The sequence below is a fragment of the Aplidium turbinatum genome, chromosome 15 (assembly GCF_918807975.1).
Source record: "Aplidium turbinatum chromosome 15, kaAplTurb1.1, whole genome shotgun sequence".
NCBI lineage: Eukaryota > Metazoa > Chordata > Ascidiacea > Aplousobranchia > Polyclinidae > Aplidium > Aplidium turbinatum.
In genome coordinates, this window is record NC_137486.1 from 3165903 (window position 1) to 3439250 (window position 273348).

The following is a 273348-nucleotide window of genomic DNA, read 5'->3' on the forward strand; positions in this document are numbered from 1 at the left end:
CAGTATTGAGCTGACTTACGTTTTATCAGAATAAGTTGGGTCTGAAGATGATTGTTATCAGGGCCGTTGACAGGATTTCTCGGGCCCGGTGCCCTCTTCATCGACAATGTTATGAATATAAAAGTTGTGTACAGACTTTTATTGATGTCGTTTAAGCATGGTCGTTTAACTAATCTTGCTCAGTTTTAAAATTTCCCGAACCGCAAAACTTACTTTTTCTATCTAGTGGTTGTTTTTTGAACTTTTATTTGTCACATGGCGCTAGAGTATTACTTCCCGATTCCATTGATGTTTCACTGGTCATTAGGCTCACCAGAAGAGAATTTACAGCAAAGTTAGTGCAGACAGTCAGAAAGTTTTCAATTTGATTTAGGAAAGGTTTTTGGGCCTAGGTCAAACATTTGATGATTGCCGCAATCTGAAAAGCGGTTTTGGTCTTTAGTGCAGAAATAGGGATAGCAATCTTCTTGCCTGTGCCATTTCAGTTTTGAGTTGATGCAAACATTACCCTGTTTATTTTGAAATTCATGTTTCGGGTTATTTCACTAACTATTCGTGATTAGGGAAATCACTATAGGCTACTATAAATTCTTATTTACTGTTTGGTGGCTGAAGTGGCTATTTTCCACCAGAGAGCTGAAGTGGGCCCGTTACCCAGAAGGGGGCCTGGTGCTTTACCATTGGATGGCTGAAGTGGCTGTTTTAACCTCTGATGGATTCCTTTAGATCTTGATAACGTTTGAAGTCGAGGGGAATCTTTTAAATCCGGGCCCCTTAAATATTCTGGACCCGGGTCCAAAAGTACCACCTAGACCCCCTTGATTGTTATTTATTTATGTACTTTGTAAATGTCCTTGCGATCACATTTTGCTATTTGATATTTAAATAAAGAATGAATTAATAAAGTAGATAGCCTACGAACAGTGAGACGCACTTGAAAATTTCAAAACTAACAAAGGCGTCGTGACGCACAGTTTGAGAATCTCTTACCTGAGTTGTTCAACAGAAGCGCCAAAACGTGCAGCTTTGAGCTGCTTGCACCATTCTACTCGCAATTTTCAAGTTTTTTTTATCACCAATCAACTCTTCACATATCACAAGCAGTTTATTTTGTTCACGTTTCTTGAATGTGTACACAGTAAGAAAATGCAGTGCAATGGAAACAAGCAAGCATGGAGTGTTAATTGCAAATCGATGCCATTAAAAGTGTTTACTTGATTGGCGAAACATGGAGATCAAACGACTTTCAATAAAACAATGTAATGTAGATCAGGCCTACGTCAGCAATTTTGTACTAAAGTAGCGTATGCATTTTGAGAAACAGATTGAAAGTTGAATCCTTGTTGATTGAATTGGAAGAGTTGTAGTTTTGTAGAATCCTTGTTAGGAATCTGAAAAAGAATGAATGAAGAATGAAACAAATGTATATGCCACACAGTCACAGCCTACACACAGCACCTTGGGCCTGTGCAGAATTGCATCGTAATCTACATCAACACAAGTTAACTCATATGTGATAACTAAGAAAACTTTTTTATATGATTAAGTAGGTATCGGCATTTTGCGATGCAACTTTTTGTAACATTTTTTGTTCATAGATGCAAATTTTAGCGGCGTCTTTTTTAAGTGTTATGTCAAAAGAAAAGGTGATAAAGAAACATCAAATATAACCCAATCATTGTGGGAATTGTGTTTGGATTACTGACCTAAACTGAATAGTTTACGCCGGCCAGTCATTAGTTCAGCACTACATAGGCTACCATGTTTTTACATTGCCAACCAACTTAGTGGAATGTTGAGAGAAACCTTCAGCGTGTTAGGCAAACCCTCAACTAAAGATTGTCATTTCTCTACAAATATTAGGAAATACCGCATCAGGCGTTGTATGTGAACAAACCACACGGCGAAGTGCTGCAGTTGGAAATGCGCATGCTTAAATGCAATTTTTTGTTGCTTTAACTTTCGTGTGCAGTTTTCTCACTAACACTTGACCTCGTTTTACAACAGTAGTTCAGAATGGGCTACTGATATGTTTTGTTCGAGCTTTCCGCTTTTTTTATTTTTTGCATCACTGTCAATTTCATAGTTTACAAAAATAGTGTATTCGCAACTCAATTCGTCGTTTATACTTACAAGAATTCTAAAACAAAGCAACTAGATAAATATATGTTTTTAATATTGAAGGAAACCTATTAACATTTTAAAACGAGTGTATGAGTCACCCTTATTCTGTAAAATCAACTCCATTGCGCACGTAGATTGTAAACCTTCCTATGGAAGCCTCGTGATATTGTGAGCTTTAATGCATTCTTATTTAGTCTACAATGTTATCAGAAGACTATTACTGCATCACAAGATTAGTTTCAAGACTGGTTAATAAATCAACTCACTGTCAGAGTCGCGGCATATCACTGGGCAGGAAGTAGTGGGAGTGCGAGAGCATGGTACTTCCTCCAGTCTTCCAAAGCAAGCTGTTAATCAACAACCATTGAATAAGAAAAGTGCAAATAGAATTTCGCATGAACATAATCGTTAATAGACTAGCTTACTGGTACTGCAGGAGTACAGTGTCAAATAGAAAATACGGTTCAACTTTGTAGCTGAAAGATTTTTTGCTCTTTAAATCTATAAAAGTATGAACCTAAATGATTCCTTACCACAAGACAATTGAACTCCGGGTGCCGTTGCTATTATGAGGCCATATGTGCAAATCTCAACCTGAGACACATCAATTGAACTGTCTGTGTTTCTGGGTAAAACCTCGGGCGTGGGGGCTGGCGTGGTTGTGGTAGTGGTTGTAGTTGTAGTTGTAGTGGTAGTGATTGGTACATCAGTGACTCGATTCACTGGGATAGTTGATTGGAAGTTTCTTCCACCAGTGTTTTGGAAACGATTGATCGGACATCGGTTTGCCGATCTGACCAACAAACAATGTGTTAAGTTTTTTAAGTGAAATGAATTTAGTTCTTGCAGTTACCATACCTGCAAGCTTGATCACATTATATTTAACTTTACTGCAAATTTAAGTTCATCAACAATTATTTCAGCTTAGAGTTATCGTTCTGAATTTTTTTAAATTTACCTTACGTATGCCAAACCCAAGTTTAAGATACTCCACGTCTAATCTATTTTAAAGGTTCTCAAAATTAGCCCCTTGGAACATTGATGACCTCTAGTGGCTCAACTTGGCGACATCAAACAAGCCACGTAGCGTTATCAAGTGACCACAAGTAGAATATTATTACAAAAACTGTACTAGTATTTAATAGCAGGTTAATGGTCTTGACAAAGCTATTCGTACAGAATGCATTTTAGAAACCTATAGCCTAATGCCCAACTGAAGCCCACCTGGGCTAAACAAATGTTGTTAACTACTGTAGACTTACTGATAACATGACCCGTCTCCTCCAAGAAGAGGAGCAGAAGTTGGGCAACCACATCCGGCCTCGCAAACTCCATTGCAACCAGTAGAAGGAGGAGGACGGAATAAAAATGTGAAACTAAATGTGAAGCTTTGGAAGAAGTTGTTCCTTCTCCTGGTGACTGGCTCACAAACCCGTTGACATGGACGGCAGGTATGGTAGATTTGGTTTCCAGGGCAAGCTGTGTGATAAATTGCAGTACTGATTATGTGCACTAACTGCTTATTCATACAACTATAGCCTTGATTATAATGAATTCGTCACTTAATCACTTACAACGAATACGAGTTACAGCCACATTGAGGTCCAAAATATATTTTATAAAATCAGAGTTTATAAAAGGCATATGTCTGCTACACTATCTTTTGAAAAGATAGTGTAGCAGACATATGCCTTTTATAAACTCTGAAATGATTCTTTTCATATGATGAATACGGCTGGTAGGCAACGTCACACCCATTATTTTTTGTATGTGACACACTGACCATTACCTGATAATTTGCTATGACATTTTCAAAGTTATAGTTTTTATATTAATACGATATTAAATTTTTAAAAACATTCTAATATACGCATAGGCACCATGGTCAACATGGATAGTCTGAAACTAATTATTACTTTATCATTCTACTCTACTGTACATCAATGACTTCTCAATTACATCTTCAAATAAATACGCATATGTAGATGACTTGGCATTCTTTATTCACGGCGCAAGTGGGAAACAGTAAAAAATATTATGACTGACATGGACATTCAATCTTTCTACATGCATCAATGACGCTTCAAGTTTAGTGAAGCTAAAACAATGATTGCCTCATTTCATCTATATAGTAGAGACTCAAATTAAAAGATTAACATTCAAAGCAGGACACTTCCTTGTGAAGTAACACTCTTATATCTTAGTGTTCGACTTGATTGGTCTTTAACACATCGCAAACACCTAGAACACTTGTGAGGGAAGGTGTCAGCTTGCACTGCACTCTGAAACGTCTTTCTGGTACAAGGTGGGGTGCTATTTATTTAGTAGGCCTACTGAAAACAAATTCTTTTGCTTTTGTTTACACCTCTGCTGAGAAGCTTACTGTGCTGTTATTTGACGCAAATGCACCGACATGACGTTGTCGATATGCCAATCAACAGCACTATATAGGCACAACCAACAACAGCCAGCAAACTGTCACTGGAGGCCTTCGATCAACTCCAACCGACTGCTTGTCTGTCCTCGCTGGCATTGAGCCAGCTAGGGGCGCTAGCATGAAGTTGTCTAGCTAAGTGTTAAACCCAAAACAACGGTCATCTATTACATGCAACCACATCGAGAAAACCACTAAAGCATCGATTGGAATAAAAAAGTTGCTTTTACGCGCTGTACTCGACTTTCTGATGGATGCTTTAGCAAGCAGTGGTGCCATGGGGTGTTGTGTGAAACAATTATCAGGCAGCACATCTCCACTGTGTCATTTGATTGGATCTGCATCATGGGTCATGGCATCGCCACACTTGCCTCATCAAGGCAGAATCCTGCTCTGGTGTAAAACGCCTTATGGTGTAGACATGCTACATTGGGGACTGGGCAGAAGGTGCTGCTGCCTGTGACTGTGGCGAGCCCAGATGGTAGCCCATTGCAAGCTGCACAGACACTCCCATGGTGTAGAAGGCCTAGTTTACATCGACGAAGATACCAGGCAGTGGCTAACCGACAGGTGTCCTAATATTTAGCAATGCGCGAGAAAAAAAAGCCTTTTATCAAAAACACTTTTCCCAAATATTTTTTTAATGGAAGCAACTTACGTGGGCAAGCCTGGTTGTTGCAAACACGGCGCTCCTCCCTTGACTCTCTACAGGACCGACGGAAAGATTGCATAAAGCTTCGTTGGGAAGGAGAAGTTCCAGAAAATCCGAAAATATTCAAACTGAAATTTCAATAAAATATAAAATGATGCAAAGTCTGACGTCAGAAAAAAAATTTACTCGGCATTAAGAACACTAGGTGCCAAGGAATTTGATTTGGATTGCCATTTGTTGTTAATCGTAGGTTAATACGCATAGGGTCTATTTGAAGCAGATACGGAATTACAAAAATGAAAACTTAGGAGGGCGACTAATTATAGTCGTCGGACCACTCGGCATGCGACAGCTCAGCAAGTGCTTCAACTCAGCAAGTTCATTTCAGCCACTGTCCAGTAGGGTGGGCCGTTTTTGACTTTTTTTCGAAATTCAAAAACGGCTAGTCATAAAAAGTGGCACATGCATGAAAAAATTACGTGTGCAAAATTTTGTCAGTTTGGAGGTGCATCTTCTGCCCCCGCAGGGGGGTCAAACTTTCAATTTTTTGAAAAAAAAAAGGGGAAATTTTACTTTCCGTTTTAACATAATTTTTTTTATAATTTTTCTACTGGCTAGTTATAAATTGTAAGTGGGATGTACCCACAACTTTCCTATGTAAAGGCATGCTCGAAGCTTAAGGTTTACTGCCCCCGCATCGACGACCAAAATGCTGAATTTTCACCAATTTGAAGTGCTATTTTTGTCATTGCTCAATAAACAAACTTGTCGCAAAAGGGCGAGATGGTGTTAACGCTGTACGCTCATTTATGTCCTGTCCACTAACTTTGCAGGATGATACGAACTGACAAACTATAAGACGCAGTCTTGCTTAAACTAAAAGCAATAGTAGCCTACGTTTGATGAGTTGCAGCTATAAAACGCAACCTATAATTTAGGCTACTTCAGAATAAAAGCAATATGATCTGCAGATTCCGTAAATGGAATGTACTGTACAGTTCCACTTGAATTGTTATCATGATTTTGTTTACACAAATTTGTTATTTACAAATGTTTTCAGGATGGGCATAAAACGCATTGCTCTATATTACTTTGTTGAGGATATTGGGGGTTTATTCGATAGCTTCTGAGCAGAGTGTAGAATTTTAAAGAAATGTTTTTGGCCATTAGTGAAATTGCTTTCTTTTATCATGGCAAACCATACTGGAATATAAACATTCATAATATAGTCCACACGTTCCACCAATACAGCTGACGCGTTAGATGCAACACATAAACGTAGAATTCTATTTTGGCTGTGTTCAACCATCTTGAGTGGTTCATTATACTTGGACTCCTACCTATATGCGAAATGAATTGATATATCTCCAACTTTCACTGCTCTGTGCATGTGTAGAAGATATTTTTGGTCAGTGCTGAGGTCATTTTCATCAATTTCAATCTCTGGTGCAGGAACTGCTTTATATTTTACAACATCTAGTTGTGTGACAGTGGCTAGCTGCTTTATAATGGGCCCAGTGAAGCTATCAGGTCTGCTAATATTGCCATATCTTTTATAAGATGCCTAAGAGGCAATTCATTACTATGGAGTAGGCATATTAACCATTGAAGTGGCTTTTGGAAATGATCTTCCAGTAGCTTTATCACACCGCCTTTTTGACCTGTGTTTATTGCGGTTCCATCGCATCCAATTGCCATTACATTATCGTAGCTAATTTTATTGGATCCAAGATATTCAAGAATACCGGTAGCTATTGACACATTAGATCAGTTGGCTGCAGTAAAATGACCAATGAAATGATAACTTGGCTCCTCAAGTAAAGTAATGTGTTCTTCAACTTCAAAATGTTTTCGAAGTCGCCAAGCAATTTCATTTTGTTTGATGGTTTAATCTTTTCGGCCATCAAAATATATGCTTTGCAAATTTATGCACATGATAGGCCTACTTTCCATTTGAGTTGTAAACCTTATGTTTTTTCTCGCTCTTCTCACTTTGCTTTTATCTATGACTGATTGAGATTCGCTATCCGTTACAACTCCCGCATCTTGTAGAAATGATGAAGCAATAAGTGCTGCAGACCTATCTGAAATACCAATACGATCGCATGATTCAGCAAATACTACTAAACTGGAAGCAACCTTGCTTTTTCTGGGGTTTTTCGAGGCAAAACTGGGTTGATAATCAAAATCTTCGCAGCGTTCTTCATTGGATGACAAAGTTTCTGAGCTTGAGTAAATTAAAGGTGTTTTAACTAAAGCACTACTTGTGCCTGCTCTTGGGTTCTCACGTAAAGAACGGAATTGTTCTGATCTTTCGACTCTCCTTGAAAAACGTTTAAATTAGATTTTGTGGCCGATTTATCATGTTTATCAATCACCATTATGCGAGTTGTTCTTTGATCAAGAAGGAACTGTTGTTCTGTAACAGGGACACGATTTTTCTGCGGGCAAGTAGCCTACATTGCGGAAAATTGAAGTTAATGGACAGAACATAAATGAGCGTACAGCGTTAACACCATCTCGCCCTTTTGCGACAAGTTTGTTTATTGAGCAATGACAAAATAGCATCTCAAATTGGTGAAAATTCAGCATTTTGGTCGTCGATGCGGGGGCAGTAAACCTTAAGCTTCAAACATGCCTTTACATTGGAAAGTTCTGGGTACGGCCGACTTACAATTTATAACTAGCCAGTAGAAAAATTATAAAAAAAATTATGTTAAAACGGAAAGTGAAATTCCCCTTTTTTTTCTCAAAAAATTGAAAGTTTGACCCCCCTGCGGGGGCAGAAGATGCACCCCCAAACTGACAAAATTTTGCACACGTAATTTTTTCATGCATGTGCCACTTTTTATGACTAGCCGTTTTTGAATTTCGAAAAAAAGTCAAAAACGGCCCACCCTACTGTCCAGGTCAGCAAGTGAGATTGTAGCGATCCATTATTGCGTCAGATAAGTTTTACTTCCTAACAAGTGAACCATTTTAACCCACACGTCATCTTCCAAAGATTTTGTATTTTTCCATCTAAGCTAACTTGCTGTAAAAAGAAGCAATAATGGATCGCTACAAGATTTTCACCTATCATCGGACTTGCTTGGTTATCGCTTGGTAAACTGAATATGCTGACTTGCGACATGTCAAGTTTTGGCTTGCTCAGTTGTTACTTTCTCAGTTTCATCATTTACTAACTTCAGGCACTTACTAAAATATTGTAGCTCACTTGTCACTTGCTCAGTTGTCGCTTACTTAGTTGCAGCTTGCTCAGTTCACAACTGCTGACTTGCAGGATACTTATTAATTATAGGGTATTTCTCTCCAGAAAATTTGGACAATTTTTCGTTGTCTTGATTGGTTTCAAATAGGTCAGTTGTTCAATAACTTAATGCTTTTTGTTGGATTTATTTTTTTAATTTTAAATTGTTATAGCCGCAGTTTTTTCTGCTTTCAATTTTTCACAATGATTTTACGGCAAAATGTGCACAAAAGTTTGTATGTGATTTAGGTAATTTTCACATAGCCTAGACATTTTGAACATCGGGGTAGCCTAAGGTGAATAAACCATTGTACCATATAGCCTTTTCCCTTATATTCACAAAATATAGGCCAACTCTATTTTATAGCCTACCTCTACGGAGTTTCTGAAGAGCACATGACAATTTTAAGTTAGTCTTTGACTCTTTTGACTAAGTAACTCTTTGAGTTTTTACGCTAACTTAAATTTTGAAAAGAAGAAACAAAAGTCGTTGATTTTTGTTGAGATATAAGTTACTTTGCAAGTCCCTCGAACTTTCACGATACTCACTTGAAGCCTTGGAAAGAACTCATCTGTTGGAGAAATGTTGCTACAATGCCATATTCTGGATCGTTGGGGTCTAAAATTACTTCGCATTGTCTAGTCCGGATCATTATTCCCCCATTACAAACTTGGTTACATTCACCGAAATCGCTCCACAAACCCATCCTGACTATAAATACATAAGGGTTATTGGCTAAGTAAGACTACACTGAGCAAACGAAACCAAGCAACAAGACGCATTTAACCTGATAAAAAAAAATAGAGAACTTTTTCGAAGGGTAGCCTACATCTATTTGGTGTCAATGCTTTGAAAAAACTGATTTGCATAACTCAAATGCTTGATCCGTTTGCAACATAATTTCCAAAAGTTCAAACGAAAAAGATAAGTTAAAAAAACTTAATTTGCCAGAAAACTTGATTTGGCAAAAAACTTAATACGCTTTTCAGTTATCTGTCATTTTTTGGCAATCAGTGCTGATTATTTTTGCACGTAGGTACATTAACATGGATGTTTAAACAAAAATATTAACTTTTAATTTTCTTTCTGTATTCCTAGTAGTCAAAGTTGAAACTAGTAAAAGTCGAATCTGCATAGTTTTACAAACAACTTGCCAGTAAATCTGATCTGTTTTTAAAAAATGAACTTCTTACAGCATTCCCGATCTCCGCAGTTCCTTGTCCTAGAACTTTCGAAATTACATTCACTTTGAACGACCGAGTCCAAGCATTGTCTTGATGAAGATTGCAAGCCTCCTCCACAGGGAACCGAACACACGCCCCAAGGCTCCCATTCCGTTACAGCTGAATGAAGAGAAATGGACGTGAATCGTATTTTTAATACATCACTATGATGAGTTCCATGGCCACCAGGAGATGCGGCCTGATTTGTCATATTTTGCAGATTTTGATTACAGCTACTGCTAGTGTTTGACTGACATTTTCTGACATTTCATCTGGGAAAAACAGCAAAGAAAGCATAAAAATATAGCTTTCGGAAAAAATTATTTACATTCGCCCAAATTTAGCAAAATCTAAAAATTTTTGCAAAATGTGGCAAATGAGGCCGAATCCTTAGGTAGCCATGTGAGTTCTAAAAAAAGATTGAGTTGCAAGTTTTGTTGCTGAGTTCTAAATTCAAACAAACCACATTTCAATTCGTCAAAGACATGTTTACATGTTTGTGTATTGACTGTTAATTTTATTATAGGGTAGTCTAGATAAATTTTATGCCTATTTTTGACAGTTAAGTTATTTGGAAAGTTATTCAAAGATATGATGGGTAATTTTAGTTCTTGTTTCAATTAAATCTTCATTGATCATTGCAAAAAATGCTGCGTTTATTTGTTTATGAACAAAAATAACGGAATAGTGGGGCTATAAATATGCGCATTCATCTAGATTGTTTGTTTGTTTTTCGTATCTTTATCCTGCATTGCGGGAAAGCGGACTTGAGCGCTATGCATCGGTGTACGCCTTCCGACGTACACCTGACCCACGCTGCAGCCGACGGCAATGTCTGTTTCCGGTTGTCTACTCTATTTATGATTGAAATTTAGTACTACCCATTACTCGAAATCGAATAAAACATTGTTTGAGGATCTTTGAACTATCCTTTGTATGTTTCCGATCTTCTTCGTCACTCCAGGGGCCGAAGAGCTGTGCCTTTTACCACTTGGGCAGTGGCGGCGACTCGCAGTAGATGTTTGGACAGGTGTCGAGCAGTCACTGGATTGATTCCTCATCCCGTTCACGCAGACCACGCACACCATTTGAAATATGGTAGATGGCGCAGTTGCAGAAGGTGTGGTCTGCGATTTGTTCCTCCTTGCCACACTCACAGATGGCAAATGGAGCCATCCTCCACTGGCGCATGTTGGAGCGGAATAATCCAACGTCGGTGTGAGGGCGGATGAGCCACATCCAGGCTTTCCTTGGAGAAAGCATTCCGGTTGGATGGGGCCGGTGTCGGAGATGAAACTTTGGAGTCTTGAGAAGTACTTCCACTCTGAGCTCTGTTGGTAGTCCTCCCAAATAGCCGCACTGCTGGATTGGTCTTCAGCAGTTTTCACCAAGAGTTGTGCTTCCTGTACAAATTGGTATCTTTATTTTAGTCGCCGGGGTTGCTCGCAGACACACTTGTAGAAACTTGAGTGGAGCAAGTGATTGGGGTTCGTAGCGCGGCGAGAAAGAAACAGAATGGCTTCGTCGCGATGAAGCTCAGCTGGTTGGATGCCTGCAAGGACATGGAGATTGTCCGATGGTGTAGGTCGCAGGCATCCTGTCACGGTGCATAAAGCGTCATTTATGGCAGTGTCAATTTGATAGCAGTAGGCACTGCGACTGCAGACAGGTGCACAGTATTGTGCTGGAGCGTGAACTAGCACAATGGTGGCAATGTGCATTGTGCAGTAAGGCGATGTGAAAATCAAAAAATTTTGAAAAATCAAAAATCGAATTATCACACAGGGTGACTATTGCTATGTAGAGTATTTCTGTAAAATTTCACGCAAAAATATTCAGTAACCTTAAACATGTAGTCGATTTTGTCCTTGGCATTTGTTGCCAGCACAGAGTTGCCAGGTACAAATTTTTTGAAGAAAAAACTCTGTTTATTTTTTTTAAATTGTAAAAATTTCCAACTTTAACAACCACAACAACAATTACATATGATGCGACTGCTAGCTGCCCTTTTAGGTAAAGGCTGGCGGTGTACGGTAAGATATTAAACAATCACCTGGCAACCCTATTTTTGCTTGGTCAGCAAAAACTGATGATATTAAAGCCTTTTTCACTTCTATGGCAAGAGTAGGAATGCACTGTGCATAAGATGACACTTTGGTTTTGTTGTAGTAATATGAATTACATAATCACACAACGCACTGCATTAATATTCGATTGTTTTCGCCGATTTACATTTGTTTTTTGACAGATATAGTAACTGCAACTCTCCAATGGTAGCTTACACATCAACCAACCAACTTTATATGTGCTTGTAAAACGTGCACAAACGAATGAAGAATACAGCCAATGAACAAGAAACAATGGTGAATGTCAAAACATTATACTGCAGCCAATGAAAGAAAGTCAGATTTCGTGTCTGCTTTCGGCAAGACCCTACGCGAAGCAATTCTCGCCCGAATGAAACCATCCTGTCGTTGATGGCCAGCAACACTTCCACAGTCGTTAGTGACTTCCCAAATGAGACGCTGCACAGCCTGAGTATGGGCAGGAAAATGAGGGCATTCAAATTTTGTGTTTATCAAACCCTTTAGTTCATCTATGGTCAAGTGTGAAGCAAGGCTAGACTCAGTAAGCGTGGCATGGTCCCAATCAAAGAGCACAGTGAGTTGGCATCCAAATTTAATTTTGGTTGGGTAAAAATGCGGACAGAACCATCACAAGAGTTACTGCCTTTGCGAATATTTTCTAACATGTTCACAGCAAAAGATCGCAGAGCAGGATCATCACTGGATACCGGGGCATTGTCACATTCAGATGTACCAGGTGCAGCTGGTTCGAAAGGAGAGTCAATTTCTTCATCAATTGCTGCAGAAAACTGCTGTTTTTCTCCAGTTCTCTTCCTCTATCACTTGTGACTTCTTTGCTGCAGCGAAATCATCTCCTCGCTGTTGTTTGAGGCTCTTGAAAAACAATTTTTTTGTGTGAATGATAAATGTAAAGAACACAAAATAATCCATGTAAATCAGTTCAGTTTGTTTTTATTTCTGACTGTCACAACGAAAAACAATATATGCCAAACATAACAAATAATACTCTTTCCGACAAATGGCAGTAAAAAACAGTGATACGGTAGTCAAGAAAAATCTTCTCGCCATAGCACGACTAGCTTTAGTGAAAGCACAAGCCTGCCTTTACAGACATAGAAATCAGAACATCTGAATCACTTTCCCACGAGGAAATGCTTTAGGAAAATGAAAAATCCTTAAACCACCTACTATCTAGAGTTGGTTGCACTACATCTGCAATGGTGAAGTGGGGTTGTAGAATTGGCAGTAACCCATTCTCCTTTTCATATGGCTCCATTCAACAAATGTTGTTAGAAGAGCCATGTCAATGACAACAACTGACTAACCCCAGTACACAACATGGGACATGTCTATGCATGACCCTGTTATCAAAGAATATACCGTACTTATAAAGCCTTAGCCTACATTTCATAGAAAATTACTAGCCAAAAAAGTTTGTAAAGATACCGTATGTAAGAACTTACCTTTTTGTTAACTCTCTTTTGAAGCGTTTTCGTTGTCCTTTTGTCAAGAAGCCCAATTTGGTATAACGGTGCTTCTACTCCACGATAACGTTGGGAGAGGAGAAACCTCAATTGTTTTAGGAATGCGATCTTCATTTGAAAAGAGAATAGTTAGCTTTTTTTCCAGCTTCCTGAAAAATTAATTCCTTGTGAGTGCTCTGTCTCTGTAAACGTGCAATTAATTATTTCAACACATTAAAGTTTTGAAAAGTGTCTGCTAGTTGGTTATTGTAGCCTACGTGTACTGTTCATTCATGCAAGCTACGGTATATGTTAGTATTTTTAACAACTACCCTTCATCCATACAAAGATATACGAGTTGGTCTATGTTTTATGTCACTGCCAAGCTTAGTTAAAACCTGTCAGAGAAAAAGTTGCAGTAATAAAGTACTTGAGTATCACCTTTAACAAAGTAGGCTGCAGAATGCAAGAACATATCGTAGTGTTGGTAAATCAGCAGTGGGAAGCTCCTTGGAGGGTCCAATGACAGAAGAGCTTTCCAAGCTTCTTACTCTCTTTTTAGAACTTTTAGGCATGATTTAACAGTTAACAATGCTACTCACAACAAGGTTAGCTTTATGAACTAAAGATAATATGTGAAGAGATTATTGTATTTTTTGAAAAAAAACATAGCCCACTTACAGTACACAGAACTAGGAATTTAAGTGCTGAAAACTTAGTTGTCTGAGCCTTCCGTAATACTATGAACTTTATTAGTGTCATTCTCAAAGCTACATATAAAAAATGCAGAACCACAAACAGCAACTTCACCTGAATAAGCAGGTCTTATTCCGGAAGACCTGATAATTACAGACACTGCCTCTTAGGCCTACTTTACACAATTTGGAAAACCTAGCCTAAACTAACTTTGAACCGAGGCCTGAATGATTTAACAACCAAGCATAAAATCATAGCAACCATTTCGGCTGAACACAACTTCTTATCTGAATTTTGCAGCCTTATCTTTAATAATATATAATCAGCAATTCAGCATCTCAAGTTATAAATCTCTCAGCAGCAGACAGCAATCGCTCGCGCGCGCGTGTGTGCGGCACACAACGCGTTTTCCCTAACTAGCCATTCAGAGCGCGCTATCTGGATCACGTGGATTGATGCGTTGTGATAGTATTTTTTGTGGAATCACCTTGCAAGAATTAGAAAATACTAACCTTAAAACGCTTACATGTTTACGGATACTGGATTTTATTGCATAAAACTTTACAAAAATACTCTACACAACAGTAGTCACCCTGTGTGATAATTCGATTTTGTCCATTCAAATTTCACATCGCCTTATTGTGCAGGGTGTCAAGTTCGGCTCCTCAGCCTTAGCCGACCAGACGCCTTAGCAAAGCTGTGCGTGTTGAAATCTTTTTGCGTAGTGACTCCAAATGTTGACGGTAAGTGAGCGACCTGTCTAGGACTTTCCTAGATATTTAGTGTTCGGATATTTGTCATAACTTTTTTGTATTGTGTTTTTTTAAACCTTTATTTTCACTTTTCAGCTTCGTATTTTGTTTTGTTGTGTGTTTTTGTGTGTAGGCTGTTTTTGTGTGTAGGCTGTTTTTGTGTGTAGGCTGGCCTGGTTGTTTACTTTATAAAAGTTGAAGATGTAAAGTATGCTTCGTTTCAAAAGTTGATTGCTTGATTTGATCTTTATCCTCGCACCGAGAAAGCTTCTTTTAGAGATTAAACCTGACAGTTTTGCGTAGCTACTTGTAGGCCTAGATGCTTTAAACAACTGAGCTAGGCCTAGTCAATGAGTTTGACGAAGTAAAATTTCTGATTGTTGAAGTGTTGTTGTTCTTAAATTATTCCAACCAAACATAACGTGTTTCATAGCTAAACAATACATAGGACCTATAAAACAAACTGTGGTAACACTTTCAAGTGCAGTTATTAGGTTACAAATCATCGGCATTACTGAGAGTCACATTTATGAACTTGTTTCATTGGTCCCACATTTATGAACTTGTTTCATTGATCCCACATTTATGAACTTGTTTCATTGGTCCCACATGTCTTTCAGACTTAGGTGCCACTTTTGTGCAATAGACTGTACACTGTACAGTACACCAACATGGCTGAAAGCATCCAAAACATTATGTATCACTGTCCCTTGCATTTAAAGCGCTATGCCTCAACATGGACCGGCCCACCAACTTCAACTATCCAATAATGTACTTCCAATAAGTGTATATCATCTGCACTGAATGAATAAGCACTGGCATAGCATACAGTATACCACATTTACTTTTACTCACCACAGGGTTGGGTATTGCAGCTCGTACTTTCAACTTGTGTGGTAAAATCTTCTCCAGAAAAAGCGTTTCTTAAATTTTGGAAGATATCGAAGTTGTTGCGTTGCTGCATGCACCGAGATCGTGTTGCAGGTCGTCCTAGACTGGACAGGCACTGCCTGGACCGGGTGGCTGTCCCTCCACCACAAATCCGATCACACCTTGTATATTCTGTCCACAGGTTGAAGGAATATGTGATGGGAACTGCATAAAAAAGTAATTATTGAGTAAATAGCAGGAAACACAAATTTGGAAACCTGTTTTAAACAACGACTGACTATATGCAATTAAACTTCAGTTACAGAGAAAAGGCGGTGGAATAACGCAGCGGATAATGCGTTCGCTTCCCAATCGTGCAATCCTGGTTCGACTCCCGCTTAAGATGGTTGTTGAAAAACACCACTTACCTTTGCCACCTTACTCTCATAAGCGCCGAAGGCTTGGTATAATGAGAACCTTGTCTTCTCATCCTCCCATGCTTAGATTAAGTATGGCACTCGCCTTGATGTTAAAGCGAAAATGTTTATTCTGACAGTCCCCTAATGGCTATCCTTTTGTGTTTCTATATCAACTCTTTATATTTCAAAGCTTTCTGAAAATTTTGTTTTATTCGAACAGTTGCTTTAATCAAACTTTAAAGAATCGTGTTATCAACTTAAGAACCACAGTTTATATTCAGAATTTACTCAAAGGTGTTACGTATCAAAATTGAATAACTATTTTCGTTTATTTTTTTCAACACTATTTTGTGCTTAGTTTTTGATCAGTTGAGACTGCAGATGTGAGTTATTAATGGGGAATATTTCTGATACATACCAGTAACGATGATAGTTACACAAAACATAGCCTATAGGCCTATCTCTTGAAATGTAGGCTACGTGTATGAATTAGAAGGGAATTATGTTGACTGTTGAGTAGAAGTAGGGATTTCTGAGTAGACGAAGCCTAACCTAGATCAACATAAAAACTCATCTGTTTATCACCATCGGCATTATCGATGACTTCGATATTTAGACCAAGTCATAATGGTTACTGCAAGGCTGAACTGGGTCTAAAGCAATAGCGATATAGGCCAGAAAACATTACCATTCCACATTTCAAAATTTTCTAGTTTTAGAAAATAATTATTAAGTTGTAGCTTTCCTCACCTGTTGTAGTGTTGGTGGACGGAGGCGGGGGAGCTGGACGCAAGCTAAATATTTGAGCGGAAATAGAAGAAAATAACAGAAAACAAACAACCGCTTTAAAAAATTTTATCATGATGGTCGTTGCTGCTAGATCCTGCACGAACAATAAAAAACAGTTGAAACATCTTAAACATAAATCTAGCTCGTTCGTGCTTGGAGTTACAAAATCAAATGGTGGGAAATTGGTGTTTGGTTTAGCAATACATTTTTCTAAACAAAGAGTCACATTTGTATATTCTCAATCTCTTGTGTTATGCCTTCACTCCTGTCATCAACAACAATCCTTGAGGCGGACAGCTTGTGTAATCGCTGCTCGCAGCAGCGCAACGTTTTTCTTTCAAAGTTTCTCTACTTTCAACATCGACATATCATTCAGTGTGTTGATGTGTTGACAGCCAGTCTTCCCAGATCTCATTCTTCAATTTAGCTTCCAGTGTCGGCACATATTCGTCCAGAATACTACAAGTCCGCCCCGTTAGCTCGGTGGTTAAGCGCCCGGCTCAAGATCACGTGGCACTGGTTCCACTCTCGGGGTGTGCGTTTGAGCAACGCATTTCAGGACTGCTCTTACTCCATGCAGCAGTATCTAGTGAATGGAATAATTCCCTGGCAATAACACTTCAACAATCGGAAAACTTTACTCTGTCAATCTCGGTAACCGGCCTTGCGTCAAAAGCCTCCACAAGTATGCGAAACTACCAGAAATAACCAATCAGGGCTTTATCAGTCCGAAGATAAAGATTCAAAACCAACCAACCAATCAAATACGTGAAAACTCAATCAACCTACAAACCACGAGTTATCTCGTTCTTTGTAGAGCGCAAGTTCAATTATGGAATAATATGCAACAAGATGTAAAATTTCGTAAAATACTTTAAATGTTAAGTGAATCAGTCTTACCAGTGGACATCTGCCTGGCCGATTTAAGTAAACAACTTTTATGAAATAAATATTGTGGTAGGCCTAATAGATAATGTGGTATAGGTTACAAATTTAGGATAATTTCAGATCACGTGTTTGAAAAATGTAACATCAAAACTGAATGAATTCCGCCTGAAACTGACAGTTATAATAAATTGTGCTGCTTCTCAAAAGTATACCACGTACTGTATTTACAGCAAATCAAGCAACTTTGTTGTTGATGAAATATGCTGAGACTTGATTTCTTGAGAGACATTGACCAACTAAATTTCAGTGGTCAAAAATATTTTAACAACAATTGCGGCTCGCACTGCACACGATAGCTCATCAAAATACTGCACGGCAGCGCACGCGGCCGCGCACTCTGCGCGGTTGGCAGTACCAAGCTGCTCAGGTCAAGAAATTTACTTGAATTGAACCTTTTTCTTCTCGTCACTTTCGGCGAAGTACCATATGTTTAGTTCATATTATGCTTTATGTCACACAGCATATAAATTTGTGGATATGTCAAAGCTGAACTTGATGAACGAAGTTTAATAGAAAATGTTTTCGACTTTTGCATCATCGTGGATACCCTACAATGTCAACGCATCATCTAATGCATTTAGTTAATAGGCTAAAAGCTACATCAAGAGCATTTACAAAATATTACCTCAAGTTGTCTTTATGTAAGCTTAAGTCTTTCCTACCAATTGCAGTTTGTTATCTTTGGGCCGTTAACGCCTCCAATAAATCACTTTTGTTTACGCTTTCAAGCAGTTAATCAAAAGCTGTACCTCAACTTAAAGCGTTCCAATATATAACGTAGGCCTACTAACTCTCAGCTGAAGAAAAAAACAACTAAAAACAATGGAAATCGCGTTTTAACACAACAGTCTTCACCCTTCTTCGTACATAATGTTTGAGCTGTCATGTTGTGGAGGTATATATGTGACCGGCATTTCCTTCCCGGAGGCAATCAACAGTACCACCCTCTGTCAACTTGTCCGTTTCGCCTTCAGCTACGACGGGAATCGCCAATGATTGGTCCAATACTATTGATGAACAAGTGTCAACAATTGTCCCGTTACCTTTGAAAGCAAGGTGCGGTTATATTTTTATAAAGTCAAAAAAATAAATGTTAGGGTTAGTTTCATTGCAACAGCATTTTGCTGCGAATATGATTTTTTCAGAATGCTTCCATCACTGAAAGGCTTTCTAAAAGTTTTCAGAGTTAAAGTTCAAAACACAATAGGCTAACTGAAAATCGTTTCACGGAGGGTAGCCAAGGCTTTGTACCAAGGAAAATTATTACAATACTGTAGTGTATATTGCAACTGGTAATCTGTGATTAGAAGGTATAGTAGAGGTGTACGGAGTCAGGTTTTGTGGCCTTTTGCTCCCCTCCGACTATATTTTTCTCCACTCCGAATAGGGTCGGATTTAGCTGATGGGGGCCCGGGGCACTTTTAGATTGGAGGGTGCCAGTGCAAAAAAACTTTTCGCGCCTACGGCGCGAAAACCTACCCCTACGTCTACAGTAGCATTACACAGCATTTTGCAGAAACTTCAAAGGCTGAAAGAAAAAAAATAACACAAAATAACATTTTCTACTTTGAGGCCCTTCAAAAGGGGGGCCCAGAGCACCTGCACCCTCTTCCCCCCCCCCTAAATCCGGGCCTGCCTCCGAAGTATGTGATTGATTGTGCATAAAGCCAATTCTGATTGCAATTTTCTGCTGACCAGTGGTCATATTCTTAAAAATCTCGCAGCATATCTTCGCTATTGCTAAGTTGGGTAATTGTTGGTTTTGATTTTATTCGATTGTGACGGAACGACGAGAAATAAATTCAAAATAAGCATTTTTATAACTTTCGTTTCGACTGTTAACATTTTTTGTAACCTAAACTTCTAAACTCGATTTAAATAAAGTTTAAACTGTACAGAGTATCCTAAGGCTTACCTATAGCTTATAAATGGCAATTTCTTAAGAGTGGTATGCAAAGGGTGTTATGCAATGATTTTAAAAACAAGGTCGGCGTATCATTATTTGTGTACACTGTATACAGTTTATATAACCCGAAAAAAGAAAACCGGTCTGACTCAAAAAAAAAAATCTTATCTGCTGATTGGTGGTTTAGAAATGTTACAGTTAAAAGCTTGGGAGGCTCGGTTTGTTAACTTGACTCTTTGCTGAGACATCTCTTCTTTACAAAAAATGCAGAAATTTGAATAAAAAGTTTGCTTTGTAATCTCACAAAGTTTGTTAAGTTGTTTTTTATGTTTGTTACGGTCAAACAAAAATTATATAAGCTAACTCGATGTAGCTAGTAAAATTGGTATCTTTTTTACCTTGATTGAACGTCTGCAGACGTTGAATAAATGTAAAAATTACCAATTTTGCTAGCTGTGTACCGGCAAGTAACAACATGAAGTATAACATTATTCTAACTTAAAACAAACAAAGTATTTAAAATTGTCTACTTTATTCGAATTTTGCTCCCTACATTCATTAGCACACTAACGCAATTGCCTGAGCACGGCTTGTTTTATACCATGACCATTACTTTCGAGTTGACGATATACCGACTCCGATGTTTATTGTAACAATTTAATCTAGTTTGAAAAATGAAACCAACAAGCAGGGCAGTTAAGTAGATATATTGACCCCGGTACCAATGATATCCTTGGCGGTCCAAATTAAGACACTTTTAAAGAAACGCACCATATCCAAAGAATACGCGGTGATTTCCTAAAATTTCCGAGTCGTTTGGGAGGATTCCGGATCCCAAAAATCATCTCCTGCCCGTGTGTCCAAAATTAAGCCACCCTGTTGAGGCCCTATCAACTCTACTGCCAACCAGAACACATTTGTTCGTTTGTGTGATAACAAGATTGAATAAACAAACAAATACGTCGATGGTTTCCAAGAAACTAGAAAGCTCACTGTCCTCAAAAAGCTCATATGATGACGTGGAAAGACAAAACGTTTGGTCACGATTAGAAGAGCTTTGAGAGTAATCGCTGCAGAAAAAAATAGGATTGTGTTTCTATCATGGCAACCAGCGTAGTTCTTCTCCTTTCATGAATTGTACTGTTTATTGCTGAAAGTACGCTACATATTTCTAATTGCAATATCAAATAAATTTAAACAAGTAGGCCTGATTACTAAATCAAATAGGCGGACTGAGAAACAATATCGGCTGTTCCAGTGGTTCGCAACCTTTTTGTTTATCTTGGGGAGCCTTTTTTGATGATATTCAAATCTAAATTTCTCCCCTATAAATTTAGTTTGCTAAACTAGTTTACAGTAATATTTTAATCGAAGTCTTAAATGAAAAACTAAATTCTCACAAGAAATAAGCTCTTAGCAATTCCCACGTTAACAACGCTTGGCCATAGATACCGATAGATACTCTACAATCTTTTAAGGTTTTACCAATGTCTTAAAATGAAAAGAAGTTTTTATTTCAGTATTCTTCGATTATTTACTTCACAATGTTTGTGAAGTAAGCAACGATCATGCTGCTAAAAGCGAAACTCAATCAATTGTATATTCTTCGATTATAAAGTGGATGCACAAATTGCTGATAAAAGGCAAGTTGAAACTCTAATTAATTTGTTCTTTAAGAACTTTCTACTGGAAAGGCCAAACTCTAAGATAAACCATTTCTAAATTACTTTGATAATGACGAGTTTATTTTACTTGAGTTTAGGCTACTCTACTTGGAATTACGCTCTGCATTACACACTTCTGCATTATGGATAGCTACCGTACCATTTATTATTTGGTTGACTTTGAATCTTTATCCGTGGACTGAAAAAGCCTCTGAAAGATTAATTTTGTCATTGTAGCAGCTTTAAACCATTGACGCAAGCCCGGTTACCCAGGTTGACAGAATGAAGTCTCCGATTGTCGAAGTGCTGTTCTCTGTGAATTATTTCATCTTAGTATCACCATGGTATCACTGAATCGAGACCAGTCCTTCAAATACGTTACTCAAGCGCTAACCCCAAGAGTCGAACCACCGCCATGTACAATATTTCATCGTTGCATTACTGCAGGTCTGTTACCCAAAAAATATCTCTAGAGAGAGGCTTTGGACCACGGACGCAGGTTTGGTTACAGAGATTGACCAATTAACAGTTGGCATTCACTTGCAAGGTAGAACTGTTATCTTTTTTTCTTAATGCTTAACACCGATAATGATATATTTTAAAGGAATGCCCAAGTCAATCCAGTTGTAATTAGCTTAACCACTACAATTTATTGCTATTAAACTGCTACAATGTCATGCAATTAAAATTGGACTTGATTTTGCTTTTCTATCAGAGAGAAAAATGTCTTCTGTGGCGATAAATGTTTGCATAAAAAGCAATTGCAAGCAGGTGATTGTAAATTGCAGGTTTTGAGTGTTCGCAACTTTTTATTTAGTTAAAGTTAAGCCGGCTTAAAATTGACTGAATAATGTCCCTTCTTTTTAAGAACGGATTTGGTTTTGTTGTTTTTATAAAAGCCACTCCTCGGTAAATATATTTCGCCGCTAGCTTTCGCCTGGAGGCAAAGCAAGACCACAAGCACGCCTTCATTTTAAATCGCAACATCTCAACCACAAACTACAGGAGCTCGAACTTGATCAGTTCCCTCAGGGCCCTGTGCCTGTCACCGACCATAACTTTCATCAAACCCGGCAGAATTTTTTTAAACATAATTTAACTACAAACTCGTCGATATCATGCTCACGTCTAAGTTTACAATTTAAACATTTACCAAACTATCCCGGCCATGAAACATCAACGGGCAAGTTCAAAGCATTTGAATATTAAAGCAAAGAAGCTGCATCCAAATTGCATCGTTTTGCATTTTATTTTGATAAAAAGCATAAACTTAACACCAGCGAGTATAGGCTATAGTTGAAACTAGCTGAACTAACCCTGAGATCAATCGCCATGTTGATGGATAGTATATCCTCACGTTTTATTTCTTCTATGATGATATGTGATCAAACGGTTACAGGTTCGTTGACAACCCATGCAATTATGCTTGACCTCAATGATGGTAAGCGGCATTTGATATATGAAGACTAGGGCCAGTAAAAGTTATTAAAGTTATATTTTGTTTGGTGGTACAGAAAGTTGTGAAACTGATGGCAGTGAAACAAGCTACGTTGTTACACAGTAGGCCTATGTAGGGTATGGGATGGAATGGAAGAACTTTTTTCCTCCTCCATCCTGATATTTTCTTCCATTCCATTTCCATTCCATCACTAAAATTTCTTCCATCTTTTTCCATTACATCTTCCATCTGATAATTTGTGGCTAAATTTTAGATAGAAATTTAACAATAATATTTTTCTAAGGATTAAGTACCGTCTGGTGTTAGAACTACTGTAGCAAACATGTAACTGGGGTCTTGCTTTGGTGCAACTTCAAAACTTGGTCTGCAACAGAGTTGGATCAATTATGTAGTTTCAGTTCAATTAGATTAGCCTACAATCAGCCTACATCGTTCTGAAATTTTTAAATCACAATTTTCTAAATGTTATTAATTACATGTTTCAATAACAAAAAATAAATCTTTCAATATTTATGTTCAACAATGATTTATTACAGTTTGATTTTATCAAAGATTGTACGGTAGATTTATTTTTGGATAAAACCTACCTAGTAAGTGATATGTGCAACAGCAGCTTACTTACCGTGCGTGCAACTTACCAGATATAATTAATTTTGGACTAAAATGTCTGAAATTACAGTATAATATTACACGTCAACAAAAAATTATCAATTACAATAGCAATTGCATAAAAATGTGTAATCAATTAGATTTAACTACAATTGTAGTATTTGATACAATTCTGGTGTGCAGAGAGCGCAGCGAAGTGGAATGCGTTGGGGTGGCTATTTTCCGAATTCTGTCAATTCATGTGAAACATTAAATTCAATTTCGCTTAGATACCGTAACTGCTTGGTTTTTTCGATGTCTCAGGTCTATCGTCCACAAGTTTCGGCGGGTTGGTGAAGTGTAGGAGCGGCTGTTTTGTTTGTTTTCGTGGTGGTTACTGCCTGGTGAGTGTTTGGAGTTTGTAGCGGGGTAAGCCGTTATGATCGAGATTATATCCTGTAATCTCGGTGGTAGTAGGCAAGTGGCCGAGTGGTTAGCGCGTTGGGCTCGCAGTCGAGAGCCTGCATGTTCGACTCCAGCCACCCGCACTTGCTGTTGTTTCTCTGGGCAAGAAACTTTACGATAATTGCCTCTACCCAGTGATCGATTTCGAGTAACGGGTAGTACCAAATTTAAGTCATAAGTAGAGTAGACAACCGGAAACAGACATTGCCGTCGGCTGCAGAGTGGGTAAGGCGTACGCTTAAGTCCGCTTTTCCGCAATGCAGGATAAAGATATGAAAAACAAACAAACTTCTATCGCCTAAATTTTATTTAAAATTGTGGAGGTACCTTGAGTCAGATAACTGCATGATTTTTTCGGGTCCTCCACATCGACAAAAGCTGTATTTTTGAGCCTATATGAATATCAAAAACACATGAAGATAGCCTACAATGTAGCCCAATGCACTTATATGAAGCTATAAGCTATTGAAAAGGCCTTGATTGATTGGTTATATCACAACACTTCGCAGTTGGATTTTTAAAGCGTCAATTTTAAATATAATGCATGCTGTCAAATAATGTTTTTGTTTCCCGAATTCTTTGATTTATTGTGTAAGTGTTTGCACAAATAGAGTCATTCAAGAGCAATGTAGTGAAACTATGCTACTCATAAAGTGTGAACGTTGTCGACTTCTCGTGTTTCGAACAACCACCAGAACAACAGTCGTGCTGGGTCAATACGTACAAAAAATCGAATTATTTATTTGAAGAAACGTTGATCAAACGAAACTTTCACTCAATTTATTTTATCACTTTTGTATATCGTGATACGGTGTTAAACAGTTTGTCATGGAATTGGAATAGAATGATGGAAGACTGTCTACAGTCTGATCATCCATTTTTTTCCATCCTTGACATTTTCCATCCCAAAATCAGCCTTCTATTCCAATTTCCGTTTCATTCCATCTCATCCCCTAGTTATAAGTTCTATTTCAAAAATTATAAAGTCATAAAAAATCATATTTTCTGTTGGACGGAACTCGTCTAAAAATTAAAAGCTTTGACAATGGCTGCCAAGAAGGGACCCACATCCAAATTATTGTAATACACAAGAAAGTCTTTCATGGTCTGCATGTTTTCTACTTGCCAGATTTTTTTGACACAAAGCGTAATTTTCCTTGGAAATGCTGCACCCTTTCAAAGTGTTGTAAAATGCACCATAGGTGGGAAGAGAGGTTTGATTCAACTATGAAAAATCATCTAACCATTCAATCATTCATAAACAAAAAAAAACTTTTTTTGTTCTACCCCATATGCTTTAATAAATTGGTCACATGAAAATCTGGCAGCCAAAAAATTAGAAAAATCAAGAAACATTAAAGTAGATGTTTTGACACACATAAAATCATTATTTCGCGTCACTACAAACATAATGTCAGGTTGAAGAAAATAATTCTGTCTGGGCAAGATGATGTCGTACTTTCCGTAGAACCCTAAAACAAGCAATTCTTTTAAAAAATTACGAAAACGTTTCATTTTTAATCGAACATAGGCTACTTGTGATTAGACTCATCCGGACTACATTGGCGCTTCCTCAAATTGGCGCTTCTTCAAATCATCATCATGTGCCTCTCCGATCCGAAGGTGGGCTGTCATTTGCTTCCACATGTCACGTTCTTACGCTACTCTTTTTTTCTTTTCCGATGCTTGACAAGTCAGCCTACGTAGCCTACTGTTTTACCTCATCTCCCAAAATTCGTCTCCTTCTACCCCTGCACCTCCTTCCTTCCACCATAGACCTACCTTCAAAGACCAATTGATGTAGCTGTCCTGCCGAACCTCTCAAAATATATCCCACGAATTTCATCTTTTGTTTTGCTAAGTCGTTTGCCTATCTGTCGCAATCCAATTCTTTTCCTAATTGCTTCGTTTGCAATGTGCTTTTTTATAATTTATGATACTTTTAGTTTTCTTCTGTAGCACCAGAGTTGAAAAGTATGAATTTTTTTGTGAATTTCTTTGCTGTGGGTCCAACTTTCACTTCCATATGACATGATTGGTTTGATGTAACAAGATAGAAGTCTCAGTTTTAATTGTAAAACCTATATCTCTTCTTAAAAATTCCTTGCATCTCCAAAATGGCGCTTTTGCTTGACCGGTTGTGTTATAGGACTATGTCTATAAGATACTTTCAGTGAAGTCATCCGAAATTTCACTACTGTTGTACATCTTGTTTATTAGCTTCATCATGTTCTGCAATCCCCTTTCTTTTACTTGTTTCAGAAGTTACGCAGAAATTTCACTTACCTCACTTGATTTTCCTTATGGGAGGATTGCTGTGACATCTCTAGTTTTATGATTCGAGTATTGACGTTTGGTACGGTAGCCTACTTCTATTCATATTTAAAGCCTTTACCCCGTTTATTGAGAATAAACTCTGGAAGCTCGACCCCACACCCAATGAAAAATTTAGGTAACTTATATACAAAAAGTCACATTTGTCACTTTCTCAACCACCCACGAACTATCTGGTCGTTGTTGCCTTGCAAATTCTAAAAAATTTGGTGCAATAAATCATTTAAAAAATCCTCTTTGTTTGAGATTAATTCTGCCAACTTTAAAATGGTGTCTGAGCCATGTGAAGCATGGCAAACTTTCAAAGGGTTGTTTGGGCAATGGCGTAAAGTAAATCCAAAACTATAATTAATTTTAAAACGATGTTTTTGCTGTTCGAAAATAATGCGAATCAATTGGTTGCGAAGCTCTTCTATATTTCGATGAGATAATGAAAAGTTCAAAACGTCTTGAATTGGTTTTCCAACTTTTCTTGAGTCGACTTTGCTGGTGTGATGTTAGTTCATGAACTTTCTGAAAAAAATATAGGGTTAGGGACATTGGTGGAGAGTTTAGTAGAAACTTCAATGGGTTAAACATTCTCGGTGTAAGTACCTTACTGATTAATTATTAGATGTTGCTGAGAGGTACTGTCGCGTTGTTTATCTACTCCAAAATTGTTCTTTGAACAAAACCACTCTTTATAAATGTTGTTCATTCATAAACTTGTTTCCAGACGCATCCTCAGCCTTCTTCATTTTCGACGCTGAAAAGACAAAAATAATTGTAATTTTGGTAGAATATTATCACTTTTTATTTTTTCATAACTGAAACAAAGATGAACAAAACGTTATACTGATCGAACCGAACGTTTGAAACAATGATACTATTAGATTTAATTATTTAGACAAAAACAGAAAACTTACTTCTTTTTTAATTGTTGGCAGGCATAACTTCCCTGCTGTACATATGGACTGTATGGATTAATTGTCGAAGCATAATTTCTGCAGATGAGTTCTGAAAAAAAAAAAGACAAAAAGCTTAATAATCATGCTGCAACCTATAGTCTTTGCAAAACAGATAGTACCAACACAACGCATATTATTCCTTTTGCTAGCAGAAACATACCTCACTATTATAAATATCAATAACATCTTATTTGAATAAGCTGAAGATGTTATTACTATAGCGAAATCGATTCTTATTAAATTACACTAAGAGGTTAGATTGTTGTGCAAATGCCAACATTTGATGAATGCAAAATAGAAGTGCTCCTGAACATAACGATGGTTTTGTTTGTCGTATCCAGGTAGTACACCTGGCGGTTGAAGATTTAGATTAAGTGGACGGGAAGGCAAGGAAGCCAATCTTCATGTCCACCTTCAGGCATGCCTTTAAGTGTCCTGCCACAGACACAGCCACATGCTCTTGAGCGGTGTCGAACCGACGCCCTTTCGATTGCCGTTCCAGGGTTCTCACCACTCGGCTATGTAGCCGACATCATAACCATGGTGATAAAATAATAAACTTTTAAAACAATAAAATATGAAAACAAAATTTGAAAAACTCACATTTGAGGGGTGATCCATCACCCTGTGGTGAATCCGCTCCTCCAATATTGCTTCGAGTAAGTCAATGTTCATTTTTAATTCTTCTTCTGTCTTGAAATTATTTCTCGCCCCCCAAAGTTTTTTGAAAAGTCGGCGTTTATTCAAAGATCAACAAAACGTCACACAGATTGAACCAAATGTTTGATACTGTTAGATTTAATTATTTAGACAAAACAGAAAACTTACTTCTTTTTTAATTTCTGACAGGCATAATTTCGGCAGATGGGTTCTGAAAAACAAAAAGAAGCTTAATAATCATACTGCATCTACTGTATCTCCTGCATTTGCAAAACAGATAGTAGGCTACAAACACAACCGAACACATTATTATTCCATTTGCTAGTAGAAAGATACATGACATGAAATAATATGATACTTCCAGTTTGTTATTTTTGACCATACCTAACGATTCAGACTCATTCAAAAATAAAGTTTCACATCAGTAATACGAAAACAAAAGTAGAAAAACTCATGTTTGAGGTGTGGTTCATCTCCCTGTGATGAACCAACTCATCCAAAATAGATTTCATCTCCCTGTGATGAACCAACTCGTCCAAAATAGATTTCATCTCCCTGTGATGAACCAACTCATCCAAAATAGATTTCATCACCCTGTGATGAACCAACTCGTCCAAAATAGATTTCATCTCCCTGTGATGAACCAACTCGTCCAAAATAGATTTCATCTCCCTGTGATGAACCAACTCATCCAAAATAGATTTCATCACCCTGTGATGAACCAACTCGTCCAAAATAGATTTCATCTCCTTGTGATGAACCAACTCATCCAAAATAGATTTCATCACCCTGTGATGAACCAACTCATCCAAAATAGATTTCATCACCCTGTGATTAACCAACTCGTCCAAAATAGATTTCATCTCCCTGTGATGAACCAACTCATCCAAAATAGATTTCATCTCCCTGTGATGAACCAACTCGTCCAAAATAGATTTCATCTCCTTGTGATGAACCAACTCATCCAAAATAGATTTCATCACCCTGTGATGAACCAACTCGTCCAAAATAGATTTCATCTCCCTGTGATGAACCAACTCGTCCAAAATAGATTTCATCTCCCTGTGATGAACCAACTCATCCAAAATAGATTTCATCACCCTGTGATGAACCAACTCGTCCAAAATAGATTTCATCTCCTTGTGATGAACCAACTCATCCAAAATAGATTTCATCACCCTGTGATGAACCAACTCATCCAAAATAGATTTCATCACCCTGTGATTAACCAACTCGTCCAAAATAGATTTCATCTCCCTGTGATGAACCAACTCATCCAAAATAGATTTCATCTCCCTGTGATGAACCAACTCATCCAAAATAGATTTCATCTCCCTGTGATGAACCAACTCGTCCAAAATAGATTTCATCTCCTTGTGATGAACCAACTCATCCAAAATAGATTTCATCACCCTGTGATGAACCAACTCGTCCAAAATAGATTTCATCACCCTGTGATGAACCAACTCGTCCAAAATAGATTTCATCTCCTTGTGATGAACCAACTCATCCAAAATAGATTTCATCACCCTGTGATGAACCAACTCGTCCAAAATAGATTTCATCACCCTGTGATGAACCAACTCGTCCAAAATAGATTTCATCACCCTGTGATGAACCAACTCGTCCAAAATAGATTTCATCACCCTGTGATGAACCAACTCATCCAAAATAGATTTCATCACCCTGTGATGAACCAACTCGTCCAATAGGCTATAGCTTTTATTAAACCCACATTCATTTCTTATTCTTCTGCCATGTTTAAATTTAAAAAATGAGCCGTAGGCCTATGTTGAGTGCTTCCATGATACAGTATAAGTCGACTTTCCCTCCAAATCTACCCAGCGCGCGTTTCAAATGGTAATGTCATGCTCGCTTGAATTCTATCGAAAATATTGCATTCAATGCAAGTCGCAATCCATGAAAGTGAATGGTTAGAAAGACATATCAGTCATTTGACTTATACCCCATGCACATACAAGCTGCAAAACTCTGATACAACAAAAACCTCATTCGTTTTTTATCACAATCGAGTCCACATGAGTTTCTGCAAGATGCAATCATTTCAAAGGCGCGAAATTTAAAATCTATCATGTGGAAACAAACTTTTCAAGCTTGGAAGTATTTCAATGATTAGATTACATTTGATACCTTGGGGACGGTACAGTGATGTACGCGCACACAAAAAATATTGACGCCGTCAGCGTAAACGCAAACGTTCGAAAAACCATACGCCGTATGCGTCAACGTAACTTGTAAAAAAAAGTTGGTGGAGTCAGCGTCAGCGCATACACTAGCGTAAACTAATTTTGTTTGCTAGGTGCCAAACATTCACACGGTATAAACCACTCGAAACAAACAAGTTTTATTTTGAATTTCCACAAAGAAACACAAGCATCTGAAAGTGTTCATCTGACATTTTGCTGCGTTTTGATTCCAATATATCGCTCGTCGAGGCTGCGTCAAGCGCATTTCCGGCTTAATTTACCAAGAAAACCGAGGCGTGTTGAAGGTCTTCCTTGAGAACGTGATTCGCGACGCCGTCACCTACACCGAGCACGCAAAACGAAAGACCGTCACCGCCCTCGATGTCGTTTACGCGCTGAAGCGCCAAGGACGAACCCTGTACGGTTTCGGCGGTTAGAAGGCTCATCAATGACTGCAATGTGGGCCGAACCCGGAGGTACTGCAATACCGGGACAACCCGTGGGTGCGACAAAGCGAGCTTTGAATCGACACCCGTCTTCAAACATACATTTAATACAAGAGCCCAGCGATGCTGGGCGTCCCAGGTATTAAACTGAGAAGAACAGATACTACACTTGAACTTAGCTCAAGAGCCGAGAAGCGATGACTGGCCTTTTCTAGTGTGCATTTCACCGTTATTGGGTTTCACGAGTGTCACGATTTCTTTCTATCTCTTACCAGGAAAAAGACTTGGAAAGATTCAATGACGTAGTTTTAATGGGTCAACCGAAAAGCAGTCAATTAAATGTCGAATAATTCTACTAGTGAAATGATAATCTGACTTCTTGAAGAACTTTAACGAACGGCTTCTCAAATAACTCTAATTTCTGCATCAACTATACCAATTCACAACTCATAGCACAACTCTCATAATCAACTCGTAACAATCACCATAATAATAATCTCAGAATCTCAGAATAAACATTACACAAACTACACCACTATTTATAGTTGGCTGTTCAGTCCAATAACTTCGAGAAGATTACATCATAAAGAACCATCGTTCGGTCACGTAGCATTTAAATGTCAACAAGCAGAAGCTTATAGAAGGTCACGTTCGCAAGAAGATTCTTACATAATAACGATTTCGTAATCAGAGGTCCATTCGTAAACAACCTTGTGACATCATGACAAACGATATTGGCAATTGTGAAAACAACAGAACGTTCCAGATACAGAATAATCTAGAATTACGTTGCAGAACAACGACTTCACAATTAGAGGTTACTACTGGTCATTGACCGATAATAACATACCGCTCAAGAATTCCATAATGAAAACAACACGCTTGTTGAAGATACAAAGCAAGCCATCGCGAGGCATTTGCACCTTGATTGTGACATACGCCCCCCCTTAGAATATTGTTGCAAACAATATAACAACACAATCAATACAAAACACACCATAAAACAATTAATTACTCAATAATCAGTTCTCATAAGTCTATCGTTGCATGATCTACCAACGATAGCTTTTCTCAAAACAATAGTCACGTTTTCTGCGAAAGTCTCCAACGTCCTCAACATCTTCAGTGCATCGGCGAGCGAGATGACCCATCTTCCTACATCGGAAACATCTCCTCTCCGGACAGTCCTTGGCGAGATGACCTTCTTTATGACAATTATAGCAAGCCTTTTCATCAAAAGGGCAGCTCCTGGCTATGTGTCCAATCTCCCCACATCGGTAGCAGTGGTTGTCACGGCAACGTCTATTTTCCGAATGTCCGCCGTCAGCAACGCACTCCCTGGCGAAGTGTCCGCGTCTACCGCATCTATAGCAAACTCCAAATGGTCGTCGCCTGCCTCTTCTCCTCGGTTCTTCGCGCTCGTAATATCCGTCATCGTGAGATCGTTGCTGATTATCTGCAGAACAATCTCGAGCAAAGTGACCATTCTTGCCACAAGAATAACAAGTAACTTCAGAATCTCTCTCAAAAACATTTCCGATTATCAGATCAACTAAAGAGTTTTGTAAACATAACGCTTTCACAGTCCCACTACAATACGGAGTTTCGATAGATATCATCGCTAACGGTCCTTGGATTGAAGTGGTATCTATTTTTGTCACATGGCCAGTTTTTCCCGTTAATTGACTGTCTTTAACCAAATCTCTCCTCACTATTATACCAGTAGAACCAGAATCACGTAAAACTTTTACCTTTTTGTCTCCAACTTTTCCATCCACTACTGGCAGGTGATCTTCAGGTATTATTTTTCCGCAAACATCTTCATCCGGATTCTCCTCGTCAAGCGTTGGTTTAGGAATCATTAACGCACAACCGCATCGATAAACGTCCGTGTCTTCATCTTTTCTAGACTGATTGGATCGGGACAACGACTTGTCCTTGCATTCCTTCGCTTCGTGTCCTTGCCTATTGCAACGATTGCACCACTTCCTCGATTCCTGATGATTTCTGTTAGTCTTCTTCCGGCAGTTAACAGACTTGTGACCTAAGCCATTACAATTAAAACAACGTACTTCTCTTGGAACAGCACCTCCTTTAGAATTATTTGTTTGCTCCTCGTCATTATCGCATGACAGTGTTTCTTCAGTCGACAACTTCTCATCATGAGCAACTAAGTACTGTTCTGCCACACTGGCTATTTCTTCTAGATTCTTTGGACTTCTCTCCATTAAATAAACAGACAGATCTTTTGAACATGAATCTGTGAATTGTTCCTTAACTATAAGGTTTGCCAATCCGTCCAATGATTGATCGGCCCCCGAAAGTTCAAACCATTTTAACAAAAGGTTTCTCAAACGTTCAATAAATTGACCTGGACTTTCGTGTCGTTCAGGCTTTGCCTCACGGAATCTTTGACGGTATCCATGCTCGGTAAAATTGTATCGCTTTAACAGAGCTAACTTCAATCTGTCGTAATTCATGGCTTCTTCTTGTGAAAGTCTTGAATATACATCAAGAGCTTGTCCCGATAATAACATGCTTAGCTGGGTAGCCCACGTCGACTTCTCCAATTTGGCTATTGTAGCATATCTTTCAAATCTTAACAAATAACTATCCAACTCATCTTTTTCTTCAACAAATGATAGCAAATCTGGACGTCTAACTTGCGCCACAATAACATCTCGAGCATTATCATTAGTAGAATTAGATCGCTCACCAATGTCCAGCTTTTGTCTTTCTAATTCAAGTTTTAACTTTTCCAATTCATATTGCGCTCTTCTTTCTTCAGCTTCTGCTTCGCGCTGCGCTTGTTTCTCTTCAGCTTCTCGTTGAGCTTGTTTCTCTTCAGCTTCTCGTTGAGCTTGTTTTTCTTCAGCTTCAGCTTCGCGCTGCGCTTGTTTCTCTTCAGCTTCTCGTTGAGCTTGTTTTTCTTCAGCTTCAAGTTGTGCTCGCTTTTCCTCAGCTTCAAGTTCTGCTTTCCTTATTTCACGAGCAGCTCTTCTATCTTCTCTTTCGTCAGCTTCTCGCTGAGCTTTTTGGTCCATTATCTTGTGATACTCTTCCATCACAAACTGAGACTTCTCATTACCAGTCAGCCCCATTCGTTCAGCCATGCTCCCTAAGTCTTCAATCATCTCATGTTTGACAGTATCCGCCATCTTGACATTAATTTATTATTCTTTCAATAAATCTTCGGTATTCTTCGGTTTTTCGGTTATATTCTTTTTCGGTTTATTCCCGGACGAGCCCCCAGAATGTCACGATTTCTTTCTATCTCTTACCAGGAAAAAGACTTGGAAAGATTCAATGACGTAGTTTTAATGGGTCAACCGAAAAGCAGTCAATTAAATGTCGAATAATTCTACTAGTGAAATGATAATCTGACTTCTTGAAGAACTTTAACGAACGGCTTCTCAAATAACTCTAATTTCTGCATCAACTATACCAATTCACAACTCATAGCACAACTCTCATAATCAACTCGTAACAATCACCATAATAATAATCTCAGAATCTCAGAATCTCAGAATAAACATTACACAAACTACACCACTATTTATAGTTGGCTGTTCAGTCCAATAACTTCGAGAAGATTACATCATAAAGAACCATCGTTCGGTCACGTAGCATTTAAATGTCAACAAGCAGAAGCTTATAGAAGGTCACGTTCGCAAGAAGATTCTTACATAATAACGATTTCGTAATCAGAGGTCCATTCGTAAACAACCTTGTGACATCATGACAAACGATATTGGCAATTGTGAAAACAACAGAACGTTCCAGATACAGAATAATCTAGAATTACGTTGCAGAACAACGACTTCACAATTAGAGGTTACTACTGGTCATTGACCGATAATAACATACCGCTCAAGAATTCCATAATGAAAACAACACGCTTGTTGAAGATACAAAGCAAGCCATCGCGAGGCATTTGCACCTTGATTGTGACAACGAGCAGTGTTTCTTTCAAACATTTCCTTGTTTACTGAAACTGTTAATGGCAAGATATCTTTTGTGAAGCGAAGTGACAACACCACTCTTGCTTGGCGATAAATATTTTGATGAAACTGATCGCCCGCTATAAGTGCGCAAAACAAGTGACCTCGTTTATTAGGCAAGAAGTCAAAAGTATTGTTAAAGGACCTTGGCCTGGCAGTAGAGCGTTGTTCGACTAATTTTGTTGCTGCAGTATTCTAAGATAAATATTAACAACATGTGAAGCTGGATACTGGGTACGAAATGCGTTCTTTTCTAGCATAAGAGTCAACCTACCTAAAATTTTATTAGTGCGGCCCACCACAGCTCTCCATAATGCCAAAGTGGCCCGCATGCAAAATAGGTTGGTGACCCCTGATCTAACGTATACTTTCTTCACCATCGATTATCTCATCAACTTAAATCAATCATGTTAATTGATTGTTTGATGAATTCATAGGGATAAAGTTAATTCTTCTGTGGTTTGCTATTTTTTTACGGTAAGCTTAAGCTACGTTACGCTATGCAAAAAATCAATGATAAAAAATGCAATTGCCTAAATTTTAGGGCACATGGGTTGAAAAGGCTATTCAACGCAAGAGTCACATCACACGCGGACATCTAGAATGTCAAAAGAGCCACAAAATTTGTTACGTCATTCTTTATTGCCATAATGGCAAAAAGCTTGATTTAATATAGGCCCTACATATAGATTGCATGATAGAATTAAGCTAACAATATCACGGAAAACGGCGATTGCTACCAATTTATGTTCGTGTTTTTTTTGCAGTTTTGTTGTAAGAAAGCTGTGTTACTTGTTCAGTCGAGAAGTTGTTGTTCAGCCAGAAGAGCTGAAAAATGAAAGCTTAAACGAGTCCCCCTGAGCCTCCTTTACACAGTGGCGTAGCTACCTATTGGATTTTGTGGATAAATCCAGGGGCGGCACGTTGCTGGAGGGCGGAAAAATGTGATAATGTTTTAAACGAACAAAGACAATCACATTAATTTATTCTCAAGGAGACTCAGACTTGAATGATCTAAGTTAACACTGATCTAAGTAAAGCCAAAAAATTACACAAGTTATGCCTCCAAACTAATTTGCAACTTTTCTAGATTGTGATTCACTAGGCTATGTGGTTAAGAAGAAGTTCTTTTATTTTGCATCATCAGCACATGCGAGAAAAAAAAACAATACAAGATTACAATGTGAGCTAGGTTGTTTGCTGATGACGATGGGAGTGACAGAAGGACCGAACTGGTCATCGAGTCTGCCACACCCGTGTGGTGTCATGGCTTATTTAAAATGGAACGGTGTCGAAGTTGAACGCAAATATTGATTGATTGATATATTGATTGATTTGATTGATGGATATATATTATATACAACATAAAAAACAATACACATACGAAATTTAACAATGCAATATAAAAAAAAAACAAAAAAAACAGAACTACTAGAAATGATGCAAAAATACAAAATGGCATATACAATATACATAACTTACAACACAGCATACTGGTAAGACAAAAGCGAATATACAGTAATTAGCGAGATACGGTGAGAATTAGTAGAAGCAGTTTGATGGTACTGTAGGCTATTTGTTACTTATACTCAGACATTAAGTGCAGTTTTAATTTTTTAGAAAACATACTAATTGTTTGAAGTTTTCTTAGCTGTTCCGGTAATTTGTTCCAAGTGTTTGTTCCAAGAAATTTAATTGAGCGTTGGCCAAGCTTTGTACGCATTCTTGGTTTGAAAAGTATACCTTTCTTAGCACCTCTGGTATTATAGTTATGAGTTTCCTTACTAGGACGAAAGTACTCAAAAAAAATTGCTGGTAGATGTCCTTTATTGCTTTTATAAACATACTTGCATACTTCTATTAAAAACATGTCTTCGACTTGTAGCAAGTTGCTTTTATTGAAAAGAGATTTGGTGGGAATTCTGTTCTTAATCTTGGTGAAGTTTAAACAGCGAATGATGCGATTGTGTACCAGATTTAAAGGATACAGTTCCGTTTTAGACGCACGACCCCAACAGATAATACCATACATTAGATGGGAGTGAACTAGAGCATAGTAAACTGCTCTTAATGTCTGGGAATTTACGTACTTTCTTAATCGATATAGAGCACCACAGCTTTGAGAAAGTTTTGTTGAGATTATATTGATGTGCTGTTTCCATGATAACGACTCATCAAATGTTATTCCTAAGTATTTGTAGGTGTTTGTACCGGTACTATGATACCCATGCTGTTGAAGTCATAATAGCATGTCAGTTGTAATTTGTAAGTTATACTGTAGCATTGTTCATTCAATTTAGTTTTGGTAGTTAAGTTTAGACTTTTTTTTTCACTTTCGTCGTTTCGTGAGGAGACAGAGGTAGGGTCTATAGGGACCGTGAGGTCATCGAGCCAACTGCCACCTTTTCCATCTGTCTGTGGTAGATAGACGGGATTCCTCCATCTTTATGTGTGACTTCACTGTTGCAGTTTTAATTGCAAGCTGTGAAAGAAGTTTTTTAAAACTTAAGTTGATGAAATCTTGCTTGAGATCGACTATGAGAGAAAGCAGGCAGTCTGTGCTATTGAAAGTGATTTAGTCGAGACATTATCTTTCGACGATATAATTTCTGAATTTGCTTCAATAAAAGCTAGACGTATTGAATAATGAACTTTTATAAATTAAACAAACACTGCTTTAATTCTTCTGTTATGTGGAATTTTAATCAGCTTTTACGACAGTAATAAAGGGGGGCGGTATTTCGTGCAAAAATCCAAGGGCGTTATATTGCGTTGCTACGCCACTGCCCTCACTTCAAGCCTTTTCATATTTCGGGGGTGTGAGCCCCCAGGAATGCAACCCTGTAGGCGAGTCGGTGTGCACTTGAGCAAAGCATTTTAAGGACTGCTGGCCATTCAGCGACGCCTAGTAGATGGAACAGTCAAAAGAAAACAGCTATGGAAAGTTCACTTTGCTCATCCAGTAACCGGTCTGCGTCTGTAGTTTAAAACCTTCACGTGTTTACTGTAGGCTACAAGTAGCCTATATTCGAAACTGCCAGGATTAACCTATCAGAGACTTTGTTAGTTGGAGAGTAAAGATTCAAAATCAAACCAACATTAATTAATTTTGTGTTAGGCTATTATTGATTTAAATATTTGAGTGGCAGCTGACTTTGGTGATCTTTTATCTTTTCCTGCCATTCCTGTCGTGCAAACTGTGAGTTGTTTGTGTTTGTTGTTATTGTATAGTTGTTTTCTCGCCAACAAAAACAAATAAACTGAATTGGAACCGGTTATAGGCGAATTCTTCGTAAACAATTCTTCGTAAAGCAATTGTTCGTAAACAGTTGTTGGTGAAATGAAATCCGTAAAAGAATTTTTCGTAAAGCATTTCTTCGTATACACCAAATCTCCATTGCATGCACGAATAAATGCTTTGGGAAGAATTGTTTTACAAAGAATTAACTTTACGAAGAATTGTTTTACGAAAAATTGCTTACGAAGAATTGCTTTACGAAGAGCTGTTTACGAAGAAAACGTCGGACACCATTGGAACCTAGCAAGCAAACGAAAGAGCGCCACCGCCCTCGAGGTGGTTGAAATACTGAAGAGCTAGAAACAAACCATCTACGATTTCGGGGGTTAGAAGCCGAAGTAACGTCAGTAGAGAATACTTTGCAATCTCTGGTTTTCAATGTAAACAATTAAGCTACTGGTCCATTTTTTACCTTAATAATTTTCCACAATTGTGTTTCGCATAGGTGTATTTGTCACATAGCATGTTAGTCTGCTACTTCTGAACTCCTCCCTCCCACCTTGCAGTTCGTAGGCCTATTGCTTCTGGGTCGCTTCAATGCAGTTGGACAACGTTTTTGAATCCACAACTTAAAGTCGCAAAAAGTTTGCAACTTGTTCATTCTATCTTCAACTCACAAACTTTGTGTTTTTGTATGAAACTTTGTAATTCTCAAATCTTACGCCTATACTGTAGGTATGGGAGACCAAGCGTTTTCTAAACATTATGTCGACATATTTTGCAGAGACATATGTTGTTTTGATAAACGTACAGCTATGGAATGTTGTATAAAGCAGCTTGACAGGTTATTGACACATTAAAGAGAAAATATTGATTGCTCTTTTCATCAATTTTGTATTTAAAGACATTGAACCAACACACAAATGAAGTTTGACCTTTTTCTTCTTTAAGAATCTTTAACATTTTTTATTTGTCAGCTCTTCTCCGTCTCCAAAAAGAGAAAGCCCACCGTGAATAATGTCAACAGAGTTTGGGAAAAACTGTGTACAGTGCTGATTCATCCCTTGTTAACTATTAACCTGCCAAAAAAAGAAAACCTAAGGGAAAGCTGTTATCGACGAAACAAATTAGAGTAACAGATGAGCGCAAGAACGGCGTCAGAAGCAGATCGATTTATCCCAATTTTGTCAAAATTAGTTTGTCAAGGTTTTATTAATGACGTTTTAATTAGTATTTAGATCCAGATTATGTTCGTTTCAAATCTTGAAATTTTTCTCGTTCTGTTGAAATAGATCTTTCTTAGTTGCCTTATTTTGCCTAGGTAGTTTCTGTTGGATACAGCTTAAAGCGAAAGTATCACCAATCAGGTAAGTTTCACCAAGACTGATTCAACCTACCTGGCATAATTCGTTTTGTTTTAATTCTTTCACATGTTTCATCTTCAGACGTTTCATCAATATGAAAAAAATGAAATGTAGCAGATAGAAAGTTAGAAGTCACATATTCCACGTTAACCCAATGTTTGTAGCTCATATTCCAGTGACAACTTCTCTTTCAAATGTTAAAAAGTATGGAAAATACCCGAAAAAGATACCCTATGCTTAGTCACAAGCTAATTACAGCAAGGTAGGCCTATATCAGCGCTTTGTCCAGCAGGCTTACGGGGTGTTTGAAAATTTAGAATAAGTGGACGATAAGGCAAAGGAACCAATTTTCGTGTCCATCTTAAATCAGTAGGCTACTGGGTCAATTCTATTCAACCTACACAGCACCCACTGTTTCAAAAAGACTCACTGGTTTAGTTATCTTACCTGCTTCTGTCTGTGATGGTGGTCGACATGTAGATTACGTGACGCTCGAAAGGACGTGGGTTCGACACCGCTCCACAGCACTTGATTGTCTCTCGGCAAGACACTTAATGACATGTCAAATATATTAAAGGGGGAAGCTCACTCGATAATTATGTGTCTCTTCGCTGTTTCCAGTTGTCTGTTGTGTTTCATATGTTGTATTGTAGTCGTCGTCGGCTCCAGCTCGTGTCCGAGCATTGGTTTCGTCTTCAAATTGAATTTGGTTTTGGATGGTGATGTCGTGTGGCTTTGGAGACCCAGTCTATGATGGAAAAGACGTGGGCAAAAGTCACATTGTATGGAGGGTGGGAGACGTGGTAGTTTTAGCTTTTCCTTTCTAGTGTTTCGTTTTTCTTGGGCTTTTTGTATCCTGTTTTTTTGAAAAATTTCCGTGCCTTTCCTAATTCTTTTTCTCCAAAGTGGTCTGTCACTAGCAAGTAGTTCCCATGAATCCAGATCAATGTTTGCATGGTTGAGGGAAACTTTCAGCTAATCTTTGTACCTCATTTTTGGTCTTCCGGGGGGTCTCTTTCCTGTCTCTAGTTCACCATAAAGCATTATTCGTGGAAGCCTCGTTGGGTCCATTCGTATGACATGCCCTGTCCAGCAAAGGCGGTGTTGCAATATGGTGGCTTCTAAACTGGACAGCCTAGCGCGATCAAGGATTGCGTCGTTGGTAAGGCAATCTTCCCAACGAGTACATATAGCATTTGCCTCAGCTTCCTCTGCTGGAAATTTTCAAGACGTTTGATGTCACGGCGGAAAAATGTCCAGGTTTCACAAGCATAGAGAAGGGTAGATAGAACGACTGCCCGAAAGACCATAATTTTTGTGCGGATAGATATAGCATGGTACCGTAGTGGAAAACACGATGGTTAAGTCTTCCATAGGCACAGTGAGCTGCTTTTATACGCTGCTCAATATCTTTTGCACATGTTGGTGCTGTTGAAAGTATGCTACCAAGGTAAGAAAAGTAGTCTACTTCACCTAAAAGTCTTTCGTTGATATTGATCTCTGGAGAGGTGTGGTGAGGTGGCGTTTGGTTGAATATCCTAGTTTTATCAGTGTTAACTTCCATTCCAAAATGCTCATAAGAGTTAATTGTTGTAGATGGTGGCTATCGTTTGGAGGTCATCAAGGAGTCGAAACAGGTGTGGCATTGTCATCGGCAAACTGTAACTCATGAATTGTATGAGCAGAGGTTTTCGACTTAGCACGGAAGCGAGCAAGATTGAAGAGCCCTTCGTCCATGCGACAGCGCATGTTGATACCAGGAGAGGTTTGTGGGACCTCGTTTAGCATTGCAGCCACATACAGTGAAAAACATGTAAGTGCAAGAACGCATCCTTGTTTAAGATCACCTGTAACAGGGAATGGATCAGAGAGGGGCTAAGCATGCCATCATGGAGAGCACGGATCAGGGTAATAAAGTCGTCAGGGCATCCAAATCGAGCAAGAACAGACCGCATAGCAAGTCGAGGAACTTTATCAAATGCATTCTTCAGGTCCCAAAAGATAAATGAAAGAGGTTGTTGTTGTTCTTGACACTTTTCTTGGAGTTGTCGAGCACAAAAGATCATATCTACAGTGCCACGAGAAGGGTAAAGCCACATTGGGACTCTGCAAGTACGTTCTAAGCCAGAGTGATAAGACGATCAAGGAGAATGTGGGCAAAGATCTTGCTGGTGATGCTGAGCAGTGAGATACCACGGTAGTTGTTACAATCTTCTCTATCTCCTTTCTTAAACACTGTAACTATATTCGCATCTCTAAAGTCGCTTGGGAGTGTTTTTGTTTCCCATATCATAAGAATCAGCTGCATTAGGCGGTCCTTTACCTGGGGTCCTCCATAAAGAAGAAACTCTAGCGGTATGTTGTCTGGTCCTGGAGCTTTGTTTTTCTTCATGTGTTTGATAGCCTTATTGAGTTCATTCAGTGTAGGTGGTGTGGACATCCAATCGCGAGTGGGATATTGTGGAGTATTGCGGAGAAGGTCGCTGTGAGGAGATGAGTGGTTATTTAACATTGTTTCAAAATGCGACTTCCAACGATCAATGATTCCTTCGGTGTCAGTGATAATGTTTGAGCCAGCTGCGTCTTTTAGACTACCCACTGATGACTTATTAGATCCAAAGATTTCTTTCGTCGTAGCGTAACAGCTGCGCATATTTCGTTGGTCGGCATAGTTTTGCAGATCTTCAGCTTTCTGTTGCCACCACTTGTTTTGGGCGTTACGAATTCCTTTTTGGCATGCTGTGGCAGCTTGTCGATGTTTTAGTTTGTTGCTTGGAGAAGGATTATTTTCAAAAGTGAATCGTGTACATCGTTTACTTTCAATAAGGTTCGTGATTTCTTGGTCGTTTTCATCAAACCAGTCCTGCTTTTTCTTGTGTTTGTAACCAATTGTTGCTTTAGCTGCAGCGGACATTGCGTCTCGGAGTGTAGTTCATTGGTCTTCAACTGTGGCGTTATCTGGAAGGTTTAGATCATGCAGATTTTTATCAATAGCTAGTTGGAAGGATTGCAAGGTGTTGGGATCATGAAGCTTACTACAGTCAAAACGACGATGGGGAATGTTTGCCGAGATGCGTCTAGCTGGTTTACGGATCTCAATGTTCAGGCGGCATATCAGAAGGCGATGATCTGTTCAGCAGTCATCTGCTCCTGGCATAGAGCGTGTGATTTTCACATATTCTCGGTCTTTTTTTCTAATGAGGACATAGTCAAAGATGTACCATTTCTTGGAGCGAGGGTGTCTCCATGTAGTCTTACGACGGTGAGGTAATTGGAAAAGAGTGCTTGTTACGATTAGATTTTGTTCAGCACAAAGACCCAGCTGAAGTTCTCCGTTTGCATTGCATTTCCCAATACCATGATGACCTATGACACCCTTCCACATGTGATGGTCCCTGCCAACTCTGGCATTGAAGTCACCTAGCACAACGAGCTTGTCTAGATAAGGAACTTTTTTGGATAGTATGTGTGAGCTGGTCATAAAAGGAGATCTTGTCTTCACCTTCAGATGCGAGTGTTGGAGCATAGACTGAGATCAGGGTGAGGTAGCGTTTCTTGGTGAGTGGAATTCTTGTCGTCATCATTCGTTCATTGATTATTATGGTTGGGGCAAGATTGTGTTGGTTTACAAGCTGAGGAGAACGGATAGCAAAACCTACACTATGAATGCGCGGCTCGTCAGTGCTCTTTCCTTTCCAAAAGATGGTATAACCAGATCCATTTTCTCTTATCCTTCCCTCTCCAGCAAATCTGGTCTCGCTGAGAGCTGCCACATCGATGTTGAAGCGTGCAAGTTCTTTACATACCAAATCTGTGCGACGTTCTGGTCGGTCATTGTTGCTTTTGTCTTGTAGTGTACGGACGTTCCAAGCACCCAATGTGAAGGGTAGCTTAGTATTCATAGGTATATGTGTAGGTCGACCTCTACTTGGGTAATCCGCCAGCCGCGGCAAGCTGGCCAGATGAGATTTGCGGTGTCCGATGTTTCCCCACCTTTTCTAGCGGCTTCCCCATGTGGGGTGGGCTGCGGGAAATCCTAGATAGGCCAGCCCAGACACGGGTCTTGCTACCGGAACCCAATGTCACCGCAGTTCATTGGGAGACGATCATCATAGATCCGCCGCCAATGTGTAAAACCGGGCTGGAGGCTTCCAGCTTTACCAAGCCTGCCCCCGTTACCCGTAATATCATCGCCATTGGGCTTTGTTCGGTCCTGTTCCAAATTGAGACAAAGGCCATTCGCTTGTGTGGTTGTTTAAGGTGGTCGTGACTACGCGAGGGCTACGCACACACTCTTGGCCAGCTTAATTCATGTCTACTGCGGTCCAATAAGATTGGAACGTGCAGATTCAGGGGAACCGGTTGCAACGGGCTGCCGGGTGCTCTGTTCATTGAGGCCCGCCTTACAGGATGCCTGCCGTCAAACATTGCCTTCTTCCACCAAAAAGAGATTGCCGTTGGGGACTTTTACGTGTGTCTATTAGCCCCAGGAGTTGCTAGGAATGAGGCTAGTTTTCAGCCTGGGTTCACCTCTACACCACGTTGAGGCATCTCCATAAGATGGAGGCTGCACAAAGTCAGCTCCCTAGACACTCCGATTTTGTATAGAGGTAGGCTGCCTCAATGTGTATTGTATTGTATGCTGTCTCAATGAGCACAAAATAAAACATGCTTAATATCATTGCATTGTGAAACCGATGATATGGTGAGTGAAGAAGTTTAGAGGCCTGCCCTCTAGAAAATTTACAGATGTAACTTTGTTTTGATCGGCTTTTGTGCATTTTCTGGCTCAAGAATAATGTTTTTTTTTTTTTTATCAAAGCGCACACCTTGTAGCTTTTTTTAACGAAATCCTTAAGGTTAGGATCTCCAAAGGTTTCCAATGTTGTGGTAATGACACTTTTGAACCTTTGATCGCAAACGTGATCAATTTTTTTTATAGCGACAGTTGTAGCAAGTTTAGCTTCCGAAGTTGGCACTTGCGGGGAAGACCACGTGGAAGTACTTGCTGAGAAGCATTACGTTTTAGCCTACTCGCCATTTCGAATCTTAAGCTTAATTATTGATGCTGCGGCAAGGAACAGATTTTCACTCTCAGCAACGCCACCAATTACAATAGGGTTTGTAGTTTGCCCAACTGGAGAGTCAGATAAATTTTTGAAAGCGATTATGCAAACTGAATTCAAATCAAGTAGCCTGCGTTTGCTCGAAAGTTTATTTTTACTCCAAACAATTTAATATGGCACTGAACACAATTAAACCTAAGCTATTTAATTGTTAATTTAATCAACAACCATTGATTGATTGCTGATGGCTTGTGTTGTCTGTAGACTGTACCCAAGTACGAGTGGCATGAAAATTATCCAGTATGTGAACAATATGTTCAATCACACGACATAGTTTTTAATTGTGACAAGTCCCAAGCAATGTACTTTCCCACGAAAGGGCTCAAACTTAATTCCAAACTTAATTTTGTTGACCGTGTTAAGTGCTTAGGTTTGCATCTAAGAATTGACTTGTATGATGACTGCGATATCACTGGACAAGTTCTTTCCTTTTATTGCTCTGCAAATTAATTAAGAGCTAGATTTTGTAGATGTTCTCAACTGGTTAAAAATACCTTATTTCGATCGATTTGTATGCATATGTATGGAAGACAACTATGGAGTAAATTTTTGTGTTCTAAGTTACAATTCGTTTTGTATTTTTATATGGACTGCTTCGTCACATCAACATGAGTGAGCTTCAAATCTCTTGTCGTATAACCACATTTGAGACCTTAATGAGAAAGGCTCTTTTTGCGTTTATTCATCCCTGCGAAATCTCACCTAACAATTTCGTCGCTCATAAAATCGGACTTTTCTTCTTGTCACCGTTTCATGAACATTACAACAACAATGCATCTCGTATAACCTTATTCTGAACGTATTTACTTGTTTACACTAGCATAGCCGTTGTCTTATAGTGCATGCTGCATGCAAGTAAATTTGTTGAATTGTTCGTTTCGCTTCATATGGATTCAAGGTCTGAGATAAACGTATCCCTGGCTAATAATAATGTTTTTATCGACTACATAGCTTTCCCTTTGTTTTTAAAACTTTTAAAAGTTTTGCCATGAAACATACTCTAACATTCGGATTGCAAATGTGTGAGTTTCAATCAATCAATCAATCATTTTATTTTTCGTCATTAACGCGTCCGGGACGAAAAAGATACTAACTACAAAAATCGATATAAACCTACCAGCACATTAACGAGCCGGAAAAGATGGCAAAACCTTGAAAGGTTTAAAACGTGCCTGAATGTTTCAACATTGTTAATCCCTGTACAGTATTTACTAGTTTCTGTTTTATTTTTGCACGGCAATATGTCCACTAGGCTATCCATGCTACATGCCAAGGCTGTGGAGTCGGACGAAAAATATACGACTCCGGACATGCCAATTCCTCTGACTTCTCAAACCCTGTTTAATACTTTAAACGTGGACGTCGCTATAATAGCATCTCGCATGGAAGCCAAACGCTAGGTCTCATCTTGCACAGCCAACAGGATTGCCATATTGGCGGTTTTAACGCCAAATTTCAGAAATGTGAAAGTTTTTTTAATACGTTTGGCAGGCTATGTTCACTTGATTGGAGCGTGCAAATAGTAATTAGTCTGATGCAAAAAATTAGTTGTGAACTGCGGTACCTTTCAAAACTGTTATGCAGGATAAATATCAATAGTGCAACCATCGTTGTTTACATTAAGAACGATTATGCTGCAATTCACATGATGCATTATAGACCAGAGCGGTCATCGCACTCCATTTACAACTGCGCCCGGTCTACCAGACAGAATACCAGAGATGTACTCATACGCCGCAAATTCTACGCTGCAGACTTGCGGCGTATACTTTTTGTTTACGTTAACGCTTGCGGCCACATTTTTTTGGATAGTTTGCGCTTGAGGCTACGCCGTAAAGTTTTCGCGGTTTTTTAGCGCATAGCGTCAACGCATACTTTTTAATGTCTTTTTCTCGCTACAACACGCCAATACCTTCCAGCGTTGCAGTTGAAAGAATGTTTTCAATGGGCAAAGACATATTGGAACCAAAACACAGCAAAATGTCAGATGAACACTTTCAGATGCTTGTGTTTCTTCGTGGAAATTAAAAATAAACCTTGTTTGTTTCGAGTGGTTTATACCGTGTGAATGTTTGGCACCTAGCAAACAAAATGAGTTTACGCTAGTGTATGCACTGACGCTGACGCCGCCAACTTTTTTTACAAGTTACGTTGACGCATACGGCGTATGGTTTTTCGAACGTTTGCGTTTACGCTGACGGCGTCAATATTTTTTGTATGCGCGTACATCACTGCAGAATACATTGTAAAAGTACCAGAAAACCTGCAAGATCTGTCGGCCTGTTGTGCAACTCATGTTTCTGAATTGAAATGCAAAAGTAAAAAAGATGTCATTCCGTTGAGGAAGCAGCTTGATGGTGAATGAAGAAAAAATAACCCTTTTTAATGTAAACTTCACATTATTCGAAATGCGGCTGTGACGTGTGAATGATAGCGCTTGGCACTTTTTCTTGATTCTCGTGATGCAATAAAAGCCCTGTGAAAGATCGCTTTGATTGATCGTCCTTGGATGATTGTCCACAAAGGTAGCTCTAGAATGCGCATTAAACATACATCATTGTTTGTTTCAGGCTTGCATGCTTTACTTTACACAATCGTGGTGGAATCGTATCATGACGACGTCAAAGTAGGACACTGCATGTTCGAGCCCTTCACAAAGGAAATTGTGAGTGGCGAAGTTCTACTTTTTTTCGTGTTAATTGCCACCTTGCATACAGACAAGCTGAGGTGCAAGTGAGTTGTCGAAGTCAAAAAAGGTCGCTGCTTGCAAATATCTGTTAAAGGCAAAGTGGCTGTCAATCAAATGAAAAACCAGCATAGCACGATCACGAAGAAAAAGATTTCGAAACAATTGCATAAAATAAAACATTCGGTCAAAAATTAGTAAATGAGTTTATCAAATTAGTTTGCGTTATTGACTGATAATAATTTGTATCTTGGTCTAATGCTTGCCTTGTCATCATGATAAGTATTGTCAATTTGTAGCCCTGCTTGAGATTCTTGAGTTTTACCGACCAGGATTGACACGGCGAGACTTGAGCCATAGCTCAATCAAAAACAATCGTTTGCTATCACGGTTTATCAAAAGTAAAGTGTTGCCAGTCAAGGTATGCTATTGACCAAAATAACACGAATGCCCATAAGATTTGCACAGCAGGATAGCCAGAGGGGGTTGTAAACTATAAAATTTTCCTTTTGAATCGGGTGGGACGTCTAACGGAGTGAAAGGTTGGCGTGTCTTGGATGATGAAATCAAAGATTGGCTGCTATCTAACAGCCTTCCAGTGTAGTCAGGGAACACCATGAATTTGGAATAGTAAAATGATAGACCCTCGGCCCCAGAGGCTCACACGACGACGAAGAAGAAGAAGAATTGGATTCTAATAACAACATTACTTATTATTAGGGCAACCAAAAGTCAATAAAGTCAAAATTTTTTTGCCTTGTTCAAAGTTTATAAAACGTCCACAAACTAAATTTCAGGCTGACACGAAGAGAGGTTTCAAAGTTATTAAGTAAAAAAAAAGTCAAAAATCATGGTTAGGTCAAAATTTTTTTTTAACGTAGTTTTTCTTCTCTCTATTGATATTTTATTAAATCTACACAGATACTGATTTTTTGTTGCAATTTCTGTTGCTATTCTGACGTAATAATCGATTTGTTGCAATTTCTGAGGTAATAATCTTGTTTCGCCCACTACTGACGATTGAATATTAGCCAGCTACCCGGCTGTTGATGAGTTGGTTGCCAGGGTTAAAGCAGTGACTATTAATAACAGGTCAAGAAGAGCTAGTTTAACTTCCATTGGCCTACCTCCACAGCCAAATGTAACTAGATGGGCCTTTGGTTGAAAGCTGCTTTCTATTATTCAAGAAGACTTCCATGATGGTGGATTGGTGGTGTCTTGCTGCGGCGTGCTCAAGATGCTGTAAAAGCTCCCAATTTAGCTACTCACTTTGTAGAAATAGAGGAGCAGTAGCCTACAGTGCACTGTTTGATATAATTCAGAAGATGGAAAACAGCCGTTACACCATTCAAGAAGCTTACCAGAAAATGAGGTCTCTTAACTTTGGTGTTGATGGCTGCCAAATTGGAAAATATATTCAAGCAAGAATCTTAAGGAGTGGCATCAAGTGCATTGTGAAAATGGGACGAGATGATATTTCACCACATTTTTATAGCCGGCTGAGGAATTCCCAAGCAACTTCTGTATCAGTAGAGAGAAGCTTCCCTATTTTAGGAAAAATTTTGGCGAGAGACAGAAACTTCAAAGGCGATAATGTGAAACATTACTTGATGTTGAAGTATAATACTGCAGAACCCTCTCAGTAATTTCGGGATATTTAGACACTCCATATTTATCTTTTGCAGTTTTTTAAGTGACTTTCATTACCTGTTCGTTAGCTGTGGTGTCGTTGAGTCCTCCACATTTTTCTCATATTTCAATAGAAAAGAAGCTATCCTTACCTAACGGTTTGATTTCTAAATTTCACGTTTGAGTTGCAAACGAAGAAAGTTATTGGTCAAAATTAAGTCAAAATTTGTAAATTATAAAGTCAAAATTTCAAGTTTTTAGGTCAAAAAATTGGTTGCCCTACTTATTATTGTTATTGATTCAATCATTATGACGTCAAACAATTATCAAAGGGGGCACTCCCTCTTCTACACTGCTATCTGGAGATATCACAAACTCTTGGAAAAGCTCTTCGGTTGGAATTTGAAAAGTGTTGAAACCACTGTTCAGGCAGAAAAACTATTTGACCTACCATTGATGCTGGCAGACAATGTTCTCACCGTAACGCGTGAACTTGTTTGAATAACTTGCAAATTTCGATAAATATTTATGAAAGTGGAAAGTTGGTTCAAATCTCCTAGGTCTCTTTTACATCTTCGGCAGTTCAGGCAGCTTTTGTTGGAAGATAGATGCTGATGCACTGAGAAATAAGAAAATTGGTCATCACAAATCGTCAGCCTCGTCATCACTTTCATTTTCTGCCACGTTTTTAAGGGTTGGATTATGTACTTCTTGAGAAGTAGCCTATAGACTACATGGTTGAATAGACCCAGCGGCGAGTCCAATGAGGAGGACGATTGGGGCGATGGCCTCCAATAAAACACAGAAAAGTAACTTTATTTAAGGTGTATTTGCAAACCATTTAATTGTATTACCATTTATTGTAAATCTAAACATCGTTGTGTTTTTTTGAAATCGCTCCCCCCCCCCCGGCTATTTCTTGGATCCACCCCCGGATCGTACAGTGGCAATTAAGGAAATCGGCAGACTATGCAATTTATTCAACGAGATATTTTTTCCACATGCACCACTTGTAATCCCCTGATTAATGGCCAATTACTGACCCCGAAAATAAGTTTCATGCAAACTTATCCTCAGTTAACTGATTAGACTGTTAGCTTAACCTGCAGCTTGAGTGGTCCGCTGTTGGTGCATTTTAAAAAACAATTCAACTGCATCCGGCAACTCCTAAAATCAAAACACTCTTTTCTTGGAAGCTAGTTAAACCATAGACGGTTGAACATGTCATATGGCTAGAAGTCCCTTATCTAACCTTAGGCCTATTATGTCTTACCAAGTTTCAATTATTGTACTTCGATGGGCGCCCACAACTGGAATTAGATTGGTCTCTAATTGGCTGGTTGTTGAATTTCACCCGAAACCAGGGATTCTTAATTCTCCTCAGAAATATATGAATTAATTGGCAGTTTGTTTTTGTTATTGCTTCCTATTTTGTTCCCAACACACTTGCTCGCTATATTTAAAATCAATTTAATTATTGACTGTTTGCTGTCCATGTTTGAATTGTATGCTTTTGGTTTTATCGTATGTAGGAAAACGTGAGTTAAACATTAAACTGCTAAATTGATTTAAAACCATCTTTGGTTTTACTGCTTGTACTGCTATTGTTCACTGTCATTATTTTCGCACTCGAAATACTTTTCTGGAAATAACTTTTTTCGTACCCTATACCTCCATAAATGATAAAGGGTTGCAAGGCATTCTGTCAAAATATAGTAGGCCTATCTTGTTCTGCAAATAACTATTACTATAGTATGTTGTTCTGCAAATAACTTATTACTTGTTCTGCAAATAACTATTACTTTATGATAAGTTAAAAACTCAACCAACCACCGTGTTTTTTTTCGAAAGAATAGAAAGACAAAGGTTGGTTGGTTGGTTTGAGCAGAGAAATAGTTAAAAACTATTGTATTTAACTGTATCTGTGGCCTGTAGCGCACCCAGCATGGAGCTAAGGGGGCTCAAGCCCCCCCCCCCAAACCAGCCACCAAAAATGAAGTTTTTGTATGTTTCCCATTTATACCTTATGCTTCCAGGTTAGTTATGAATAAGACACAACAATACAACAGGGCTGAGCATTATAACAATATATTTTACCTATTTACAAATAGTTTTAACAGTCGAAGCCTTCATCAGGAACCTGAAAATATTTATAAAAATGCAATAAGTTCCAACTTCTTGAAGGTAAAATTACATTAGGAAAAGGCAACTACATAAATAACTACAACAAAATTTGCACCACAGGGAACGTGATACATCAAGTAAATATTGAGAAAAATGGACGCGCCTCCAGCAAATGATTGTTTGTTTAAAGGCATATTAAATGAAATTTTCAAACGGGAATTAAGCATTAAAATGCGTAAACTGAACATTCAAGAATAGCCTACATTTCAAAAAAAAATTACCGAAAAAAATTTGTTTTTAATGGCGCTGGCAAGGCCCAAAGTCCAATGTTTCATTTATTTTCATTTTTTTCAAAATGACCAAAAAGTGCAAACACAGCGCGAGAATACGTCACAAAAGACAGCAATAACAAAAGCCACGTTACAACATCTGATGTTTTAACATCAGATCTGAGGTTTTAGCAAACTGTCTGATGTTTTGACGTTGAAATCTGATGTTTTGATGTACATACATACATAGCCTACAGTTAGATCGCCGGCAGTAACAACTGTTGCGTGATCAGCTGATTGCTCGTCTTTTGTTACGTAGACTGTACAGTCGCACGCTTCGCTGCTCAGGCCCATTCTGGTTTTGAAAGCACTGATGACAAAAGCACGCGCGCAATGATGGTCAGACCGCAATGGGGCAAAATTTTATTGAAAATCGTTTTATGGTAGCAAGTTAAACACAAAGAAAGTGGAAAATCGCCAAGTCAGGTTTTTCCTTTAGTATCCCTTTAAACTTGGGTTGTAGCGTTTGATTAACTGCTTCCTGAATTTTGGTATCAAATTGGGATTTGCCTAAAGGGAAACTAATAGGGAAACTCCCTAAAGTTCAGATGCTCCGTACTCTCGTGGTCAAATGTCTGATGGACATACCAATGTAGCCTAGCTTACCGTACGTCAATGTCGAATCACACGGACATGTAAAACTGGTATACGACTTCTAATCTGATTGAGAGAACAAATCCTGATGTATCGGCAACCGGCGGGTTGTGGGCCGTTGTGGGCCGTAAATATTAATCAAAGGGATGGGCATTGGCCTATTGTCACTGTTGTCGCAAATCACTCGGCCAACATTTCTGAATTAGCCCCCTCCCCTCTAACTTTTTTCTGGGTGCGCTACTGTCTGTGGCTATCGCATCAATGTGGTTTATATATTCTAACTGCGCATCTGCGTTATCTTTGGTAGTTGTCTATCGGCTAAACCCTAGTTTAGTGTACATGTTGCAATGTGAATATATTCTTCTGTTCAGAGTTGTGATGGCCAACGCAATCATGGCGAGTAACGTGCTTTTGGAAATGTTGTTCTTGATGCTTATAAACAAAACTTTATCCCCATGCGCCGCCACATATTCATTGCCTGGTGGTAGCCCCTATGGTAAGTGGTTTTGACGAGTCCGTCTTCATTGTCTGCATTGGTGATAAACGTTCACAAAAGTAAAATATAGTGATCGTTAATTAGCCTACTGCGTATAATCTTTTTAGAATATTGTTCTAAAATAACTTGCGACAAATCATTGTGGTCCACTAGGAACTAGGTGTTTCATCACCAGCATCATCATGATTATGGACTTTCCAGTGATTTAGCATTGGTATCGGCATGCTCCTGTCCCTGCTCACATACAAAATCAGCCGTTTTTTATAGATTATAGCCGTAGATTATATTGATTCAACGTCTGCAGATCCGGCTGCGAGACTAACTCTTTTCTTTGTTCAAATACCAACGGAGTGGAGAAATGTTGGCTTGTGGAGCCGGCGACCAAACATGGCCTACCGGCGCAGCAGTTTCGGAGGTCATTTAACGATTTTTCGTAGACTCCGCATGATATAGACAGACAATCGATAACAACTTAATAACATTGAATTGCATAATTCAAAATTAATACAGAAATGAAATAGATACATAATTTCGAACGTTTTCGGCAAAACTTTCTGCCCTCTTCAGGAAAATATCTTAATTCATCTAAACAAAACAATTATTCGTGAAATGTTAATAATAAATGACTGAAATTCAATAAAACTGCACTGACCTGCGTACAAGCAACAACTGACGAACAAACACAAAAGGTGGTAGCAATCTGTCATAATTATGCGGGAGTGTGGTCATGAGACGAGATAGTGAGCGGACAACATAACATAAAATAAACGTAAGCTAATACAAATTCAACAAAAAAGATGCCCCTCCAGCGAATAATTATTCAGAAATTTTGAAAATGCTGGAAGAAAGGTCACAAAGTTACGTCTAGATGTTCGTTTTTTCGAATCTTGCATCGAACTTGGAATCTGTCCAGAGTTCCTTAAATTCAAACCTCCAAATTTAAGCGTCTATAAACACTCGGATGACATTTATCGTTTTGTTCTCAACAAGAAATTGAAAGAGGTATGTACAGCGCTTCGCATAGCAGAGCGGAAATATGAAGAGATCAAAAAACAAACACTGGCACAACTTTCCTTTTTAGAAAAGAACTGTTTGATACTGTTGCTCGGAAAATTATTTAAACAGATAGCTAAAGAAACTTATACAGTACATTATAAAAAATTGACTAATCTTTGGATCAGACAAAGAAAACGTAGTCCTAAGTGTATAATTAACCTTAGCAAAAAGAAATTAAGCCTATTGGAGGAAGATGCTCTACGACAAGGTTTGGACCACCACATTCTCCCAAAAAAAGTACGTTATGACAATGTTAAGGCCAATATTGAACAGCTCGTTTCTTCAATCAAACGAACCAACGACATTTGTTTGGATGATGACACAAAAGATGACATCAAGTTTATCGTTAGGCAATTCATGTCGGATGCTAAACGTGTATGTTCGTCTAGGAGAAATCAAGCTATACATAAAACCCTATTAAGTCTCTCCAAAGATCCTAACATTAAAGTTTGTCGATTTGACAAAGGAAAGGGAACTGCGATTCTGAATACAGAGGATTACCATTCAAAACTTGACTCTATTGTTGATGATCACTCTAAGTTCATTAAGATTGACGATACCGTTAGGACGCATCCTATCATCAAAAAAGAAAAGTCGATCGCGTATTATATCCGCACGTATTTGAAACAATTTGATAAAGACTTGTGTAAAAAACTTATCCCATCCGGTAGCAACCCAGGAAAACTGTATGGTCTTATAAAAGTCCATAAAGATGGAAACCCAGTTAGGCCAGTAGTGTCAATGATTGGTACACCTGAATACCGATTAGCAAAATTTTTGGACTCGATGATTAAACCTTATATTCCTAATAAATATATGCTCGACTCTACCAACAAATTCTTAGAAAATGTAAATAACTTTCCGTGCCACAAAAATCAATTGATGGTGAGTTTTGATGTGTCTTCTTTGTTTACAAATGTACCGTTGGTTGAAACCATAAATATCATTGCTGATTACATTTTTTCGGATTCCCAACCTAATCACCCACCTATCAAGAAAGAAATTTTCATTAAACTCCTCACGTTAGCCACACAAGGCATGTTTTTGTACAAAAATAATTTATACAAACAAATCGATGGCGTAGCAATGGGGTCTCCATTAGGCCCTACCATTGCTAATTTTTTCCTCGCACATATTGAAACAAAAGTTCTTGAAGAGTCTAAAGATTTCCATCCGAAACTTTATCTTAGGTATGTAGATGATATTTTTGCTGTTTTTGATGATGAAGATTCGTGCTCAACTTTTCTAAATGTGCTAAATTCCCAACATAAAAACATAAAATTCACAGTGGAAAAAGCTAGAGAAACTATACCATTCTTGGATGTTGAACTAAAGATTAACGAAAGTACTTTTGACACATGGGTTTGGCGAAAACCTAGTAACACTGGATTATTATTAAATTTCAACGCAGTGTGTCCTATGAAATGGAAATTTGGGTTGGTGTTAGGTTTGCTTAATCGTGCTCGTTCTATCTGCTCAGACAAATACCACTACATGAATGAAATCGCCAAAATTAAATCTATGTTATGTGCGAATGGATATCCCGGGCAGTTTTTTGATAAGGTTCTACAACGTTTCAATTCAGTATCTTCACCGAATACTGACGTCATAAATTTCCAAAACTCTATATCCATACCTTTCCTAGGAAAGGAATCTCTCGTATATGCTAAAAAACTATCTAAACTCTTTAAGCGTAAATTTGATATCGACATTGTTCCTCTGTACAAAACCTTTAAAATCAGTAGATATTTTTCGCTGAAATCTCCCGTTCCGCAGTCTCTTCGTTCCAACATTGTCTACAAATTCACTTGTTCGTGCGACACGAACATGACATACATAGGTATGTCCACAAGACACTTGGTAACAAGAGCAACGGAACACCTAAATTTAACAGACATCAATAAGCACAGTGCAATCAAAGACCACATTTATGACTGCAGTATTTGTTCCAACATCAAATTTACATTAGATTCATTCAAAAATAATTCGCAACTGTCAATCGGGGTTTGAAACTAAAATTCATGAGGCACTCCAAATAAAGCAGCACAACCCCAGGCTCAACAAACAATTATTCGCTGGAGGGGCATCTTTTTTGTTGAATTTGTATTAGCTTACGTTTATTTTATGTTATGTTGTCCGCTCACTATCTCGTCTCATGACCACACTCCCGCATAATTATGACAGATTGCTACCACCTTTTGTGTTTGTTCGTCAGTTGTTGCTTGTACGCAGGTCAGTGCAGTTTTATTGAATTTCAGTCATTTATTATTAACATTTCACGAATAATTGTTTTGTTTAGATGAATTAAGATATTTTCCTGAAGAGGGCAGAAAGTTTTGCCGAAAACGTTCGAAATTATGTATCTATTTCTTTCAATGTTATTAAGTTGTTATCGATTGTCTGTCTATGGTTTTTAAAAAGTACCTCTCTACCAAAGCTATACTATTCCGCATGATATGGCAGCCTAACGTATCATGACCATGCCCATTGCCCAATTACCGGGTTAGAAAAACTGTTATTATTTAAGATTACTAATATAACTTAAAATAATGTTAAAAGCAATCTATTTTGAAAAGTCTGCAGCTTCTATTAAAAATCCCTATCAACGCAACGCCTCTCAATTGTTATCCCATTCAAATAAATTTCCAAATGTTTTATAATAATTTAATCTTTCAGCTCCATCAGTTGTCAGTGACTGCCACCCAGTGTTGAATATAACTTGCTTTTCTTCTTGCTCATTCACGTCGCAATGTTGGGGAATGAAAGAGGAAGCAAGTCGTTATATAACCTGCTCCTGGGAGGCTTTAGAAACGCATCTCCCGCTGAAATACCATGCCATCATCCAAGACACAGGAGTGAATTTCTGGTTGGTTGCCTTTGTAGACAATGATAATGCGGTAGTCAATCAATCGTTTGTAACACTAGTTGCAACGTTCATCTGATGAAATTGAAAGTAAAAGCAACAATAAACAGGATGCAACTGGTGCTACAAACTATAACTGTCCTGATGAACACCCAAACTTTTCAGTATTCAGTCAAACAATTGATGCTTTTTTTCATAACTACTACATAGATGTAGCAGTTTGACATGTAGAGTAGGCCTATTCACAGCCAGTCTTTTTGTAATCATACAAACATGCATGATACTGTCAGAATACTAAATGAAATATTCAAACGGAAATTAAGCATTAAAATGCGTAAACTGAACATTCAAGAATACATTTCAAAAAGAATTACCGAAAAAAAATTTGTTTTCAATAACACTGGCAAGGTCCAAAGTCCAATGTTTCATTTATTTTTTATTTTTTTTAAAAATGACCAAAAAGTGCAAATACTGCTCGAGAATACGTCACTATCGACAGCAATAACAAAAGCCACGTTACCACTTCTGATGTTTCAACATCAGATCTGATGTTTTGGCAAACTGTCCGATGTTTTGATGTTGAAATCTGATGTTTTGATGTACATACATGTTACTGCCAATTTTCTTAAGTTAAGCCCTCTGCGTTCATTTGTGACTCGTTTGTTAATATTTGGATTTTTTCTCTTTTGCCGACCACTGTACTAAAAAAGCCACCTGTTTTTGTTTCTCTTTTATATTGTTTGGCCTCTTTCGCATCTGCGTTTGGCACCTGTGGTCTGTTTTCGTTAAATCAGTAACTTATTAGTCGACGATACAACGTCAGTTTTCATTGAATTATACAACCTTTATGACGTGTTTGTGTTTCAACATTTGTCAATCTTTAGAGAAAGGAAATTTCGTAAATTGTGGATTGAGTTGTGTCATTCTTAAATTTGCTATTCTCAAGGCGGTCAGAAAGTAAAACTAATTCTCAAAGTTACCTGTTTATGAGATTGTCTAAAAAAGCACATTAAAAGAACACGTGAAAACCAATTCAAATTCATGTGTCGTGTTGTTGGAAGCAATCTAGACAGAAGAAACTGACCAGGCAGTTCAATAGAGCGAAGGTCAACGACAAACAAAATACGTCACTGTAACGTAGCAATCAAATAGACAAAGCGGACGTTACATTCAGTTTTTAGACATTTCAATCAAGAAAGTCGTCGTTGTTGACAGTGAGCGAAGTTGAATGCCAAGAAAATGGCAACAAATTCTGTAAAGGCGACAGACGTGGCAGATAAATCAAATGCCGAAGAATCAACAAATCCAGAACCCCAAACATCAAAGGTGACAACAAGATCACAATCAAAAATGCTCTACCAAGCAGAAAATGGCAGTCTGCACCCAAGCGACAGCACCAGCAAAGTTTCCAGCAAAAGCCGCTCCTCTACAATGAGCGCTAAAATTAAGAAGGCGGTAATATTAGCTCGATTGGAATCACAAAAAAGGATCTGCGAGTTGGAACAAGAGCAAGCGAAAGCAAGGGCAGAATTTGAAACAATGGTCCTAAAACAAAGTCAGCTACGTGAAGAACAAGAAAGAAAATTCCTGCAACAAGTCCAGGAAGCTAAACTAAAGGCAGAGCTCCAAGAGACAATTGCCCAACTTTCGGAAGAATCGGAAGAAGATGCTGGTGAGCGCTATAAAATGTCTAAAGACAATGTTGATATAAACGGACAATTTCAATCGAATTTAGCAACTAATGTAAACAATAATTCTGTGTATCCTATGTTATCCCAATTAACGTTGAGTGGCGTAGAAGCCAGGTCTAACATTCACGAATCTATTGTCGTTTCAAACAAAATTAATCCTTCACAAACAGTAACAAATAAATCGTTTGTGAGACATGAGCCGAGTACGTCGTATGCCCAGACCCCTGTACTAAATCAAATAAACAATAATCAATCAGTAAACTCGAAACAAATTCCAAATATTACTATCAACCCGTCCCCACTGTTGTCTGTAGAACCCCCAATCTTTGATGGAAATTCTGCTGAATACTGTGGTTTTATAGACGCATTTGATACGTTAATTGATTGTAATTTCACAGAGCCTAAACGTAAACTTTTTTATCTGTTGCAATACACCAAAGGCTCTGCGCACACTTTGGTAAAAGGGTGTCAATACATGCTTCCCCACGAAGGTTACACAAAAGCAAGAGCTTTGCTACAACAAACCTTCGGTCAAAAATTTCAAATAGCTCGCGCATGTGTTGATTCCGTCATAAACGGCCCATCTCTTCAAAATTCTAACAAGGATTCTCTAATCAAGTTCTCTTCGGAACTAACTTCCTGCATATGTACTTTGTCTGGCATGAATTACTTACAGAAAATGGACAACATGGATACCATAACAAAAATAATAAGACGCTTGCCAAGTGGCTGGTATTCTGGCTGGTTACGCGAAGTTGACGTAATTTTGCATGAAAGAAATCAAGAAATAAGCCTTTCAGATCTCTCACGGTACGTCTCGCGCAAAACGAGAGAAACGACCAATTTGGCATGCGATATTCTAAAATCTACTAAAAAACAATTCGATGATTCCAACTCCAAACGTAGGAGCAGCGTAACCTTTGCAACGCAAATAAAATCGTCGAACCATGAAAGGACATGCCATCTGTGCAGAGATAAACATTTTCTCAATCAATGCAAACAATTTCGAATGATGAATATTGACCAAAGGCTTAAATTTGTAATCGACAACAAACTCTGCAAGTGCTGTTTAAATGCTGGTCACTGGGCATATTAATGTAAAAGGAAGGACCCTTGCATAAAACTAGGATGCACTGAACGCCACACTACTCTCTTGCATCCCCCAGATGCAACACAAATCACCACAAATATCACACCTAAAGACACAACTCAAAAAATTAATATCAATCAACCTACACAAGCAATACGCAATGGGTTTGTCAACACACGAACAAATTCTCGCAGTCTGCTTCCCATAATCCCAGTAAAGGTTCGCCTGCAAGGAAGTAATCAAACTATCACTACACAAGCGTTTTTGGACAGTGGAAGTACAACATCTTTCATAACAAATGATTTGATAGAAAAGTTGCAAATTGCCGACTGTCAAGAAACTAATATTTGTACCACCACGCTAAACAACACTGGCAAACGTAACAAGGTAAAGGTGGTCACAAATGTCGAAATGTCAGATTTTGACGAAAACAAATACATTTCTCTAAGCTCTCTTTACTCCACTTTTCAAATTCCTGTTTCAAATACAGATATTCCTACCCTAGAAGACACTAAACACTTTCCAGAATTTGCAAACATCTCGATTCCCGATGTTGACGCAGAGGTAGGACTCCTTATTGGCAATGACAATCCGTACGTTCTCCAACCACAAGAAGTAATCCAAGCAAAAGGTGGCTATTATGCCATCAAAACGGCCATTGGCTGGCTAGTGAATTGTCCTAACAGCAAACAGGATCAAAGTAAAACTAAAAATTTCTTTACCAAAACTTCTACCCATCCAATGTGCGACATGTGCTTTGACGCTGTTGACTCGATTGTTAACTGTAAACCCGAATTATCTGTCCAACAAGCTCAATTCATGAAATCTGTTAACTCTAGTATCAAACTTTTGGAAGACTCGCACTACCAAATCGACTTGCCCGTTCGAAATCCGGACCTAAAATTACCCTTTAACAAATCTCAAGCTCTCCAAAGAATTAATTGCTTGAAACGAAAGTTTAAAAGGGACGCTAATTTTTACATGGACTATAAAAGATCTGTTGATGACATGATCATGAATCAATACGCCGAAAACGTTACTGATGTCCCTGGAATACATGGAAAAACGGCCCTGAATTTCTATGGAAACCACAATCCTCAATGGCCTAAGCAACCAGAATTTCTCGAAGTCGTGGACAATGACCCAGAAATTAAACAACCAAAGCAAACGTGTTTTGCAACCCAAAGCGAATCCCACTTTCTGGAAGATCTTTTGGGTAAGTATTCTTCTTGGTACAAGCTGAAAAGAATCGTTGCTTGGCTTTTCCGTTGTAAGCATAAATTTCTGACTTTAAGACTGACTAACCTTGCAAATAAACAAAATGCCCCAGCACACAATCTTTGCTTGTCTCCAGATGAGCTCACAAAGGCACAAGACTTTATTTTTACCTTTGTTCAGTCAAAACACTTTGCCAACGAAATCAGCCAACTGAAAGCACAAAAGCCATTAAACAACTGCAGTAGCTTAATAAAATTCGACCCTTTCTTAGAAAACAATTTACTAAGAATTGGTGGCCGCATCAAAGCTGCACCTCTCAAACACGATGCAAAACATCAAATTATCCTTCCAAATCGCTCCCAAATAGTTCCTCTCATCATTCAAGAAATGCACGACACATTTGGTCACAGTGGCAGGGAACACGTCCTGTCTGCCCTGCGCGAAAATCTATGGATTATAAAAGCCAATTCAGCAGTCCGCAAGGTTTTATCCAAATGTGTTGATTGCCGCAAAAGAAGCGGAAAACTCAGCACACAAAAAATGGCTGATCTTCCTAAAAACAGATTGACACCAGACAAACCTCCATTCACCTATGTTGGTGTAGACTATTTTGGCCCATTTATTATTAAAAAGGGTAGAACAGAACATAAAAGATACGGTGTCATTTTTACTTGCCTTGTAATAAGAGCCGTACACATTGAAATCGCAAACTCTCTTGACACTTCATCTTTTATACTCGCTCTACGACGATTCATCGCAAGAAGAGGGCAAGTAGAAGAAATTAGATCTGACAATGGTTCAAACTTTGTTGGTGGTGAACGAGAAATGAGAGAAGCCATCAAATCATGGAACAACAGTCAAATCGAAGATGCTTTAACACAGAAAAGCATCAAGTGGATCTTTAACTCTCCAAGTGCATCCCATCATGGAGGTGTGTGGGAAAGACAAATCAGATCCATTAGGAAAATCTTATCAGCTATCTGTAAAGGCCAAACTTTAACAGATGAAACGCTGACTACCTTCATGTGTGAAGTAGAAAACATTATTAACAGTCGTCCACTTACAAAATCGTCAGACGATCCTAATGACATGGAGGCTCTCACACCGAACCATTTGCTTCTTCTAAAACAGCAAATAAACCTTCCTCCAGGCTCATTCACAAACAAAAAAGAGCTTTACTCTCGAAAACGCTGGAGACAAGTCCAATACATGGCCGACGTCTTTTGGACACGGTGGGTAAAAGAGTACTTACCTTTGCTCCAGCAAAAACAAAGGTGGACCAAAAAATCTCCTAATCTGACTGTGGGGGACATAGTTTTAATCGCAGATAACACACCCCGAAACAATTGGCTCATGGGTCGCGTAATTCAAACGTTTCCCGACAAAAATGGCATTGTCCGTAGCGTTAGCGTTCAAACTAAACAGTCCTTGATTGTCAGACCAATTCAAAAGTTATGCTTGATCGTTCCTGCAAAACCAATGTAAATTTGTGCTGATTTTGTTTTCTCATGTTGTTTATACCTGTGTATTTGAACAAATGTACGAGGCCTTAAAGGGGAGGGAATGTTACTGCCAATTTTCTTAAGTTAAGCCCTCTGCGTTCATTTGTGACTCGTTTGTTAATATTTGGATTTTTTCTCTTTTGCCGACCACTGTACTAAAAAAGCCACCTGTTTTTGTTTCTCTTTTATATTGTTTGGCCTCTTTCGCATCTGCGTTTGGCACCTGTGGTCTGTTTTCGTTAAATCAGTAACTTATTAGTCGACGATACAACGTCAGTTTTCATTGAATTATACAACCTTTATGACGTGTTTGTGTTTCAACATTTGTCAATCTTTAGAGAAAGGAAATTTCGTAAATTGTGGATTGAGTTGTGTCATTCTTAAATTTGCTATTCTCAAGGCGGTCAGAAAGTAAAACTAATTCTCAAAGTTACCTGTTTATGAGATTGTCTAAAAAAGCACATTAAAAGAACACGTGAAAACCAATTCAAATTCATGTGTCGTGTTGTTGGAAGCAATCTAGACAGAAGAAACTGACCAGGCAGTTCAATAGAGCGAAGGTCAACGACAAACAAAATACGTCACTGTAACGTAGCAATCAAATAGACAAAGCGGACGTTACAATACATACATAGCCTACAGTAACAACTATTGCGCGATCATCTGATTGCTCGCCTATAGTGACGTAGACTGTACAGTCGCACGCTTCGCTGGTCAGGCCCATTCTCGTTTTGAAAGCTCTGACAAAAGCGGGCGCGGAATGCTGATCAGACCGCAATGGGGCAAAATTTGATTGAAAATCGTTTTATGGTAGCATGTTAAACACAAAGAACGTGTACAATCGCCAAGTCAGGTTTTTCCTTTAATATCCCTTTAAAGAACATTCGACTCCCGCTTAAAGGTGAAGAACGCTTGGCCCATGGCACTTTGTCGTGGACCTTCTGTTATTTACTGCGCTTATTTCAAACCATTATTATTCTCTTTTCAGCTTGCCGACAGTTTCATGTGAGGAGTCGTCTGTGGACGGGACGACCTTAGTTCTTTGCAGCACCGTAGTTTTCGCCAACGACACTAAGTGTAGCTTCATAACAAACGGGGATAACACCATCTTCTCTGTCGAAGTGTTCAGTGGTGAAGAGAAATTATGTATGTCACTGGCCAGGTTCAATCCTTGCGACATTGGTGGGTTGCAGGGAATTCGGCTTTCAATTAATATTTGCGCTACAGTATTTGTTGTTCTGCATAACTTGTGCCTTGTGAGTTTACATAAAATCTTTTTGTAGCAGTTCAAACTTGAAATTTCCAAACAAAACTGGAAATTTCCAGCTTTTATTCATTGTTATTTCATATCTGATGGAAGCGTTTAGGTGATTCGCTGTTGATGAGTTGTGTTTGCTGAAATGTTGTAACATTTGTTTCTGTGCTTCCAAAGTTATTAATTTTTTCGACTGCTATCACCTCACGTCCGTTGACTGTTGATGGTGGTGGGGATGGCATCATTTGCACTGACAGAACCAATATTGTACTTTCCATTGTTTGCAGTGAAGTTAAATCCTCCATATATAGAAGAGATCAGCTCTGAAGACGGCTTGGAAATTAATGTCCGACCGCCACAGTGTGCAGAAAAGTCATGGACCAATTACAAGTTTGCGCTGCGATACTCAACTTTTAACGGGGTGAGTGAGCAGACGTGTTTTTCTTAATAATATGAGTAAATAGGAAAACCATTAAAGATATTTTTTCAATCAAGGGTGTTAACAGCCCCTGGGTGTGCTCGAATCAACTTAATGGGTCTGCTGAAGAGTGCTAAACCCACGGCAGTATCTCCAAACACCCAGCCTGAATCAACTTCATTTAAACAACCTACATGCAATTAGTAGTATTGACAGGGGAGTTCAGATGGTACTGTGGACCAGAGCCCAAGATATGTTTAAGGGCCCATGACCTTTCTAAAAGACCTGGAAACTTGCAGAAACCACTTTTCTTTGGATGCAGTGTAGTTTTCGTAAAAAAGTTTTGATTTGAGGCCCGAAGATCTCAATAGTACTGGGCCCAAATGCCCAAATTATTCTTCGGCCATTGCATATAATACTGCAGTGTAGTTGTCGAATGGTGGCGATAGTTAATTGGTTTTTAGACTGCCCGGCTTGATTTTAGAAGTAAACAAGTTTAAGAAATGTTAAAACAATTTGTTTACCGGTTACTAGGTTTGGTAACACAGAGCCTATGAGTGATGTAGGATGAACCGTGTTTCACAAAAGATATTTTCTTCGCTTGGAGTAATATTTATTCAGCCTAAGAAAACCTTTTGTGAAGTGAACTTTTAGTAGTTTTGCATATTTAAAGATTGATTTGGAAGGGAATGCCCATTGTGATACAATGGATGTCCTGGGTGACGAACAGTATCTTACAATCCGCTTCATCTGACCTACCTTGTAGTGGTTGAACAACACAGTTAATTGACGTCAAAACCTGACGTCACAAAGTATCTACCTTACCTCAAACAAAATATTGCTGACGTACTTCACGATTGTTGACTACATCCGCCAGATGAACCCAACGTTAAAAAGAGCATAAAAAATTAACTTGGTGATTAACTAAAAACAAACCTAAGTGATTCAACAACACCCTGCTTAAATAGTGATCACAAATGTAAATAGAAAAACCGAAAATTTTTAAAAACTCATTACCGTCACAATTATTTACGTTTCAAAATGAATGAAACTGCCCCTTGAAAGAATCATGTTGCATCAATGTCAATAAGATGTTAAAACAACATGAATAAGGTAACTGACTAACTGCTAAGAATTGTATATGATAAATTTTGTGAAACTTTAATGCTTTTGGCTTTAATTCCGAGCAAAGGACGTGTAGCTAAGACATAATAGACCTGTGTTTGCTATCACTTGGTCTAGCCTGCATTTGTGTTGTTTTTCAAAACTGGTCAGAAAGTCTATTAAAGCAAACCACCTTTCCATATCGATGAAGTAAAAACACACACTAAATTATGATAGATTTTCTAGCATGAAGGGAGTCCAAAATTATTTTGGCCACGGGAGCCCACAAAGGGCTTAACACAGCACTGGTTGCGGGCATGTGGAGCAAAGTTACACAAGCTGCACAGCAATACATACTGTATCTCTTGACATTTTGGAGCACTTTTTTTACTTTGAAAAATTTACCTAATGTATTTTTGAAAGAAAGCTACACAACAAACTTCTTCTGCAAAGCTAAATGCACCACCCTACGATATTTCTGCTCAAGGATATCGTTGATTGCAACTTGAAAAACGTTTTTCCTGATATTTTTGTTGCTTTGATGATTTTTGATGCGGTACCTACTGTAGCTACTAACTAACCAACCTCCATCAATTGCGAGTGGAAAACGTAGTTTCAACACACTGAAATTTGAGAAAAACTGTTTGCGCTCCACCATAACTCAAAACCGATTGAACGACATCGACATTTGCCATCAATTCAGCGGTTGCAATAATTTGAGGATAATTTGAATCTTTATCATTTGATGCTGTGATTTGCAATTTTGCATAGCAAAAGGTCCAGAAAGGATTGAATTGAATGCTTTGTTGAGCTATTTTCGTTGTCTGTGTTGTGTGTTTATAATTTCTTGAAGAATCTAGATAGAAGGTAGTAATGGTATTTTTATTGAAAGTAGGTCGAGTGATTTTTAAAGATTTTCGTATCGAAAGAGGGCTCTGTAATATCGTTACGATGTTAAAAGCAAAAGTTTAAAGAAATTCAATTCACACGAAAAGTAAGCTAAGTTGATTTTAAGACGAACTTGCAGCGCATGATATCAATTGTTTGCTTTTGTTTTTGCTGAACATTTTTTTGGGGGCTAATTTTTTATGTTATTTCCCAACCAATCCTGATTTCTCTTGGAGGCCCCGCCTATACGTTGTGAAGACGTAAAGTCAGTCATTTTTTGTAGATTGGATGTTTTGCTAGTGCTAGCTTGCATTGGCGCTAGTCCAGCTAATGTATGGATAAGCCTACTACTGTACAAATCGAGCAAAGGTCACCCAACGTTCTATCTGCATTGTTTGCTCGTGCAATGCGCTGCAGATAGGGTCACATCATCCCTAACGATTGTTGCCATACAATCCACCACTTTTACGATGGCTGACTGAACCTGAGTAAAGAGTTTTGATGTGTTTTTTTAATCAATCTTTGCAACATTTTACTGAGTTTTTTACAGTGTTTGGTCAATGCTCAATATTTAAACAGATCTCAAGCGCACCGGACAAGTATCTTCTACAGCCTCCTTTCAAACTTCCACTGTTTGACGCTATGGAATACAGGCTCTCTGCTTACGTCGCAATCGAGCAAGTGGCCGAGGTGCTTCGAGTTTGGAGTGACCCGCAAGATGACCTCATTGTCACAGGTACGCGCATTTGTAAGAAAGTAAATGTCTCCCAAACAGCAAATCAGCCGTTTTTTACACTGAATCAACGTTTAATCAATGCAGCCTAAGGAACGACTGATTTTCTGTCTGGGCTACAACTTTCACCAAGCAGCAAATCTATGCAGACGTTGAATCTATGTAAAAAATGACTTATTTGCTTGCTTGGGTTCTGTCGTTTTTCTTGTTGTTTACGAGGTTTGCGACATTTCGTATCAACGTCTAAAGTTGATATTGTTGTAAATATTCAAGACCTTTTTTTTGCTCATCAAGCATAGCTTAACTACAGCATTTACACGCCTAATTCGGGGTGAGCAAACAACATAAATGGTTTTCTGGGATCATAAAAGCATGCTTATGTATAGCTCAACCGGCTACATGATATTCAAGTACCCGTAAATTCAGTTGTAACAGGTTACGATCTACTTAGCCTACAGTATATAGAGCAGTGGCTATCACAACACTTAAAAAATAAACACACAAGCGCACACGTTTAAAACGATGATGAAGGCTTAGACTTACGTGTACAAAAGATATCTTTTAGCGACTATCACTGTGATACCGGTCCACTCCTCGTACTCCAAGCAAGATGATGGAACATGTAACATACGCAGAAGGCCTACTGAACTTCTTAAACTGACAAATACGATCAAAGATTTCGACAGATAATTGACAGCCCATCATCATCAAGTGAAAGGTGATGCTGCGCTGAGAGTAAAGGCCACCAGAATGTCGAATGATCGCTGTTTGAATATCTTGTAGTGTTCTTGCATCAATTGCACTGTCAACATGATTTTGCCTTTGCTCAACACACCTGCGTAGCCTACTGCAGACGCAGCTCACTGAATGAATGTGCAGCGCTACTTATGATGGTAACTTGCTCGTTTTAAAAATCGAACCATGCTTACAACAACAATTACCAAGTTTGTGGTCTTTGGAAGGCTTGTGCGTGTAGTTGTGCAGGGGGAGGTTAAATGTCATCACTTGATCGTGTTGTAAACTTTGACCGAACAGAACTAACAAACAGCTAAGTGAGGTTTTATCAACTGTTTCGTCCTCTTCAGCTCCCATCGTAGCCACCGACAATGACTTCATATTCCAGCAATGTTTACAATATGGAAGCAAATCCACCGTCATTGCAACATGGCAGGTGAGAATGGTCGCTCACCTTTTTGCAAGTTATTAAACTGCTGTAAATATTTTTCTCAAATGCTAGTTGAAGGAAGCAGTTAGTTCAGTTTTTTGTTGTTTGTTTTTTATTTCATAGACTTACTGACTTTGGTTATAATTCTGTGCTCAGCAAACCCAGATCAAGTGAGAAAGCACAATATTTGATTGTTTCATAACGTAGACTACGTTATTTTTCCATCTTAAAATTGCTTTCGTATCCCTTAGAAAACAGGAGTGGTTTCTGGATTTCAATGCCGATTGGTGGACATGGGAGATGAGACCTTACTCGCTGAAGAATATGTTGCCAGAGAGTTTCAACTTCAAACAGTTTTTCAAATTCAGTTTGACAATTTGAACGAAGATAGGCTGTACCGTCTGTCCGTTGTCGCTGATAATTCCAAAGGCGTATCTCAGCCAACCAATGCAACAATTGCCAAACGTTTTTGTGATAACTCAGGTTTGTGAGCGTTCAACTGCAGTGTTGGACCAAAAGCAAATATTTACCAGTGTTTTTATGACCTTTGTCGATACAGCCAAAAGCAAAAAGAACAGATGGCCTGTTTAATCATTTGCATCATCAATAAACGTTATAGCATTAAGATCGCTGAATTACGATTTTGCTTTTTATTAACAAATGGAATTTCATAAACAATGAAATAATTGAAGCTGTTTTCTTTTAATTGTAGCTTGAAGGGGTTATGTTTGGCAAAAACATTTTATTATTATCATTATTTATTTGCGTCAGACAAAGCTGTCCATATCCAAAACAAAACAACGAAATAATACACAAACTGCAAATGCACAAAGGTCACAGTGAGCCACTTTGGATGTCGTCAGTTTAAGAGCTCACTAAATATCTACTGTTACAAAGTTACATACAATGAGCGTTGGAAGAGTTGAAAGTATTCAGAACGATAAAAACAATCAGATGACATCAGGTCTGATATAAATCGATTTGAGGAGTGAATGCAACGGTTAATAAACGAAAACATGTTTTTCCTCAATAAAACATCAAATGTTGTTATATTATTCATTACCGGTACTTGATATTCACGGGCATTGAATGAAATCTTTTTCTAGCACTAGTTGCAACGTTCATCAGATGAACGTTGCAAATGGTGCTAGAAACGATAATTGCATATCTTGTTGGTGCCCAAATTGACATAATGATTTGAACAGTTTCATAAAAGGATCAAGGAGGTAATTTATAGCTTTTCATGTACCGTATCATATTCATAGTATGTCCAAATATTAGCACGAATATGCGGGGCTTTTTGACAACAGGACGAGCGGTTGCCTTCCTGCCTCTACGACTCTATGACAGCGAAACCGCTGCATTAGGCTAAAACAAGTAAGCAACGATCATGCTGCTGAAAGCGAAACTCAATCTATTGAATTTGTAAACCGCTGAGGAGCAACGCATTCGGCGATGGATACAGCGCTATACTGTATAAAAACAAGTATTATTATTGTTATATCGAAGGAAGTTGTATGTGAACATTTCACTCGCAGGAAAGAATCCTCGAAGTTGTCAAAGATTTTCGAATGATCTTCACTGGATGGTGATTGGTTGGCTGCCCCCGACAACAACTTTAGCATACAACAAGTTGAAGATCTTCACGTTTTCAAATGTGGTGAACTTAACTTCGGATTTCGTTCCCAGCCAAACAACTAAATACAACTTGACAAATCTAGAGGTAACGATTTTGATGGCTCTTCCCAAACAGCAAATCAACAGTTTTTTACTTTGATTCAACGTCTGCAACGTTGAATCAACATATAATAAGAACGGTTGGGATTTGGTGTTTGGGTTACTATCTGAGCTTGACAGCGGTAATAGTCTCACACCAGCCTATCAGTTTTTTACATTGATTCAACGTCCCATAGACGTAGCTCTTGAATGAAATTATCCATATTGATGGTTTATTTCAGTCTTGCGTGCTTTACACAATCGTGGTTGAATCATATTATGACGCCATTAAAGTAGGACACTGCACGTTCCAGGCCTTCACGAAGGAAGTCGGTGAGTGGCGATGTTTTATTTCTGTTGATGTTAACTGCCATTAATATTTGACGACGGTGCTCCGATGTCAAACGAGAATTTATGATGTCATAAACTGCGTGTTTTGATTGTGTCAGTTAACGAATCACTCAGCTCCCATTTTCGGGATAAAACTTTAAGCTGCAAGAGACGCGCACTTGAGTTGAACAGAAAGAGAGAATGGAGTATGTTTATCTTACATTCGGCAAGAGGTGAACGGAAGCACAAAGCTCAAGACTCAAGAGCTCCGGGACCAGACCAATGCTGTGATGCTAAGGGTGAAAGTAATTGACTGACTCAAGCATTTGTATTTATTTGCAGCCCCAAAAGGTGCTCCTAGGTTTGATCTCATCAATACGAGTGAATCCACAATCACTATTCACATCGGTGATATGCCGCCTTCCCTCAGCTGTAGTTCATTGATATCTTACGAGATAAAATACACGATCAATAATGGTGGGTTTTATTGTGAATTTCCATGTTAATATCACACTACTTCAACTAAATAATAACCAAAATTTTACTGTTGTTGTAAGAAAGTAAATGAAACACTACACATTGTGTTGTTGATTGAGAAGCACGTTTGTAACACATCTACAAGCGATTCGTTGTATAAAGATATTTGATGTTGGAAATTTTGTGCGAAACATCAGTGAAGCAATTTATAAGTCCGTGGTTTCACTTTCTGTTTCATCTTTCTGTTTCATTGCCAATCTAAGCTACTACAAGTCAAACGAGAGAAGAAGAAGATCGAATGAAAACTGCTACTAGATGTAGAAAAGTAAATTCGCAAACCTGATGAATAACCAAACTACTTGGCAATAATTTATTTTCTTGCGTGTCATTAGATGATTGATTGATTGATTGAATTTTTATCCTCGGACTGGGAAAGCTTCTTGCAGAGCTTAATGCTGGCAGTGTCTCATACTTGTAGATGTAGAGGCTTTGAGTCACTGATGCAGGCCCGGTCACCGAGATTGACAGAGTGAAGTTTTCGATTGTTGAAGTCTTGTTGTCAGGGAATTATTCCATCCATTAGATGCCGCTGAATGGAGAGCAATCCTTAACGTGCGTTGCTCAAGCGCACACCCCGAGAGTCGAACCAGCGCCGCTTGATCTTGAAGCTTCTTGACGCGCTAACCAATTGAGCTATCGGGGTGGCTGCTACGTTCACTGGCTTACTTGGAAACCTAGCTCTTTGTGGGCCTACTATCCTCTCTGTAATGTTAATTGATGTTACTGTATGTAAACCTACAGTAGAACTGAAAGATATTTACAATTTAGACTCCTCGATTGTTTCCTCCCCCACTAATGAAGTTGTCGTTGCCGACCTCCAGCCTTTCTCTGACTACACCGTACAGGTAGCGGCCATCAATCAAGCAGGAAGAGGCCCACTCTCCCTCGCTGTACTTATGACCACCGGTCAAGCAGGTTTGTTTCATATTCCGATTATTTCTTGGTGACGCACGTCTTCCGATGATTTCAAATGTTTTTACTTCAATATTTGCTTTTTAGTTTGTTGCTTTATATTGTTCTGGTTCATGTCAACTCCCACTCTGCTGTTATTTGCAAAATTTATTCTCAGGCACACATGTAGCCTACAATGCTTGAAATGATTTGGTTAAAATTCTTTGACTGCTGACTGCGTTACCTTGTGCTTAGACCTGCCGTAAAATACTTTTTCGTGATTCAGTGTTGAATAATGGCAGCTTACCAATGTGTACCACACCAATGGTTGTTGAAATAGCTTTAACATATAAAATGCAAATCGAGTCATTCAAACATCGCCTACTTTTTGTTGAATTTTAATTATTTCTGTGACAGCTCCATCTTCTCCTCCTGTTGTCCGCCTGGATTACCTGGATGACAACTTATGCGTCATTGCATGGAAGCAACCAGATCATCCCAATGGCTTGATCTCTCATTACGTCATGTATGTCGTCCCCACTAGCGACAGGTAGGCGTCACTGTCTGCTTTTGAGCACATTATAGCTTCAATTGTTCAATTTCTAACTTCAGTCGAACCGGTGGGCACCCTGTCTGGGAAGTGGGTTCGACGCTTATCACCTAGTCCCATCAAACTACCGCAGACTACTTTTAACATGATTGGATTGTGCACCAGCAAAATGGAAATATCTTCACAATCGAAAACAAGCTTGACCAATATGCAACATATTGTTTCAAACATGTTTTGATTTAAAAAAAATGGAATTTCTTAACGAATTTATGCTTCGTCACACCTCATCTGAGTCAGCACAAGCAGGTGGAGTGATGACGTCAATAATCTTCAATGTTCGTTTCCAGTACATTGGAGTCGGCGACCGACCAATGCGCCATGGAGGAAGAGACGATGAAATGCCTATTCCAGTCTAACCAGTACAACATAACCATGAGGCTGTCTTCTGGAAGCACCGTTCAAATGCAAGCTTGCACAGGTAGTTGATGACAATCTTGATGACTTTGTCCATCCCGTTAGCTCAGTGGTAACGCGCCTTGCTCAAGATCACGCGGCGCTGGTTCGACTTTTGTGGTGTGCGCTTTGAGCAACACATTTCAGGACTGCTCTCCATTCAGCGGCACCTAGTGAATGGAATAATTCCCGGCAACAAGACTTCAACAATCGGAAAACTTCACTCTGCCAATCTCGGTAAACGGCCCGGCGTCAACAGCCTCTACAAGTATGCGAAACTACCAGGAATAACCAATCAAGGTTTTGTCAGTCCGAGGATAAAGATTCAAAACCAACTCAGCGGTTCTTCAACGGGGGTGCATATTTGTATCATCAGATTGCTAGATTGATTGTTAAGAGGTTGTTAGTGGCACATGAGATCAAAGTATTTTTTAGGTTTATAATCGTTAGTGGAACAGAGTAATTCATTATAAATAAATATGATTTGAAATCCTGTCACCGTCTTTTGTTTTAATAACACATTAATTTTTGTTGCTCAGATGAAGGAAAAAAGTGCTCCACAATATCTCCATCAGTAAAAGTTAATCCTCCCGGTAAGTGGAATTCGTTGTTTAGTTTCAGTATAAAATGATGCACCCCACTGGGCAATCTTTCCATGGTCAAGCAAGTGAAAGTGCATGGTGCTTGTCTATTGCTCATATTGAAGAGGTCTCAGAGATATCGGTTTCTCGCTTAATTTTATGAATGATGATTAGCTTGAGATACAATGTTTCATTACCACGTTGCGATGTGAATCAGTTGGTTTGAATCATAGCTTTTCACTCAGCGGCTATAAGTGACTAGAACAGTTTAAAAACAACAACACGTCGACGATCGAAAACTTCACTCTGTCAATCTTGGTGACTGGGCCTTCGTCAGTGGTTTAAAGCCTCTACAAGTATACGACACTGTCAGGACTCAGGATTAAGCTTTCAAAGAATCTTTCTCAGTCCGGCGATAAAGATTCAATCAACCAACATCTGATCTCTTTTGCCACCCGCCTATCGCCTCTCATACTGCCAACTGCTTCACGATCATCGTACTATCTATCTTTAACTTCCCACGTCATTCTATGCAACGAGATCCGCAAATAACCTACTGGCTGTCTACCTACAATGACGACTTTTTATTTGTAGACCCCTTTCCCATGGTTCTGACGATCATTCTATCCTGCATACTGCTGGTGTTGGTTGCACTTGCTTTCTGTTACTTCCACCTGATAAGGTTGGTCTTGTTTTAACTCGCCTTTTGCTTGGGGAAGAAGAACGATTTGTCTGAATGAGTCATAGCATTGTTATGTCAACCAAACGAAAGAAATGAACCTAAAACTTTCAATTATTAGGCAAATATCGCATGACATCCCCTTTCTCTAGAAAGGGGTATTTTAACAATTTGAGTTTGTTATATCGCACTATTTCCTTAACCTGGAGAGAGATTGACGTCTTCTTTTCAATAACCACTAAAACGTTGCTGGCCTTTGCAGTCAGCTCCTTCTCCAAGCCAACCCTACTGTAGCCTGCGTTCGTTGATTATAAGAAAGATGCCAGACAATAGGTAATCCAAAATATACCACAACTACAGAATAGGCAGATGAAGTCACCCAGCTCAACTTTAAATGTCTGTCAAGGCGGAAAAAGACTTCAGCATGTGCCCAGCTCCACTTTTCTTCTTTCACTTTGTAAATAGACATCAATAATGACGTCTTTAGTTCATGTGTGCCTGATCAATGTCGTCAAGTTTCTTCAGCCAAACTAACGCACCATCATCTTCATGAGGCATTTTGTTGCAAAGACCAGTGACCACCAATACTAGACCAAAGACCAACATCTTTAAACTTTTATAAATTGGTAGCCTAATAAAGAGAAATGAAGTTTATCGTTGCTTTCATAAGATTTTTTGGTATGGCTCGGTGAGTTAACGGACACCCATCTGACTCTGAAGGCGGGTGCACGGCTTGCTGAGCCAAATGGAGCCATCGTTAAAAGTTTGGAAATTACGTATTTCTTTTGCAGATCGAGAGGCTTCCAAGTGAAAGGTCCGCACATAAATTCCAAAATTCTCCTCGAGATTTCACAAACGACCACCAGTAAAAAAGATGACATCATTTCGTCTACGCTGGTCAACGACAATGGTTTGGCGCCGTGTAGCGACGAACTCTGTGACTCTGTACAGGTTTGGCGCAGCCAGAGTGCAAATGGTTCTATTGACCAGAAAGCTAAAATTTCAAGGGACAAAGCTGATCATTGGGACATTCCCGTTTCTGATACCAGCGATTACCTTACCGAACGTCAGAGCAGCGTATCTGATGATGAAATTGAAAATGTGACGCGCAAAAACAGTGACAGATGCCAAAGTATAGACGAGGACTATGTCAGCTTTGGCACCGGCCGGACCCTTCCAGGAGAACCATGCTCCAACTCCATACCGTTCCATCCACTCACTGACAACGTAGTGATTTCCTCAACGTTTGGAAATATGAGGCCGAGACAACTTTCTGACATTTATCCGCATGAAGTTTATTTTAGCGAAAAAAGCACAGATAGCGGAGTTTCGTCATTGTTACGTCATGACAGCGATGACCCAGCGTCACCGACACACAAACACTTTTTTCCCACTGACATTGACGTCACCGCCCACGCGAGGGGCAGCCCGACGGGGCAGAAGTTGCTGCGGTCCGATTCAGTCAGAGATAAGTTCATCTTCGGCAACGAATCTGTGATTTGATGCAATCTGGCGATGAACGCCGCATACTGCAGCCAAAAGATGTTTTTGACTTCCTGTTGTTCTAAGCTTCACTTCCATCGTCCTTACCAAGCTGCTTTCCTCCCCCCCCCCCCCTTGATTTCTTCGTACGCAAGTGTATTTATAACCTTTACAATAGATTTTTTTATTCATGCATCAAGTGTAGGTTTTCATACACTATTAAATTATTGCCAGTTGCTTACTTCAAACCTAGGACAAATCTTTGGTATTCAAGAGAATGAAACAATTTTTAAATCTGTTATATTTTGTTTGTCTATTATTTTTGTAGGCTATTGCTTTTGATTCGAAAATACAACTCAAGGAAAGATATATCGACCCTTCAGATTTCTCCACTTAACAATAGCCTAAGCAACAAACCACTTCTTCAAATGGATACGTTTTTCTGTGGTGATTTTTATAGTTTTTTTGTGGTATTAGAGTGTAAATTCCACTGTTTGTATGAATTGATTTTTTTTGTTTTCATTTTGTGTGTTATTGATTTATTTATTTTTTTTTTTCAAAGACTGACTCGTAGTCCGCACTTGGCATGCCAGACTACTTTCAATGTAGGCCTACCGTAACTTAAAACTGCAACATTTTATCTCTCGGTGGATTCTTTTGACGATTTATGGGCAATGACTGTTGACCATGTTTGTAGTTCTTCACGCTCTCTTCTTACGGACGTCAAATAGGCTAATATACAGACACTTCTTGAACATGCTTTTTGTTTACAGCCAATTTGTCATTTGATTGGTGGTATTAAATCTTTATCCTCGAACTGACAAAGCCTTGATAGGTTACTCCTGGTAGCTTCGCATACTTGGAGAGGCTTTTGATGCAGGGCCGGCTACCGAGATTGACAGAGTGAAGTTTCCGATTGTTGAAATGTTGTTGCTAGGGAATTATTCTATGCATTAGGTGCCGCTCAATGTAGAGCAGTCCTTAAAATGCGTTGCTCAAACGCACACCCCGAGAATCGAACCAGTGCCGCTTGATATTGCAGTGATTCGTGGACAGAGTCGGGTGCTCAGCCAACTGAAACATTGGGCGGACAGTAAATATAGAACCCAATGTTAATTGAAAGACGACCATCATAAAGTTAATACAAGTCCGTCACCTATGTGCACCCAGGCAAGAGGTTTTCAACAGCGAGGCTACCTGAAAGCTTGCTCCCTCTGCTTTAATTCCGTCGCCACTGGACTGTAAAAGGTGGTCCAGGTCAGCCGGTTATGAAATTGTTCATGGATGGTCTTGGCGGCCTGAACACTGCGCATGGGCACTTCCATTTTTGCGCATATATACCGTCTTTCATCATGATGGATGCGTTAGGCTATATCAAAATAAACTTGTGCTTTCTCAAGGCATTAAAATAAGATCATGAATATTCAATGTTTTATGCATTCATTACTTGTCTTCGACAAGTAGGCTATTTGGCGATTTTAACTTTAAGAATTTTTGTAGGCTAATCATTGATGACGTTGTCTATTTGAAATGAATTAAAACTAGCTCAAATTTAAACTTTTAAGTTAAGATAAAATTACAGCTCGGAAAGGCATCATATCATCATCATAATCCATCGTCGGTTTGTTCCCCACTAGTGGGGGTGGCCGATGTGATGATGATATAGGCCTTCAAATTTGATGTGTCCTTATTTACATGCCAAAGTTAGCCTATCACATTTGATTAGAAAATTGGAAGCTATTGGTCACAGCGGAAAACTATAATATCTCCGTGGGAAAGTTGTGACATAAAATTCTCGAATCCTTTCGTCTGTAGGCTATGCGATGACATCGAAAAAATACTCTTCTGAAAACGTCTTTTCACGAATTGTGTTTCAGCAAAGAATAACCACAGGTTGTCGAAAAGGGGGTGAAACACGGTACGCACTAAAACTTGTCAACACAATACAGATTTCTGGGATAAAAAACGGAAATTTCGTCTAGTTGGTAAACACAAGCAAAACAGTTTTAATCATTCGACCAACCTTTCCAGCGACAATTCTAAAATGACGAAACTGACTTGGAATATTTCAAACCTCATAACTTGCATCTGTGACGTAACAGTAGATATGCATTGTTAGGCAATCCCACAGGTGTTAAAAGGATGATGAAATCTCTGCTCATTAAATAATTCACAGGTGTTACAAGGAATGATGAAATCTCTGCTCAATTTTTAGCAATATTCCATGACGTAAGACGCCAGGTTAAATAGACTTTAACGGTTTTATGTGACGTTTGATTTGGGGAACGATTGTCCGTAACAGCTATAACTTAGAGTACCGGTAGGCTACCTGACGTTCATACAGAAGTAGACTATAGTGTATGGAAAGACTAAACGTAGCCTACACACGCTACTAATTTTTTTTCTAGTCAAATAATAATCATACTTTATTTTACGTCTGTCACAACAACATAATAGGCCAGTAAGCTAAACTGGGTACAGTGGAATATTTGTTTTTTTTGTTTGTTTATCTTTATCCTGCATTGCGGGAAAGCGGACTTGAGCGCTATGCATCGGTGTACGCCTTCCGACATAGGGGAGATAGCCCAACAGTGCCCAGTTTTTCTGAATATTTGAAATTTTTCCTCAAAAGCTTGTCAATAATATTGATTTTTCTACGCTATGTCTTAGTACTATCTTTTTGCTATTTATTGATAGTTTAGTGTAAATTCTACGATAAGCAGTAGGCTATTTGCATAATGGCAATATAAAAATGCTTAAAAAAAAAGTGGGCACTGTAGGACACGAATGCCTAACACTGCCCATGTAGGGTTCCCACAGTGCCCACTTCCTGTAAACACATGGAAGAACACTGTTAGCAATTCCAATATTGTCGAAACCGATCCTTTCTTTTGTGAGCAGTCTACTAACTAGCATGAAAAGCCGGAACCATTTCTTTCCAGAAGTTTTACTTTCGTTCCAACATTTCGGTATTTTTTTATTGTATTTTACAGCAAGTTCGAATGCCAGTATTCTAGCTGTCTTGGTCCTGTAGCAAAAGTGATGCTTTTCTGCATCTTGAAGATATTCACAAAGCTCCCTCTCTTCTTCGTTGGAGAATATTCTGTTAACAGTATAGGCCTAGTTAGGTTGAAAGTTTTTCGGTGCTAAAGTTTCTAACTCATTGTTGGTGCACTTTTCTAAATAACGGCTCAGTGTCTACGAGGAATGCCGAATTCTTTGGAAACAGAATTGATAGACTTTCTATTGGTACGGAGCTCTTTTCATGATTTCCGGAGAATGTTTGACCATTTTCTTAGCCAATTTTGTAATTAACATCACTCTGCAACAATAGGCAATTAAGTTACACGTATGCACTTGTGTAGTCAAGGGAGAAAACTGAAAATGGAGAACCGTAAAAACGTTTGATGATGTAGTTTTGATCAAGCTAATACGGACCATCTATCATACCGAGTTGTCAGTTGACAAATTTATTCTGCAAGGTTCCAACAGTACCCACCCTGAGCACTGTTGGAACTATCGTTGGTGGGCACTGTTGGCACCGACACCATTTTGAACAAAACAAGCTGTAACTTCCTAATTGCTGCAGTTATGTCTAGCCAAAACGTAACATATAAGACTATAGGCTACCTATTCACAATGGCATTGCTAAATATCTGATATAGGTAATGAAGAGTTGATGAGCACGGTTTTCTTTTTTACGTAAAATAATAATAATTTCCTTCAAATTTGACATTCTTTTGCAGCTAGCTGCCTGTCTTTAGCTAAGCCTTCAAGTTGTGACTGGGGTATCGTTGGTCACGTGGCAATACCTCAAACTCGTTACAGCGTTAAATGAAAATGCATTGCCGCCAAAACCGGAGGTTGAGCACTGTAGGACACTGGGCACTGTTGGAGGATCTCCCCTACACCTGACCCACGCTGCAGCCGACGGCAACGTCTGTTTCCGGTTGTCTACTCTACTTATGACTTAAATTTAGTACTACCCATTACTCGAAATCGATCACTAGGTAGAGGCAATTATCGTTAAGTTTCTTGCCCAGAGAAACAACAGCAAGTGCAGGTGGCTGGAGTCGAACATGCAGGCTCTCGACTGCGAGCCCAACGCGCTAACCACTCGGCCACGGCTGCCGACGAAATTGGAAGCTATTGGTCACAGCGGAAAACTATAATATCTTCGTGGGAAAGTTGTGACATAAAATTCTCGAATCCTTTCGTCTGTAGGCTATGCGATGACATCGAAAAAATACTCTTCTGAAAACGTCTTTTCACGAATTGTGTTTCAGCAAAGAATAACCACAGGTTGTCGAAAAGGGGGTGAAACACGGTACGCACTAAAACTTGTCAACACAATACAGATTTCTGGGATAAAAGACAGAAATTTTGTCTAGTTGGTAAGCACAAGCAAAACAGTTTTAATCATTCGACCAACCTTTCCATCTACTTGTACAGGTAGGCTACAATGTTTAGGTCAGGGTTTTTTAACCAGGAGTGCACTCACCATCTAAGGGGTGCGAGACCTGCGACTAGGCGGTGCGGAGATGCTGAATTATCAAGGTTTGTTATAATACGACGTAAGAAGCAAAGTTGTTTTACCAGGTTTCAACAAAAATTCGAACTGTAGGCGACTATTCTCTACTTTTCAGCCAATCTTAGGAGAGGGTGGGAGAACTATAGGCTTAGTAGGTATATAATTTCAAGGTGGTGCCGACATGGCAAAAGGTTAAGATTAAAAGAACCGCTGCTTTAGGCTATAGCCTGTTGTGAATCACAGATGCAACACAACAGACAACAATCAGCTGCTCTCAATTAGTTTGGCATGACCTTAAGTGTCTTGCAGAGACTCTGCTCTAGAGCGGTGTCGATGTGTGAACCGGCGTCCTTTCAGTCGTCTCGCAGACATTTTTAACAACCAGCTGACTTGTGGTAGCCTACAAGATGTGATCAGTTGTCATTGCTGGGTAGGAAAGATGCTGTGTGTGCCACAGCAACGCAAAGGCACCAAACAAACAGATTTTGGACTAAAATAAATCGGACAGCCAGTAGGCTATCAGTCTACTCTGGAATTGTCAAGCAGCAGCTTTTATATTTTGGCCACATAATGAGAAGAAAATCTCTGGGAAAAGACATAACTTCACACCAGGATAGAGCTATTTATTTTCTCGTTACTTGCCCGGCTATTGACTTATGCCCACAAGTTTGCAGGATTATCGAAGCATTTGAATACCGTACTTGAGTTTCAAATGGCCTGATTTTTTCAAAATTTTAATACAAAAAATGACAAAAAAACTATCTGGCAACTCTGTACAAGTTCCAAATTTTTTTGTTTGTACATAAGTTTTTGGGTGTTGACTGTTGACAGTTGACTTGACAGTGTTGTCAGATTGGGCGATTTATCTGCAATTGGGCTACTTTTAGTTGGGCTTGGCGCCAAAAAATGTTGGTTTGCGACTTGTGCTTTTTTGGGCTACTTTCAGTCTCTTATTTGGCGCGATACGGCGCTTAAATTTGGCAGAATTTTAAGTTGTTTGGCAGTAAATTTTGAGTAGGCAGAATTGAATAATTGGTAGAATCCGACGAGCCTTTGAAAATGTTGGTAAAGTTTCGGTTTATTACGGAAAAAATGACGTTATTTTTATGATTCGGCATGAGGATTGATTTTACCGCTGACCATGAGCAGCTTTGACTGTTGTTACATTAATGCTGTATTCATTTTCATCCGGGAAAACGGAAGGACTGACTGGCAAGTGGCGAAAGCGAAATTGCACTTGTATTGAATATCGGAAATTATAGTTATGATCTTGGTTTAGTGCCATAATGTTTGAAGCTTTTATTGGTGTCTAAGCTATAAATTAAAGTTGGAAAAATTGAATGTCAGTGGAGAAATTTACTGTATGTAAACTCGTCCGGAATGGCCCGTTTCGGTGAGTCCGATTTGGTGAGTCCGATCCCTTAACGGGGGATTTTTTCAATTTTTTTTTAAAATTATGGGGTACCGTAGCCTAATTATCATTGCCGTTTTAGGGTTAGGGGGTTAGGGTTAGAGGTTAGGAACTCACCGAATCAGACTCACCGAATCGGACTCACCAAACAGTAGCAAACTCAAACTCGTCTTCCTTGTATGATGAAAAAACAATGATAAATTGTTGTAGGCTACTTTTTGTACTAAGGTGTACGAGTTTAGAAATGCTGCAGTGCAAGGGAGTATAAATTTAGAGAAGTTACTCAATTGGCACTGACAATGTATACCAATCAGCAATGCATTGGTTGAGCGAGCCTTTTCGAGAGTTTCTGCAATCAAAACCAAACTGCGAAATCGTATGGGACTTCAACTTTTGTCAGCGATTTTGAGGATCAGAACTCCGCTGCAACAATTGGAAAAATGCTGTTTGATCCCCGGTCATCAGTGCTGAAGTATGACAGCTCTATTTATGAAAATGAAGCTTCAGCAGTTGATGATAGAATGTTGTCGGGTCTTGATTCTTAGTAGTTCATCTGAGTTGAAGGGCTTATGCAATGCGTTAGCATCTACTATGGAACCATTTGTATCTTGAATTTGAAAATAGGAATTTGTAGGAAGTCTGTATAGCATTGTCCCGTCTAAGTTTTTTTCTATTGAACAATGCTTGATTCAATATTGAACATTATAGGTTGCACCCGATTTGAAGAGAGCAATGAAATTCCAACCATCCAATCACATGATGGTGGTGCATTTAATTACTGTATGTCAGCTGGGAACTTATTAGAATGAAATGCTGTATAAATGATGATCTTCTTGGTCAAGATCACACCAAAAAAGTGATCTTAGATCAATATCACCAACATATAAGTGATAGCCTTTAAGATCACGTTCGTTTCTGCTCATAGTCATAGGTGCCTATAAGTTTCAACATCTTATCTGAAAAATAGAATGCAAACTAACTCGTTTCAATTTCTTTAATCTGGTCAGGAATATCTAGAACAAATTTTTCGTAAAATGTGAGTTTTGACCAAGTACCAAAGTAGGGGTGTTCAATTTCGATTATTTGAATATTCGAAATTCAATTTATTTTCGATTTCCGAATTTCGATTTCGAATATCACAACTATTCACCAAACTGCAAAATGTGATTTTATTGAAAGAAACGACATGAAAATTCGCTAGAAAACACGAAAAAAAAGCCATGAAAATTTGCGAAAAAAGAACACAAAATAATGTCTACAGCTCCAGGCCCATGATGGTGTTTATGAACACAAGCTGATCGACATGGTCACCCGTCAGTCGGGATCTCAGCTTTGTGACGGTCAGGCCAGCTTCTGAAAACGATCGCTCCGCTGGAGCCGAGGTCGCTGGGATCCCAAACACTTCAAGTTCATTTTCACAGCGAGCGATTCACTGCCGCGACATTTCACTGCAGAGTGCAGAGGTTTCGACTCGAAAGCGACATCGAGTATGTTTGCAAGCGCACAAAGCTAAACGCACGCTCCGTCTACGTAAGCAAATTATGTTGTTTTTGGGTGCATTCAACATCTGATGACATTGAATCGACACAAAATGGTAGAGTTTTGCTATGTCCCAGGAAGCAAAATCAGTCATTTTTACATTGATTCAACGTCTGCAGACATTAAATTAATGTAAAAATGACAGATTTTGTTGGATTGTAGCATGGCAACTCGTTCTAGTGATTATTTATCGCGAAGCTGTTGCGTAGGCTGGGCCAAAAAAAAAAAGTTGTTCAGAATTTAATGTAAGTTTCCTAAAAGTTGTGAGTGAGTGTCAGAAACATAAAAATGTAAATTTGATGAAAAAAAATAATGTCTTACGGTAAGACAGTATGTTTCCGTGGAAACCATTACCGACAACTACATAAAATGCCTGAAATAATGATTTATCATGCTTTGAATGATCCTCAGAGATGCTGCTGGTACCAAACTATGCAGAATTGAAAGCCAAAGATGATATGACAACTAGACAGTGGGTGTGATACAATTTAATAAAAAATATTTGCAAAAAAGTCATTTTTGCTTCGGATTTTGTATATAAAATTTAAACTTTCTGTAATAATAGGCATATTTGTTTTCTAATTGCTGGGCCTCATTTCTAAAGGCATGAATACCGAAACCAAGACCTTGTTGTGGCTCTTTGACAAGTGTCCCCTCATCTTCAGTGTACCAGGAAGTAGAGCTTGACGGATATCACCTTTTCAGGCCGATATCGATATGATATTCTTTTACGAAAAATTTGTTACTAAAGTTATTAAGCAACAAACCAGTCCGAGAAAGTTTATGCATTGGTTGCTTTAATAGAAAAACCATTCTTAACATTAATCATAAAAAACGCCAAACAAAGCAGAAACAACCAAATGCAATACTGTTTTGTGTTCAAATCAATAATCAAAGTTCAACAGTTTCAAATTGTAGTTCAAAAAACATAGTTTCTCAGCATTAATGCCAAGAAGAGAACATCTTTTGTAATCGTAAATCAGTCCAACACGACAGGAGTTTCTGCTAAGATTCGCACAAAGACCGGTGTCACCGCCACTAGCCCGATAAACAGAAGCACAAATACAGCAATTGGAGCGGGAACTCTAACCAGGCAGCACCGACTAAATAGGCAGCTAGAAGAGTGTCCTTTCACGTGCACAAAACAAGATATTCGAAAGCATACCCACGTGCTGCGTGCACAAATGGATTGTGTGCAGCCGCGTGCATATAATTAAAACAAGAGAGTTTATTAAATCGGCGAAAAATAGCCGATACAGTATATCGGTCGAGCTCTACCAGGAAACCATGGATTCACTGGCCCTTATCCACTAAACTGGGAAACAGGTTCTTCTTCGGTACCATGGGTATAATAAACAACTGTAGCAAGCCAGCCATCTTCAGTCTAGTGCATTGGATACCGCCAGACTTGTAACAAAGGACTTGCAGGACTGGTGAGCAAATACTGGTATCACCCTAAAATCGTGGCAAGCGATAGAGCAGATAATGATGATCCTTACAGTTATTGAAGAATACAAAGTAAGTAAAAGGAATAGGTCAACAGATACAGAGACCAAAAAAAGGGAGGAGTTTTTGGCAAACATGAGGCAGACATTTTGGACTGGAGACAGAGTTTGGTAGAAGTCTTCTGCAACTGACATGTAGACACCACATCCATGAGTTGATTGGGGGGCATCTTGCTCAATTGTGTATGGCCCAACCATAGGCGCCGACTTTTATTTTTGCACGGGGTGGCGGATAGCACAATATGGCAACCTAAAAACTTTCAAACTGCATGTTTTTGTTTGATTTTTACTAAGCGTGTTTCGTAGATTCCATTGTCTTTTCACACCTGATTTGTAGCTCGATAATTTACAAAGCAACTTTAAAACAAAGCTCAGGAGGTATGTCGTGAATTTTATTGTTACGTTGCTGCACTGACACCTAACATTTGGCAAAAGAATTTTTGCGTACAGCAGCTCTGTCAATCCAACTGTTAATCAACTGGTCAAGTTGTAACCGTGAAGCTTCAGCTTGATAAACATTTAAAATTAGGACGTGGTTCAATCGCTGTTGCGTCATGGTAGATCGCAAGTAGGTTTTTATGCGCCTGAAAGCACTAAACGATCGCTCCGCCTCGCAGGTGGTGGAAGGCAACGATAAGCATATTTTCACAATGCAAACCACGTTTGAAGCATTAATGAAATTGTTTCATTGCTTGCAAATAGATCAAGCAGTTGCGACATAGTTGCAAATCGGACAGAATGCTCTATCTTTGCATCTATCGTATTCTAGCCACGGGAATTTGCTCTCCCACGATTTTTGATAGCTTCTCCCTTCAACAGCGATTATCCTGCTCGTGCTTGGTTCTTCCACCTCCCTGATCGTGCTAACGCTTTTTGGCAGTGGCACACTTTCGTTTCGTTCAGGCGTTTGGTCACTTTCATGCTGGCTGAAATCCTGAGTAGACACAACAAAAAGTGACTCAATGGAGGGCTGCAATTTTGAACGCTTTTTCGGTGGCATCTATAAGCTGAATAAAACTGGAATGTCGGCGAAAACTTTTACTGGACGACTTTTCGTAATTTTTTCTATGATGTAACAAGCAACTCCTATGTCAGACGAATAAATTCCCGCCTCACAGTTTGTCACGCATTGACACGCAATATTACTGCATGAAGTAGATAACAAAGTAGAAATTAAAGCATGAAGTAGATGATTGACAGTACACTCCAATTGAAATGTTGAGTAATTGAAAAATTCCAAAACAAAGCTTCGTTCCTAAACTTTTCATCAAATTGAAAAATGTTGCTTTTATTATTGGGAATTGGCAGGGGGTGTAGCTTTCCTCGAACAGAATCATGTAAACGTGTAAATTTGCAGAACGTTAAAACTGCTAATTTTTAAATAAAACTCAAAAAGTTAAGAAAATTGCATTTTTTTAATGAAATTTGAAAATAGATATTCATTTAGGGGGTGGAGCTATCAATCGTCGAGATAATTTTATTTCCAAGTATTGTATAGCTGGCATAGGCTAATTTATAGCGATATTACGAGCAGTTTAAAAATTTTTAAAAAAGAATTTTGAGGGAGGCAATGAAAAGATCGTATTTTATTGATTAATAAATCCCATTGTAAACCTAACAAATGTAACAATGACTTATGACAAGTAACAAATAAAACGATCGCAACAACAACAAGGAAAAAACTCGTAGCCACGTGTTGCGTAATCTTCACGTAGCTTGCTTGATGTTACGCGAGTATCATGCTTGTGACAAAAACAATCATTTTCTTCGCAATACTGTATTGGTTCACCTCTTGCTCTACGTTGACTTGAAGCGAAAACCAATGATCAAAAAAAGATTTAAACGTCCGTTCAAATTACATTTTATTTGCAGTAAGTAATGTAACCTAAACGGGGTGGCTGCCACCCTGCCACAGCGGTTACGGGGTGGCGTGGCCACCCCGTAACCCCGTAAGTCGGCGCCAGTGGGCCCAACCACAGGACCCAAAGAACAGCTGTTCAAGCAACTGGTCAACAATTGGAGCAAATTGAACCACGACAACTACACATTGGTCGAGGTGACTGCTCCACAAAGAGAGTTGACAGGCTATATACATTACATAACACCATCACCTTCCTTCAGACATGGATCGAGAACAGCACCAAGGAGACACTTTGACATGACTACCTGGAGCTGGCAGAACTGACACTGCTATTTTTTGGAGGGACCGTCCCTGTCAGTCGGAGGTCCATCACCATCAAAGCGCTTGAGGTATTCCACCACTCCGTTGGATTAGCAAGACTTTGTACACGTTCAAGGTGGCACTCTTCCGATACCAGCTTGGGGATGTATATGCACCCGAAGAATTGGAAGACATCACCATCGAATGACCTGGCATTAATGAACCTCCTCAAGGCAGAGGCCAGTATCAGCAAGGACCTAATGAAGTGGCCTGCTAAATTTCTCTTCTTTGTTGTTCTGGCCAGACAGAAGCTACAAAACCATATGTGGTATCTCTCAGAGAGATTGGTCTCTTTGGCACTCTTCTCGGAACGAACATGATCTGACAAACAGACGATGAGAAAGGCTATGCTGATTGCTGAGGTACCATGACGTGACAGACAGTACACAGACAAGAAAACAGGAAATGCCAGCCTCACATCAATTGGGCACAAAAGCCCTATGAGACTTCCCTAGACATGACTCTTGGAGCATGTTTGAGCTCTTGAATATTGACTCCAGCTTTGTCAAGCTTCCCATTGCACAATGGACCACCTCAGACAACTATCGTGATTGCAAGAAAGTTGTGGTCAACCTCCGTGTTGTCAATGACGCAGCAGTGCGGGCATTAGGACTTGCCACAGATTTGAACACAAACAAGGCCCCCAAATCTGAAGAGCAGCTCCGCTCCAGGCACTATACAGAGTTGTGAAGGGTGTCCGAGAGAAGGTGCACAGACAGGCAACGTCAACTGAGGTTGTGACAAAAAAGTCCCTGGCCTCCGTTGTGTACGGGACTAATAATATGAATGTTTATTGTATGAGTGTGTATTGTGTACTGATGTTACTTAGAAGTAATTGACTTCCATTGGTAGATTTTGGGATAACTAATTTTCATTTTGTTCAATAATTGACCATAAATGTGAAGAAAATATGTTTTTTTTATTTATAAGTGGAATTAATTCTTTCATAGACATCGTGTATAACTGTATATGTTCCATGCTCTTTGGCTTTCTTTTCTGCATATTTTGGTACCAAAATGAGCCCTGACAGTCATTCACAGCCTGAAAAATCACCAATTTAGTCAATTTGTTGTCTTGCCGGAAACAGTTGTTATGGTAACGGACTGTCTGACCGTAAGATGTCATTAGAAAATAAAAATTTTATCATGGGTTTGCTCCTGATACCCATTCACAACTTTTAGGTGACTTACAACCTCGTAGAATAAATTCTTAAAAATAACCCCTTTTTTGGCCCAGCCTAGTGTTGCAGTTTGCATTCAAAAAGTGTTTTCCTGCTGCCGATCGCTAGTTCGTCTATTGTTTCATGTATCAATACAGCATAAAAAGTTGTGCCCACACAGAAATATGCGCAGGCCCGTAGCCAACTGGGGGCCAGGGGGGCTTCGCTCCCCTGAAAAAAATTTCGACCCCCCCTTGGCAAAATCTCAACATTCTCTGGCAACAGCTACAATTATAATGATTTTGCCCATTTAAATTTTTTCAGCCCCCCTAAAAAAAAGTTGCCCCCCCCCCTGCTCTGCGGTCTGGCTACCCCTTGCTCTGCGGTCTGGCTACGGCCCTGCCCCCACGGCTTAGGCGCCTATGGATTCGGTAAAAAATGGACAAAACTGCGACAAAGCTCAGCCTACTCTTTCTGCTATTGCACAACCTAGCTATCTTCATTCTTGAGAGAAATTTGTGAAATTTGGCATTAAAAATGCCAACCTGGCATCCCTGGTGCAGGACTGGCCGTTGGACCCGCGAGAGCGTGTGATAGTCACGTGATCGACGATGCGCAATCGTCGAAGTATTTTTTCGCTTGCAAAATGCGACAAGACAGATTTCGCGCCTCTCGCGTTACTTTCAACTGCGTTCAGCCGAAAGGGCGGCTATAATTTAGAATATGTCCGATACGAAAAACGAATTTCAAATATCACCTTAATCGAAAATCGAAATTGAACACCCCTATACTTAAGTTTAATCCCAAATATCTCTTTCATTTATTTGCCAATCGCTTTCAAATTTTTAACACTATCAGACAGGGTAAACATGCAAAGCCTGTGGTCAAAGAATTTTGGAAATTTTGTCCATGATGCTGTCGGCACCCATTTGTTCATGTCCGAGGATCAAAAATTTTTAAAAAATGCAACAATTCGAATAACTTTTTATTTTCTCAAAATATCTTTATTTCCTTCCATAGAGCTTCAGTCTTGATACTTATAAACATTCTGTTAAAATTTGATTCAAATCCAATAAGTGGTATTAAAAATATTTGTGTTTAAAATTTGTGTATTTTTCACCACTTGGTGCAGTAACCCTCTTATTGTCCACTTCAAAACAGAGTCAGCAATCCCGTTGTTCTAGATATCCCTGAATCTGGTGTTTGTGTTGATTGAGAAATGTGTCTTCTGCTTGGAGTAAAATTAGTTTTGCTTTAAAGAATGTTATGCTGATCATTGCAGGTTAGATCAACCATCTGATAGAATAAAAATTCCTCTTGTAGTGAAGCTTAGGACATTTATGTCTTGTATTTAAAATGTTTGCTGGAAAGAAGAAAAGGAAGCCAGATATTTCTGGCCCAAGTAATTTTGAACACCGAGTGCACACAGGATTTGATAGTGGGGAAGGAAAATTTACTGGACTTCCATTGCAATGGCAAAGTATAATCCCTGAATCAAAAAAACGACCACAACCTTTAATCGATGCAACAATTATCACACCTGTTCCATCAGAAAAAGTAAGTAAGCCTTAGATATCAACACAAGTTTATCTAATTCAAGATTCTGTCTTGGTGTCACTATCAAGCAAAGCAAGTAGTTGGAAAATTTGCAGCTGGTATACAAGTCCCCCTCACTTTTGGTAACTCATGACAAAGACAGGACTCGGCCAAACATATAGGGTGAAACTACTTTACCTTTGCTTTACTGTTCACACACTTCAATCCACATGTTTTGGTCAATTCCTCTATGTCATGAGTTACCAAGGGGGGGGGGGGGGGGACTTGTATTGTATACCACCTCCCAAAATCGTATCTCCACTTATTTTTGTAGTAGCCTACACTGAATGAGTTTTTAAAGGAACAAAAGCAACTAACTTGAGGTTTGTAGTGATTCTCTAAAATGTTGTGTTGATAGCCTACTGACTGCTCAGTACATGCGGTTGCAGCAATAAAACTGCTTACATAGGCTGCTCAGCATGAGATAGGAGCAGAGATGTTTTTCAACATCCACCTCCTTATGGTTGTTAACTCCACAAGTGAAGGAAGTGGATCATGGGCACCTTTGACAGGCATTAATCAACTGGTTTTCTTTGTAACATCTAACAATCAAAAAGAAGAAATATAAAACTCTTTGTTTTAAAACAGAGCTGCTTTGCTATAAATATAATATTATTAGTATATACTGTTCGGCAAGTCCTAGCCTTAAGAAAGTTCGTAGGCATTTCTCTCTAAAGCAGTGTACAGTGCTCATGATCATCAGAGAAATCAGAGGCTATAGTCGAAGGGGCGCCACTTTCCAATCGAGACATGCTTTTAAGTGTCTTGCCAAAGATTAACACAGCCCCATTATTTTAAGCGGTGTCATACTGCTCTATATTGAACGTCAAACCAGGGCTGTCACCACTTGCCTGACGTCTATACATCTGGTTGCAAGTACCACTGGTCTAAATAAAGTTAAATGTTACCTTAGGTGTTTTAAATATCGTCATGTCACTTGACATTAGTATTCAAAGTTTTGCTTACGTTCACTATCGCAATATTTGCACACACTATCCCAACTGCTGAACAGGAAGAATGGAGATTGGGGAATGTGTGGTTGGCCATAAATAAGCCAGGGTTGTAGCAGTTGAAAGTGAAAGAGCAATGCATTTCAATTTATCACATTGACTCTTAGTGTTTACCTCCATACTTACAAGTGAAAATGCTTCAGATTTTAGAACTTAGTTTATTTATAAGCTACCCTACTAAGGCTAAGTAGTATACATTAGGGTGTAACGCTCCGACCAACTTACTTGTTGGCTAGTTATTGTGGTTTGCGAAATGACCTAACTTGATCAATGGAAAAAAAATTTGGAAAAAAAATATTGTTTAAGCAGGCCACGCTCCCCGTTTTTGTTGCGAAATCCCCATTACCCCACAATTTGCTATATCTCGTATTCTGGTGGAGATAGAGAGCTGCTTTTGCCACCAAAAGATGCAGAATACCAAAGTTTCTATCCGACTTATGAACATGCTACAGCCCTAAAACCTTTACTTCTTTCTATAATTGAGAAAAACTGTTTTGAGAGTAAAATCTGTCATTTTTGAAGCAAAATGCTTGTATTTCAGATCTTGGCTTGCACGATTGTCATTCAGTCATTAAAAACATAACCTTTATAAATCAAACTTGTAAGCTGTATAAGAACAGTGATGTTTTATTCAATAATGAGGCAGGAAACAATCAACACAAAACTATACAATACATGCTAGACCAGTGGTTCTCAACCGGGGGTCCGCGAAAGTTTTCGAGTTTTCAGCATGATTGATAAATTACGAAATTTAAAAATTGTTTGTGCTTTGTTTATGTATCATATTAGCTTACAGTGATTCTCAAACTGTAAGTTGCAACCCACTGGTGCGTCGTTTAAAATTGCAAAGAACATTGCACAAAGGTTTGATTTTTTAACTAAAAAATATCATATAAATGACTTAAACCTTTTAATAAAGCAATGTTGGCTATGTTCAACTTAATTCTTTTGAGACAGCAGATTGTTGATCAATGATTAACTTGGAAATGCAACTCACATATTTTGCAATGACTGTGATTATAACGAATTAATATTGATTACAAATGAAAAAAGAGAGAAATTCTTTGTAACGGTCACAAGTATTCTATTAACTTTTAATAAAATTTATAGAAAAACATCCTCAGCATATAGATTACTGATGTTTGATCCTGTGTGCCAACAAATTATAGCTCATAAGTCATAACATAATTTCATCAATCGTCAAGTGCGTTGCGAATTCAGCAAATTCTTCTCAGTGTGTTCCTTCGAAACTTATATAACATATGATTCCATAAGGAGACGCGATATACCAAAATTTCAAATAGAAATTGTTAGGGGTCTGCGACTGCTTCGAAGGCACCAAAAGGGGTCCCACCAAGACAAAAAGGTTGAGAACCACTGTGCTGGACAAAGTACATTGTCCTGTTAATTTCTCATTGCGAATAGTATGCATTGTTAATGTAACTCTTTGTCTTTATGTCAACATCACTTGTGTCACGAATTTTTTGCTATTAATTGTTTCCTTCATGTGGCCTATCAATCGATCACAAGAAGTATTGTTGTTTCGAAACACTTCCTAATCATCCTTACTCCCTGGTGTCAGATATAGTGAAAATGCAGAAGTTGCATCCATAAATGCCGCCAGCGGACGGTTTGACCACAACAGAGCTTTGGTGTCTGCTTTATTTGCTGTTGAAATCCTAGATACATCAATGTTGGCATGCAGTGCACCCAACACAGCTGTCTTTGGGTTCAGCCATTTCTCACTGTGGTCAATGAAGCATTTCTTCGCTGGCTCAGAAGCATTACATGCTTTCATGAAGCTTCTCATTTTTAAGACAACTGATGAACCTTGTACGGCACTGGGATGCAAGTCTTTTGTCTGTTAATTTACAAACATTAGAACTCACAAGGTGTGATGATGTTGAAGCAATTTCCTCTTCACTGCCACTCATACACTCAAATTCACTGGATGATGACTTTGGCATTTCCTCTTCAAAAGATGTCTCTAATTCATCACTGTTACCAGTAAGATCAAAATCATCACTAGCGTGTTTATGGCAAGTTCTGAGAGTTCTGTTTTGTATTTGCTTCAAATGTATTTGCTTCAGACAGCCACATCAACACCACCAATCACCATGTTACGTTCTGAGCGCTGATCTAAAAGAAGTCTTAGCTCTTTTGGATGAACTCTTGAAGACATTGGACAAGAGCAAATAACCTTTGTTCTCCAATGGTCTGTGCACTGTGCAGGGGCGAAATGGCCTGTTTCGGCTAGTCCGATTCGGCTAGTCTAGTATATACATTTAAGTAATGCTGAAAGAGTTTCTATCACAGACATATTGCTGAGTATATTTTGATGTGATATTTAACACCAGCAGTTTTAAAACCTGAGGTAATTACTTAACCAGCTTAAAAAGCATTATTTTGGTGACCTGGGGAAAATTCATTATTCGACTTCTTACATCTTTGTAATCAATTTTGAGATAAACATCATAAAATTTTGTATACCAGTGCACAGTGCTGTATATTGGTGAAGGAAACTTGTAAAATTATACTGATTCAATTCTGTGAAAAAGTTTGAGAACAACAATACTGTCTTCTGTTCAATGACTGTACTAGTTACACAGTTGTGAGTTTGAATAAAGGCTATCTGTAATGGCTGAATGACATTCATCTAAGCCATGACCTGAAATACAAGCATTTGGTTACGAAAGATGCAAATTTTACTGTCAAAAACAGTTTTTCTCAATTATAGAAAAAACTAAAGGGTTTAGGGCTATGGTACATTCATAAGTTGGATATAAACTTTTGTATTCTGCATCTTTTGGTGGCAAAATTAGCTCTCTACCTCCATCGTGGGATGAAATATAGCAAATAGTGGGGTTGTTGGGGTTTCGCCACAAAAATGGGGAGCGTGGCCTGCTTAAATGATTTTTTTTTTTTTAAATTTTTTCCCCCTTGATCAAGTTAGGTAATTTTGCAAACCACAATAACTAGCCAGTAGCAATTTGTAAAAAAAGTGTGTAAAGTGTTATACATACGACAACCTTATTGTCATTTTTGAACATCTTGTATTGTTTTTTTTGCTTAAAAATCCTCTAAAGTTGAGATTGTAAATTTTTGGGAAGACTTCACTAACAGTCTTAGAGAGTGGCCTATCTTTGGTACCATCATCCAAGACATGCATTTTATTCATTTGATGGCCAACAAATGGGCATTGATGATGAGGTCTGCATCTCAGTGCCACGATTTATACAGGAATAGGATTTTCAATATGTGGTTATCGTATATCAGTTTGCTGGAAGATTGTTTACCATGCTTTCAGTTGATCTTTCACGAAAAGTCAAGAACCTAATCACATTCTTTCTAGATAGTGACTTTACATTATTATAACAAACTTTAAATCTTTAAAATGTTATTACATCTTTTTGTGCTAACTCTTTGAAAATTGTGACATTGACCCAAAATTTCTTGGTAAACAATGGGATAATAGCGAAAGAAACATAAAAGTAGTTATTATGTGGTGGTCTCGGCCTAAAAATGGGTCCACGTCTTTTAGGCGCTGACAGTTAGGCGCTGGTCTAATAGGCGCGCACACTGTGGCGTCTGGATATTTAGGTGCGGAGCACTGTGGCGCCCGTTCATTTAGGTGCTATTCCTAGTAAAGTCTGTAGATTGTATCAGCTTGGCAGGTAGGGGCGTAGGGCAATGCTTTTCACACAAAATATTATATTGAACAGGAAAATATATTGTTTTGTTAATGCGTGTGCGTTGTTGGTCATGGCTTCAGTGAGTGAAGTTGCTTAAACTAGCAATGCTTTTTCACACAAAATGTTATATTACACAGAAAAATATGTTATGACTTCCGTGAGTGAAGCTGCTTAAACCGGCAATGATTTTCATATAAAATGTTATATTGAACAGAAAAATATGTTGCTTTTTTAATGCGCGTGTTCAGCATTTATTTGTTGTTAGTCCAGGTTTGCGCCGGCGAAAGCTTTATCAATAAATTATTCAAGTTTCCGAACATGTATGAGTTCACTTTTAGTTAGGTCAAATAATAACTAAACATCAGTAAAAAATGTACCGTAGGCTGTACTCAAGCGGGCGGTAGGCTTGAGTGAAGAGTAACTTAGTTTTCCGTCAAAACCCGGACTAGGTTTAATAACGAGCGAAGTCTCACCATTATGCTTGCAACTTGTAGCCAAAGTGTAGCCTATATGCCCTGTAGAAATGTATTCATGTGAACAGTAGTAGAGCGTCTTATGCGTTCTCGTCACATGGCCAATCCATCCCGAACAGAAGTAATTTATATTTAATCTAAATTACCAGACATTTTTCACACAAAACTGTTGTATTTACGCGGTAAAAACATGTCATGTGATCGACGTAGACGCACAATCTTGACATCAAATGAAAGCATACATCTTCAGCTATCCGAAGATGCAAAGCTTTGCAATAAAATTTAAAACATTCTATGTACAACTAGCAACTCCAAACGGTATTTTTTTCTAATTTCTAAAAAAATTAAAAATTGGCAGAAAAGTGTACTTCATTATAATTTTTACTACCCAAGCATGATACAATAATATGAAAACATATGTAGTTTAATCGAATGCCAAAACAATGCTGCACATGGGAAAAAATTTACTTCGTTTCTGCGTGCAATGCTTTAGGAGGTACAGCAGAATGATTATGGAGAAATTTGGAAAATTTTACGCAAAAAGTTTACGTAATTTAGCCTACAGTCTTTTTGATCGAGAAATTCCAAAGTAAGGGGTTGCCTAGCCAGTTTTGACTGCCAATTCCAATGAGTGAAAGAAAAAAAATCCACTGTGTCCCCATCTTTAAGAAGTCCTCATCTGATAACTGCACCGCCAAAATATTTTTTTTAATTAGCCAAAAAAGGACAGGCAAAGACTATGGATCTGCCATCATTTACATTATTTTTTTGCTTGAAATAGGCTACCTTTTAACCTTGGACGTAGGGAAACTTCCTTGGTCATCATGGCAAAAATCCCAAGACGTGTGTATACGTCCGTGGTCGCGAAAGATTTAACTAAAAATGAACTCAATAATGTTCAGAAGCTTCAATAATTTATTGATAAAGCTTTCACCAACGCAAACCTGGACTAACAACAAATAAAACAATAATAAATCAATAAAACAACAATATATTTTTCTGTTCAATGTAACATTTTGTGTGAAAAGCATTGCCGGTTTTAGCAGCTTCACTCACTGAAGCCATGATATAATTTTCTGCAAGCTGCCAAGCTGATACGATCTACAGACTTTACTAGGAATAGCACCTAAATGACCGGGCGCCACAGTGCTCCGCACCTAAATATCCAGACGCCACAGTGTGCGCGCCTATTAGACCAGCGCCTAACTGTCAGCGCCTAAAAGACTTGCTCCCCTAAAAATGGCGTCATATCATATGTTTGGCACTTACAGTTACACCTAACACTGCTCGAGTGCTCGTGCAAATTGGGGCACTTAATGAGCTGAGTCAAATCCATCATATGATTACAAGCTATGGTTTGAAGCAAAGTGATTTTTTAAGAGCATTTATACTTTTTATATTTGTTACTTGCAATCAACTGTGTCACAGTCATCTTTCCTATATAAATTCATCATTGTAACAGTTTGATATCTTTCAGGAAACTATACGGTACTGATACTTAAACAATTTCCTTTTTATGCCAATAGGAAATCATTAAAGGCAGGAACAAGCATACAGCAAATGGTGCTTTGCTACGTCTTTCCAACATATCTGTAACGCGGTCGAATTCATTGAGGAAGGAAGAACAACCAGACATTCGAAGACTCCACCTCAACGATAGTGTCAGGTCAGTAGCTAGGTTGTTGTTTGGTATTGGCCGCCATGCATGATGTTGTTGGTCATGAGCTGGTAAGGGCAACATTTACGAACTCAGTGAAGCAATGCTGAAGGGAGAAAGTTTACATTGGCATCTAATCTTAGACTTTCTTGCACAACCATCTTCATTTTCCGATGTTGGTCAGCCAATGCGATTTATTCCATACAAGAACAACTTTGATAATTATGTTCACAGGCATTTGCATTAGCTGCTTGTATTTTTATAGATACCTTTCTTTGGAATTTTATCTGATGTGTTTATCGCAGTGGAAATTTATTTATAGAAGATTTGTTTATGTACTTGAGAGTTTGTATAAAAACGTCTGTGTATATGTCTTCCATATTCGCACTCAGTGCTCTCCTTCCAGTGTTCCACAAATATACGCGATCGCATTGTACCTGATCATTAAGAAGCTATTGTCGATCGTGCAAATTCATTTGACTCAATTGAAGCAAGCACCGTCTGCAACCTGCAATTTTTTAGAGCTAAGCTGCAATTTAAGCAGCATGAGTAGGTTTGGTGTTAGAAGGCACACATGAATGCAACAATTGTAACATGCTGTTTTTATCAAATTTTGAGATATTTTCTGTCGTGTTGTGATGACATGTCAAATAAACACACAGTATTTACTGGTTCTGTATTCGCAAATTTTGACCACTGAACATTTCAATTTTGCTTGGTTAAGTGTACTCATCACCTGTATCAAATCGTTCTTGTTTCCTGTATATACGTTTTATGATTCTTAGTTTTTCTTGGCGCGTTTTTTGCCTATGTTTTATTCACTTCATGTGATGTGATTGATTTCTGACATTTGTCATTCCTGTTGTCCAATGTCGAGCTGTGTTGTTCAGTTTCAAAAGTATAAGATTTTAATTGGAATTTTTAGTTCAGCTGATCATATCATATTTACGATCATATTATTACGATCATTTACGATCATATTTTAAAGCAAATTAGTAAGTGAGAATATTTTTCAGGATTCCTGATGATGTATTGGAAGACCCAAGTAATCCTGCATCTAGCAGAGAAAGAAGATCCCACCGCCCCTCCTCATCGACGCATCAGGGAAGAAGAGAAAAATACTTAACAAAGCCTCATAGAAGAGAACACCATGAAGGTGAAGATGGAAGAGAGTACATGAAGTCAAATGACGACTACAGAAGCAATGGTGATAAATCATATTCTCGGAAGCGAGAAGAAAAGTCTTTGTTTCATCGGCAAGAAAGTCGTGGTAGCGGCGACCGAAACCGTGATAATGACGAATCTCGTCACGGCAGCCGGCACTATAGCAGCCGAAGCTCCAGTGATTCACGACGATCATCTGAGCGAAGCGGAGGGCGTTCTTCATCAACAAGAGATTCTCATCATCGACCCCGACAAGACAGACCTTTATCAAATCATCGAAGAAAAGATTACGATCATTATAAAGATGACGACAAAAGAAAGCGATCAGATCATCGAAGTCATGAGAAGTCGAGTGGATATGAAAAGCAGGTCATGCCTCCTGTATCTCGATCTTCGGAGCATGCATACGAAAACGTACTTCATCACACATACCAAAACCTCCCAAGTAAAGAGAGGTACACCTCAGCTGGCGGTTCTTCAAAGTCGCATACAATGCCTGCTTCTTCAACAGGTATATATTTCTTTTCTTGGATTTTAGGTTTTTTGCCGAATGATTTGTAAAGTAGAAATGTGTATTCTTCCAATCAAAAAATGATGTCTTATTTGCATTGATTTAGTGTAACTTGCAAACGTTGAATCAATGTAAAAAAGTGATAACTCGCTGGCCATATATTTTTATACGTAATTGTAGGCTGTCTTGTATGTGATGTAAACAAGCATTCTTCTCGTTTCTTATGAATACTTCCATCCACCAACCCGGAAATGATCGTGTTCGGTTGTTTGATTTGTTTGAAACTTTCTCCTCAAGCACCACCGGGTCTCAGATTTCAATGTTTTTGCTTACGGCTTTTTGCGAGTGGTATCCGAGCCTCGTACAACAAGGTCTCAGCCATTAAATCAGTCTGGTTTTGATATTGATTCGGCGTCCGCAGAGGTTGGTTTTGTCATTATAAATGGATTTGAATAATTTTACTTTTTCCGTGTATGAAAACTTCTTGCTCACATTGTCATCTTCTCTTGTATCATTGGTGGAAACACAAGTAGCCTACATTCTAATACGCAGCTTGGTGAGGTGGCTTTAAAGTTAAATATGTGCTGGATGTGGACTTATACTATCTCCTGTGTTTCGTTTTGTTTCTCCATCCTGATCTGAGAATATTGTTTTGCTTTATAACGTCATCATACGACTTGACAACAACGTGGTTTTGACTTGAAGTCATAAATAACGGGATCGGTCGAGATTACGTCTTGTATTCATAAAGCCATAAACTGTCACCTTCTGCTTGTTTGTTCATTGTGGATGACTGCCGCGGCTATCATCTGTTCCTTTCGAAATGTCACAACAACCAGCTCCTTTTGTTCAACTTCATGGCTAGAACAAGTTCTAGATGTCACTCAAGCGTGACCACAATTGAAATGCAATTCTCGAGATGGGCTTTCGTGAAAATGTTGATAACAGATGGACTTTAGATTATAATGACATTGCCACCAAAGAATTACAAGCAATTTCAAACTTTTAAATTCGAACTTTGGTAGCCTTCATTTTTTTAGAAAAACTAAAAATTTAAAGGCCGCAATTTTTTTACTGCTGGGGCTGAATTTCGCGTGGTATGATTTTCTTCGCATGAACTGTATGTACATAATGTTCCATCATACTTTTTTTATCAAATCAATAGAATTTTTTTTTTTAAATGCGGGTGATCTATTTTAGGATGATTAAGGGCTGTAATAACTCTTTTTGGTCGTCAATGCGTCATGCTTGGAAAATTGAAATATCAATAGGTTGAATACGTCAACAAACATTTTTCTCAAAATAAGTTATTTTATTTAGAAATCAGGATATTAAATCAACTTTAATAATTTTAGTTACATGCTAGTTTTTCTCGACGTTAATTGCCTTGTCTGCAGCATCAAGTCACAAGTCAGCTTCAAAACTACGCCGTCCAAATATTCCTATCAATAGCGGTGGCCTTGTGTCCAAGCACAGCCCTGTGCACTCCAGTGTAGATGGACGTCTTGACTCTTCGCATGAAGTTTATGAAAAGGCTAAACCTCAAGCCCCTCATCGACACGAGGTATGCTAATGCAATGTAAATGTTTTCTATTTGTTTCAACCTTTGCTTGTATAGATTAATGTATCTGACTCCCCTAATTGCTGTTGCTGTGCATTGTCTTGAAGCGTTGTGCCTTCGGGGTCCATATCTCCAGTTTCTTCAGATTCGTTTTGTGCTGACTTCACCAACCAGTTAAACTTCTTGCATCCACGCACAGTAATTGTGCTTGTGAATCGCTCAACTGCAAATTTTCTAATAAAAATCTTAAAGCGATTGCGTTGAAACATATTGATGAATGAAAACATGGTGAAGTAGATCATTTTGTTTTAATATACATGGTGTTTAAAAAGACGAAAGATTAACGCATCAAATACCAGCAACAAACCGGGCTAATCACATCGTGAATGTCAAGACAAGCTTTTTGGAGATTGGAATATAAGTTGAAAGTATAAATAGAAATTTTGAAGAGAACCAAAACTTCATTTCACGTTTCTTTGCTTTGCTTGACCGCTCGAACAAATTCTAGTTGTTGTGTTGGGCCTGTTGGCCAGCAGTTTTGCTCCCCTTGCCTGATAAGGTTTACTTAATACGTTGCAGAGTGCAGACCCTTTTGTTTCCATTCTCCTCAAACTTCCAAATTAACTTCTTATGTCGTGAACTGGCGACTCTGTAGTTTCAGTACAATCTTTTTATCGTGACAGTTTCAAGTTCGCAGTGGATTTTGAAATACAGTTGTCCTGCCGCCACCAGGGCAATTTGTACATTGATATGTTGGATGTTTCTTGCAGCATCGTACGTGGTGATCTAAATCACTTCTTTGTGCGCTCTTTTTATGTTTTTTTGTTGTAAATTTTGATTTGAGTTTTTGCACACACACAAACTTTTGGGACGTGTTTGTACATTTTTTATCGATTTGCTGCTTTACAAAACTTTCTCTAACACCAAGTTAACGAGTTGCCGCTGTTTCTTTTTGCTAGCATTTCTATATTCAAGAAAACCTGGAAGTAAAACTTAACTGTGTTGTCTGATACAAGCTTGAAATAATTGCAAATAAAAATATAACAAACACAATGAGAAACTATTAAAACAGATGACACAAAAAGCGTTTACCAGCATCAATCTAACTCTTGACGTTGATGCACAGTCCTCTGCTGTAACCACATTCGCTTTTCTTCCAGACGAGATCTCATTCCTCAGACTTACCCACCAAACCTAGTCACAATGCAAGGGATCACGGGAGCAGACACACGACTACTTCCTCCTCATCATCATCCACAACGAGGTCCCACAATTCCAGGTTCGCTCTTAAGTTTGAATTAACAACTTTTTGTTTTTATTTGTTGTTGCTCAGTTGTGAAGCATGTTGTAATACGATGGTTAATTCCATTTACTCAGCATTCATGTTGACACAGACAAAGAAACCCCTTTTTAGTTGTCAGCTACTAGAATACCCAGCAAACAGTTTATTTTTGTGATGCTTGGTGGAAATCTTTGCCCAACGATCATGACCTATCCTGGTTTGCAAACCAAAGGATTGTATATTGCATTTCTATGTATGTTTTCCTCCAGGCCTCCGCATCCTCCTGCATCCGTTCCTCCTCCAGCAGCCCAGCAAGCTCTTGGACATGATCAAGATTCGTTGACCGTCACGGACGAACAATTTCGCGCCGCCTTGCAGGTTTATTTTATGATGGATAGGGCAACCAATTTTTTGACCTAAAAACTTGAAATTTTGACTTTATAAGTTACAAATTTTGACCTAATTTTGACCAATAGCTTTCTGCGTTTGCAACCCAAATGCGAAATACAAAGCATATTAGAAATCAAACCGTTAGGTAAGGATATCTTCTTTTCTAATGAAATATGAGAAAAATGTGGAAGACTCAAGGACACCACATCTAACAAACAGCAAACAGGTATAATGAAAGTCACTCGAAAAACTGCAAAAGATAAATATGGAGTGTCTTTAAATATCCCGAAATTATTGAGAGGGCCCTGCACTATTATACTTCAACATCAAGTAATGTTTCACATTATCGCCTTTGAAGTTCCTGTCGCTCACCAAATTTTTTCCTAAAATAGAGAAATACAGAAGTTGCTTGGGAGTTCCTCAGCAGGCTATAAAAATGTGGTGAAATATCATCTCGTCCCATTTTCACAATGCACTTGATGTCATTCCTTGAGATTCTTGCTTGAATATATTTTCCAATTCGGCAGCCATCAACACCAAAGTTAAGGGACCTCATTTTCTGGTAAGCTTCTTGAATGGTGTATCGGCTGTCTTCCATCTTCTGAATTGAATCGAACAGTGCGCTGTACTGGAGTGTACTGCTCCTCTTTTTCTACAAGGTGGGTAGCTAAATTGGGAGCTTTTACAGCATCTTGAGCACGCTGCAGCAAGACACCACCAACATGGAAGTCTTCCACAATATTTCTTACTTCTGGTAGACTTCTTGAATAATAGAAAGCAGCTTTCAACCAAGAGCCCATTTAGTTACATTTGGCTGTGGAGGTTGGCCAATGGAAGTAAAACTAGCTCTTCTTGACCTGTTTTTAATGGTCACTGCTTTAACCCTGGCAACCAACTCATCAACAGCAGGGTAGTTGGCTAATATTCAATCGTCAGTAGTGGGCGAAACAAGATTATTACCACAGAAATTGCAACAAATCGATTATTACGTCAGAATAGCAACAGAAATTGCAACAAAAAATCAGTATCTGTGTAGCTTTTAATAAAATATTAATAGAGAGAAGAAAAACTACAGTAAAAGAAAATTTTGACCTAACCATGAATTTTGACTTTTTTTTTACTTAATAACTTTGAAACCTCTCTTCGTGTCAGCCTGAAGTTTAGTTTATGGACGTTTTATAAACTTTGAACAAGGCAGAAAAATTTTGACTTTATTGACTTTTGGTTGCCCTAATGATGGACTAAAAAAATTATATTATTTTACTTAGTCTGTAGTTATTATTTTTTTTCTAGTAGCACACTATTCATATATTATTAGTTAATTTTTATTAATAGTAAATACTTAATAATCTAATATCAATAAACGGTGAGGCTATCAAAACACACCAATTTGTCCAAATTGCGAAAAAAATAGGCGAACTGTTGATCATTTGATTTTAAATTGTCCGACTACCTGGTGGTTTTAATCACGTTGTTTTGAAACGCTTTGCCAATGCGGAAATATATTTTAAAGCATGCTTAAAGACAAGCTTCAAGGGTGAAAACGTCAAACGGAACTATGACTAGAGCTCGACCGATATCACTTTTTCAGGCCGATACCGATATTTATGAAATTTTTAGGCCGATACCGATATATATCGGCTACAAAAAGTTTGTTACCAACAAAGTTATTAAGCAACAAACCAGTCCAAGAAAGTTTATGTATTAGTTGCTGTAATGGAAAAATCATTCTTAACACTAATCACAAAAAAAACACCAAACAAAAAAGAAACAACCCAGGCCTCGGAATTCGTTTTTGCTGACGGCGGACAAACGTGTCCGGTCGAAATTCTTCGCCATTTAAGAGCTATGGCTACGGTTTGGAAGGCTTTTTTAAATTTCAGCGAAGGCTTTCATCAGACCAACGAGGTGCGTTTGGAGAGTCAAAGCGCCGTGTAGCTGCAATACGCCGCATAACTGATTAACTTCCACCGAACGAGGTCGTGTGGCTTCTTGCGTCACAATGCTCTGGGCACGGGTCGGAAAACTTCTACAATGACGCTACTATTTTCTTCTGTGCAAAGTTTCACTAGGATTTTTTCTTTGGGTTTATTTTTGCATGTCATGTGAGCGAAAGTTAATTTTCCCTGGGCCTTTTCTTTCTTACTGTAATACCAAAACTTGACAAATTTTGCTGCATCTTGCTGTGATAGCCTACTCGTATGATCTAATTTTGTAAAAATCTTGCCTTATCAATATCACTCGGAGATCAAAGCCAGACATTGTGACGTAAGACTTGAAATAAGTTGCGCGTGGTTAGTGTGGAAGTGCACCCATCGATTCTTAGCGAAGAGTTCACCTTTGTTACGCTGATGCAATGTCATCAATGTTTCTTCTAAAAGCATGTATGGCTGGTTTTGAGTTTGCTTTTGCTCGCCGATGTTTATAGTCGAAAAATAGCCGATACAATATATCGGCTACACCTGATATCGGCCGACATGTATCGGCTGACCGATATATCGGTCGAGCTCTAACTATGACTATCTAATTATAAAACTAAAATAATACACATAATAAAATAATAGAGCAGGTTGGATAGTTGTATTTTAGCCCCAAGTCGTTACCTTGACGACACTCTAACATTCATGGTTTCCAGTCGATAAGGAGCGATCTTGTAGTCAGGTAACGCCAGAAAAGATTGCTCCACCTCGATTGTGCAATGTGCATAATCCTTGGCAACAGTTCGAAACACGGTGTCTCGCTGTTAATTCTTGCTACAATCGGCTGCCGAAAAACATATAGTTGGTTTAGTTGTTTTATTTCTACAAAGGTAAGGATTCAATTGACTGACAATAGCAGCGGTTGAGAACTATGTGGCATGAATTAGTGGTGCGATTCTGATGAGCCCGGCCTCTTGGGCGAAACACGTGTCTATCGCTGAATTTTTGGCACACTCGACTGCCGAGAAACACATTCATGGTTTCTCACAGACTTGTTCAGTACATTGTAACTTACCACAAAACTTGTGTTCTCACGTAACAGCAAGATATCTGTGCAGCTTGTGGTATGCCCCGGAGATCCGCGTGAAAGCTTGGAGAACTTTATCAAAATCGGTGAAGGTTCTACAGGGGTGGTCTACATCGCCAATGAGAGGGGTACAGGCCGCCAGGTAGCGGTCAAGAAGATGGACGTGCAGAAGCAGCAAAGAAGAGAGCTACTTTTCAACGAGGTAACTCTTCATTTGTTTACAAACTCATTGTTGTTACGTAAAGTTGCAGTATATACCAAGAGAGCTGACAATTGTCGTTCGTCTTTGATACTTGTTCTATCGAAACCGTTTTCGTTACTGTTTGTTGGTAGATGATGAATTTGTACGTGTTGCATTGTCATCCGCGTTAGATGGGACTTAGGCATCTTTTCTGCAAGCGTCTGTCCGCCCTGCTGTTGTAGGCTATCGGAAGTGCAATGGTGTGAATTATTCGCTTCTTCGTGGTACCGTAGTTCTGGCTAGTCAAGCAGGTTCAAAGTATAACCTAACCCAGCCAACTAAATCCGTCCCTTTGGACTAACTTTACAAGCAGAGTACACAATCTCCAACCATGTTGAATCAATGTAAAAACAACATCAAGAAGATTGTCGCGCCAACAAAAGTGTTATCGATCTTCGTTTCGATTCATGTGTAGCTCGCAAGTTACGCATCAGTGCACACTCAAAACATGGCAATGTTGTGTCATAGACCGCTTGGCTTGTGTGATCACTTGTCTAATGAATCACTTACTTGTTGGCACCGATTTGTTTCTCAACCTCAAGTCTTTCCACGAGCACCAGTCCTGCTTCATTGACGTCACGTTGAAATGAGACTTGTAGGTTCCCATACAGCAAAATCCGTCATTTTACATTGATTCAGCGTCTCGCCTGCAGACGTTGAATCAATGCAAAAATGACGGATTATTGCGTGTGATATTCCAATGCTTCATGAAGTTTCGGGATAGTTTCCCACAACAACTAATTACCAAATTTAAATTTCCCACCGTTGCTTTTAGTGACAATGTTTGTGGCACGTTGTGATCAGTTGTGGTTGTTGTTCAGCCAGCTAATGAGTTCATGTATCCAACGTCTACAAACGTTGGATAATGTAAAAATGGACTGTAGTTGGATAACTTTGTGGTGTATGAGCTTCACAAGATAAACAGTTAAACACAACAAACAATTCCACTTCAACGTTAATCACTGCATAATGTAAAGTCATCAATCATCATTTCAATGTAATTTTGCGATTGCTTAACGTCCTCCAAGCGACGAGGTCCATGCTAACAAGTGATGTACGTGAATATCCTCCAATTCTTGTTCGTTGTAAATTTGGTCTTGATAACAGCCAATGCAAAAACGGCTTCTCATGAGCAATAATATTAGAGTTTCATAATTTGATGCCTGGTGAACACTGAACAGTTTCATTCTGTAATTTTATATAGAAGTTATTGAAAAAGTCATCGATAGCTATAAATTTTAGAGTCTAAAACTTCCCCCCAATAGAGTTCAATATATTACAACGAGGCCACTGTCGTAATTGGCTTGTGTTAGTGTACATTTCAGCACAACTCAATGCCAAAGTTATAAAAGTAACTAAAGCCTCGATATTCGAGTCGAAATACTTGTTGTCAATTAGTTGTTTGTTCTTGCCAATATGGTCGTCTGCTTGTGTAGGTCGTCATAATGCGGGACTATCACCATGGCAACATTGTGGACATGTACAGCAGCTTCTTAGTGGACGATGAGTTGTGGGTGGTCATGGAGTACCTGGAAGGTGGTGCCCTCACTGACATCGTCACTCGGGCACGGTTGAACGAGCAACAGATAGCAACTGTATGTGTGACTGTCCTGCAAGCGCTGGCCTACCTCCACTCGCAAGGCGTGGTCCACCGTGACATCAAAAGCGACTCCATCTTGCTCACCAGGGATTTGCAAGTGAGTGGGTTATTTTGGAACGTGGTCAATGCTGTAGGCGAGATGTTTGCTTGCACAAGCTGATTAAGCTTTCAGCTCCGATTCGATCCCACGCCTTGATTCGAATTCTCAAACAAAGCTTTAAAGCTCGAGCTTATTCGCCAAAGCTTCACATGAGCCAGTTACTTTGTTGGCTTAATGCGCGAGCTCGCGGCGCATGACCGGTTTCATCTTCTGGTGAAATCATGTTTGCTGTGTTATCAAAACCTAACTCCATGATGTAAAAGCATTGAAAGCGCTTGCCATGTTCTGGTCTTGTTGTCCCTCATGTACGCCAGGTACAAGATGGCATTCTACATTTCATCATCATGCAGAAATCGCATGCCGGATTGCAGCAGTACGTCACTCAAATGTTCACGTTCATGTGTGTAGTAGATTCACCCGTTGCAATGATGCAGTGTTTTTGATTCATGTGGAGTGTAACATGTCGTAGTATTGTTTTCTATGCTCGCAATTTACTGCTATGAAACCCTTCTACGGGACAGGATAAGGTTCAAATAATCTGCTTTTCAACTTGTGGCAATGACGCGAATCAACAATTTCTTTCAGGTCAAATTGTCCGACTTCGGTTTCTGCGCTCAAATTTCCATGGACGTCCCCAAGCGGAAGTCACTAGTGGGGACGCCATATTGGATGGCCCCTGAGGTGATATGCCGGGTGCCGTACGGGACTGAGGTCGATGTTTGGTCGCTGGGCATAATGGTGATGGAGATGGTCGACAGGGAGCCTCCTTATTTTGATGAAGCCCCCCTCCAGGCGATGCGGCAAATAAGAGACATGCCACCGCCCAAGTTAAAGAACCCACATAAGGTACTGTAAGTAGTGGCGCCATTCTGGATAGGCGCCGCTATGACTTACTGGGCACATCTGCACAGCTGAGTACACAAAACTATAAGAAGTCACGACTACATTATAACGCTTTAGCGCTTGTGCTTAGTGTATTTATTTCATCGTTTGCTTGGCTTGGTTTTGTAGCTGTGGAAAGCATAAATAAGCACGATATCTTGAACGTTTGCCTTGTAGCTGATTGGGTTCTCATTGCATCACCTTCATCCTACAGGCATCTCCCCTCTTGAAAGGTTTCCTTGAGAGAATGCTAGTGCGTGATCCGATGAAGAGAGCCACCGCTGCTGAGCTGTTGGACCACCCCTTTCTCAGGAAGGCCTCCAGGGAGGGAACGATTGGACCGCTGCCCCTGCCCGGCTGAGCGTGGTGTGACGTTAGATCCTGTACATGACCCAGTTGCCAAAGTTGTAATTTTTTTCCTTTTCAATTTAACCGAGCACATGGCAATGTGCCACTGATTCTGGACTAATGACCTATGACCTACTGTGGTGATGGCAACTTAGCCAGCTGGATTGTATCTCTTCAAACAGGAAGAGATTGTATGTAAACTTTTGATTTTAAAGTAAACTCATCAAAAGCTCGTACAACTGAACTTGACCAAGTCCTACAAAGCTACTCAAGTGAATGTTTTTCTTGTTTTTATATTCAACATTATTGTGACGTTACTTATCGTAATTTTGTTTGCTTGAAATTTTTCAAATGTGTGCGGCTATGGCAACTTATTATATTATTTCTTAATATTTTTCACGTGTAGAAAGCGTAACCTCCTGACTGAGGAAAGAGTGAAACCTGGGAAAAGTTGTCCCACTTTAAGGTTTTCATTTCAGGATTACACATTCTGTAGACCCAGTTTTAATTTCGGGATTGAACCCGCTTCTGCTCGCGCATGCGCAGTGCTCACACGTACCGGTTGATGGGCAGGATATAAATGATGGGGGCATAAGCGAGTGACGTGGTCTGGCAAATAACACTACGTAACAATATTTTTGTTTAAGTCATTTTTTAATGCTCCTCATTGTTTTCGGGGTGCTGAATTCGAAAATCATGTTATTTTTTGTATCATCGATGCTTTTTGATATAATCACATTTTTTGCCATCTTCAATAATCTGCATTGTTTGTTATGTTTATAGCCTACCTCCCCTGCTGCTCAGGTAATAGATTTTAACTCTTAGTGATCTTCTGTCAGGTCTATTGGAACACGACAATCACAATTAAACGGCAAGTGGTTTATCACAAGTTTCAAAACGAACAAAACACGTTCTTTTCAAAGACTTAAGAACTTCAAAATGTGGCTACTGTTAAACAAGCTGTTGTTTTATGACCTAAAGTATTTTCCCTTATCAAAACCACATGTAATCGCCCATGAATGCACTACCCCAGATACCGTTTTTGCATTGGCTGAATATCGTGGTGAAATCTCTCACAATATAGTAAACAAAGAAGTCGATGAGTCTATTCCTGTATTGTTATTTTGCAAATGACAAAGCTCTTTCATAACCATTCACTAACCTTTAAGATTAGAATTAGATCTACAGCTGCCACTAAGTACATGGGTAGCTCAGCAGGCTTGTCCTGGTCCCCAAACGGCACCTTAAAATACAATTTATATGCTGTCTAGTAGACCTACTTGCCTTCTTTCGATATTTTTTGTGAAATCATCATATTCATAAACATAACGAAAACAATCATGTTAAGTTTTGCATTGTCTGCTAATGAGGAAAAAATACATTAACAAGTTAGCAAAAAAGCAGTAGCGCTGCTATAGTAGCCTATAGGCAATAGCCTATCAGAGGTTTTAAAAGGTTTGTTTCCGACTCCTTTCAATTGATGGAATTTGTTTGAGACCTTTTTCGAACTATGTTAAGGAAACTTCGATTTACACAACAATAATGTTGAGAGAGTATCCAATGTGATTGTGCTTTTATTGTGAAGTACGTTTTTAAACGGGTTGGCTGAGCGCATAGCCCGTTTATACAAGTTGGCCTTCAGACAGTTAACGATCGATGATAGAAAAAACTAATTGCATTTTTGGATTCAGCTCCTCGAAATCATCCAGAAACAGTAAAACTATAAAGGTGAACAAAAACTTTTTGAAAAGTTGTTACGTAAATAGTGTAATTTTTGGAAGATCAACGTTTTGAATGGTCAGGATTATTTTTTTGGAAATAAAATTGGAAATCAGTTCCACATCAACAAGCTTGTAACAGGGTGTATTCTATCCACAGTCCTCGTGAATCATTTCTTTGTTGAAACTAATCAACTCGTTGCTTATAATGGTTTTGAACACATCTTTGCGCTTTTGATGCAGATTTAGTTTTGCCCCTGACTTACACTCAGGCATGGTACGGGGTGGCCACTCCATGCCTACCAACAATCCCAGTGGGTTAGAGCGGCCAATCTATTGAAGCTTTAACCTATTCTCACTCATATTGATGCTCGTCAAGTGGAAGTCTATCAGATTCAAATAGTATTCGTTTGAATCGTCTTACTGATAGCATTTGATGGAAAAGGCCGATGAGGTCACGGGTAAGATGGTTGATTATACCAAATATTCTGCTGCATTGCGACCATTCACGTCGGCTCCAGTGCAGCAACGTTTTTTTTTCAAACTGCGCATGCGCAAATAATTTTGCTGCTTGGTTATGAATTGAAACTTGCGCTTTCTAAGTGAAGCTGATATCGCCATGGCGCGAATATATTATCAGCGCACAATTCGTTTCGTCATTGTAACGCACTTAGTACTTGCCAATACGATATTCATCGCTTGTGGCCCGGTGTGTTTTGTGTTTCTGTCCATGACGTTGTCATCTTAGGCTATGTTGTCGCAAACATAGCGAGTCTAGCTCAACTCTTAACCAGTGCAAGTAACGCATCACCTTAAACTTATGTGTTTAACCAGCTTCAGTAATCGGGAAGATGGCCTTGCAGTTTCGATTTCTCTAAATGTTACATGCTCGGTCCATATTAGGGTGGTCAGAGACAATGAAAGAGCACTTTTGATATTTTACTTCTATAAGCGCGGCGTTAGTGACAAAACAGGCAGTTTCTTGCTGTAGTTCTCATAGCTGCCGATGTTCATAAAAGCTTCGGGTGATTTACTTGATGTGGATTGTAACGATGTGCCCCGCAATGCGATGTTAATGCAGAGAACATCGTGACTTTGAGTTGCAAACTTCAAAGCTGCTGTTTCCCAACTTTTCTACTCGAAAATAAGTTCTTTGTTCCATCATGTATTTTGTTGAGTGTGGTCACCAAAATAGACGAAATAAAATGATCTCCTACACAGCAACTGTGAAAAAGGTCACTCCGCACATCAGATGATTTACAAATAAAGACGCTTCAGAAAGGTAATTTCACTGAGTTCAATTGCAAATCAAAGGAATTGACGAAAATAATACAATTTAACCTGCAACTGTTGGCAAAAATAGATGTAGTGTCATTTGAAGATGAAACTCCATCTTTGGAACTTCCACAAGCGCTTATCACAAACATGCTTCAAAAACACAAATAAAATAAAAATCTATAAAATGCTAGATCGATAAAAACAGTACGTTTGCGTAAACTTGTTCGGCAACCAAGAAGTGCAGCGTATGAACATCCAGTCAAGTTTACTGCTTGAAAATATTAGTGCTCAAGTCTCCGCCACAGAAACAACCATAAACTTTTTGTATGCAGCTATCCAAAAATGTCATTGCTATGTCTCCATGATTTATGTGTTGAGCATGTTCAACACCATATTCAGATTCATTGTGTAGGCCTATAACCACAGCGATATTGATAAGCCTTACGGTGTTGCACTGATACATCAAACTTTAAGTTCTACAAGAATGAATGAAAGTCGTCGTGTGAGATGATGACAAATTAAAGTAACTTCATGAAAGAAATATTTAGGTAACCGTACGTTGCTGCAACTTCAGCTATAGGCTATATTTTATCTACACCTTGGGCTACTTCTGTTAAGTCCAACATCAATGCTCGCAAGTAAAAAAAGTGTCTCTGTGTGGGAAAGTAGATTATTATAGCTACACAGGCCCAACAATATTATCAGGTAGATTGCACAGCGAGAAAAATAAACGGTTGCAAAAAATCGCTTTAAATTAAAGCTTCCAAACACAAAAATCGAACTTCAAAGTCAGCGCATCGAACGCCATCTGGTTGGTCGCGATTGTCACATCTTAGTCCAGTGTCCGCGCTCATTATCACGTGATTGCCGGAAACTGTGGCGGGTCTGAAAAGTTCAGTTTGTTTTTATTTCGGACAATAACAGCAAAACTAATGCATGCTGACATGGATGTCCAGAAAAAAAAACGACAAAACGCGATTATTATGATGTGCTTGAAAACGAAAAAGTAGGCTATGGTAATTTAAACAATCGAAGAGAAAAGACCAGTCTGCTAAAACGACGACTACCCAATCTACTTACCATTTCTAACGCTCATAATGCTGACACACAATTCCTTAGATTGTTAAGAAAAAATGACACAATAAACCGTAGATTTCTTTCCCGCTTACCTTCCATCGACCAATCTCGCTTCAATGGCCACTGGATGGCGACATATACGCCTTGGAAATTCAAGTTGTAGTAAATTTAAACTTTCGTCATCTCCAATGCCACCTGGGTTGTCTCTGTCCAACCATTCTGTCCATTTGTTGCCGCAGACTACACAGAAAAACAATATTATTATCAAACAAACCAATATTTTTATCAAACAATCTAATATTATTATCAAAACACAAACATAGGTTACCAAACTAATCCAAGAACAAGACAAAACTTAAATCAGTAGAAGCGAATGTACTATGAATTACTCACTGGTTGATTTTTGATTTGGATTTTCAAATGAAGAGCTGAAAGTGTCGATGTACTTTCGTAATTTCGAGCGCCACTCAACAAATGTTGCTTCGCGCCATCTAGCGAGCGTTTCTAATTCCGTTTCCCCATCACCACAGACCTCAGAAAGATCTTCTGAAAGAATGAGGAATTTTTTCATCAAAATGTATTTCTAGAAGTAGGCTGTGTTTTGCAATTATGTACGCTGTACACTGTACAGTTTACGCTTTGCCATCCATTGAGTCATATCACGATTAGTCTGTCGTCGTCCAACCAACAGAATCATGTTATTTATGTTATTATCCTACTTGAAGTTAGCAATACAGTAGGCCAGACGGTGATTTTATATTACAGTAGTAACAACTGCTAAATTTCATGTTTGAATAAAAAGAAGAAAAATTACCCATAATTCATTTATTCAACATAACTCATCGTAGAAAAGGCACAAATCAAGCAGTTGAATGCTTTGCCAAATAAAGCTTTGGTAGAGAGTTTGCTTTGTTGAGCAAAAGACAAACAAAACAAAGTAACTTTAGCGGGTTTAACATGTTTCATTACAAAAATATATAACATAATTAAAAAATTGTCATCCTATTTAAAATCATCTCTCAGGGCAGATCTGAATTTCAGACTAAGATAGGTGGAAGCCCTACGAATTAAACATCATAATCCATCTCTCAACCGGCAGTTATTCGTCTGTGGATCATCGTTCCTTTTGTGTGTCGTTACAGTTATAGTAGGCCTACATAGTCAGATTTATCTTATAATTTTCATTTTATGTATATTGCAGATTTAAGTAATTTCTGATGAGGACACACGCACGTGTCGAACACGTAAAGTTGATTTTTTAACTATGTTATATATTTTTGTAATGAAACCCGCTAAATTTATTTTGTTTTGTTTGTCTTTGCCAAATAAATTAAACAGACGGTTTGTCTTGTGCAGTGGGCTAGCCTACTGCACGTTTACTAAACCGCAACAACAAGGCGAATAATTCGCTGATGTTATTGATTACGCGGAAGCAATTTGCTGCTGGTCATGATCATGGCTCACCTTCTGTTTTATTGCATTCTTTCTTGTTTGGATCCAATACGTATCCTTCAGGACAACTACACGCTGCTATACCATTTACACTTTCACACGTGTGGCTGCATCCTCCATTGTTGTACTCACATTCATCTGCAAAGGATACGCTTCAGTAAACACGACAAAATAGAATTGACTTTTTCATTATTTTTGTAATATTTTGAATTTTCCCTGTTTCAACCAACATATCACTTGTTGTGAACGGTATTGATGGGTTCCACCAAACCAGTCGTGATGTTGTTCCGTGTAACTTATGCTTGCTGTGGTACTTTCTGAATGCGAAAGCTTTTCCGTAGGCTATTGTTTTATTAGCGCCCTGTGTTGTGGGTGATGTGCAGTGAATATCCTTCCATTTTTTTTTTTTGTATGAGACGTACGCGTACCACTAATAGATGCAATCAAAACATTTGAAAATTCGATCATTTTTTTTAGAAAGTTGATTCCTCAGCGTCTTTTCGTCCGTAGCTGATTACCGGGAAGTTGTAAATCAAACAGAATCCGTGTATGATCAGCTTCATGATGATTAATTGAAATTATGTTGATCATTACTTCTGGTGTAGCCAACGTAGATAGATACATTCATTTTTATGCAAACTACTTATTAATAAATGGCATTGAATGATGTACAGCAAAGCGAGTTTTCCTTGCTGCATATATCTGTGTATCTTTTAGGATAACGTTTTCCATGAGTGTCTCTCTCACCTATCCAGTGGCATCCATCTTCATTCTCTCTTATTCCGCAGTACTGATCATCATAGCAGGATGCGGGGGCACAAGAGAGCTCTCCATCGATGCATTGGCACGCACTTGTGCAATTATCCACCATTCGGGCTTCGTTTGCCTGTGCAAGAACGACACATTGTTTACGACAATAGAAGTAGCTGCTTGTTTATTAGGCTACATAGGCTTCTTATTATTTCGAGCAAAAATTACAATCAAATAAATGAAGTCATGACAATTGGAAGATAGGATAAAATTTTGTGCTTTGCAATAAACAAAATTATAAAATGCGATAGAAGAAGTGAGGAGCATGAAGTGAGATGGAAGTATCGCAGGAAGAAAACGTACAGACCAACTATGAGCTGGCGTGCAACAAATGACATTCCTTAACAACCACACTTGTTGATAAGTTGCACATTTACAATTACCGTGTAACATCTCACTCACCTTAACGTACGCCCCGCTAGGTGTCATGCAACCGCACTGGGTCGGCAAGACACAATCGTTGTTATCTTTGAGGTATCCACTTTGACACTGGCATGCTGTTGATGTGATGGCAAGTAGTTAATGATCAATGTATAAATACCGAATATAATTCGAGTCTAGAACGGTCAGTGTAAGTCCCAAAGAAAGGGATGTGACGACTAAAGCGAGCGCTTTGCAGATTAGTGTGAGGTTTGTTAAAAGTTGGTTATTATGCCTATTTCAAAAATTATTTCAAGATATATTTCCAGATTTCAACATACAGGTTACCGTAGGCTACCAAATTTTAAAATGTTTGCAAAATTAACAAAGTGTCTTGTGTTGTTTCTCATTGACTTTAAATGAATATATTGAAGCACTAAGCTAAGTTTTTGTTTGCGTAAATCAGACGAAAAGTGCATGACGATTTTAAGTCGTTTAAAAAACTGTTTTGCATGAAGTTCAAATGATGTCAAGTTGCTCACCATCTTCACAGGTATCCCCCAATAGTGAGTTTGCACGACATCTACCGGCAGAGCGATCATGACATGTAGGTTGGCATTGTGGCGCACATGAGTTGTAATGACTATTCAGTGGACAAATCATGGCTAAACAACAAAACAGCTCCATCAGTCATTGAAGACGGTGAGAGAAACACGCCATGTACTTTTAGAGGATAGAATTAAATGATTAATTGAACTACCATTCAACGTTTTATAGGCAGAGAAAACTTTTTCTCGAACCGTTGAAAATTAATGATCAGATCACCGTTTCAATGCGTGATGGAAATCTACAGGTAAATCTGCATCAGGCATTGCAGAACGATTTATCTGTAGATTAGATGCAGATTTATCTGTAGATTTCCACCACGCATTGAAGCGGTGATCTGATAATGAAATTTTCTACGGTTCGAGAAAAAGTTTTCTCTGCCTATTAAACGTTGAATGGTAGTTTAATTAATTATTTCTGAAAGTTCCTTGGTTTCATATTATCAGAATTAAATGAATCCGTAGATAATGTTGTCAACATACAATACATTACAAAAACAATCTGTCAAATGTTTTATCCTCATAACCATTCAAGCTTACAAGCTAGGTCTTTTTGGAATCATGCACCCTAGCCGTGGCTATACCTAATCGGATACCGGTCTATGATTTCTAAAATTTGTTATACTTTTGTCTACATTCCAAGTTTATAACATTCAAGATTTGTGCTCTTTTGTTGGTCAGCTCGATTAAAAATAAAAGCACTTGCATTCTAAACGCTTACTTGTGTTTGAGTTATCTCGCCATGTTGTTGGTATTCCTCCTGCGTTTCTGCAGACACGAGCGTAATCTGAAATGACAAGTTGTTCTGCTTCTGTGGTCGCGGTGGTGCATGCGTCCAAAACGCAATTATCGTAGTAACTCTGTGGTGGCACCAGATTGTGACAAGAACTGAATGGACCATCTTTTTGCGTCAAAACAACGCAAGATTGCGATCGTTCATCGTTGCAAGGCAGTGGAGGTTCCGCTGAGATCTCATCCATACAACTGAAATAATTATATACAAATTAAAAAAAAAGTAGAAAAAAACAAACATGTTTTGCAAAATTTTCCAATTGAGCAAGGTATTTCAACCGGATAAACTCAGACAGCGACTCATAATCTGATATTTACAGCGACTGCTTATAATTTTACAATAAAATTTAATCAAAGTGTTTTTTACCGCGTCAAAAAACACTTTACCTGTTGTCATCTGAAGACGACTGCCATTGGTTAGTAAAGTCTAAAACGTCACTGGATACGTCATTTGTGATATCGTCATCGAAATTGCCACAAAGTCCTTCAACCCTTCCATGCAATTGTCTCCAAGCATCGATTTGCAAACTGCAAGTTGTAAAGATGAATCAATTTCTTGAAATCAAACACTAATTTGTGACGCTGCTTCACTGAGTAACTGGATGTAGTAATGCATATACATAGCAGGGTCATATCAAAGATCACAGAAACGACAGCAAGTTGTTTTCTATTCCTATTCACCACCTATAAGAGTAAACTTTCTAAAGTACTGAAGTAGAGTGCACGTTTGATCAATAACTCAGTCAAATAAAACTTTCCTAAATAAGCGATGCTGGAAGAAATCGTGGAAAAATAGAACATGACCTTCTTTTCCGGCTCAGCCATTTTTCTCTTTATCATTAGACACTTTTCGCTTCTTTTTCTTTTTAAAAAGTGATTAAGAAACTGCTTTCTTATTCATAAATTTACAGCCCGTTGCATCTTACAAGAGAAGGTGAAAAAAGTCCTCACCTTCCATTGAAGTTCCATCGGACCACCAACCCCATCGGTAACGTGGCAACAGTGTACCTCCCTATACTTTCCACATTAACCCCGTCTCTTGGTTCCCCAGGCAGGTGGGTAAGGCCGTCGGTCTGGAAAAAAGTAATTGGTAATAATCAAAATCGAATTAAGAAAGGTATTTGATTCCGGTTAATAATTCTTAACGTAGAAAATAGTCGTCCAGAAATTAAAGTATAAACTTTGTTTAATTTTCTTAGTGAGAGCAATCACTGCAGAATAGAGCAGCTTACTAGATGTAGGCTACAACTGGATAAATTAAATAAACCTATATTGCCAAATTAATATTACTCAATTAATCTTGTTGCAACAACATGACAGAAAGTATCGTATAGCTACCTCAATACTTCCATCAGCTCTTATAATCACTGTGCGCTGGTGGCCATCAAACGTGATGAGGATCTCATTGATTCTAGGGAAGAAACTCTCGTCGGGTTGAAAAGTTGCTGTAACCCTGAAGCTACTTTGATCCAAAAGGTCAAATGATCTGAAGACGACATCAAGTAAGTAAGAAGTCCGACACTTTATTTAGGCTTCATTTACTTTTCATTGCATGGACATGTGAAACATTGGTGAAAAAAGTTTCATAAAGCGTTAGAGACGCCATGCATTGTGATAAACAATCACAAAAAGGATTGTATCATTTGACGCTAACTACAGTACATTCTGGCTGCATAACTTCGGCACACATCTTTGATGCAGCAGCCTACAAGTGTAAAGTAACCTATCTACAGCGTTTTTCAAACATACACTGGTTCCATCAATTCTTGGTCGTTTTCAGCTTTTCGAATTTTAAGCAAATATGTTTTTGAATAAAACAAACAGTCACTGAACACCAAATTTCACAAATGAACCAATTTAAGGAGAAAGAGTCATTGTTGGACAACTGACCAACATTACCCAGAAACCATCAAAAATTCTTTGGCGATCAAAAAAAGTTTTTATTTTGGCTAGTGTAATAGACCCACTATATACTTTTCAATCTGTATAAATTTTCCATGAAACAACATAATTCAAATGTAAACTACAATTTTAAAAGCAAAATCAAGCAAGTAGACTTACCGGACTAAAACGTAAGAACACTTAGCCGGCAGATCGAATGCATCGCCATCGAAAGTGTGGAAGTGGGCACCAGACAATATGCTGCACATAGCTCGACCCTGAAGAAGATGAAACACATCTATTTGCCGCGTATGTTAAAGCTGCTCAGAAATATTAACTGAAATCAACCTTGTTGGTTGCAACACACGATGACTGGGAGTGAAGATGAGCACTCACGTTTATTCTGGTTTATATTCTCACGCATACTGTATAATATTAATATAAACAGAAGGTGGGAAAGCACCCCCAAGTTAATGGTTGAGCTAACGTCTCGTAACAGCCTATTCTGTGTGTTCATTTTTAGATTACTTTTGACGGAGAGTTTTTTTAATTTTGGAAAGGCTTGCTTAATCACAAATTTAATTTTAGTGCTTTGAGCTCATTTGTGTTGTATAGCCCATAGATAACTTTATATAAATAACAAAACGCTCTATGTGTAGTTTTACATATTTTTCATAAAGGTCAGCTTTTTATAGTCAGGTACAGCCATCCTACTGTACTGTACTTTCACAACTCAACCCTAAACCCTGAGATAAAACGCCATAAGAGGCATACAAACGTACTGCTCCGTGTGAAGTGAAGGACATATTGTATGTAGAAAATAAGTGGAATTTCAAACTTTAGATTTTATTATCAGATTTTCTGCGGAACTTAATTAATAATAAGGTTATTATATCAACTACGTACCGATGGTCTTCTGATACAAGCAAAGACACCGTCTTCATCACGCCGGCATACTTCATTATCTTTACACCCCTCAATGTTACGGCATTCTGCTCTGTCTTCCCCGAAACAGGTGCACTCCTCAATACAGTTTTGTTTGGTAAAGTTTCCACCTGCATCATACGGTATTCATTCAATCACGCGACGTGGGCTGAGTTATAGACGCTATCTTCCACTATGAAGTACCGAGCATCAAAATCTTTCTAAAACTTTATTAAAGTAAATTTTCCGGATTTTTAATTTTCATTTGATGATCCCTTTTTCAAACGAAATAACAAACCACACATACCGTATGTAGAAACCACTCCACCAATGGAGCAAGCGCAATCTGCAAGAGGGACACACACACTTTCTTTCAAGATGTATCCAGTGTCGCATACGCATGTTTCCATCATTGGACAACTGTAAAGAAATGTGTGATGAAATTGGTAAAATAACACGCTAACAAGAGCACCGTTGTACATGGCTTAATAGTCCTTAAAGTTTCATCAAGTTGTTTAGCTTTCAACGAATTCACACACAAGGATTCCTCTGGTCATAACATTTCCAAGCCACACAATCCGTTAACTTTTCGTGCCGTGTACTAAAGAATAACATTTTTATCAGTATTGAATATAATTCTACAACTTCCCAGCAAATTGCCTTTCAGGCGAAAGAGAAGTGGAATTTACCGACGACAATACGGTTACTAGTCTACCTACTGTACAGGCTAACGCTTACTAATGTCATTGTAATTGTTATTATTGCTTTTAATGTTAACTTTAAACACTACGGTGGCTAGCAAGCAAAGGCATGAGAAGTCGTTGAGATGTAATGGAAGGAAGGACAAACCAAACTTACTCGTTGTTAGTCGGAGGTTGTCCACAAGTGGCTTGACAGGACGCGCAACCATCATAATGCATGTTGGGAGGGCACTCTCTGGGAAAGCCCGACTTTTCCCTCCAGTCGCAAACTCTCGCGCCAGAGCTCAAGCATTCATGCGTGTAAGATTGAACGGCCTGAAATTGGATCATTCAACATTAAACACATGCTGTTTATTTTTAAATTATATTTTCACAAAACAGAAGGAAAATGGTGGCACGCTTCACTTCTATCAATTTCTTTTCCTTGCATGATTGTGTGGAATGAAAACAACGACTGTCTGCGTTATCGTTGGTGTTTTGTGCTGGAATGTGGATTCATGTGGAAAGCACAGAAGGATCGTGAAATTGCACCAATGCTTTTGTTTTTCGAACAAAGACAAGTAAACGAAATGTTTAACAATTCACTTTCTCGTTATGTCGTCACAATTCAAGAAGTAAGCGACATAAATCGTAAAAACAAAATGTTTCTGTTTTTCCATTTTGAATCATGTTCTTTTACCAGCTCTAGCACAGTCCTGTTTCCCCCGCTTGAGCAGTAGTCGTCCACGCATTGCTGGAAGAACCTCCTTGTTGTTGAAGATCTAACAACTCGGTTGCATGCCCGCAGCGGTCCAGTTACGTTGCTGATCAAGCCACAATGATCAGATGTATGACTGCAAGTAAAAAGAAAACCATTGACTTGTTTTAACAGAAAAACCAAGTTAAATCAACAGACTATGTCCTAAATACCGCATGGTCTCCTCCTTTATTGTTCTTGTTATAAAGGTATCCAACACTGATTAATTCTTCTCCTTGCCTGTCACTTTGCTTCAATATTTCCAAAAAATTAAAAGTTTTGCTAATTAAAAGTTTGAAAATTGTCAATCAGCTAAAGACATATCCCTATTAATATTTATGAGTTTAGTACTTAGACTGTGAAATACTTTTGTTTTTATTATCTGCGTCAACACATATTGTCACACATCCTTATTCTTTTAGTGCTGCTCACCCAGTAACATAATGCTCTTCCGTGCATCCACTTATCATAGGCTGCTCCATGCATTCCTCCAACTGATGACCGGATGCAAAAGCTGCGATGCTGTTATCATCCCTGCCAAGGTTGGGGATGTCGTCGTCCGCTCGTCCGTTGAAGTTCCCACATAACCCAGCCACCTGCAGAAACCACAAGCGACTGATTTAATAGGATAGATAGATGTAATTCGTCAATACGTTAAAAGATGTTATTTGTTGTTCTAGTACTAGCGACTCCATATAACGAAGACTTCTATCGTTGGTTTATTTCTTATGCAGCTATCAGTGAATTATGGCAAATTAGTGATTTTGTTGTACTTTTTAAATGTACGTCTGGTAACTCGGGCTTACACCAAAGTAAAGGTGTCAAGGTGATATGCCTTGACTTAGGGATATTCTTGCAGTAATGATCTACTGTATAACTTCTTATTGTTCGATTAAAAAGCAATATGGGATAAGTCGCTCTAGTGAACTGTTGTTGAATTTCCGATGACTTAGATTGGTCGTTTCTCCGACCTCCAAGACTATCAGAAGCAATCGGGTCTTTATTTATGTAAAGTGGTTGAAGCTTTTAAACGTTTGGTAAAATGTGGTTACTCCTGTACCTTTTCAAACACTCTTCCTTCACTTCACTGTTTTTTGATAATTTTATGGCTAGTAAAAGTTCTTCTTTTCCATTTTGTGCTTCATAGTTTTTACAATTAATCCAAGCCACAATCAGTTGCAATCTGACCTGGTTCGTCATGTAGACAGGAAGATGCAAAATAAGTTGGTTTCCATCAAACTCCATTCTCGTCCCCATTGATGTGGAGAAAGTAGCAAATCTTCCTCTTCTTTGAATCCTGAACTCCGTATCTTCATGACGTGTGGACCAAACATCTGTCACTTCTATGTCATTGACCTGAGAGAAAGAACGAAATGACCAGACTTGTTTTTATGACCTAAGATATTTTTCCAATGACACTTTCAATCGATTTTATCTCTTATTAACCTGTACGTAACCACCTACAAGAATAGCGTTAAACCAAACGCAGCTCGTAGAGTTTAACTTGCAATTTTATTTAATTACTTTGCTGGTGACTGCTTATATGCGTTAGCCTGCAAGAAAACTCCTTTTCTTCTAAATCTATATGAATCTTACTTCCTACCTCAATTCTGACTTCACCATCGACCACATGGAAATCAACGGTCAGGTTGCTTGATCCGTCACTGAAGGTGGCCGATCTAACTCTGGCCGTCCTTTGGTCTGAGGTTTCAGTTTTAATTTCTGCTCGCCAAGTTTGTGTCTTATCCGTGGGCATGGCCAACACGTGAGAACATGTTCCCTTGAAAGTGTAGGACAGCTTGTCAAATGTCAAGTAATGTCCATTCCCGATCCTTTCACAGGCAACAGTTCCTGGAAAGCAGTAAATGTTGCAAATACGGTTGTGGCTTAACTCGTAAAGTTTGTAAACTTTAAAAGGTTTCATACTTATACATTTTCGAAGTGATTAAAAGTAGGCCTAAATCACGGAAATAAAATAGTTCTGATGATTTTTCGGTTAAAAATAGAAATTGTAGGCTATGTAGCTTAGTTGGTGACATTTCTCGCTTTGATGTAAAACTATTTCAATCAAACCTAGGATATCTTAATCGTTTTAGTCGTTTTCCCTTGCACAAACAAACAAATGAACTTATTACAACCAGTCAATGCTAAAGAATGCTTACGGAAAGGTAGACAGGCAAGATTTCCCTCTTTATTTGCTCTGCACTCTTCGTTTTTTTGGCATCCTGCTGGGTTGCAGGAAACAATCCTCTCATTGCATTCGCATATGGAGTCGCATGTTTCTGTCATGAACCTCTGTCCGTCCTTCACATTGGAGAGCAAAAGTTAAGTCAGGCCATCACACCGTTTATAGGGCATCACTGGACAAGCTGATGCTGTATTGTTGGGTTTAACAATCCGTTGCCATTCATCCGTTATGGGTTTCCTATACCGATTCCATAGGCTAAATTTTAGCGTTTTTTTTCACACCGTAGTTAAATCAATCATCCAGGTTTATTTAAATTCAAATAACTTTAGGGAAAACCGGGGTAAAATGAGGCAAGATAAAAATGGGACACCTCTGGGTAAAATGGGACTCCTAATAAAAAGTACTCAATTGTTGTTCATGATGTGCACTTTTGTTTTCATGCAGAATTCCATCTTAACTTCAGGATTTATCTCTTTTACAGCGCAATTACTAAGTGAACATTAAAATCACATTTCGAACCATTCTTCCAGTTTTGAAGAAGCAAAACTATCAATATGTGTTCCAAGTGCATTAAATAATTCAGTGTGTTGCGTTTTTATGCTTGTATTTTGACAGATTTTGTTTATTGATATGAAAAAGTAGCAGTGCTCCCACCTTTTTCTAAAAAACAAAATAGTGGTAATAAATCATACAATGGCACTGTATCAAGTAATGACAATGTCCATTCCAGCAATAAATGATTCTGTATCTTTTCAAACTTAAAATGTAAACCCATTAACTTTACTAGTGCATCCCCCACTGCTTTTTGTTTTGATTAATATATATTCACATACATACCACGGTAGTGTTCATTTGTGGATACTTCATTTTGTTTGTTGCGGTAATTTAGCCAAAACACTTGTTCTCTCAATAAACTGTAATTGTTAAACCTGTTCTCACTATAGCCTACCCAGTGAATAGAAAAACAGGACAAACGGGTTTCTTTAAGTGTCCCATTTTTCCCACATCCGAGAAAAATGGGATACTTTCTCAGTTTTAAAAAAGTTGGCATTCCCGAAGTGGTAGCTTTGAAATTGTTATAGATTGTATGCGCCACGCTTTGATTGTTTGCAAAATCTGCAAAACAATATTTATGCCAGTCGTAACGTTATTTAGTCCGGCAACAGAAATAGTCATTTGTGTTTCATTTTACCCCGGTTCACCCTATTGAAATAAGAAATAGTGTTATTTCAACAAGAAAAATGCTTATTCCAATCATAATTGTTGCAAGTGGTTGTTGAAGATTTTTGACAGTATGCAGGCAATCTCTACATGACAGGTTTTGATAATTTTCGCTTTACCATGTAGTACTTTCCTTCCACAGTGCAACCGCAGTGGCTTGGTGGAACAAAAGCTCCGCCGGAAAGCAGGTATCCTTCATCAGCCTGGCAACCTAAATGGAAAAAATAAAAAATTGAGGCACTCCTTTCAAAATATTAAGAATTGCAGTAGGTCCAAGCTGCTCAGTATAATGGCAACAAAACAGTTCTTCTGTAGCTGTGTATCCGGTAGCAGGTTAAACATCTTGTATTTCTAATAAGGTTACCAATGGCAGAAACAAATCGTAAAAAGTTAAATTTTTGTCCCGGTAAACTAGACATATAACACTTGGTAACGTCGGGTTTAATGTAAGTTACTTATTTTATTGTTTTGCTCACGCAAACAATATTATACAGCCATAGCATAAACAAACAACCAATAGACTAGCGTTTTTAATACATCGTTGTGTCTTCATGAGAAATAGCATAATAATAATTGCGTCTGCAATATGTAAAGGTTCTTTTTTTTTTATTTAAGAAAGACAAAAGTTTTTGAAAATATATCATCCACCAACATTAAATGTTGGCTGCTGGACGACGATTAACTTTCATAGCAGCATCCCCTGTACCTTGCACACACTCATGACCGACTCTTGGGTTTCTTTTGCATATCGACGCGTCAGGGTCATCGCATGAACGTTGACACTGCTCCATGCAAAGAGTGTAATGGCTGTTGTCAGGACAATCTGGATCAGCTGGAAATTGTAAGATGAAACTTATTTATCATAAATCTTATTGTGGTTCGGTTTCTGATAATACATCAGTTCTAACATCAACTACATGAACCAATTGACAACACTGGGCAGGGGAAAAAATGTTAAGTTATGTTAGATTGGGTAAACCAGGAACCACGCTCCTAGTCGCAATAACTTTGCTTTTATTTACAATTTATGGTGATGTGCAATCACATACTTAGGTATTCAAGCGTTGATGGAAAAGCACATGATATTATGTTAGAAGAAAACACATCTAATGATACAACGTTTTTGGTCGATATTGGGCATGTGGGATTGTTAATGAAGTTTAGCACGTATGCTGATGTTTATTGGTCCCATTATTAAGAAACAATCAAACAGAGAAGCATGAAACTAAATTTGTTCGTCATACTCAGATTTGCCATCGGTCTCCAAACAGCTGGCTTCATTCTTTCTGTGTCGTTATCTTCACGCGATTCGTCATCTTCATCCAAGCAAGTATCCAGGTAGGAGGATATCAGCCTGTCCTTCATGGCTGGATCGCCGTTGTACGCGCACTGGTCGAACAGGCAGGACTGGTATGCGGCCTGCACGTCCACCACCGATTGACAATCAGCTATTGGTCCTTCTGGGTCGATTAATACGTAACAAGCGTTGCTGTGACGAGTCAGGACGTCTTCATCCACACAATCTCCAGGGAGAGAAACAGTTGCATCGGCGGCTGGGTTGTCAGGGCAACTGTGAATAGAAAGAGCGAAACTCGTGAACAACATCAAGAAAAACAAGTCGAAACACTTTAAGTTTAACGAAAAAAAGAATTTGCTATTTATTTAAGGCTTCCTCAGTTGTCAATGAGATGGGAATTCCTAAGTAGACCGACCGCAAATTGTTCGAAATTTTCATTTTTACGTCAAAAAATAACAAAGGCTTGCCACTGTAGCATGTTGCCTACAAGTGTAGTGATTTTGGCACATACACAAACATAGGATAAGTCTGACAGAGACATTTTGTCTGGCGTACCCTTCAGCACCATATCCTTCAATGATCCAACTGTTGACAAACGCATCTATGCCGGATATGATGTCACCACTTGGAGAGGTGAAATCATTGTCAGGATTGTCGTCAAAATCTCCACAAACTCCTTCGACTTGTCGTCTAAGAGGAGCCCAAGCTACGATGCGGACTCTGCCAATTCAAACAGATGGTTAAATGGTTAAAGCAAATTCTACACTTTAAGTGGGTGGCATATATATACGAAACCTTGCCACTAACTGGTCATGGTTAGAAAGCCATTTGATGCCAATTAGGGTTTAATTTTATAACCATTGATGAAAAAAACTTCTTACCTGTCTTCGCCGTCCCACTTCACAACCAGCCCCCATTCCCAGTCCACCACCGTAAACTGGCCAGACGAGCGGACTTCTACCCCCTCGCGGTTGTATCCAGGGTTGACTGTGACTCCATTGAGCTAATTTTAAGAAACCTTTGTTAGCTCATAATCGTAGTCATAATCATAGGCCTACGTAAAGAATTTGCTATAAACGCAGAGTAAACTAAAAATGAGGTGGTGATATATTAATACAGGAATAACTAAGCTATGAAAGTAGAGTAGTGGCGTTATTCCAACATTGTGCATTTTGAAAATCGTGTAAACGCTTAATTAAATTAAAATATATAACAATTAATTGTTTTTGTCTTCAAAGCGACAACTTTGAAGTTTCTTATGAGAAAACGTTTTCTTGGTGTAGCCTAATACCTAACTGGAGAATTAAATCCGCAAATGGTAATGGCATCTATTGACGTTTCTTTCAGTATTCAAAATTATTTAACGCTACGTTAGATCAACGTCAACCGACCTTAACTGGCTTTCCGGGCCCGAATTGCATAGTTTGGTTCTCTCCGAAATGCACATAAACCTCCTTGACGTGCGACACTATGCGGTGGGGCTCAGGCTGCTGATTGACAGCCACCACCATGAACTCGGGGACTGTGGCATTTAACTTGCTCCTGAAGAAAATCATCAGCTTACAACATTGAAGTAGACAGGGATGTTGTCCTATGACTCCACCTCGTTCACTATTTTTGTGGCAGGCTATAGCTACACGTTTACCTCCAATGGTTGAAGGTTTAGATTAAACAATATGATGCCAAACATAGCAGAGGTCTAGAAAAATGTAAAAGCGACAAAACGCTAACGTTGAAACGCGCACGATAACAAAAATTAATTTACATTCATTTAAAAAAAATCATTAAAATTAATGTGTAAAATTGCAAAGCATCATGACATTGCAAAGAGAAACATCCTTGTAAGCAAAATGAGCTCCGTTTGATAAAGGCAAACTCTTCTTTTTATTACAGAATCTTACAATATACTTTGAGCATGAAAGCCTAAGACTTCATGATATGTAAATTTAATTTAACAATTTCATCATGCATGTGGAGCAGTATATTCTATTATTATATGGTCTTTTTCGACAGGAACATTATTAATTCTTTCTATACTTTCTTGCAGGATGAATGTATTACCTGACCATGATGTACGAACACATTCCCATGGAGTCAAACCGAGTTCCATCAAACGTCATGTAATGAGGATCAGTGACAGCTTTACAAGTGGCTCGTCTCTGCAGTGAAAATTGTGGTTCGCATTCGCACATTTATCGTAAGCGTAGCTATAACAACGTTGAATAGGCCACGTGAACATATCAGCTTCCTATGAACTCAAGACAGTTGACTAAATCCATCATCAAGCAGTAGAGAAAATAAAGTAGGGAGATTATTTAGATTTTGTCGTTCTACAACTTTAAACAACTTCAATAAATGAATGTGTTTTAATATTGCTTCATACATACGACATGAACACAATTTTCCCCCAATTTATCCTCGTTACAGCAGCACTGCACCACTGGTCTTCAACATCAAAGTAAAAGTGATCCAAATACATAACAGATCCATATAGCGCATACGCAAATGAAGACAAAAATAGTAAAGTCTTTGGTCAGGTTTACAAAACCATATATTGACTGGGGCGGATAGCTTGTGATTGCAACAATGCACGATACATACTCGAGGTCTCTTCACACAACGCTGGAATCCGTCAGTATCGACTTGGCACTTTGACCTCCTCGGGCACGGAGGGGCATCATAGCACGTCATGTTATTGTTCTCCAGGCACTCACATTCTTGACTGCAATCTTTGTTCCGTTGAACAAAACCTGAAAAGAATATGCATCGCAAACATCAGCTAGGATTGTTTCAGTCCACAGAAGCCTTGTTGTCAAGTAGGACATTTTAGTAACAATTTATGAGTTTATCATCAAAGCATTTAAATTAAATAGTCTATTGCACAGCAGCTGATGGCCCACGATAGCACTGCAAATGGACAAAGGTGCGATTGCATATTCTTTGAAAGGATGATCATGCAGACATAATCTGGGACGATTCCCATACATTGAATAGAACACAAAGCAAAGTATTTGCAGTTGTTGTAAATTTTAGGTTTAGAAGTTTTACAACTTCTTGTCTAGAAAAAAAAATGTTTATGCCTGAAAACACATCTCCACATCACGTATTGCTTCAGCAAACATTTACAAAGATATTTGTATCAAAATGGATCAATCAAATTCCTACCGATTGGATAATACATTCCATCGATCATGCATCCGCATTTTTCCTTTGGAACGCACTTCATTCCAGACAAAATAAACCCGTCACTGCACTCACATCCTGTGGAAAAACGTTAATAAAGCATCAAATTTTGATAAGCATGGCACTTGTTAGATCACTTAATGTTAAAACAACAATTTAAAATTCAAGGTATCGTATGTTTCCAAAGTTTCAGCACTGTCGATCCAGAATTAGCCTTTCATAGCGTTGCTTCTCGATGCGAATCGAGTGTTTTAAGTCAAATCAAGCTTCAACTGAATGTTTGGTCTCACCTTCCACTCTCTCGACAACTTCAGTGTCTATGTTCTCGCTCGCCAAACAAGCTGTTGCATCCGGGTCGCTACACGTCGGTTGGCATGGCAACGCGGAGGTGTTGTAGTGCATGTTCTCGGAACAATTGAAAGCTGCAAGAAAGAGACTTATAAATAAAAGATATCCTATAGCAAGTAACAACCCTACAATGTGAAACCTTTCGCCACGTTTTTGATGGTAACCTCTTTTCAACTTGCAGGAACAGTTTTGCGGTGGACTTGAAAAGAAAATTATTGTTTCACTCCAATTTTGGAGAATTCACGTAACAACTGTTGTCATGACAATTTTGTTTAATAAGTAGAACGGAAGGAAAAACCACAATTAACACTTCAACCCTTGTGGCGGATGTGAAAAAAGACTAAAGGAAAATTCCGTTATGTGCACGAAATGCAGGAAGTGGGTACAGGGAATATGTGCAAAGATGAAGAGAGTGACATGCAGATCCGGAGATGGTTTTGAATGTGAAAGATGCAAGAAGATTGAAGAAAGAATGGTTGGTCCTGTTGAAAAGCTGAATGACGAAGTTGAATCAGTAAATGCCTTTTGCTATCTAGGAGATAGATTGAATGCAAGTGGTGGTTGTGAAGCGGCAGTGACTGCAAGAGTAACGTTTGGTAATTCAGAGAGCGTCGAGAGTTGTTATGTGGTAGAAGATTTCCGATGAAAATGAGAGGAAGAATTTATACTAGTTGTGTGAGATCTGCAGTGCTGTACGGAAGTGAGACATGGTGCTTACGGGGAAACGAATTGATGATTTTAAGAAGAACTGAGAGAGCGATGGTGAGAGCAATGTGTGGTGTGAAGCTGATAGACAAAAGAAATATAAAAGAACTTGTGAACTTGCTTGGGTTGAATGAGAATGTTGATAAGTTGGCGAAAGCGAATGCAGTGAGGTGGTATGGGCATGTTTTAAGAAAGGGCGAAGAGGATGTTTTGAGAAGAGCGCTGGAGTTGCAAGTGAAGGAACGAAGGAAACAAAGAAGACCCAAGAATACGTGGAAAGGGCAAAGAGGAGGAAAGCAGCAAGGTGGGCTTGACAAGAGAGGACGCCTTAGACAGATCGATGTGGGGGCAGGGTGTGAAGGCGATTACTTCGATTGCGGTTCTAGGAGGTGAATCCGGCCATCCTCGGTAACGGGGATATCACAGGATTAAAACTGGACTACCACTATTACTACTAAACTTTTATTTTCCTAACGCGTGAATTACCAAAAATAAGTATTTTAACAGAAGCTTTTGAATAAGGTAAAACATCCCTGCCGTTGATTCAAATAAAAACTGGACATTGCTTACGTAAATCAACAACCTCTCTCCACCCTTCGTTTGGTTGTTGCCCTGCAGATTCACAATCGGTGATGTAGGACGTAAATATTCTGTCCTTTTGCGTCGAACTTCCGTTGTAAACGCACAAGTCATATACGCAGTCTCTGTATGAGGGCCATGGGTCGGCTTCTTCGTGGCAGCTGGCAAATGGGCCCTCTGGGTCGGTCAGAACAGAACACTCCTCACCGAAACGCACCAGGTTGTCTTTAGTGCGGCAAGTTTCAGAAATGTTTCTTGGCGGCGGTAAAACACATCTGCAAATATTGAACAGTTTCATAAAATATTAAGCTATTCAAATCAAAATTATGTGTCTTCTTCTTCAATTGCAGTACTTGAACCAGGCATCGACGGCCTCGGATTAATACTTAGACAGAGTGTTTTTTTTATAAGTTGTATGAATGATTTTCTGTCTTGTCATTAAATTGTTTCAGATGAGTTTGTCTTTGTTTTCTAGGTGCCCCTTTTCCAAAATTTTTACCAGTTATGGAGAGATGCTCCAGATTTGCTTTCTTATTACATGGCCGAAAAATTTATATTGTCTTGTTTCAGTATTTTTTGACAGAGATCTGGTTTGCTTCACTAGTTGTAAACTTTCTTTGCAAAAATACTGCTACGTTCTTGAAACCAAGTGTTTGGGCTAACAAGCAAACCTCCAAGCAGGAAATAAACTACTTTGCATTGCATCAACTTACCCCTCTGTATCATAGCCTTGAACTTCCCAGCTCCTCACAAAAGTGTCCAAATCAGTGGTAACTTGCCCCCAGCTAGTTTGCCAGTCATTTGTCGAGTCATCATCGAAATCGCCACATAAGCCTTCCACCATGTTCCTCAAGGGTTGCCATGCTGTTATGCGTAATCTGGAATATTTTAAGAAAAGATAATGAATTTAATATGCACAAAACGACTTTAGGAGAAAGTTAACAGAGACAAATAAATATCCGGAAGTGTTCAATGTGAAATTTGTACCTTAAAGGAAAGACTAACCCCTTCTTGAAAATAAAATAATATGCCTTCTCATAGAAGAATTGTGATAAACTGTAGGATATCATATAACGTATGCAACAATCTAATAGATCATTGACTTCAATGAGATAAATTCGGAACCAAAAATATTTTATTGGGTTAAATTGCTCCCAATTTAGAGTGTACAAGTTCCAAGCTAGAATGAATTCTTAAAAGATTTGCTATGTTATACAAACAGACAGTATATTCTATTCGCCATAGCAGATGAATAGGGAACTGAGTTCCGAAAGCTAGTGCAATTTACTATTATCACAGCGAACTCGCAGCATCTGGCTAAAACAGGTCGTTAATATCTACATTGTGAAGTAAGCAATGATCATGCTGCTAAAAGCGAAACTCAATCTGTTGCATATTCTATTGTGTTGTCCTCAAAAACTCTCACCTGTCGTCTCCATCCCATCTGATAACAAGTCTGAAATCGAACTCAACAACAATGAACCTCCCGGCCATTCTAGTAACGAAGCCATCCATCTCTGTGCCTGGCATGATTTCAACCCCGTCCAACTGAATCAACAATTTTTAGGATTATCAAACCCGCTAAGACGAGAAAGTTCAAAGTAAAATGTTTGTCATAGAAACACTTTTAGTTTCAAAAATTAAATGACGAAGAAGTGTAGATGAGAGCTCGTTCAAACATCATACAATGTTCTTGTGTAGGTGTCGGAATCATTACGTTATCTTAAAATGGTCACATAGTCCAGTGTAAGTTTTAAACCATGAACATTACACTATATTTAACGTTGTAGGCTGTAGACGATAGCGAAAAAGCAAGAAAATCATATCATCATATTTTGCAACACTTGTATTTGCATAAACATTTATCAAAGCAATGTTGACAAAATTTCATTTACATTTTTAATAAATTTTACATTACAAGTTACTGGAGACGTCAGCTGATAGCACTACTAAAACTGTTTAAACTTCTGATACATTAAAATCGATAAATAATAACGTGATAGAAATGAATCTCAATCAGGTAAATAAAAAGCTTTCAACCCAATACCCAGACAGGAAAATTCGTCATTTTTACAGTGATACGTTGAATCAATGTAAAAATGACGAATTTTGCTGTCTGGAAAGCAGTCCATAGGGCAATAATGAGGTTGTGTATACCGTGATGCGTGGTCCTTGGTAGAAAGACATTGTCTTGTTATCTCCAAACTTGACATGGACATCCCTCACATGGGAGACTATCTGATGAGGAAGTGGATTCTCGTTCACAGCGATCACCTGGAAATTGGGGGCAGAAGTTCCTTGACGATTCCTATGAATAATTGCAAGGTCAGAAACAGTGTGGGAGGTTAGATGACATCGATGGCTCATATTTGATGTTGCCACGAACCAGACAACTCAATTCTTAAGCAACAACATAAAGTAGTCGTAGGTTGTTTACTCTTTTATGCGCAAGAATATGACTGAATCGCCTGCTTACAACAATCGGAGAAACTTGTAGCGATATCTCTATATCCTTATCCATCAAACAGTTGTTTAATTTGTTTAGTGTGGCTGGGTCGGAACAAAGTTGCTGCTCTGGATATTATTGCAATCAACATAAAGTTATTTGGAAATTTACAATGTATTGATTTTGATATGAAATTCAACACACGTTGCAAAGACGCAAATAAGTCTAAAACTTCAATCAAAGCATGATTGAGAGTAAACCTACTGGACCATGACGTAAGCACAAGTTCCCATGGAGTCGTAGGTCGTTCCATCAAACGTCATGTAATGTGGATCGGTGACCGCCTTGCAAGTGGCTCGTCTCTGTAACGACATTTTGTTACGTTTATGTGATAATTATGCTTCATACGTCATATTTTAGGATTACGCAACTATGATCGCTAAACTATTTAATCTTTTGTAACATAAGTGTATGACCGGAAATTTATTTCCTACTCAAATCACAGATCTTCAAATTACGATTAGAAGTTATAGGCAGTTGCTTCAATGTACAAAAATTGTTAACCAAGAAGGTTCTATCGTCCTACAATCATCTGCTTTGATGACATGATAAACACAACACGGTGGACAATTGTTTGATGCTTCACTAACGTTTCGCAAATCATGACGACAAACGACTTCAGTCTTTTGTCAAAGTGCTTCACTTTCTGACATGGTAAACAAAACATGTTTTTCACAAACTTTTAAAATTATAAAAAACAAAACTTTTATGTTTCTCGACAGGTAAAACAGTGTTTAACTCCATATCCTTCAGCAACTTACTCGTAACCTCCCGGTGCACCTCTGGTAGCCTAGATCGTCGTCAGCACAGGTGAGCTTGATGGCGCAAGGCTTGACATTTCTGCAGGACACTTCACCATCTCCAACGCATTCGCATTCCTGAGTGCAATTGTTCCTTCGGTAGGTAAAACCTGGGAATATTCATGAGCGTAATGATAACGAGAACGACGTTGTTATGATCATGGAATTGGAATGCCAAATTTTTTGAATAACTCCGAAGTGTGTTCTAGTTTCTATACTTAATGTATTAGATGTAGAGAAATAGAAGTTCTTGTAGGCCTACAATGTTTACCTCATAGTACATGGTATATTTTTACCTCATAGTATCTTACAATGTGGGCCTTTATTACATAACTACGTCAGCGATTGTTGAGGAAGCTTTCAACATACCTTTCTGTTGATATAATCCGTTTAAAATGCAGCCACAGTCGTCTTTGAGAACACAACCGCCCGCGTTAGAGCGAACAAATCCCTCATCACACTTGCAACCTAAAAATAAAAAAAAACGTTTTTGTTTGTATCCTTACAAGTTGCATGTAGGATTTGGGTTTTTCATTTTTCTTTTCACTTTAAAAGAACGAATGGTTTACAATCAATTTTAATTTGTTCATTTCACTGCTCAACAAAAAGAGCAACATTATCATAAAAACAGTCACAGTGCAAAATGTTTGCATATACAGTAACTTAGCAAGTAACACCAATTGTAATAAATTTGAGATAGTACTGTAATTACAAAAGCTAATTTGGTTAATTTATTACAAAGTAACTTTTATTCAGCAACGGTTGTGGAGAAGAAGGCATTTGTGGTAATGTTGTTGCCAATTCTAAACGCTTGATTTACAGATTCGAATTAATACTTGTAGCTATCATTCTTTTTCAGAAAGCAAATAATTTCTAATAGTAACTTCAATTAACCTTGCAATCTAGAAGGAGATTAGCATACTGTTTTGTATCAATTTTTATAAAGACTCTCGATCCAATCTTATGCCGCCAAAAGAATTCGTTTATGACTTAAAACTTCTTCGTTAATTTTGTATTATTCTGATTAGCCAAAATTACATTTAGTTTTTCTTCTACTACAAATACTTTACCACATTTAGGCTTATGACGATAGCTCCTGAAGAGAGTCAGACAAAAACCTGCAGCTTCGAGCCACCATGAGCAACATTCTACTTGCAATTTACTACTTTGTCTTGAATATGAATTTGATTTAACCAACCTTCTTCGCAAAAGTCGTCCATATCCAGACTTTCCTTGCATCTCCTTCCTTCTGGATCGTCGCAGCTGGGTTCACATTGACTGACACAGGAATCGAAAGCGCTGTTTGCTCCACAAACCATAGCTGGAACAAACAGGGCAGTACGTTGACTAGTACGACCAAGCGAATTGTAAGTCTGCTACCTTATACACTTTCAACTAAGCCTACAGTTTAGCGCATTGCAGAACACAAAATACTCGCGTTTTTTAACCAAACTCCTTCGACTTTAGTTTATATCAATGCAAAGTTAGTTTCTTCGTGAAAGAATTCGCTTCGTTCCATTTGGCGTTTCTGTCACAGAGCAATGCTTCGTTTCAACCAAAGCGAAGTTCTTTTGAAAACCCTAGAAGCCTGCAGCCTACAACATCACATTGCTGATCACTCACGAGTGTCAGCCACATCCCTCCAGGCTTGTATCGTCACATTACGTTCCCGACAATCATAGTTGTATGATGATAGGATATGCTCCTGCGGAGAACATAGCGTTATCAATTTGAAACCACATTTATTCTGTACGTTCTAACGGACTATTTTATTGGATTATATAAACCTTGAACCAAAACTGCCAGCATTTTTTCTACAAAATTGAGAAATTCAAAATGTCAACGTTCTCTCACAGTCTTGCTTACCCTCATGGTCTCGTTGCCGTCATACGCGCACATATCATACATGCAGCTTTCGTAGGCTGCGTATGGATCGAAAACGTCATGACACGGAAAGAATGGACCCTCTGGGTCGACCAAAATGTAGCAAGCTTGTCTGTGGGTTTCCGTTTTGCTCACTTGGTCTTTGCAAGGATTAGGAAATTGTACCAGATTCCCATCACGCCTCTCTTGACAACTGAAAATATGACGCATGCCACGCAAACATTTTTATCAAATGCATGTGAATTAAAAAATGTATAAAAATGCGATATATGACTCATAGTAATAATCTCATATATCATACACTGTAAACGAAAAAGGCTCGAAAAAGAACCTATAAGGGAGCTACTGCGAATGGGGTTCTTTTTAAGAAAAGAACCTTTTAGGGGGTTCTTGAAAGAACCTATAAGGGAGCTACTGCGAATGGGGTTCTTTTTAAGAAAAAAACCTTTTAGGGGGTTCTTGAAAGAACCTATAAGGGAGCTACTGCGAATGGGGTTCTTTTTAAGAAAAGAACCCTTTAGGGGGTTCTTGAAAGAACCTATAAGGGAGCTACTGCGAATGGGGTTCTTTTTAAGAAAAGAACCCTTTAGGGAGTTCTTGAAAGAACCAATACAGGGTTCTTTCAATAACCCCCAACGGGTTTTTTTCTTAAAAAGAACCTTTTTGAGGTACTATTATGAACCTTCTGAACGTTCGATAAAATACCTTTCAGGTTTTTTTCTTATTTAATACCTTTTTGAGGTACTATTATGAACCTTTGATAAAATACCTTTCAGGGTTTTTTTTTATTTAGTACCTTTTTGAGGTACTATTCTGAACCTTCTGAACGTTCGATAAAATACCTTTCAGAGTTTTTTTCTTATTTAGTACCTTTTTGAGGTACTATTCTGAACGTTCGATAAAATATCTTTCAGGGTTTTTTTCTTATTTAGTACCTTTTTGAGGTACTATTATGAACTCTCGATAAAATACCTTTTAGGTTTTTTCTTATTTAGTACCTTTTTGAGGTATTATTATGAACCTTCTAAAGGTTCGATAAAATACCTTTCACGGTTTTTTTCGTATTTAATACTTTTTTGAGGTACCAACCTTCCTATGGTTCCAATAGACACCTTTAGATAAACTTACAGTGCTATAACTGATGCTTAAGGTTTTATTGAAAAAGACGGTTACAAAGCAAATACCTTCACAAAACACGATTATCAAGAAATCGTGTTTTGTAGAAATGAACAAGTGTAAAGAAAACGAAAAACAATGAAGCATCTTCATTCTTTAAATATAGGACGATAAAAAAATACAGACCACAACAACTACAAAAATTATATAGGATGATCGATAGCTTTTAAAGAGCGCAGAAAACGTACTTGCAACAACGAGATACCGGTACACGTTTTCTGATCTCCTAAATACCTTCCGAGCATCCTGTACAATCACTGCCCATTACAATTTATTCACAAAACGCAATACCTTGCTTGTTACCTCCACATCTAAATGTAAAATGTGGGTAGAGAAAAAAGACAAGGTATGCTTAATGGATTTGGGGTACTGGATGTTAAACACCCAGTAAGTACTCATCAGCACGGCCACAGCATCCACTAAATTATCCATGCCAATTACTTGACACCCATCAACCATGACAGTGAAGCCATCTTCTTCTTCAAACTGTATAACCGGATATGTTGATTCTGGATTCTATAACAAACAATGAGCATATTATATATCAACTCGATGGCCAGCACAAGTGCGGGCATTGAGCAACATTCACTTCACCAAACAAATAGCCTACAATGGGTGGGAGACACACAACCAAGAGCCTTTTACTTGGTATCACATTTAGCGATTATCAATCAAGTGCGATGGCTCGCCATGCAGGACATCAGTAATGTTCTTAATCAACTTTTACATTCTTAATTAGCTTAATTATAACCACCAATTTCCATAACAAAGCATGCATTGAAAATTGATGCTTATAGCATTGGTTGTGATGTAGCCATGATAACTCTCATGAAAGAGTGACGGTACCGTGAGTATAGCCAGCTTGAATTAAACTAGTTCTTCTCTAAAAAATGATCTATTATTATCTATTAATTAATAGTTGCTATACATACTGTACGAACTACAAATTAGGGAGCGTTCAACGTCAACCGGTAACTGGGGAGGGTACATGAAAGTTGATATTGGAGGAGGGGGTGAAAAGCTGGGTGACGTCAATTGTAAACCCTTCTCCTCAAGCAAAAAAAGATAGTTTAAACTTAACTTGATATAATGAAAATGCAAGTTTAGTTATGTTACCTGTTAAGTTCAGAATGTCCGCCGGCAATTTCTGCTTTTTAACGTCCTGATAAAAACGGTGGTGGCTAGTTTCTGAGAGCAGTTCAACACAATCTTTTTGCACCAGACTGTTCATTTCTTCGATCATCTGCAAAGACAAAAACCTCAAATTAACCTTCACATACATCCACGATTTCTGTCACTATATAGGATATATTAAAATTCATAGTATAAACACAGGGTCAGTTGGATAATAATCCTTAAAGGCGAAATATATTTGTCAATTAATCAGGCTTCTGTGTTTATACTGTGAGTTTACTGCACTGAGCTAACAAGTTCCAGCAGCGATCGCCTGATAGTTGTCGCCTGATATATCTGATGTCAGCTAGATCCCAGTCACCTTACTAACCAGTACGTCACACTGGCTTTAGTCTTTAAATAGTGCCGTATATATATAAAAATGAACGTAATGTTCAACATACCCAAACAGCGGTTCCCAACGACAGATATTTCGCTTGCAGATCCGCAACCGACATTTCGTTCCCATTGTGCAAACACGTGGATCGAGTGCACAACATTCGGTCGCGAATCAAGCCGTTGTTGCGACAGCTCTCCCCCTTCGCCATCTCCCCTCTCAATTGTTTCAAATGACGCTCAATGTTGAAAGCATCTTCTACCTCGCCAACCAACTGTAAAACACAACAATTAGCACGCACACAACCATAGATACAAGGTTTGCAGTAATAAGGTTTATAGTAGAGTAGACATTGACAGTTGACGGGTATCCAGATGCGACGGTTTCTGAAGACAATATTATAAATTGTAAATAGAAACAGAGGATTAACTGTTGTTTTACAAAGTATAAAGTTGTTGTTATTGTATAAAGAAGACCACGTTGCGTAATCACAAAACAACAGACGAGAACATTAATCTGACGTGAGAGGATCCTTAGAATACAAACTTTTAACCAGTATATCGCCAAAGTACGACATAATTAATAATATAAAGAACAGTATCTTACCAACTAATTGTAGCATACAGATCTTCACGAGTTGATTTCTGCACTTCGATAGTTGGCATAATTACTGATACTATCTTATATATGCAGCAGCAGATGTCTTGACTCTATGTCTATACACTAATCTAACTATCGTAAACTGTGAAATGCGTTGTAGTCACCACGTACACTGGCTTGACCGGTAAACTGGTCTGACCCGTAAACGTACGATAACTAGTAGAAAGTCAAGAGACGCACAAATGCTTCCTTCAGCTTACGAAGACGAAAAAAAAGTTTTCTAAACGACGACTTCAAGCTTGACTGAACAGCGACACAAAACGATAAAAACACAAGGTTGTTTTGATAATTTTACGTTAGTTTTTTGTTTCGCCTACTTGTGTTCCTTTATTTCGTCATGCGTTCTTTATTGTTTTGCACTCTCTTGCACTGATCGCCAAAAGAAAAAAGGATTCGTAATTGGCAAATCGGTTTGTATTGCATTCGTTCTAAAATTGCTTATTTCAATATTTCATAATTTCAAAGACAGTCACAAATCGAAAGCTCAAAAGTTACAGCGCAAGTGAAATTGTCTAACACGCACATTAAAGTAGCCTAAATTAATGCACATCAAGCATATTAAAAGCATAAACAAAAACCAAATCAAAAATCGTGTGTCGTTTCATCTCATTTTACAAATGTTGTAGACTATGTTTTAATCATCATCATCATTCGTTCAGTCGATTGGAATTGTCGGTCACGCAATATGCCTTCTCTCTTCACAGCTGTACAGTTTTGCGTTTATCAAACCTTACTGCATCAATATCGGATTGCCCATGCACAAACTGTACACTGTACAGTCTTGCCTTTACCAAAATGTAATGCACCAATATCAGAATCAACATATCCGGTTATACAGTTTGAAGAAGAAGATGGCTTCACTGTCATGGTCAACGGGTGTCAAGTAATTGGCATGAATAATTTAGTGGATGCTGTGGCCGTGCTGTTGAGTACTTACTGGGTGTTTAACATCCAGTACCCCAAATCCATTAAGCATACCTTGTCTTTTTTCTCTACCCACATTTTACATTTAGATGTGGAGGTAACAAGCAAGGTATTGCGTTTTGTGAATAAATTGTAATGGGCAGTGATTATACAGGATGCTCGGAAGATTTTTAGGAGATCAGAAAACGTGTACCGGTATCTCGTTGTTACAAGCATGTTTTCTGTGCTCTTTAAACGCTATCGATCATCCTATGTAATTTTTGTAGTTGTTGTGGTCTGTATTTTTTTATCGTCCTATGTAAAGAATAAAGATGCTTCATTGTTTTTCGTTTTCTAAGGTTGGTACCTCAAAAAGGTATTAAATAAGAAAAAAATCCTGAAAGGTATTTTATCGAACGTTCGGAAGGTTCATAATAGTACCTCAAAAAGGTATTAAATAAGAAAAAACCTGAAAGGTATTTTATCGAATGTTCATAATAGTACCTCAAAAAGTTATTGAAAGAACCCTGTATTGGTTCTTTCAAGAACCCCCAAAGGTTTTTTTTTCTTAAAAAGAACCCCCATTCCCAGTAGCTCCCTAATAGGTTCTTTTTCGAGCCTTCTTCCTTTACAGTGTTGTTGCTAAAAGAATCTCAAAAAAAGGTTAAAAAAAAAACGTTTCGAAAAGAACCTTTCTGCAGGGTTCTTTTCGAAATGAGTTCCAAAAAAGAACCCTAGGCTTAGGGTTCTTTTGGCAAGCAAAGGGTTCTTTTTGCAATAAAGAACCTTTGTTGTTAAAAGAACCCTAAGCCTAGGGTTTTTCTCGAAAAAAGAACCCTAAACGAACCTTTTTCGAAACAAGTTCCGAAAAAGAACCCTAGGTTTAGGGTTCTTTTGGCAAGCAAAGGGTTCTTTTTGCAATAAAAAACCTTTTTTGTTAAAAGAACCCTAAGCCTAGGGTTTTTCTCGAAAAAAGAACCCTAAACGAACCTTTTTCGAAACAAGTTCCGAAAAAGAACCCTAGGCTTAGGGTTCTTTTGGCAAGCAAAGGGTTCTTTTTGCAATAAAGAACCTTTGTTGTAAAAAGAACCCTAAGCCTAGGGTTTTTCTCGAAAAAAGAACCCTAAACGAACCTTTTTCGAAACAAGTTCCGAAAAAGAACCCTAGGCTTAGGGTTCTTTTGGCAAGCAAAGGGTTCTTTTTGCAATAAAGAACCTTTTTTGTTAAAAGAACCCTAAGCCTAGGGTTTTTCTCGAAAAAAGAACCCTAAAAGAACCCTAAACGAACCTTTTTCATTTACAGTGTAGGTAATAATCAAAATGTAAGGTAACTTCCATATTTAAACTAGAACACTTCATTAAGCAGAATGAAAGCACGTTTCAGCCTTCAGTATGCAAACCCGGTAAAATGATTTGGTTTTGAATCTTTACCCTCGGACTGACAAAGTCTTGATTGGTTGTTCCTGGTAGTTTCGCATATCTTGATGCAGGGTCGGTTACCAAGATTGGCAGAGTGAAGTTTTCCGTTTGTTGAAGTGTTGTTGCCGGGGAATTATTCCATTCATTAGGTGCCACCATGGCCACCTGGAGATGTGGCCTGATTTGTCACATTTTGCAGATTTTGATTACAGCTACTGCCAGTGCTTGACTGACATTTTTTGAGATGTTTTTACTTTTTGCGGTTTCCTAATAACATAAAACTTTTTTGTTGCCTTGGGAAAGCAGTAGCAAATGAGAAAAAGTAAGTTGAAAAACACTAAATCAGACTGTTATTGAAAATTAACAGTCTGACTAAAATCTTCGAAATCAATTTTTTTTTGTTTTTCAACATGTGAGGATGTTAAAACCTATTATGTCATCTGGGGAAAAGAATAAAGAAAGCGTAAAATCTAAATTTTAGAAAAATTTATTTAAACGTTCGCCCAAAGTTAGAAAAACCTGGAAATTTCTGCAAAATGTGACAAATCAGGCCGCATCTTTAGGTGGCCATGGTGCCACTAAATGGAGAGCAGTCCTAAGAATACGTTGCTCCAATAATTGGATGCTGTATGCTGATGCAAGTTATTTACCGATTTAAAAAAGCATTATTAACCATAGCAATAGTCCAGTACAGAACGCTAGCCTAACAGTTATGTTTGTTTACGTCTACGTACATCAGTAAAGTCTTCTTTTAATTTGTGTATTACCAGATAGGCTAATTACCTTCCGGAATTTGGAACAAACACAAGCAGGCAATTAGCCAGCTGAGTAGGTGAGGTAAAACCCTCTCTCATGCAAGCCTCCGTGGCATTCTCTGGTGGCTCCGGGAATTGGTTTCTGAAATTAAATACCACCTTATCCTTAATCACATTCATTGAGTTAGAAGTACAGTCTGGTGGTCCCAGCATCTTCCAAAGTGATTTGCCAGGAGTTAAAATACCGTTGAAGGGGCAAAGTGGTCACAATGCAAATTGTAAGCTAAACTGAAATCAAGCTTTATTGTTTAGTTTGTCATGTATAGTTGCCGTTCTCTTGCCCACTGTTGAGTCTATTTCTGACTTACCAAGCAGTAGCAAGGTAAACATTGCGCATTTTTGTGTAAAACTCTTGCTAAACATGAAATAAGAATAAACATACTGTATAGAAAATACAAATCGCCTTAATTTTCTCAGCTAATCTCCATCTTCAACTCTACACAATAAACTTTTTATGAATTTTACTTATAACAATGTATCAAAATCACTACCGGTATTTCAATAACGTGCATTAGTCTACACTCAGCTACTCGTAGTTAGATACGTGTCGCACAATAGATAGGTAAGCCTACGTAGAATAATCCTTTGTAAAAAGACATTAATTTTTCATATAACTTCTTCAGTTAATTGCTGACCACATTTGGTGCGTTGATTGTAGTGGTCCAGGAAGTGTTATTTCTTGCTGCGCCATTTCGTCAACTTCTTATTCAATCTCTACACTTCCCCTTTCCCATTCCACTTGAGGAAGATTGAAATCAAACTTTGTTTTTTAAATTCATTTACTTGCAATGATGAAGATTCTCACCCTGTCAAATCCGTTCCGGTTATTCTCCAGCTATTGATGAATGTGGCAACATCTGTGATCAGTCCCCCTCCGTTGGATGCAGCGAAGTCGTTGGATGTATCTCCGTCATAGTTACCGCACAATCCTTCAATCTGGCCCCGTAAAGGACTCCAGGCAGATAGCCGAAGTCTGCATGAAACACAGAAATACAAAACTTCAAATACTCATCGATTCATCGTTGTACAAACTATCCAGGCCTGTAACAAACGTGGTGGGCTTCTTGATCTGAAATACCTTACTGCAGAATTGCAATTATTGTATAACTTGCGCTGGGAAGCAAGAGAAAAACTAATCAAGGAATGAACGACATTACTTTATTGTAAAGGTACGTACAGATCTACTATTCATTGCTTAGCATCGAATAAAATGTAACTTTGAACTAAAAAAACAACCTTGTTTGCAATAAAACACTTCGTTGAAAACCAAAGTTAATAGGCAATCTGCAGGAATTTGAACTTGTTTTACGATAAATAAAGTTATCAATAATGATATTATGTTGAAGTATGTTAGTTTTTAGATTATCGGGCTTTTTTTGCCAAGACAGGCGTGGGTAAGTTTCGACCGTTTTCGCACTGATGTCCGGCATTATTGTTCAACTGTGTACCAATGGCGAGTGGTATATTCATTCTCCTGCGAATGTTGTAATTAAATACAGAATGCAAACCTTGTCATCAACGATTGTACCAAACTGTCAACAAACGTACTATGTGTCTTAACCGACGATACCAAATATTGGCTGCTTTGCAATAGACTTTCAGTGCAGCTCGGGCAAACATCGACAATCTAAGATGATAAACAATTCACTTTCCTCCCAGAAACTCAAAAAAAGTAGTCAAATAATAATTAACACAATTGAAACCGGCTCCTTTATGACGTCATACCTATCAACGCCATCCCATCGTATGACAAATCCGAAGTCAAAAGTCAACACGACAAACACTGACGTCATCCTGATCGCGACCCCTCTAACTGTGCTCCCAGGATTTACTTCAAAGCCGTTTATCTGGATAAGAAAAAAAAATCTTTTCTAACACCTAACTAATTGTGGATAACGTTAATAATACAAAGTTAGGTGAAACGTTTATACTTGAATAATTTCATTAATTCTCATTCTAACCTATTTTACAAACGTAGCACAGAGAAAATACCAAGCTCAGCCAATTGAACAATAAAATAATAGCAAGTTGATTACGCCATGTCAAAGCTTCAGGTACGACTAGGGTACCAAACATAACAACAACAGACAAATCATGGTAGAAAATATATTTGACTTTGGCTTGCAAAACATCAGTCGCTGTTGGTTTCGAACTAACCTTGATGACAGGACCAGGGAAGAGAGTGATGTTGAGATTATAGCTTCCTCCAACAGATACTTGTACTTCTTTTATGTGGGAGACAGTGCTTCCAGGGTTGGACTGTCCGTTGATGCCAATTACAGTGAATGGAGTTATCAGGGAATCCGCTTTCGATCTGAAGGAATTTAATAAAGTTGAAATAAATTTGACGAGTTTACCCCAATCCACTACTTTCAGCATAATCTGCTTCGTGTTCATCGTGTTTGCTGCACATCTAACCCACACATTTGCTTTCATTAATCGAGAAATTTGAAGAAACTGTTATGAAAAGTTCCTTCTACACGTAATAAGCACAGACAGGTGAAGTTAAAGGTGAGTCCCATACTTGATCTAAGCATCGGGGGATGAGAAGATAAAGTTCTCATTATACTAAGCCTTCTGCACTAACAAGAGTAGGGTGGCCAGTTCCGTTCTCTCGGCAACTTTTACTTTAGCAACTATGCCCACCCAATTTATTACACCCTGGGTAGAGGTGAGCGGTGTTTTTCAACAACCAGCTTAAGCCGGGAGTCGAACCAGGATTGCATGATTGGAACATGAAAGCATGAATGAAAGGAAGCACAAACAAGATGTTTCAATTTTCCAGACGACGTCTTTCTTCAACATAATCACAAACTTTTTTAATAAATATTCATTAAAAACAATAGCAAGGATTTAAAATGACAGATAGATCTTATGGGTATTAATATTTCCAAAACATCCTATTAAGTAATACTCATGACAAAAGACTGGAATGCTATCAAATACAAAATCTAGTTTTATTTTCAATTGCTTCATGCCCACCTAACAAGAATGTGCGCACAAGTAGACAGGGAATCGTAAGCCACTCCATCAAAAGTCAGATAATGGGAATCACCAAACACTTTACAAGTAGTCGCCCTCTGTAACAAGGCAAGGGGTCAAAACTGGTGCAACGCATCAGAAAGATTCACATTTGTAGGTACGTTGTTGCTTCTGATGATGTCGATAAAATATAATATATCAAATTGAACCAATCAAATAATGAAATAATTTTACTTCAACTATAGAAATCGTTGCTTCAACACTAAAGTTAGTTCAAATTCTTGTAGTTTTCTAATTTTTCCTTGTAAGTATCGATTCTCTCCATAGATTAATCATTAAAACAATCTTATTATTAAGGCAGCAACAAAAGTAGGCCTACACTTCAACGTTTAGTTATAAGAAAATAAAACTTTAATGGAACATGACATACTGCAAAGATTATGCAAAGGTATATGACATGGTATATGCAGTATGGATTTTTATATTTTGTTTGAAGACAGTATGTACTTTGTTTGATGAGAAAATACTTACTTCTTTTCTTGCCGTGCAACCGATGAAGCCGTTGTCGAACATGCCACAGCGTTCATCTTGTCCACACGGTGGTGCTGGAGTGCATCGGGTTTTATTTTGTTCAAGGCAAGTGCACTCATGCGTACAACCATTGGTGCGGTAGGTAAAACCTATCATAGGCGAAGTTGTGAATTTATTCAAGCGACATTTTGTGACAAACTCAGAGGCAGTATAGTGAAGCTAATTTAACCATAATTTTATTCCATCATAATTTTCCGTCATCAATAAAACAAAAAAATCTGTGATCATAGTAAAAGAATATCGTCACTATGATATGTTAATTATATCATAGTTCAAATGATCTGACTATCAATAAATTTTACAAAAACGTTAAACGTTTTTTAATGACTAACTTTCTTTTGCCACAAACAACTCACTTGTATCAATAAACAAGCGCAAAATGAATTGTTGCATATTGTTTGAACCGATAAGTTTTGTTTATTTGACAATGTTCAGTTTTGTTTTGGTTACAAATATCGCCTCCTAGTGATGACTTACCTGGTAACCTGTAGCTACCTTGCACGAAGCAGCCACAAGACTCCTCGGGAACGCAATTATCACCAGAAAGTACAAAACCGTCGTTGCATTCACATCCTAAACATTAGATTGGATAACTTTGCGAGATGTTTAAGAATTTGGAGAATAGTTTCAGTCCGATTTTTGTCAAAAAAACCTAGTTTATCGCTGGAACATCTAATTTTGTTGCCGAAACATTTAATTCTATTGCCAGTTCAATGAAAAAAATTCAGTTGTTGGATTATGAAAATTTTACAATTTTTGCAATTGTTTTGTCACTTTGCTTTTCACAGTGTTTTCTAATGTTAGTTTTGACAGAAAACCATTAAGACCAAAAAATAAGACTTCGGTTGAAACACTCTTGGTCAGAAAATAAGCATCGATGTCATTGCTCTGTTCTTGCCACGTCTTCGGTTTGCTCAAACTTAAATAGATAGTTATACGGAACAGCAGTGCCAGCCGCAAATACGTTTCCAGAAAAAAAAAATTATAGCCTATGTACAAGAGTTAAACCGTGTCATTTCTAAATAACAGCTATATCGCAGCAAACATTGTTACCAATCACGCTATTTCGCGTACAAACCTTCCACGCAATGAGATGCACGATCTGACGAAGAGGACAAATCTGCGCATGTCCTTAACACACTGGAACCGCACAAACTATAGTGGGCGTTGGGGGGGCATTCCAAGGCTGAATATAAATAATGGTCCATTAAGTACAATAAAAAAATAATTTATAATGTTTGGTTTTATTATTTATAGACATGCTGAGTATGAATGATTACGCCACGAAGCTGGGTATATTGCTTTTATCGTAGCAAAAATACTTTTCATCACTAACAAACAATAATTGAAAGTGTATTGAAATAAAGGGCTACAAACTTTAGTGGAAGTAAAAAAAATTTGGATTATACATTTTGCAATTTTAGACACTAAAATAAACAAATCAAATGCCGGTGAACTTACATCAAATTAACGGTTTTTAATTCTGCATTGATTGAGCAATAAACCTATATAAATAATATTTAATTTATGTCAGTTTTTCGCTATCCAACGTTGAAATGACGCATGAGATGAATGTAAGCTGTTTCAGGTACCTGCACCAGTTCTTTGCCTCCAGTCGCATACAGCTATTCCTTCAACTTGGCACGCGTCCGAGTACAGGCCTACTTGTGCCGCGAACGAACTGCGGGAATATGGAGAATTGCACAGCGCGTCCACGCAAGTCTGCATGAAGAAATACGAGTCAGTTGAGTAATGCAAAATAGTTTAGTAAACTTTTGTTAGCAATGCAACAGCAAATTAATCGTTTGTTATGAGCCTGCAGACGTTGTGTTAACGTAAAAAAAACGACTGATTTGTTGTCTGGGATCGTATTTATCTTTGACTTTAAAACTGTTGACAATAGTTTATTATTGATTGTTCCACAGTTTGCAATATCAATGTTAACATGCTATTTTGTAATGGAACAATTGATTGCTCTAGAAACGACAACGCGGTACATCTACTTAAATACTTCACAATGAATTAACTTCTTGTTTGAATTTGTCTCACCTCATAAAATGGAGCCGGATCAATTGTTGAGAGGCAAGCATCGAAACAACCTCCTTCTTTGCTGATGAACCCACAAACGTGTTGGTTCAGTGTTCGTCGTCTGTGGTTGCAGCGGACTTCATCGCGTGGAGGTCTTTGTTGACATCTGTAAGGTCGAAGCGATCGTTGAAACACCTAACTGTTTTGTGAAAGATTTCACGGATAACCTGTGCCTACATTTTAGATAGGCTTTCGGCATATTAGTTGAGTGTTTTTTGGTCAATTCGGTAACATTTTATAAAGCACTTCAAATCATGAAGCAATTTAACCTACTGTTGATAATTTAAAAATAGTCTAACATACAGGCTACTTCAGCAAAATTTCCATATATTAGCTGAATGCTTTTCTCCACCTTTTCAGAACACTTAAACGCTTATGATCTTGAAACATACTGAAAATCAATAACTTTAGAAATATTGACTTCAAATTCAAAACATAATGAAAGCAATAGCTGTTTGTTATTTTTAAGTCGTGTCCTGTGTTGCAGTTCTAAACACAGGTTAGAGAAAAGGCTACTGGGGTACGTCTACTTTTTTAGGCTATGACATTCCAGTTTTGTCGTAAAAAAATTCCAAACACTTGTGTGAGAACTTCGACTCACTTTGCATTATTACGTCAATAATGTCCGAACTGTGCTGCATCTTATTACCTGGAATCATAAATCTGCAGATGGCTTGCAAACTCTGCCGGCTTCATATTTATTTCCCGCCTGGTTCCTGGTCTTTTCATCCGAGTATCATCTTTTGGGTCCCCATTAAAGTTACCGCATAAACCTGCAAGTCATGTTGCCAGAGTAGGCAAAGATGAATAGATGAAAGTAAAAACTTTGATAATAAAAAGCTTAAAAAATTTATTGTGGTACACTTCGCTTGGATGTGTGAACTGTGAACCCAGTTTCTTTATGACGACTTTCAGTATCCCCTATAGCCTAAAGCAAACATTTATCTAGTTCTAGATTTTCGTTTATTGTAGGCCAGGGGCGTAGCCAAGGGGAGGGGGAGTTTTGGGGTTACAACGCCCCCCCGTTTGGCACGCGTGTGACGTCACGATATTGAGAATGATGCTTTCAGTCTCTATGTCTCTAAAACAATGTTTGCCTAATTTTAAACGAAACTGCATTAAAAGAGCGAGTTTTGCCAATACCAAACATTCAAATATCTCAGCCAGGAATTAGCAACAAGAAAACATAGAGACTTAACTTTATTACCGAAAAATGCCGAAGAAAACATGATCTTATATCCTTTTGCTATGCCACCGGACAGCACCACTTTACAGGAATATTTATACCCACATTTTTGTTGAAAATGTTCTCAGAATGCACCAAATTCAAAGTAATTTTTCAAAATATTCTGGGAGAGGCCCCCAGACCCCCCGCCGCTGGGTGTCGTCTTTGGCGAAAACGCCGTCCATCGAACCCCCCTCCACACTTTTCAAAATTCCTGGCTGCGCCACTGTAGTAGGCTATTGGTGGTTGGTGCTCAATCAGTCTTTTACAGCAAGGCTGGGCTTTGAGCTTTCGTTTTATTATATTTTTGTGCCGGCAACTTGTCTTTGAGAATTTGATTGGTTTAGAAAATTTAACTATTGTGCTTAGTTTTGAGTTTAAGTAAATGTCGGATTCGAGTTAGAGTTTTGAAATCAGGCCTAGTTCCGCTTATAACAACGCAACTCTATTTCCCAATATAAATCCATTCCGACCCCATAGACTTGATTTATCCTACATCAGAGGAAGGAAAATCCAACAACAAAGATATTGAATGTTTGACCAAAGTCTTTTTATCCAAAGTCTTTTTGACCAAAGACCAAAGTCTTTTTATTTAACATTTGAAAATTCAGATTCAGAGAATTCAGAGAATGCAGATCGCGCAAAATAATACTTTTATTCAATAAGTTGTACTACTCAATCACAGTATCTCAAATTCTTATTGGAATAATGCGCCCCTGATTGTGTAACATCAGATGAGCAATATTGCCACCTTACCCTTCATGTGGCCGCTATATTGGTTTGGCAACCCTATAGCGTACGTAGAGAAGCCGTCGTATCGAAGGGTCGCTCCTGAGTCGGCTGTCATGACAACAAATCGTCCACTGAAATCAAATTGAACACCAGAGAGACGTATAGGAGGGTAAATGCGAGCACCGTTCATCTGCAAGTAAAGCAATAGGCTCGGAAGCATTGTATATTGCATTGTTTTGACTTACAAATTGAAACAAAAAGTAAAACTACCACTTGTATAGCCTACCTTTGATACTAACTTGCAGTCAAGAACAAAAAAAAACTGGAACTGAAAAGTGCTGTCTGCTGTTTTTATTTGATATGGACGGAATGGTCACCACTCCACAATTTAACATGCTGTATTAGACTGAATGTACTGCGCTCCATGTCATTGTTTATGATATTCTTTAATACTTACAACCAATCTTTTGTTTCTGTGAAGTTCGATATTGTATCCCGCTATGGTGACGAATATAGTTTCGATGCTTGGCCGTCCATCACCTCCGTTCACATCGTTTAACACCTGAAGACAAATCAACGTTTGAAGTGGAGAATAAAAAACATATCCACAGGAAACTGGAGACCTCAACATAAAGACTCCCTTGTTTGTAAGAAATATGCTGCTAAGGTTTCACAACACAACTTGATTAACTTATGCATTGGATCCATGATCTCGTATGTTCATGGACGTATTCAATATTCAATTATTTATGCCTGAAGCAGACTAGGGCTGTATCGATATGCAATAGTGCTAAGTTTATGGTTGATATCAGCTTTTTACATTTTTGACGTATTTTAATTCCTTGTAGTACTTTCTTATTGATTACTTGCATTGTTGTATAGACGTGACAAGTTATTGGCTACCACTTTGTTGTTATGTGTTCATTGTTCAAGTACATTGGAGCATGGTTAGTGTGATGAGGATTGACGTAATCCTTTTGGAAGCAAAGTATAAAGAGAGAAGGACTCTAGTTTTTATGCTTAGCTTGCTGGAACAGATCGCTTTGCTTCCCAGCTCGCGTTAGTGAGATCTTGTTGCAAACCTGAAGTGGTTTTTTAAAAGGAAGTAGGACATTTTAATGCTATAAAAGGTTGGCAAAAATTTTATCCTCTTGTGAGTCATGGAATGGCATTTGGTGTTTTCTGTTCTATGAGAAAGGTGAATTTTACAAGTTTTCAAAAACAAACACGATATTTTCTTTGTAACCAGATTAAGCTTTGTTAGTAGACAATCAAACAGTCTGGTGTTATAATGACCTCATACGTCATAAAACTAATTGTTTGTGGCTAGCTAAAATAAAAAGTTAATGATTTTAATGAGGCTGAGTTTCCAGTCATTAAAATCTTAATTTTCATTATCCAAAAACAATTTAAAAGGTTTCTTTTCAAAAGTTTGCAGAAAATTTCCTCTTGATTAAACAAACAACTGATTCAGGCTAACTTCAACTCAAAACAACTTCTTTAATCCGTGACCTTTTATGGTCAAAACTCATCAGCTAAGATAAAGAGTGAAGTTGTTAGACTGTGGCATTTGTTGCAGGTTGTACTAAAGGACCCGAACAACAAGTAGAATTCATGTTTTAAAGCAAAGAATGTTGTTTGATGTTGGAATTAATTTGTTGATAAATACACTCATTTGGAAAAAACAAACATAAAAACTTCAAAGTTCAGACTGAGATCACGGTGAAATGTGGTGTTCCTTTACAAAACCACGACCACACTTACAAATTGTTTATAAGCCTACCAAACCATTGAACAACAAAGTTTTGTTTATAGAATAAATCAATACCTTGGGAAGTACAACATATCACAACCGCAAACACCTGAAAATTATGAAATGAAGCAACTGATTACACCATGGTTGAAAATGCATCGAAGAATAAATGATAAATTTTAGATATTTATAGGATTTGCAGAAGACTTTCGACCTACAGCAAATTGAACCACTGAACCAGGTAGTGAAACAGATTTGTAGCCATTGCATTGCATTGCAGCCATTATCATGCACGTTATAATGTCCGCGTTTTGTCGCTTCTACCTTTTTCTAGACTTCTGCTATGTTTGTCATGTATTGTTTTCGTTGTGATGGTCAGAAATAAAAACAAACTTGATTGCACGCGACAACTGTTTAGAAGCAGAAATAATATTTTATCTGAAAACGAAAACTAACTTATTTTGTTTCTGATTTAAACTAATTACTTTTGTTCTGTATGCAGAAGGCTACTGTGGTTGTTCACAAAAGATCACCAATGTATGAAACCCATAAACTATCCAATGTATGAAACCTATAAACTATCCAATGTATGAAACCTATAAACTGTTTCAGAGCAATTTTTCTTTGTACAGACAACCAGTAGAAAGTGGAAGACTAATCCAACACACAAATGTCAAACATCGACGTGTCTCACTCTATGATGCTAGCTAGCCTACTATAATATTAGCCGTTGAGTGTCGCTATTGCCCAAGATTAGACTTCAGTGGAGCACACAAGCTGCTGTGTTCGATTCTCTAGCTACGTGCTGTTATGCTTTGTTTTTTTTATTCACCAGGCAACCCCTTTTATTGCTGCGATGTATGTTAATATCAACACCACTAATTCGACGCCCCACCATTCTGCAGCTCAACATAGAAGGCTACACAACAAGCAAGACCAAAGTTGTGGAGCAGCTTGCCCATACCAACCGGGCACTCGTCATCCTCCTCCAGGAGACCCACTGCACTTCTGCAGATAGGCTAGCCATTCCCAACTACACGCTAGCCGGGTCTACCTTAAGCAGGAAGCACGGCATTGCCACGTTTGTGCATGAGAGCCTGAAGTGGACGTTTGTCGACCAATCTCCAACTGATGCCGAGATTGAGTGGGTGTGCATATGTATCTCAGACTACAACATCGTCAACATCTACAAGCCCCCACCCTCGCGAATGTTGCCATCATCCCTTCCAACGTTCCCCTCCCCCAGTCTCTACGCTGGCGACTTCAACTGCCAGCACATCGACTGGGGCTACAACAACACAAGCAGCGACGGAGAATTGCTGGCTGACTGGGCCTCTACAAACCATCTTGCCCTCCTATTCAATCCAAAGGAACCAGCCAGTTTTCACTCCGGCCGCTGGGGAACAGGGACAAACCCTGACTTGGCCTTCGCGAGTGTCGACAGCTCTCTTCCAGACAGACGTGTGCTTGAGAAGTTCCCGCGGTCCCAACACTGGCCGTCCCTCATCACCGCCCCAAAACTTGTGGCTCCTGTCCCGAGTTCACCGGTGAAGCGATGGAACTTCAAAAAAGCCGATTGGAATCAATACAGCCTCCTGACCAATGAGTCTGCTGCAAAGTTACCACCGACTGAAACATGCAACGCAGACGAGGCATACCAGGACTTCTGCAATGCCATAATAACTGCGGCAAAGGCCACAATACCACGTGGCCATCGAACCAGCTATAAACCATGCTGGGACTCTGAGTGTGAAACTCTCTACCGCTCATACCTAGCCGCCACAAGTGGTGCTGCTTCAAACACCGCCGCCACCAGACTACTTGAGCGGCTGGACACAAAGAAGCTTGAGCGGTGGAACGAAGCTGTCCAAACCATCGACTTCTCACACTCAAGCCGCAAAGCATGGAGCATCATCAACAACCTCACTGGGCGCTCAGCAAACTCCCCTCGTCAGTGCCCCGTTTCTGCTAATGCCATCGCTTCCCAGCTAGTGCAGAACGGGGTGTACAAGACAAAGGACCGCAAGGCATCCGCCTTGTTGCCAAGGAAGTGTCTGCCCTATGGCGAGTGGAAACACCACCAGAAGAAACAATCTCTGGAGACTTCACTCCAGAGGAATTCGCCACCGCCCTCCGCCTAGTGAAACCACACAAGTCTCCAGGGCCCGATAAGATCTGCCCTGAGCTTGTGCTCCATGCTGGCCATGCCCTAAAGTCCTGGTTACGTAGATTCCTCTCTTCCTGCCTGCACCACCTCACAATCCCAAAAATCTGGAGAAGAGCTTTAGTAGTTGCGATCCCTAAGCCTCACAAGCCACCAGAGGACCCAAGGAGTTATCGTCCGATATCCCTCCTCTGTGTTCCTTTCAAGATCCTCGAAAGACTGATCTATGCCCGCGTCAACCCAATCATCGACCCGCTCCTTCCAAAAGAGCAAGCTGGGTTTCGGCGCGGAAAATCCACTGTAGATCAGGTCACACTGTTGACCCAAGACATCGAGGACTGCTTTGAGGCAAAAAAGAAGGCCGGCGCTGTCTTTCTAGATCTCACAGCTGCCTACGATACCGTATGGCATCGCGGCCTTACTTACAAGCTGCTTCGCCTGCTTCCTGACCGACATATGGTCCATATGATTATGGAACTTGTCAGGAATCGAAGCTTCACCCTCACCACCGGCAACCCACGGCGAAGCAGACTGAGACGCCTGAAAAACGGCGTCCCACAGGGATCGGTCCTGGCTCCACTTCTTTTCAACATCTACACCCACGACCTGCCAACCACGGTCTCCGCAAAATACGCTTATGCGGACGATCTGGCAATTCTCCACTCCACAAAGTCGTGGGAAAATCTAGAAGACACCTTGAGCCAGGACATGCAAACCATCTCAGCTTATCTCCAGAACTGGCGACTGAAACTCAGCGAAACCAAAACTGTGGCGGCAGCTTTCCACCTACACAATCGGGAAGCTGATCGTGAGCTACATGTCCACAACAACGGAAAACCTCTGTCCTTCTGCCCCGAGCCAAGGTACCTTGGGGTGACACTAGACAGATCGCTCACATACCGCCACCATTTGGTGTCACTGCGCAAGAAACTGACATCCCGCGCTGCATTACTGAAGCGCCTGGCAGGCTCTAGCTGGGGGGCGAGGGCTGACACTTTGCGAATAGCAGCCTTAGCCCTTGTCTACTCTTCAGCAGAGTACTGTGCACCTGTCTGGTGCCGCAGTGCTCACTGCCACAACATCGACACTGCCATAAACAGCGCCCTGCGCACAGTGACCGGATGCCTGCGTCCCACACCATTGGACAATCTCCCCATTCTCGCTGGCATCCAACCTGCTGAGCTTCGTCGCGAAGAAGCCACTCTGTCCCTCGGTCGACGGGCACTGGAGCCTAATCATCTTCTCCACCACAAGATCTCTGCCTTCCCAAACGGGCACCCCCGCCGACTGAAATCAAGACACCCATTCGTGCCAGCCGCTCAACTTCTGATCAACGAAGCTGATGAACAAGACATCTCTGCGGCTACTTGGGCGGACCATAAATGGAATTCTGAATGGAGGTCAAGCACCACCAGACTCCATTCATTCATCCCCGACGCCGACACACGCCCAATCGGCCTGACACTACAGAGACAGGCGTGGGTGCGCCTCAACCGTCTCCGTACGGGCGTCGGCCTTTTCCGCTCAACCATGCACCAATGGGGAATGGCTTCTTCCTCCTCCTGTGAATGTGGTGCCGAGGAACAGACCGCAGACCACATCATCAATGACTGTACCATCTTCAAGCCACCTAACGGAGTGGAAGGTCTGCGCGTCATGGATGATGAAACTAAAGACTGGCTGCTCTCTAGCAGCCTTCCAGTGTAGTCCGGGAACATCGTGAATCTGGGGTGGTAAAAGGATAGACCCTCGGCCCCAGAAGCTCAGACGACGACGACGACGACGAACACCACTACGACAAAGCAACGAAGATGGACAATAGGTTTGAATCTAAACTAGAATTTCAAACTCAACTTCAAATTGGTTAATGACCGCATTGTTACAGCAGGTATGGAAGGATCATATTGAAATGCCAAACCAGGTAGTGCTCCTCAAAATTGGTAGTTTATTATTGCCAGTCAAACTTCCTAAGTTTGCACTTTTCCATTTCTAAACGCTTAGCTTGTTTACGAGCTAATTACAACATAAAAGCAACGCAATAATAATGCATGGCCGTTTGTTATTTCAAGGGCAAGGTTATGACCCTTTGACAACAAGACTTCCATTGAGGAAGACTTGGCTTGGCCACATCATGGCATAGTTTTTCTCTGACTCATTTCATGCGAGATAATCTACCTTGGCTTTAATTGCCAGCTGAAAGTCACGTCGCCAAGTTTAAATAATATCAACCTGGTCTTAATGGCTATAACACAACTTTTCAATTTGTAATATTGCCGATGTTTGTTTTGGTGGGCGAGATATAAATGCCCAATGACGTGTCTTTAGTCAATTATTTGTAATAGAAGTGTGCCACGTTTTTTACTTTAATGTTCATATTTTTTGTGGGAATGAAAGAAAAGCATGAAATGGGTTAGTTAACGACATATTTCTTTAACCTATTGAATTAGGCTCCGTGAGCAGAACAGAGGTGTCCATCTGTCACGAACTCGTGAAATATATTGCAAAAACAAACTGTCAAACTAATAAAATAAAAGAAAAACTTTTTCGATTGAAAAATGCCTTTCACCAAAACAACCAACCCAGTAATTGTGTTCACTTACCCAGCAATGCTTCACAATTACGACATAATCTATATCATTATAAATTTATTGGCAAACACAACACCCAAAAATTGAAAACGTGGGCTATAGGCTACTCTTGTTCAAAATAACTTGTTGTCTTGATCAATGCCAACTGATTTGAAAATTTATTATTGGCTCTAGCTTAGCAAAGCTACTTATAGCAAATGGTAAACTTTCTAAACATATTCGGCAAATGCGATGACTTACTGATATGTTGAAGGGCTGAAGGTTTTGACCTCTGACCTCCGCTGGGTTGAATGTCGTTACAGCGAGTTGGTATTTGCACTCTCCGATGAAGCTGTACTGATGAGTATCGAAGGTTATGTATTGTGAGCCTTCAGTACCTCTGCAGTAGGACAAACCTGCAAAAATAGTTACATTTTTTGATAATTTGGGACACTTTATAATGTTAAATGAAACCGCGCAACCTCCGCCGAGTGTAGAACTAAGTTTAGTTGTTATCAAAACAATAGTTCAAGCCAACAGATTATAGCTTGAAAAAGAACAATTATTCGTTTCCGAGAATTTTTGAAAGATATGAGTGAAGGTTATTATGACTTTTATAAGAAGGTCTCTTCATTACAAAACTATTCATGTAAGCCTGATGTTAACAAAACTAAGCATTTCACCAAACTGTTGGTTAATCCATTGGTAGTATAAACTTTTCTGCATTTTGCATCTATTCAAGCCAAAGCAAGTGATATAGCTTTATGCTGTATGTAGATAAAAATGCACTAGGGATCAAATTTTGGTTTTTGTCTTATTTCTGGTAAATATTTTTCCCGTTCGAAGCCATGATTTAATGTTCTGTTTGCATGTACACACAATCTTGCAAGAACATCTATTCCGTAACAAAGATTCATTATCAGATTTCCAGTTTAAAAACTCCCCTTAAGGCCCTTCGGTCAATCGTACACAATATTAATACCTTGACGACTTATATACCTCGTTATGATTAATAGACGAGAGCAATATGCTGATGATGTGCTATATTTTTAAACGGCTTTCATAATTTCACATATTTTACTGCTTTTTCACGCTTCTATGTAGGGCTTAGCATTAAAGCCTAGTGTTGCTAGTATTATGCATTGTATGAAGCTTGCAGAACCGGTTGTCGGATTATAAACTGTTATTTAAAAAAATATCAAACTCAGTAGCACAAATACAACAAGTTAAACGTGAAACATTTGTCTGTCTTTTGTGTTAAATATTTTAGTTATTTCTCTTTATAACGATATATCTTAACCGCAAGGAATTAATGCTGATGCATAAAAAGATTTGAGATTTCAAAGATAGTAAGGACATGTCTATGCGAAACCAAAACATAGCCTACGTATTTTGGGGAGGGCTGAGAATGCGACCATGACCAAGCAGCAATAAGAATATGAAATCGTTGTCACATTCCAAGTTTCATTTTAATTTTCGTCGTCGCTTCAATTTTTTGAGATTGCCAAACACAAGTTTATCAAAAAAAAAAATCTAAAAATTGTTGAAGTTTATTTAGGTAATCCTCTACGAAAATCCGTTCACACCTTCACAAAAATGAATTCTAGATATTTAATATTCTGCTCCTCCATACAAATGATAGGCAGTTCTAATCATAGCAATTACATATCATTTGTGTTAATGAGCAAAATTTTAAACAACTAAAATCCCTTTTTATTTTTTGATTATAACTGCTTTGGGCTGATCTTTCAAACATGTAGGCATATCTAGCAACAGCTACTTCTGTATAAATATATACTATTAACGTAAGTATGCAACATTTGACTAAATATGTACCTGCATCTACGAACACATTCATACAAACTTCGTCAGACTTCAAGCTGTAAAAACAAGAAAAATATTAATGAAGCAATTCATGTTGTCAGCTCAAACATTTGCTGTCAAAATTTGTGATACGCAACACGAGTCCAAACTAAGACTCAATGTATCCAAATATAAATAAACAAAATGAGAAATTAGAATCACAACTTATAAAATTTATAGGACGTTGTTGAAAAAACCAAACATAAAATGTTTCATAGTAAAAATATACATTACCCTTACAAGGTAGGCTAAAAGTAAATTGCCTGAGCAAGAACTAGTGCAGGTGTTACAAAGTAATTCGTAAGGGTAGCAAAATATGTAGCTATTGATTTGTTACGCTGTCAACCTCCATTATGTTATTCATAGTTGAGCGCTTATTATCTACTGTATATTAAAAGCAGTCAAAGTCTCCAGCCCAGTCTTTATTAAAGTTGCAGTAAAGTGTCGATCCTCATTTATTTATTTCAATAAACTAACTTGCATCAATCAACCTATCAACTCCCTCAGCTTCAAATGTTTATTCTGTTCCTAATTTTAGTTTGTTTTGTTGAATTTGTTTCACTCACCCATCACTCTGAGTCGCTCTCGCGCAAAAACGGAATAATCCTTGTTGTTGACGAGTTGGTCTCCATGATAATACGATACTGGCCACACCATTTTCGTTAACAGTTGTGGAAGAGCGAGATGCCCCATGCGGTCCAGAGAGGTGGAAGTCTTGAATCCTAAAAGGAACATCTTATTTAACAAAGGACTTAGCCATAACTGCTTTTGGTCAAAATTGGTACTGGGTTAAAATCAGGGGCGTATCCTCAATGGAAGCAAGGGAAGCATTGCTTCCCCTGTCAAAATTGAAAAAAGAGAAGCTGATATTTTTCAGTAAAACGATTTCATAATTTCTTTACCTAAATGCGATTTAGAACGGTTTTTAACTCATGCCCCCCCGTATGATTTTAACTCGGTTTTAATTTTAAAAAAGTTGGAAGCCAACGGAAGCGAAGATTCGTATTGCATCCGTTGCTCTCGTTTTTGCAATAAGAAGAAACAAGTTTGAAAGAAAGGAAAAAAGCAGCGCAAAGTTTTCGCAATTTACGTTTCTTTTAACTAATCGCTGGAAGCGATTTAAAAATTGCTTCCAGACGCGGGGTTGCCAGATTAGCTAAATTCCGCGAATTAGTTTTTTTTTTAAATAACTCTTCAAAATGCATAATAATTAATATTTCTCTAATATTGTAATCTTACCAGATGAAACCATATTCAACATTGTTCAATACATGTTCTATACTTGTTTAATACTCGTAATGTGGCGGATCAAAACTCATCCGCTACTTTTATAGGCTAACTTGCTATTTTTTGGGCTACTTTCAGAATTATTTTTGCTACAATTTATTAAAATCCACTACAAGTTATAAAATATATATGTAAATTTTATTATTTTTGATAGAAACAGGCAAATATATCCATTTGGTCTTTTTTGTCTAATATTTTCCTTGTTTTGGCCTTTTCTTTGTATTATTTTGGCTTTAAGACTTTTTTATAGTCTGGCAACTCTGCTCTGTTGGATGTTGTGCCAGTGAGCTATGTAACGAAAAAATCTAGGGCACTGTTATGGTTATACTGTAATATCGGCCTTGTAAGCAAAAGTTTGAGCCAAATGTTGGCTTTACACTGTTATCCTGGCTGGATAGACTTTGGAATAAGACAGGATATGTGAGGTCTAAGCTAGACTTGACTTTGTAGCTGAGTTTTTGGTGTTCTCTAATTATAGTCGCATTTTTTGCCTATTGCCCGTTCGTGTGTAAGAGCTACCTTTAATAAGTTAATAGCTGTTTATCTGCTAATAAATTTCATACAAAAATTACCCTAAAAGTGTTTCCAAAAAGCAGCATAATTCATTATTTGAGTGTAATTTTGCAAAAATATTCCGGGGGAGCATGCCCCCGGACCCCCCTAGAAATCACGTGCCTTCGGCACGCTCTATTCCCCCACGAGTTTTATTGCTTCCCTTGCTCAACCAACCAGGATACGCCACTGGTTAAAATAATCATCCCTAAGGCCATGATTAATTGCAGTTCGTCTCAATAGAATATCATTAGTAGGACTCATAGTGAATCTGCGGAATGCGTCAGTTAAGTTCCACCGTATCTCGCCATTAGATCAGACATGGTCAATGTTGAGACAAAGGGAAGAGGAACATAATTTTTTAACTTTTGTTAGACTTTATCTGTCCAAATATCTACAATTTTCACTCAAGTACGGAGAAGTTGAAGCCAATGGTAGTATGCGGCCATACAGCATACGTTTGATTACATATGAAAACCTGCAAAAAAATTGCAACTGCAATGATTTTAATAAAATCTCACTAGCGGATTTCTTGCGTATCTTACTACTAATCCTGGGGCGCTATTCAGTATTACGATATCATGCGTTGGATACGTATTAAGTATAGCATGGCGGCTATATTCAGAAACTCGTTGTTAAAATTTAAAAAACAAACCGCCCACACTTTTGTACACGCCTCATCGTTTACCCGAACACGAAATTCAATAACTACGCAAGTAATGTTTCTAATCGTCCCCATCTCCAAGTAGGCTACGGATTGAATTTGCGTCATCACTTTAAATAGTTACTTTCAATGTCACTGGAAATCGAAAGAAGGTTGTTCTTTGATATTTTTATCTGTTGTGTTTGTTTGAACCACAAGTGTTGCAAGGAAATCATGACCTTTTGAATCAATTTGTGAAACTATTGCAAAGAAAGGCGATGATTGTTCTTATCAAAGAAAAAAACTACCAGGGTGACACATTTTCCAGATTAAATTTCAATGTGCAAAGTAATCAAGTTAGATCGTATTACGATTGTGGCGTGCGCACGCCACTTCAATCATATGTAGAGCAATAAAGTAAATGGTGTTTGCAAGTGGCTTCATTTTTCGTTGAACTGATTTGTGTGGAAAGGTCGAGACTTAAACAGCCTATACTTGTCTATTAAACTTCGTTGATGAAAAGCTAACAAGTCTGGAACAAAATGTCACAAAATTTTTTTGATGTTTGAAAGATTTGACAATTTTAATAAAACTTACCTCTGATCGCCACTACAGGTCTGTGCTGTCACAGTTGCTTCGAAGAGCCGATTTGTTTTCACAACGCTTGATCCACCATCAGTGGGTGCTATTTCCAATCGGGGTTTCACGTTGTTGCAGCTATTTGATTTGTAACGAGGACCACCAACTGATCAAAAACACAAGACGGCTTTTCATCACAACACATGATAGTCACATAGCCAGGACCTAATAGGCTAGTTCTTGGTAGTTCATGCAAAAGATTGTGGTAGTCGCCCAATCATTTCTCCTTGCAACCAATTTTTAAATGTGCAATGCCTTGTACTAATGAGTTCGTCTGCCCTGTTAACTCATTGGCTACGCACACGACTTAAGATCAAGTGACTCCGGTTCAGCTTTCGGGATGTGCGCTTAAGCAACGCATTTCAAGGACTTCTCTCCATTTAGCGGTGCCTAGTGAATAGAATAGTTCTGCAGCAATGACATTTCGATAATTGGAAACTTCACTCTGCCAATCTCGGAAACCGGCCCTGTGTCAAGAGCCTCTACAAGTATGCGAAACTACCAGGAATAACGTATTAAGGCTTTGTTCAGTCCGAGGATTAAGATTCAAAACTAAACCAGTTAGCATCAGTAGAAGGAAGCAGCGAACAATGAATCTAAGTTAGTTGGAAATACGTCACAAACGAGTTGATACTATTTGAATAAGTTCCCGAGTTAAGCTTGTCGGAGAATCAGTGACCAAGTTTTCCAATACCATGTTATGTTGATATTTACTTAACTGAAAATCTAGTTGTGATATTACTGCAACTCTTCTACCATCTTACCATCCGCCATGAATTGGAAGGGAACAGAGCTAAGTGGTTTTCCACTTCTCACTCTAACATCTCCAACTTGTATCGCGTTCTTTGTCGGAGTGAAATCTTCCACCACGAAAGAGAAAGGGAAAAGACCAGTCAGGTTGCTAGAAGGTTGATAGATCAACAAACAGTTTTCCTAAACAGAGTTAATCGAAGACTGCTTAGATTTCTTTTCCAAGTCAATTTTCAGTTTTTCATAATTGAACGAAATAAGAAACAAACATGAATTTTTCTTTTCCTCAAGAAAATATAGTAGCCAGACTTAAATAAAAAAATACTGCATAACCTGCAATATAATTAGTTGACAAACAAGAAAGCTAAAATATAAAACTTACTTGTTTTATTGTCGGAAATTTATCAATGCATTTTTTTGTGTTTAATAGTTTGTTTTAGATTTAAAGCAATTTATTTCTCTGCAGGTTACATGTTAGCCAACGTCAAAGAAAAACAATGTTTCACTTTCAGCAGCTTTCGGCAGTTAATTTACTGTTGAAACTGTGTTGCACCCAAAGCATCTAAACACATTTTACATTGTTTGCTGTGGTAAAAATATCGAATGTTTGAAATAACTTCATTTGTTTTGCAAACATGACTTTTCCAAGTCTACTTCATTGCTCGGTCGTCTCAGTGTGATTAATCATTTGAGATCACTGTTATGTTGTGACCTTTTAATCTTCCACCACAACAGTAAATAAGTTCTATTTTGGCATAACATTCGTACCACGGCCCCCAGATAGCAAATCAGTTTGTTTTTACATTGATTCAACGTCTGCAGACGTTGAATCAATGTAAAAACGAATTGATTTGCTGGCTAATATGCCGACCTTTAATTCTTGATAACCACACAATAAGCATAAAGCTGCTTGTGCAAGGTACGTGTGAATCATCAGAACCAGAATTGCAGGCAATCATCACAATCACTGCATTTGTATCAATAAATAATGGCCAAAATCCGTCACATCTTTGATGTCTATTTTCTTTATAATCATTTTCTTTATTGTTTTTTTTTTTTGAAATCAGATATTAGACGAATGTGTAAACAACTCAACTTTATCATAAGCCACAATACCCTATCTACAGAAAGAGTATTTACCGCTTTTAACTATCGTGAGATTGTATTATATCTCGTGCGATTTTGATAGGCTACCAATATAGTGAGTAGGCCCTAAGTATTTGATGGTGTAGTGCAATAATGCATTGCACTTGCAAGAACACCTAGAAAGACCCCAAGGGGTCCGGGTCAAAAGTACCACCTAGACCTTTCCGTGAACAATACCGGTTCATTCGACCTAGTTAGGCAAGCGCCAAGTTTTTAAATATAACAAGATTTCTACAAACGGTAAAAAGCTAATCTCTACTTTTTTAATGGTCATTTGTAAATACGAGAGGATCTTTTTACCTGATAAACTCATATAGTGTTTGAAATGGATTATCTAAATTTTATGATAACACTCAGTAAGATTAAATATTCCCAAGCCCTCACTGACAAAAATAAGTAATTATTTTTTTGGTCCATAGCTTGATTGTATAACATTTCTCAAAATTTTTTGTAATAAAAGCAGCTTATCGCGTGCCAATATGTAGAATGCAGTCGTTGCTAACTTTTGCACAACAAAAATTGTTCCTTTCTGTAATCCACTGCGGTTTTCATTGTTAAAACCTCTGTCACCGGATTACTGGATAAAGAAAGGTCAAGAGACTAATCCGCCTTCAGCTCTATTGTAACTTGTAATTAAAACTACATTCTAGCTAACCCACAGAAATAGTATCATAATACATCGTCGCTTGCAATCCATTGACGCCACATTGATCACCATTGTGATAAAATTATTTGCACTTCGTCTTAGAAAATATTTATAGCTTAATGATGAATTTCTACTAAGAGCACGTTAACGGGGAAGTTGATACAATTACAAAGCATCATCTTCTCAGGAGTGGAAACTTTATTTGAAGATTTGAAAATGGATTGATATGTTCCTGGAAGCAACTTTAAACAATGCAATACAATGTCTATCAATTGCCGATGGTACCAAAAATATGTAACAAAGTGATTCAGAATTCTCAAATCCCGAACACTTACAAACGTTTACCAAGAAAAGTACTTGCAGATATTGTTTTTAAATAAGTCATGCTAGAAGAGAAAGAACTTCATATAGACATATTTTCATCGGTTAGACTATTATCATCACTCAACACATTTCAAGTAATGAATTGCTTCTAGCTTTTATTCTGGTGATACTTTGTAAATTGTCTTAATCTCTTTCGACAGTGCACAAAATCATTGATACTGCTTTCAGTGACAAAAAGATAAAAAACCAAATTTCTGAGAAGACAGTTGTTCGGCAGCACTCTAATGAAGATGAACAACTTTATCCATTTGTCAAAACGAAAGTTTCGCTTGCGCTACACATTCCATTCAGCCAACAGCCGCGCTTTTTACATCTTTTTAACGTCGTTACAAGTACTTTATTTATGAATGAACCTTTGCGACTGCAGTGTATCCCAGATATCAAAACCAAAGATTCAACGTCGGCGTTGAATCAATGTAAAAAACGGTTGGTTTGCTGTCTGGGGTGTGATGTGTGTAAAACTGTAATGTCGCATAAACATGAACGCAATATTTGTTATGTTGTTGTTACTTATGCACGGTGAAGATACAAACTATTTCTGCTGATAGAAGCGACACGTTTGCGAACAATATTAAACATAATTTCTTGTGATGTTTTCAATTTTTTACGTCCTTTCAACGTCTCTGAAGATCAACCATCAATGACCACGTGTTACTTTATTGTTGGCTCAAAAGCTTTAATCTTGAACCCAAATCACTTAAAATTAACTACCGCTCTTAGTTGGACTTAATCCTAATTAACTCCTTGATTTGGCAAGCAACCAACGCATATAGTGTGACGTTTACATGTTACACAACTTATATACAAGGAACTACTTAGGCAAATCCACAAACGCAAGATTACAGCTAGAAGAAGAGAATGCTGATATTTCACTTTACTTGAGGAGTAAGCTACTTACAACTTGTGAAAGCTTGGTTGGTTTAGTTGAAAAATCGTACCTTCTTATCTCTTGGGTTGGTTTGACTGATCTTTAAGAAATTGTCAAACTGGTAGGTCAGATATCCTGCTGATGTACAAACCAAACAGTCCACCTTTCACAATCTTGTACCCTTGTTCGCTCACCTGATCAAAAATGAACTGATCGTTGACGTCACAGACGTTTCCACACTCTCCCACGTGACGTCCCAATCTACACCTTGTTACGTCATTGTCAGCATCAAAAACGTCCAGTCGGAATGTGGCGGGAATTCCTGGTTCGAAGCTGAAACAAATCAAAAGGAAGTGAATTTTTGAAACTGTTAGTTAATTATTCATTAATTTACTGCAACAATAAGGAAAATAAAGTAATTTATTCAAAAAGGAAAAACTGTTTAAAACACTAAACTGGCCATTTATTTTTTTATTGTTTATCCAATGCGAAGTGTATTGTTGTAATAAATACAGTCGTTTCTTTAAAACTGGAGTTATATAGGACCCTGAGACTTGTGTGCCAACGATGTCCGTTAAAGCGGCTATATTTTCACTCGTAAAATTAATTCAAAGCAGAGCTTATGAGACGTGGCTTAATAGTGAATAGTGATGGTGACAAAACGTCATTGCCTATTATCATTGTGACGTAGTTAATGGCTATCGAGCGTACAGTTATGACGAAATGTGTTGGTGTTGATCCTTAAGATAAGCTGCGATTAAATCTAATTTCACTTAATTGCCGTTTGATTGTGACGTCACTATGCGGTAACACTTGGGTAGTTCAATGAAAGTTGTTTCAACCGACGGTAGATGTTCAGAAAGCCTGCCATAAAGTTTTGTAGTTATTTGTAGGTTTTAAAGCTACTTGTTGGTAGAGAAATGCTTATAATTAAACTCACACAGATAGTTTGCCAAATCTTTACCGAAGTATGAGCTTATCAATACAATTCAAGTATTTTAAGAAGTAGTGGAAAATAACTCTGGTATCTTAAAACCTGTTTTTTAATTCACTTGTTCATTGGTTGTCAGAAACAAAAAAATTCAATTTTCAGTATTTAGTTAAATCAAAAACAAAACATTTTCGTTGCAAGCATTCTTTATACTACCGGTATGGAGTTTAATAGTTTAGTTGAACTACATTCTTTTGTGAACACTACACATCACTTCACAGGAATCAAAGACTTTATCAGCTGAGCTTCAAAAACTGTGACTCATCGGAAGAAATCCCCATGTCCTTTCAAAATAACGTGAAAACGATTTGTTGTAAAATTTGCGATACATATCAACAGTCAGGCCCGGATTTAGGGGGGGGCAGAGGAGGCAGTTGCCCCGGGCCCCCCGACTTTTGAAGGGCCCCCTATGTGGAAAAAAATGTGATTTTGTGTTATTTTATTCCTTTTGACCTTTAAAGTTTCTGCAAAATACTGTGCAGTACTGAACTGATGCTACTGCAGACGTAGAGATGGTTTTTACGCGCCGTAGGCGCGAAAAATTTTTTTGCACGGGGGCCCCCCGATCTAAAAGTGCCCCGGGCCCCCCATCAGCTAAATCCGGCCCTGTCAACAGTTAGGCTTATTATGACAAAGACTTAAAGACGCTGACGCTAAGATGCGAACACCGAAATCTCGCAGAACTGGTTGATGAAGGTGAACAGAAATTAAAGAATAAATGTGTTGATAAAAAAAAAACTGCTACGCCATGCAGAAACTAAACTGGTTTGCAGGTTATATTTTGAAAACTAAACTGTTTTATTTTCAGTGATTGAAACTGAGTTAAACTGATGCTGAACATGAATTCAGTTTAATTTGAAATGAAATGCTCATGATCATTCATCAATAGACGTTCATATCTGTTCTTAAACTTATGGAATCAATTTCCAAAATCATAAATCTTTTTATCGCTGAAACCATTTCTATCTACTGCAAGGATATGGTTGCCCGTTATTTAAGGGTTAGTAATTGTAGCTGTGTGTTGTAATCTGACATATTTTATCAACGTTTCATGTCTGTGTAATGAAAAGTAAGCAATTTATTGCTGTACAAACGTATCATCATTGTTGACACACAGCAATAGATGGTCTGTGAGGTGGTGTGGTGTGTCTTTTGATTGGTCCATTCTAGTTTACTATACTCACATTATGGTAAGAGGTGAGGTAACAACAGGAGCGCTATTTGGTCGGCCGGTGTCGCTACGTTCACCGAGAAGCAGCGAGGTACTGAGCGACCATTGTGACGTCTCGTCCGTCGATACAGTAGAAGCCCAACAACAATACATGTATCTGTGCAAGAAATGTTGTTTGGGGGTGACTTTGTTCATGAAATGGTCACGGCCGCGCAACGTTTCATGGAATCATGTCGGCTTAAAAATTGGACTCTACATATTAAACATAAAAAATAACATTAGCTAAGATTCAAACTTAAAAAGATCATTATAGTTAAGAGATCTCCATTTCAATTGGGTTGTTGTGGGAAGAATATTAATGGTTGATATTCACGCCAAGCATTAACATAACTACTCAATGCACTGGGTGAGCAACTTTCCTCAACAGCTGAATGTTGCTGTTGTGGGGAGGGAAGACTTTGCGCTGGCAATGTCTCCAAGCAAACCCATGGCTGTTCAAAAGTTTAATAAAAATAAATAGTTAAAACTTTTCACGCAACAAGCCATTTACAACGTTTATTATATTTACCAACGTTATTGCCACAATTGTTTTCAAAAATATACAGAAAAGATTTCTTTACTTACGATATTTCAAAAGGCCCGTTTGTGTTGAACACATGACTAAAGGTGTTGTGGCCGACAGTGTAATCCATTTCCTGATTGAAGTCGGCACAGCGAACAGCTACCAATTAAAACATAGAAGTGTGGCTGACAAGAATGGACCAATTACATACAATAAACAAGTTACGACCTCAGATTGTGTCTAGTTTTGATGCACAACTGAAACAGTTGTAAACTAAAACTTTGGTAATTATTGTCATAAACTAAAACATAGGCTAATCAAGTTGGAGTAAAGACAATGTGGCAACATCTAAATTTTGAGAATCATTTCTTCGGGTATTTCATAAGTTGCATAATGTTACTCGCCAACGTAATGATGACTAAGTGCTTCCTTCTCGTGGGGTAGTGGAGTTTTGGAGACTAAAAGCAAAATCATCCCGGAATCGAGATACTTACTGTGTTAATAAAAATATTTGAAACGTCGAGATTGTGAGTGTATGGTTTGTAGCACATCTTGATACGAAGCCTTTTCGCTTTTTAATTTATTCAAGTTTTTTTTTCGAATAAATATGCCATTGTGTGTCATAATGTTTATGAAGTGTATAGCCTACCCTTGCATTTCTAGCACAGCACAAACGAAATAATTTCACAATCAAACCAAGTTTACCAATTGCTGTGTTACACACTCTAGTTATCACAACCGACCAGTGGCGTAGCTAGGGGGGGGGGGACCGCCCCGGGCGGCACGTCTGGGGGGCGGCACTTTCAGACAGGACGTTTTGTTTTTTTGTTGATAATGCAAAAGTACACGGAAAATAAAAGCAAACATAATGGCAACGGTCAAAATAGTGGCGTAGCCAAGGGGAAGGAGAGGTTTGGGGGTTACAACCCCCCTTTGGCACGCATGTGACGTCTCAGAATGCACCAAATCCAAATTATTTTTTCAAAATTTTCTGGGGGAGGCCCCCAGATCCCCCGTCGCTGGGTGTCGTCTTTGGCGAGAACGCCGTCGGGCTTCGACCGCCGGCCCTTAACCCCCCCCCCCCCCTTTTAAAATTACTGGTTACGCTACGGGTTCAAAACATACAATAATTCCACTTTAAGTCAATTAAAAAATTTCATTTTCACATGCTTTTTCTTGAAGGGGCGGCAAAATCTGAATCCGCCCCGGGCGGCACATTCCCTAGCCACGCCACTGCAACCGACCTTTGCTCGTTAAATGCGTTTAAAAAAATCATGTCATGCAGAAAGGGAGCAAAATATTCCATGAATTAAAAGTAAGCGGCGCTTTTTCATGGCAACCTTTAAATGACGCGTCACGAATGCCGTAACGCATGACTGCAGTGTGGCCACGTTTCCCAGCTGGAAAGTCGTCTGCAGACAATGAATCAACGTAAAAGTTGCTGATTTACTGGTTGAGTTGTTATGAATTTCGATGGCTATTCTTTCGCAGAAAAGGTATCATAGTTACCGCGTATCGACCAGTTCAGAAGATTAGCGACATTTGGCGATATCTATGCTTTCTTGAAGATATGTTTATCTATATCACTTTTCATTGAAAAGACAAAGGTCACTTGCACTGAAAAAGCTTTTTGATGATGAGTTGATCGAACTAATGTCTTGAGATAAACAAATAACATGCAGCCGACATAGCCTAATAAAACCAGAGCTTTTAAAATAACTTTTAAAAGTTGAAAATTGAAATTGGAAAACATTTAAGAATTATGAGAAAAAGATTTAGTGATTTAAAAAGTTAATAATGAGCCAAACTACGTTTATGGTGCAGATTAATACTTCTACAATATGCATTATTTTTTTGTAACTGATAGGTATAATACTATATATGCCTATTTATGAACTTTCATATGCGGCGACACTCAATCTAACTATTTTAAACACATGAAAATTCTTGAAATGAAATTGTTTGTGGAATGCTATATATGTGCTGCCAGTCTACGTAATCTAACCTCAACGAAAGGTTAAGATCTGGCCCAAAGACGTGCTTCTACACAGGTATAACACAATTAACACATGTATTCAGTATCAACCTAAAGTTCATCTACCATGCACCTACATGGTACACCAAGCTGAATTGTTTGGCAAGGCTTTCATAAGATAATGGAATATGCAATGAGGCCTAAACTGCCATTCAACCTCCAGTTGTACTTTCCTGTTTTCTTGCCAAACAGGCACCGCGCCATTGAACAATGAACATGTTTGGCAACGAGCGATGATTAGCAGTCGTGTACCACTTAAAAATTAAGGAACACAAATGACTGGAAAGTGCCTTTTTTGCAAACAATTATTTGACCTTTACCAAGAATTTGAAAACCATAGCCTGCGTCTCCAATATATATATAAACCATATAAAAATCTATCCGTAACTTTCCAGACTGCAAAATCCGTTATTCTTACATCTGCAGACGTTGAATCAATGTAAAATCGACAGATTTTGCTATCTGGGATAGGGAAAAGTTGAACTAAATATTCATCAAAGCCCGCCGATGCCAGGTTTATCCTCTTACCAGTATCTCCAACAGGACCACTGCATCCGCTGGAGCACTGCCACCTTTGGTCACTTCTTCCCAGCAGCTTTCCAGATTCAATGGTGGAATTGTCGCATCTTGTGTGTGAAAATTTCCAACCGAGGCGAAAGGAAAAGTTGATCTAAACATAGCAAATAAACACATCCCTTTAACGTCAGTCAGCATTGTATTGATGTCTTTAACTGATGTTTAATGGCCCATTAAACGTTCATAGCGTGCACAAGATACTATCCAGTTCGTGTGTCTAATCCTAGAATTTTTTTCCTGCTGAAAAAAAGTTTTCTCTTCAGAGAAACTTCTTGTTGTGCAAGGCTATTGGTTAAATTTTATTCTGTGACTTACAACAATGTACTATTTAGAAATTCGCACACCTGGTATGTAGGCCTGCTGTGGGTATGCGATACAATTTCAGTGAACGTAAATTTTTCTCGTTTGAAAGAACAAGCTTGGTTATGATTGCTTCATTCAGTTTTGTTATTTTCTTTGCGTTACATTTCCCTAATCGTACAATAATTTAAGGTCAGAAAAGGAAGTTTTAATGTCAACTCGTATACTTTTGGTGTCTCCATGACATCCTTTTATAAAGGTAAACGTGGTCGTATGATTATATTACTTCCGCCAACTGTGTACGTGCACAACATGTGCTTCTTTGATGAACAGGTAATAGGCTTACTAAAAGCAACATGAAATGCTATGCCCTTTTTATGTTATTGATGTTAGCACTCATTGCATCAGACGATTACATTTACAATACCGGTACAACCTTCGTTGGCGTCTGACCTAACAAGCAATCATGAAATCGACAGCACCATACTTTTCAAATCCATTTTAACTGAATTTTTTTACAGGACTTCAGACTCGCTAATTTCTCCTTTGCCACAATTTGCTTCATGAAACTTAACACCTTAAGATTATTTAACGATAAAAATTACGAAATAAAGTTTTTAACGATAAAAACAAAATATTTTGTTAAGTTGTTGAAATATAAAACGACCGCAACCAGTTCTGAAGATTGAGTTAAAAACAATGAAATTTGATTTTAGCTCAATTTGTTTATTGAAATTGATATTATTTGAGAAATGCTGATTCTTTGAAAAGCGATTTATTTAGCAATGATCTAATGGCTCCTTTGAAAATGGGATCACTGGAGGATAGAATCTTAATTTATATCAATAAAAGAGTCTAACGACAAAAATCGATGTACGAAAGAATATTTTCTATAATGTTTTGTTTCAACTTGATATTAACAATTTAAAATAACATAACGTGATCCAATGGATATCTTTTTTACATTATAATTCCTACTGCCGCAGGCTGCATGGTTGTGGTGAGAACGCTGCACTACGGTTTGTTGGTTCGATACTTAGCCTACTATGGCCATGTGGTTGTGTGAAATATTTTATAACATGTTTCAAGTTGTGCTTGCAACTTTTTTTACGTTTCTAATCACTTAATACGAGTCTTCTATCATTATAATACGGCAAAAACAAAGTTATATCTTCTATTATGAACATTTTAAGTATTTGGATAATTATACGACGTCAAGGATTTTATTGAGATGCCGAATTTCTAACACAAACTACATTTTTTGCTATTTGTTTTTTGGGTTTTATGGCCGTGCTAACTATTGATATATAGCCTACTACATAATTTTTCATTCAGGCACGTTTTAAACCTTTCAAGGTTTTGCCACCTTTTCCCGTTCATTAACGTGCTGGTAGGTTTATATCGATTTTTGTAGTTAGTATCTTTTTCGTCCCGGATGCGTTAATGACGAAGAATAAAATGATTGATTGATTGACTATAAACAAAAGAGTTCCAATTTTTAAATGTAGGTTGTCAGACACAAAAATCTTTTTCCGTCCCAGTTATACGTTTTGATGCTTGGCAATCTACATCACACAAATAATAATATTAACCCAAAATTTGTAATTTATTATTTAAAAAAATCAATTTCAATCGTGATTTCCATATCCAACAGAAACTAATGTACGAATGCCAACAGGTTTCGGCTAAATGTCATTAAATTGAATTCCTAATGTTCCAATTTTAATGGAAAGGAAATAAGTGTCTGTGCCAGCGGTTAGAAACAGGTCAAACCTTTCACTGTCTCATAGTTAATCAATCTGTGTCATCTCGGTATGACGTTATCGTGATTGTGATTCACAATGCAGTTCTATCATATCCTAGTTCTTGATATCACGTATCACGGAACAGGGCAAGTTGAAACTTGGCGATGTTTATACAAATTGATGTCAAACCGCACTGGTTTGACAGAGTGACTATGAACAGTTGGCTGCAACATACCCATCCTGACATTAGATTTAATCAAACTATTTTCAACGTTGTTTACGTTGTGGGGAGATTACACGTGTTTACACTGTCAAATTATAAACAATTTTCAGATTATTAGAAGAAAAGCCAATTTTAAAATTGAAATAAAAATATCATAATGAAATTTTTATGAAACTTCTACAAAGTGTTCAGAATTTACCAACTTTAGTAATATCATTAATATGCGTACTTTAAATTACAATCAAACAAAGGAATATAGTATAGAAAACAAAATTAATTTAACATTTCTACTCTATTAGCAAAAGATCATGTTCGTTCATGTGGATTCATTAACAAAATAAATAATTTTAAAGATAAAAGATACAATTCTTTCCGAAATCAAATCAACAAATTTTGACATGTAACATTTTTTTGTGTTGTGCTGTTTGTTACTGAACAGGTTGTGTTTACCTGTTTCAGCCCCGTAATAAAGTCAGCCGTGGTGACTGACGAAACTTCGGTAACAAAAGCTAAGTATCATCTTTAACATCAGGAGGTAACCTAGTAGCATATAGTCACCAGAAGAACGCAAGTCACTGTATTTATGTAACATTCCGTTTTGTTAATTTATTATTTTATTTATGATCATCACAATAAACGCAATACGTGCCCATCATAGCAAAATTCAAAAAAAGCATTATTTAATGCCCATAAGTTCCCCAGTACCCACCTCTTTATAAGACGAGTTGTAGTTGGGTCCAGGTCCCCAGGATATTGCTCCTCCTCTGTAGTGCATCGCATCCACTGCCGCCACATCCGCAAACAAAGTAATGATTGCCATGAAAGCCATCGGAATCAAGGTTTGTGTTAGCCATCTTTGACAATACATACTACTTCCTTTCTCTAAGTCTTGTTTGTTGAAGTTATTTCTTCTGTATCTACAACAACAGTCAACCCTCTGCTCAACTTTAGGCAAAAAATGCCTGATTCTGTAAGAGTAATGATCACACATGTTCATCATAGCAAGCACAAATTAAAACTAACTATTCGAATTTGAGCACTAAAGAACAACACTTCATCCGCAAACGAGCCAGTCCTAAGGGCTTATCACGACCAACAATTACGCACAAAAACGTTCTTACATGTAACGTAAGCGTTTTACTTTTACTGCAATACAAGAAACAATCTTAAAAATTATCCGATATCAATTGCACAAAAGATGCAATGCTTTGATAGCTTTAAATCAGGTCGTTATTAGCAGTTATCAAGGAAACCTGACTCCCGAACGATTTAAAGATTCTAAGAAGTATAAGAAAAATAGAGAAATAAAACATAGTAACTTTAGCGGGTTTAGCATACTTTATTTCACACAAAATATAACATAATTAAAATAAAATAAACTCAAACGTTTTCGACACGTACAAAAACGGACGAAAACGTTTGAGTTGATTTTATTTTAATTATGTTATATTTTGTGTGAAATAAAGTATGCTAAACCCGCTAAAGTTACTATGTTTTATTTCTCTATGGTTCAACAAAGCAAACTCTCTGCCGAAGCTTTAAGAAAAACTTGGCCAAAAATATTACAAGGTTTTTGTTTCGTTTATTTAGTTTGACATTTTTTCACCTTTATTTTTACAAGAAAATTTATAAAGAAATATTTTTGTATCTCTAAAACAGAGCAAATTATTTTGTTGACCTTTTTCACAAATTGAAGTACTAGCTTAACCAACAACAAATAAGTTTCATTATCATTTTGAACGACATCTTCTGTTGCTTTGCAGCCACCAATCAATGAAAACTGATCTGTCAAAAAAAGACAATCATCAAACTTGGAAAGTAAGATTAGCTAATCATGTCGTTGAGCACATGCACCAGTTTGCCGTTTTCGTTCACTTTGCAAGATCTTTATATGTTAGCCCACTGTGTTATGGAATTTTTACTTCTTGCTTTAATGAACTGATCCTTTAGCCTACGCTTATACCAGCTATTGAAATTGGTCCTTATTACGTTACACGTCTGAATCAATGCAAAAACGCTTATTCCACAAGCTGGGAGATAATCACATCATTACGATTTGCTCTGCAGTCGCCTACTTGAACTCTTCTTGAAAGTTTTTAAGGAAGATTACAAATCAATTACATGGTGTTCTCACCTCCACCTACGTTAAAACAATAAACAAGAAAAGTCTAAATACTGTCTTTATCAAATTGGCAACAGGAAGCCATAACAATTTATTTAGAACATATACTTCTAAATACGACTTATTTGTGATGAAGCTGTGGCAATAAATTGGTCACTACGGCCGCTTAAGTACCAAAGACTACGCATTTGTTATTTCTGCATCGTCAGCAGCCAATTCAACATCGGATAACAAAATATCAACGGGAAAAAAGAATATCGTCAAGAGCTGGAATTATGAACCTACAAAGTTTTAAAACTAAAATTTTTATTGGAAGATTAGAGTCAAGTTGTCGACGCATCATAAGAAGGGCTAACAATCATATCTGCAACTTATTTGTGTAATCCTTTCCTCTACTTCAACTGTGGTGTCACCATAAGATAATTTAAACATGAAATCTGCACAGCTACGACGCTAAGATTCTAGTAATAATGATTGTTCTTCATAGTTATCTTCTTGCCATATTCGCGCTATCTTTTCATAATAGCACCTCGTGCAACAAAACATGTTGAAATTGCGGCTTGTGGGATACTACAGGAGCAAGACATTGGTTTCCATTGTGCTTAATATTGATGTTGTTTCAAAAGTGATGGAATTTTTTAAATGTTTTTAAAAAAAAAAGTGATAAAAAATCATTACTTCAATGAGCTACAAACCTATATTCAGACTAAGACGGCTTCGCACTTAACGTAAAGTCAGTGCCTGCGGTTACAAATAAAGGGTAAGCAGAGGTTGCAGAAACGTTGGTTTGACGTCCAAGAGAACTAAGTTTGATTTTGTATCTGTCGCTTTCATATAATGGCAATCATCAACACCACCCATAGTACCCGTCGTTTCTTGCTTTTTTCATAAAGTTTTACATAACTACAAACATGGTACTTGTGAATGAAAATGAAGTGTTTTTGCCTATCAATTGTACGCACCACTATGCATGGAATGTTGTTACGAAGCAGCAGACTACTAATCACAATTCATCCCATTTAGACCCACATATGACATCACACCTAAAGCTTATAATAGTTTTATATTGTTTCTACATGTTTCTACATAGTTTTATAGTGTTACATAGAAACAATATAATATAGTTTTAAATCAAATGTAGTTATTACTATCTGAAGCCTTTACAAATTGTTTCACCTAACGGATCATCATTTTGCTTGGCATTGAGCACTTTTTGTAGTATTAATAGTTTTCATTGTTTTAATATAGTTTTATATTGTTTCTATGTAGGATAAAACTATACGGAAATTTTGCGCAAACACATGTCTGTCGCTGTCAATTCTTGCTATAAATCGGCTGCCGAGAAACATATTGTTGATTGGATGGTCTGAATGGCTAGCGTGGAAGCTACACCGTTATGGTTAGCGAATCGCAACTGCTCGCTGTACTAGTGAGTGCTCAGCCTTGTGCTGATAGCCGGGAAGAACGCCCCTTTCTTCACCACATCCTGATAGTTTTAAAAAGGTTGACTTCGTTTTGTAAAACAAGTTAAATGTTTGAAGCTGTTGGTCGATTGAATTGGTTCAAGAAAAACTTTTTCGAGCCTGTGAAAGAAATAAAGCAGACTGACTTACCGTTGACGTCAGCTTAGGCAAATTTTGGTTTAGATTATTACAGTAACGTCTGTACTTCCACGTTTTTTGTTGTTGTCAGAAATGAATGTTTAACTTTCTCCTGTCTCTCTTTGAAGATACGAACTAAAAGTAAATTACGATTTCAATTAAATTGAAGCAGATGCACTCAGCTGCACTGAAACTGTCTGCTTTGTAAAGCGCTGAGGAGCAACGCATCTCTGCCATGGATACAGCGCTATATAAAAACACGTTATTATTACAGTATGATCATTCAATCAGATCAAGTGAAAAAACTAACTTGGAGTGTGTTTGTTGCAAACCTTTGTCGCCTACTACGCAGTTTGTATTTTTATAGTCATGTCTCTCACAAGCATGTCCACTACCAGATGGTCTGGAAGGCATCTTCTGTGCAATCCCACATGTTTTTGATCTTATTGTTTTTCAAAAGGCCTTAAGCGATTCTTCATCTTTTTTCTCACCAAAAAGTAGAATAGTTTCCTCACAGATGACCTTTGGTTTAACCGCGATGTGTTAGTCATTTTGTCGACAATGAGATTCTGCTGCAGGTGATGATGATACCGACAATAGTGATGATGATGATGACCATATTACGCTTCTGATTAGTTGAATTTACTAAAATAAAGTTTGGCGTTTGAAAGCCCTAAGAAATTCCAACGCCAAAAATTAATATACCAACGCCCTTTCAAACGAAGTTTTTTTCAAATTAAACGTAAAAATGCAATAAATTGACGCAAAAATTGCCAGTTTTATTTTTATGGAGCAAGCTTGAAAATATTGAGTTTGTTAGCACAACGATAAAAAACCAATACAATGATAGAACTTGATCCGTTTTATAGTCGTCATAGCCTGTTGTGTAGACAGAAGCTAAGCTGGCTGACCTTGAAGAAGCTGAACTTTGCAATCTGGTAATCCTCTTGATTCTTAACGGCGTTCCAGCAGCGCTTATGATGCTATTAAATGCCGAATAGGCGCAAATGTTATACACCATTGACCAAAGATAGCAGGAACTCATTGTAACCCAATCTAAACTATTTACAACGTCATTCTACATACAGTAGAAGCGTAATAAATTTACTATTCGTGAATTACAAGCAAAAACACTAAATATTTCACATTGCAAAAATCAAATCGAAAAAATTGCCGTTTTGTAAAAGTGTTAATTCTTGATGACCACAATTTTTTATGTAATTTTTTTACCGCATCTATTTGTTACTTTATGTTTCACATTTTTTGTGTTCTACTCAAAACTGTTGAGTCAAAGAAAATACATAGAAATGAAATAAATGTAGAAGTAAAATCAGAGTTTATGGATAAATTCGTCTGCTTGGGGCCTGTTCTCAATGGGCCACAATAACACTCTGGTATAATGAACTTATTGTGATTAGTGAGCACTGTACCTGTACGGTGTTGCACTGTTAACAGACTATCTCGGCCAGGTAAAGTTAAATTTGAAATAATTTAAAGTTTCAGGTCAACCGCAACCTTGTTATGTGTTGAAAAGCGATTCGAATTGAGAATTTATTCTTCATGTGTGAACGGATTTCACTGCGCAATGGTTGGTTCCATGGCTTCCAATGAAAAATTACTGTTTATATGGAGTTGTTTCGCTGTGTTCCGGACTGAGATTATTCTACGTACGTTGTGTTTTAATCGCTCACAGCAGCTCAGATGCTCTGTTGACTGTTACTGATGTGTTCTTCATCGAACCGACGTCATGGAAGGTATTTCACTCAGATCGTGTTTGTTTGTAAAATCACACAAATGTAAAGTTTCACAACTTAACAGCAGCACCTAGTGCATATATAATAAATATCGAAAAACCACCAGAGGGAATAAACTTAAAGAGTTTTAATAGGCCTACCATATTTTCATTGCCTAAAAAGAGGACACGTTTCGCCAGCGAGTAAAATACAAGTAAAATGTTACGTATGAAGAACTTTTTACATATTTTTGGATAATTATATAGACATATGCAGCAAAAGTTAAGCTACAGCAAAAAAACAGACAAATTTGTTTTTCGTAAGCCGTTTTGTTAGATTTGTGTAACAAAATAAAAATGTGATGTGATAAAGTAATAAAAATGTGAGGCAGGCAGTAGGCTATCTGTAGGTAGTCATGCCTTAACTTTTTTCAGAAAAAAGGGTCAGTTTTAACGAAATCATAAAATTACTTGCACTAAATATAATAATTGAAGTTGTATACAGTTGTTAATGAGATGCTAAGGACAGACTCAACTAAAAGGCTAGTTCATTCCTTGCACCATTGTGGCTGCATCACAGATAAAATTTATTCTACATTTGCACCCACATAAGTTGTAGCCTAAGTATCCAACTATCCATGCCACGATTTATTTTGAAATAGGTTATATGTTATGCATAGTGCAGATTGGATTATTTTTTCGATTTGCTTCACTTGACAAATTAACCAAACTATTAAGTTGGTAATCAGCAACGTCTACAAGCGCTGAATCAATATAAAATAGATCTGGATAAAACAATAATTTATTGTAAAAGTATGAGAACCTTAAAATGTAAACATGTCAAACTCTTTTGCAAGTTTTTGGGTTTTTTAATTTTTAATTTCTTTGTGATTTACTCATTTTTTTGATTTTTTCAATTTTTTTTTAGTTTATCCCAATTTTTCTTTTTTATAAATTTGTTAATCAGATCTCCTCAAATGAAGCAATTCCCTCACATGTGGATTTGCAGTTCGCTCGCACTCATCACTGACCGCCATTTGGCTACCTACGACAATCGCAAAGCAATGTAGTTTGTTTCAATGACCGTCTAAGATTGTTTAGATTTTAAAACAACAGATCAAATAACTTAGTACCCCAATGTTTTTTCGAAAATTCTACAAATCAACATGTTGCATTCGTAGCCTACTGAAATGGTTGGAAATTGCAAAAAAGTCACATAACAATGAAATCCTGTTGAAAATATGAGCAAGAAAACTGAAAATGTAAAAAAGAGGACATTTGAGCATTTTTGGGTGTCCTCGGAGGACAATTCATTTTTCTTCAAAAAAGAGGACAAATCCTCTTAAAAGAGGACATATGGTAGCCCTAGTTTTGATGAAGCTTAGCATGCAGTTGTCGGAACAAGCTTGTTTGATTCAACTCAATTATTTGCATGTTTTGAATGAAAGTAGCGATAAATCTATGCTCAGTAACTATTTTTCCTTTCTGCATTATATCTTATAAATTTTCAAAAAACAAACAATTACAAATGTACAGTACATATGAATTTAAATGCAAAGCTGTGGAGTCGGAGTCGTAAAGTCGGAAGGATTTTGGCGGGAGCCCAAGTCGGAGTCGTTAAAAAAAAGAAAATTTCGACTTCGGCTTGAAATAAATGATAAACAATAAACAGTTTGTTTGCAATCTTTTTTCAAAATATTTTTTCTTGTTCTCCATATTGAGCTTCACAGCTTCACCAGAAAATGGAAATGTTTGTTATTGTGAGTTTTTATGAAAGTCACCGTTTCATTTTCGATAACAACTTAAAGTTAAATTAAAAAATGAAAATAGATAAAGATTTTAAAAAATCTGGTAACTCTTCAATTCTGGTAACACTGAAGCCGTAGTCGGCCAGTTATAAACTGAGGAGTCGGAGTCGTAAATGTTTCAACCGACTCCACAGCCCTGGTTAGTTATGCGCTCATAATCTTTCATGGACGACGTTGCTTGTTTTGCATATTGGCAGTCAACTGTGGTACAGGATGGAAAGCTGCTTTTGTCTTCTTCAGCCTTACCAAACACGGTCGAAACATTAAACTAGGTCATTATCATCTCGCTCAGCATGTTTGATCCCAGTTATGTAGAACCCCTGACGCAGAACACGCACAGCGCTTCAGCGATCATGTTTTAATTTAACGACGGTAGTTTAAATAACTTTTAAAAAACTAAAAATATGTTTTTGTTCCAAAGCCGTTCCATCAAACCGAAGAGTTTGACTGTATTGTAGTTGTAGTGTGTAAAGTACATGTGTAAGTTATGTTACATATAATCTAATCATTGCATGGATAAATTTGTATACTCGAACAAAGAACTCTCTTCAGAAGTTTAATTAATGCGGAAGTTTCGAACATGGGAACTTGTAAAAGCATTGAAGCATGACGCAGGCCTGGTCAGGAGATGGGCAGAGTGAAGTTTCCGATTGCTGTGAGTTATTCCATCTATTAGATATCAACGAATGGCAGCTGCTGTGAAGTTTACGCACGCCAGAGTTGAACCATCTTCGCTTATGGATTGTGGATGTTTATGGGGTTAGTGTTTACAGACATTATCCACCCAAATAGCTCGACTGAATGAGCATTCGACTTTGTATACGACACAATGGTAAGATTAAGCAAGTGTCAACTTTACCATTGTGTCGTACACAAAGTCGAATGCCCATGCAATCGAGCTATTTGGGTGGATAATGTCGGTGAACACCAACCCCATAAACATCCACAATCCATAACCAATCATTTTCAGAATACTAAAAATAACTTAGAATAGACACTTCTTCCTACATTCCGTAAGCAATGTCTTTACGCAGGGGCTTTCAAAGGCTTCTAGGGATGGGCCGGTTTTTGCTATCAGTGACTTGTGGCGGGTTTCACTATACTTTCAACAACCTTTATCTTTGAACATGGGCTTGTGTCAGTATCCAATTATTCAGTAAACCAGTACCTATAAAAAATAATTTGGTTAGCCTTTATGCGCACAATTTATTTACTTATTTCTGTTTACTACTCAAACAATTTATACCAACATAATAATCATATCTTATGTATAAAGGCAGCTGTGATTTTTCATCAACATTTTGATGTACCGTGTAGGTGCGTTTGTAGTAAAAATAGAATTAGCACTACCCGGCATTCAGGCATGTAGGCTTATTGGCGTTTTTCTTCACGCCTTATTTAATATTACTGTTCTACATTTGCGTTAAAAAAATTGAGGCCAGCACTTCTGACTTGTTGCTCTAGTAACCTAACACTGATCACCACAATTTTTCTTGCATGGAGTTGTCAATGGATTTAGGGTAATTTGGGGGCGCTAAATCCGAATCTAGTGTTACTTTTTGCTCACCACATCATGTTTTTGAGACATGAAACTTTTTTTTAATTGAAAGTTTTTAACAATTTAAGTTATCACATTTATGTTGCGTTTAAGCACCAATATAGGGAATAACGTTTGCAATGGGAGGAAGCTTTTGCTTTAAGAATGCTTTTCCAAAACTACTTTTGTGATTGCATCCTTTTTGATCATTATCGACTGCAATACACAAACACTAAATAAATGAAATATGTTTGAAAAAGTACAATTTGGAGCATTGTGCTCACCACTGGTAAGGCACCATTGAAAAGTTGATTTTTTTAGCTGTGTCTCTTTCTGACAGAATTGAATTTTCAGATTTAGGCTAAACATACGCAAGAAATTAATTCTGTCACCCCAAAACGATTTGTATAGTGCTGTAAAAATCCAAAGCATATCTTGGTACAAACAAACGCAATCACGTTAAGATATAAAAAAATTCTGTTAGCAGCTGATCTGTTATGAACTGCGTAAGGGACATCTAAGTTATCATCAAACCCCAGCAGTAATCTGCCATCATGTTGCAGACCTTGGTAAGGTTCTTCCATCACTTTGATGTCTTGATGGACACGCTCGCTCTGCTCCTCATGTTTACAAGGTTCTTCGTAAATGCGCTCAGATGGCTGTGCAAGTTGTGAACTTTAGACTAATACTCATCCTACTTCCAAGTTCGTCCAGGCTGGTGAGAAGCTCCTGCACCATCTCTCTGTAATTGTCGGCTTCCTTATTCCCAAGGAAGTGATGAACCACATCAGCAAATGCATTTCAAGCTCGAGCTTCGATGGTGGCCATAGTAGTCACAAAGTGTTGGTCCTTGAGCAACAATCTAATCTGGAGCTCATCAAATATCCTTGCTTTTTTCCTTTCATATCTGAGACCAGGAAATTTTGAGCATATGTAGCCCAAACAGTCCTCAGAACGATCAAGTGCTTTGACAAACTGCTTAACTAGTTCAAGTTTGATGTGCAATGGTGGTAGAGAGTGATCTTTTCACGATCAACCAACGGGTTGTTTATGATATTCTTATCTCCAGGTGTCATCGTATTTCTAGGTGGCCATTCTTTTCTGTGCAACGTTCTTCGTTGGCTCTACTATCCCAATAGCATAAAAAGCAAAAATACTTGGTGTGACTTTGTTGTCCTAATAGAAAATTCAATATTTTGAGATCCACGCAGATCAACCACTGGTGATTGCAGTATGTTAATCTGTCTAGCGCAATCTTGATGTTTTCATAATTCTACTTCAGGAAGACAGAGTGTCCTATAAGTATGGATCCATACTTGTTCCCATTACGGAGCAAGACGAATTTTAGGCTTCTTTTCAAGCTATCAAAAAAAAGTTTCCAGTCACTTGATTGATATGCAGAATGCAAGTAAACTCATACAAAAAAGAAGCCCCTCAAAATACGTGCAGTAAACAAGTTGGCCGTGCAATTGGAAGTACTATTTCAATTTGACCTACATCCGTCCCGATGAAATGAAGCGCTTGTAACGGTTTTGAGAAGATGTTTCTCTTGTAGCCAGGAAGTCTTTGAAGCTGCTTTTGTGCGTGATTGTATGGTGTCAAACTTGTGAGTGAATGAGCAGCTTTTACGCACCACATTAATATGGTACATGCATATTGCTACTTGCTAGAAAACATGATGCGATAGGGGAAATCTGAGCTCAAATTCCGATTCAGCACCTCAAGTTTACCCTAAATCATTTCTCAAGGACCACTGCAAAAACATTTTTTTGTTGACCAGTGTGATCAGAGACCTTCATAAAGTTTTGAACTTCTGCTATCTATGGGTTGGTTGGACTACAAAATTATATGAATCTTGGAAATCTGTCCACAAGTGCTTTGTTTTCTTCAACAGAAGCGCTATGAATGAGTGACTAAGTGGTAGGAGCGGCCAGCTTTAAGGAACATCTGTTAAACATCAGTTTACGTTGAAGAAGGTATTGTTAATTTCCAAGTCCTGTTTAAAACCGTCACTCGGTGATCCATAACAACCGAAATGTTGAACTATTGCTTTCGTATTTTGAATCATCAATTAAAACCACGAGCACATTTGCTTGGGCCTGATGCAATCTGCTTTAAAATGTTCCCGAATGTATTTATAATTACAAGGAATCAATTACGTCTTTGGGCACTGTTTGTATCAAACTGAGAAAGCTTTAAATCTTTATGGTGATATAATTGTAATGTAATTATCTTCTCTATTGTATGGAACATTTCGCTGTTGTGCTAATGGATTCTTTAAGTTAGTTTATTACATTCAGGTACAGTTAAATGTATGGTTTATCAACATAAATATTGCACTGTGATTATATCTATAATAATAGCAGCCTAAGTTGCCAATATACAGCCTACAGAGCAGGATAGTCAGTAGGAAATGGGGATCAATCTCTCAGAGCTGCTAGCAAGCAGGAACAGTAGAAAACATGATATTTATTTTAAAGTAACGTTTAGAATGCCTAAACGTTTTTAGTGCTGCCCGTTCGACGCCCAGTGCAGTAAAAGGACCGTCGATAGTATAATTTAGGCCGATTTGAATAAGGCACCCTCCTTTTTCTTTTTAAATTGCTAGGAAAAATGTTGGCCTCCCAACATGATCCTGCGCCTAGGTTGACTCAAAAATACTTCCTGGTCAATGCTGCTTCCAATATGGATCGACAGTTGGTCTGTCAAATTGTAGGCTACACATTTTATTAGTCTGGCTTGTTTTGAAGAAGTGGTCAAAGCTAATTCAAAAAGAGGAAAGATTTCTAAGAGGTTTTCGTGTCAAATGTCTTTCTCAACTTGGTATTGATACACCGCTTTCTTTAGTTCATGCTCAACAGACCGAGTCAAACCCGTACTTTAAGCCAATGTAAAAAAATCCACAAAAACTACAAACAACCAGGGCCGGATTTAGCTGATGGGGGGCCCGGGGCACTTTTAGATCGGGGGGGCCCCGTGCAAAAAAATTGTTCAAGCCTACGGCGCGAAAAGCCATCTCTACGTCTACAGTAGCATCAGTCCAGTACTGCACAGCATTTTGAAGAAACTTTAAAGGCCAAAAGGAAAAAAATAACACAAAATCACATTTTTTCCACATAGGGAGGCCCTTCAAAAGTCGGGGGGCCCGGGGCAACTGCCCCCTCTGCCCCCCCCCCTAAATCCGGGCCTGCAAACAACCCATCAATATAAAGAGTTCAACAACGTGGTAGCAAAGGTTAGACTAATTCACTGCATTGACCATAAACGCCACCTTTCTTTAAAAAAAAACAACTCTCATATCAAAAGTTTAAGAGTTGTTCGCAAAGCAAGGTAGTTTTGAAAACTGATGCATAGGTAGCATTTCAACAGAGAGGAGCAGCACATAGCCGAGTTGGTTACTTGTGGTAGTTACTATAAAATATTAAAAAAATATATAAAATACAGGAGACGTGTAATGTGTGAGGACACATAGAGACCATTTCGGTGTTTGCAATTTTTAATCAGATGAACAGTATTCAAGGATTCCGTCATACACGCAATGGGATTATCGACAATGGTAATAATCAAGATGGTAACATGTCTTGCGGGTAATAACTTTTCATGATCGGAAATACTATATACAGTGTTTTTATGTCATTATTTTTTATATTTATCATTGTTAATTTTTTTTTATTATTTGTAAGTTGTCAATTACTATTTCAAGCAAAAGTTGTTTTTTCTTAACAGTAAAATTTTCAAAAAAAAGTTACCACCAACTTTAAAGCGTTTGGTGTTTTTATGTAGGCCTACCAAGCACGACATTTTGTCGATGCAAAATGAATGTAAATAGCAGACGTGGATTTGTCAAGGATTTCAAAAAGAAAAAAATGCCACTACAAAGATTAAAGTGAAATTTGTTTCAGCTCATAAATAAACGAATCAAATTTTTAATCCATTGACGTACTGCATTCCGCCCCGATAGCTCAGTGGGCTAGCGCGTAACAAAGAAGCTTCAAGATCAAGAGGCTCTGGTTCGACTCTCAGGGTTTGCACTTGAGCAACGCATTCTAAGGTCTGCTCTTCATTCAGCGGCTCCTAGTGAATAAATTCCCCAGCAACAAAACTTCAATAATCGGAAAACTTCACTCTGTCAATCTCGGTTACCTGCCCTGCGTCAAAAGCCTCTACAAGTATGCGAAACTACCAGGAATAACCTATCAACAGTGATGGGCATTATCGGCGATAATTTATCGGCGATAATTATCGGCGATAAATTTTTATCGCTTATCGTTATCGCTTAATTATTTTTTCACTTATCGTTTATCGTTATCGCCAAAGGCAATATTTGATTATCGCCGATAATTAATCGCCGATAAATTTTATTTCGGATCAACACACAAGTGGAAAGATCATGAAAAGCAATATTTTTACTAGCCACCTAGCTAATGATACTAAAATTAAAACCAGTTCTTCTTCAGTGCCTGAAGTGTGTGTGCACAGGTCGTTGTCAGGGGAGGGGGCACGCCCCCCTGCAGCGACGGCCCTGACAACACAATAATTCTTAGAGTTGCAAATTGCAATGCAATGCATGCAACAAGTCTCTTGTTGTTGATTGAATTTTACAATTAAAATGTAAGCGCATGGCGGTACAGATTCCTTTGAAGCGAAGCGAAAGAAATGGGCAAGTGGTTTGTGAAAGTGTCGCAATACGAAGCCGCTTTTACATCGGAAACATGGTCTTTCGCGCCACCTCACGATCAACTATTTTATTCTTGTGTTTTCTTTTTTCGTTGGAAGTGTTAGTTTTTAGTAATTGTCGTAAAAAAATAAAATGTCTCTCGTCAAAACATGAAACTTACTGTTTTAAGCGCATTAAATCTTTAGATGAGTAGATTAACTAAAATTGTAAGCACTTGCCTTGAGACGTGTACGTCACAAACTCAGTTTAAAAGACAAAATTCATACACAATAACAACACAAGATCGGTTATAGACTGTAAGATCGATTTTTTTCTAGCTTGGCGATATAACTTTAATCCAAAAATAATAACCAAATGCGTAAGTGCCATTTAACTTAAAAAGTTAACCCATTTGTGCCGAAAGTGAAAGTAAGCCTACTTAAAAAAAATTTCGGAAAATTTAAATATTGCATAATTATGACCTAAAAAACATATCACAATTATTTTTTTCCTAATTGTGTTTGTACTTTTTGAGAAAAAAGCCGTCCTATATATAAGACGCTAGGCAAATCCGTTATCAAATTTCACAAGTTTCTTGTGCGTAATGCTTAAGTGTTATTACATTTTACTTATCGCTCAATGTAATAAATGGGAAATGTCTTGTTCATGTTTTGTCATGTCAATATTGTCATCGAGCATTTTATTGAAATGAAAGTTCAAAAAATATGAAGATGAAAATTAGCAAAGTAACACAACATCACTGAAACAAGTCATTGCGGAATATGATATTGCTGGAAGCATTTGACATGCAGACCGACATCATATTTTTTGCATCTTGTAGTAGTTTTTGCATGACAATAGGCGCATCGAGTTGCGTGGTAAAATTATGCTAAATACAGTATTACCTTTCTCATTTACTTATGCGAATGCGACATAGCCTACCTCAATCAAATATTTTTATTCCCACTAATACAGTGCCTATATTGTAATTCTTATCTCAACAACTCAGCGTTCTGCCATTGCTTCAATGATGGTGTTCACAAGGAAAACAAAAAATTTATCAGTAAATTACGATAATTATGTTATTGTTCTAACACAAACACGACTAATTTGACAAGCTTGATGGATTTCACAGTATGCACATTTTTACTACCAATAACGCTTAAGATTACTGATAAATTTTCAAGCATTTTGCGTTTTTTGGAATTTTTTAAATTATTGCTGACTTTGCTGTAAACAGCCCTTTAAGCAGAAAGCAAAATACAAAGTTTGGAATTTTTTATGGTATTTTCATTTGATTTATTTATTTTGCCTACTGCACGTAAGCGGCAGTGTAACTCAATTGATAAAAGCAGCCAACTGGTATCTGAAGGTATAATTATGAGCACGGCGGTTACCTCAGTGGTTTGATTCTGGATCAAGAGGTTGAAGGTTCGATACCTACTGCCGCTGTTGCGATTCTCTTCATGCATAACTTAAAAAAAGTTTTGTCCCTTTACACTACAGTATATTATGTTCGATTTTTCGTCATGTTGATGAAAACAGTTCGTGCTGCATGGAATAGGGCAGCGCTAATCAAGTAAAAAAATTATCGTTATCGGACATTATCGGCGATAATTTATCGTTTATCGTTATCGCTTAACTTTTTTTTGATTTATCGTTTATCGTTATCGCTTTAGGCATTTTTTGTTTATCGATTATCGTTATCGCTTAACTGAAAAATGAGTTATCGCGCCCAACACTGCCTATCAAGGCTTTGTCAGTCCGAGAATAAAGATTCAAAACCAACCAACCATTGCAACATTAAAACTTGTTATCTTTTCCAGTGCTTGTTGTTCCACAAATAGAAATTTCCAGATTATTTCTCACCCAGTCGGCCGATCAGTTTTGTGGATTGCAGTGAAACGTTAGAGAGATTTTGTTTTCTTCAAGTTCATTGAGATTAGATTGTATTGGCTTGTTTTACAATGAGTGAGCTTCACTCCCGAAAAGCGCTCCAGACGTTGGAACAGTGCTCTGTCAAGGGGGGGGGGGGAGTGCCCGGCCTTTGACCCACCATCTCAGGAGGCCCACAGATAACAGACTTTTATGTTTCCATAACAACCTGTTTGCTGTACTGTTTTGAACTTTCATTCTGATAGGAGTGTGGTTCAGTTAATCTTTTTTCGTAAATCGTTTTGGTCACTTATAATAGCCTAAACTACTGATTTCAATGGAGCGGTCATGTGTTGGTAATGTTAGCAAGACAGGTGGTGCAGTGTTAGTTAGTGGTTTTAGCATGCGTGTTCTTTGCTCTCAATATTCTTTAGGATTTTCGATCAGTGGTGTTAGGGGTGTGGTTGCAGTTGTCAGTTAATGTTTTTCAGTCAATGGTCTTTCGGCTATTCATTTCATGTTTGTGGTTCGGTACAGTGTTAGCAGTTAGTTTTAGAATATATATTTTGCTTTCAGTTTGTCCATTAGGCTATTCTCTAGTATATAGGCCTACCGGTATTCTTTTCGTTTGGTGGTATTATAGGAGTGTGGTTGTTAGTCAATGTTTTCTACTTAAAGGTCTTTTGGCACTTTAGTCAATGTTTGTAGTTCTGTACAATGTTAGTAGTTAGTAAACATGCATGTTCATTGTTCATGCTTTCAGTAGTCTCTAGTATTATCTTCGTCTGGTGGTATAACAAATATGGTTCTGTCAATGTTTTTTTTGTAAATTGTTTGGTGCAGAGTCACTTGAAGCAAACTACTGATTTAAATTGAATGGTTGTATGTGTAAGTAATGTTAACAAGCACAGATGGGACAGTGTTGGTAAGTGGAATCGGTAGCCTAGTGCTAATTACTGCGCCCCTGTAGTATTTCGCTGTCAGGTAGGTTTATTTGTGCATGAGCTTACAATAGAGTGGTTTAAACCAGTGCTGTATTCGTAAAAAAAGCACAGGGTATACTGTCTCAGATTTGATAAAATGATAAATAGGCTACACAATTTGCAAAATACTAATCTTTATTCTACCATAACATGAATTATCAACGTCAGAATTGGACGAGAGGTACAAAACTGTTTACTTTTTTATGAATAGGCCTACATTCCAAACAGCCTGCCGAGAGGAATCTACATCTTTATCCTCTTTACAAATTTGGGATTTAGTATCCTTAGCTGATCGGTGGTTTGGCATCCAGGATCTTACACGTTTTTTAGCAGTAAATTGAGCCACAGGTGGTCCATCGCAATTAAGTTTAGTTAACATCGAAATGCCCACATTATCAATAAGCAAAGATGCTCTTGAACCTGTGATAATATCGTTCAATAAACTGAAAACCACGTTCACATTCTGCTGTAGAACAAGGAAAGTTGAAATAGCTGTCAAGAGAGGCTTCAAATTATTGGGCACAATTTCAACTTTTTCACTAAAGTCTCTTAACCTTTGGATTGACTGTATTTCATCTATGTCAATGCGTCTACAAATTCATCTCACCTCTGCTTCTCCATGACGCAAATTTCCTTCTATCATTTTTTCAGGTTGCAAGTTAGCAATATCAACCAGTAGCTGACCATTGTTAGTGTCGGCATTACCACAAAGTCTCATTTGCATTCTGCTAACAATGCTCTGAATGAATTGATTGAATGATAAAACTCTCAGAACCGGGTTCATGGTACACCCATGTACCATTGTACACCCGTATACCATTGGTCCTCAAAGGGTTAAGTAGTTAGTTAGTAGGCTAGTTGTCAAGAATCAGTAGCCTAAGGATAGCATACGCACTTTATTTGGAAAACCGGAGGGTATACTATAGTTGCTCGAAAAAGCAGAGAGTATAGCCTACTGCGTATACCGCCGTATACCCTACGAATACAGCACTGGTTTAAACCTACCATGTAAAACATAATTACCACTTGGTAAAAGTGTTGAAATGTTCTTTTTGTTAAAGTCAATTTTGTTGCACCCTCAAAGTGTTTCGCTCTGTTACGCCTACGTATTTAAAAATGATAGGTTAGTAAAATTTCGAATGACTGTAATTTTAAGGGAAAATCGCTTTCAAATGTACCTAAGCAAATTAAATCTAATTTGTCAATTTTTGTCCAATTAAAAAAAAGATTTAAGTCACTTTAGCCCCTTCGGTCACCAGACGTACAATTGTACATCATTTTTAGATGTTTTTTATTAGCCCAAGCGTTACAGTAGGACATTTGAATAACTAGAGGTACAATTGTACTGATAACAGTAACACGTGACAACAGTTTTGGCTCTGAGCGTTCAAGCGTTGAAACCGCATGTCGACTTTCAATCAAGATGGCTACCAACATGCTGGCAGCAAGCGAAGGTAAGAAAAATAACTGTTAAAATAACTACAAACCAAGGAAGTAAATAGATAATTAAGTGTGTAAGTTGAATTAGTAATCATTAAAGATCACGTAGAGAAAAATTTTATGTAGATCCTTACTAAGGATTAGCCTAGAGAATTTTTTGGCCGAAACCACGTACAATTGTACGTTGCGTGTCTCAATTTTACTTCAGGAGCAAAACGTGGTGCAGGTATAGAATACCTACTTTTTTTTGAATGTCTGCAATTTTTTACACACTTACGCTCTAAACTAATACAGAAATAATTAATCTAGTTTTCTCAAAGTTTGGTATCATTGATTCAATCTTTGATTTGAAATTTTTTTACATAATCTATTCTTTTTTCTACATTTTTGAAGCCTTGATTTTTTTTTCAGCCCTACAAAAAAGGAAAAGAAAACCAAAATTGGTACCCTTAGATGATGTGCTGAATCAACTGGATGGGTCAGACATTGAGCTTTCGGATGAGGAGAGTTTTGATGATGATGACATAGACATTGATTATGTCCCAGAAAAAACCAGGGTCAAGCCATTATCATATTTATCAAGTTCTGATTCTGGTTCCAGTGATACTGAAGGAGCGAATTTAGTTTCTAACACTAGTTCATCTAATTTGGCAAGACAATCAAAAGCAAAGAAAAAAAAGAACAGTGCAACTGCTACAACTTCAGCAAAGGAAAAGACAGTTATTGATTGGACTGGGAATAATTTCACTCCTGGCGACCTCAGCTGGAAGGACCAATTTCACATCGAAGAAGAAAAGCACTCACCACTTGAGATTCTCATGAAATATTTTCCAAATAAACTTTTTGAAGAATTTGCAACCGAGACTAACCTCTACTACATGAGAGAAACTGGAAATGCTCTCAATACTAGTGCTGGTGAAATTCGAAAATTCTTTGGTATGAACATTCTCATGGGTAATTTGAAGTTTCCTCGAATCCGAAAGTTCTGGCAACCCGCCACCCGTATTGACCGTGTAGCCGATATTATGCCAGTCAATAGATTTTTCAAAATACGCCAAAACATTCATATTGTGTCTGCAAAAGAACCTCCGAATGACAATACAAACAAATTTTGGAAAGTAGCACCACTCATCCATGCTGTTCGCAATGCTTGCCTTCAAGTTCCCAGAGAGGAATTTTGCTCAGTAGATGAGCAGATGATCCCTTTTACGGGGCGGATACCAGCAAAACAAGTGATTAAATCAAAACCTACCCCAGTTGGTGTTAAAAACTGGGTCATTTGTGGAAAATCAGGCCGTGTTCTTGATTTTGAACTGTACCAGGGAGCTGGAACTGGCATTTCTCCAGAGTACAAGAGTATGGGCTTGGGTGCTGCAGTCGTTTTAAGGCTAGCAGACTCTATACCAAGAAACAAAAACTACAAACTAATCTTTGACAATTATTTCACCGGTATTCCTCTGCTTAGAGAATTGAAGAATAAAGGTATATTCTCTCTTGGCACAATGAGAAACAATCGCATGTACAACTGCCCACTACTCTCTGAAAAGCAAATGAAGGCTCGCTCCCGTGGTGAAATTGACTCCAAAATTTCTGCTGAAGGGGACATTTGTGTCAGTCGTTGGCTTGACAATGGGATTGTTACACTTGCCTCAACTTATGCCGGCGTTGAGCCCATTGATCAAGTACAACGTTGGAGTGAATCTAACAAAGAGCACATCATGGTCGACCGCCCCCATTCCATTGCTGTCTACAATAAGTTCATGGGTGGAGTAGACAAAATTGACTTTCTGATATCTCTGTACAGAATTAGTGCGAAGACCAAAAAATGGCCTGTTCGCTTTTTCTTTCATTTTTTTGATCTGGCACTTGCTAATTCATGGCTGGAGTATCGCGATTTCGAGCGGGAACATGGCACTCCCAAATCAAACATTCTTGATTTGCTTGATTTTCGCGATGAAGTCGGTCGAGCTTTGACAACCGCGACGGTGCAAACAAGGCCTGTGGGTAGGCCTAGATCCCTGACCGACAATGACGGAACCCTTTCATCCCAGCCTAAAAGAGCTAAAATAACAGCCATGCCAGTGCAAGATGTGAGGTATGATTGTTTTGACCATTGGGCGGAGTTTATTGATGGACTTGGACAGACCTGCAGACTGGAATCTTGCGGTAGTCGAAGCAGAGTCCGATGTATCAAGTGCAAAGTTCATCTATGCTTGAACAAGCACAAAAATTGCTTCAAAGAATTTCACAAGAAGTAACAGACTGAAATGATTTCCTGCAATTTCAAACGAACAAGAGACTGATTTGAAACTTTGAAATGTAGACTGTTTTGATTCAAATTCTTTCAATAAAAAACAGTTGATTTTGTTATGTTTGTATGAATAGATATATCTACATTTTGGCTAGTTGAGTCACAGACAGTACAATTGTGCAATTAAGACAGTCACAATGCGTACAATTGTACGCCCCCCCTAATTTGCATATTATAAAAGAAAAATTAAAAATCAAATATTTTCCGAAGTTAGTGGCCTAAAAGACCTCTAGGGCAGAAATTAAAATTTTTTTTATAAAGAATTACTGTATCGTGACCGAAGGGGTTAGTGAGCATGCTACACTTTCGTGCTAGCTTTTCCTGCGTGATTACTGTAGGTTGAATGACCCTGATGTTCATGGCCATTGCCAATATTTTAGATTAAAAATCTTTAATGCTTTTGGCTTTAATTCCGAGCAAAGGACGTGTAGTTAAGTCATAGTAGACCTGTGTTTGCTATCACTTAGCCTAATCTATATTTGTGTTGTTTTTCAAAATGGTCAAAAAGTCTATTAAAGTAACCACATTTCCATATCGATGCTTGAAAATACACACAATATTATCACAGGTTTTTTGCCTGTAAAAGGTAAAGGTGGTCCATACTTGATTCAAGTGTCGGGTATGAGAAGATAAGGCTCTCATTGTAATAAGCCATCGGCACTAAGAAGAGTAGGGTGGCTAGTTCCTTTTTCTCGGCCGCCTTCAGCCATTACGCCCACTCAATTTGCTACACCCTAAGTAGAGGTGAACGGTGTTTTCAACAACCAGCTTCGCCTGTAGGGGGCCCAAAATTATTTTGGCCCCGGGGCACATAAAGGGCTTAACACAGCGCTGCATTGGAAGGATGTTACAATGGATTGCACAACAAAATGAAAATAAAATGATATAAATTCCATAGATGAAACTATGGCAGCATGGGTTATATACGCGCGTGGTGTATTGAAAGTCTTACCTTGGCTATATGGTGTCTTGTTCAAAACTTTCACGACGCATGAATGTCCTTGGTGAAATGTTGACGAATTGAGTTCCCATAACAGTTCTCTCGTTGTTCAAAACTATTCGCATTAATTTACAGAAAGTTTACCGTTTAACTTTGTGCAGACCTAAGGTGGGTAGGATAGAGGTGAAAATGCGATTTTTGATTTTCTGTTCCAGCTTGCTGTGTTTGGCAACAATCGTGCAAAGTCAGGTGAGTTTTTGAAGAAAGTGAACGTCTGTCATTGTATGCAACTAAACAATAAAGATACGGTTAGTAGTAGCACGACTGCTGCCACTTTGTATGCAGACTACTGTGCTCTGTAACTTTAATATCGTGTCAAAAACACTTTGCCGTTCAATTCTATTATGCGTAATGCAAAAGAAGGAGGTTGGCCTTTTGACGACCCACCCAAAAATATGCCTATTTGCAGCGGAATTATCGCTGATTGAACGTACCTGGCACCACCCAAGCCAACGCTTGTCCCATTAAGAATAAAGTGGCAATCAATCAACACAAGTTTCTAGCAACCACCTCAAATTTTTGTGAAAGAACTTGATGGAATACAGTCAGCCAAATGATTTCAAGCTGGAATACTACAAAGTTAAAATATTAAGAGTTGACGCTTGTAGAAAAGATTTGTGGAGTTCAAATTCATCCGCCCCGTTAGCTCAGTGGTTACGCGCCGGCTCAAGATCAAGCGGTGCTGATTCGACTCTCGGGGTAGGTGCTTGAGCAACGCATTTCAGGACTGCCCCCATACAGCGGCACCTAGTGAATCGAATAATTCCCCGGCAACAACAGTTCAACAATCGGAAACTTCACTCTGTCAATCTCGGTAGCCGGCCCTGCATCAAAAGCCTCTCCAAGTATGCGAAACTACCAGGAGTAACCTATCAAGGCTTTGTCAGTTCGAAGATAAAGATTCAAAACCAACCAACCAAATATATTTTTGTTGCCTTTAAACTCTCTATTCATGTGAGCTTCTTTCTAGATGAAATGTAATCGTATCAGAAAAAGCGATATAAAAATCATTCAAAATAAACCTCCATTTTTGTTTTGATGGATTTAGCATAAACAGAATTTCAAACGGTAGCAAATATGTTGGCAATGATAAACAGAGATTGTCACAACCACCATTGCAATGCACCGTATTGCTTACATAGGCTGCACTACATAATAGATTGTGGTTTAATATAATGGTTTAAGCAAAGCATCTGCATTATACAAATCATGATTTTTTTTGTTTACAGTCCGTGACAACCTGTCAGTCGAGGAATAGCACAGGACGAAGTTACAAGGATGTTCTATTAACCAATGTGCTGGCTGTCACAACACAGTATTTCAGCGAAAATTCCGTGGGAGACGATGGAATTTCTCGTATTGACGCAAGTCTGGTCTATAATTTGCCGGATTTGTTCGAGCTGCGCTATGGGAAAGGAGCTTCAACCGCTCCGTGAGTCACATCAGTCGTAGATGGATTTCTCTTTCTGACGTTAAAAATATCTTTTGGTATATAGGGTAAGGGAAACTCAAAAGACGGTAAAAAGCAGATTCAACGCCTGTAATTAAATGTCATACAATAGTACGTGTGCAGTCAACTGTAACACTCCGCCCTAACGAAGCTTAATCACAGGTATACTTCACTGAAAGAATGAATATAACGGGAAGAAAGGCTTTCATGACCTTGTACAATGTGGACAATGTTTAGTTCAATTTTAAAATTTGTATTTTTTATTTCCTTTCACAACAACAAAGAACAAACAATGGCCTTTTCAAACTGATTGTGACTTCATGATAATTACGGTGTTTAGGTTCCTCGCTGGGTTTCTGGACATATTAAACTCAAAACCGACTTCTCTAATCCCTGGCGGTATCGATTATCTTTCAAACATCATTGGCTTGGTTCAACTAGGAGAGTTTGATGCTGCAAGAGCGGCAACAAGTCTTCTGATCTTTTCTGCTCTTCCTGACGACTTTCCTCTTGAAGACAACGAACTTTCTCCCATGCAAGTTAACTTGCTGAGCAACGCGGTCCGGTCATCTTTAAACAGCCTTCGTCAAGCCTTGTGTGAGTTGTTAGAATGTGACTTTAATTTGTGCACCAAAACAAAACTATTGTACCTTTATGATCCGCACCAAAAATTGGTCAGTTAAAGTCATCCAGAAAACAACCTTAACTGCTTTTACCAGCTCTAAGAAGGTCAGTTTCTAGAAATTAAGTTCAACGGAATTATATTTTTTCACTTGTTTTAGTTTTTGTTAATTAAATCATTAAATTGCATTGCAATTTTACAAAGTCAAAAGCTAAAGACTTTTGCATCTAATAACGACAATTTAAAAACTAACAAAGATTTAAGACACACAAAGTCTAAACTCTTGGAACAACACAATCTATCAATGTTTTTTCAACATCAAAAATTGTTTTTCGAAGTGCAAGTATTTTACGAAAGCACTCCGAAAGAGCAAGTCATTCATCTCTCTGATTCGAAGTTGACAAACCATTAAATAACAATGTTGCTCATTTAGGCGAAGCGCTGTATTCATTGTAAATACCGCAACCAACTAAAGCTACACCCACTCTTTTATGATCATTGGATTCCATGAAGGTCATTTTATTTGACAATTACAATGTAAGCTAACGTGCCATGAAAAAATATTATGTTAGAGCTTGAAATTCCACTACAACTGAGGACGGATATTGTAGCAAAGGTCATGCATTTTCACAGAGGGCTCGTTACTGCAAGAACGGACAATTTCTGGCTTGGCCATAACTTTTATTGTGATGGCTCAGCAAGTAAAGGGTGTAATTTTTACATTGATTTAAGGTTTACAGACGTTTAATCAAAATAAAAACAATAGGTCTTCCTATGTAAGGATTCAGTGTATTGTAGTGACAATCCTCGTGGCATGCCATAAAGCTAGCAGACGACATATTCAACAACTCGTTCATACGTTTTCATTGTGTGATCTTGAATAGTGGGTAGCATGAATGCATTTAATCCAATTTGTTGCACACTAAATAGCCTTCCAACTATGCTCTCAATAAACCTTGACTGCGTTGGATTTTGTTTTGTGTTGATCGTTTGCAGACTAATAAAAGTTTCTTCAAGCAAAATGGATGCTACAAAACTTTACGCTTGAGAGATTAAGTAATAATTCGAGACCTTTAATCCCTCCAACAAAAGCGTTACTGCGGCCTCCACCAAAATAGTGATCACAAAATTTCTGTTTGCAGCATATTGTTTAACGATCCATGAATGAGTGGGATACATTCCGATAACTATTCTGAATTAACCAGCTTCGTTGCATTAAAGAAGTTATTCGCTAAAGCTGCTGGAAGAAAAATCTTTTCGAGCATCCATGACGCTCCATTGAAAACCCCGGACAGCAAATCAACCTTTTGTTTCATTGATTTAACGTCTACAGACAGTATTTATCGGTTATCTAAACCAATATAAAACAAGAACAACCCGAAAACAAAAAAAACGCAAAATATTTTAAGTTATTTTTTGGTGATTGTAAGTGACAGAAAATTAGAACTATTTAGGTTTTTTTGCATTTTTTTCAAGATTAGGTTTAACTAAAGTTGAAGTCGGTACTCTTTGTCAGAAGTGTTCCTTGTGCATTTGTTGCAACAGTTGCAATGAAAACAGGTTCACAAAAAAAGGAATTTTTGTCAATAAATAGTTGAAATCCAAACACGATAAGTGCACGACAAAAATTGTTTTATCACTCTACTCATTTACAAAATCATATTTGTGTCTGGGAAACGTTGCGCAAAACTTAAAATCTGTATCCATTATTGGGAAAGCAAGCTCTGCACTGGCTGGATCCAATCCACGCAGTTTGGAAACCTTGAACTATTGCAATAACAATCGATCTTCTGTCTATTGCGAGATGCAAATAATCATTGTTGGAGCAGAGATGGGGCAACCTTTTTTACAACAACTGTTAGTGGCATTAACAAAATAAAAATACCCAAAAACATTTTTAAATCAAATATAGTTATTACTCTCTAAACCCTTGACAGCCTGTTCACCCTCTCTAAGCTTGGCATTGAGCACTTTTTGTAGTATTAATAGTAATTATTGTTCAAACAATTTTTTTTATTTTTTGAAACAACAACAAGTATCGTTTTTTTAACAGCGACTACAAACTTCGAGGTGTACCTCAACCTAAAGGTGGGTAGCGCTCTCTCCTTTGCCCTGGACACAACTGGAAGCATGGCAGGAGAGATAGCCGCCGCACAGGAACGGATCCGAAGCATTATTCAAAGCACAAGGAACACCATAGATCAGCCGCTCTTGTATGTCCTCAGTCCATTTAACGACCCAGGTAAGATAAGTTTCTTTTTCTCAAAATAGACGTGCAAGTATACGAAATACTATAAATACAAGGCCAGGCAAAGGCATTCAACAGTTTATTCTTACATGCGTTGGCAGCGCCAAAGATACGTTTTTCAAAAGTTGCGATGAGCAATGATCATTGCCGATCTGTAACACTAAACAGGATAGACATGAAAGAGCTAGGTTTTAATTTGGCGTTCTTCATTTAATTAAACGAGGAAATCACAGTACGTACCATCCAATACTGTGTAATTCTAAACTGTAAAACAATTTTGATTATTTCACGTCAGATATAATATTTAAGCAGCACGATTCACCCACTCTACTCCAGCCTGAAAGAACATCTTAGCTCAGATAAAAGTTCAGTCTTTGATCATCAACAACAGTGCCTCGCCGACTTTGAATTTACAATCATTGCCAGAGAAAACGACGAAGTAGACAGAATTCAAAACTCAACAACAGTGCCGAAGGGAAAGAACTACGTCACCTATCTATTAATTAACTGATTCAACAAAATTTTACAGCAATAACGCCTAACAGCACAGAAACTCAACCGGCAGCAGACTCAAGCTAAACCACAGAGCCGCCACAACGATTCACCGACTTCAACACACCATTCGTTATAGCACATGATTATAGGGAACTGTGTCCCGAAAGCTAGTGCAATTTGCTATCACCACAGCGAACTCGCAGCATCAGGCTAAAACAGGTCGTTAAAATCTACATTGTGAAGTAAGCAATGATCAGTGATCATGCTGCTAAAAGCGAAACTCAATCTATATTTAAAGTCAGTGAAAGGAGGGTGTGGTGGTGAGAATGAAAAAATAAGATTACTGAGATAATCGAATGCGACAGTTGAAATTTTTAAATAAAAAGATGCAATCGTGGCTACCTAGAGATACGACCTGATTCCGCAAAATTTTTCAGTTTTTGCCAACTTTTGGTAAATGTCTGAATGAAATGGTCTAAAAATTATCTTTTAACGTCTTCTGTACTTTGTTCTCCCGGTGACAAAAGAGGTTTTAACATCACCAGGAGTTGAAAAACAAAGATAGTTTGATACAGAAAATTTCAGCCAGATTGTTGCGCACTTGCTAACAGTCTGATTGGATGTCTGTTAACTTACCCTTTCTCCTTTTCTGCTGCTTCCCCAAGGCAACAAAAAGTTTTTATTTCGCTATTCAAGTCAGCAAAAAGTAAAAACAAATCTTTAAAAACTTCAGTCAGACAGTATAGCAATAGTGGAAATCAAAATATGACAAGTCAAACAAACGTGGGCGGTAGCTACCTTGGATGTAGTTTATAAAATCTACTAAAAAATCATCTTCTTCCCGCCAATGCAGAAACCGGGCCACTGACGAGAACATCTGATCCAAACATCATTATTAGTGACCTCAACGACCTGGTAGCTAATGGAGGGGGAGATACCCCAGAGTTGGCTCTGAAAGGAATCGAATCTGCAATCCTGGCAAGTACACGAAGGTGAGGTTCAATAACGTTTAATCGACGTACATGATCACATCCGCATTCAGATTATTATAGACCGCACTTTCATGACAACTACTTAGGTCTGTGTCTGGTTTGGAATTTTATACAACACGTCATCAAGGTTGTAGTTCTAAAACAGAAGGATAGGAATAGACAAATGCAGGGATCCTCGAAATATGATGTAGAGATTTATTTTGCTTTTATAAAAATATCTTAAAACATTAAGTTCAACGAATCTGTTTTTGTTTTTTCTTTTATGTCCAGGTCGGTTGTATTTATGATAACTGACGCCCCGGCAAAGGACTTCAGTCTTACAAGCAGAGTAATAGCACTAGCCATCATCAGGAAAGTACGGGTAAGATTTCTTCTTCTGTTGTTTAATCTGGTTGAATCAGGCGCAAAAGGTAAATCTTTGGGGTTGAGGCGTTTCTTGGCTGACATTTTCACAACACAATGAATTGCAGAATTTTTCAACCAAGCACATGCACAAAGTAAAATCTCAAGCTACTACTCCAGGGATACCTATCCCTGAGAAGAAATACTGTAGAATGTAAATCATAGATTCTGTAGGCTCATCCATGGTTTGACACATCCAAAATATGACAAACACCCAAACAACGTAATGCTTCGGTCTTGTTATTGTGGACTTAATGATGAAACAGTCAACCTAATAGTGAAAATAATATTGAAGAAATAACTCAAAACATTTCAATTTCAACAAGTGCTTTGAAAAATCGAATTTTGAATAAAAACGTCTAGAAAACGTTTTCCTATTTTAGCACTAAGCGAAGCAAAAAGCACAATTTAAATTCAAAATTATCATGAGGTTTCCACAATTATGTGAAGTTCTCACTTTTCAGATCATCTCATTACTCACCAACAATATCGTGGGAAGCGCGGGCTTTACATTGTATGACAAGATATCGTCGGCATCTGGGGGACTGGTCACAGTCACTGACAAGGCCAGCATCGGAAGCATCACGGAACTCTTCACTATTTTAACCGCCCAAGGACAGGTGCGAACCAACATAGCGCTTATTAAGACATTCAGTCTCAAAGCTGTTGGATGCCAGCAGGGATGGATCCAGCAAGCATAGGGGGGATTTAGAAAAAGCACAATGATGAGTGAATCAACCCTAATACGACCTTGCAAACACACCGTGGATAAGGTTACTTTTTGTGTTTAAGGTGGTCTATCGCCATAATAGCCCCCATTGGATTCGCCACTGTATGCGGTGCCACAAACAAGAGAAAAAAAATTGTCATCCAGCTATACCTCCAACTACACTTTTCTATTTCTATGTGATCTAACTAACTCTGTAAAACCGTGTTCTCTCGAAAACTTCACCGTCACAGTTTTTTGTCATTGAATTTCTATTATTCGAAAACTTCACTACCGAGGTGACAAAATATGAAGCACAAATGGAGCCACCATTTGAAAATCTTGCTGACGGTTAAGTTGCTCCCTCTAAAGTAAAACTATTTAATTTTATTTCATTGAACATTAAATAACTTTCTGAAGTGCTTAAGATACAAATTTGAAATTGTTCTTAATTCGACTTGCAAAAGTACTTGTGTAACCAAATTTGAACACTACAGGCATATGTTTGTACTTGGTAGTAGGCTAACACAGAAAGAATCTCTAAATGTTTTCGTTTAGCTCAAAATCCTTCTAGCCTTCAATATCTACAATCGATATAATGCTTGCAGATCAAACTCGATGTCACGCCGATCTCGCACAGCGACGTGATCGTGTTTACTGTCGACTCCACTGTGACAAACGTCAACATCGTCCTATCGGGCGACGTCACGTTCGATGACGTCATAGACAGCGATGGGGGTAAGTACAATTGTGATGACTTTGGCCTAGTTAATGCATTTGAAGTTTTGTTTTATTTCAAAACCAATGCCAACAGATCAACTAGGCTACGTAGCCTACATATAAAATAAAACGGTCAATGAATTGGTCGTTGGTCAAGGCGATTACAAAGTGATTTTTCTAGTTAATACTCTCTAAATAACCTCAACAGCCTGTTTCACCCTAAAAGGGGGATCATCAGAAGGTCCTTATTCAAATAATAGGACCTTCTGATGATCCCCCTTTTAGGGTGAAACAGGCTGTAGAGGTTTTAGAAAGGAATAACTATATTTTCGGTAACTTGCTCTGCTTGGCTTTTTTGCTTGGCATTGACCACTTTTGTAGTATTAATAGTATTTATTTCCTTTTGCACTTACCAAAGTTTTTATTATTGTCAAAATATCGTAATATAATTATTCTTGGTTAAAACGCTTTTTTGAAAGTGAGGCATGATCATTAAGTAATCGTGACTGCCGGCAAGTATGAAGTGTGAGACCTCGGGTGTGAAAATTGAGGAGGGGACATCGCCAAAAATACCTTTATCTATTTGTTGCGGATGAAACCATGCAAAGGTCTCATACTCAGTTAATGAGTCTCGGGGAACGAGAAGTTGCTTTCTCTCGATCACATTTTCAATGGCATCTATGCGCACTCAATGTATGTTACCGCTGGCGTTTAAATATGTATCTTCCTGCGCAACTACAAAATACAAGTTGTTTCCCTTCAAAATCTTCGATAAATAAGCAGCTGACGCCATCACAACGTCATATTAACCTAAAGGGACGATTAAGCTATGACGTAGAGCAAAATTTGCATAAAATTTTCCTCAGTCCGAATTGTATCCACCACAGGCTACTAGCCAATTTTTTCCAAAATAATCAAACTTAGACCATTAAAAACTTTGTTGCAAAATCAATCACTGAAATACCAGTGTGGTATTTACGTCTTATTTACATCATGCTTCGGTCGTTATTAAAGAAATGGAGTTGGATTCTAACTTCCTTTAAAATTTAAAGTTTTAATCTAGGGTGTTCAGAGACTTATCTTTAAGAATTACTGTATGTTATAAATATAAAGTGTGCGTTTAAAGTAGAAGCATTTTTAAACTCGAAAGTCTGTAGGCTACTCAAAAAGCTACCAAACGATGAGCTAGGAGCAAGCCCCAGACCTCTCTATTTGTTTTTACATTAGCCATACTTCAAATATTATATTTTTCATTTTATGTGGGGCGTTAAATTTTTGCCTTAACTTGACTTTAGTGACCTTTTAGGCTAAGTTTTTCGTGATCTGCTACTGTGAAGAAGCACAAATAAATATTTCCTGATTGGCACGTGCAATGAAGCGTGAAAGATGGTCACCTTCACCCGAAACCTATTTATTGTTTGCTGAAGCTCGAGTGTTACTTGTTGGTAGAAAATCAGCCATTCACCAATATTTGAGTACGATGTGCGATTATATTGGAGCCTATATGGCACAACATATTTGACGTAAAGTTTGCAAAAAGGCACTTTTCGCGTTCAACTTACATGTGTTTGCGCAACCGTACATTCAACGTAGTCTATTGTGACCGAACAATATTTGTCACTTTTGTTTGAAGACATGTTGTTTTCCCAATTTACAAAATGGCTTTGATATTGTGCATTGATAACGCAGAGCGAAAAAAAATGACGACCAGAAAATAATCCAAGCGTAGGGTATCCCCGAATTGACTTTCACTGGAATGAAGTCATTTGATTGCTACCAGCGTTGTCTCAGCTATTATTGCTATTGTCAGTATCTTGCAATAACAATTATCTTATCTTTTATTTCTTATAACTATCTATATTTTTTTCAGTTTGTAAAAAATATAAACCTACGTAGCCTGCAATAACAGTTTACGAAATGCAATTGTAATAGATCTGATTGTGACTGATATATTATATGAAACTTAATATTGCCGACTTTGTCACATACGCCTACATGTTTCAGTGCCTGTCCCAGCCGACGCGACCACCACTTCTGGGTTGATCACTGTCAGGCTGCTTGACACTATTGCAGGGGAATATCGAATCTTCGTCAGGAGAGAGCTCAATTACAGGTTTGTGACTTCATTTGTTCCAAACAATACAGCGAAACGTCATAGTAATGACGTCCATGACCTCCTGTAGCAAAAAAAGCGAAGCAATAAAAATTGAAAAAAAATATAACTCTTTCTTGGCTAACTATGACTTTTTTCTGCACGTGCTTTTCCTAATAGTTTTCCGCTTTAATGATTCATGTGTATCTGTTTTATTGTATGAAAGTGGCAGACACCAGCCAATTGGAGTGTTTGAGAGCCATTATTTTTTTCCATTCACTAATTGTTTTGACTTATCTTTGTAGCTCTGAAATATCTGGCCAAAGTACATTTGGAGCAATCCCTTCCATTTTTGAAAAAGTTGACGGCGAATACATTCATCGAGCCCAGCCGGTTGCAGGTCTGTTCTTGCTGTTTTGGTCTCTTTATTTTTCTGTTGAAAATTTTAATTTCAGAATTGTTTACATTTCCGTTACTATCTCTGTTATTATAGTGTGTGATAGTCAATGTCGAATTATAAAACGTTGCTTAGCCTTAGCAAGCCTACAACATAAAAAAATTCCAAAATTACCCACAACAACTACGATTTTTATCTAATTACGATTTATTGTTATTGTCGCGCGGTTTGTTGAAGTAAAATGAATGAGACAATAATTTGATCATTATATCGATCAAGTTCGACGATTACATGATTAAACAAGTTCAATTCTTTTCTTGTATTCTTTGTTTCTTTTTGTGGATAAATTGTAAATTAATGTACGAGACAACACTAGGTGGTCTCACGTGATTTCACCCTATTGTTATCTCACAACAACAGGTTCTGACGCACATGTTGCCGTGACGTTGTTCGGAAATGCGCCATCTAACGACGATCGTATCGAAGGAAATATTGGTTCAAACGCTGTCCTGGAAGAAGTGTTGTTAGTAGGCCAAGATGGAAGCATTCTAATTCAAGAAAAAGTCGATAATTGCAGTGGTGTAGATGAGTACCGTACAATGAATGGATTCACAATTCCTTCTGTCAGGTTTTTTGTAGTAAGTAGCTTAAGAATAAACAAGGACTGACTTGAATGATTTGATGCCACGAGCAATCCTTTACTTAGTTTTTTCATCTTGACAGGCCTTCGTTTTTCTGTACTATGCTAGTTTTACAATTTTTATTTTTTATTTCAAGAATGTCTAGAAATGACACATGAGAGCTTGTAGGACAGTGGGACACTGTTTTTACTAAAGAATATTCCACAGAGTTTAAAAAGAGTTTTAAATCCACATGTTTTAGAAACTAACGCAGTGGTTCTCAAACTGGAGCCACTTGGTTCATAAAAAAAGATTTTATCACTCCCAGAAGGAGCTTTGTTGTAGAAAAAAATTTTAAAGAAAAACCAGTAAAAGAAAAAACCTAAGTTTTTCTTATTTGTTTACTGGCACAGAAAAACTGCACTACTTAGATGTCTACAGTAAGCAAGGCCAAAGACAAGCTGCTTTAACTGCAATGACACCTTACAGAGGATATATTCTTCTTGTAAGGTTTGGATTTGTAAGAGAGGAGTACAAAAAAAATTGAGAACCACTGAACAAACTAAGTTTATGACTACGTTAACATTCCTTATGATACATTGCATATACACTGGGCAGTATTATCATATTTAATGTAGCATATGAAAATTATGTGTGGTATCTGAGTATCTATAACTTTTATTACCATGATCCCATCTCCACAGAAACTTACTCAAAGCTACACATAACATCTTAGACTTTATTTACAATTCAAATCTTTAATTACGATACGTTTAATGACTGGCGGACGTCATACACCAGAACAAACGCCATTAATCTGTAGGTCATTCTTATATGGGTGATATTGGCAGGGCCTCTGAGAGAAGTTTTCATCAAGGGTACGAAGAGTCATTCTGGCCCCCTTGGGCAAAGCGCGTGATGTTTGCTTAGGCATACCGCGTATTGCACACCATACAACATTTTACTGCAGAATTAGACATCTGTGCGATATAATAGTATCAGGCTGCAATAAAACTATTACTTAATTTTAATAGGCTATGCACAATAATATTGAATATGAAAGATAAATATGTCACTTACCTCATATGATATAGGCCTACCCTGCCCTGCTGCCAGATAAGAAAAAACTGAGCATCATAAAATACAAGTTGCTAGGAACAGAGAATGGGATTGGCCTATTCTAAATTAAATTCTATTCCTATGCATCTGAATAATGACAGTTCAGTTTATTTTTGTTTTGTTGGCGAAAAAGAAAAGAACAAAAATATACAAAAACACAATAAACACAAATAATTTGCACAACAAGGATGGCAGCGAAAGACCAAAAGGTCACCAAAGTCAGCTGCCACCCAAATATTTAAACAAAAGACCCAAAATTGAGAATATTAACACATATAGCACAATACCAGCACTTTACAATACATTAACAGTGGAGTAACACAGGGCAACATAAAAAAAAAAAAACTGTGCAGAGAAATAAGCAGATGATATGTTTCAGGAGTGATCATGGTACAAATTCTTTAATAAACATTTAAATTTAAAAGCATTATAGCCTAACACTTTCCTGTATTTCTTTTGGTATTTGATTCCATAGTTTCACTCCATTAAAACATAGCATCTTCTTACCAGAGTTTGACGTTGCAGAACATAAATGACCGGGCACCACAATGCTCTGCACCTAAATATCCTGACACCACAGTGTGCGCGCCTATTTGACCGGCGCCTAATTGTCTGCACCTAAAAGACGTGGACCACATACAGCCAGTAGGCTACTATTGTACAAAGAGGACAATTTGTAAAGTTTAACAACTACATAACAGTATAATGTGCTATTACTGTAGAACTCTGATGCAATGGACCAACACTCTGGTCAGTTTTTTTTCTCCAAAGCATTTGGATGTAACAGATGTCAGATTTCTGATACAGAAAAGGACAAAAAATGCTGCCCATGAATAGTCCATTATATCCAAATTCTGCTGAACATAAAAAAATTCACTATTTATATATAGTTATTAAACAATCAGTCCGTCATTTAACTTGAACATGCACAAAATTCTGCTGAGAATGACAATGACCGTCCAAAAGCAAAAAAGCTCAAGTACTTTCAAAAGTTCACGCTTCAATAGGCTCAAGAGCATCCAATTAGTAGCTGTAGTATGGAATGATTGCAAGTTAGCCCACAATCAAAACTAAATATACTGTAATACTTGTACTACAATAACTTCATGATCGGTATTTAGTTACTAGTTAGCATAACAGCTTGTCTGGACTTTTCTTTCAAAAACTTTTATAACTCGGCCAAAATAAACTTTGTCAGGGTCTTCTTTAACTCTTAGCCAATGCTAGCATGTCAACTATATACCGTATATACCAAAAGCAGTATTTTGTACATCGCTGAGTTCATTTATTCAGCAAAACAGATTTTTCTTGCCTTTTTTTCTGCAAAAACTTTAATAACTTTATCAAAGTTAACTTGTCTGGCTAACTTTGATTCTATGCTGAGCCTTACCAGATTGACTAAACGCTCTTCACCTGTTGTTGATCTTAAATAATTTTTGATCAGCTTTAGTTTACACAAACTTACCATCTTGCTTTGGGTTTTTAATTAGTGGTTTGTGTTGTGCATATCATGTGAATTGTCACACACAATTTGTGTTTGCCAGTTGTTGATGGTGCTGTTGAAAAGTGTCGCTTGTACAGCTTTAATGTAAAATTTTCAAACTTAGTTATTTATCTTAGATGTAGCCTATAATTATTCCAAATGAGGACACTATGTGGTGTCGAAAACGTTGGATTTAGTAGTTTTTTATTGTTTTTTTTTTGTGTTTAATAAATAATGTTAAATCCGTTAACGTTACTGAGTGTCATATGTATCTCGTACAACAACTCAAGTTCTCTACCAATGCTCAAACACAACATCAGGTCAAAACATAATCAAATTAATCATCTGACCAATAACCTTTCTTCATTAACTTTTGCTCCTGTCCGGGGGGGGGGGGGGGGGCATAGCGTAGCAAAAGCAAGGTTGAGATTGCCTAACCCGCCAGATTTTTTTTTAAAAGCCCGGGTGTTTTGGGTTTTTTAAAAGGAAGTGGCTATTTTTCCACAATCAGGTGTTGCCAGAGTTAGGATTAAAATTAGGAAGGGTTAAGGTAAGGGTTAGAGTTAGGAATAAGATTAGGGTTTAGATCTTCCCAGGACTAAAAAAAATTTCAAAAATACAAGTTTTTGTTTTCAACAGCTTGAAACTTTTCTCAAATTAGGGCAGAATTCCTTATCTGGCAACACTATTCAGGCTATTATTACACTATATAGTGTAAATATAGCCACAGCCTTTTTAAAAACTATTTGAAAAAGGAAGTTTCACGCTTATTTTACTTTAAAATGAATTTAAGAGTTGTAGCAGGAGCCAGAGTCAATACTTTCGGAGCTGGAGCGGAGCCAAAGTAAAAAAAGTGGCTTCATTCACCTCTGCTAAGCATGTGGTGAATAACTAACTAACTTTTATGATTTAATTTAGGGTGCTTTTAACAGAACATTTTTAACGTAAAGCATTAAATCACCACTTTGGGCCCCTAATTTGCGCACAATGCAGTTAGTTACCTTTCCGGGCCCTCTTGCTACATTACGGGCCCCCCCTAGGACTAAATAATAACAACTTTTATGCTTGAATTTAGTCGTTTAGGATGGTTTTAACCAAACATTTTTGCGCGTAAACTATAAAATCACAATTCCGGACCCCCAACAATCACAGGTCTGGGCTCTCAAGGGTACGCCGTACCCTCCGTACCCCCCTCTCATAGGCCCTGGATATTGGTCCCATTAACTTTAAACACACAATTTAGTTTTCTGAGATCAATAAACATCCGTTTTTTGGCAGTTTGTTTTTTCATCTGAACTTTAAAACTTTTCTATGATTGCTCATAGTTTTTTCTTTGCATAATTGTTAACATTGGTAGCAACTATTTTTTTAGGTATTTTCCACTCAAAGTTCCTGCTCTTTTTTATTGTTTAATTTTCTTAGATCATTTCTCATACTTCCCTTACCGAGTGACCTCTTTTTGACGGAACGACTTAGTACAAAATCTTATTTATCGTTTACCTACAATTAGAATACATAAAATACCGATGGCCAACCAACAGTTTCTCTTGATCAAAGAAATGTTTTGACTTAATTAGGTTAGCTACTTTGCAAAGCGCTTAACTTCTATCCTTAATTCAATTCAGACAATTGTTGTTTGAACCAATGTGCACGAAGTGAAACAGAAGTTTGTTTTAACGCAGAAGATTTCAAAATATCTTCCTGATAATATTTAAACTTTCAAAAAGGGATTTTCTTGACGCTGAAGACGGAACCGAAATAGAAGGAAAGCAACAAGAGTTCAAAACAAATTTAATCCCGTAAATCCCCTACCTACAGCATAAGAAACAAACGGGTTTCCTTTTTGAAATGCATAGCATGTCTTTACAATTGGTGTTAATATGTTCACGGCCAACAGAAATTAATATAATTTGAAAAGATTTTGTTCTTTGAAATGTCAATCACTAACTTGTGTGATTGTGGTGGCGATTGGAAACTCAGTGTATATCTTTATCAAAATGTTTATCCACCAGAGAAAAAAAATACAAAAGAGAGGCAATTGAGTGGTGGGTTATTGGCAGATGAATTAAAGCTGTGATACAGTTTTCTTTCTAACAGCTATCACTGAACTGCAATATTGAGTATAGTAGCCTATATAGAAAATATCATTTTTGCTATACTTTTGTTTTCAAGGTAGAAAGGATAGCATAACTTTTCCATTCATTCCTGACATTTCTACTTTTATTACAAATCTATTGTGTTTTTTTTTTTTTCAAAACGTCACGTTGAAATAGTAGTTACATTCACAAAAGAGCACTCGATTTCAAAGATGTGCTGCTGATGGACAGAATCGTCGCCTACGTAACCGTAGCTTGTCACGCAAACCTGCCATTGTGACTTCAGAATGTGACTTTATACGCTTGAAATCACGTTCTCCCAGCTCGCCAATCCCAATTATACTTAAGAATAAAGAATCGCACAAATACTTCAAGCAACCGGTATTTTAAAGTCACTATCCTATCATCGCCAATGATCTGTAATAACCTACGCAGGATAGCTACAGGAGAACAAAAGCATAACTGTGTTTTGCATTTCTCCTCCTTGTGCTTAGGTTAATGACATCTCAGTCAAATTAACACTGTAGAGATCTATTCTTTGAATAAGTTCATTAGCTTCATTTCAAGACTGTTTTTTTGGCTGCACGATGAGGCATTGCCAATCTAAGCTACTACAAGTCAAACGAGAGAAGACTTCATTTCAAACTTACATTACGTCATGAACAGCCAACACAAGTAATTTTTGTGAAGAAGAAATTGTAAATATTGTACTATGACTTTAATTTCAATTTTGCAATGTTATTTATAAAACTTCTTATAAATGAACACTGTAGAGATCTATTCTTTAAATAAGTTCATTTCAAACTTAGATTACGTCATGAACAGCCAATACAAGTAATTATTTTGAAGAAGAAATTGTGAATATTTTACACATGATTTTAATTTCAATTTTGCAATTGATTGCCCAAGGCATCAAAGATAAAGCAACGACAAAAATGATTAAAAATAAAATTTTGTTGCATTTTGTTGTCACATATTGCCTAAAAAACTGTTTTGATAACATCGTTAGTAAATGCAAACAATATGTAAAATTTAAATTTCTTTAACTAAAATTCCAAAGTAAAACGTCGTCACTTTTCATTAAATTGACCCATGATCCAAAAGGAAGGGTAGTGCGATTACAAAAAGAAACAAAGCAGAGAATATCACACTCAATTAATGAAAGAGGTTTTTTGAACACAAGTGTGGCTTCAACTTCTTCACAGTAGCTAAGCCCTATTTTGCATGACCGACTGAACTTCAAAACTATTTACGGAGTATCAAAAACTCCGCCCACATAGAAAGATATGCGCGTTCCATGAACGTCTACCGTGACGTTACGTGAGAGCGAAGGGTTTCGGCTCAAATGGTTCAAGTACATTCAAACAAATCTTGGATTCAAATTAGCTCTGGCAGCTAGGCGATCTCTCTTTGACAACAGAAATTTTAGTAAAAAAACAACGGCAGTGAAAATTTTTCTGCTTTTCAATTAAAATTACTTATTCTTCGAACGCGGTTTTTGCGCTTGAATAAAATCGTAAATGTTTGATTGGAAACAAAAACAAGACGCTGAATTGAAGACGGTTTGTTACGATTGTGAGTTTCCACAAAATTGCCTATAAGTTTTTGTTTTTTTTAAATGTTTATGGAAAAGGTTTCAATAATTTTTGCGCAGCGTTTTCCACATTGCATTTATTCGTGGCCGTCATTGTGCCCACAGTACGTAACGGCAACAATTGTTGCAGAAAAACTACAAAATGATTTGTTTTTTTTTATGAAAAGATTTTCGAAAAGCCATCTTCTAAATGACCTTAAAAAAAGAAATTGCTTTTAGTACTAGTGAGTGCTCAGCCTTGTGCTGATAGCCAGGAAGAACGTTCCTTCCTTCACAAAAATGGAAGTTAAGTTTATACTTTAAAACAAAATATTATTTTCAAAATAAGACTTTACATAGAATCGTTTATAAAAGATACTTACAAGGATTAATATGCTTATCTTTGTGACTTAATAATCACAACTGCATGATTGGCCTAATTACAGCATAATTAAGCTATGTTGGGTAGAAAAATGATATTGTTACAACATAACATCTTCTTTTTGAAAATCTCAATTAATCTTCTCATTATTTTTATTCAGAAAATGATTGGAAAGGACAGACGAGGGCTGCCTTTTGTTCGGGTCGATCCTTGCGCTATCACGCCTCTAGTGGCCATGATAGACCTAACTCCAATTGATGACGTAGCAATATACGCCGGACAGTCCTTGATTGTGAGTGTTTTCCTTGCGCTAGTAAAGCGATGATCGGACAATGAAATTTTGTTTACGTCAGAAAAGAAGAGTTTAACTCCCCTTATTGCATTAATCGGCAGTCAAGTTTATCAAACCAAACTGTACATTTTTGTTTAGCTATAAATTTTAGGGATTTTGCTGATTTTGTAAAGGATGATCATTTATGTATAATATTGCAACATTTAGTTTCTTTATTGCGGTTTCATTTGGTTCAAATCTTCACAACACCGGGTCAGATCCATAACTCAGTTTGTGGAGATCTGCACAAGATCATACTTCCTGAGTGGAAACCTCACATTACAGAAAGAGATAATCTTGTTTCCGATGTTGATCAGTTATAACGTGGAGAAATGTTCACTTCAGCTTTCAGTTTAACAGGCCGAAGCCCTCAGAAAGGGCCGTAATAATTTTTCTCTAGAGCAGCGTACTGTTCATAATCATAAGAGAAATCAAGAGCTATAGTCAAAGGGGCACCACTCCGCAATCGACGGCATGCCTTTAAGTGTCTTGCCAAAGACACAGCCACATGCTCTTGAATAGTGTCGAACCAGCAGCCTGTCGAACCATGGCTCTCACCGCTCGGTTATGCAACCGACAATGACAGCCGAATGTCCAGTAGAAGCTTTAAACCAAAATGCACTGCTCATTAATTGATTTTTTATTAATGTCTTTATCCTCAGACAGAGAAAGCTTCTTTGAGACGTTATTCCATGTTGTCCGTGAATTATTATTCCACCCACATCCAGAGATCTGAACTAGCTCCACTTGATCTTGACTTTTCTTTGCTAATGAAATCAGGCTCTCAGTAAACTGATCTATCAGGGTGGAGATTGTTGAAACTACGTATATTTTGAGCAAAATCTTTAACCGAAATCTTGCTAATAACTACGAATTACACTGAACCTGCTTGAATTCAATGTCTGGTTAGTTATAATAATCTTCAACATAGCTTTCAATTTGGATGAAAATCATGCAACTTTGTTAAATCATGTAACATATCTTTGTTGAATTGTTATTTAATTTCGTTTTACTTCATTAGGTTTCGACAGTTTTGACCAATCGTGAAGAAATTGGAGACATTTTCACTTTCGATGTTTCTGATCCTCGTGGCTATGCAGTTGGCAGCATAACCTCGTGAGTAGCTTATGGTTTAGAAATAAACAGCCCTGACTTATGAGTAACCTGCAAAATAAGGTTCGGTCGATATTGATGAGAATTTCAAGTAGGATGCCCAGTCTCTTCTGACATTATAAGTATTTCGTCTTTACGTTTTTGTGTTCAAATAGTTGGTACCAGGTACAACTTCATTGGTTCGAAGCAGGTTACCACTTCTCCAACTATATTTTGTAACCTCACAAATTATCCTGTGACCTCATCGTTTGGTCAATTGAGGATCGATTAACGTTTTCAGAAAACATGAATGTGATCTAACATAAACGGGGTTAAAAATGAAACGGTTGTACTGACGCAATGATGGTCAAAACTATTGAATGAAATAGATCCTGTTTGGTAACTACCATTTAGTTATTAAAACATTATTAACTTTTTTAATTTCGTTTTATATTGAAGCCTGTAATTCTAACCACAATCTCAAAAGCAATAATAAAAATAACACGACTCTCATGCTTTAGACTTCACCATAAGAAGTTTTCAGACAACTGAATTTATTTTTTAATCCACAGGGCGTTCCTTGGTTCTGGGTCAAACCAAATTCTCCAAATCCAACTTGAAATTCCAAGTGACGCGGTGGAAGGCAGTTTGAGTGTAGTTACCGTGACAGCAACACCTATCGGCAAAGATGAATTCGTCTTCACCACCTTCAGCGTGGCAGCGAGGAATAACGACACTATCAAGGTAGTCTTTCAATGTAATGTACTTTGTTTGAAATGACCTTTCACAGGGGTGGTACAAGCTTTACAGGGGTGGTACAAGCAGGGCTGTTGAAAGAATAATTTGAGCCCTTGCCAATGAAACTCTACGATCCACATGACACTTCTGAGAAAGACACACCATATCTGACAAATACGAGGTGGTTTCTGTAAATTCCAAGGTGCTCCTTAGAATGATTACTGGCTCCTGAATTCATCCCAGTTCTGGGTCTAAAAGTGCACTCTGGGCTCCCCCTGTCAACTCTACCGGGTACAAGCATAGAATTATTTCAGTTTTGCATACCCACGTTGTTTTTATAGCAAATGAAGCGTCCTAGTCACACAATGAAGCAATTATTAAAACCAATAATTGTTATCACATAAGAAGATTCATTTGACTGCATGCAACAAAGAAATACGTAAGCCATTGCTCTCATTCCTTAGCGGTCGTGTGAAAATTTCCTCATGTGCGTTTTTAGTCGTTTTCAAAATAACTCAATTATTGCACATCTGAAGTACAAAAGTACGTAATGGCTGTAACCAAATGATATGAGCCAGGTTTGGAAACTTTTGTAATTTATTGATCAAATTTTCACCAAAATAAAATCGGCTGCTTCAGTTTCTTATTCAAATAGAATTTATTGATTCCAAAGTTAGTCATTTGTATTTTTTTCTGTGTGGTATTTCTTGAAACATTTTTCTGGATGTAGCCCAGCAGGTTGTCACGAACATGTTTCGCAGTGGTAGACGGTTTGATCTCGTTTCGTCTTTCTATCACTGCTCACTGCACAATCCTTTGCTCTTCCATTAGGCATTTTCGCCATAAAATGTGGCTCATAAAGTCGTTCAGTTTTGTGCTCGTCAAAATGCTTTCCGTGCCCTCTTGCACTCTTGTTTCGGACACTTACCACCAGCTGTGTAGCAAGGTTCGGGAAGTCTGGTGTCTTGCAGCATTCAAACCTTGCTGCTCCGTGTTTATGATGTACAACAAAAAGCTATTGACAATACCCACTTCAAGTAACCAAAAAAACATTTTACGCCACCACTTAGCTGATTTCCTCAAAAATGCACAACTTTCACAATAGTAATCAGCTCTGTCCACTCTACCCATGTATCTTGTGTGTTGTGATATTACCACCGGTTTTGAAATTGTTGCTGAGTTGTCACAGCTAGGATTCGTTGTATATTTTTACAATCCGCTTTGCACACGGGTGATTACCATTGTTACCACCCGTTTGTCTTTCATTGTAGAGCCATTACAGTACGTTTATTTATTTTTTCTGAGTGCTACAACTTCATGAATTTTCGGTTTGCTTTTCTTTTTGGCAAAATCTGTTTAAGTATACTTTTTCTGCTTGCTAAAGCTTTTCTGCTCCTTAGGGTTAAATAAAAAATAATTTAATTGACAATAACTTGTGGTAAACTATATTGAAAGAATAATCATGTGGTGTCCAATATTTGATCCAAATTTACATTTCAGTGTCCCGCTCTTCGATCCCCAGCTGGCAGCATCATCACGTGTTCAGACTTTAACAAAGTTGGATCTGTTTGTGAATTATCCTGTGAGCCTGGATATGCTCTCATGAAGATGGTAAACTCCACCTGTCAATCAAACGAAACTTGGACAACAGACAACTTAAGCTGCACATTTGTTGGTATGGGCGATCTTACAAACGATTGAAATGTGTGATACTAAAGAAATTATTATCCAAAATAAATTGTTGTTTTACTTTCGAAAACTTTTTTTTCAGTTAAAAAATTTCAAAACTCGATTGTGTAAATCCTTGCATGGAAAACACTTTTTCTCTGCTTTCCTGTCATGTTTTGTTAATTCCGATTTCATTTGCAGTCAGCTCTGCAGATGCCAGTATGCTAAATCTTTTAACATATTCGACGACTCAAGATGTTCCACAGATGAACTACCTCACAGCAACGGATATTCTACACTTACTCTGGCGTCAGTGCAAATTAATCTCAATTAAATGCAACAACTAAATGGTGTTTTACATCCCATAGGCACCAAACAATGCTCCATCTCTGGCGATCCTCACTACGTCACATTTGATGGACAGCTGTACGATTTTCAAGGCACTTGTATCTACTCTACCGTGAAAACCACCTTCAACGAAACAATGGGGAATCTGGAACCATTTTCCATCATGGTGAAGTTCGATATGCCACGCGATGCAACTCACTGTTAGGCTAATTATGTATTTGGTTTGACAACCAAGGTTGTGGAGTCGAAAGAATGCCCGGAGTCGTTAAAAAACGAGTCTCCTCAAAGTCAACAGTTGTGAACTGAGCAAGTGACAACTGAGTTAGCAAAATTTTAGCAAGTGGCTAAAGTTGGTAAATAATGAAACTAGGAAAGTAATAGCTGAGCAAGCCGAAACTTGGCATGTCACAAGTCAGCAAATTCAGTTTGACAAGCGATGACCAAGCAAGTCCGATGCGAGGTGAAAATCTCATTTGCTGACTTGGGCAAAAGCTGAAATGTAATTTCAGAGTTGAAACACTTGCTGAGTTGTCGCATGCCGAGTGGTCTGACGACCTTAAAAAAGGGCCCACTGCGACTTCGACTTTATACAAAACGATAAACAATAAAAAATTTTGTTGGTAATTTCTTTCAAAAGATTTTTTCTTGATCTCAGTATTACACTTTAAAACTTCATCAGAAAATAGAAGTGTTTGTTATCAGTTTTTACGAAAGTCGCCGTTTCTATATCGATTGCAACTTAATTTGAAATGTAGGTTCAAAATCAATGGTCCAGCTAATATGCCTGACACAGTATCATTGCACAAGGTAGCTTGTAAACTCTAAATACAAAGTGTGCTTTACAGCTTACAGTCAAATATGACATTTCTTTCTTCAGGTTGAGAACGAACATTTGGGGAGTGTAACGACAGTGTCGTGGTTCAGACGGGCCTACATCACAGTCTACGACACCACCTTTGTGTTCTCAAAAGGACGGACTGTCACTGTAAGCAAATAAGCTTCAAATAGAAGTTGTGTGGTTGACGTGAGTTAAGAATTATTGATTTCATTCGTGTGACTGGCATATTGCTTGTTCATCAAACAGCACTTTTAATCAGCTAGGCTATATTGCTTATCAAACCGAAAGTATTTTTGTTTATTATAAATACAAAGGTAATCATGCGCCATTTTGTGTGCCGTTATGTGGCATGTGCCAAAACCGTTAAGTCTCTTGTTTAGGTGAACGATCTGACAACAACCCTCCCCTTCAGCATGGCCGACAGGGGGTTACGTGTGTCGCTAAGTGGGGTTAACGTTGTTATGACAACGCGATTTGGATTGCAAATTGTCTACAACGGAAAATTTAACATATTGATTCAACTTTCAGCTTCTTACGCAGGACTGGTGGAAGGTAAGTTAGCTCCTACAAAGATGATTGTAATAACTTCTAGAAACTTCTAAGCAACTGTGTGGTATCACTTGAAAGAATAAAATTACCTTCTGTTAGGCCACATGAAGACTTACATAATAAATGCACTAAAAGGTTGACAGCTTTGCTTGTAATAGTAAACAAAGCGTGAATGACAGCAGTAGACATAACATTTGAAAAGCATGCAACAAGTACATAAATTGACTCATAATGTACAACAACAAATATATTTTTATTTTTTTTATTTTTCATAAAACATTTATTAATTTTTTGTACCAAGGTCTGTGCGGAAACTTAAACGGCGACCCTAACGACGACTTGACCCTGCCAACCAATACATCAGTCATTGTAAGCCCCAATGATTTCGGGAATAATTTCAAGGTTGGGGGAGAAAATGAGGGGTGAGTTTTGTTGCACAAAAGATTGAAGTCAGAATTATGCAGATTTCAAGAAGTACTAGGGCAAATGATTGCGTCACTACTTGATATGGCTACGATCGTCAGACAATTCAGCAAGTTCTTCAACTCAGCAAGTGCATTTCAGTTACTGCCAAATAAAAAAATTAGATTTACTTCCTCAGTTCAAACTTGCTTGGTCATCGCTTGTTAAACTGATTTGGCTGAGTTGTGATATGCCAAGTTTCGGCTTGCTCAGTTGTTATTTGTTCAGGGTTCATAATGTGCCCACTTCAGTCACTTGCTGAAATGTTGCTAGCTCAGTTGTCACTTGTTTAACTGCCATTTGCTCAGTTCACAACTGCTGCCTTGTAGGAGACTTTATGGTTACGACGTTCGTATGCAGTCACTAATGCGATCAATATAGTCTTTTAATCGCCACGTGTTTGTTTAACACTGCGCATAATTTCTGAAATAAAAACTTGGTGATTTTCTTGTTGCAATTGCATTTTGCTGATGTCCACTTGGACACAATAGACTTGTCAGGAGATCTTACGGAGCATTTGAAAGACCCGGGATAATTTAGCGACCCGGAACCTTTCAGGAAACTCCAGAACAAAGAATCATTTTTAGAGGTGTTTTGTTTTGGAGGTCCGAGGTTCTGATTGGAACCTAGTCCAAATTATCCTTTCAACGGACAACTTGCTCAGCAAACAACCAACTGAACGAACCATCTTACAATACAATAAATCATTCAACATATGATTTTTTTTAAGTTTTCAGATTTTCTAGCATAAAAGTAACAATAGAAACCAAGTCTTGTTTGAAGCAACAAGTTTGCGCTATAATTGTTGTCTTTAGTTGTTGACATCATTAAGTAGTTGATTGGAACAATCAAGCACTTAATGTCAGCTCACCGCTTGGAGGTTGACAACATGATCCCATTTACTTTGACCAGGTGTCAGGACGGAGATGATGCAGATGGAATCGGAGATTGCCTGGATGTGGAGGATTACGCATCTTTGTGCTCCATCGTCAACCAAACTTGCTTTGAAGAGTGCAGAAAGGAAATTCCTATCACAGATGTTTCAAAGGTAAATTAGCACAAAGAGCAAACGTTTTTAACTAAAAACGAATATACTGTAATTATGAAAAATAGAGCCATAAAACATCAATCGATTTTTCTATTTGTTGAACTTCTATATATTAAGTTTTTGGAATAGATAAGCGGAATACTTCATATCAGTGGCGTAGCGTAAACCATTTGCATTCCAAAAGCTCAAATATATCTCGACATGGCAATTTACGTTGAAGCAATTTTGGTTTGTCATACTAGAAATTTTACCCATTATCCAATAAACGCATTTATAACAAACTCAGGCCATTTTCGCCTTTCTAAATTTGCATATTTGCAATTTGTAATATTAATACGATATTGAAAATTGAATGAAGCTGTTCACCAGGCATTAAATAAAATAATATGAGATGTTCTACTGGTGCAAATTAAGCTAAACTATCACAAGATGTATTTGTATACAGTGACAATCTGCTTTTATTCCGACGTTCCGACTGGATTTTCGTCAATCAGACACGACTGACTTCTTTAGTTGTTGTTGTTTAAGTTTGTTGTTGATCGTTAACAATTAAGTGTCCCTTTTTTTTCTAACTTATTTTAAACTTTGCGCGCGATAATTTTTGTCAAGAAGTTGAATTTTCATTTTGTATGTTTAGTTGTTTTCAGCAATATGTCCTGTGTTTTGCCATGCTAGACAGGTAGTCACTACCTGTCTAGCCTCCTGAAGAAGTCAGTCGTGTCTGATTGACGAAACGTCGGAATAAAAGCAGATTGTCACTGTATATATCTTGTGATAGTTTAGCTTAATTTGCACCAGTAGAACATCTCATATTATTTAATTAATACGATGTGTAACTTACAACACGAAAAGGCTCATAACAGACCACAATGAAGACATAATGTGCAATTCGGCCAGGGATTCTCGATTTTCCTGAATTCATAAAACGAGTTTTAAAAGACTAATTGAAATTAGCCTGCAGTGTACTCACAAAGATAAAGTAGGCTACTGAGCTTTCAACTCATCAGTGACCTCAGGTGTGTCATAAACATTGGAAAAAGCATTTTTTGATTCAGTTGCGTAAGTTTGCAGAAACTTTTCATGATTGAAATTACCTCCGTTAAACAGAACCATGGTAACCACGTTTTACTCCACAGCAGAAACAAAAGTTTGCTTATAAAAAGTTACAAAATCTAGATTTGTAGGCTAATTATACTTACGATCAGAGCTGTAAGATTGTTTGGTAAATCTAATCGACGTTTCATTTTTTAGTTAAGAAATTCGTGAACTGTGTTGATTTAATGAACAATGGTTAAACTGTGAATTCGTTGTCAACAAATAAACCACTTGGTTGGTCTTTCGTCTGAAATAGCCCCTGGGAGTTACGTTAGAATTTCATCACAATACTTGCTATAGTGATTTACTTCACTCTACACCAGAAAAAGTATGTCAATGGTGATAAAAACTTCTACAAATTCTGCAAATATCTTACACTCTTGTTGAATCATCACTTCAACCAATCCATACATATCATATTAACTAGCAATTCAAAATAATTTTTTAAACAATTATAGTTCCAGCATCAATGGTTTAAGCGAGTGGATAGACTTAATTTTTGAAAACAAAGTTTGATTGCTTTTGCTGAAACGTGATAAGATCGTTATACACTAGAGAGGTATTTGAAGGAAATAGGGTAAAGGACTTTTTGCGTTTGAAAAGTTCAACTCAAAAAAGAAAATCAAGACAAAGGAATTATATGTTTTTTGGCAGCCGATTGTAGCAAGAATTGAACAGCGATAGCCGGGAAGAACGCTCTTTTCTTCATAAAGGAATTTTGTTACAAAATTGAAGGAAAATTTGAAATACCGTACGTCGTATATTTTGCTGGAAACACCTCAGCGTGAAACTTTAGTTCATATATCTTGCTTGGTCAAGCACTTTATATGCAAGCTCCCTCATTTTGCACTTTATGCCGCTTTCTGCGTTGTAACAATCTCCTGCATTTCATATTTTTTCATGCGCATAACAAAACCAAATTGCTACCATTTCGAAATGGAAGACAAACGATTTCTCCACCTTAAGAAAAGACGAAAATAGTTCAGGTATCCAGCTTAATGCATATACTAGAGTCCCAAACCAACGTGGATGAAAATAAAAATACCTTTATTTCTCTTATCTTTAAACTAGTGCCATAAAGTCTGCACGCCGCAAGACAGCCAACATTTACTCCAATGATTTTAAACTGGTTCAGCAACTTCAGCAGACAACTAAAAGACAAAAAGCGATCAATACTTTGATGTAACCAAAAAACTATGCAGCCTAATGATGTCACAGATACGTTTGTAAATACTTGGTTGCTAACAATGCTTTTACATAAACTTTATCAGTGACGTATTAATAGAATGCCAATGCTACTTCTTGTTTTGCATCTGAAATGTCAAAACAAAAAAGCTTGAAGTGCACAAATTATGTGATGTAAGTGACCTGGACCCCTTAACCCCTGATGGTTTGATGCTTTAAAATTCAGAAAATGTTTAAACCAACCTTATGAAAACATTTTCTTTTTAAATAAAAATAATAATGTAACTTCAAAATGACTGGAGGGGCAGTTGTTTCCCCCCTTGCCTCTTGCTGGACGCTACGCTACTGCTTCATATTATGTGATCTGAATAGAATTGTAAATTTTTTAAATAGAATTGTTAATTGAACCACTAAGTGCGCTAAAGCGTTTGTTTGAGTGTATTATTTCCAAAATAAAAGATTATGTTTGATTAAAATCAAACTGACCGATTTTACCCGATGACTTGTTTTGCTCCAAATTACCCTGCTGCATACGCCGGTATACGGAACAATAACAATTTTAAATAGCACAAAGGTAGTAAATGTCGTGCACGGACATTTTGCCGAAAGGACATTTTGCCAAAAGACATTTTGCCGAAAGACATTTTGCCGAAAGGACATTTTGCCGAAAAGACATATTGCCAAAAGGATTAATTGTTTGTAAATGATATTTATGCGTTATTAGGTTATGATAATACATATAGTACGTTTGTATAATTTCGGCAATTAGTCCTTATGGCAAAATGAGTTTCGGCAAAATGTCCTTTCGGCAAAATGTCTTTCGGCAAAATGTCCTTTCGGCAAAATGTCCGGGTACCGTAAATGTTGGAAAGCTGTCAAAATGTCTCTGCATTGCTCCAAAGTTATCACGCTTTGTGTTGTTGCTTGTATGAAGGCTTTAAAACTAACAAAAACATTTACACACTCTAACTGCTTTTTATGGACATGAAAGAAGAAAATAATTTACATGTTTTTTATTTTATTCTAGGCTAATTGGATGACACATTAAACTTAGAAATATTGTCGAGTATTACCTTGTATTTCTAGAATTGCGTTTTCGACCTGTGCGTTACAATAGGAGACAAGCAAGTTTTAGAACAAGCTCTTTCCAAATATGCTGACTCATGTCAGGCAAGTGGAATTACTGTGTGTGATTGGAGGAAAGAAACTGATACAGGTATGTGAGAATAAGAGGCCTATTAGGAAGAAACACTTCCCATACATGCAATATGCAGGCAATAAAGAACTAACATGCAAACTTAAGCACTGCTTGAAGTACTTTTCCAAAACAATCATCAGGTTCAATATTGTTAAGTATGGAAATGAACAGAATTGCAGTGCTTTTACTTGTTAGCTAATTGCTACATCCCCTTTCTGGAATAGATTTTATGTACATGAGGTATAATACACACATGTTGTATAAAATGGTAATCCAACTCTCACTTGCTAAGGTACAAACATTGTGTATTTTCACAACAAGCAGGCTACTAGAAGCAGAAATTTCTAGAAGTGCGGGATACGCAACTACTTTTTCAGAGTAGGGTGCGTTAAATAATAGTATTGCCAAATTGTTTTCAACATAAACGCTATTTTTGACTTGCTCGAAAGAAACGTAATGCCTGTTTGTCAAATCAGTTTCAAAATTTGCAAACAACTAAAGTCCAAAACACCTTACAACTTTAATTTATTAATTCATCAGTGTAGTAATGTCTAGAATTTTAAGCTGTTTAGAGCAATTAAGCTACAACCTAAAAAACTATGAATTTACAAAACAAGTTACTGTTGCACAACATCATTAGTTTATTTGAGGATGGTATGTCTGGATGTGGCAAGTTATAAGTGTAATGTTTATTACATTTGTGAGTTCTTTTCAAGTAAAGGTATAATTGGTCTAAACAGTCCGCCCCAGTAGTTCAGTTTGTTGGCGCATGACTTCGTGAACGAAGAAGCTTCAACATCAAGCAGCGCTGGTTTGACTCTCTGGGTATGCGCTTGAGCAACGCATTCTAAGGACTGCTCTACACTCAGTGGCACCTAATGGATGGAATATTTCCCCGACAACAAGACTTCAACAATCGGAAATTTCACTCTGTCAATCTCGGTAACCGGCCCTGCGTCAAAAGCCTCTACAACTATGCGAAACTACCAGGAATAACCAATCAAGGCTTTGTCAGTGCGAGGATAAAGATTCAAAACCAACCAACCAATTTTTCAAAAGCATTAGCATACTTTGATAACTTGTTTTTTTAATCCAGACTTGCACTTGATCGATGAGTTGACAACAGATCACTTTAAATTAATACGTAAAGGTTTAAAAATCCTTGGTCAAGACTTGACTGGAACGAAATAACTGATATTTGAACTATGGGATTAAAAATAACTTTTGGTCAGAAAACATGCATAAGATCTGGCAGCAATTTTGCATAACCCACCCCTACTCTGAGAAGCAAGATGGCGTAAGTTACGCTCCCCGATACTTTCTTGATCTTCCTGAATAGAAGTTTTGATTAAACATAAAATTATTTCACACCCGTTCATATTTACTTTGTTATACTTTTTCATTTTTGGTAAATCAAAGAGTGATGCGTTACAAGCACATAAGATATTACAACTTTGCCTTCGCCCCCTAACTAATTGAAATGAGTAAGAGAGGTGATCATATTTTAGTTTTCATTAAAAAATCTAAAATTGAAAAATAGCAACCAGGCCGCAATTACAAACCGCAAGAAAGTTTTTGAACCAATAAACATGTGGAATGAGTCCTTGGATGATTTTAAAATGAAAAATTTATTTTGTCTTTTCAGAGATTGCGTGTCCGAGCTCCTCCCACTACGAGCATGAAGGTTCAAGTTGTCCTAATACTTGCCAAGCGCCTACCCAGGCTAGCAGATGCGCAACACCACCCGTTGCAGGTAACGCATAGTTTAGGTAAAACCTTAAAGTTTACAGTTTTAAGTTCATGGATTAATTTACCTGGCATTATTTGTATTTTTGCCTTTACTTGTACTCAGTTCCAGTGTACAGAAATGGTTTGGTTTCATTAGGTCAGTTTAGAAGCGAACATAGCGGCGTTAAGGATCTGAAAACGAATTTATGGTTTCAGATAAATATCTGCGCAGAAACCCAAAGATAAAAACAAGTTTTATACAAAAAATACGAAAGAATGTTTAATGCTTCCACCAAAAAGCTCTTATACTATTTGAGGTCAATCTGTTTATAAACTTGAGTTAGCTGAATAACGTAACGTCTGAATAAAGCAACGTCAAATCTTCCACTTTTGACAAAAGTAACAATTTGGTGTTATCATATTTTACAAACCTGACGTGATAGGATAAATCTAAGGTCAGATTCGGATTCAGCACCCCAAAATTACTCTAAATCAGTTTTCAAAGTTCATAATCATAGAGCAAAAATCGTGTAGACCAGCGTAATCATTGACCGACAATGCATTGCTTTAAAATTACGGTATTCAGGCTACTAATCGACGAATTCACACAAACCATAACAGTAGCCACGTACTAAAGGAAGCCAAAAAACAATAATACATTTTGTTTGGTATTTAACTTTGTTCCACACTGATAACTTGGTCAAAGCAATATATTTTTACCTGATTTTTACAAACAATACAAACTTTTTTGTGCTGATTGTTTTTCAATTTCTTTTGCATGCAGCCCATAATTGGTATTTTGATTTTATCAAAAGCTGTCTACCATTGTACTGTAGATTATTTGCAAGGCTACTTACGTTAAACATTGTTTTGTTTTGAAAGGTTGTGTCTGTAACGACGGGTACGTTTTGTCAGGAAGAGATTGTGTTCCTCTTTCCAATTGTGGATGCACATCTGCAGGAAAATATTACAAGGTGAGTGTTCTTAGACCAGCGATTATTATTGAACATTGTCGATTACTATTAGCTGCATAGCCGAGTGGTGAAAACACTGGAACGGCAATCAAAAGGGCGCCGGTTCGACACCGCTCAAGAGCATGTGACTGTGTCTTTGGCAGGACACTTAAAGGTATGCCTGAAGGTGGACATGAAGGTTGGCTTCCTTTCCTTCCCGTCCACTTAATCTAATCTTAAACCACCGGGTGTAAGCCTGGATACGACAAACATTAGCTGAAAAGAACTACAGTGATTGAGACAGATTGAATTGGAAGACCACGCGAAACTTTGCGGCATCAAACTAAGTTAATTGTTTAGCTGTCGGCTACTTAGCCGAGTGGTGAAAGCCCTGGTATGACGTTCAAAAAAGCACCGGTTCGACATCGTTCAAGAGCATGTGACTGTATCTTTGGCAAGGTACTTAAGGCATGCTTGAAAGGTTGGCTTCCTTGCCTTCCAGTCCGCATTTTCAATCACTAGGCGTAAGCCCGGATACGACAAAAAGTGATTTTCGAATTGAGTCTCATTGGGAGACTGTGAATAATTTCGATGGATCCATAGATACATTGATTGTACATAAGCGTAAGCTACACATTTAAATATTAAATTTTATACATTTAAAAAAGTTATTGTAAAATTTGTACTTTGGGCCATTCTATACTTTAGATTTAGCGGCTTGCAAACTCGATGATTCTTTGAAAGGGGCAATGGCCATAATAGGGCTCTGAACCACTACATTGTAATTTCAACGCAGCTCAAAAACAATATTAAAAATCACTGCTCTAAAAAAAATCAGCAGTACAGCTAACATCGTGTAAAACTTATCAGGTTTGCTGGAACCTGTTATTGAAATTTTAGTAAACTCCGCAGACTGGTTGTTATAAGCGTATGTAGCCTAGCTTGTGGTGTTATGTGCTACCTTGATCAATGCTTTCATGTCAACATAACATTCTACTGGTGAGAGAACCAGTTGTTGATATATTAGAATCCCATCACTCGTTAACTGTGGATGTTGTCAAATCTGAAGTTTCCGCACTTTCATGGGGTTCTTGTATTTAGGCTGGGGAGCAATTCTATGATTTGGGATGCACCTCATTCTGCTCGTGCAAGAACGGATTCCTGAACTGCAGCAGCACCAACTGTGACATGGGAGAAACGTGTAGGATTTCTAAGCAAACCGGCAAGCTAGGCTGCGAGCCTTTGAGTGAGTAGCAAAGAATTGTTTATATTACGCAAACAAGTACTTACTAATAACATTAATAATAGTTTATATTTCACACCAGTTGGGTGTAAAATGGCGTCAGTGCAAAGTATTAACATCTTTTGAATCAATAAACGTGGCATGCTTGACTATCTGAGTTAATAAAACACACACAATCGTTCACATAATAAAGTGAGAGTGGTAAAGTTGGATTATTTCTTGGTACTAATTATTCAGATACAATGACAATTTATTGCACAATAGACCAGGCACAACATCAAGTGATGAGACAATTCTGTCGTCTAAAAAGGTCAAATACATAAATCAGTATGCTGGCAGTCAATCTATGTTTGACTTGTAACCTATGGCAGGTTATCATTTTTTTTATTCAAACAGCTGCTAAGTTCAAACTTGTGCATTGCAAAAACTGAATCTAACTGTCTCATTTTGTCAAGTCATTGCGCGCCTTACTTTTTCCATGTATAAAATTTGAAGGCAAATGACCTTGACCTCTCTTTGTTAGAGTCCTGCTCTGTAGCAGCGTATATCTGTGATTTCGTCATGGTGGTAGCTTTTTGCTGAATTGCTGCATTTCAATTACAGGTTTTGCCACTTGCAAAGCTTCTGGCGATCCACACTACGTGGCATTCAACGGAAAATTATTCGACTTCCAGGGCCGCTGTACTTACTTGTTGGCTCGTTTTGGCGGGATGTCGATTTCAGCTGAAAATGAAAACAGAGATGGCAACACTAAAGTTTCTTATATCAAAGCTGTCCGTATCAATTTCAACTACGCGCAGACGACAAACGTCACAATCACTCTCGGTGACTTCTTTGACAGCAACCAACCAGCAGCAAAGGTGAGAAAAATTAAAAATGACGCAAGATGACTCAGCATCTTTCCCACTCCACAAAATCGTGCGAAAATCTTCAAGACACTTTGAGCAAGGACGTATAAACCCTTTCAGCTTGTCTCTAGAAATTGCGACTGAAACTCAGCGAAACCAAACCTGTGGCAGCAGCTTTCCATCTACATAACCGGGAAGCTGATTGTGAGCTGAATGTCCTAAACAACAGAAAGTCACTGTTCTTCTGCCCCGAACCAAAATACCTCGGTGGGACATTAGAGAGATCGCTCAGACGCTCACGTACCGCCACCATTTCGTATCACTGAGCAAGAAACTTTCATCGCCCGCTGCGCTTGGCAGGCTCCAGCTGGGGAGCGAGGGCTGACACTTTGCATATAGCAGCCCCAGTCCTTGTCTACTTCTCAGCAGAGTACTGTGCACCTGGTTGGTGCCGCAGTGCTTACTGCCACAACATCAACACTGCCATCAACATTCAACAGCGCTCTGCGCACAGTGAGCTGGTGTCTGAGTCCCACACTATTCGACAACGTTCCCACTTCCCATCCTTGCTGGCATCCAACCCGCTGAGCTTCATTGCAAAGAAGCCACTCTGTCTCTCGGTCGACGGGCATTGGAGCCCAACCATCTCAAATGCAAGATTTCTGTTCCCCTAACAGAATACCCTTGTCGACTGAAATCAAGACACCCATTCGTGTGAACCGCTCAACTTGTGATCAACGAAGCTGATAGGCAAAGCATCCCTGCGGCTAATTGGGCGGACCCGTCCCGCCGGTCTGACCCTGTAGAGACAGGCATGGGTGCGCCTCAACCGCCTCCGTATGGGTGTCGGGCTTTTCTGCTCAATTATGCACCACTGAGGAATGGCCTCCTCTTTTTTATGGGAATGTGGTGCTGAGGAACAGACCACAGACCACATCATCAACGATTGCATCATCATCAAGCCACCTAAAAAAGTGGAAGATCTGCTTGTCTTGAATGATGAAACAAAATACTGGCTTCTCTCTAGTAGTCCGGAGACATCGTGAATCTGGGATGGTAAAAGAATAAAGCTTCGGTCCCAGAGGCTCATACGACGACGGCAATCTTCACATGAAGCTTGATTTCACAAATCATTGTGAAAAAGTACTGATTTTTATAAGAAATTTTTATCGAAATGACAACTAATAAGTTTGAGATATAAATATATTCATTGTTGTCAATATTGAACATATGTAAATATATGATATAATAAGTGATTGATTTTAAACGCCTGATTGTTCCAGTGAACTGAGTTCTAAGCTTAACTTTTAGCTCATCTCTTTCTTATTTCTTCTCAGATTGAAGGACTTTTTACAAATGGTGAACAAATTCTCGACACTTTTGAAGGAGGATTTCAAATCTTTAAAAGGGGAAATCAAATTGTTGCTGACATTGGCCGAATTGAAATCGCTTTCACTCACGGGAGCGTTCGCATTGTGGTCCCAGAGAACATGGCTGCAGAGGTGGTTACTTTTACACTCTCGATCACCTTTTGTGTAGTTTTGAATTTATTAGATTACAGAGCATTGTTGGATGGCCATTGAATATACGTTTGTGTCCCATCACACGATGGGCATGAAGGATTAGTACGGTATGAGTGAAAGTTTACCAAATACATAAGCGTTCATGGTGTAACCAGCGGGACTGCTTGGAGCCATTTTGTTTCGGGGGAGTAGAGCGAAAACAAAATAAAATTTAAAAAAAGTTAATCCAAAACAAAATCATGCCAGCAACGTTTGCATAGAAACAAATTAAAATATGTTTTGTATTTCTTGAACGTTGAACCTTTAACATTTGGCAAATTGTTTTGTTTTGAACTCACAACGAAATGAAAATTACCTTTTTTCAAAATGAAACGAAAAAATACAACAAAAAGATTTTGCTTTAAACAAAAGGAAATGTTTCAAAGCCTCAAAACTTCCTCAGCATCTGGCTCTACTTGAGAATCACCGGGTGACACTTTGACACTGATAAAGCAAAATAGAGCAGTTTGGTTAATCACAGACGGTTTGAAATCATTTTTCCGATTGAACACATCGACCTCAAATAACAAACAGGATTGTTTATCAGGCTGTAGGATTGTGTGGAACTCGTAATGACAACGTCACCGGTAACTTCACGATGATGAATGGGAACATTACCAAAGATGTAAACGAATTTGCTGATAGTTACCGCATAGGATATTGCAATGACACTGGAATTCCTGATTCATTTGTTTGCTCTTCAGAACAGGAAGAATTATAGTAAGCATCTTGTTAATTCATTGAGTTAACTTTCAACTTTGGTAAAGAGGTGATTTTCTTAAGCCATAAACAAATACACCCTAGACACCACACGGCATTTAACAGTTTTATGTTAAAAGCCTTGCGGTTTCTAGACTGTATTTGTTTATGAATTAAGTTAGTTTATTAACCTAAAAAAAAGTTTGTTGTTTAGAAAATGTTGGCCTTCTTCTAAGTTTAAGAAAAAGCTTACATATCAGTACTGGTATCACCAACTTATCATCAATTAGTATCTTGGCTAGTATTTCTTTGCAAAGAATAAACTTTTTCTTTTTTACCTTTCAAGCGCGAGCAACGAGTACTGTGGAAAGATCTACTCTGAGATATTTGCCAACATATCAGCAGAAATCGACTTGGTGCCTTACTTCAACGATTGTGTCTTCGACCTGTGTGCCACCAATGGTTCCCTGAGCAGTTTCGAAGATGTAAGAGAGGAAGGAATAGATACATGTTGATGTTTTCGTAGCTTCATAAATTTACGAATCTAAAATGCCTGCTGATCTAGTTTGTCATGTTTTTTATGCACAATACTGTTGAAGACAATCACCTCTAATTCAAAGATTTAATGGATCCTGGCACAATGAGGTTACGTTATAGGCTATCTGGCTATGTCATAACCCAGGCCACTCAGTAAACAATAGCCAAAGGCAACGCCAACGCATGAAAACGAACATGTATGATTTGGTGACGACTTACAATTTCACACAAATGCACCGTAATGTTCCATAATTTGACGTCATTACTCAAACATTCCAGGTTCTTGTAAATTTGGTGTATGATATAGAACGAGTTTTGGATCTAAGTTTTGGCCCATGCAACTGGCGAGAAATAATTGGAATCCCTCCTCTAATATGTCCTGAGAATTCCCACTACGAAGGTTGTACTTCCGCTTGCCCTAACACGTGCTTGAACCAGTTTGCTCAAGACAGGTCAGACCTTGACTGTGTTTCTGATCAATCTTTCAAGTTGTTTAACTTTGTTAGTAGGCTAAAGGAAGGATATATTGTATAAAGTTAGTTAATTACATCGTATGCTATATGCAAAATCAAATTAGTTTTTAGCCTTTTCTATTGCTCTGGTTAACCATGGATAGTGTTACATTTTTTAATTAAACGAATGGTCATCAGTTTTACAAAGTATAACTTGGGAGTTCTTACAAATATTACAGTGTTCACATTTTTCTTAAATATAACTTGGGTACTGAGGTTATTTTTTCAATCATTAACAGACATAGTTAAGTAACAAAACAACATTTAACACTGTAACACAAAAATAAAATGAAGCGAACGTTTTCGAAGTTGTCCTTTTCAAGCCTATAAACGAAAAAATAATTATACCATTGTATAAAAAAAATAGGCTACTAGAGAAACACAGTATAACATCAAAACATTGTTTAATCTAAACATTGAAAGACTGCCTATTCTGCTCACATACAAAATGACCCTACCAGATCTTGTACAATCTCCCTGGATACTTCTCCTCTGAACTTAATTCTCTACTTGATCCGTTGTATTGTGGAGTCATGTGGTATGTAAATGTAAGCATGATAGGCAATCTTTCAATGTTTAGACTAAACAATATTTTTGATGTTGTGTTGTGTTTCTCCAGAATTTTCTTACGCAATGATTATTTTTTCTTTTAAAGGCTTGAAAGGGACTATAATGTAGGCTACAGTATAGTCGAAAATGTTCGCTTTATTTATTTTTATTCTATAAAATTAAATGTCGCATTGTTGCTGAGCTATGCGTGTTTATAGTTTTACAATATAAATAAGAACAATTCTACTAATAACACGTTTTTATGCAAATATGTCTTCACCATTTACAGGCCTTATCGCTTTCTTTTGAAAACTGAGGATATTTTAAGTATTTTCTTACATTTTGCATAACTACAGTAGAAAAACTACTAACAATTCAAAGTGTTGCTTCTGCAAACACTTCCTAGTTATTTTCATTTCACTTTGATATCAACATTCATCATTCAGTTGTGGGATACCAAAAAGTGAAGGATGTGAATGCAACTTTGGTTATGTTTGGAGTCAAGGCGAATGCGTAAGACCACAAAATTGTGGTTGCTACAATCAAATGCTTGGATATCTCTCACAAGGTATTTTATTTGATTACACATTCATTCGTTTTGTTTTTACTTTGCACATACATAATCGGTCATTTTACTTAGTAGACTAGTGAATTGGCAAATGTCGGCTGCGTAGCCGAGTGGTGAGAACGTCTGCGCGACTTTCGAAAGGACGTGGGTTCGACACCGCTCCAGAGCACGCAGCTGTGTCTCGGCAAAGACACTTAATGGCAAGCCAAACTAAGGGGAGCAGCTGACTCGAAGACTATATGTCACTTCGTTGCTTCCTGTCGTCTGTTGTATCGCATCTGTGATCGTAGTGTACTGTGTGTTTCGCAATGGGCGCAAATAAAAAAAAAGCATTATTAAATGTGTCCGTTTTGTAGCTTACGAACTTTAATTTGATACACATACCAGGTTACAGTGAAACTGACAGTAATTGCACCACGAGATGTGGCTGTTTTGGGCCAAACAAATACGAATGCCGAGATGCCAGATGTGACGACGGGAACAAGTGTACTGCTGTAGGAGATACGTTCGAATGCCGGCCAACGGTGAGCCTTGGAGCATGTTTGTGCCATTACAATAGACAACAAAATTTAAACTTAAAAGTAAATCTGTATCAACGAACCCTATAGCATTCCAACCGTCCAATCGAAAGAAACAATTTTAAAGAGGATTGAATAACTCGTTAGTTTTATTGATTACGGGATGTTTTGTACATTAGGAAACTAACTGTGTGCTCTGGGGCGCTACATACATTTCCACTTTCGACGGAAAACAGTTCAATTTCAATGGAGGCTGTTCCTACATTTTAACCAGGTATGATTGGTTCGTCAATTCGTGGATGAAATGTCTTTTACATAATTATCTAAATGATTTCTAGAACTTTATTTACCTGGCGCTCAAGTATGGCTCAGGCAAAACAGTTACAACTTTAAGGAAGACTAGTGAAAGAACATCACAACGTGTTTAGATTTCCACTGGTATCATTGTGCTTAGTACGTTCGTCACTGGTATGATTGTGCCTTGTACGTTCATCAATGGTGTGATTGTGCCTTGTACGTTCATGACTGGTATGATTGTGCCTTGTACGTTCATCAATGGTATCATTATGCCTTGTACGTTCATCACTGGCATGATTGTGCCTTGTACGTTCTCAACGGTATGATTGTGTCTTGTACGTTCATCAATGGTATGATTGTGCCTTGTACGTTCTCAACAGGGCCGGATTAACTATAGTAGCAGATGTAGCAGCTGCTACGGGTCCCGCGCTTCACAAGGCCCCGCGCTTGGTGAACAAAACGTTTTTTTTTTTTGCAAAAAACTGTCGAATATAGTTGGTATGTAATTTTTGACTTGCAAACTGGAATGGCATGGGAGAATATTATAGTTGTAGGATTAAATTATTAAGTCCCAACGACTTATTTATCCCTTCCTAATTATTGTAAACTTTAAAAACCGATAATTTCCGCTGGAGGCAACTGCCTGATCGAGTGCCACGAGCCCACGATACTAGTGGTTTGAAAGATTATTCGACTGTACTTGTACATCAGTGAGAAGAGTATCAATCTTGCCGATTGCTTTGGACAGAGTTATTCCAACGCGTCCAACACGAGCGGAAATATAGCCTAACGGAGTAGGCCTACAGACACTTGTCAAAAAAAATGGTGCTATTGCAGAATATGTTCCATCCTACGCTCATTCGTTGAATCTAGTTGGTGTATGCGCTGCACAATCGTATCCAAAAACAGTTCAGTTCTTTGACTTCGTTGAAAATGTCTATGTAGGCTATTCTTTGCTGTTTCAACACACCGGTGGTCCGTTCTGGAGTGTTCCGGTGGTGGAGTGCTAAAGAAGCTCTCTGAAACAAGATGGTCCGCAAGAGCTGATGCCATTAAGGTTATTAAAGAACGTTTTTTCAAAAAGGAGACACTGGAGAAACTTGCGAATGATCGGGTGCAAAAGACAGAATGTCGACAGCAGGCAAATGGACTCCTCGAGAAAATGGAGTTGCTCGAAATTGGAATCTTAGTGGTTTTTTGAAAAAGCTTACCCGATCGCTTCCAGGCAAGTCAAGCCTCTCTTCAAACAAAGCGGCACAATCTCAACATTGCTTCAGCGTTGTGTGCCTCTTTGGCAGGATCCCTACAGACATTCAGAGAACAATTCGTTAAGTTTGAATCAGAAGCGCAGAAGCTGACTCAAGTGCCGGATTACCGACCAATAGGCCTAAGCACAAGAAGAATTGTCCAAAATCGAACGCACGATGAGAATGGATAGGCAGTGGCCGTTCAGTTTCAGATGCAACGGATATCAACTAAAGACAAATTCCAGGTGGAAGTTTTTCCTTGCAGTATTGGACAGCTTACAATCTGCGCTGGAGCCACGTCGCAAGGTATACAGTACACCAATTCGTAAAGCACATTGCTTTTGATTGCTCCTCTCCAGAACTCAACTATTTCACTTCGATTAAAGAAAACAATATTGACACCATGTTTCTAACATTGACAATTTGTTACGCATTTATCTATGTATGATGGTAACTAATTGTACTGAAGAGAGATCATTTTCAAAATTGAAGTTGATTAAAAACTATCTGCGAAACACGATGGGGCAAGAGCGGCTACACTATAATTAAAAAATATCAAATCTAAAAAATATTCAATTACTTTCCAGTCATTATCTGTACATCAAATCAATCTGCTACAGGCCCCGCACTTGGTTAATCCGGCACTGTTTCTCAATGGTATGATTGTGTCTTGTACGTTCATCAATGGTATGATTGTGTCTTGTACGTTCATCAATGGTATGATTGTGTCTTGTACGTTCATCAATGGTATGATTGTGTCTTGTACGTTCATCAATGGTATGATTGTGTCTTGTACGTTCATCAATGGTATGATTGTGCCTTTTACGTTCATCAATGGTATGATTGTGTCTTGTACGTTCATCAATGGTATGATTGTGTCTTGTACGTTCATCAATGGTATGATTGTGCCTTGTACGTTCATCAATGGTATGATTGTGTCTTGTACGTTCATGACTGGTATGATTGTGCCTTGTACGTTAATCAAGTAAACTTTGTTTTGTGATGTACAGTTCTTTGTTTTGTGTTTGTTTTGTGATGCACAGTTCCAGCTGAAGGCTGCGAGGTAACTTATCCGTCCCAAGAAACAATTGTTTCGTACTGTAGGCGTAGGGTATAAGTAGCATGCACAATCACACATTGGTCGTTGGTTAATTCTTGGTCGCTGGTTTGAGTCTTCATCCTCGGCTTGCTCACTCTGAGAATGGAGATTCAAACCAACAGCAGTTGTTTCTCAATCTCAGTAGCAAACCCTTTTTATTCAATGAAGTAGTGTGCCTGCCTCTGCACACCTGTGCGTATGAATGTGTAGTTAGATTTACTGTTATGGGGTGGTGGCTGACTGGATGACTGCTTATGGTCTTTCGCTGCCATCCTGATTGCGCCATAATCTAACCAACAATTGTACAATGCATTGTTTTGACAATTACATTTACTCTGCTTGTTTGTTAATATATAGCGCTGTTGAAACAAAATGAATTGACTTTACTTGACTTCCATATTGTGATCATACAGTATGTGATAACAACTAATGATTGTATTGATCAAAGACTTGTGTTGCTCTTTCAGCAAATCAGATAAAAGAGACTTATTTGAGCACATTGCACTATCCTGAACTAGCACTTTAATTAATTATTGAATTTATCGTGGAAAAGGAAATTCGTGTCATTGCGGCTCTATTTCCCAACCAGCAGCCAAACACAAAACTAGAGTCAGTTGATGGTCTCGTCTCAATTTGCTCAGGGCTTTCGCTGATGACGATATTCCAAGTTTTTCCGTCGAAATTGACAAGCACGAGTCTCCAGAGTCGTGTGTAGAAGATCCAGGGTTCACATTGACCATCCGAATCGGTTCCCATATGAAAATGGTAGTTTCAGATGGAGGAAGATCTTTGCATGTGAGTTATAAGCTGTAACTATATACTATAGGTAGGTGTACAAAACATATTAACTATATACAGAGCCGATATACATAGCTTTCAAAAGGGAGTCAGAGGGGTACGTCCTAACATATCCTATTGATACCGCTCAGTGTTTTTTTCTTAACTGCTGCATGGCCACCTGGAGATGCGGCCTGATTTGTCACATTTTGCAGATTTTGATTACAGCTACTGCCAGTGCTTGACTGACATTTTTTGAGATATTTTTACTTTTGCGGTTTCCTAATGACATAAAACTTTTTTGTTGCCTTGGGGAAGAAGCAGAAAATGAGAAAAAGTAAGTTGAAAAACGCAAAATCAGACTGTTATTGAAAATTAACAGTCTGACTAAAATCTTCGAAATCAAATTTTCTTTGTTTTTCAACATGTGAGAATGTTAAAACCTATTGTGTCATCTGGGGAAAAGAATAAAGAAAGCGTAAAAATCTAATTTTTAGAAAAATTTATTTAAACGTTCGCCCAAAGTTAGAAAAACCTGGAAATTTCTGCAAAATGTGACAAATCAGGCCGTATCTTTAGGTGGCCATGACTGCTGCTTGTCTAAACTAAAAACCAATCACTTGAACGAACGAACCAACTCATGGTCCATATTCACACTTAGCCATTTTTGCACTAAGAAGCTTATTTTACTGCTTGTTGATATGCTAATTGTACCTCTTTGCCCCACCCACCAACAACAACAACATGTCTAAATTCTTGAAGGTCAACGGCCATCGTGTTCGACCGGGAACAAAGACCCAAATGTACGAGATTTCAGCACAGCCAACTTTCACAACGATTCGATTTGTGTTTGGATTGACCGTAAGGACAAGTGCACAAGGGTCGAGGTGAGTTTAAGAGAAATCAGCTCAAGTTTGCGATATAAGTCATCGTTGATAACTTTATTCTTTTGGCCGAAAGTCTTTGATTTAGCTGTTGTAGCAAGTTTGTACAAAGGATATAGCAAGGCCACTTTGAGACAATCCGCATTATCCGCTTAATGTTGTCAGCACATCCCACATAACGCTATACACTGAACAGAAAAGGATTCATTTATTACCAAACAGCTGATGCAGCTTTTAGATGATGAAATGCTTCTCAATAGCGCACGCGTTAATGCGATTATCGCCGCCAAGGGTTTTCTGAGACATAAAAGCTTGATAAGGCTGGTTTAAAAATGCAGCAAAACTACAGAATTTAAAATCTCAGAATATCACAAAATATTTGTGTTGTGATGCTATTTTATTTGTATTGTTTATAATTGTATTATTGTACTATTCAACAAACAAAATAAAACTTTTCTCTCCTCTGATTCGTGATTTCCAGTTGAACACAAGATAGGCTATGAAATATATTGAAAATAAAATCTTTAATTTATAAATTCAAATGCAACAAAATTGTTAAATTGCCTCAAAAATGTCCATAATGCGGTAAAAACGTTGAAAGGATTTTGCTACAACAAACGTCCTTCATACTATGCTGTTCACCGAAATTCTTTAAACGAAGAATCAAAACTTATAACAAAGCATTAAAATAGAACAAGGTTGAGCATAGAAGTTGATTCAACATGGTATTACACGAAGGAGTAGCAAATTAACGTTAATATTCAAGGTTTGGTAAAACCAAGTTAGCTCACTTGGCGCTTCTGCTATTGAAATTAATAACTTCTATTAGAATAAATTAAAAGTTAGAACAGATTAGAATTATAACGCATTTTACATCTTTAATAAAATACAATCGCGCAAGAGAGTTCCGCTCTGATAGGTCGCGAGTTATTAGCTACAAGGCTAATTAGGTTAATGTCTTATCATGCTATGGCATATAATGTTTTACACTCAAAATTCATAGAATAATATCACAACCGTTTGCTTTTCAGGGTGTTGTTGACAGCAACTCAAAATTTACAAGAAAAATTAATGGGATTATGTGGATTTTCTGACGGAAACCCTGAAAACGACTTTGCCATCGGCACGACTGATGACGTGACTGATGATGCTACTGAGTTCGGAAACTACTGGAGGATAGAAGAAGAGAACAGCGATGACGAAGACAAGAAGTAGCCTACGTCATGCTTTTAAGTTGTGATTATAGTCATATGAGAAAATATAATCAACATACAAAGACTATCTGTTAATTCTTCGACTAAAAGTCGCCTGAATGTGCTTCTGAATATTTTCGTCTTCAAAATGAGTAAATTCATTTGTGTGCTGAAGCTCTGAGCTTAGTGAACCTAAAATATTTGAATTTTCATCCGACAAAAAATGTAGGCTACATACCATGCACACTGTCACCTGCACCCCACGCTGATACAATGTCCAAGCAATTCTCAACCGAGGACGAAACAATTAATTACCAAGAAATGGGATTGCGACTCAATCTCCATTTTCTCATAACGTGCTGTTTATTGATGGTCTACGAGAGTTTTGAAATGAAGATTTTAATGAATTTTTAAATAGCTAACTATGTTCATGTCTGCAATTTTCAGATGCGCTGAGGGCACAAGAATGGATGATGTCGAGATGATAAGAAGTGCTTGCAAAAATCGAAAGTACTTCAACTTGTTCACCAGCGTCCTTTCTTGTGGCGCGATTGCAGACCCAGAATCAGTGCACGCTGCTTGTCATGAAGCTGTACCTCCACAAGCTGTGGTCAAAGCCTGCATTGCTGCCTTATGCCAAAAGAAATCTTACCTTGACATTTTGGAGAACACAATTGTGAGCTACAATTTGATCTGCAGAATCAGAAACAGTCCGTACGACCTCGATGAAGTGGATTTCGAATCGAGTAAGTTTTAGTTACCTACTTGGCAATAAATGATTTATTTCAAGTTTCAAATTAAAATAAAAAGCAAAAAGTTGAATTTAAGTCCTCTCACAAAATAATGAAAACACAAGCATATTTCAGGGAACTGCACAGAGTTGGTCGGCTATGGTATTCAATTTGACATCGGCTTGTCAAAACAGCTGCAAATACTTTTACAAAATGACATATTATACAAACGTATGGAAAGCGCTAGCGGCTTAGCTTATGGTCTGATGCTCTGGTAAGAAAGACGCTGCTGTAGGTTTCACAAGGCGTTTGTAGGTTTCACGAGGAAAATTTTACTTCTTTGGAAATAAATTTAATTTTTTCTCCCAATTTTATGACTGAAAGTTAAAATTTTAGATCAAGACACTGCAAGTCAACCTTTGTGTATACACAACTCATCCAAAACACGTTTTCTAGTTTTCGATGCAAACATATCTTTTTATCCAATATTCTAAATGGTCGTACCTCAAACAGCTCACGTTGTCACATTTTCCTATAGTTGAAAAATCATCAAATACAAATGTGCAGCATGATATCAATTAGACATGCAGACAATATATTTTGTTGAAATTGTTCTTGTTTATCGTGCTTTGTTGTAACTTAAGTAGGCCTATGTTGTTGTGGCTAAAGTGTATGCTTAAATTAAACTATTAGTATTATTACTATGCTTATATTACACTATTTCTTACTACTTTAATCATTGTGCCTGGCCTGCTTACATAGTTATGTATTAGAAGAGTAGTCTCCCAGAAAGCAAAATTCGTCATTTTCATCATCTGTAGACGTTGAATCAATGTACATAGGACGGATTTTTCTGTTTTGGTATTATACCATTGTTTTTCACAAGATCTTCAACCTTTTGTAGATCTTGTTTGTCCTCCAAACTCTACATACTCCAAGAAAGCACCAGCATGTGTCAAAACGTGCGATGATCCGGAAGGAGCAATGTGTTCCTCTGATGAGTTTTCAAGGTCTCTACCTCTTGGGGAAGGTAAGCACAGGAATCTATGTTTTTAAAATAATTACTTAGGTAGGTTAGGCTACTTGTTTCAACATAAACCTAACTTTATTGTTTTATTGCAAACTCGGCCTTACCAAGTAGGTGCATCAGCAAACCTGTTTTGTTTTCATATGAAACTTAGATTTGGGTTTCTGAGGATGTTGCATTTACCAAATGAAAAAGGGATTGCAAGAAAGGATTTTGGTTCGGTCGTTATGAAACGATCAAGATTGATTTGCGATACTGTCAAAACCATCATCAATATTATGTTCCTTCCTCGTATTGAGGGTTGGATACAATGCGCCATTGTCAAATGTCAAAATAGGCACGTAATAAAATAGTTTTGAAGCTCAATCTAGGCAAAAATCACGCGTTGTATAATTTTGAGATTATTTGGACGACTTAAGCATAAATAATACACAGGTTACAATAACTCTTCGAAGAATACGTTTCACGTTTCACTGCCACCTTTATTAAACTACAAAGTGTTTTCTGAGTTGGATGTTTTCAGTGTTTGTATAATTTCAATTTCAATTTGAAAGCTAAGGAAAATTGATACTTTAAACCGAAGAAAAGCGAAATTGTTAACATGAAACTTAACACGAAACTAAACCAAGAGAGTTTTGCGGCACAAAATGACATTGTCCAAAATATGGTTCGTCGTCGTCTGAGCTTCTGGGGCCGAGGGTCTATCCTTTTACCACCCCAGATGCACGATGTTCCCGGACTACACTGGAAGGCTGCTAGAGAGCAGCCAGTCTTTAGCTTCATCATCCATGACGCGCAGACCTTCCACTCCGTTAGGTGGCTTGAAGATGGTACAGTCATTGATGATGTGGTCTGCGGTCTGTTCCTCTGCACCACATTCACAGGAGGAGGAAGAAGCCATTCCCCATTGGTGCATGGTTAAGCGGAAAAGCCCGACGCCCGTACGGAGACGGTTGAGGCGCACCCATATGAAAATATGATTGATTGGTTTTGAATCTTTATCCTCGGACTGACAAAGCCTTGATAGGTTATTCCTGGTAGTTTTGCATACTTGTAGAGGCTCTTGACGCAGGGGCGGTCAGCGAGACAAGCAGAGCAAAGTTTTTCTGATTCTTGAAGTCTTGTTGCCAGGGAATTATTCCATTCACCAGGTGCCGCTGAATAGAGAGCAATCCTGATATGCGTTGCTCAAGCACACACCCCGAGAGTCGAACCAGCGCAACGTGATCTTGAGCCGGGTGCGTAACCACTGAGCTAACGGGGCGGAGAGTATACTGTCAAAATACTAGTACTGTCAATATGTTTCAAACTTCCGCTTTCAAAACAAACATGCAACTCATATGCTATTCCAGGCTGCGTGTGCAAGGATGGACTGCTATGGAACAACGGAAGTTGCGTTGAAGATAAATATTGTGGATGCAAAGACCCAGAAACAGGATACTACGTGGAAGTAAGTTGCTTTAAATGACATGCAGCAAACCACCTAAAACCTTTTAACATCAGTCAACGATTTCAGTTCATAAAATAATTACAGTATTGAGTATACTCCTGATGTCAGGATAGAAATAAACTATCCTTATCTATGTTACTTCATTCTGGATTGTTCAATTGTTATGATTTGTTTTTTAGTCGCTTCACAATAGCTAAGGTCGTTTAGCGACAGTATGTTTATAACTGACTGGAAGCGTGAAACTTGTTAGAGTCGTAAGAATTTTAATGCACTCATGCAAGTATGTGCGCTTGTGTGTGTGTGTTACATAATAAGTTGGACTTGTCTTTCATGTTTTTGACGCTTGCTTTTTGCATTAAAAACTGACTTATTTTGTGATCACCAGAGCGGAACGTGTGGTTGGAATCAAAATTGTTCGAAGCACTGCTCATGCAATGAGGGCATCTGGGAGTGTGACGAAGGGGGTTGTCATGATGATCAGTATTGTGGGATGAGACAAGGAAGACATGGCTGTTATTACAAAGGTGAAAATAGCTTAAAATTCTCTGAAAATACGTCCCTAATTTGTTGTTAAAAAAAGTGGAAAAGTTTTTAATGTAACCTCAAGGGATTGATTGAGCGAATCTTTTTCTTTGGAGCGAAAAAACGTGTAGACTTGTATAGATTTTGAACCATTGACCCAGGTCAGGCGATTGATGTTGGCGAAGTCAAATTTCCGCTTGTCAAAGTATTTTTGCCTCATAATTGTTCCATGTACTAAACGACACTGAATAAAAAGCTGTTTTGAAGTGAGCTGCTCAAGCCCACACCTCGAGAGTCAAACAAGCTTAGCTTGATCCTGTGGTTTATTTGTTTAGAACGTCGGACTCTGCTTAAGCTGAGCTAGTTTTTAGTCAGCAGAGTTGATGAGAAGATAATTTGAACTTAGGGATAATGAGATCCCAGACCCAAATTCAAAACACCTTAGCCTAACAAAAAATGCAGTTTATCCAAATAATTCGCGGTGGTTTCTTTAACTTCCTGGACCCAGTGGAAAGTCTTCGGGCCCCAAAATCATCCCTTGTCCGGATCCAAATGCACTTCCTGCATCCCTGTCAACTCTGTCAAGTATTAGTGTTGACGTAAACATACTCTTGAGAAATATATTTGCATATATAGCCAAGTATGGCATGATATACCCAATAATTCGATGCTAAGTATCATATTATGACGCAGATGAATGCAAATACGATAATGGTGGATGCAGTCACATGTGTGAGTCATCAAACAGCTCTGTGACGTGCAATTGTCCGGTTGGAATGTTCTTAGTAGATGACAAGAACTGCAAGATGCTGGACAGGAGAGGTGAGAGTGTGCGCGAACGGGCTACTTCTTCTTTTCTTTCTTCTAAGTTTTTACGCTATGCTACTAAAAAGAAACTATCGTGCAACTTTTGTTTTATTTCTTCCTTTTTTTACCAACTTTTTGACAAACAAAGAAAACGACCAACTTTATCTCGACCAAACTAAAATCTAATCTTTTTTCTCAACGTAGTCAAAAAATGAAACGTGTAACTTACAAAAAATGTGAGATCATCTGAAGGCAAGCGCGAGACTAATTTAGTTTCTCGCGCGGGCTTGCGGTGATCGAAGCCAAACGTCACAAGAGAACTTAAAACCTGTGCACAGTGTGCAGTCCAGGTAGTAGAGTCCTTGTAAACTTATATCAATCATCTCTCTTTCTTTTTGAGACTTATTGATTGTGGAAATAAACTTTTTGGGAAGCTTAAGCTACCCTTGATATCTTCACACACTTATAGAGGTTTCGAACCATTGACGCAAGCCCAGTCACCGCAAGAAACAGACTAAAATAAAGTTTTCACTTGGAGATACATTTTGCGTGCAAATTAGTGTTTGATTTATAGTTGCAGCTGAATTATGAACAGTTCAGCAAATACTGTATTCAAGCGCACACGCCGATACCTAAGTTATTGCGGCTTGACCTTGCTGGTTCTTCATTTGCAAAGCCATATGTTTAAAACATGTGCTATTACAGCAGACTATTTCTTAATATTAATGACCTTTCATATTTGATGAAAGCCTTCATGACATTCTATCATTTATTGCAGCTTGCCTAAGCGACGAAACAATTTACACAGCCGCGGTGAAAGAATGGAAGAACAGCTATCAAGACTGGCGCGATCATTACTACAATAAATACAAGCAGGTCTCTTCAACATCATACAATGATACATTTACTGTACCCTAAATAAAAACAATCAGTTTTAGTAACTAAGATTTTGTTCTTTTGGTTGCATCCTTCAACAATGAACTGTAGCCTAATGAAATTTACGATCTGCCATTCTTCTAACTTCGAAAAGCCAGAACGGAGGTTTAAGAGCATCAGCATTACTTTATTACTACTACATTTACTGGTATATTATTTTATACATTTACTATAAATACATTCAGAATCTCTTCAACTTTATATAAGGATACACTTACTGGTATATTATTTTATACATTTACTATAAATACATTCAGAATCTCTTCAAGTTTATATAAGGATACTTAACTGGTATATTATTTTATACATTTACTATCAATACATTCAGAATCGCTTCAACTTTATATAAGGATACATTTACTGGTATATTATATTATACATTTATTATAAATACATTCAGAACTTCTTTAACTTTATATAAGGATACATTTACTGGTATATTATATTATACATTTATTATAAATACATTCAGAACTTCTTTAACTTTATATAAGGATACATTTACTGGCATATTATTTTATACATTTACTATAAATGCATTCAGAATCTCTTCAACTTTATATAAGGATACATTTACTGGTATATTATATTATACATTTACTATACACACATCAAGAATGTCTTCAACTTTATATAAGGATACATTTACTCGTATATTATATTATACATTTATTATAAATACATTCAGAATCTCTTCAACTTTATATAAGCATACATTTACTCGTATATTATATTATACACTTACTATACACACATTAAGCATCTCTTCAACTTTATATAAGGATACATTTACTGGTATATTATATTGTCCATTTACTGGTACATTATATTATACATTTACTATAAATACATTAAGAATCTCTTTAACTTTATATAAGTATACATTTACTGGTATATTATATTATACATTTACTATAAACACATTAAGAATGTATTCAACTTTATATAAGGATACATTTACTGGTATATTATATTATACATTTATTATAAATACATTCAGAATCTCTTCAACTTTATATAAAGATACATTTACTCGTATATTATGTTATACATTTACTATACACACATTAAGAATCTCTTCAACTTTATATAAGGACACAGTTACTGGTATATTATATCATACATTTACTATAAATACATTCAGAATCTCTTTAACTTTATATTAGAATACACTTACTGGTATATTATATTATGCATTTATTGTAAACACATTCAGAAACTCTATTCAATTTTATACAAGGATACATTTACTGGTATATTATATTATACATTTACTATACACACATTAAGAATCTTTTCAACTTTATATAAGAATACATTTACTGGTATATTATATTATACATTTACAATAAATACATTCAGAATGTCTGCAACTTTATATTAGGATACACTTACTGGTATATTATATTATGCATTTACTATAAATCCATTCAGAAACTTTATTAAACTATATATAAGGATACATTTACTGGTATATTATATTATACATTTACTATACACACATTAAGAATCTCCTCAACTTTATATAAGGATACATTTACTGGTATATTATATTATGCATTTACTATAAATACATTCAGAATCTCTTTAACTTTATATAAGGATACATTTACTGGTATATTATATTGTACATTTGCTATAAATACATTCAGAATCTCTTCAATTTTATATAAGGATACATTGACTGGTATATTATATTATACATTTACTGGTATATTATATTATACAATTACTATAAATACATTAAGAATGTCTGCAACTTTATATAAGGATACATTTACTGGTATATTTTATTGTACATTTACGATAAATACATTCAAAATCTTTTCAACTTTATATAAGGATACATTTGCTGGTATATTATATTATACATTTACTATAAATACATTCAGAATCTCTTCAACTTTATATAAGGATACATTTACTGGTATATTATATTATACATTTACTATAAATACATTAAGAATGTCTGCAACTTTACATAAGGATACATTTACTGGTATATTATGTTATACATTTACTATAAATACATTCAGAATCTCTTCAATTTTATATAAAGATACATTTACTAGTATATTATATTGTCCATTTACTCGTACATTATATCATACATTTACTAAAAATACATTAAGAATCTCTTTAACTTTATACAAGGATACATTTACTCGTATATTATATTATACATTTACTATAAATACATTCAGAATCTCTTCAACTTTATATAAGGATATTTTACTGGTATATTATATTATACATTTATTATAAATACATTAAGAATCTCTTCAACTTTATATAATGATACATTTACTGGTATATTATATTATACATTTACTATAAATACATTCAGAATCTCTTCAACTTTATATAAAGGTACATTTCCTGGTATATTCTATTATACATTTAACCTACTACAAATACATTCAGAATCTCTTGAACTTTTTGATAAGGATACATTTACTGGTATATTATATTATACATTTACTATAAATATAGAGAACTGACGATGCACTGAATAAGTGCGAAATATATTTTCTGTAACATCTACTGACAACTGATCCCTGTTACCTTAGCAATTGAGGTTTTAGCTTTCTAGATATGGAACAGGGATCGTTTCAGAATAAGACTAGGTCAGAAAGCGAGGCAGACTCCGACGCAGCTCAGCATCAGCCAAGAGCAGTTAGCTACTATAAATATATTTAGAATCTCTTCAATTTTATATAAAGATACATTTACTGGTATATTATATCATACATTTACTATAAATACATTCAGAATCTTTGCAGCTTTATAAGGATACGTTTTCTGGTAGGCTATGTGGTTTTAGTTGGCAATGTAAGTCTCGTTATCCTCGGAAGGATAAAAGTTCTTTGCAATCTCGATTTTAGTAGTTTTGCTTTCTGGAAGAGGCTTTGAACCACTGATGCAGGCCTAGTCAGTCACAAAGATTAACAAAGCGAAGTTTTTGATTGTTGAAATGTTGTTGGCAGTGAATTATTCCATCCATTAGATACCGCTGAATGTCGAGCTTTCCTTGAAGTGCGTTGCTTGAGCGCACACCCCGATAGTCGAAACAGAGCATTGCTAAGTCTTATGATTTGTTTGTTCCTTTAGTCAAATGCGTTGCCAATTGAGCTATCAGGGTGTTAACTCTGAGTCTGCTGTTGGGAGCAAAATCGTTTTAAAACCAATTCAAAGTTTTAAGAACTCGTCAATTTTACTCCCATCGGATTTTGAGACTGTGTCTGAGCAAGTAATTAAATAAGTGAACATAAAAATTGACTTTCTTACCTTTGCATGCATGATCTATGAGTATTCATCACGATATTTGAAAAAATTAATGCATTTGATTCTTTCAGATATTTGAAGCAAGCGAAATTGGTGAATTAACCTGCTTTGAAAAAGACGCCACACAAAGTACGTTTAAGTGCATTCACACCTGTCTGCTTAGGGATTGTGTAATTCGAAGTTTAGTATTTCAATACAGTAGATTTATGTATGAAATATATTGTGAAGCTCAATGCTTTAAAACAAAATAGCCTAAATTTAAAGTAGCTTAAGCCACGAAATCTCTACTAAAGACATTGAACTAACTAATAGTGCTTCTAAATATGTTTAATGAAAGCTCTACCTTCATAAAATGAAAATACATAAACTAAAGGAAATAAAGTGCAACAATTAAAGTGTAGCCTACAGTAGGCCAATAAGTTACGTCCGTATCTACAATATTGACAGTAGGCTACCTGCTGAGACTGACTTTTAATCTTAACCCAAACCTATCTCAAGCCGAAATCAAGCCTTAGTTAGTTTATTAATGATAAAGCTAAGTGGGAAAGAATAAAACAGATGGTTGATACTTGATAGGATAGACACCGTGAGAACAATAGCTAGTGGAAACTAATTGACAACTTTGTTGTGATATCTGTTCAGAATGTAGCATCGAATGGACGAGGTGGTACAACACCGACAGCCCGAGCAATTGTGGTGATGATGAGACGCTAGGGAGAATTCAACAAATATTTCCCGATGAAGTTTGTGAAAATCCACTCGCCATTGACGTCAGAGTTAAAGGGCAGCAAACATCTGAAAGGTTACTCTTAATTTTTTTTTTGTCTTGCGTGAAAACAATTAATCTTGTTTTAACAAATTAGTTCCAATTGGGCCATACTTTGTGGTCAATGACCAATGCATCACAAATGCTGGGTTACTGTCGTCGTATTAAATACTTACTATTCTGCATAAAATTTATCTTTAGCCCATTATAGTGCTGACGTTTTTGAATTATTTTTGAAAATATTTCGTTAGGGATATAATAATGTATATTTTGGCTTCTGGGTTACTTTTATCGATGTCTAATTTGTCTAAACATCCACAATAGTTAAGTTGAAGCCAGTTTCAGTACGCATATAACCCATGATATTGAAAGTTGAAGCACATAGAAACAATGCTCGCTAAATGCTTGCACAGTAGTTAAAACAGCAGACACACACAGCGGCATAGGGTCCTTGCTCTGCTGGGTGATTTCATAACTTAAATTTCCATTTGCGTGATGTCACATGTGTTTCTAAGAGCTGTGTAACTTCAATTCCGCTTGGAAACGCTGTGACTTTCACAACATTTAATGATCGTTTGAGGCTTCAAAAGTGAACAGGAAGATTGACTTCTAATCCGTTTGATAAACCAAGCACAGCCTCTCACGGAGCATGGACCTAAATGTGATATTAAAAGCCAGGATAGATTTCCACTTTTTTTTTCTACAATGTTGCTGCTTATTATTGTTATCATACCGTCATAGACAATCTTTCTGTTGCAGAACAATGTCTGACTGGGTTATGAGGTTGAAGAGTGGACAGGCTGGTCTGTTATGTCACAATTCTGATCAAGAAGAGGGTAAAGTTTGTCCAGACTTCGAAGTTCGATTCTTATGCGAAGCTGAAGAATAATTTGTATTTGATAAGCTGAAAGTATCGTGTAACCTATTTGACAATGCAATGCACACAAATGAAGCATTGCTCAATTTTTTTTTTCTGACTTTCAAAAGCGACAAATTCAATCTCTACTGTAAGAAAATTCGCAAAACTTTTATCTGTAGATAAACTATAAAATAGGAGAACGCTTGAGTTTGCTTTTACGATAGAGCAGCACAAGCAAGAGGAATGTAACTAAACTTGAAAAATCTTACTACCAGTTTATCCTAACTCTCAGCCATCGAGACTGGCCACTGTAGCCTACATATGTTTGAACTTGTGCGAGCTATTAAAGAAAATGGTATGATAAAAGTGGGCGTAGGCTTATACAGTAGTTTAATTTAAAGGAACTATAGAGTCTCTTTTTCTATGTGGTTCAAAATCGTGCAGCCAATACCCCATAAAAATATGCATTTATTAAATAACAGAAGGCCCGGCCTATAACGGGCCCGGGCCCGGCCTATAACGGCAGCATTGGGCCGCAAATATATTGGATAATTTGGGAATTTCTGAAATTGCAAAACAAAATATTTGGTCGAAACGGCTTCGAGAGTAAATTCGCAAGACTGCAAGAACCGATAAAACAATATGTAGTTAAAGCAGCTGTTTCCAGATATTGGCATTTCTTGAACAAATTTTTGTAGGCCTACCAGACATTTTGTCTTTAGTCTATCTACAACATAAAAATGACGCTTCATGTAGGCTACTTGGGTAGGCTATAGATGTATAGAAAGTTTTACAATTGTTTAATTAAAACAAATTTATTTCTTTTTACCAGCAGTCTATGCTGAGGCTGTTGATGAATTAGTTGACACCGACGCTAGTTGTGGATTTATAATAGAGCAGTGTGATTTTATTTTCCCACTGTCATCATATAGCCCATCTTGCACTTAATTTGTATTTTCTAACAAGGCAATACTTGAGTATGTCGCTTGGTGATTAACAAATAAAATGTTTTTGCAGAGCGTTTGGCATTATGCATTTACCGAACGCGTGAAGGTTACAGTATCTTTTCGACATTTATGTACAGAATAAAAGGATGTGTAGTGTGTAGGCTAACTGTGTATAAATCACTACTGTGTTTACTTTTGTGCATGCTGGTTGGCTAGGTAGTAATCGAGTATATTTCAGTACAGGTCCAACAACGGTAAAACCAGTGCTGTATTCGTAAAAAAAGCACAGGGTATACTGTCAGATTTACCAAAATAATAAATAATACAAAACTTACAAAATATTAATCTTTATTCTACTATAACATGAATTATCAACATCAAAATTGGACGAGAGGTACAAAATTGTTTTATTTTGGAACACCAGAGGGCATACTATATTTGTTTGATAAAGCAGAGGGTATACTGACTGCGTATACCGCCGTATACCCTCGAATAAAGCACTGGGTAAAACGTGCGGTAGTAGGCGATGTAGAACAAGGTGCATAACCAAGGGAAAGCTATAGCTTACAATGGTGACTTCAATGATGTCTGTGTTTTTACCGAAGTCAAGTGCCCGGACTAATTTATATAAAACCGAAGCAACACAAGTAGCCTATCGTATGGTAACCACAAAACCAGCAGTGCTTGCATTTTGAATATTATGTTGAATAACAAGGCAACCACACTTAGGTACAGTCAGAAACCATGCAGACAGCACAAAGGGAATTGTAATGCCATTTGAGGAGTAAAAAAATCAGGCTAATGTCTGTAAATATCGATAGGTTTTGTGAAATCTAACCGTCAGCTCAGTTGGTTATATACTCCCAATTTTATAAAGAAATGAACGGCAAGAACACGTAATACGCAGGTTCAACTTGTTCAGTTGGTTGCGCGTAACTTTAAATACGAAAATACCGCAAGATCAAACATTGCGGGTTTGACTCTTAGGAAGTGCACTTGAGCAACGCATAGGTCTTCTCTCCATTCAGCGGCGCCTGGTGGATAGAATAGCTCACAAACAAGAAAATTCGAAAACTTCACTCCGTCAAACTCAGTAACCCGACCTGCGTCAATGGTTCATAGTCCATACATTATACAAGCATGCGAAACTACCAGAATTAAACTTTCAAAGAAACCTTGTCAGTCCAAGGAGAAAAGTTCCACAATCAAACTCTCCTGGTGTGCGTTCGAGCAAAATCTTCATTTAAAGACATTTGGTGTAGGAATTAATTTACAGCAATACTTTAACAACAAGTTGAAACTTCATCATGTCAATTTTGGAGAACGAACCTACTTCAACGAATTAAAATCTCTAGGAATTAAAATGAATTAAAATCTCCTACAAGCATAGAAAACTGTCAAATCTAAGCAAGCAAGCTTTCTAATAGGCTATCGAGAATAAATATTATCACAAACAATCGTTTCACATTGGTGACTGCTTATTGGTTACAAGAGTAGGAACTTGGAACTATAAGAGTAGGAGTAGCACGAACGGGAGCTTAATACTTGCCTACAGTCCTTCTTTTTTCCTGCCACAACCATAACTTGCAATCGTTTATTTGTTTTTATTTATTGAGTCTGAAGTGGGGATAAAAATCTGATTTATTGTAGGCTACTCATTTACGAACGTCAAAACGGTTAAGCTCAAAATCAAGGTAACCTACACATCTCGTAAAGGCGTCCTGGCATCATCTCTCGCTTGCTTTACCGATACTGAATTCACAAGGTAAATGGTCTCTCCACACACAACGGCACCCGTCAGCAAGCGACAGAAGCGATAATTAAGAGTGAAATATCTGTGTCTGCAGGCAGGCTACGTCACGGAGAGCAAAGAAACAACGCAAATTCAACGCCATTACAACTAGGCTACAAATCAAGAGGGCAATTGACCCACCGGAACACCTATGTTACTTTAATACATTTTTAGTGTTATGATAACTCAAATTATAGCCTAAGTTAAATGAGTTGGAAAGCCCAATAAGCTTGTTTAGTTGCATTTTCAAAACGTAGCTTAGCTTTCTGTATCAAGAGCGTGATACGAGCGGTTGAATGAGAATGGTCATGCTTTATTAAATTAAACCCTTGCTGGATGTAACACCAAGGTCAAATTGACTCTGCAAACTCGATTTTATTTAGGCTATAGGCTATTTGCTTAGAGAATAAATTTCTCGGCTCTGAATTTTCTGGCATCTTTGACAAAGCTGTTTATCAATGTTTTTGTTTCAAAATATTTTCTTGAGCCGGAGAAAAAGGATTTTTTGTATTACTGTTCGCCCCGATAGCTCAGTCGGTTAGCACGTGACTTCTTGAACGAAGGAGCTTCAACATCAAGCGACGCTGGTTCGACTTTCGGGGTGAGCGCTTGAGCAACGCATGTTAAGGACTGCTCTCCATTCAGCTGCATCTAATGGATAGAATAATTCCCCGGTAACAAGACTTCAACAATCGGAAACTTCACTCTGTCAATCTATCGGTGACCTGCGTCAGTGATTCAAAGCCTTTAGGCTACAACAGGGGGTATCATCAATAGAAGCAAGGGAAGCATTGATTCCCCTGTCAAAATTGAAAAAAGAGAAAATGATATTCTTCACTAAAACGATTTCGTAATTTCTTTACCTGAATACAAATTAGAACGGTTTCTAACTCATGTCCCCGTATGATTTCAGCTCGGTTTTAATTTTTAAAAAGTTGCAACCTTACGGAAGCTAGGGCTACCATATGTCCTCTTTTAAGAGGATTTGTCCTCTTTTTTGAAGAAAAATAAATTGTCCTCCGAGGACACCCAAAAATGTTCAAATGTCCTCTTTTTTTACATTTTCAATTTTCAGTGTAGTACGTTGACGCCGTCAATTTGACAAGCTCGTTAGAAGTCGAACACTTCTGTTTTGTAAAACCCTGGCTAAAATAGCGCTAGAAATTAGCGCTGACGCTGACGCCGTCAATTTCTTTAAGAGCTTACGCAGTACTTTACCTCGTAAAGTTTTTAGGCAATTCGCGCTGACGCTGACGCCGTCAATTTATTTCATTGACGCGTACAACACTGTCAGTTTTCTTGCTCATATTTTCAACAGGATTTCATTGTTATGTGACTTTTTGGCAACATCCAACCATTTCTGTACTAATGCAACATTCTGATTTATAGATTTTCAAAAAAACATTGACGTAGGCTACTATTTGATCTGCTGTTCTAAACAATATTAGACGTTCATTGAAGCATACTACATTGCTTTGCGATTGTCTTAAACCCAAATAATGGTCAGCGATGAATGCGAGTGGAACAGCAAATCCACTTGTGAGGAAATTTCCTCATTTGAGGAGATCTGATCAACCAATTTATGAAAACGAAAAATTGCGGACAAACTAAAAAAAAATAAGAAAATCATAAAATAGAGTAAATCACAAAGAAATGAAACATTGAAAAAGAGCAAAAACTTGCAAAAGAGTTTGACATATTTACATTTTAAGGTTCTCACACTTTTACAATAAACTATTTTTTTACTCTGATCTATTTGGTATTGATTCAGCTCTTGTAAACGTTGTTTTGTTTTTGTTTTGTTTTATTATCTTTATCCTGCATGGCGGAAAGTGGACTAGAGCGCTATGCATCGGTGTACGCCTTTCGACATGGTACCCGGTCATTTGGTCGACAGGACGTTTGGTCGACAGACATTTGGTCGACAGGACGTTTGGTCGACAGGACGTTAGGTCGACAGAACGATTTATTTTAGGGTTAGGGTTAGTTAACTAACCATAACCCTAATCTAACCCTGACTCTAAACCTAACCCTAACCCAAAAATGAATCGTTCTGTCGACCTAACGTCCTGTCGACCAAACGTCCTGTCGACCAAACGTCCTGTCGACCAAATGTCTGTCGACCAAACGACCGTGCACCTTTCGACATACACCTGACCCACGCTGCAGCCGACTGCAATGTTTGTTTCCGGTTGTCTACTCTATTTATGACTTAAATTTGGTACTACCCATTACTCGAAATCGATCACTGGGTAGAGGCAATTATCGTAAAGTTTCTTGCCCAGAGAAACAACAGCAAGTGCGGGTGGCTGGAGTCGAACATGCAGGCTCTCGACTGCGAGCCCAACGCGCTAACCACTCGGCCAATACCAACTTAATGGTTTGGCTAATTAGTAATTTGTCAAATGAAGCAAATCGAAAATTAATCCAAAGTACACTATGCATGACATACAGCCTATTTCAAAATAAATCGTGGCATGGATAGCCATAGCCTACTTACAACTTATGTGAATGCAAATGTAGAATCACGTTAATCTATGATGCAGCCACAATGGTATGCTACAAGCAGGGCCGGATTTAGACCATGAGAGGCCCTAGGCTATTCCATTTGTGAGGCCCCTCCTTATGTTTGAGCTCAGAATTTTTCTCTAAACAACATCACATGTCATTGCTTAGTAGTAGTTAATACAGTAGTTAGCCATCAAATGGAGTAAGACTAGACTACCAATTTTTTTTTTCTAGCTTTCGTCAAAGCAAAATCGTGCAAAAGTTCATCAAAGTTTATCTGTTTAAGTTTGTCACTCTCAATGCTCAGTGCGGACAACCTTTCTTGAGACATTGTCGATCTCAGTTTATTTTTGATGCTTTTGTGTCTTGAGAAAGATCTCTCTCCTGAGCAGTCAGCGACCATTAAGTTTAGAAACAGTCTTAATATTGCTTCCACGTTAGGAAAGACAGTGTTAATTTTTTCCTTGCTTATAATTTCATAAAGGTCTCCATGAGACAAGGAAATAGATTGCTCTTCTGTACCGGTAAGCTCTTCCCCTTGGTTTTGTGTTTGTCTCACGTAGCCTACAAATGAAAATGTAGAAGTTCATCAGTAAGTTTCGGGTCAATATCTTTCGGATACGCTTCCTTTAAAAGTTCTACGCCTCGTACAATTTCTACCTTAGTTGCTTTCAGATTAGCAAGAAAGAGGAACATTTCTGCAATGTCACTGTACACATTAGCTCTTCTTCTTAAATTGGCTTCAAGTGCGTCCATAGGGATAAATGAATTTATTTTAAACCTTTCCTTTGAAGAGAGATCACTTAAAGCGTCAGGTGCATTTCTTTGTCTCCTAGTTACAGCTCTGTAGTTAATATTTCAGTTTTAGCCAAAACTCTGGTGGGCTAAAGTTATCATTATCGGAGAGAGCATTGCACGCTTGAGACAAAGCTCCCTATTCTTCTTGCAAATCATCTAAATCTTCTTCGTTAACAACAGAAGGAAAGTTGATGCTGCCACTCTCAAAATTAAAAAAAAAAAAAAAAAAAACACTAGATTCTCTGAGAAAACTACTAGACCACTACATTATTTTAAAAATCACTTGATCTAGTGGAAAACCACTAGGAGTGGCAGCCCTGATGTCAACTACCGATACTGTTTTTGCAGAGAAGACTACGATACTTTAACATAGAAGCTTCCAGCAGAATGCGCGTAATAATTGCCTTTATTATGATGCAAACTACGTAATGATGACTGTTTACAACCTGATTGAAACCAGTTGTGTATAGAATTTTCTATTCTGAAAAGTTTGATGTATATAAACTTTAGGCAGGGTTTAAACTTGTCAAGTTTTTAAAAGAATTACAAACTTCGAAACCGATTTTCGAGGCCCCTGGACGTTGATGCCCTAGGCATCAGCCTGCCTAGCCTATTGGTAAATCCGGCCCTGGCTACAAGAAAAGAAACAGCCTTTTAGTTGAGTCTGTCCTTAGCATCTCATTAACAGCTGTAGCCTATACAACTTCAACTATATTTCGTGCAAGTAATTTTATGATTTCGTTAAAGTTGATCCTTTTTTTCTGAAAGAAGTTAAGGCATGACTACCTGCAGACATGGGCGCCGATCGCTCTCTAAAATTGGTGGGGACATTTACTAGGAAAGGTAGGAAGGGCCGACGAGCGAAGCGAGCTAGAAAGATCGAAGGTCTGTTCTGACAAGTAAACAAATACAGTAAGTACAAGTCTAATGCGGTGTATATATATTTTAATTGTCATTGTCAGTTTTGACATGTCGAAAAGTCGAAAATGACCGTGCAGCTGAACACGAGCTGGCTGGTGAAACGAGCAAATGTCGAACAAAAAATTCCACTTGCGGAAACATTTGCGAACAGCGGATGGCATCTTCTTAAATATCATTCGAAAATCTTGCACCGACTTTCCATTGAACTGCTTTCGGAAGAAGCATAGTTTTTGGGCAAGGGACTTTGTGTCAGAGAACTCAGGATAATCGTCTACCACACGTGATTGTAGCTTTCCACTAAAGAGTGATTCTTGTAGAATTTTGTAGTGCTCAAGATCAGTCGACTTGAAATAGTCAGTAAGATTTTGTTGCGCGCTGTCAATGACTGCAAAATTCTCTAACCGATATTTCGTCTCTGGTTTTTGAAGTTGAGGAGATTGACCATGCTGAAGTCCCCTCAAAATGTTGTCCCCTCCTTTCAATAGATTTTAAACGTCTGACTAATAAAACTGTGACATTCGTTTAATATTTTCCCTTTTTACATTATAAAAATAATGTAAAAAGATGGCGGGGACATGTAAAAAGATGGTGGGGACATGTTCCCGCTGTCCTATAGGGATCGGCGCCCATGCCTGCAGACCTAGGCTACTGTCTGATTTGTCACATTTTTATGACATTATCACATCACATTTTCATTTTGTCACACAAATCAAATAAATCGGCTTTCGAGAAACAAACAAACTTGTCTGTTTTTTGCTGTAACTTTTGCTGCATACGTCTATAATTATCCAAAAGGATGTAAAAAATTCTTCATACGAAGCATTCTACTTGTATTTTACTCACTGGCGAAATATGTCCTCTTTTTAGGGGATGAAAATATGGTAGGCCTAACAGAAGCAAAGATTCGTATCGCTTCCCTTGCTCTCGTTTTTGCTATACTAAGAAGCAAGTGAGAGAAAGGAAAAAAGCAGCGCAAAGTTTGCTCGATTTACGTTTCTTTTAACTCATCTATGGAAGCAACTTTTCAATTGCTTCCCTGCCGCAAGGTTACCAGATTGGCCAAATTCCTCAAATTAGGCTTTTTTAAATTACTTCTTCAAAATGCATAATAATAAATCAATCAATCATCAATCAATCATTTTATTTTTCGTCATTAACGCTTCCGGAACGAAAAAGGTACTAACTACAAAAATCGATATAAACCTACCAGCACGTTAACGAACGGGAAAAGGTGGCAAAACCTTGAAAGGTTTAAAACGTGCCTGAATGAAAAATTATGTAGTAGACTATATATCAGTAGTTAGCACGGCCACAAAGCCCAAAAAAACAAATAGCAAAAAATAAAAAAAATAAACAGAAAAGCACACATGTAGTAATGAATGACAGCCTAATGAAAAGTGTTGTGGATTGAATTTGCCAGTTCCAATGTTGATGTGGATGAGCAGTCATAATAATAATAATAATAGGATGGGGAAAGAAAACCGGACATAAAAGAAACCCATCCTCAGGCAAAAGCCCGTTTCAATGTGGCCCAGGAGAGCAGGTGTTGAGCTCTTTCTATGGTTAGACTGCACATCACACAGTAGCCTAAGACGATTGAGGTTTGATATCCAGTTTAAGGTATTGTTTCTTGTCCTGGTGGGTGATGGGATGGATGAGCTAGTAGATGATGATGTCTTGATGGTGTTGTTGATGAAGCTCCCAATAAACAATATTTCTCAAATATTGTAATCTTACCAGATGAAACTATGTTCAACATTGTTCAATACATGTTCTATACTTGTTTAATACTCGTAATTTGGCGGATTAAAACTCATCCGCTACAGTCCTTTTATACTTGCTATTTTTCGGGCTATACTTTCAGAATTATTTTTGCTACAATTTATTGAAATCCGCTACAAGTCATAAAATATATGTAAATTTTATTATTTTTAATAGAAACAGGTAAATATATCCATTTGGCCTTTTTGTCTAATATTTTCCTTGTTTTTGTTTTGTATTATTTTAGCTTTTAGACCTTTTCATAGTCTGGCAACTCTGCTCTGTTGGATTTTGTGCCAGTGGGCTAAAAATGAAAACAATTAAGGCGCTGTTATGGTTATAATTTCAATCAATCAATCATTTTATTTTTCGTCATTAACGCGTCCGGGACGAAAAAGATACTAACTACAAAAATCGATATAGACTTAATTACCAGCACGTTAATTTCGGCCTAGTAGGCCTAAGCAAAAGTTTGAGCCAAATGTTGGCTTTACACTGCTATCCTGGCTGGATAGACTGTGGTATTGTTCCAGACAATTGTTCACCAAATCAAACGTCATACAAAACCGTTCAGGTCTACTGAATCTTAGCGTATTACGTAATGGAATATTTCTAAAAAATGAGCAGATAGCAAGACCTGTAAAACATTGCAGCTGCAGCATAACATTACATCATCGTTAAATCTTTAATTACTTGAACAGGTGTAAGCCAAACTTGAACAGGTGCAAGCCAAACTTGAACAGGTGCTGGAATAACTTATCATTGCTTATCATTATTACGTCACAGTAGCTGCCTACGTGCGTTTGAAATATTGCAAGCTATTCTCATCATTTTTAAAATTGTTACTTGAAGAGTGGTCGAATATTTCATTGTTTGCGTAGTGCTTGCCAGCTGGACGAAATTTCCGTCTTTAATCAAATAATTTGCATTGTAGTGACAAGTTTTAGTGGCGTACGGTGTTGCGTCTCAACTTCGACAGCCAGTGGCTATTTTTACAGAAATACAATTTTCGAATAGACGTTTCCAGAAGAGTGTTTCTTTCGGTCATTACATACAGACGAATTACGGATCCGGGAATCTTAGGTTACAATTTTCCCACGAAGAGATTATGGTTTACCGCTGTGACCAGGTATAAAACAGGATATGTGAGGTCTAGGCCAAACTTGACTAAAATGAATTCTGGCTTAAGCTACTAGTAAGCCTACAGCAGTAGGTAGCTGCAGCTGAGTTTTTGGTGTTTTCTAATTTTAGCCGTATTTTTTGCCCATTTCTGTGTAAGAGCTACCTTTAATAAGTTAATAGCTGTTTATCTGCTTATAAATTTTATACAAATATTGTCCTAAAAGTGTTTCCTGAAAGCACTATCATCCATTATTTGAGTGTAATTTTGCAAAAAAAATTTCCGGGGGGCATGCCCCCGGATCCCCCTAGAAAACACGTGCCTTCGGCACGCTCTGATCCCCCACGACTTTTACTGCTTCCCTTGCTCAACCAACCAGGATACGCCACTACTCTACAAGTAAGCGAAACTGCCAGGATTAAGCTCTGCAAGAACATTTCCCAGTCCGAGGATCAAAATGCAATCAATCAATCAAATACAGGTCCAGACTTTTCGTAGACTCTGACTTACGAGTTTGCCTTTCACAAATAACTCAGAGAATTGATGACTTATGCAGTAAGAAACAATCCCATCTCTCCCATTGATGTTGTCAGTTTTTTAAATAAACAAAATTCGGTTTGATTAATTTTTAAGGGATGCAACCTAGTTCGTACCATGAACAGTTCGGACCGTCAGTTCGTACCTTGAAAAGATCAAGAAAAAAAATTAAAAAAAAGCCAAAGTTGCTGATCGCAGTTTCCGCAATAATTTTAAAATTTTCCCCCTGAAAAGATCGAGAGAAAAAATAGCTCAAAACCGAAGTCCGCTGATCGCAGTTTCCGCAAACATTTTTCCGCAGTTTCTGCTAACTCTAACCATAGAGTAATCTATGCTCTAACTCTCGCTGATCGCAGTTTCCGCAAACATTTTTCCGCAGTTTCTGCTAACCGCAGTTTCCGCTTACCTTAACTCTAAAACCATAGAGTAATCTATGCTCTAACCCTAACCCTCCCTGATCGCAGTTTCCGCAAACATTTTTCCGCAGTTCCCGCTAACCCTAACCCTCGAGTTTGTTTCAAATTGTTTGGGGAAACTCCGATAAGCGACTTCGGCTTTGTGCTATTAAACTGCGATCAGCGATTTCGGCTTTTTTTAATTTTTTCTCTCGATCTTTTCAGGGTACGAAGTGACTGTACGAATGGTTTAAGGTACGAACTAGGTTGCACCCATTTTTAAGCTACCTTTGTATTGGGGATTCGCGAATAAACAGATTCACAAATGGTGGTTAGTGGCCCAAAAAAGTTTGGGAAACCCTGATAGTAACCTACTGTGATACAGAATTTTGTGTCTTGAATATTATTTTGGGGCAAAAATGAAAGATTATGATTAGGCTAAAAGCGAATAGCAGAAATTGTTATATATTGCAAAATGTGCTGTAGGCTAGCTTACATGACTTCAAAAGGGCACCATTGCCCCTCTGCCACCCATCCAGAGAAAAATTGAGGGCAGGGAGCATCCACCCGCCCCCTCCCGCGTCCGGCATCCTTGCACATAACCAATCAAAAAACTCTGACTTCACTAAGCTATCAACCCAGTGCGTTTGCCTTCACTGCTACCTGTGATGTGCAGTTTAACCGTGGTTTCATGCTAGCATTAGCACAGCAACGGCGTGCACGCCCAGAAGAAGTGCCCCAAAGACCAAAAAGAGCATGGAACGGCTGCATTTATAGCGCTGTAAACGTAGCCCCTTCAAATAGGGTTGCCAGATTGGGCACTTTTACGCCCAATTGGCCTACTTTTGATTTTTTCAGAGCCCAAAAATTCGCGTTGGGCGCGCTTTGTTTGGCTGGCGCCCAATTGGGCCACTTTTTTAATACGAGGCTATACAACTTTTTATGTAAAAATTGTATCGTGTTTAGCAGTAGCCTATTACCTGATTTGTAGTTATTTCCTTGAGGAGCAGCGTTTTAGGAAGCCTCGGTCAAGCAGGGTTACCAATTTGGTGTAAAGAAGCCAATTTCAAATATGTGAATGTTTAGGCTTTAATATCTGGCAGTTTAGAGATCCATTTAGGAATCCAGGTTTCCATGAAAATGCAGTCGACATCAGTTCCGTTCAGTTTGTTTTTATTTCTGACCATCACAACGAAAAAAAAATATGTCAAACATAGCAGGGGTCCAGAAAAAGGTAGAAGCGACAAAACAATGAGAAAAAAATAGCTTGTGAATTTTTTTTTTAACAACTTAGATGAGTAAAAAAAACAAGACAAAAAGATAGTTGCTATGTTGATCGACCGTGGTGGGTTATCAAAAGTGTTGATGGTCTTGAGGCAAGTGTGTTCAAAAAGTGTTGAACACACTTGATGCGTTAGCTCAGGGGTTCTTAACCAGGGGTACGTGTACCCCTTGGGGGTACGAAGCACCAAAGCAGGGAGTACGACATGCAGTGTGAAACACGCTATTTAGGCATATGTGTAAAGAATGTGTAATGACCAAATGAAAGACTATCTTATTGACATGAAAGCTAGTAATAAAAGCAAAATGGAGTTTGATTCAATGCAGTTGGATGCCTTCTGGTGTGCGCAACTCGGAACACAGTCCTCAGGCAAAAAGCTTTAGAAATCATTGTGGCTTTTGTGACAACCTACCGGTATACCTATGTGAAACTGAGTTCTCAACTCTTGTAAACATCAAAACTAAGCCGAGGAATCGTTTGAATCCATGAGATATGTGTGTGTCCATCTCAAAGAAAGATCATTGATCATTGTGTTCATCTCATTGATCAACAAAATAGCGATTCGTAGATTGACTCATGAATATTGTTTTTTTTTATTTTTATCGTATCCAGGCTTACACCCGGTGGTTGAAGATTTAGATTAAGTGAACGGGAAGGCAAGGAAGCCAAATCTTCGTGTCCACCTTCAGGCATGCCTTTAAGTGTCCTGCCACAGACACAGCCGCATGCTCTAAGCGGTGTCGAACCGGCGCCCTTTCGATTGCCGTTTCAGTGTTCTCACCACTCGGCTATGCAGCAGACATGAATATTATTGAACTTACAAGTTGAACTTACAACGTACAATTGTACAATTGTTGAACTTACAATGAATATTGTTGAACTTACAAGACTGTTTTTAATATGCATACATTCAACACGTAAGTTATAGCCTAAATACACTGAGTTTAAATCCTATTATTACAATTTTATTTGCTTCAGTTGGCCATCGTAAACAGTGCCGGTCTTTGGGGTGTGCAAACTGTGCGATCGCACAGGGTCCGCAAATTAGGGGTCCGCAATTTAGTCAGAAAGTTAGACATTGTAGATCATACTGTAATGTACTGTCCAAATGCAGTAATTTTGTCATTTCCAATTGAAAAAATTCAATTCGATTCACAAGCAAGTAGCCTACCGGTATTTTTGTTGAAGATGCTCTCAGAATGCACCAAATTCAAAGTAATTTTTTAAAAAATTTTGAGGGAGGCTCCCCAACCCCCGCCGCTGGGTGTCACTTTCGGCAAACACGCCATCAGGCTTCGCCTGCCGGCCGTCAAAAAAAAACCTCCCCTATCAAAATACGTTACTGAATTGGATCATTGTTTGCCGCAAAGCATATTCCGCACAGGGCCAGAAATATCCTAAGACCATCACTGACATGGGGTACGAGAAAACTTCATGAAAGCTCAAAGGGTACGAGCGCTAAAAAGGATAATAAACACTGCGTTAGCTCATCACGAAAAGCAGTTAGTACTTGTTTGTAGTTATTTTAACAAACAGTTGAGTGCATGCATGGTTGCCAATCTGTCTGAAAGATGTAAAGAAATGGAGAAACACTTATAATTTGGGACTGATGATCAAGCGCTCTGGAAGAATTTTGTATAATAGCCTATCCACAGTCTCTATGTTACGTAATATTATGTAATATAGAGACTGTGGCCTATCTCTTTGCTTGGGCTCCATTTTAGAACCCCCAAAAAAATAGGGCTACTTCTTTCGTAAGCTTGGGCCCTTTTTTATATTAATCTCTGGCAACCCTACAGCTTCAAACGTTCTATCATTCTATGAATCTATGGCTGGCTGGCATAGAATCACTACCGGTATGTTCGTAATTATGTTCGTAGAATCTATGCAGCCAACGTCGTTCGTGAGTGTTCTGTTCAGTGTTCAGGTCTTCTCAAGCTATAGAATTTTCTGAGATGAGACCGTGCAATAAAAAAGTTTGAGAAACACTGTTGTATCATATTGTTTGTTTTTAATGCAAAATTTATCTAAATGAGAATTCTAGCTGCTCCAAAGAGTCCAAACTAAAAAATCATCTTCAATGCAAGCCGAGTATGGTAGGCTACCGTAATCTTACACAATATAACCTGTCAGTTATTATTAGCAAATAGGTGCTTGTTAGTTCGTTTCATTCGGGTCAATGCCTACTTTCATCAAATCATTTTATAGCTCGTACTAGAAGTTCAAACATGTGCAGGCTTTATCGACCAGTTTTGAAGGCTGAGGGTTTCGATAAACTGGTACAGTATTCAGATTTTTCAGATTCACGTTTGTTTTGCTTGTCCTACTTTATTGTAATAGCACAATCAAGTGTTTTAAAAGCTTGATTTACCTGTAGACGAAAGTTATACAAATTTGGTAATACTGGTACACCACATTGGAAAGTTTGGCCTGCGCGGGGGATAAATCCCCCGCGCACTTCAAATTCCAGCCGCGGTGTCAGCCGCGCAATTCACGAAAAATCACAAGCGCAGCCGCGCAATTCACTAAAAATCACAACCTCAGCCGCGCAAAATCGCTTCGGCCAGCCGCGAGAATGCAACTAAATAATCGCAACAATTCTATCGTTTTATGCAAAAACCACCCGTGAGTTTTTGTTGAATCGAGAAAATCAACAATTTATGTTCCATTGTTTCACCTTATGTGACGTAACAACGAAAATTGCCCACCCTCGCAGTGCTTCCACTTTGAAGGATTTTATCCCGAAATTGGGATTTTTCAACGCTTCGAAGGATAAAAAAAGGAAATGAAGATCGGAAGGATTTTTTAAGGATTTTTAACAATTTTACAAGGAAATTTTGTCTTAAAAAGGGAATTGTTGTTTTTAGCACTATTAACATTCCCTTTCAAAAGTTCTAAAAATGATTGGAATAACGATGATCAGCTGGTTTCCGTCGTCACTCGCCACCAGGAACCCCCTCTCACTCCCTTTCCCATTCTCGCCTTTCTGTCGCTTGATTTCTATTTTCGCCATTTTGGGAATTGGACGTGAGTGCAGTGAGTGAGTTAGTTCTCAATTCTTTTAGTTAAAATCAGGTAATCCGTTGATTTACAGTTGAACTTGAGTAGCAATGACAAAGTTCACTGAGCTTCGACGTAGGCTACAGTTAGGCATGATAAGCTTAGGCTAGTGGTATCCTTCCGGTTTAGAAAAGTTAGTTATAGCCTAGCCTACGCTAACCTATTATGCTGTCAACTCATAATAATAGAGCTAGCTAGGCTGTGTATGTGTAGGCCTATAGCCTAGGCCTACAGCATAGATACTGTACACAGACTGAGTCAGTATCATGAATAGGCCTAGTATCTTGAAGTTTTTCACCAGTCTCAGATCATTGTGAAGACGTTGCTGACAAAGAGAAAATTTTGGGGAATATTTGCATCCCCCCGCCGAACTTTTAGGGGGAGTAATTCTCCTCTCTCCGGGATTTACGCCTATGATGGCTACCCATTGACAAACTGGTGTCGTTATTTAATGATTTTCATATTTTTCAGACGTACTTAATACTTATTCTTAAACGACGATCAAAACAGGATATTTGTGGAGGAGTAAGTAAAAAAAGAACGAAAAGCGGACATGAAAAAACGTTGATGTCCTTTTGCTTAGTTTGCTTTGAGCAAAACAAAAGTAAATTTTGGTTTGGAAGATTCAATACTTCAACATCAAAAGCACGCATTGGTTCTGTTCACAAGAATTGCAATGTCTCAACGGACAAAATTGTCTCAGAACACAGCCAGCTAGCAAAAGAGGCGTTGAAGGCTTATCAACGTACCCTCACTTCCAAGTAGGCCTATAGCCTAAGTCTGGTAAAATGCCGTACGTTTTTCTGCTGAAGTGTGGTCAAACTATGTTTCTGATTTCAACTTTGTGTTAGCTTAGCCTTGTTGCTAACAAATATTTTTTAGTCTGTGCCGAACCATCATTTTCTGCCCCGAAGCGCAAACTGTTTTTTTGAACAGGACAAACTCAGAGAAACAAGACAATTTATGTAACATTCACGAATTTTAAAGTAATATAATAACTCGACGACCAACGTATAACTGTAACTTATAGATTTATAGAATGTATCTTGTATAATAGTAGGCTATAATGATAACAACTTTTTAGGAGATTGATTACATGTCGCGGCTGATTCGGTTAATGATTTCGTGTCTACTTCCACTTTTTAGGAAAGTAACAAACCCGAAAACAGCAACATGCAACATCCAAATCCAATCCGGCATTCATTGATTTATCGAAATCACCAACGAAACAACTAAAGAAGTTACCACCGCCTGACTCAAACAACGTGGATGATGCCTACCAGGATTTATCGATGCAAAACATGAATAGCCTACCCTGCCGCCTTCATATCTGGCTCTTGAGTGTTTAAATAACATTAGACATAAATTTTTTGCTATTATTGTGGTCTCCCTGTGTACAAACTGTAGGCTACTAATTTCATTACCGTACTATACTCTACCAGTTACAATTACAGTGTAACCAGACGCAGTAAGTTATAATATGATGAAGATGATATTTAACAGTGCATTTATGTAAACATAAATTTGCAAGTTATAATGCCAAAGTTTGAAGTACAGATGCCAAGCAAAATTTGTCTCCCCCGAACATTTTGACTATTTTTGACCAAAAATAGCCCTTTTTGGTAGTCATTTTTGAACCAACAATGTCAAAACTTTTCCTCAAAATTGGCATGATCAGTGGCGTACGCAGGGGGGGGGGCATTGGGCCATGCCCCCCCCCCCCCGTTAAAAATGTTTTAGTAGTTAACGACGTAGATCAAGGCATTTAATATGTTTTGCATTGCTCTGTCAAAGCAATTACTGTAACAATGTTGTTTTATAGACTAAGCCAATACGAAATACATAGCCCAATCCACCTACCCCACCCCAGGTATGCCAATGTAGCATAGTGTTCTGTAAGCCTATTATAGTGATTAGTGAGAGAGAAATGGATAAAGTCTAAACGAGGGATATCAATGGCCAGTGGCATAGCCAAGGGGGGGGGGTTGGGCCTTGGGGGTTACAACCCCACTTTGGCACGCGTGTGACGTCACGATATTGAGAATGATGCTTTCAGTCTCTTTATGCTTGGGAATGATGGTTTCAGTCTAAAAAAAATTGCCTAATTTTAAACAAAACTGCATTAAAAGAGCGAGTTTTGCCAATACCAAACATCTCAGCCAGGAATTAACAACAAGAAAACATAGAGACTTAGCTTTATTTCCGAAAAATGCCGAAGAAAACATGATCTTATCCTTTTGCTATGCCACCTGACAGCACCATTTTACAGAAATATTCATACCCACATTTTTGTTTAAAATGCTCTCAGAATGCACCAAATTCAAAGTAGTTTTTCAAAATTTTCTGGGGGAGGCCCCCCAGACCCCCGCCGCTGGGTGTCGTCTTAAGAGAAAATGCCGTCGGGCTTCGCCCGCCGGTCGTCGAAACCCCCCCTTTCAAAATTTTTGGCTACGCTACTCTCAATGCCCCCCCCCCTTGAGAAAATCCTGCGTACGCCACTGGGCATGATGTTAAATAATATTGGTTTTACTTCGTAATCAGCTAAATTATTGTTAAAGTGAATTCAATTAGCCGCAATTTATTGAAAAAGTTGTCCAAAATGTACAAAAGTAGCAATATATCGCTCATAAAGTTGTTGGATTGGGGGGCGGGCCCCCTAGCTATGCCCTAACACACTGCTCAATATTTAAAAAAACTGTAAGTTACTGTGCACGCCATTCTTAATAATTTTATGTATATGTCTTGCGCACTGGTCGAATCATGCAAGAGCGCTGCAGCACATTTAAATTACCCAACCGCAATGAAATTACGTGCGAAATAATGTTTTCTACTGCAACGCCTAACGGTCGTCGGTCGCGTTGTTAAAAAAAAAACAGGAAAAATTTCATTGTTTTCAAGAAACAAAATTTAGTTTTGGATAGAAAGTTCAGTTCATTTGTTTTTGTTTCTGACCATCATATCAAAATTTTGGTGCTGGTTTAGCATCGGCCGCCTTGGTCAGTGACGTCATTAAAATGTGTGACGTCATGCAAAAAAACGCAACTACTTTTAAAAAGGGTGCAAAAACGCGGAACAGAAGTAAAAGCGGAAAGGCTATTGATTTTTTAATATTTGTAGTGAATAGTGCCTCCTAGCTTTCTCATTTCTGCTCGGACTTTAACAATTTTCCTATCGTTGGAAAGCATAATGCCTCATCTACCCGAATGGATTAATTGTCAGTCTAAAGTAGGCATTACATTTATGTAGCGCTAACTTAAACTTTACTATTTTGTACCAATTCTCCGCAATTAATTTTTTACAATAAAAATACCAAACCAACACAAATTAAAAGATTATGTCTTGGTTTATTCATATGTTAACTTTCACATTTATATCTAATCCACAAAACGAGCAATCGTTGTTCAAACGTAACCGCTCGACGAAGCTTTTTTCCAATGCATTTTTCAAGGCGATTCGATCGTGGTTCAGTAGCCTATAATCCGCCCACTGTTTGCAGTGATCGATGAATACTGCCTCCACCAAATGTGTTGTAGCTTTCTCATTTCTGCTCGGACTTTAACAGTTTTACCATCGTTGGAAAGCACGATACTGCATCTATCCGATTAAATTGGTTGCAAGTTTAAAGTATGCATTACATTGACCTAGCGCTAACTTAAACTTTACTATTTTGTACCAATTCTTAGCAATTCATTTTTTACAATAAAAGTACCAAACCAACACAAATTAAAAGAGTATGTCTTGGTTTATTCATATGTTAACTTTCACATTTATATGTAATCAACAAAACGAGCAATCGTTGTTCAAACGTAACCGCTCGACGAAGCTTTTTTCCAATGCATTTTTCAAATCGATTCGATCGTGGTTCAGTATGAGCCGCCCACAGTTTGCTGTGATCGATGAATACTGCCTCCACCAAATATGCTGTAGCTTTCTCATTTCTGCTCGGATTCTAACAATTTTACTATCGTTGGATGGTATTATGCTTCATCTACCCGAATGGATTAATTGCCAATCCAAAGTAGGCATTATATGTATGTAGCGTTAACTTAAACTTTACTATTTTGTACCAACTCTCCGCAATTCATTTTTTACAATAAAAATACCAAACCAACACAAATTAAAAGAGTATGTCTTGGTTTATTCATATGTTAACTTTCACATTTATATCTAATCCACAAAACGAGCAATCGTTGTTCAAACGTAACCGCTCGACGAAGCTTTTTTCCAATGCATTTTTCAAATCGATTCGATCGTGGTTCAGTATGAGCCGCCCACAGTTTGCTGTGATCGATGAATACTGCCTCCACCAAATATGCTGTAGCTTTCTTATTTCTGCTCGGATTTTAATAATTTTACTATCGTTGGATGGCATTATGCTTCATCTACCCGAATGGATTAATTGCCAGTCTAAAGTAGGCATTACATTTATGTAGCGTTAACTTAAACTTTACTATTTTGTACCAATTCTTAGCAATTCATTTTTTACAATAAAAGTACTAAACCAACACAAATTAAAAGAGTATGTCTTGGTTTATTCATATGTTAACTTTCACATTTATATCTAATCAACAAAACGAGCAATCGTTGTTCAAACGTAACCGCTCGACGAAGCTTTTTTCCAATTCATTTTTCAAGGCGATTCGATTGTGGTTCAATATAAGCCGCCCACAGTTTGCAGTGATCGATGAATACTGCCTCCACCAAATATGCTGTAGCTTTCTTATTTCTGCTCGGATTTTAATAATTTTACTATCGTTGGATGGCATTATGCTTCATCTACCCGAATGGATTAATTGCCAGTCTAAAGTAGGCATTACATTTATGTAGCGTTAACTTAAACTTTACTATTTTGTACCAATTCTTAGCAATTCATTTTTTACAATAAAAGTACCAAACCAACACAAATTAAAAGAGTATGTCTTGGTTTATTCATATGTTAACTTTCACATTTATATCTAATCAACAAAACGAGCAATCGTTGTTCAAACGTAACCGCTCGACGAAGCTTTTTTCCAATTCATTTTTCAAGGCGATTCGATTGTGGTTCAATATAAGCCGCCCACAGTTTGCTGTGATCGATGAATACTGCCTCCACCAAATATGCTGTAGCTTTCTTATTTCTGCTCGGATTTTAATAATTTTACTATCGTTGGATGGCATTATGCTTCATCTACCCGAATGGATTAATTGCCAGTCTAAAGTAGGCATTACATTTATGTAGCGTTAACTTAAACTTTACTATTTTGTACCAATTCTTAGCAATTCATTTTTTACAATAAAAGTACCAAACCAACACAAATTAAAAGAGTATGTCTTGGTTTATTCATATGTTAACTTTCACATTTATATCTAATCAACAAAACGAGCAATCGTTGTTCAAACGTAACCGCTCGACGAAGCTTTTTTCCAATTCATTTTTCAAGGCGATTCGATTGTGGTTCAATATAAGCCGCCCACAGTTTGCTGTGATCGATGAATACTGCCTCCACCAAATATGCTGTAGCTTTCTTATTTCTGCTCGGATTTTAATAATTTTACTATCGTTGGATGGCATTATGCTTCATCTACCCGAATGGATTAATTGCCAGTCTAAAGTAGGCATTACATTTATGTAGCGTTAACTTAAACTTTACTATTTTGTACCAATTCTTAGCAATTCATTTTTTACAATAAAAGTACCAAACCAACACAAATTAAAAGAGTATGTCTTGGTTTATTCATATGTTAACTTTCACATTTATACCTAATCCACAAAACGAGCAATCGTTTTTCAAACGTAACCGCTCGACGAAGCTTTTTTCCAATGCATTTTTCAAATCGATTCGATCGTGGTTCAGTATGAGCCGCCCACAGTTTGCTGTGATCGATGAATACTGCCTCCACCAAATATGCTGTAGCTTTCTCATTTCTGCTCGGATTCTAACAATTTTACTATCGTTGGATGGTATTATGCTTCATCTACCCGAATGGATTAATTGCCAATCCAAAGTAGGCATTATATTTATGTAGCGTTAACTTAAAGTTTACTATTTTGTACCAACTCTCCGCAATTCATTTTTTACAATAAAAATACCAAACCAACACAAATTAAAAGAGTATGTCTTGGTTTATTCATATGTTAACTTTCACATTTATATCTAATCCACAAAACGAGCAATCGTTTTTCAAACGTAACCGCTCGACGAAGCTTTTTTCCAATGCATTTTTCAAATCGATTCGATCGTGGTTCAGTATGAGCCGCCCACGGTTTGCTGTGATCGATGAATACTGCCTCCACCAAATATGCTGTAGCTTTCTTATTTCTGCTCGGATTTTAATAATTTTACTATCGTTGGATGGCATTATGCTTCATCTACCCGAATGGATTAATTGCCAGTCTAAAGTAGGCATTACATTTATGTAGCGTTAACTTAAACTTTACTATTTTGTACCAATTCTTAGCAATTCATTTTTTACAATAAAAGTACCAAACCAACACAAATTAAAAGAGTATGTCTTGGTTTATTCATATGTTAACTTTCACATTTATACCTAATCCACAAAACGAGCAATCGTTTTTCAAACGTAACCGCTCGACGAAGCTTTTTTCCAATGCATTTTTCAAATCGATTCGATCGTGGTTCAGTATGAGCCGCCCACAGTTTGCTGTGATCGATGAATACTGCCTCCACCAAATATGCTGTAGCTTTCTTATTTCTGCTCGGATTTTAATAATTTTACTATCGTTGGATGGCATTATGCTTCATCTACCCGAATGGATTAATTGCCAGTCTAAAGTAGGCATTACATTTATGTAGCGTTAACTTAAACTTTACTATTTTGTACCAATTCTTAGCAATTCATTTTTTACAATAAAAGTACCAAACCAACACAAATTAAAAGAGTATGTCTTGGTTTATTCATATGTTAACTTTCACATTTATATCTAATCAACAAAACGAGCAATCGTTGTTCAAACGTAACCGCTCGACGAAGCTTTTTTCCAATTCATTTTTCAAGGCGATTCGATTGTGGTTCAATATAAGCCGCCCACAGTTTGCTGTGATCGATGAATACTGCCTCCACCAAATATGCTGTAGCTTTCTTATTTCTGCTCGGATTTTAATAATTTTACTATCGTTGGATGGCATTATGCTTCATCTACCCGAATGGATTAATTGCCAGTCTAAAGTAGGCATTACATTTATGTAGCGTTAACTTAAACTTTACTATTTTGTACCAATTCTTAGCAATTCATTTTTTACAATAAAAGTACCAAACCAACACAAATTAAAAGAGTATGTCTTGGTTTATTCATATGTTAACTTTCACATTTATACCTAATCCACAAAACGAGCAATCGTTTTTCAAACGTAACCGCTCGACGAAGCTTTTTTCCAATGCATTTTTCAAATCGATTCGATCGTGGTTCAGTATGAGCCGCCCACAGTTTGCTGTGATCGATGAATACTGCCTCCACCAAATATGCTGTAGCTTTCTCATTTCTGCTCGGATTCTAACAATTTTACTATCGTTGGATGGTATTATGCTTCATCTACCCGAATGGATTAATTGCCAATCCAAAGTAGGCATTATATTTATGTAGCGTTAACTTAAAGTTTACTATTTTGTACCAACTCTCCGCAATTCATTTTTTACAATAAAAATACCAAACCAACACAAATTAAAAGAGTATGTCTTGGTTTATTCATATGTTAACTTTCACATTTATATCTAATCCACAAAACGAGCAATCGTTTTTCAAACGTAACCGCTCGACGAAGCTTTTTTCCAATGCATTTTTCAAATCGATTCGATCGTGGTTCAGTATGAGCCGCCCACGGTTTGCTGTGATCGATGAATACTGCCTCCACCAAATATGCTGTAGCTTTCTTATTTCTGCTCGGATTTTAATAATTTTACTATCGTTGGATGGCATTATGCTTCATCTACCCGAATGGATTAATTGCCAGTCTAAAGTAGGCATTACATTTATGTAGCGTTAATTTAAACTTTACTATTTTGTACCAATTCTTAGCAATTCATTTTTTACAATAAAAATACCAAACCAACACAAATTAAAAGAGTATGTCTTGGTTTATTCATATGTTAACTTTCACATTTATATCTAATCAACAAAACGAGCAATCGTTGTTCAAACGTAACCGCTCGACGAAGCTTTTTTCCAATGCATTTTTCAAGGCGATTCGATCGTGGTTCAGTATAAGCCGCCCACAGTTTGCTGTGATCGATGAATACTGCCTCCACCAAATATGCTGTAGCTTTCTCATTTCTGCTCGGATTCTAACAATTTTACTATCGTTGGATGGCATTATGCTTCATCTACCCGAATGGATTAATTGCCAGTCTAAAGTAGGCATTACATTTATGTAGCGTTAACTTAAACTTTACTATTTTGTACCAATTCTTAGCAATTCATTTTTTACAATAAAAGTACCAAACCAACACAAATTAAAAGAGTATGTCTTGGTTTATTCATATGTTAACTTTCACATTCATATCTAATCAACAAAACGAGCAATCGTTGTTCAAACGTAACCGCTCGACGAAGCTTTTTTCCAATGCATTTTTCAAGGCGATTCGATCGTGGTTCAGTATAAGCCGCCCACAGTTTGCTGTGATCGATGAATACTGCCTCCACCAAATATGCTGTAGCTTTCTCATTTCTGCTCGGATTCTAACAATTTTACTATCGTTGGATGGCATTATGCTTCATCTACCCGAATGGATTAATTGCCAATCTAAAGTATGCATTATGTTTATGTAGCATTAACTTAAACTTTACTATTTTGTACCAATTCTCCGCAATTTATTTTTTACAATAAAAATACCAAACCAACACAAATTAAAAGAGTATGTCTTGGTTTATTAACCTAACAACTTTCACGTTTATATTATATCTAAAAAACGAGAAATCGTTGTTCAAACGTAGCCGCTCGACGAAGCTTTTTTGACAATTTTACCATCGTTGAAAAGCACGATACTGCATCTACCCGAATCAATTGGTTGCATGTCCAAGGTATACAGTAGCCTACATTTATCTAACGCTAATTTAAACTTTACTATTAAAACATCAATTACTCCAAAAGTGATAGGCCTATGCAGGGCCGGATTTAGCTGATAGGGGGCCCGGGGCACTTTTAGATTGGGGAGCCCCCGTGCAAAAAATTTTTTCAAGCCTACGGCGCGAAAAACCATCTCTACGTCTACAGTAGCATCAGTCCGGTACTGCACAGCATTTTGCAGAAACTTTAAAGGCCAAAAGGAAAAAATAGCACAAAATCACATTTTTTCCACATAGGGGGGCCCTTCAAAAGTCGGGGGGCCCGGGGCAACTGCCCCCTCTGCCCCCCCTTAAATCCGGGCCTGGGCCTATGACATTTGGACAACACCATGAACTCCAAACAGACTTAAGCTATGATATCCATAAGCAGACAATAGGCAAAAAGTGTTTACTAATTCCCTTTAATTGAATCTTGCTTGAACATTTTTAATTATTCCAGACATGTTGGATGAATGTGCTTGGCCTACGCAGTTTTTGAAGTCAAGATTCAGTTGGTCAAGCAAAAATAGTAGGCTACACATTTAGCCAAACGCAGCAGCACCACTTTTCAAGATTGAACAATAGAAACCCTTTAATGATGCAGAAATCAGTAGTCTTAACAGCATCAAATTTTACGTCTTGAAGCAGTTTAACATCGCCTATCTTAATACGAGAAGTAGAATGGGGTGACTTTGGTCCAGTTATGAGACACCGCTTACTTTAATTTTACAATGGTTCTGGGAGAAAACTTTAGTTTACCCATATTGAGGGCTATCAAGAGCCCTTACATGTTACCAAGTTTGAAGTCATTTGGTCCATGCGTAGAGTTTAAAAAAAAAAAAAAACTATAAGTGGTTTTCACTCCAGTGTTTTAAAAAAACTATAAGCAGTAATCTTTTTTCAAGACATGCTCATTGCCAACCCCAAAAAGGGGTGTCACTGGCCTCTTTCAGAGTTTTTAAAATACTTTGGTTTGGTATTTTTATTGTAAAAAATGAATTGCGGAGAATTGGTACAAAATAGTAAAGTTTAAGTTAACGCTACATACATAAAATGCCTACTTTGGATTGGCAATTAATCCATTCGGGTAGATGAAGCATAATACCATCCAACGATAGTAAAATTGTTAGAATCCGAGCAGAAATAAGAAAGCTACAGCATATTTGGTGGAGGCAGTATTCATCGATCACATGAAACTGTGGGCGGCTTATACTGAACCTCGATCGAATCGATTTGAAAAATGCATTGGAAAAAAGCTTCGTCGAGCGGTTACGTTTGAACAACGATTGCTCGTTTTGTGTATTAGATATAAATGTGAAAGTTAACATATGAATAAACCAAGACATACTCTTTTAATTTGTGTTGGTTTGGTATTTTTATTGTAAAAAATGAATTGCTGAGAATTGGTACAAAATAGTAAAGTTTAAGTTAGCGCTACATAAATGTAATGCCTACTTTAGATTGGCAATTAATCCATTCGAGTAGATGAAGCATAATGCCATCCAACGATAGTAAAATTGTTAGAATCCGAGCAGAAATGAGAAAGCTACAACATATTTGGTGGAGGCAGTATTCATCGATCACAGCAAACTGTGGGCGGCTTATACTGAACCACGATCGAATCACCTTGAAAAATGCATTGGAAAAAAGCTTCGTCGAGCGGTTACGTTTGAACAACGATTTCTCGTTTTGTAGATAACATATAAACGTGAAAGTTGTTAGGTTAATAAAACAAGACATACTCTTTTAATTTGTGTTGGTTTGGTATTTTTATTGTAAAAATTGAATTGCTGAGAATTGGTACAAAATAGTAAAGTTTAAGTTAACGCTACATAATTATAGTGCCTACTTTAGATGGGCAATTAATCCATTCGGGTAGATGAAGCATAATGCCATGCAACGATAGTAAAATTGTTAAAATCCGAGCAGAAATGAGAAAGCTACAGGATATTTGGTGGAGGCACTATTCACCGATCGCGTCAAACTGTGGGCGGCTTGTAATGAACACTCGAAACTGATCGCTTTGTGTTTGCATTGTTTTGGTAAAAAGCTTCGTCGAGCGGTTACTTTTATTGTAAAAAATGAATTGCTAAGAATTGGTACAAAATAGTAAAGTTTAAGTTAACGCTACATAAATGTAATGCCTACTTTAGACTGGCAATTAATCCATTCGGGTAGATGAAGCATAATGCCATCCAACGATAGTAAAATTATTAAAATCCGAGCAGAAATAAGAAAGCTACAGCATATTTGGTGGAGGCAGTATTCATCGATCACAGCAAACTGTGGGCGGCTTATATTGAACCACAATCGAATCGCCTTGAAAAATGAATTGGAAAAAAGCTTCGTCGAGCGGTTACGTTTGAACGACGATTGCTCGTTTTGTTGATTAGATATAAATGTGAAAGTTAACATATGAATAAACCAAGACATACTCTTTTAATTTGTGTTGGTTTGGTACTTTTATTGTAAAAAATGAATTGCTAAGAATTGGTACAAAATAGTAAAGTTTAAGTTAACGCTACATAAATGTAATGCCTACTTTAGACTGGCAATTAATCCATTCGGGTAGATGAAGCATAATGCCATCCAACGATAGTAAAATTATTAAAATCCGAGCAGAAATAAGAAAGCTACAGCATATTTGGTGGAGGCAGTATTCATCGATCACAGCAAACTGTGGGCGGCTCATACTGAACCACGATCGAATCGATTTGAAAAATGCATTGGAAAAAAGCTTCGTCGAGCGGTTACGTTTGAAAAACGATTGCTCGTTTTGTGGATTAGGTATAAATGTGAAAGTTAACATATGAATAAACCAAGACATACTCTTTTAATTTGTGTTGGTTTGGTACTTTTATTGTAAAAAATGAATTGCTAAGAATTGGTACAAAATAGTAAAGTTTAAGTTAACGCTACATAAATGTAATGCCTACTTTAGACTGGCAATTAATCCATTCGGGTAGATGAAGCATAATGCCATCCAACGATAGTAAAATTATTAAAATCCGAGCAGAAATAAGAAAGCTACAGCATATTTGGTGGAGGCAGTATTCATCGATCACAGCAAACTGTGGGCGGCTTATATTGAACCACAATCGAATCGCCTTGAAAAATGAATTGGAAAGAAGCTTCGTCGAGCGGTTACGTTTGAACAACGATTGCTCGTTTTGTTGATTAGATATAAATGTGAAAGTTAACATATGAATAAACCAAGACATACTCTTTTAATTTGTGTTGGTTTGGTATTTTTATTGTAAAAAATTGAATTGCTTAGAATTGGTACAAAATAGTAAAGTTTAAGTTAGCGCTAGATCAATATAATGCCTACTTTAAACTTGCAACCAATTAATTCGGATAGATGCAGTATCGTGCTTTCCAACGATGGTAAAATTGTTAGAATCCGAGCAGAAATGAGAAAGCTACAGCATATTTGGTGGAGGCAGTATTCATCGATCACAGCAAACTGTGGGCGGCTCATACTGAACCACGATCGAATCGATTTGAAAAAGGCATTGGAAAAAAGCTTCGTCGAGCGGTTACGTTTGAAAAACGATTGCTCGTTTTGTGGATTAGGTATAAATGTGAAAGTTAACATATGAATAAACCAAGACATACTCTTTTAATTTGTGTTGGTTTGGTACTTTTATTGTAAAAAATGAATTGCTAAGAATTGGTACAAAATAGTAAAGTTTAAGTTAACGCTACATAAATGTAATGCCTACTTTAGACTGGCAATTAATCCATTCGGGTAGATGAAGCATAATGCCATCCAACGATAGTAAAATTATTAAAATCCGAGCAGAAATAAGAAAGCTACAGCATATTTGGTGGAGGCAGTATTCATCGATCACAGCAAACTGTGGGCGGCTTATATTGAACCACAATCGAATCGCCTTGAAAAATGAATTGGAAAGAAGCTTCGTCGAGCGGTTACGTTTGAACAACGATTGCTCGTTTTGTTGATTAGATATAAATGTGAAAGTAAACATATGAATAAACCAAGACATACTCTTTTAATTTGTGTTGGTTTGGTATTTTTATTGTAAAAAATTGAATTGCTTAGAATTGGTACAAAATAGTAAAGTTTAAGTTAGCGCTAGATCAATATAATGCCTACTTTAAACTTGCAACCAATTAATTCGGATAGATGCAGTATCGTGCTTTCCAACGATAGTAAAATTGTTAAAATCCGAGAATGAGAAAGCTACAGGATATTTGGTGGAGGCACTATTCACCGATCGCGTCAAACTGTGGGCGGCTTGTAATGAACACTCGAAACTGATCGCTTTGTGTTTGCATTGTTTTGGTAAAAAGCTTCGTCGAGCGGTTACGTTTGAACAACGATTGCTCGTTTTGTGGATTAGATATAAATGTGAAAGTTAACATATGAATAAACCAAGACATACTCTTTTAATTTGTGTTGGTTTGGTATTTTTATTGTAAAAAATGAATTGCTGAGAATTGGTACAAAATAGTAAAGTTTAAGTTAGCGCTACATAAATGTAAT

General features: G+C 37.9%; 7 protein-coding genes, 1 long non-coding RNA gene and 1 other non-coding gene across 10 annotated transcripts; 3 read left to right on the plus strand and 6 right to left on the minus strand.

The window, feature by feature from the left end:
* Positions 1-1092: 1092 nt before the first annotated feature.
* LOC145784556 (uncharacterized) lies at positions 1093-16850 on the minus strand. Its single transcript, XM_082596398.1, has 9 exons — positions 16722-16850; positions 15538-15777; positions 9655-9804; positions 9010-9172; positions 5217-5338; positions 3387-3603; positions 2658-2917; positions 2391-2471; positions 1093-1391 (listed from the first exon to the last, which is right to left on the minus strand). Exons 1-9 carry the CDS (start codon positions 16831-16833, stop codon positions 1384-1386), a joined length of 1353 nt encoding a protein of 450 aa, XP_082452524.1. The 5' UTR covers positions 16834-16850; the 3' UTR covers positions 1093-1383.
* Positions 16851-26213: 9363 nt separating this feature from the next.
* On the minus strand, positions 26214-27923 carry LOC145784104 (uncharacterized). Its single transcript, XR_014290978.1, has 4 exons — positions 27675-27923; positions 27030-27120; positions 26719-26869; positions 26214-26637 (listed from the first exon to the last, which is right to left on the minus strand). It is a non-coding gene; the product is annotated as an uncharacterized LOC145784104 (long non-coding RNA).
* A 2469-nt stretch (positions 27924-30392) lies between these two features.
* Positions 30393-30583, minus strand: LOC145784926 (U2 spliceosomal RNA). Its single transcript, XR_014291090.1, has one exon. It is a non-coding gene; the product is annotated as a U2 spliceosomal RNA (small nuclear RNA).
* An 8283-nt stretch (positions 30584-38866) lies between these two features.
* Positions 38867-75754, plus strand: LOC145784826 (uncharacterized). Of its 2 annotated transcripts, none has more exons than XM_082596667.1 (18): positions 38867-38990; positions 46684-46778; positions 51847-51971; positions 55704-55893; positions 62380-62573; positions 62934-63067; positions 65636-65792; positions 66875-66960; positions 67206-67437; positions 68493-68677; positions 68913-69003; positions 69343-69477; positions 70306-70452; positions 70846-70978; positions 71326-71456; positions 71971-72024; positions 72607-72694; positions 73483-75754. In XM_082596667.1, exons 3-18 carry the CDS (start codon positions 51854-51856, stop codon positions 74192-74194), a joined length of 2787 nt encoding a protein of 928 aa, XP_082452793.1. In that variant the 5' UTR covers positions 38867-38990; positions 46684-46778; positions 51847-51853; the 3' UTR covers positions 74195-75754. The 2 variants fall into 2 exon arrangements, with proteins under 2 accessions (XP_082452793.1, XP_082452794.1); XM_082596668.1 differs by lacking the exon at positions 38867-38990 and adding an exon at positions 43553-43597.
* On the minus strand, positions 42404-42889 carry LOC145784695 (protein CFDP2-like). The gene has a single exon (XM_082596558.1). It carries the CDS (start codon positions 42887-42889, stop codon positions 42404-42406), a length of 486 nt encoding a protein of 161 aa, XP_082452684.1.
* Positions 75755-87895: 12141 nt separating the features above from the next.
* Positions 87896-108474, plus strand: LOC145784869 (serine/threonine-protein kinase PAK 4-like). Its single transcript, XM_082596706.1, has 10 exons — positions 87896-88096; positions 94837-94976; positions 95984-96642; positions 98040-98206; positions 99364-99482; positions 99755-99863; positions 102913-103083; positions 104559-104819; positions 105408-105668; positions 105919-108474. Exons 1-10 carry the CDS (start codon positions 87896-87898, stop codon positions 106063-106065), a joined length of 2235 nt encoding a protein of 744 aa, XP_082452832.1. The 3' UTR covers positions 106066-108474.
* Positions 108475-108919: 445 nt separating this feature from the next.
* On the minus strand, positions 108920-170891 carry LOC145784696 (IgGFc-binding protein-like). The gene is made up of 63 exons (XM_082596559.1): positions 170772-170891; positions 167747-167888; positions 165246-165342; positions 164635-164778; positions 162654-162792; positions 159430-159598; positions 158624-158771; positions 156111-156266; positions 155518-155561; positions 153943-154097; positions 147655-147759; positions 147222-147387; positions 145890-146013; positions 145202-145346; positions 144745-144874; positions 144231-144338; positions 143630-143725; positions 143093-143241; positions 142562-142659; positions 141737-141893; positions 141305-141426; positions 140385-140552; positions 139548-139661; positions 133080-133290; positions 132837-132918; positions 132412-132534; positions 131583-131681; positions 131175-131323; positions 130618-130715; positions 130065-130215; positions 129334-129455; positions 128621-128785; positions 127899-128182; positions 126566-126697; positions 126258-126353; positions 125694-125842; positions 125154-125251; positions 124484-124634; positions 123974-124095; positions 123648-123812; positions 123040-123365; positions 122502-122627; positions 121915-122006; positions 120549-120690; positions 119990-120237; positions 119575-119742; positions 118819-118982; positions 118330-118483; positions 117808-117965; positions 117257-117369; positions 116932-117080; positions 116206-116303; positions 115483-115630; positions 115096-115217; positions 114532-114672; positions 114074-114336; positions 113290-113412; positions 112790-112884; positions 112325-112463; positions 111590-111715; positions 110519-110671; positions 110218-110365; positions 108920-109933 (listed from the first exon to the last, which is right to left on the minus strand). The coding sequence occupies exons 1-63, from the start codon at positions 170889-170891 to the stop codon at positions 109798-109800; spliced, it is 8925 nt and encodes a 2974-aa protein (XP_082452685.1). The 3' UTR covers positions 108920-109797.
* LOC145784870 (uncharacterized) lies at positions 134411-136521 on the minus strand. Its single transcript, XM_082596707.1, has 4 exons — positions 136390-136521; positions 135851-136057; positions 135390-135516; positions 134411-134789 (listed from the first exon to the last, which is right to left on the minus strand). The coding sequence occupies exons 2-4, from the start codon at positions 135992-135994 to the stop codon at positions 134755-134757; spliced, it is 306 nt and encodes a 101-aa protein (XP_082452833.1). The 5' UTR covers positions 135995-136057; positions 136390-136521; the 3' UTR covers positions 134411-134754.
* A 20321-nt stretch (positions 170892-191212) lies between the features above and the next one.
* Positions 191213-245801, plus strand: LOC145784536 (zonadhesin-like). The gene is made up of 44 exons (XM_082596378.1): positions 191213-191317; positions 192358-192560; positions 192919-193175; positions 195254-195442; positions 196797-196935; positions 197206-197296; positions 197802-197957; positions 198652-198781; positions 200768-200876; positions 201161-201255; positions 201673-201890; positions 208686-208817; positions 209878-209972; positions 210521-210692; positions 212187-212361; positions 212723-212868; positions 213580-213687; positions 213921-214092; positions 214391-214511; positions 215464-215599; positions 218966-219095; positions 220723-220830; positions 221688-221779; positions 222860-223004; positions 223605-223861; positions 225187-225351; positions 225959-226131; positions 226457-226595; positions 226927-227099; positions 228155-228276; positions 228664-228800; positions 228974-229068; positions 232079-232232; positions 232977-233101; positions 234130-234309; positions 234739-235037; positions 235927-236052; positions 237402-237499; positions 237885-238023; positions 238715-238843; positions 239607-239704; positions 243121-243178; positions 243692-243851; positions 244575-245801. Exons 1-44 carry the CDS (start codon positions 191258-191260, stop codon positions 244702-244704), a joined length of 6336 nt encoding a protein of 2111 aa, XP_082452504.1. The 5' UTR covers positions 191213-191257; the 3' UTR covers positions 244705-245801.
* Positions 245802-273348: the final 27547 nt, after the last annotated feature.

Excerpts from the sequence above, each read along its gene's own strand:
- LOC145784556 (XM_082596398.1), bottom strand. The coding sequence starts at position 16,833 with ATGATAAAATTTTTTAAAGCGGTTGTTTGTTTTCTGTTATTTTCTTCT. Across the intron at positions 9,805-15,537 it reads CTGCAATACCCAACCCTGTG|CTGTAACGGAATGGGAGCCT; the intron begins GTGAGTAAAAGT and ends CTCTTCATTCAG. Across the intron at positions 2,918-3,386 it reads GGAGACGGGTCATGTTATCA|ATCGGCAAACCGATGTCCGA; the intron begins GTAAGTCTACAG and ends TTTGTTGGTCAG.
- LOC145784695 (XM_082596558.1), bottom strand. The coding sequence starts at position 42,889 with ATGAATACTAAGCTACCCTTCACATTGGGTGCTTGGAACGTCCGTACA.
- LOC145784826 (XM_082596667.1), top strand. The coding sequence starts at position 51,854 with ATGGCCAACGCAATCATGGCGAGTAACGTGCTTTTGGAAATGTTGTTC. Across the intron at positions 68,678-68,912 it reads ACAACTTGACAAATCTAGAG|TCTTGCGTGCTTTACACAAT; the intron begins GTAACGATTTTG and ends GGTTTATTTCAG. Across the intron at positions 70,453-70,845 it reads TATGACCACCGGTCAAGCAG|CTCCATCTTCTCCTCCTGTT; the intron begins GTTTGTTTCATA and ends TTTCTGTGACAG.
- LOC145784869 (XM_082596706.1), top strand. The coding sequence starts at position 87,896 with ATGTTTGCTGGAAAGAAGAAAAGGAAGCCAGATATTTCTGGCCCAAGT. Across the intron at positions 104,820-105,407 it reads TGCTCACCAGGGATTTGCAA|GTCAAATTGTCCGACTTCGG; the intron begins GTGAGTGGGTTA and ends AATTTCTTTCAG. Across the intron at positions 105,669-105,918 it reads AGTTAAAGAACCCACATAAG|GCATCTCCCCTCTTGAAAGG; the intron begins GTACTGTAAGTA and ends TTCATCCTACAG.
- LOC145784870 (XM_082596707.1), bottom strand. The coding sequence starts at position 135,994 with ATGGCGAAGGGGGAGAGCTGTCGCAACAACGGCTTGATTCGCGACCGA. Across the intron at positions 135,517-135,850 it reads CGTTGGGAACCGCTGTTTGG|ATGATCGAAGAAATGAACAG; the intron begins GTATGTTGAACA and ends TTGTCTTTGCAG. Across the intron at positions 134,790-135,389 it reads GGACATTCTGAACTTAACAG|AATCCAGAATCAACATATCC; the intron begins GTAACATAACTA and ends TGTTTGTTATAG.
- LOC145784696 (XM_082596559.1), bottom strand. The coding sequence starts at position 170,891 with ATGGCTTTCATGGCAATCATTACTTTGTTTGCGGATGTGGCGGCAGTG. Across the intron at positions 141,894-142,561 it reads TGTGCGCACATTCTTGTTAG|ATCGAAAGCGGATTCCCTGA; the intron begins GTGGGCATGAAG and ends AAATTCCTTCAG. Across the intron at positions 120,691-121,914 it reads TGGAAGGAAAGTACTACATG|GACGGACAGAGGTTCATGAC; the intron begins GTAAAGCGAAAA and ends TCCAATGTGAAG.
- LOC145784536 (XM_082596378.1), top strand. The coding sequence starts at position 191,258 with ATGCGATTTTTGATTTTCTGTTCCAGCTTGCTGTGTTTGGCAACAATC. Across the intron at positions 226,132-226,456 it reads TCAGAACAGGAAGAATTATA|CGCGAGCAACGAGTACTGTG; the intron begins GTAAGCATCTTG and ends TTACCTTTCAAG. Across the intron at positions 227,100-228,154 it reads AACCAGTTTGCTCAAGACAG|TTGTGGGATACCAAAAAGTG; the intron begins GTCAGACCTTGA and ends TTCATCATTCAG.